Raw genomic sequence first — 261,909 nt, 5'->3', positions numbered from 1 at the left:
ATACGGATCCTGAAGCACACCACAGAAACATCCAGAATTACCTTAGCTAGCATAAAAATATGTGCATAGGGAAAGCAGCGCTGAATTTGCATTCCTAACAGGCAAATTTTTGCGGTCTACCCTAATTAACAAATTTCCTTAAAAGGCAGTGAAACAGTTAACCCAGGCTACAGCTCCTTGCAGGATCTGTGCATAAAAATGTTGTTTTCTTTCTCTGTATCAGCTTGTGTCCTGATGAACTGCTATAAATTATTCTGCAATACAGATTCTGAGTAGTACAGTTAAGCTCGTCTCAGATAAGAAAGGTTTGTTGATCGCAAAGATGTCATGGTTATACCCACAGTAATAATGTATCCCTAGACATAGGAATCTCAGCCTGCTCATGTGAATCCTCGTGACTTGCTGCAGTGGGAAAATATCAGAGTTAAAGATGGGTCAGAAGACAGCGAGTTAGTGATCAGCAATGCAGTCTCCTGAACTAACCTCTGGAAACCAAACTCAGAGGTGAAACTAAAGTTCAAGCTTGAGCCATTTGGGCACAACCTAAACTGTGTTTTTCAAGCTTACAGTCAGTGGAGAAGTATTTTACAGCAAATTCTGTAATTAAAAGACATTTTCATTTGGCAGGCTTTAAACAGATTACATTTTGCAATGACAATTGGTTTTTGTGAAGCATCTCATTTAAACTCTTATCAGTATGTCAATCAAAATTTAAAACCAGCTTGGGAGAGTATGAGATCTTTATCAGTAATTATTCTGTTAATGGTTAAGACAAGAATTTCCTTAATCATTCTAATTAAAAGTACTTTGTAAAAAGTGAAATAAACCTAGTAGTATTGGCAACTGTGCACCCACAAAGATGTATCAGACAAGGCATCCTTCTTTAAAGTAAAAAAAATAAAGATAGAGGCTTACCTTCTCTATACTTTTGCTTGAAGTTATTAAACATTCACTTACACTGATATGAGGTATCTTTTGGGTCTTACATGATGAAGGAAGAAAATGTGTTAGATTAGATTTATTCTGAATTTGGAGCCTGGACTACAACGGCTTCCTATTCACTCTGGAATGAATCAAAAATAATTCCATTAAAAATCCCTTTTTGAATCTTAAACCTGATTCACTTCACCTTTATAGTGCTTTTTGTGAAGGTGCATCTCCATATCCACCTGCTCTCCTGGCAGCCCTTCGCAGCTGCGTGATTTTACCGTCTCCGACAGGCTGCCCATTACACTTGGTTTCATCACACGTGGCCTGTACTCTCCCTAGAGTCTCTGTTACTGGTCTCAGCTTTGGTGGCAGGTTCTGCCCCCGCTTCCTTGCTCCCACCCTCACCTGTGTGTCTCCTTTCCTTGTCAGATTGGCCCTGCCTGCCGTGGACGTGGCTCACCCCCAGCTGCTTCTCGTTCATCCTCTCTTGTGTGCGGAGGCTCTCTTGCGGAAAGTCCAAGACTTGGCTGATTTCCCTCTTATCCACTACACCCTCCTCTAACTCTGCTGGCATCCTAGCTAAGTAATTTTTAGCTTTTTCCAGACAACTCCACGTCTTCAATGTAACCAAACACTTCAGTCCCGCTTTCCCCCCTCACCTCTGACTCACCACCATCCCTCTCTTCTCCCTTCCTTCTCAAACTTTTCCTCCATCGGATCTCACCAGTGCATCGAAAGGTATGATATAGCCTTCCACATTTTGTTGGCACCACTTCTCTTATCCCCTTCCTATCCCACAGCACTCTCATTCCTTTCTCTTAACACAGGCGTGGGTGGGTGTGTTCTTCCTCTAGCGCTGGTGGCCCTACCCCAGGCCATCTCCCACATGATGTCTCCTCAGATCCTTTCCCTCTTCTGAATTTTTCACTTTCTTTTAGTTCTTAGTACACTTTCCCACATATCCTTCCTTATAACTTTCCTCTGCCATTCTGCCTCCAAAGAAACGCGTCAGGGTTTAGATCGCCGGTGTATTTCACCTGCCGGTTGTCATGCTGAGTAAGAGTGGCCGCGTTCCCTTGTCACTGCTGTCTGCAGCCGTCTGTGGTTCCTTGCCTCACACCTCCAGCTCAGGTACGAGATCGCGTTGTCACTGCTTGAGAGACGCTGGGACCAGCTGAGTCACGGTGACTGCCTGCGTGTAAGCCGTTAGCCCTCAGCAAGCACCAGGTAAGCCAGCTTAGGTTGTAATTTTATTAACGCTGCGACTGTATTTATACAGCCTCTTGCTGGGGACCTGACCCTAGAGTTCAGGTCTCCCAGGGGCTAAGATACTACTACTAATAATAACACTAGTCCCGTGAATATCAGCAAGGGAATGTTTTTCATTACAGTACCGATGCCAGTGTTTGAACACAGAGTTTCGAAATCTGCTTGCATTGTAATTAAAAAGAAATGGTTATACTGTGGAAGGCCCCTTGACCCATCTATAGTTACCCCCACAGTGATGTGAAATTCATCCCCTGCAGAACGGCAGCGCAACGAGCCAATTAGACCCCCAAGACCCACAAAGGGTGAGTTATGCCCAAAGAGCGCTTACATTTTTTGAAAGCACATTGCTGCCAAAAAGTACCCTAACTCTGTAACAGGCTCTTTGAACACAATATAAATGCTACTGTGGACCACAGGGGTTAATCCATTACAACAAGGCAATTAGATTTAGTGACTGTTTGGAAGATAAAAGCAGCAAGTCATAATCAATCCTGAGAACCCAGACATGATAAATTTCTATAATTTCCTCTTACTTCATAGATCTGAGTATGACAAAGCGAGTTAGGGTGGAGTGGTTACAGTCCCATGTCAGAAATGCAAGAGGAATTTTATTTTTATTAAACAAGTTACTTGTGAAAAAGGAGTCTTTCTCTCGCTCTGTTTCTGGCAGTTCCATTCCAGATGGTGATATGTTTAGCCCTCAAACATTTTGTAGATGCCTCTTGCTAAGCTTTGAACGTCAGCTTCTGGAGAGAGACAGGAAACAAAGATTTTCTTCTTGATTCTGCTACAGCCGGGTCTCTTTAAAATGAAAGTGTCATTCCCCATGTTCTGGCTAAAACCTGACTGGGATAGTTATGTTCTGCTTACCAGCCTGTTTCACCTACAGTTGCTAGTGGAAAAACATGTTTCCAGTCTTGTCCTGAGGTGCTACGTAGAGTTATGCACAGCCAGATGCCTCCTGAGCTGAACTTCAGTAGCGGACCAGATTTCTGCAGCAGAGTATGGCGAGTCCCCCAGCCATCAGCTGCTAGCTGCTAGGTTGTCTGCAGAACCAAAACCCTAGGGCAGGACGAAAGAGCCACTTAAAGAAAGGCCAGGCAGTAGTCTGAATTGTGTACCCACCAGTGCGCTCTGCAACAGTGGGACAAGCCATCCAACCCGACTGATGGAGAATCCTGGCTCTCTGACAATGTCCTCCAGCAACCTGTGTTGGCATAAATTAGATACGTGAGGTCGAATGCATGCTTGACATAACTCCACTGACTTCTCTGTGTCGTGATATGCCTACAAGGCACAAGATTTTGTTCTCATGGGACACTTATATCAAGGTGATGACCTTGCAATACTGACCTCTGTGCAGAGTCACTGCTCAAAATTTCCCTGGAGACTTGAGTTAGAAAAATGGCAATCCTAGCTGCAAGGCCCTGCTGTCCTGAGCAGCAAGGGCTCCAAGGAGAGATGCCCTCTGCAGTCAGGAGGGAAAGATCCGGGTGGGATTAGGACCAGGAGCAGGGAGAGGTTTCCAAGGGATAACATAGCTCTGTATTCTAGGCTAAGATAGGTGGCATTCAATGCCCTCTGAAGGTGCCATTAACTATAGAGAGAGACTAAACAATCAGTTTAGACAGGATGTTTAGCTTTTAGAGAGCTAAAGTTAGGTGGGATGAATCCTGACTCACTAAATCTGCACCAAGCTAGAGGTAAACAAACAAGTGCAGGCACCTGCAAAGGACTGGTACGCTCGTCTGGAGCTCTGCGTGTGGTGCTTTCCCTGAAGAAGCATGGCAAGTCTGCAGGGCAGAAATACCCCGGCACTGCTGGGTCTCTTAGGGCACCCTCCACCAAGACGGCTTGTAGCACCACACAGCCATCAGCTAGCTAGCCACATGCTCCCTGTTGTGCAGACGGCCACGAGAAGGCCCCAAGGTAAGCAGGATTAGATAGCACCTCGGCATTGCCCTGGCCTTCTGTGGTGGCATAAGTTCAGAAATATTGCATAGGAAGAAAATCCAGATTTCCCAGGCTGGACAACCCTACCTCTTCTTAAAGGAATATTGACAAGTTGTCTTCTTTAGTGAATCTACAGTTCAGCGTTGCAGGAGCAGAGCGCCACCCAAATAGGTGAAACAGCTCCTAGAGTACACGAGCTGCAGCAGGATCTCCCAGTGCTCCTGGCCCATCCGTGGCACCCAGTGCTGACCAGCTGCTGGTGACATTTGGGTCAGGAGAACTTGACCTGAGCCAGCTCACCAGCTGCGGCATTATTCAGTGCTTTAAGTGACGCATAATCCACTGTTTGACAACGGGCCTGCGTATCTGCGGTGATGTGACCACCTTACTTCAGTTCAAGCATTCCTTTTCTGTGTGCAGTTTATTAGGGCTTTCAGCATTTTTTCTTATTAGTATAAGAATATGTGAGGAGGAAGAACATGGTAGCAATTAAGTGCAGCCATGAATTTTATGAACAGTTTGCTGGAAACCACATTAATGACTTCATCAAGGATAAGTGCACACATCAGCAATATTTACTTTTTAAAATAAATTTAGTGTTCAGGAAAGATGCCCAGCTGACAGCCCTGAGGACTGAAGCCCTCTCCTAACCACAGAAAAGATATAGTGAAAGCAGTGTGGGATGTACCTCACCGCATTGCCATGCACACGTAGGCCTCAGAAGGGTCACCTCTGGACTGGCAGAAGGATTCAATATTACATCCTTCACTGCTTATCTCTGTTTGGAAAAGGTTCCAGCTTATGCCAGCAGTAATAGTATCTTTAGTGCTACAGTAACCAGAGCCTGGATTCTCTTCCAAATTACAGCTGAAGAAATCAAATTACAGCTCTCCAAGAGTCCAAGTCATTTTGGTGTACCTCTTTGTCTAGTAGGAACTAGAGGCTCTGAGCTACCTGTGAAGCTAATGTTTGTTGTCTGCCTGCTGTTTTTTTCTGAAAGTCACCTTCATGGCCTCTTCCAGGCTGCCCCTCGTGTTTGGAAGAAACTTCCCATAAATAGCTAGTGTCATTCCCATTCCCATAAATACCCTAGTGTCATTCCTGTTATTCCTTTCATAAACATCTCCCTTGCCATACTGCCTAAAAGTGACCAGCTTGAAAAAAAATCTTAGTTCACTCCCTATACTGCTGGCCAGCAGTGGCTCAGTGGCTGTTACTCCTTGGTTATCACTGGGCTTATTCTCATCCAGCTGGTGGCTCATACCTCAGCTCTATCCCACTGGATGATTTATTCTAGTCCCCAGACACCAGACACCTCCCACCACATCGGTGCGCCTTGGAGGTGGACAGTCCCAGACCCAATACTATGATGCATATTTAGTTTTTGAATGTGTAAAAGTTAGATGTTTCAGGCTTTTTAATGGGAGGAGCCACTTTTAACAGACTTTTTGCAGACTTTGAGGTCCAGGTCTTCTGCAACAACAAGAACAAATATTACAGACAACTCCAACCACAAAATTTGTATCCAGTTCAGGATTAGAACACCTATAAATTTTGTTCTTTGTCAAGAAATTAAGCTCAGACTCTGATTACAAATGATTTCTAAGGCCAATGTCATAACTGGACATTCTCTAGGCCATTCTCTGCTAGGAATCGAACACTGCACATGGAAAACTGGAAAATTCTCAGGTGAAAAGAAAAATTGTCAATAGACAACTCTTTCAGCAAAAGGCTATTGCCTGGGTATTGCATCCATAGCACTCAAGGCTATTTAACCCTAATTTTTCACACTTTTATTCCAATGCTAGTGAAATTTAGCACATGTTGTCTTTGCATAGCTATTTCATACAAAACTATTTGAGATAAAAGGCAAAAACAAGTTTTCATATTTCCTCTCCCTCACAGTGTAAGAATTAAAAAAAATACATAAAATGGAAAGGAAGCTATTTCAAACATATGAAAGGAAGTAACTTTTTAACACTTGACATGATGAACCTGTGAAATTCATCACTTCAGATAAGTTTAACAAATATATACCTGAGAACCTGAACCAGTTAATTGATCTTTAAGCATTTTTATATATGAGCAGAATGTGTTTTTAAGTTTGGGAACAAAAGCTGTGATTCCATTTCTCTATAAACTTTTATGTGCAGAGTCTGGCTCTGTCTTCTTTACACCACCCCACCACCAGGCATTTATACTCATTGCTAAGATCCCCCTGAGCCTTCTCTTCTCCAGGCTGAGCAGTCCCTGCTCTCAGCCTCTTCTTGTGTGATAGATGCTCCAGTATGTCCATGCCCAGAGCTGGACCCAGCACTCTACATGGGTCTCACCAGTGCTGAGTAGAGGGGAAGGATCACCTCCCCTGACCTGCTGACAACACCCTTCCTAATGCAGCCCAGGATACAACTGGCCTTTTTTGCCACCAGGGCACACTGCTGGCTCATGGCCAACTTGTTGTCCACCGGGACCCCCAGGGCCTTTTCTGCCAAACTGCTTTCTAGGAGGTTGAGCCCCAGCCTGTCCTGGTGCATGGGGTTATTCCTCCCCAGGGGCAGGACTTGGCACTTCCCTTTGTTGAACTTGAGGTTCCTGTCGGCCCATTTCTCCAGCTTGTTGAGGTCCTTCTGAATGGCAGCACGACCCTGTGGTCTATCTTCCACTCCTCCCAGTTCTGCATATTTTCTACAGACTTGCTGAAGGTGCTCTCTGTCCCCTCATCCAGGTCAGTAATGAAGATGTTACACAGTATTGGCCCCACAATTGACCCCTAGGGTACACAACAAGTGGCTGGCTTCCAGCTGGACTTTATGACTCTGATCGCAACTCTTTACGCCCAGCATATTATAGATTATATGTCATTCTTATCTCATCTAGATTCTCTATCATCTGATCCTACAAATATTTTTATACACATGTGTGTGTCTGTCTCTAAAACTGTATATTGTCGTAGTCATTTTAGAGTTACTCGTGTGTAAGTCTGTACAGGATCAGAACTTTTAAAATAACTTCTTTGGATCCAAACAAGAAATATGCATCTAACCTCAGAATGTTGGGCATCTCACAAACATAACTGAGAATTATGTACATGTCAAAAAACTTATGGGGAGAAAGATTAGAAGTGGAAACTATGAATATTTAAGTGTCTCCTTGGGTTTTTTTAATGTAAATTTCACTGGGGCCAATCTCTTCATTCTGTGTTTTTTTTTAAATATTTCCATACCTCTCAAAGTATCTAAGGTATGTTAATAGCCTGCTTTTATGCAACGCAAGCAAAACTACACCGTTTAAAGTTATCAAAGTTCCTGCTTTGCAAAAATGTCGCCTTCCCAAGATTTTGGACTTATTTTTGTTGAGAAGCAAGGTTTCTTCCTGCATCTTTTCTGAATTAAAAAAGGGAGGGTAAAGGTGGGTGATGAAATGCGCTGTGAAACATAATTATACATGAGGAACTATGCATGTAAAGGGTATTTTCATAACATTCCCAGCAGCAGCCGAACTTCCACTTCAGAAGAGCTAGTCTTTCACATTTCTTTTTTTCTACGGAAGGGAAGATTTCCAGCACTTCTGTGTTTAGTTTCCATATCATGCTCTTGCTGGAAATGTCCTCTTTCCATACAGTACCTCTGAGTCATGGCTCAATGGGAACGCTGACTATAATCTCCTCTTGACATTAAGATGTTGCTGAGCGACTAGAGGATATTTCGAGCAGCGGAATTCATGTTCAGCCACATGTTTGGACTGACAACCAGTTAAACCTTGCTGCAGCAATATTTTTCTTTGCTGTTAGTTTTTATACCAAACAAGGTCTGTAGTAACTGGATGCCCCAATTGAGCAAAACTGTTTACAAGAAATAAATCACTCCTGGCATTAAGAAAACACAAGGCCCATGCCTCACAAGCACAGCATCATTCAGATCTCTATTTCTCATAAACCTCACCCCCAAACATGTGTATTCTCATACACTGTGACTTACGCTTTGAGTTGTGGTCAGTGCATTTCCATAACCCGTTATTATCATGCTTACCTAATCTTGTAGCCATATTTAGATGCAAATGCATAAGCCACCATTTCACTGCTCAAAAAAGAAAAAAAATGTGCAGCTGAAGACCTGACACAAGGGAGGCATTTTATTTGCTTAACGCTGAACCTTAATTCTAATGCAAAACTCCCAGTGATGCCTGAGGACCAGACTCTGGCCTTGAGATTGGTGTTTTGCTCTGGAGTTTGTGCAACCCTCTGGTGAGCATGAATTTCAGGTCCTCTTTCTACAGACCCACAGAGGATATGAGTTATTACAACTTCTAGTTTGGCTTTCCGCTCTGGAGGTTCCTGAGTTCCACCATGACGTGGCAGGTAAGCGGGACTCGTCTACCACTTGAAAAGCTGTCAGACGTCGGTGCTGCAGATGAGTTTCCTCTGCGCAGAGGAGGGGTGTAATCCCCTGGTGACTATGAGCTAGGGTGTCCCTCCACGCTGCTTCTCAGAAGAAGTTTCAGACCAGAGGGCGGTTGTTCCACTTTCATTTACTGAGCAGCACCCTCTGTTTTGCAAGCCCTAGAGGGCAGCTGCTGAAAGCAAAGAGCATCGTGCAAACCACTTCGAAGAAAAAAAAGGAAATGGAGACCAACACCTTGCTTGCTTCCTTCTCCAGCTCAGAAAGATGCAAGCAGGCCGCCGGCCCAGAACAGGCAGTCGACCTCAAAGCCACAAAACGGCATCTCCACCAGTGTCCATTTTTGCATCAGACTGTCCAAACTAGCAACGAGATACATTTGCCAGTCTGTCTACTTCCCTCTGTCTTGCAGTGCAGGATCAGACCCTGCTGGACAGACTCCCGGAACTAACAGATTTTTTTCCAAGCTGAAAGTTTCTCATCTCGTCTCAGACAAAATTGTGATTCAGTCCTGCGTGTGATGTATGTAGTTGTTAGTTCCTCTTTTATAACGTAAGGAAAATAGTACTTGCGTTTTAATGCAATATCTCACCTCTCTAGACCGTTATCTTTTAGCACCAGAGCCAGCTTCTTCCTCTCTTTGTGTACAACATGTAGTATAAAAAGACCTTGATTTTTGACTCATACCTCTCATTTCTGCATGACAGAAAACAAACCAAGTTATTTTGAGAGCCTAATCAAGTTCCCACACTACAAAACCTCACAAAATTATTTTTCATATAAGTGGTACAAAATGGTGCCAAAATCAGATAGTTATGGCTCAAACATAAAGCTTTCTACTTAAGTTATACATGTTATTTATGTCATTGCTTTGTGTCCTTTGCCTCTGTTTTGAAACAATCATTTTGTCAAATGCCCTAGTGGTTCTCAGTCCATTTTACTAACCCTACGGAAGCCCACTGCAAACAACAGAGATTTCTTCCTAGTTTTTAATGGAAATAATTAGGAAAACCATCACTTCTGCAGTCAAATGAACAAAAACGTGTCTTACTCAACCTCAGAGTGTGTATAGAGGAATTTTGGTTACTACAAAGAAGCTGATTGACTAGATTTTAAGTGTAATACTTTTTGCTTTAAGAGTATGGCTTATATTAGACACCATAGACAATTTTCTGCATCGTTTTCAGTTACTAAGTTAATTTTAAGCCACTTGTTATTTTCCCCTCCTGGAAATTTTTATTTAAAGTTGTAAGTTACCAGAGAGGCCGAAGGAACTAGCTCAGAACCACTATATCTTTAACAATAAATCGGAGTTGACAAAGCCGATTTCCTTGGAGCCACCACCTTTCTGCTTTCTCTGCGCGTTCGCTGACAGCTGTGCGACTCCCCAGCAGAAGCCTCTGATTTTATGTCAGCCCCATCAAACATAGGATCGTATGGTCAAAAGTGATTGGGTTGACCCAACTTAGGGAATTGCCCCAGTGAATAACTGTTACCTCTGCTTTTAGCACACCTCGCCTGCAAAGTAAAAGACTGAAACTTAAACTACCGTATGACCATATGTTAGGAAATGGGAAGGCAAACCTGCCATTTCCTTTACGGTGCAGGCTTTCTGGCCAGGGCTGCACAACCCTAAAAATCATGATGTGAATGACTCTGTTTTTCTTGTCTTTAGAAATATTTTTTATGGACAGGAATTAAAGGAAAAGTTGTTCCATTGTAGTTCCGCTAAACTGTGCTCATATCATTCACAAAACACTTAAGATTAAAAAATTGACCAATTTGATCTAATATCTGCAGTAAAGTGCACCCGACAGGCTGACTTTGAGTGCAAAGGTTTAGCAGACGTTAATTTTTCAGCTCTTTGGGATTTATGCTTGTTTTTGCTGTTGAACAGAACATGCTCATAAAGGAAGTGATCTATACGGAGAACCTCCTTCTTTATACTTCGGATACGGACAATCCCTTGTCAATCTTTTTGCACGGACTCGGAAGATTTCACCTGTGAATTAGCTAATGGAAGCGAAGGCAAATATTGCTATCCCCGGCCCATAAACGCAGAGCCTGAGCTCCGTGTGTGGGCCCAGCTTGCAGCTCTGAGAGACCAGTCGCAAGGCGCAATGGCCAGCGCAGCAGGTAGGTCCCATGAGACTCATGACGGGAAACGCTATACCTATCAAGTGCTTTAAGACGTTTGAAGTTTCAGCTGTGAATAATCATAACATTTCCACAAAATTGACATAAATTCTGTGGTAATTATACTACGCTCACCTTAACTGTGGAGCCAGAGGTACAAAGCTGTGGCACCGAGTGGCAAGTGCGCTCGTGAAATTGGATAGTCTACAATATAATTTGTAAAACTGGAGCATATGTTTGGCCACTGAGTAAAATTGGAGCAGCTTGACTTTGTGTCATCTGTCCCAGTAATATTAATCATAATACCTTTTTCCTAGCTGGCCATTTTTGCCAATAATCCTCAAAGTACTTTACAAAGCCGACAAGTATAATTAGCTCTATTTTATAGGATAATAATCGGAGGCACCGAGAAGTGAAATATTTAGTATGAGAACTCACAGTCTGAATTTTGTGTACCACCCTGCGCACCAGACTGCTTTCTCTGCTGTTAGCTTCTCAGCGATGTTACATGTCCACGTTTTGGAGCAGTAGATTGTGAACTCTTATCTTTTTCTACCCCAATGCCCTTTCAGTATCATACGTGACAACATCTGTCTATAAAGGATGTTCCCTGGTGGCTGAAAAACAACTTGTTGTTATTGGAATATTGTTTTTCTTACAAAGTCCTGTGAGAAAAACATTTTCTGGTAACTCAGGTGGACAGAAAGAAGGGTGGCTTTTTGAATGCAGCAGTATCATCTGCGAGGCGAGTTTTCCTTTTTTAAACTGTCCAAACTGTTGTGCTTTAGAGGTAGTGAAACAGGAAAACCCAATGCATTCGCATAAAGTCTTTAAGTGAAAAAATTAACAAAAGCAATTAGCAGGTATGAATCGTTCAACCAGCCCTGCTCTTCTCCTAAGCTCAGATGCTCCCTTTTCCCTCTCATATTGCTGTAAGTGGGAACAGAGCCAGATGTAGCGGGTTTAAAGGTTCAAACTCGCCTTCCTCCCCTGCCCAACAAAGGCAAGAGACGTCCAAAATATTTCCAAAGCAAATTATAATGGAACCAACCACAAGAATGTCCTGCCATTTCACAGTGGCTTGTACCAAGCTGGTCTCGCTGTTTTCCCAACGGAGCGAAGCAGAAGAGTCCCGGTGCGTGTTGCACTTCGACCTCAGCTCCGTCAGCCCTTTCCTGCCTCAGGAATCTCGGGGTAATTTATGACTAGCTGCCCTCCGCCGCTGCGGCCGTCTAGGTAATTAACAGTGTACTGGAGGGGACTTACCGTAGGGTGACTGCGGTCACCCTGGGTCACCCTCCGTCACGGACGCTATGCTTTTGGCGCACTCCGTGCTGAGTTTGCGCGTGGGCATGTCAGCCACAGGGCACCACACCACTGGAAAGCCAGGCAGACTGCTTGGGTGCTTTTTCTTCCTTTTTGACGACTTGGTTTTTCTAGAGTTTGTCAAGAGCTTTCTCTTGGCTTTGGTAAAAATCGCATTGAGTTCAAAATGCCCCACTCTTCTTAACAATGTTCTTCCTACAGTTTACCTTCATTGCATGGCTACCGGGGGATTAGGGGAGATCAGACAGAAAGGGCAATAGCCACCAACGGTCTTGGTACTTAAATTGCCCTCACTATGCCTCTAAGCTCCTATGAAATCCAACCCTCTGCCTTGCCTAACTTTGGAGATGCCTACTTGATGGCCACAGTTTCATCAGCCGTACTCCCTAAGTTTGCTATTTACTGGTGTCAAAAGCAAGGATTTGGAGTAAAGAGCCTAACCCGCTCTGCACCCCTAAGTCCTCCCAGTCCTCTAAGAGTACGTCTGTATCTACCCAGGAATATATCTACCGGGGAGAGGAAACCAAGGAAACCGTAGCCCTCCTTTAACACTGCCTGGTGTAGCACAGACCCTCATCTACAGGAGAACTGCCCAAGCCCTTAGCTCTATACTGGCATTTATAGGACATACACGTCCTATAGCATACACGTGGCTCTCATATCCTGGTTGATAGTAAAGGAAGCTGGTACCTCCTCCCACTATGACACTTTTCATAGCTCTTCATAACTTTGTTAATTTAACCATTTGTGCTGAAATTTTACAAAAGTGGTTCACCTGTTTCCAAAACAGAGCCTAAGAAAAAATACATTGTTTTATCATATAAAACAAAATAAAACCCAAATAGGTGTTTCATTAAAAAAAAATCTACCATCTCTCTTTTCTGGAGCAGAGGTTTGGAATTCAGCAAGGGGCTTACCCTAATGTCAGAGACATGCCTTTTCCTGTGAAAAACCTTCTCCTGTGAAATTATCCAGTGAAATTATCCTATGAAATGAGCCTTTGGGAACTCTGAGGTCGCACACACTCCACAGAGACTTTTTTTTTTTTTCAAGTTTAACAGCTTTGGAGTTTCCTCCAGCCCTGAGCCAAATACAAGTTTCCAGATAATTTGCTGCTCTTGGCTGTGGAAGGGGTGCTGGTAATACGAGGCGCTGGGAGAGCTGGGAGATGGGAGACGCCTTTCGTGTGCTCCCATTGCTCCTCCTGCTGGTGCCAGGCAGCATGAGGGAGGCTGCCGGAGAGGGAGCTGGGGGCTGCAAGGCAACCAGGGTGCTGAGCAGGAGGTAAGTGTAAGCAGGGCAAGAAAAAAGCCAGCCCCTCGAATGTGCATTTTGACCTGGCGCGTTTTAGGGGTTTTTCTGCAGTTACCAGAACTGGCAATTGATTTAGTTTTTAAATGAAAAATGAACTTGCTATGCAAGCTTTGTGTTCCAGCAACTGGAAGAAAAGAAACAATTCCAAATATTAGGGGAGCTGGGATGTAACGACAAGCGTTAGCAACGCCAAGAGTGGAAATCACAGCAAGAAAGCAGGTGGGGACTGTTACACCACACTTCTCTCTCTCTGGAGCCCCCTATTCCTGTTTCCCACAGCTTCCAGGAAAGTATAGACTGCCATACAGCAGATCCTGGCTCGCTACACTTCTCGGTCACCCCCAAGACTATTGATCCTAAACACTGAATGAGGCACAGCTTGTGGCAAAGAAATAGGATGTGACAATTTCATTAGAGACATTATCATGAACCTTCTGCATGTGGAGGGAAAATGAAGGTTGCAAGGGCCACTTAAACTGTAGCATTTCCTAATTTCTTAGTGCTTGATTTTGTGACCTAAAGCTCTTGCAACAAAGGAGTGTGTGCATGCATGTGTATGTAATATATATTTTTTCCCAGTTAATTCGTGTCTGGGTTAACACAGACATCAAACAGTCTAGTGTGAAAATATATAATATTCTAGATAACCATGCAGCCAGAAACTGCCTTTTTGCTATGGGTTGCAAAGCTGAGAGACACCACAAATAAGAAAATAAGAAGAGTTTCATGAATCCAGTTGCTCAATAAAGTAATATAGCTTTTCCAAAGTCTCAGCGTGGATTCCTGTCTCCAGGCTCTCTTGTGGTCAAGGAAGTGTGAGGAGCCACAAATGACAGCATGTTCTCGGGTGCAGCCTGCTGGCTTTGCAAGTCTTGTAGTGGACTCGTACTTCAGGTTCTTCACTTTTCATTCGTTGTGGAAGTAAAAAGGCATGTGCCTGAATTTTCTGATTTTTTTTCTGTTTCCCATACTTTGTATACACCCTCTAGCTCATATGTGTGTGAGTCTGAGAATGAAAGAGGAAAACTGACAGCTTTATCTATTTCACATCACTTTTCAGTGATGTTGTTAGATGGAAAACAAAAAATGAAAATCTATCAGGCAATAGAAAAGCTGTTTTTGGAAATAGAGACAGCAGACAGAACTGAAAATAGTTGTCTGCAAGATGACATCAGATTTGATCTGGACATACAAAGTACACAGAAAGAGCAAGGGAAGATAAGAGGTAATGAGCTTAAAATTCAGCAAGAACAATTCAGGTTAGACAAACTTTTTAAAGCTAAGCCAAGAGATTGCTTGGGAGGCTGAGAGATTGCTGTCGCTGGATGTATTTTAGAACAGGGCAGGCAAATGTGTTGGTAATGACAAAGGTAAAGCTCAGCCTTGTTTTTGGGAGTTGGACTCAACGTCGTCTTGAAGTCTTTTCCAACCCTGTAATTCTGAGATGTCGCACAAACACGTAAAGCTACATCAGAAAGGCATCAGGAAGGTTACAAAGCATGTTTCAAAATGTTGGTAAAACTGGACTTGCACTTTTTGGTGCAAATTTCTTTTCCCTTAGCCCCTTGCACACATGCAGTGTGAGATAGCTGACTTCATTATTACTGCTTGTCTGCCATTTTCAGCAGTAGCAGTAACATCAGAGCTAGTTTGTACCCAAATGTTTCAGTCCTATGTCTTTTTTTCTGTCCTTTACTAATATTCTCCAGATGGACTTCAAAGGAGGGGCTCAGCTTGCCTCAATATCCATGTATTCTCCCTCAGATATTCTCCTGCAGCAAGCAGGTCTGCTTAGACACCCGGACATCATCCATCCTGACAGCACGTCTGGCACAGAGGAGAACTGATAGGTAGGATTTCAGTAGGGGAGGCTGCTGCAAGAAAGTCTGAGCTTTTCTACATGGCACTATCAGTTCAGACCCAGAATGTGGTATAGCATTGTGGAAATATAGGGTGCTTGGATAGTCCACCTATAGCATAGGTAGAAATATCCAAGCTGTCTGTCTTGATACACATGAAACTAAGACCTGTACAGGGAGAGGAGGAACTACAATAGCTTGGTGCACAGCAGTGGGGGTTGCCAGGTCTGAGTCTACTCCAAACCTGATTTTGCCAATGACAAAGAGTGAACTCATTTTGTAATGCACTGTCAGTAACTGATCTGGATCTGTTACCAGAATATATAAATTTGTCCATCACTCTCTGGCTTATTCCATTAGTTGGGATGGATGGTTGTAAGACCAGCTTGAAGTAGACAAAAACATGACCATATTCCACCTCCTTGCTGCTAATGGTGAGACTAAAGGTCCTTTGATGATGATGCAAAGAGACTGAAGAGATGCTATAGACATTTTGCTGACGTAACCTTTGATTTGGGTCTCGTTTTGCAGAGGTTGGACAAGGACCATCAGTTCTACCATCAATGTGCATGCTTTATCACAGACTGTGTATGTACATGACTTTTATGTACAAACACACAGCATTGCTTGATCTTTTTGTAACAAAAACATCCTCTGAAGTAGAGGAATTTTTAATTGCATTTTCTGCCATGACGGAAGGAATGAATGAGGTTGCAGAATCTATAAGGACTGCCCAGTTTGCTGTGCACAAAATATTCCAAAGATTAAATCATTTATCATTATTAAATGCTTTAGTCAAAACAGTAAAGATACAATAATAATTCTAGTACTTCTCCCTATACTTCTTCTGAAAATACATGACTGTGAAGATTATATCTATGGTTTCACAATTAGCATAGAGTCTGCAATGCCTCAGAGGAACCACTTTGTCAAGGTGATGACTGTTCAGATGATTGGTTATAATCCAAGTCAGCACTTCCCCAGATACAGAGATGAGGAAGATGGTACAATAATTGTGATAAGTTTATGATCTCAAAATTAGTGGTTTAACTCCCTTTTTGCAGCTATTATCTCCTTTTTTGCAGCAACATTTTTCCACCTAGCTCTGCTTCATTTGCTGCAAACTTAATAGGCAGCTATCCTTTTTTTTTATGCTCTTCATTGTTACATGCACATTAACTGAGACAGGAGCCTTGAGGAAAAAAATTGTATGTGATGAGATAACTGAAGACTCTATCATAATTTATAATGCCAAAGGGAATGTTCTGAAGTTGATTGACATCCTTAATTTTGGCATTTAGCAGCTTTTGAGTGCTTGATTCTACAACCATAAAATGTTCTTTCAGGTTAGTGGGATTTTTTTTTTATTTATTTTTAAATGTAATCATCTCTTAGGTCTCAAAAAACAAGCCCTTGCCAAAGGTTCATCAGGTGCTATCATGCTGACATCCACCTGGGCCAAGGGAACGACTGGATTCTCTTCATACAGGCTACGGACCAACCACTACTAAAGCTAACAGAGAAGCCAACAGTGGGAGTAGACTGTCATCTTCTACTGGACCTTTAGGTGGAGGTGAGAAAACTTTGCCAGTAATTTTCACAGACATTTACTGACTTCAAAGGAATAATGAGCAATAGAAATGCTGGGAGTCATCCAGACTTTAGAATCCTGCTACAATGGGAACAAAACCAAGGTTCATTCCTCCTTCCCTTTCCTCTCTGACTTTTCCCAGTCTCTTTCCTAATCCTGACGCTTTATCTCATCCCATCCTTCTCACCTAGGCAGTCTCAAACACATCTGCTCAAAACGGAGCAAAAAAGTACCTTGTGTCTGATTATGTGTCTGATTCCCTGAATGGGCAGACTACAGAATAATGAGACCAACAGATAAATATGAAAAATTTCCTGAAAAAGTGGGCAGGCAGACAGGCAGAAGTATGCATTTCTTTGACCTGCTAAATATCTGGTAGCAGCTTTCATATTCTAACCATGTTCAAAAACTGCAGGAAAAAAAATATTTAGGGATATTTTATACTAAATTTACAAAATCTGAAGTCAGCACTTGTTCAGACACATCAAAGCTCTGTATAAACATGGGCACATTTGACTCTATGGTACAAATGCTAATGACTTTTTTTCTGTAGAAGGTTTCTTTTTGGTCACTCATGTGGTGGAGAAGATAATTTTCAAGAAGCACAGTAAGTAAATTCAGTAAGGCCCAAGGAAGTGGGTATTGTCATCTGCTAACTAGCATGTTGAGCTTTGAAGTTAGGAGAAGCCACAGTGCTCACCACACCGCCATGGTCAATTTTTGAGTGGTAATGTCTTCCTCCAGATGTCATTATGTCAACCGCTGCAATAATGTGTTCTCTCTCTAGCTTTGAAGGGTTTTTTCCGATCAGTGTCTAGGATTTTATCGGAAGAGTCATGGACCTTAGGGGAGCAACTGCCAAAAGCTCATTGTAAAAGTCTGCAGGATCATATTACTGTGGTGGAGAGAGGGTGAAAGTCCAAGACAACTTCAGACAAATCTGTCTAACTCAGTTTATTTGATGCAGGTTGTCTGATTGCACAAAGCCGTATTTCCCTGTCAATAGGCAAATATTGCTGCTTAATAGCAAAGGCAATTATATGGCAGTATATATGGCTCAACATAATGGACCTTCCAGCAAAATTCTTTTGTCTCTTAAGATAGTCATCTCCTATAATTATTAAGGTACAGAGCGAGAAATTCTTGGTAAGAAATGATGACTAAACATTCATCAACTATTTATTACTCAGATATCAAGTACTGACAAGACATCACAGCTTGTGCTCTAATCCTTTTTATCCTTTATCTCTTTAGCTTCTTTATCCTTTTGGTAACTCCCTCTCTGTGGAAATAAAGACTCTTTTAGGTCTGCTATGGTTGTGGAATGCAAATTATCTCTCTTAGATCCTCACTATGTCAACTAAAATATGACCCAGAGGTAGCCAGGACCCCATGTAGCAACCATTGCTATATTACCCGCACAGTGCTATTTGCCCATGGTCAAATAGGAAGACTATGAGATGACCAGAAATTGAGTTCTTGTATCCTGAGCCCAAATCCAGTGCCTTGACCACAACACCATCCTTCTCTTAAATTAGTCACATTTGGTTTTGGTTTTCCAAAATCTGACTGATGATGTTTTGCATGAGCAACATAGCCCCAGTACAGGGCTAAAATTAGCAGTCAGCTGGACTATTCCAGTCCTAATGGCTTCTGTGGGTTTGAACCCATGTTAATGAGGGCAGGATTTTTCCTACAATTATTTTGCCTACAAAAGGATTTCAGTAATCAATGCTTGAAGGAGATAGGTCAGGAGAATAAAAATGGCCAGGGTATAGAATTGTGCAAGTCAGCTACTTGGCTTTTTTGTTCAGCTTCTTTCAGGTGGTAAAATCTCATTGTCACTCATTCCTCAGATATATTGATCTTGTGTCAGCTTTCTACACGATAAAAAGTGCTGCGTATAGGTAGCAGCAAATCATGGATAGTTAAAGATTTTAGTCAAGTCTTGTACGAAGCCTGTATAAAGAGATTGTCCTTGAACTCAGGTGGTGTTGGTCTGTAGGTCTGGAGAAAGACAGTCCAGGTCCCAGCCTAATTGCCTTCAGGAAACATGGAGTGGTCATCTATGAGGAAAAAACACTTTTTAATTTGACAAATCTTGATAATTTGCATCTAAGAACTGCCTGAAAGAGATTTTTGGCAAGCTGATACCTGTTTTTAATGCACCTTAGGATTTCAGGAGAATTCCAGAAGATGTGAACGAAACTGATGTGCAATTTCTCAAGACCGAAAAGTGAGATGATGCAGATAGCTAACCAGATAGCTAAGCCTGACTGGACTTTAATACAGGGCAAAATGAAAGAAATGCAGAAAAGTGATTCAACAGATAAAGAATTAAGGAATAAGGTGTAATTAATACCACTCACTGCATTCAAATTAACCTGATTCTATTCTGAAATTTTAAATTTGACCTATAGTAACATCTGCCAAGATATACGAGATATGTAGACTTTTGTAAGGTCACTTGACTGTGCCGTCATTCTCCTTAAATCATAAGTACTGCACAATTTCGATAGCACGCATGTTAAATGGATTAAGAACTGATTAGCTAACAGATCTCAGAAATAGGAATGTCAATAGGAAATTAATTTTGGATATAGTGCTTCGACTGGGATGCTTCAGGGATTGGTATAATGTGCCATGTTAATCAGTAGTTTGACCATTGTTCTGAAAACAAATATAAAAATTGCTGCTAATAAAATTTTCAGATTACACCAATTTTTCCATGTGGCTGAACAATAAATGAAGACAGAGACACAGTACAGAGTGATTTGGATCATTTGGTAACCCCATCCCAGTCGAACGACAGGTGGTTGAGCACATCCGGATGCAAAAGTCTATGATGTCTAGAAATAAGTAGCACAGACCATACACAGGAGCTTCAGACCAACAGTGAATGCTTTTCTGGAAAGTAGTCACATGAAAGTCGTGCTTTGGCCAGGCAAGATGTGTTACCCAAGACAGGGGACGTGTTCTGTACTGTAACCATCTGCGATGTACAGTGGGTCAGACCACATCATCTCAGGGTTCCTTTTGGACTAAAGCATTGAGTGGAAAACACTGTTTCACCACTGATTTGTTATTACATCTATGGTTTTGGTTTTTTTTTTCTGGAGAACAGAAGTTCAGGTTCCTTTCTCTTATTTTCCATGATTTTTTACCACTTCATATGCATGCGCGTGCACACACACACACTCTCTCCAGATGTGTTATTCCACATATTTTAGTATATTACCTTCTTTTTAATAAACCCAGTGGAAGCTGGTTTTCAACTAAAAATAGGGGATGTGATAAATCAGTATTTTCATCAAAAAAAATCTTTTCATTTTTATATGGAAAAACAAATTTTCTTATTTTTCCCATGAAAACGTGAGATTTTATGAGAAATGCCTATTTTCTCAGCTTTTGCTTGCTGTTTTTCATTTTTCATTTTTGGTCCACAAGGACCAAATTCCCCTGACAACCGTAGGTAGATATCTAAAACGTAGACTTCTGCGTAGAGCTAGTTACCCTGGACACTCTTTAGAGTCAATAGGGAGTGCTGCATTTTAAAGTCATGGCATGTCTCCCCCAAATGCATACGGCAAAAATAATCCAAGTGAAGCAATCCCCAAGAGATCCTTTTGGCTCCTTTGCTTATTAATGATGCCTGGAGTGACTATCTTAGATGTAGATATCCTCACTGCAGATTCCTAAAGCAATAAGAACTCCACCTCAAGTGACAACAAAGGAAACAAATTCCCTTGAAGTCAGGAGACATGAAAGTATTTCTTATTAAAGTATACCTTCACAACAGTGTAAATCAGGAATAATTCAATTCACTGTTAAAGAACCCCAAAGTCAAATGACAATTTATTTTGGAAGATAATCTAAGACATGATAAAAGGGACTGGTTTTCAGAAAGAACTGATCCTGGTTTTGTTTTGTACCTCTTGAATCACAGATTATGTATCCCTCGGACGAGGTTTGTTTCATCAGAAGTCACCTTCATAATCCCATTTTTCATTTATATCATGATACTGTGGATTGAATGATACAGTATTTTCCTGGTAAAGGTGCCATCAATTTTCTCTTAAAATCTGTCCCTCAAAGTAAAATGCAACAATAAAGTCAAAGCATTTTGATTGGTGGAGAGTTCAGGGTGTCTTTGTAATGAGCTCAACCTTTCCTGTCCTTCAGGCAATGCTACTGACATTTCCAATGGCAGCGAAGGGAGAATGGCAGGCCTGTTCACCCCTACGTGTCTGGCTTGCATCCCTGATGTGACATCATTGCTCATGCCCTACTCCAATATAATCGAGCAGGTCAGTGGTTATTCCAAGCTTCACCCATTCCAGATTCCACCCTTAACCCTCCAAAATGAGTCTTTTATAGTTAAATGATTCACTTATTAGGTAAAATAAACACAAAAATAATGTCAAATTAAAATAAAATGAAGTAACATGGAGTTAAATTCAGACTGACACTGAGCAAACAGCCTGGCTGGAATCATTATACCCTTTTGGAAACAGGCACGGATATCAGAGCATGGATCCAATTAGTCTCAACTGGGAGGACCTTTCCTGCTTCTGGCTCCCTGAAGCTTAAACTTCACAGTTTAGATGTTAGTTTAGAGTTAGGGACAACTCTCCTGCAGTTGCCATCTACAGGAACACTAGAAACCTGCAACTTGGGTTCTGAAGCCAGGACAACAACAGGATTAGAAAACATGTAATTTATTGTTTGCAGAGATCTTTGAGACCATAGTCATGTAAATGCTCAAGTTAATAGGCCTTGGCTCCTATGAAAGCTTGGAGAGAGAGCCAAACCCAAGCCAGGTTCACCAAGTCCAAGCATGGGGCTTCGTATCTGGAGCCAACAGACAGGCCAATGTACACAGAAGGAAAATGAGCGGAAAGGGATGTGTGAGGGCTCTGTGACTGCTGAAGAGCAGTGCTAGAGCGTTCTTTCTGGCTTGCTATCATTAATTGGGCTCCACAATTGCTTTAGGCAGATATGCTGCTAGACCACTGGCTTGGCCACTCATTGGCTTTCCTGTTACTGTTCCTAATCCCAGTCATGCAGCTATGAGGACATATGCAAACTGGGAGCAGCAAATAAGCGGCATGGGGCTAGCTGTTGGCTGTAGGCAATGTTCTGCCTTTCAGACATAAGGTCCCTCATTCAAGCTGCGGTATCATGTGAGGAAAACACAAAAACAAACACAGATAGACTAAACATTCAAAAAAAAGAAAGAATGGGCTGATGCCACCTCATGATCTACTTTTGCACAGGATCCATCGCTGGGCACCACTAGTGGTGGTGCCCTCTAAGTATGAACCCTAGAAGAGGAGGGAAGGTACTTTCCAGCTAAGACAAGCTTGGCAGAATCCAGTCAAGAGAAGACGTCTTACAGCTTGCTTGGCAGAACAACTCTGTAGAGTATGCAGTGCTTGAACTACTATTGCAACCACATCCATGGTGTGTGCAATATGCAGTGCGTGCCTACCTGTTTGCAAGCACACCACCACCCTGAGCACTGGCAGCGTTCCTCAGCTGTGCAACAAGGGGTGGCACTGTAATATCCTGACCCAGCACAACCCAGCACCATTCACCTCAGCAGCTAAATATGATGAACAACAAATCACAGATCAGACTTGCGCAGCCGTTTATTTTGTATTCAGTGAGAGTCAACAAGACTGTCAGGATTTTGTTTCAAAGACTTGGCTCTTTATTTATACTTTGGGGTGAAAAATATGGACATTAAATACTTTTTTCTTTCAATTTCTTTCAAAAACTCAAACAAAGTAAATGGAGTCATAGTGTTTCCGCTGTTACACCCATATTACCCTTCTGAATTCAGCATGTTTGTGCTTGTATGTGGCGGAAAGCAGATTGCAGCTCTCTATCTGTTACACCTTAAAGCTTCAAAGCACAGGAGGGTATTTATTACACATGCATTTAAATTCCCTTTCAGTGCAGTGAAAACCATACACATACTTTTATTTATCAAAATGTTGACCTTGAAAATCGGACAACAGTGATTTTTTAAAAATTCAAAGCTAATATCACCATCTCTGCCAAGTGAGAGTGATCCAATCAAAACTTGGCATAATCAAGTGGTATGAATACTTCCAAGCTTTTCATTAAAATCTTTAAAACAATCCTATGTCCAAAAGGCTGATATAGCATCAGTCTTCTCTCCAAGGAAGCAGTAACAAAATAAGTAAGAGAAAAGGCAAAAGCAAAAAGCTCTTACTAAAAATCATGCAAATCGTACAAAAAAATGTCTTAAATTTGTTGCTATTACTGTCATGTCTCAGATGTAACAGTCCATTTTGCTTCCTTGTGTATATGTTGTTGATGTAGGTTGAGTATTCTCTGGCTGAGGACACTAACATTACACCCTGCTGCTGTGTTGTGGGTCTGTGGCCACAAAAAAATGCTGTGTCTACAATACTCTTGAGAAAACAAAACCAACAGGATAGCATCTCCCTAGAATCTCTTCCTCACTGCTCGAGGTGACAAAAAATCTCCACTAGGGTCTGGTAGCTCCAGGCCAAAACCACAAATAAAAATGAAGGAAGGTTGGAAGTATCCTCAGATGGTAATCCTTCAAGATCCTGAGAGGAGGCAGCTAGGCAAAAAGCAGGATCACAACCCTGGACTTCAGGAGAGCAGACTTTGGCCTTTTCAGGTATCTGCTTGGAAGAATCCAATGGGATAGGGCCCTAGAGGGAAGAAAAATCCAAGAAAACTGATTGATATTCAAGGATACCTCCTCCAAGCTCAAGAACAGTCCATCCCAATAAGCCAGAAGTCAAGCAAAGGGGGCAGGAGACCTGTATGGATGAGCTCCTGGCAAAACTCAAACAGAAGAAGGAATTATACAGAAGGTGGAAGCAGGGACAGGTAACGTGGGAGAAATATAGGGACGTTGTCTGAGTATGCAGAGATGGGGCTAGGAAGGCCAAGGTCCATCTGGAGTTTAATCTGGTGAGGGGTGTCAAGGACAATAAGAACGGCTTCTATAAATACATCAGCAACAAAAGGAAAAGCAGGGGAAACGTGGACCCACTACTGAATGGGGCAGGGGCCCTGGTGACAAAGGATACAAAGAAGGAAGAGATACTGGATGCTTTCTTTGCTTCAGTCTTTACTGGTAAGACCAGCCCTCAGGAACCCCAGACCCTGGAGACAAGAGAGAAAGTCTGGAGAAAGGAAGACTTTCCCCTGGTCAAGGAGGATCAGTTTACAGATCACTTAAACAAATAGGACATACACAAGTTCATGGACTCTGATGAGATGCATCTACGAGTGCTGAGGGAGCTAGCCAATGTCACTTCAGGGCCACTCACAATCATCTTTGAGTGGTTATAGTGATCAGGAGAGGTGCCTGAGGACTGGAAGAAAGCAAATGTCACTCCAGTCTTCAAAAAGGGCAAGAAGGAAGACCCAGGGAACTACAGGCCAGTCAGCCTCACCTCCATCCCTGGAAAGGTGATGGAGCAGCTCATCCTGGATACCATTGCCAAGTGCATGAAGGACAAGAAGGTGATGAGGAGTAGTCAGCATGGATTCACCAAGGGGAAATCATGCTTAACCAACCTGATAGCCTTCTCTGATGGAATGACTGGCTGGGTAGATGAGGGGAGAGCAGTGGATGTTGTCTACCTTGACTTCAGCAAGGCTTTCGACACTGTCTCCCGTAACATCCTCATAGACAAGCTCAGGAAGTGTGGGCTGGATGAGTGGACAGTGAGGTGGATTGAGAACTGGCTGAATGGCAGAGCTCAGAGGGTTGTGCTCAGCGGCACAGAGTCTAGTTGGTGGCCTGTAGCTAGCGGTGTCCCCCAGGGGTCAGTACTGGGTCCAGTCTTGTTCAACTTCTTCATCAATGACCTGGATGAAGGCACAGAGTGCATCCTCAGCAAGTTTGCTGATGATACAAAACTGGGAGGAGTGGCTGATACGCCAGAGGGCTGTGCTGCCATTCAGAGAGACCTGGACAGGCTGGAGAGGTGGGCAGAGAGGAACCTCATGAAATTCAATAAAGGGAAGTGCAGGGTCCTGCACCTGGGGAGGAATAACCCCATGCAGCAGTACAGGTTGGGGGTTGACCTGCTGGAAAGCAGCTCTGCTGAGAAGGACCTGGGAGTCCTGGTGGACAGCAAGTTCACCATGAGCCACTAATGTGCGAGGCAACACCGGAGTGCTGGGTCCAGCTCTGAGCTCCCCAATACAAGAGAGACATGGAGCTACTGGAGCGAGTTCAGCAAGGGGCCACTAAGATGATTAAGGGCCTAGACTGAGCGAGCTGGGACTGTGCAGCCCGGAGAAGAGAACTGAGGGGGAACTTTTTGGATGGAACACAGGAAGGTCCGTCTGAACATAAGAAACTTTTTTACTGTGAAGGTGTCTGAGCATTGGAACAGATTGCCCAGAGAGATTGTGGAGTCTCCATCCTGGGAGATATTCAAAACCTGACTGGACGTGGTCCTGTGCCACCTGCTCTAGGTGACCCTACTTGAGCCAGGGGGTTGGACTAGATGGTCTTTAAAAGTCTCTTCCAACCCCAACCATTCTGTGATCCTGTGTTTCTGTGATCCTGGTGCTTCTTCCACAGCCTCCGCAGTCAACCCCACCTTACCAGCTTGCCTTGCTGCAAGACTGCTGCCATCCCAGCATGCCCTGCAGTGATGGCCTGGTATTGCAGCTCCCACAGCCACCGCTGCTAACAGAAAAGTGATTCTCAGCCCACCCATGCACCCCAAGCACAGCCAGCAGCCTGGGTCCCCTCCCAGACTGCAGACATCCATGAGCAGTCTCCTTACATTCACCAGAAGGCACCTTTTCTGCCCCACGGACCCGTCATGAAGCACGACCCTGGCATGATGCACTGTGACCCTCCTGTCCTCTCCCCATAGTCTTCAAGGACCAAAACACCTAATATTAAGAAAGGGTTATGACAACATAGTCAAGCTATTGGAGTATGTCTGCTTTGGAAAGGTTGCTAGTAAGAACTAGGAAAATTCATTCCATAGCAAAGTGCAACATGGGGCAGAAAGATAAAAGATTGGCCTATCCGACATATCACAGCTTCACCACTCATTGATGCAAACCAAAGGCAAATGCCAATATACCTACTAAAAAGATTTTGGTGGATTGATACACTTTAATATCTTATTTATTTTACCCTAGGAAAGAGATGTAGCTGCAATGAACCACAGGGCCCAGAACCCCTGCCATTGATGTCTGGACCCAAAGTGTTACATCCAGTGCTGTCCTCTGGGTCCACTTTGATCCACTCATATCTTCAAAACCAGGAAACAAGGCACAAAATTAGAGGCCAGGCGCTGCTTTGGGACTTCTCTACCCCATTTGTTATCCCTGTCATCTGAATGAAGCTTGCAGAGCTTGACCTCTTCTTGAAATTTTATGGGAATAACTTCTTGTTCTCCTACATGACCCTTGTCTTCCAACCAAGTCCATGGATTGCAAGCAAAACAGGGAATACTGATCCATGTCCCTCACTAGTCTGGACCAAGGGGAAAAAGTACAATCCTTTATCCTTGTTTGTCCTCTTTAGAACTACAAATCTTTCTGTGATTCTCTTACTTTTGCCCTCAAAAGTACAGAAGAGAGGCTGCAAGGAGCACTCAGTTTTTTCGCAGCACATAAGAACATGTAGAGTTGTTTGTGAACTGGTAAGCTCAAGAAACTAGTAGTGTAGTGCACATAAAGTAGCATACAGTAACAGCATAGTGCAGGCCCCCAAATCCATCTCTCAGCAGCTTTCAGACAACCCTTTGAACCTTTCAAGCATGAAGCTTAAATTAATAAATGCTTGGAGAAGTGTTTAAAAACTAAGAGAAAGCATGTGCTGATTGCTAGTCTAATGCCACCATTTTATTACAATTCAAACAAGAAACTTGGGAATATTGTATGGAGCAGATGATTCAGCATCTCAGCACGAGATTAAAATCCTCCTGGAAGTAGTTTGTTAAATAGGGGGGAATATAGCAAGGAAACAGCTGAAGAATGAAGGGACCCTTAAGGTCCTTACATTATACAGTCTAAGGACATCCTTCCCAGGTCTTTGTGAAGACCGTAGTCTGAATCCTACCAACCCCAATGTACGTGTTTATATAAGCAAATCAATATACCTGTGGTTGATTCCTCTTGACTATTTTTATCTCACAACAATATCAGAGCAACTTCAGAGTCAACTTCATTTTTTCTGCACAAACATTGCCATTCTCCATTTTATACAATATGACATTTCATCTATTTTAGTACTGAGAATGTCTTATAGTTAAACACATAAGACCTATTTTCTGTGTCAAGATATTGCAAGCTACTTAAGCAGACTCTAAAAAAGTAAATGGTAATTCTTTCATTGGCCTTACAGGGACCAGAGAGAGGCTAATAAGAAATGTTTCTAGAAATACCGTCTCCAAGAGATCCTTGGGGAAAAAAAAAAAATCCTCATCTTGAACTAAGTAATGAATTTCTATAGCTTGCCCTGTTGCAGGGGAAAAGCCACAAATCACAGTACCTCCTGATGTGTGCTTTGCAACAAGAGATTGTGGCTACTCTGGCTCCTTGAGTTTAATAAACTGTGCAGTCCCAGTACACTGGCTACTGTTTTCTGTATTGAATTGTTGGGGGGTTTTTGGTATCAATAAACAGCTGCACAGTCAAATTAGTACTGTTTACTGTCAAATTAACATGGGAAGTGATACTTTCTGCTCTTTGTTTATAACTCCTGCACAGTTGGCTCTGGCACCAGAATGACTAAATGAAACCGGACAGCTCCCAATGGTAGATGCTCTTTTAGATCAAACAGCAGGGAAATTTTGTTTGTCTTATAAAATAAACAGTATCTTTTCAGGTTCATGTGCTCAGAATAACAGCTATTCAGTTGCACCAGCTGGTTTGTATTTCACTACTAATTGCATGTCTCATGCCTCAACCAACTTGCAGGTCATTGTTTCCTCGCTGATGCTGATTCAGGGAAAGGGAGAGGGCGCCTAGTGCGTATGTGTGCGAGCGAGGGAGGAGACCGGGGAGATGTTTACGTGCCTAGAAGAGGGAAAGCGGTGTACATTTGTAAATCTGTGGGGCACTGAGCTTCTGAAGACACTCCCTGGCCTTTCAGCTCTCTCTCTGAGTTTGGTTCATAGCGATATGGTATAAAAGGGATACCAAACACATGCTTGCAACAGTTATATGATACTGAGCCCACCTTCAAGATGTGCTTTTTTTTTCATGAAAATGCCTTGCGCTGCCCCCCAAAAGTCTGTGAACAGTCTGAGTCTAGAGTAATCTTCTGAGCTCTTAAATCAAAATACAAATTTTGAATGGAAAGACTGAATGACTGCTTTTATCAAAATGTCTTTAGAAGGCAAAACCTAATCTTACCCAACTGAGCCTCATTTTTGCACCCGAGTTTTAGGCGTGATCTTGGTGTTATGGCTACTTGCATCAGGAAAATGTTATCGCTACACACTATGCTTCTTGCCGTTAGTTCACTCTCCTGATTTTCTTCCTTACTCTCTCTGCTTGTTAAAATTTATGTTAAACTTGCTTCTTTTCTATATCCCATGCATTTAGACTGAAACCTATGAGGGTTGTCAGCACTCAGTGAAACAAAAAACTTTTTTCATGCAAACTGTGTACAAACTTTGCTTATGACAGAATTCCCCCTAATTTTACATTATTTACCTTATAGTCACATTAAGTCAGTTTTTTTCCAAGACATTTGATGCTAGTGTATCTCTTTCCCCTTAAATTCAGTAATATTTTTACCATTTATGCCAATGAGAGTATATTTAGGCCTGTGTGGAGAGCTTTCTAGAGCTTGATTTACTATTGATGATAGTCATCTTGGTAGCAGTAAGAGTGAAATTAGAGAAATTAAATATATAAACTATCATGGTTCATTGTTTGTGTCCTTTGTTAAATGCTCAGAAACTTTCTGAATGAAGGTGGCATAAATGCTTGGAGGCATTAAAAGTGAAAGCCAGCTCTTCTCTGCCCCCAGTTAGAAGGTTTCTGTGGTGATATCATGTTAATAGGAACTTTGCAATGTTATAAATAGGCAGATATGAGCTCTAAAGAATAGACTTGAGGTCATTCTAACTCATCTATCTTGGAAAAAAAAATTCACTGCAGGCAAAATTTGCAGATTACATGGAGTTTGGTACAGCAGACAGTTACAGCAGTGAGCATAGGTCATTTCTCCAGAGAGATTAGGTCAGTTACAGATCAGTTTAATAGTTGGGAATCCTCACCTAAATGGCTTATTTATAAGTTAGACATCTAGGGGGGCATTAATCATGCCCTAGGTGGTCAAGATGCGTGTCTGCATGTATGCTAGGCATCCCGACCCCTGTTATAGTCAGTGGAGATATAGTCCTAACAGTCAATGGCTTTTAGAAAGATTCATCTTTCTGTAGACACCTACATCCAGCCAGAGCTGCGCCCCAGACTCCACTGAGTCTATTGATCAGATTTTCATTGTCTATCAAGACATCTAGTTCACAGCTACGTATCTACACCTGTAAATACCCGAATTTATGAATTGCAGCCATTTCTAAGTTAACCGCCTAGCTTCTTCTTGTAACTGACGGAGAGGAATGGGGGTCGCAGGGTCCATTACTCCATCCTAAGAGACAAGCCTAAAATAATAGATGGGGCAAACTGCCCTCCAGAAGAGGGCTGTCATTCTCCACCAGCTACTAAGGAAACAACGATGAGTAATTTAAGCTAGCCACACAGCTTTAGAGAACTGAAGCTCAATGAGAAGAAGCCCATCTATGTGTTTTTATTAAAGTTAAATGTAAGGTCATACAATCAAGACCCAAAACATTGAATGCCAAGCTTACAGGACAGCAGGCTGTCTCCTGGCTACACCTAGACTAGTAAACTAACCAGTGTCAGGACCTGTTTTGCGGTTCTGTAGCTGCCTGACATCAAATGCCCCACATCCAAATTATCATGCTTGTTTAGCCTCTAAAACGGGGTGTCCACATCCACACTGACTGCTGGAGTCAGTCCCTTATCCATGCTGATCCCCATACCATAGGCAGGAATTATTTGGGCACTCATTGCCTTGAAGCAAAAGCATACCAGGGACCATGAAAACCATTTAACAGTTCAGACAATCGATTTTCAGCGCCTGCGAACACTGCCTTGTTAGTGCCTGGTCAGTAATTCTAACAAGGACACGATGGTCAGGGCGGATAATCTCTAAAGCATGACACCATGGCTTGAGGAAATTCCACTGCCTTTCCTAGGCCATTGACAAGACCAGTAATAAGACATTTTGCATGTTCTCCAAAAATTATGTTGAATTAAAATTCAAATTATTTTATTTAAATTCAAAAAATGACACTGTGAATGAATGGAGTTCTGGAAAACATCTGGAAAATAGTAGAAGTTGTTCAGTTTATCTGGGTCCCATCAAAGAAAGATTTAATCATAAGCTGTAACTATCAATATGGGAAAAGAGAGAAAGAAAGATTTCTCTTTTTTGTTAGAAAATAGTATCATATATTGAGAAATAATATAGTCATCTTCACTAGTGTTTTAAAAGAGCAAACCCTAATTTGCCATGAAGCAAGATATCAAATCAGTATCCCACCTAGCGAAATTTTCCCTGAGCTTTCAACTGGATGTTTAACGATTTACTTCTAGTCCAAAAGTGCCCCATAATATTATTCCTTCAGTGCGGCAGTTCACAAATAACTAGACTTTAAAGTTATGTGAAGCTATTCCTGTGCTCTTCTGGACATTTGCAGGTTGAGGAAAATTACCTCAAAATAAAACAGTAGCAAAAGGTGCACAAATAACACACAGCACAGCTCTGTTTAAATGCTGTGGCCACTCTATTCAACTTCATTTTTGCTTGTGCGATGCCAGCTAACACAGGGTAAGTCTAAGGCCAAAGAGGGTAAAGGAAATCACTTTCTGCAAATCTGTGTCTAAGCCTTACAGAAGACAACTAGGAATGTAGCAAAAGTGATCAAAGGCAAAAGAGCCTGCCAGGCTTTATTTACTCTCTACTCCCTGTGTGTTGGGGACTGACTTTTTTTTATATTTTTATTTCTTTTTTAAAAACAATAGTTTAGACAAATGTGTCTAGACTGATGGTAGAGCAAATGTGACATTAATTATGGATTCCTACACAGTGGCTCCATGTATGTGGGCAGTTGCCAATTCCCAGGGAAACAAAAATTGCCAGGCTGCCAAACTGGAAATAGCTGCTCATCTCATCCAGAACGACTCGCTGACAGTGACTGGTATCAGATGCTTCAGAAGAGGTTGCCGGCACGTTGAAGCGGACACTGTAGGGTGACCGCACCAGAAGCTGCTGCTCTGTTTCCACCAAGGGGTGTTCAGTGGAGCAGAGCCTACACAGACGCTCGCTTTCGCTGCTCTGTCTCCAAAGCCCTACAGGAGCTACTTCACATCCAGCCACAACCCAGCTGAAAAGAGAACAGCTAATTTGTCTGGAGGAAAGTTTCATGCAAAACATGCCAAGGTTGTTTCTGCAGCCCAAGTTAGTCCATTTAGTGGTACTCCTTAGTCCAGTCTTGTGCGGTTGATTATCTGGTCCTCTGATCAGCTTTGTCATCGCCACAGATGACTCCATCTTTCTTGAAAGTAGGCAATATACAGTTCTTGCACAACAGTGTCACAATATCTCCCTTGCTTAATATATCCTGGGAAGACTTTTGTCTTGTTCTGGTTTCATTACATTGGTGGCTCAGAATCACCACATTATCAGCTGATAAACCAATGCTTTCTCCATCTCAGTTACTTCCAGCCAATGGCCGTGTTGTTACAGCAAAAATTACCATTATATATTCCAAAGTGAAATCCTTGGGTTTTCTGTATTGAATATCACCCTGTTTCCACTTTTGTCTCCCTCAAGACATCAGTTCTCCCTGCATTATAGACCAGTCCTACTCCTTGTATCATCAGCACATCTCATCAGCCTTTCATGCTAAAGTGACTAATGACCGCATTAAATAAGCTCTTTCTAAAGAAATGGTTAATGACAAGAATAATTCTTGAAAATTTGATCTAGTAATCTCCTTTGAGCCAAACACATCATTTTTTTCCATCACACACATTTCTGTTTTCTACTGAGTGAATGGCTTACACATCTTCCAGTTAATTCCCGTTTGATCACTGATGAGCTACCACATATATTCTGATATCTTATGGGGTTTTTGGAGAGCAGAGCAAGATATAAGCACACTGTAATATGAGGGCAATGTCTGTGTAGAACATACTGGTGACCAAACCCTTGTCAGTTTATAGATGCAAGTCCATATTGTATCAGTGCCACAGGCTGAGCTTTCTGCCCCTGCACCAGTTTAAAAGTAGATGTCTTTAGCAGGAAAAGTGCTTTTTAATCTTTGGATCCATGGCTGATCTTTAAAAGAGAAAAAAAAAAAGAGGGAAAAGAAAGTAACAGAAATGATGCTTTTGTCTTTTAACAACGACGCAGCAGTATAATTTTTAGAACTTGCCAGTGACACAGCCCACTATTGGTTTGTCCCTATTAAAAATTTCCTGGTTTTATTTTTAATTAAAAATAGCTCTGACTGGCAGGAGTGCTGAAGGCTGTAACCTTCTGGTTATCCACAAAACTGGAATAACAAGGGCAACGGGGCAACTTCTCACCCTGCCTCTTTGCGCTGTGTCCGTTCTCCCAGAGGGTCTAGCTCTTCCCACTCAGTCTAGGGCTGTTTTGCTGAGTCTGACACCAGAGCTGCGGGGCTGAGTTTCCTGTAGGGATGCCAGGGACAAAACCAGAGTCGATGTGCAGCCACAAAAAATCCCTTAAAACTTAAGACTCAGAAAAATGACTCAGACCGACGGAAGGAGCCAATTCCTACAGATAACTACTCACTGTAGCATTCAGGCTAGGGTGAAAGAGGTGGGTGAAACTCCTGCCCTGTCATTAAAAAAGCAATTTCCCCGAATTCCCCCTGAACTGAATTCTCTGTTGCCTTGAGTGATCCGCTGGCAAAAGTGTGGCAGTCAGCTCCGCTGGTGCCAGAACCACAGCGGCTACGCGTTGCTGGAGCATCGCGCTTTCTCCCCAGGGGCAGTGCAGCTTTCTAACTTTCGAGCTCCCCACACTTTTGAGGAGGAGGAAATATGGAGCCACTGAGATGAGTGTGTGTGGGGTGGATCTTCTGCTCCTCTGCCTTACCTGACCCACTGAGGATCTGAGATTAATTGTTACAATGTGCATGAGAAAAGCTTTAACACAATTGCATTGCCTGTTTTTTGGCTAAGAGGCAGTCAGCATAATTGCATATAATGTGGTCACATCCTTCTGAGCTGAATGAATGATTCAGTCACATTTTGACCCTTTTCACTATTGCAAGTGGGCAAGCCTGGTAGAAAGAGCTGCAAAACTAGGGCTCCAAGAGACATGAGGGGATGGCCAGTGACATTGCCACCTCCTGTGGTCTGCATCGCCCCCACCTGAGCCTCCATCTCATATCTAGCATGCAATAACTTTCTGCCTCCTCACCCCTCTCACATCCCCGTGTATGAGCTGATGCTGCCAGTGAAAGTGGGTTTGCGAGAAGGCATCACACTGTGAGTAAAGTGGCTGTGCCCACGTGAGGGGGGTGGTGGTGGTCCCCAGCGGAGAAACAGGCTGGGCAGCTGGGACCAATCACGTCTGGACCCATCACCACCAGCGCCTTTTAACAAAGTCCTGCCTCCGCATGTTGCCCCCTTTTCATGTGGTTTAGCTTTCAAGGCAGAACTACATCTTTATTCCAGTCTGACAGTGAAGGGTTTCCTTTATACAAGAAGAAAGCAGTCATTGAGAGAACTGCTCTCAGCAAAGACATACCCTAAAGAGAAACTTTTACAGATACAACACGCAGAGGAAACACCGGAAAACCCTTGAAATTGTATATCAGGAAGGGATTTCTGAAAGGCAATTCAAAATGAGGGCTTGTTTTACCTGGAAAAGTCCAAGGAGCGTTATCCACATGCCCAGGTGGCAGCGCCCAGCAGCAGAAGCAGAGAGGGGAAGACGTGGTAGTGTATGGAGCAGGGGCATCTGTTCCCAGCATGAACACTGTCTCATGGTATGAGCAGGAAGGTTCTTGTTTCTCTCACAAATGCACAGAGAAAATCAAGATATACAGTCTTCCTTTGGAGGGTCCATGGTGTAAAGGTACTAAGTTCCTGAAAATGGTTTATTTCATAAAAAACGGGCAAACATGCCCAGTGTGTTCGCAAATATCAGCCTGGGGTAGAGTGAGATCTACCAGGTGGAAGACTTGGAATGACATCTTGTGCTTCTTAAGCAAACAAGTCCCCCCAAGCTGTTTCTCCATGTTGGAACTGGCTGATACCTTTGACATTGTCCAAATTGCAATTTTTTTTAGTTATAGAAGAGTTCTGATTTTCCATTAAATCTTGGACAGAGGAAGAAAACCTTCTTCATAACCAAATCCATAAGTGGCAATAATTCACGTATCATGGAAACAAACACACTGCTTTGCTGTTCCCCCCAATGCACAGTTGTACTCGTTTCTTAAACTGGTTCAGCTTCTGCCAGTAGCCTTGTTTAACGCAACAGTGCAACAGGAGACCGATGATTTTCTCTCTACTTCCATTTACACCATAGATCTTTTAACACAGTCTAAGTTTAAGTAGGTGGCTTTGTCTCATGGATAACCCATAAGCTGCAGATATCTTCTAGCACTTGCCTTACCAATGTCTCTCTGTGCCCCTTAAAAGAGGGGGTACCATAACCTTACGTACCGTGGGTGTAAGGTACTACACTAAAACTAGCCAGTCCTATTATTCAAAAGATTCTAAGACAAAACTATATAAAATATTAGTAAATATGGATGTCTACTCAATTTTAGTTTTCAAGAATGCCCCAAAAGAGTAAAGTTCTGCATAATCATTGACTGGAGTTTGCTCAAATAGCAACTAAAGAAAACTATTTCCTCCTTTTCCCATTGATTTGTAATCATCTCTTTCCAACCTTTCCTAATTTTCTAGTCATTTTCCTGGTTTTGCTCGTTCCTAATTTTTTTGTGTTGAATATTACCCACCTGATGGGGTTTTTCTCCCTTTCTAACTAATACCTTTTGGTTGAATCGGTAACTTCTCATGGGAAGAACTGACATTTCCCCATCCCTATCATGATAAGAAATGGCAATGAAACTATTGCAAATAGGAATTATATCTCTTTTTTTTCATATTAGGACTTTTGAAACAGAAATTCCTTAAAATAAGTAGGACACACCCTAAGAATAGGTACTCTGTAACATATTGAAATTTGGTTTCTTAGCATGGGCTGGTCTGAGGCTGTTACAATGAATTATATGTTCCCAGCATTCAAGGTTTTGATCCCTAACTGCCAAATATCAGGAGTTACAATTAATAATAAACTTTGGATTACTCCCTCCTCCATACATAACTGTGTTTCTGATATAGAATAGGCTCATCCTTGGCAGGAGCAACATATATACAAGACTGCACATATATGAAATATGCATGTGTTCCCTATCAAAACACAAGCCAAGATACAGCAGAGAAGAGAAATGAGAGATGGGAATACTGTATAGGGTGTGAAAGGAAAGAGAAAAGACAATACACAACAGAACAGACCTGCCAAATGGGAACACCCAGTTAAGGAAGGTATTTAAGGCCATGCCTAATTGAGGGATCCCACTGTCATCGGTGGCATATTCATGGACCAGGCTGAAGACCCACTCAGACCCTTGGAGATCCTTCCTGTTACCTCACACAGGCTCTGGATCCCCGGTCCCCTCTCTTGACCTTGCACCTCTAGCTCCAGGTCATCTTCTTTGACCACTTGCTGGGTCAGTCTGGCTCAGTAAACTGTCAAAAGATTCATCCAACATAACAAGTGTGGAAATGTGCCATTTCCTGCTGTTTTACTGAGCTGATTCAGCTCAGATAGGGGTTGTAGATGCAGCGGAGTCAGCAAAGTGGAGGGGCAGGATAGCATGGCCCAAGGCCAGGAAGCAAAGACAACCCTGGTTCTTATCCGTCTCACAAATTCCCACCCCAACACCTTCCAGAAATCTGCCTCTAGTTGTTTAGGATGGTTGTAGATTTAAGTATTTTACTGAATTTTGGCCAAAAGCTCACAGATTGTGTCTGTGCTAGTAAAGTAAACATGGGAGCAAACCTTGTCTGGCTGTTCATGTCCACACTACTAGATTTTCTTAGGGCCCCAAAGTGAGCGGCTGCATCCAAACTGCTACCGGCAACGGTCCCCGGTCTCTGCCAGCTCCCAGCTTGCAGCTGGGCACAGCTAGGTTCAGGCCAGAAGTTTGCTGAGGATAATTCAGACAATTTAGCAGCAGAGACAACCAAGGGGCTGCTCCTGAAAATGTTCCCTAGCACTGTTCAAACTACCAACATCAACAAAGTCATGGTGTCTCTGGTTAAAAAAACCAGCTTCAGCAGCAGTAGCAGTAGCAGCAGCAGCAACAACAACAGAAAGACAAGGTTCAGCCGAAATAGTCAAAACCACTATTGCTCTCCCAAGACACTTCTTTTCTCATTCACATTTCACCTTCAGAGTTCCTCCTAAGGGACAAGATGCCTATAGGGAATGAGTCAACAAGGCATTTACATATTTATTTATTCTAAATTTATCCTGAGGTTGAGTAACCAGTCTTTTTTACTGCTTTCCTTCCTTTCTCAAGTGTTTTGTCTCTGTCCCCACCATCTCTCCCCCTGTCTCAGATGATGACCTTATCATATAAACAACATTTTCCAAACACTCTCAGCATGTGGACCTTACGTTGTCTCTTCTTCGGAGCTGGGCTCAGGACTCATTTTTTATGCACATAGGGGAGTAGAGGAAGGAGAGAGGAGGGTAAAATTACAGACTGAATTTTGTTCTTCTTTACACTAGAATAAATCCAGATTAATTCCAGTTGTGCTGATGAAAGAGGAGTATTTCTTTGTGCTCCCCAGCAGGGATCTTGTAGGCTCCAGAATATTCCCTTCCTTGGTTGTAAATCAATTCAGCCTTATGGTGCACAGGACTCTTTCTTTATAGTCCTCACCCAGCTCACCCCTGATCTGCAGTGATGTTCATGAGAGCTTTCCCCCTGGCTCCAGTGGGGGATGTCTCTTGCCTGGTGCACTTCCTACTAATCATGTGTTGCTAGCAGTTACCCCTGCCATCCTAAAGCTACATGTCTCTCTAGAGCTGGTCTTCTGGAAGAGAAGGTTGTTCCTCCCATCCTCAGAGAAGTGTCTAAGACAGGCAAGGTAAATGGCTTTTTGGAGGTGATCATCTCACTTCATTGGTGGCAGAGACACCTCAGTCAGAGATGGCCAATGTTAGGTGAGGATAGTCCTAACCAAAAGGTTCACAGTGAGCTCCAAGGCTTTGCTGGGTCACACCAAGATGCACCATGCTTAGCAGAGGCAACACTTAGTCCTTAGTGATGCAGCAGCTCTTAAAGGTATGTAAAAAGCTCAGCTCCCTTCCCTCTGCATTGCCGTCACCTAATTGAGCCTTATTGGTCAGATTAAGATAAATAAAATAAGCAGACCTCCCTCCATCATGGTGTGATTCTCATCAGGCAGGTTTCTAGAAGGTTTTAGCGTCTTTGTGAACCAGGCTTTTTGCAAAGTGCGGTACCAGTGTCCCAGAGGGAGTCACTCAATGCTGCTGGCTGACTTCCTCGGAAAATCTGGCCCAGCCTGTAGATATTGAACGGGAAGAAATCCAGCTCTCAGCTCTTTAGAAAATCTGATCCTCCCCCCCCCCCCACTGTTTCAAATGATTCCTTGTTTATCTCCACAACTGTCATCTCTTGCAGTCCTACAGGGAGACAGAAGCAATTTGGTAAATAAAGGGAAAGAAATACAGAGAGTTGCAAAGAGAGCATCAGCAGGCCTGATTTCCAGCGCTTGTCTTCACAGGAAGGCCTGGGTACTGTGGGTCTGGTGTGAATTTGCAGCTCTCTGGGAACCAACACCAACTTTTCACAAACGTGGGGTGGCCACCTCTTCCTCACCAGCACTGCACACTGCCTGGAGCGCTCAGCTCGCGTGCCCAGGTGGGTTTCAGTGCAAACTGTGGTTGGCCCCGGTTTGTACAACTCCTCTAGGCTGTCCTCAGCGGCCACGTGGAAGAAGACCCACATCTCCTTGCCACGCTCCTGCTGCGGCGATGGCAATCACCAGGAAGGGGCTGGCAGCCCGGGGACCACAAGGAGCCGTGTCTCGGCTCAAGCCATGGCTACAGAAAGCAGCCTCCAGCTCAACTGCAGTTGGACACTCCAAGTTAGATGCCCAGTTTGGACCAGTATCTTGGACTCTCTACCTAGAGGGCGATTCTCCTAGGGGAAGCCAGGGTGAAATGAACTGAACTGTACCCCATATGAGGCATGAACCCCATTTAAGTGACTGAGCAGATGCCTAAAATAAGGAGAAAATGCTTTGAAAAAAATCTTCTCATCTATTGCCTTCAGTGCCCACAACTATGTTTGCACAAATATATCAGGGCTATCAAGAATTTTATAATGATACTCCCTCACCCATGGTTCCAGTTAAAACCGCTGTAATAAACAAAACATACAGAGCACATCATTGGCACCAGAGGCTATAATTTTCTCTGAGCAGAAATATTACCAAAAAAAAAGAGAAAGAAAGAAAGAAAAAAGCAGGATTTCATCCAATTTAGGAAGAAGTCTATGCAGATCTCTCCTTTCATTAAATTTCTCAACTATTATTAAAGGAAAGTCAGTAGCCAAAAATTCTTTGATGATGACATTGAATCATTTGATGATAGAGTGCTTTGGGAAGGGCTGTGGATGCAGATCACTGGTAAAAACCTTGAGTCCCAGGAAGAATTAGCTTTCAAATGTCACAATACTTTCCCTTTCATGGGGGAATATTTTTAACTCCCTCTTTGTCAAGCAAGCTCCACATTTTCTCTTAAACATTAAGCAAATAGCTTTGCAGCTATGAGGAAAATAATATATGATGCTTTCTCTTCTGAAGCTGCTGAAGTTCTTGATTGAAGGCAAAGTGAAATCAAGCACCAAGGCAAGAAATCTGGGTATGAAATATGCAGTGCTCAAGCATATTAGGAACAAAGGTGTTTATTTTCTTACTTTCCTGCTTAGGAAAATTCATGCAACCCTAAGGAAAATGTATATTACAAGATGAACAATTCATCACTGCATAACTGCTGATTGTTCCAAATTCTTTTGTCTATATATATGTTTATTTTTCAGATGTCTTTAATGATTTAGGTTTCACTAGTTTTTGGTGCCCAGCTGCGGACACTTTAAAGAAGACCTGATGTTTTAAAGGTGCTGATTAGTGCTGTTCAGAGGCTGGGGCTATTCAAAGGTGCTTCTCTTGCTGTGTCACCACAGAAGATCTATGAGCTGTGAATTCAGGGATGCATTTACAAGTAGATTGTGCTCCTGTGATCCCAAAGCACCAGCACATCAAGGGGCTCCCGGCCGGGTCCCTCACTGGCATCTCCCTGCAGGCAATGAGCCGCCCTCACGGCCCTCTGGGTGTTCCTTGAAGACAGCAGGTTTTCACTGGTCTCACTGAGGGAAGGTAAAGCCAGAAGAGAAGCAAATCTGTGGTGTCCATGTCTCTGGCTAGCACAGCAGAGCTGGCTCTGAGGAGAAAAGGGATCACTAGTTAGTATATATCAATTGCATTTTTAACCCCAGTGGTCTCTGCTGAGGCTGGTGGACCCCCATGAGACGGGAGGTCAAGAGCTAACATGGAGCACGGGATAGATGTGGCTCATGGAGAAGGGGATGAAATACCAGTGAGATAGTCATGGTTATTCAGTCTCTGGTGTCCTGCCTGTTCCCAGAAGTGAGCGAGGGCAGGGACACTTGGGGACTCACAGAAGAGCCTTTCCAAGGAGGCTCTCGCTATACTTCCCCACAAACCCAGCAGGCAGCAAAAAGGCCCAGAGAAAAGCCCTCGCTGCGGGTGGGTGAGCAGCGCTGCTTCTCGACTTTGGCTTTCTTTCCCCTGCGCAGTGTCTCCAAGTTTCTCTTGTAATTCACCACTGCCCTATTCCTCTTCCCTTCCTGGAGCTCGGCTGTTTGCTCGGTAAATTGTGGTCCATGACATTAGTTACAGCATGTAGGTGCTGTGGACACAAAACCGGTGTGATTTGCTGGGCAGGGAGGGGAGAACATGCTAAGGAAGATCTCTGCCCTCCTGCGCTGCCCAGGGCGGTTGGTGCAAGCTCTACCACCGTGGCTTATGGCTGCAGAGCCGTGCAGTCCTTCCCCTGCCGATTTAAACCAGGTTGCGTTTCACCCTGAAAAGTGAAGAGTAAAAGGACATTAAAAATGTGATTTGTTGATAGGCAACCAACAAAACTCCCCAGGCAGCTGCTTTTCCCAAGTGCATCCTTTCCTACAGGCAGCTGGAACCGATAAAGCCATAATTATCCCTTCCACTTCAGCGAGCATTGCGGGGAGAGATGCATGGAAACCGGGCTCTGTCCTACCTGGTGGATCTAGACAAAGAGTTTTCCTTGTTTTTCCCAGAAGCACGTTTCTGAATGCTTCGGCTCCCTACAGTCCGGGTCTTCCCAGCCCTCGTCCTGCTGGCCCAGTCTGCAGGACGCCTGGTGCACGAAAGCAAGCAGAGCCCTGTGCCGCGTCCCCACGCGCCGCGCGGGTGCCAATGGCACTGCCGGAAACAATGGCACTGTCGCCACCGGAATAAACATCCCGGAGGCCCGTTTGTGTTTATCTGCTATTGCCATTCTCTGCTGATTAACCCAGCCTAGCGAGGGCTTCATGTGGTAATTACGGCACAGCTCATTTGTGTGTGTTTTACAATGGTGTTGATATAATCCCACTAGAGCACCCCAAGCATGCGCGAGGAGTTCCCACCAGAAATCTAAATAACGCCCCAGCGCTGCTGACAGCTTAATAACATGACAAAGTTCAGTCTCGCTGAATGTCAGGGGCAGGAATGCGGCTCAGGCTGCTCTGACCTGGAGCTTTCAAAATACCGTGCAGTTGAGGCTGAGCGTTTGACAAATAACCTTTTCTTTGCCTGCTCGAATCCATCAGACGTTGCCAGGTGCCACGGAGAGGCCACATGCCACTGTTAAAATGTTAAATTAAGTGGCACGGCCATCGAAAGCTCTGGGGAGGGACATTTATCTTTATTATTATTGTTATTAATAATGCAGATATTGCTGCGCGTCGCATTCCAAGGTATTTTTGCAGCACTAAATCATCCAGACGCCCATCGACGGCCCTGATAAATCACACAATAAACTCAAATTCAATACAGCTGTCAGCCCAAACCCCAAGCAAAATCTCAGCGAGCTTAATTATAAAGTTCAGGCAGGGACTGAGTCTGTTTGCAGCGGGAAGCACAGCGGCATGGCGCTGCCGTTCAGGCGCTGGCGAAGGGCTGCATCAGCCCTCTCCTCCGCTCCTCAGCCTCTCGGAGCTGCCAGAAGCAGCAGGGCAACGGAGGCTGCTCAGGACAACATTTCTCATTGTTCACCTCTCTCTGCATTTCTTTCACTGCTTCTTTACTTCTTCTTCAGGCTGTTTCTCTCTCTCTCTCTCTTTTTTTTTTTTTGATATTTCTCCTTTTCCTTCCTCTCCTCTCCTTTCCTCTGTTCTCTCTCCCCCATCACTTGCCTTCTATCTCGCCATCCCTTTTTTGCTCCTTCCCTCTTCATCCCCTCCCTATCCCCCCTCCCCGTCAAAGAAAGGAAACCGTAACCCAAAGGAAGAACAAGAATTGAACCCGTGCCAACGCAATGGGCCAAGAGGCTACATATGGAACCAGCAAATCACAGAGCCATGAAGGATGTTAGTGATTTAAAGTTATGTATATTGAAGTCTGGATCTTAAAATGAATCCATAATGGTAGAGGTAACTAATGGAGAGACTTAACTGACAGCAAGCAGAGTTTTTTATTTTAACATTGTTATGTTCCCACAAACTCCTCTTTTCCGGTCCCCACCCTTTCCCCGCTCCCCTTTCTGATTAGTTCAACATCCACGTTGACAATGAAAAGCTAAAGCTGCTGCTTTATGAATAAAGATTTAAGCCCATACGCCATAAATACAAGCGCTGCTCCGGCTTGACGGGGAGCGAGGCACGCGAGCGGCTGCGATAGCCAAGGGCTCTCCCTCGGGATCGTGCCCCGCGGTCGGGGTGTTGAACGCTCCTGGCCGGACAGGCATGACAGCACCGCTCTCGCTGCCGTGTAACGAATATCCGCCCCGGGAGCAGCGCTGCAGCCGCGGCGCGGTGCGAAAACCAGCCGGTCCCCTGCGGTATCTCAGATGCCAGCTGCACCGATTTTACGCGATCGTTACAGGTACCCCAAATGCAAATGCTGCTCTGAGGGAAGGATGCCACTCTGTGTGCGTACACACGCATATATATATATAAATGGATGGATGGATGTGTGTCTGTAATGTGGATGTGTGTACATGCACATACGCACAAAACATTACACAAAATAAAATTACAGTAAAAAATTACCATGCTTGCAAAGTCATACGCTCATAACTTAAGAAAGGCCAAATACTGCTTTTCTAGCCCAAATTTGCTACTTGCAAATTGTGGCAGTACCTTTCACAGCGTGACCACATGCTATTTTTTTTCCCCAGTCCGCCTTTGGGTTATTTGGTGCTGCTGGGGCAGCCCTGCTCCGGCTGGGAGGCGATGGTGGGGCCGGCGGCCGGTGGCCCACGTTCACCGCTGAGACGGGCGGTGGGTGCTGAACAAGGTGGGGGAGCGCGGGAGGAGAACGGACGCTGCTCCGGTTACCGAGCACTGCCCGGGGAATCGGACCGGCTCTGACCCCGGCATGGTTTGGAAGCTGGTTTGTCCAGAGACGGTTTCTCATAAGCAGCTTGCAGGCAGCCTTCCAGTCTGGGAGGGTAAAACCAGTACGGACACAAGCCATTCTGTGCCACTGGTCCCGGAGATGGGAGCGTTCCCGGCGTATCGGATTCACTGGTACGGCAGCACCCTTAAGTTGCTGCTCAGTGCAAGTACTGCGAAAAATTGTGTCTTAGGGAGGCAAAACTGAGCCTCCAAAGTGAAGTGAAAACTCTTATCCGAATTTCCCGGTCTCGGTTCCCACACTGTGAAATATCTGCCTTTCCCCCTTCGGGATACGAGAAGAGACCTAATGAAGCACTTACTTACAAACAGCACTGCCGTAGAAAGCACGGGGTATCATGGCTATTTTAAAGATCTTCCTAAAAGGCCGAGTAACGTGGACTAAAGAAGGCCCAGGAGCACACTTGGCAGAGAAAACAAACTGCGTCTCCTGTCAGGGCACCGAATGGCCCGGACCTGCGCGCGATGGCGTGTACGAGCCCGGGAGAGCTGGTACCCCGACCCGTGTGCACAGAGGGTTAACGAGGATTGCGCGGGCGGTCTGAACGCCGGCAGGTTTTTAACTTTCAAGTGCTTCCCTTGGCACCTTTAGCGGTTTTAATATTGTTTGAACAAAGAGCTGGGCGAAGGGAGGTTGCCCGTGATGAATTCTTTCCCACACGTCCCAGTGAATATACTTCCATCCGGCTTTTCACCAAAGCCTGTGGCTTTTCTGTGCAAGGGAACTAGAAGAAATTCCCCCCAGTAACTCTGCCCTGTTCTCCAGGAGCATAAGGGTTACTTAAGCACTACGGAAAACACCCCTCCTCCCCCCTTTTTTTTTTGGCAATATGAGTTTTCCGGACAGCACCTTCTTCCCTATGGCATGAAATTCCCCTTTGCATTCCGCAATGCTTGGTTAAAGCGAAGCTTAAACAGATTAAAGCCCCTGGAGTGAACACACAAAACCCTGGAGAGAAGGGCTATGTTTCCCTCTAGTTGCTGCTTAACGGAGTGGAGCAGAGACGAGCCACCAGCGACTGGTGCTGCCACTTGGAGCCCTGGGATTTTGGTGCTGGAGGGCCCCATTCCAGCACTGTTACGAGGTCCCTAGCCTGCAGATTTTTGCTTTTCCTCCAAGCTTCACAAAAGCAGGGCTAGATACTGTTAGTGGTGGCTGAATATTGGCTAGATTATGGGGCATATGGGTATAGCCTATATTTGTTTTTTTTAAGTATATATTTGTTTGATGTTTTGCAAGCATCTGCTTAAGATTTCTGTGCTTATCTAACGGGAGGAAAAAGCCCATTCTTCCCAAAGCCAGTTCAGTGCAAGAAAATGTCATAACACGGCTGGGCCCCTCTGTTTCATCCTTCGCCAGAGGGACTCCATAGTTCCTTTGCTACTTCTCGGAAAGCCAAGAGCGGTGGCTGGCGATTAAAGGCATCTGCGGGGCTCATGAAAGGAAAGTCATGCACCAGATATGAAGGATGGATGACACCTGAAATGTCTAAACGCTTGCCGGGCTGGGACTGGACTGATTACAGCCGTGTCCAGCAGGACGTGCAGAATGCTACAGCAGGTAGCGAGATAAAAAAGAAAGACCAAACTAAACCCTTCCTGACACCCCCCACCCCACCGCTAAAGGAAGACGTGCCAGGAGCTCCACGGAGCCCGCTAAGGACTCTCTTTTTCTCGTGGCAGGCATGGAGAGACAGCAGTACAAATCCCCATCAGACAGAGCGATTAGAGGGGTAGAAGTGATCCTTCAGAGCCCAGTGACCAGAAAAATGACGAGCAGCACAGCGAGACTCTAGTGGAAGGGGAGACATTTGTCTTGGGCAGAGCAGATGCATAAGGGACGACAAAATAAAGACAGGAAAAATAATGGATGATCCAGTTTGCTACAAAAGTGCATCAAGGTGCTTGCAGATTGAGAGCGTAGCCCCAAAAAGCAATGAGCTAAGGTCTTGGACATCTACAGGTCCAGAAAATCCAACTGCTATTTATTTCAGGCGTGTGTTAAAGTAGAATCGTTGGGCTGACGCGTACCAGCCTAGGTTCGAACACTTTGGAACAAGTTCTCATTTTTATACCATCACACATCATATCGAGAGAGATGTGGTACTAGGGATGTGTCACAAGAGGGATGTGACACAGAAAAGACCCACATGAGGATATCTCTGGGGGCTGAACCAGGGTGACTGGAGTGAGATTTGGTTTGAGGGTTAATGACATGAAATGTTGACTTGCAGTAGGTTAGGTGGGTGCTAGAGCATTTTACTGGTGCATATTGCAGGGTAGAGCCTTTGGGGACCAAAAGAGAAGTTGAAACTGAAACAAGGTGGGATCCTGTTTGTTCCTCTCTAGCTGCAGTTGTGGGATGAAAAACTCTTGTTGTCTCGCTGGACTGCGATTCCCTCTTATTGGCAGTGAGAGGGACCCAGAGCCTCTAACGGCTCTCGCTGGGCCTCTGCCAGCCTTGGGATTCAGGGACTTCTTGACCTGGGAACTGCTCCCCAGCTTGTGTTTAACAACTCTGATGGATCTGCTCTTCATGAAAGTATCATACCCATATTCGAAACCCATATTCATTTGGACCTCTGCAGCACCCTGCGGAGAGGGCTCCAAAGCTTAACTATACGCTGTGTAAAAAGGCACTTCTTTATATTTGCTTTTAACTTGCAGCCTGATTATTTCCTTAGGAGCACCTAACTGCGGCGATAGCAGAAATAATAGTGAATAATCCTTCCCCATTTAACCCTATCCGTCATTTTATAGAGCTCAGTTTATAACCACCCCAGTTCCCATGTCCCGGGAACCGTGCTGGACCTTGCCTTGGAGAGTTGCCTCTGGCCCAGGCCAACACGGTACCGCCAGGCGCTAACTAGATGGCACTGATGTCTGCGGGACAGCGCGTGAGCTTATATCCTGGCCTTGTTTCTTCTTCTAGTGCAGAGGTAGCTGATTTTCCCTTGCTGCCATTCCCTTTATTTCTTCTAAGTCCATTTTTAGATTAATGAATACAGCTGTATTCAAACTGTGGACACACCTTTTTTCTTGCAACCACTCCTAGAACCAGGTAAGCGTTGCCTGTTTAAAAAAAAAAACAATTAACAAATTTTAAAAAAAGTTCAGAAATAACCCAATGAGAAAATAAACCACTTTTATTCAATTATCAGGTATTAATCATTTTTTGGAATATAAGATTATAAACAGTTCCAATCCAGGAAGGTGGATTTCTTCATTTAACCCATACTCATTTGAAGGATACAAAAGAAATGTTCACTTGTCATCCAAAGGCTTAAAAAGAAATAATGAGCAGAAACTATTTTTTTCTTTTAAAAGAAGTGAAATTCAGCTGGTTTTTTCAATAATAAAATATACTACCTGTTATACAAAACGGACTTTGATTTTATTCACAGTTGATAAAGTACAGCCACACAATCATAATATTAAAGGCAAACTGCAATGACATTTTAATTACATTATTCCTATTATTATTTACTATGAGTGTTAGAGCAGCACACAAAAGCTCTAATCAGGGTCCTATTGTGTCAGGAGCTGTACAAACAGAGAAGAAATGTATAGTTCTTACTCCAAAACGTTACAGTCTAATCTAAAATTACCCATTAACAGAGCATGTGCCTCCCCTGAAAATCAGGAGTATGTGAAGGGATTTGTCCTGTTTTTCTTTCTCACCTGATGGAGACCCTTAGATGCATAGTTACTTTTCATTGTCAACCACTATAAAATAGTCGTTTATAAATAAGTAACTTTTGAAGCCTACCAGGCCCAAGTTTAAAGTTAATTAATTCCTGCACTCTCTTTAAGAGTTACAAATTTTGCTTTTCTCCCAGTAGACCAGGCGGCTACATTCCCAACAGACACTAGGTATTTCTGAGATTCATGACCTTTTAGTGGAGAAAATCCATCCCTTGCACTTGGCTCCGGACAGGTACCTAAAAAACGTGAGTGTCCTTTCAAATGAATTATTTTGTGCCTGTGTCGTGCCCCAAGGAGGTACCGTGCCTGATCAGCACGTCGTCTTTCAGGTTCCACGTTTTGGTCCTGAACGTCGTCGCAATTTTTAGGCAGCTGCGGGTCAGCCAAGGGCTGTTCAGGTCTCCGAAGAGGTTGGTTTCATGCAGAAGATGGAAAACTCGCCCACAGACCTCTGAGGACTTCCAGTCCAGGTCCTGCCGCCCTCGCTCGGTGGGAGGACAGCAGCACGTGCGCCCCACGGTGGGCTCCCCTCCCTCTCCTTCTACCTCGAGCCCCTTCTACAGAAACAGGATTGCGCCCTCAGTGAGTCGGGACTTGCAGCTGAGTGGATTTTGAGGAAGAAGCATTTCTGTTCACCCTCAAATCTCACTATGCAGCTTGGGTTTTGATCTCCAGGCTTTGGAATTGAAGGCAGTCGAACTAGAAGAATAAATCTGTCGCTCGCTAGTTGATGAATTTCTAGAGAAAATGGGGCAGGAGCCTTCACTGGTTTAGAAAACGAAAAAAGAGGGGATGCCATCACAGCTGCGAGGATCTGCCCAGATGAGGATCTGTTCCCCAGCCTAGAAAACAAGCGGTTACGGCAAACTGATTCACAGCCTCTGAAAACACAGTCACGCACACACAAGCGGTCAGCTTTGCGCTAGGAAAGAGGGTTGGGTTTGGGGCTTGGGTTTCTTCCCCCCCAATTTCTTATTGCTAATACTGCCAAGCGCCAGCACGAACCACCGCAATGCATTCCCCCTTTGCTTGAAACCAAAGACGGAGACACAAAACGACACTGGAAATAGCAAGCGAGGCCGGGTGGCAACTCAGCGCGCTTAAGAGAGCATTTTTAAACCATTTAGCGGGAGTTCATTGCCTCGGCGCAGGCGTCTCTGAGCGTCCGAGCACGACCGGGTGCGCTTTGCCGCGCCAGAATTGCTCGCCTTGGGCGCGTGCGGCGGGAGGCGGGAGGCCACCGGCTGCGTTAAATGCACCCGCACGAGAAACGCGATTTAGGCAGAACAAAGCGCGCTCCTGTTGCGCCTCCCCGTGATTATAAAATAGATCTGTGTTGCTACAAACAGAAGGTGACAAAGATGCTGCTTTGACTCGCTTCGGAGCCCCTGCTCTCACGCTGCGCTTCCTCATGCCGGACCAGTCTGGCGGCTGCGCTGCAGGCAAGTGCGTCCGATTCAGCGCTAGCCCGTCCACGTCTCATGATTTCTATGATGTTTAGCAGGCGGTTCACTGTAGTCCCTCGTGAGAAACGCCAGGCATTCACCCAAGAACGGTCTCGTACACCTTACCCTTTCCTCCAAAGAGCCTGCTAAGCTCTCTAGACCCATGAAGTTCGGATCCTGCTTCCGCACAGCTAAGCGGTGCAGCTCTAGTTTATTCTGGTGGGAACAAAATCAAAGCCTCAGCTGATAACAGAGCCATTTCCAGAGCAGGATTTTTCTCTTTATGCCACCTTCCATCCCAACACACTTTGCAACATTATTGAATTAAATAATGCAGTTAAATCAAGCGGCTATATATATGGTTTCTATCCAGCAGAAGGGTGAAACAGAGACAAAGAGATCCAGCTGCTGTTCTCTTTTCCAATAATAATCAATATTTTTTCCAGCCAAAAGGGAACGGGATGATTCCTGGAATAATGTACCAACAGCTGCCAATCGATGGAGGCAGTGTTGTACAGTCAGTTATCAAAAAAAGCTGAGATTAGTTGAATCTTAAGACCTTAGCGCAATATCTGGATTATTCTGTCCATTCAGTCCTAAACATGCTCCTTAAAATAAACTGTAACCTTCCTGCTTAAATGATTTAGTCAGAATCACACCTCCTATGTTATATTTTATACCACAGTTTATTCCCAAAGCTGGGGATAACCTCACATTTCCTGACGGCTTTTAAAAACTTCCTTAATAAAAAAGTAGAGAAATCTGCTGTTTGTTAATGCTACGTGTTTATCACTTATTTCCTAACTAGAGTAGTTAACTTAGTGAAGAAAGAAAAAAGCAAAAAAAGAAAAAGATTAATTTGCTGCCCTTAGCCATTTCCCCAATTCTTCGGAGTTTATAGACCGAGAGAGACAGGGAAAGGGCAACTTCTCAGCAGTGCAGCAGAAGAGGCTGAAATGGCCCCTGCGAAACTCAAGTGATTCTGGGCATTAAAGGATGTTCGCTCCTGCTATGGTTCCACACTGTGAACGGCTTTTAGGGCTCCCAGTAGTACCCATTAGCAACAGCCAAGCTTTTCTGCTTTAATTTAATTTAATTTAATTTCTACCAACAAATTCCACCCTGTGGTGAGAACTGACAGCAGCGTGTTGAGAACCATTAAAGCTTATTTGGATTGTTTTTACTCCATGTATATATATAAAAAAATCCCCCGCCCTTCTTGGTTTTCTTTGGACAAGCCGCTTCATCGTAAGAGCGAGGCGGACCCAACGGAGGCATCGTTGTGCTGTGGGACACCACCGTGGGGAGCATGGTCGCAGATACTGCACAACATGCCTTGGCATTGCACCACGTCAGCGCGGCCCGGTCCCCGCTTCACCCAGAACGTCCCCAGTGCTAAACCAGACTGGATTCTGACAGCACTGGGGGCGCTGGGCCATTCACAGCGAGGACGGGCTTCGGTCCCCTGCTCTGCTTGCTGCCCTGGTAAGACCCATGCATCACCGCTATTTCCTCTTCCCTTTGAGTATTCGCTGTTCTCTACGGACAGCTTCACTCTTGAAACGTCTTCGTGCCTATGTAGCCTTGGGCTCCACTGGGAATTCCTATTGGGAATTCCCCCACTGGGAATTCTGCCATTGGATTTCAAAGGAAACAGAATCATAATGCTCTTTATTAATATAGGCTTTTCTGTCATGACTTTTAGGCCCCAATCCAGCCAAGCAGGCAAGCACATGTTTAACATTAAACACATGAGTAGTCTCTATTCACATGCTGCAAGCGAAAAATGCTCATTAGTGCTGGAGCATGGCCCCAGCCGAGCTGCTCACGCACTTCAGCTAGAGAGCCGGCCTCTGGGAAGGGCGGCACTGAAACCTTCCACCGTGGTCGCACCATCGCTGGCCGAGCGGCCTCGGAGCCAGCATTTCCTACCGGAGCGCTGCTATCCCAACAGGCGACCGATCGCTCAGCGGGAAGAGTCGTCCGCTTGGCTGCAAAGGCACGACCTGCTGAGCCGCGACAATGGCGTAATTCAGAGCGGGTTAGCTGATGAGCGCAGCTCAAAACGCACCACATTCAAGTGCGTCCTCTGGAGTATTTTCAGCTTTAGCATCTCTTCAATAAATGGTGAAAGGGCTGGATGATTTGGGGCTGGGCGCATCGCGACAGGGGAGTAAGAGGCTGCACGATTGCTGCGGTCTCTGGAGCGCTGCCGGAGTCCCCGAAGGCCACGTGGTGAGCGTCTGAGCTGCACGGGGCTGTTCAGACCTTTGTGTTTTTTAAACACGGAATAATCCAGCTTTGAAAACCAGTGCTGGACACACTTGCTAGAACTAGAGCACTGCTGCGGACGTGGAAGTAAAAGCGATCGGTGCTTTCTGCCTTCCCTGCCCATAAGCTAGAAGGGGAGGTAAGGGAAAGGCAGAGTGCTGCCCCACTCTTTCCACGGCCGCAGCAGACAGCAGGGCAGTGTCATAGCTTACAATCCCTCCAGAGCAAGGAAACAGGGGAATTTCTGTGACTCAGAGGGACATCGCTGTGTATCCTGGGGAAATCCCTAGGCAAGGCCACCTTAAACACAGTGATTTGCTCAGGTCTGTGCTGCAAATCACAGTCCAGACTAAGCAGTCTATCATTCTCGGTTAAAATAGCCCAGATGAAAAGATACATATGTATAGATTTTTTTAAATGCTTTTAATACTCTTTTCTCCAAAAAATCATTACCTGCTTCAACTTCTCAACAAGTATAAGCCTCACATCTTTCCTGCCTCCTCTGGAATCATTAGGTCACTGCAGACATCAAAATTAATGAAGACATGAAAGATTCAGCAGAAGAGCAAAATCTTACTGTAAAACTATTCCTCAATATCAAAAGCAATTCAGGAATAATAATCATATCTAGAAGAATAATAAACAAATGCACACTTCCCCGTGCCTGAAAGAACACATATGAAGGCAGACACAAGACTGTTGAGTTATTTCCCTCCTTAAAGCATCAATTAATTTTAAAAAGTGAATGTTTCCTTGGGCTTTTGGGGCTTTACATGACTACAGAATTGGCTATGCTGCATTTTTGCTGCCTAAATTTTAACAATATCCTAAAATCAGCCAAGCTCTGTCACGGCAGAACGGAGGCTCTCGCTGTTTGCCTCTCACTTTCCCTGCTGGGACAGTGGTGGGAGCAGTGCTGCAAGCAGTGGCCTTTGGGCCACAAAAACATAAAAAACCCCTAAGCTGTCTTTGAGCAGGGACAAAAGAAGGCGGCTGGGGTTTAAAATAAATACATATTCAAAATAAAATGCCATGTGTAATTCAGCTAATCTCTCCTGTAAGGAGACAAAGATGCCTAAAGTCTTTGTGATATATGCTGTCATTTCTCCCCGGCAGCGGCTTTCCAGCTTATGCAAACACGGGATAAAGCTTGTAGCCTTTAGCTGCAAATGCCGACTATGTCCTGATAAAGCAGTATTGTTATAAGATTCTTTCTATTGGAAAAAATGTTTGTCAGAAGCCTTATTTTCAATAGTTTTGGAAAAGATACTTTCTTAGGCTTACCTGCACAGCAAGATGACCTATTGGCAGTTCAAATAGCATAACAGAAAATAAGAGTAACTAGTATACGAGATCCTTTACCACCCCCATATTTCCATTAAGAGAAGAGAAATCAATATTAGTTCCAATATGAATGGAGTGTTGGACTGAGTGAACAGGGAGCTTTGAAATAAATATCTAAGAAATGTTTGGATGAAATGGACATCTTTACAGACATTTGGTCTGCATTTCTGAAATGTAGATGATTAAATCCATATTGTTGGCTTCTTCCCCCTCTGCACTATGTCTTTCTTTACATCTTGCAAAAAATTTATGAACAAAGTTATTGTAAATCTGCAATGTCTGTCTTGTCACTTAGATTCTTTTCAGAAATGCTGCCTTGCCAATGTAGATATACAATCCTGTATGATTAATATTTATTACTTATAATTCTAAATACAATGGAAGGTCACCAAAAAAACCCTGCATAAAGGAGTCTGGAGCCCTTTAAAATCTCACTGGTGATGGATCCTGAGTCTTGAAAACCGAGCTCAAAATCTGAGCAAAACACTTTTCTATGTAGGATTTCCAGTATTTCCCGCTTCTGACTACGGCTAAAGCCAAAAAGCACAAAGGTGAGCAAAAGTTACAGATCTGAAAACATGAGCTTGGATTTCAAATGGAAACAAAGGCCAGAGAATGCCTGAACCTGTCCAAAATCTTGGCTCAGCCTATTATAGGGTTATGAATAAAATGCAAAGTTAGGATGCAGAGTGAGACTTGAATTCACACAGAACGGGCAACTGTAGCTGATCAGAAAACTGTTTCATTTTCCTCTTATTTTTTTTTTATCCATCAATACATTTTAGCTGAATTTGTGGGGGTGTTGTTAGAAAATGAAAATATTTAGGTTTTGTATTACTAATTAAAAAGCAAGGTAGCTTGGGGATTTTCAGCTTTTATAATGAAATCCTACAAATATTTAACAAACGTGCAAATTATCTTACAAAATGTTCACTGCACTGAAAACTTATTTTCTATTTGGTATAAACACAATCATTTGTAAACATCATTTTTTAAAAACAGATGCAATCTGAGGTTGCTGAGACCAACTGATTTTGATTTGGCCCTCTTTTAGAAAAATGAAACTAGGATATATTAGAACATTTTGGAACCACAGGATTCAGCACATTGGTGAAGATTCACAGAGATGGAAGAAATCAGGGGAGACCCGGAACTGGTTCACTTACCCTGCCTGAGTTCTGCTGCGTGTTTGTACAATCTATTTTAAGGAGCTAAATATAATAAGCACAGAGCAAGAAGCTGCAACTGCCTCTGCTTCTTCAAAGATCACTACAACTGTGATTAAGCAAAGCCAGTAAGTACAAACTTGGAACACGACAACTGAGAAAAATGCAGATTCTGTTGATCAGCATGCTCTTAGTCAAACCATACTGAAAGTAAAAAATCCAGGTGCCTGTTAATCAGAGAGCAGACTTTTCATTAGAAATGAATTTGGAGAGCATTGCTAATATGATATCGCTAAACAGATAGAGCCATCTAGACCAGTGTGCTGGGTGAAAACAAAAACAGAAAGACAGACAGAAAGGAGTGAGTCAATTAAAATAAATAAATAAATAATCAAGTTAATTTAAAAAAAAATCGTAAATAATTCCAATCCCATGAAGAGTTTGGTTTTTTTTTTTTAACAAGCCACATGTGCCTATGCAGACATTTCTAATCTCATTAGATTTTTTTGGCTGTTATTAGTGTTCTCCGAGCCAGCTGATTTCTCAGCAATATTTTAAAGAGTGTGAGCCTTTGCCCTCCAGTCTAGCCGTTGTTAAAATGTCCCATTCTACGGGAAGACTTGGGAGTTCATGGATTTTCGTCCAAGGTTTTGGAAAGTTCAGAACAAATTGATCGCTGCACGTGAAACAATCAGCTACGAGGTATCTTCAGAGTCAACAAGCAACATTCTGCTCCCAGTTGGGTTAGTGTGAAAAGCAGGATAGTCCCACCAAATCAACAGAATTGCTTCAGATCTTCATGAGCATTATACAGCAGAAGCTAGCTTTATACCGTGCCTCCAGTCCTCCAGGTTTCTGAGTGCAAACAGGCCTGTTGCGAGGTTCCCCTAGGTCACAGCTTACCAGCATGGATTTCCCCTGAAATCAGTGCAGCTCTTCACAGCTCTGATCAGAAGGGGAGTCACACCATGCTAGAGCTCAGCTTTATTTTATTATTTTACCTTTCAAAACAACTATAAATCCCCTCAAATTGAAGGTTGAGAGTCATGTACACTCTTGTACATATTAGGGCAAGTGAGTTTCATACAAAAGAGCTGTCTTTCTTAATTTGCTAAATTAATGTGCAGCTAGTCACTAGTTTAAAGCAGATTGCATCATGCAGATGCTACAGACAGAACAAAATAATCAGTTTTAGAAAGCAGAATCAACAGCCATTCAACCTGGATTGATAAATCCTGGAGGAGCGGGACAAAGGCGTCATGCATGGATTTCTGCTAGCATATTTGCCAACTTTCTGGCTGGGAATGTGCCTCTCTCTGTTTCAGCCTGCCCTCCTTGAGCCTCGCAGAGCAAACTGCTCCCTGGAAAGGAAGATGAGTGCTTGAAAGCGACCCATCCAGAGCGCAAAGCAGAAGAGATTGCTTCTCCTGCCTGGAATTTGTATGCAGCAATATATTTCTCCTGCCCATCCAGTTTCCCAAGATAGCAATATAAAAGAACAGGCAACCATACAGTCAGGACAACAATATCTTACATGGTTTGGTTAGCTGTACAGATTCAGCCTATTCATTCGAGTCAATATGCTGCCCCCGTTAATGTTGTGTCTCAGTGTCTCTACCAACTGGCAGATCTGCTGGGGATATTAGTACCACTCTCCCAAGGGCTACCTGCTCAATTGTTCATTCACTCTCCTTTCCTCTCAATGTTTGGATCCAAAAGCAACATGTAAATTTTATGCAAAGTAGCATCTGCAAATCTGACATATTTGTTCAGGTTTTCCCCACTTGCACCAAGTTAAAAATAAATATCTTATAAACTCCTGGGCCTGCTAAGAGAGAGGATGCATTCAGAAAGGTTTTTAAATATAACTGCTAAAAGCATGTCTCCTTTAGGGTCAAACTCTTTTGCCCTCACTCATATTTTGCTCCTGCCTCAAGGATCCCAATAGCAGTGGATAGATCACACTAGAAAAAGGCATCCTTGAAATAACTTAGAGAAGAACCAGTTCGATATGCTCCTAACTGACTTATTTGAAATTTCACCTAATATCTTATTTTTAAAACTCCAAATAAAACAGGTGGTGAGATACTCCAGCATGAAACAAGAAACTAATAAGGTGGACTCATTTCCAATACTGACTGTGAATAATACTAGTTGTGCCAGATCTTAGGTTCAGATTTCAAAGGGTTTCTACCCCCCGCACTAGAGTTGCCTTTGCTTTCTCCAGGGAGAAGCAAATTTGTCCCGGATCAACACACTTTTAACAGGTGGAATCATAGGGATGCCAACCAGATAGCGCAATGATAAGTATATCTTAAGGCAACAAGGAGAAGAGTCAGTAAAATGGGGATCCCTCAGGGATACAGAGCCTCTGCTGAGGTCAGTTAGGATTTGCTGAGCCGCTTGGCCACATCTGCATAGGCTTGCTCAATCTCTTTGTCTGCAGCACAGGTATTGGTGAATTCATCCCTGGCATAAGCGTTCTTCAGGTACCGCCACAGCCCCGTCATCTCTGTTGGGAACTCAAAGTTGCGATATTTCTTTGCAACAATCTAAAACAAAGACAAAACAGAAAATAAAAGCAACTTGCTGCTGATATATCTCTAGATTCTTTTTTTGGACAGCTTCTTACTCTTTCTTGTCATATAATAGCACAGGAGAGAAATGCTTGGAGGCTCAGAGACTTATAATAGAAGACTTTGAAAAGTGACCGTTGGTCCATCCCTACCTTGCAAAGATGCTACTTGACCTAAGTAGACTCCAATGCAATTGCCTGGAAACTATGACCAAATTATGACTTTTTATGTTACCTAAAGAGTTAATTAATTTTACCATCATATTTTTTGGTGTTTTCCACCATTCTTATGTACGTCTCTCCTTAAAGCTGAGGTGCCAAATAAGAGCCGATCAGCTGAAATCATAAAAGGAAGATAGATTTAAGGTAAAGGTATTAGTAACAATTAAGAGAAACATGTATTTTGCTTGGCCAGTGATGTCAGAGGATTTAATCACCTACAGCTGCTGGAAGGATCTCTCTATGATCATGCAAAGGAAAAATCCAGGCTGATATGGGTACCATGATGGAGAAACCAAGGTGATTTAGCAAATGTTAGAAATAGAATTATGAGGATAAGCTGGGGGAGAAAATGGTTATTTAAAGACTTGTTAGACTAGGAAATTGTCTATCAAGGGAAATTCTCAATTACTAAAAACACTCAGGTCCTTATTCAGCAAAATATTTAAGTGCGTACTTAATTTTAAGCACCTGTATTTGTGTTTAAAGCGAGTTGGTTGGTTAAGTAGCTTGCTGGATTGGGACATTTCAGTTTTCCTGTAAGAATATACCATATCGAATAATCTTGTGGTGACAGAATGAGCTAGCTGATAGGAAGGGATGGATTAGCTGATTTAATGAATGCTTCCAATCTCTAATTTTTCTGACAGTATAAAATTGTTCCTGGGCACAAATTACATACATATGTGCCACAGAGTTCCCCTCTATTTTTAAAGTACATGGTAGAGCTGTTTTCCATCTCAGATTTCTTAGGACAGTCATGTTCTCAGAAATGATGATGATTTGTTTTTATTACTATGATCCATTTGGCATAAGCAAGGCCAAATTCTGTCCTAAACTGCATTTAATTAAGCATTCTTGCCTTCAATGATGTTACACACACGCACAGGGAGGATAAAGCTTGCTCAGCAATTTAAGTCAGTATTTTCACAACTTCCAGTAAGCATCTTTCATCAAATGAAAAAGTCTTTATAATTTACCTTTCTCTTCTGTCTATAAAACACTTTTCAGACAATATCCTATGGTTATTATGGTTCTCCTGTTTGAGAAAGTTTTTAATTCTTTTTTGACATCTTTCTTTTTATCTCAAGTAGTCAGGAAGTAGTAAGGGACCACACAATAATTTTACATTGTCTGACTCCAATGTCACCAGTGCAGACGAGCCAAAGAAAGAGCTAAACCTGTGAGGATATTATCACATTTCTTAACTGGTGACTTATGCACCTTTTTTTTTTTTCTTCTTTTTACATGTGTGCAGTCAGCTTGCATGGCTCAGTTTATGCTTTGGCTCATGGAGCCAAATTAGATACATGACTTGGCTTTACTTCCTAGCTTTCTTGATTGCCAAGGTCTGCCGCCAGGTACTTGCTTTATTCTAAAGAAATATGCAATCTGATAAATTAAATAAATACAACATTTAGAAGTCAGGATGATGTACATCATTTGCACTATGCCAGTGACCATGTACATCGTGAATCCTGGACCTCAGTGGTGATTTTGATTTGTTAACCTCTCCTTATGAAATACCAGCAGGAACAAAATCCCCCCACAAAAGATGCACTGCTGTTCTCAAGTTACAAATGCATGGGAATTGACTGAAGTTTGACATCACTTTTAAGAATAATGGGAACTAATTAATACGAAACACTGTGCTGTTACTTGCAGCAGGGTGAAAATAAGAGACCAGGATACTTTTATGTTAATAGTGTCTTTGCTGCTAACCCATGACGTGACCTAGTGTGTCATTCTGTTTCCTCATGTACTAAGTTGCCTAAGTTAACCTATAGGAAATACTGAAGAGAAAAAACTGTGCTTCAAACCCTGATCTTCTAGAACTTAAGATATGTGTGCTAATATACATGTTGGCTTTATGCTCAGCTGCCAGAGCGACGGAATAAATCTTCCTTGTACTCATTTCATTTAACCTGTGTACTTGCTCATCCATGCTAGTAAGTACAGGAAAGAAAGACCTAGGTGTTACACAGCACAGTGGTCTTCTGCCCCTCTCAGAGTGCACTTTACATGAGCGGGTGGCCATGTCTCTTTACAGATGGCTTCCTTTACCTACACAGTTAAGGCGAATTTTCTGAGGAATTACCGGAGGGCCAGGTCAGATCCTTAAATCTTACATATACCCAAAAGAAAATGGATTTTTCAGAAAGCCAGGAAAGTTTACAATCAAGGGACCTTTATACATTGTATAATCCACCTTTATACTTTTGGCCAATGCCTAAAAAAATTTGTAATACTGCATAGCTCAGACTCATTTACATAGAAAATAAGTGATTGGCAGATAAAGCAGCAGCACCACTGTTCAACCTCAAAAGTACATGTATGAATGAGGGCACATCATTGTCAGAGAAGACTTCTTTATCACATGCCACCTTTTACCTTAACAACATGGAGTTTGGGCAGAAGGTTGCAGTCAGCAAGAGTCAGGTCATCTCCATCCAGAAATCTGCGTTTAGACACCTTCTCCTCTTCAGTGCTGTTTGCATCAATCTCCTCAGGCAGAGGGGTTCTCAGATAGTCATCCAGCTTCTTCAAAGCCTTCACCAAACCTTTTTCAAGGGCTTTGCCAAAAGTAATAAATAAATGATTAGGGGAGAGTAGAAATTATTTGGGAACACACATCATCAATGGCTGTGACAATACCTGGAGAAAAGGCAAGAGCCATTTCTTTGTTGTTAGTTACCTGAGGGTAAAGTTAATCCTGCAAAGGAAAAAGGCAATATAGGCAGCTGTTATGCAATGCCTTCTCCTGACTACCAGAAAAAGAGATCGCGGAAGAAAAGAATTGGTTGTCAGTATGATATTTCCATAATACACATTCACCCTAGGGTGATTTTTCGGTTTCTTGAGGCCACCACACAGTAAGTTGCAGCCCTGTACACTGTTACATTATTTTTCCTAAGAAGTCAGGTGGGACCCTAATGAATGGGAATTCTCTAGCATTACTTTAGCTCTAAAAAGTTGTAGTTTTATTACTTTAAAACCCCTTAGAGGCAATAGGAATAATTCCAAAGATGCTAGCCAGAGCTCTATGGTGCTAGATTCCTTCAGTAAGTTGGAAGATACACAACAACTGAAATAAAAGTAACGTGATGATAATTAAATAAAAAGCTACACAAAACAGATGAGATATTCAACCAGTTTTAAGATTCTCCTTACTTTGGGTTCAGTTTGGGTGCAATTCTCTTTTTCATATGTCACAACAGAGAAGAGACTTTGGACCTCTCATTTCAAGAATTACTGAAAACCATGACCCAGACTGCTGTGGCTCTAATGAACTCCATACATAAAATGTCACCTAGATATGGTAGTATACAGTAGAGTGCAAATTTTTTTACTTGAAAATATCAAGCTGGGTACAGAATTTGTGTACTTATGCTTTACCATCAGGATCATACAAAAACATGACTTGTAACAATACACTCATAGAAAGCTGAATGAGAGTGCAAGTTATTTAAACTGAAAACACTCCGGGGCAAGAAGGATCTTTTGCTTCTGTGTTTGAAGGGTGACTAGCATGATGGGGTCCTGGCCCCTGACAAGAGCCCCAAAGTGCTAAAGCAATATAAATAAGAAACAGCAAGAATTTACAATGTGAAAAAATAACAACATGACTCATGGGCTTAGGGCCAGAATTTCAGCTGGTGAAAATTACCTGCAGTGATTTATACCTGCTGCAGATCTGGCCCAGAGTCAGCATTTTAGGCCTAATCCTGCAATATCTTTTACCTCTGAGTAACTTACTGCCATTTAACTTAGGGGAGACTATTCAATATGTCAAGTTACTTATGTCGTGTAAGACTACAAAGCCTATAGAGACAAATATATTTGCAGAGCACAACATAAGCTTCAAAAGGCTGCAGAAATCGCCCCGTTTAGAACAGCTTGCTGGCACAGGTAGCTCTGCTGGCTCCGCTAAGAGCCACTCCTGTGTTCTTGGCACGGAGAGAAAGGCGGTGTGTACGGGGCCGTTCAGAGAGCAGGAGCTGAACACCACAGAACATGCATTCTCTGATGCCCTAACATCCATTAAACCTTATGCCAGTGGTGGAAGTCAGATTAAGCTGCCTGATGTCTTGCTTCCACTGAAGCCTCTTGGCCAAGCACCAAGGAACCATACCAGCTCTTTTGTGGCTGACTCTTAGACACAGTGGCAAATCACGGCTTAATTGATTGACTGGAGAAATGACTGCGATCCAAGTGAAAACACCCCAACAAACATAGCAGGGAGGGAAAGAATTTTATGTCTGAAAGCATAGCATCTAAAGCGACTGAAGTGTTGCCATCCATAAAACAAAAGTGTTGCCATCCCTTATTTAATCAATTCAAATTGAATTTTGACACTGACATTCTGCTGTCAGATCCTGGCAGTGGTGTCTTTAATCATCTGCAGCTGTGCTCTGCAGCACAACTTCTACTGAAGGGTAATAACTACATGGCATGTAATATACCCCCATGTGGCAACACTTGAAATATTTAGCAATCTTTTTGTTTTGACCCATAACACCTGTTGAATAGATTGTTCTCTTTCTCTTGGTCAGCCTCAGACTATGTCCTCTTACAATGAATTCATTTAGAGACAATGGAATCAAATTATTGCAATTTAATTGAATTTTGCTCATTTGGATTTTAGAAAACTGGCTTAACACTGAGCATTTTCCAGCATTCTCCTTTGCCCAGTAAGATTTTTGGTTCTTCAGGTCATCTGTTCAATATTTCCAGTAGAAGCACTACGTTAGATGCTTTGTGCTAGCTTACAGGGTCAGTTAGGTTTGTTTATAAGGACAGGAGCAGCAGGTGAGATGTATTTATGTAACTCTTTTCTGGAACTTATTAGGATTTTTCTTTTTCTTTTCTTCCCCTCTTATTGATTTATCAAAGTGCGTCATGGCTGTCTCAAAAACAATGCTTGGAGTGAAGCCTATTTGTGACAGTGAGAAAAACATGTATCTGAATCCATACTTGGCACTTGCACACGACTACTTGGGGCCAAAAATAAGCATGTGTTCAGGGTTCAGCACATCCGTGACCTACTCCATAGGCTCTGCTGGAACCAACAGGATCCTAAGATCTACCAGTGAAATCACCACAAGGGTCAGGCACATCTCATATTCTGATAATGAAGACCTGGACCACTATTTGTGACACCAGTGTATTGTATGACCCTATTTAATTAATCAAAATCCTCCTGATCTTAGTAAATCTCCCAAAACAACCATGAATATGAAACAGTAGAGAACAAGGGAGAACTGCCCTTCTTCCAAACTGAGCAATGACAGAATTTTGAAAATCTAAGAGAATTAAGAGCCTGAAATTCCATTTTTAAATGGAGTTTAGATGATCAGGGTCAGATTTTAAAACCTTTAAATGTTTTTCAAAGCTTTTTTGTAAATCCATATGCAAACATCCATGTTGTAAACCCTAATTTTTAGGTATCCTGTCACTGCCATGAGGTGAACATCCAGATTTATCTATATAATGGATAGGAAGTCTTAGATTCCTAAAGAAGGTGCTAAGAGAAATCCATACCCTGAATAGGAGAATCTGGAAAGTAGTCCATAAAATATTGAAGCAAGAGGCTTCTAAGCCCCACATCCCAGAGAGAGAGTTAAGTGCCTAATTCTAGCCTGGTGGGGGAATCCACCTTATGCCAGAATTCGCCAGCGACTCCTCCCAAAAGACAGGTACCTAAAGCAGGTCATTTAATGTCAGGTCAGTTTAATTTCTCACAAAAGATATGGGGAAGTGCTGTACTTTTACCAAGGGTAAAGGGAGAGCATTTTCCTGGAATGCGGAAGACTGAGTTTCAAATGTCTCTTCAACATGGTGTCAGTCCAGATCTCCCAGGTGAAATCCCTAGCCAGTAGAGTACCAGGTAATCCATGTGGCTCTCCTGTTGAACTGTTTCACTTTCCATAAATGATTTAGCATTCAGTGGACCATGACTGAAGCCTGGCAGCAAAGGAGAAAGCCTGAAAAACTAGCTCTCATGCTTCCTCTCTTATCTAGTCAATATTTAAGCGTTCTATGAAACGTGGAAAAAAAAGTAAACAGAGACAAGAAACACCCTCCTTTGAATATTCTACAGCTCTGAAGGTTTTGGGACCCTTGCTGAGTAAAGAGATGTCCAGATTCATATTACTGAACAAACCACGCAGAAAAGAGATTTCATTCTGAATCTCCCATACTACTGCTATTTTGTGAAAATCTGCATGAGCCGGTAGGCAGTCTCCATCGAGAACTTAGGGGACAGCAGGCACTCACCCGGGCAGGAGTCCAGTGAGTACAAGTCCATCACTAGTTAACTGAAGACATTTAAAGTGACGTGACTGATTAAAAAGTGACTGATTCCCCACCTGCGAATATACTGCCACAAAGAATTTCGGAAGAGGCTAGGCAGCTAAGTCTCATGGTACCTTATCCCCTTGGTAACATTGTTAAACAACTAAACAGGTTTGTTGATAACAGCTGAGTCTTCATTGAAAATTGCATTTTATCTCCACTAAAGTAATTTAAGTTAAATGTGTAGGTTTGAATTAACCACCCTGAGCTTCCTCTGTAGTCAGTGGAATCTTTTCCTCTGTATTGCAGTTAGTTTGGGTGGCTCCAAAGTCAGCTATATCGGGAACTTTTTCCTAAGTGTCTAACCTTGGCCTTGCATTGTCTTGGTAATGGCAGGGTGGAGGATTCAATACTGCAACACAAAGTGGGGCTATGCCAGAGAATGTAGCTCTACGTTGATTTTAAGACTCTTATTTTCAATTACTTCCCCACCCTGTAGACCTTACTCAACTTAGAGATCCAGAATGTAACCAGCTCTGCAAGAGGAGTCCTGTCATCAGGTTATCACTGCAACAACTGCAGAAGTCTGAACTGAAAAAAACATCTTTCTGGACAGTGAAATCACCCAGGCACAAAGACACTACCACTGTATTGCCTTCACAGTGATGTATTTCACATAACTTCAGATTCCAAGAGGTTCTACCTGTGTAGATACAAAATACACGGTGGAACCACCTCTCACATCCATCACTACTCTGTTCTGGACTATTTATGTTGCCAAAGACAACTTAGAGCAATCATGGTCCTGCTATGTCATTCCACCAAAAGTAAATAAATATAGTAGTATTAAAAAACCTCCTGAGCTCTTTGTGATTTTCCTTCCCCCTTCAAAATCATGCTTTTATACAACTTTACTTAGGAATCTTGAGTTAGAAGCTAGAAAAATAGCACTTTCCAACCTCAAAGTAACCACAGAACACTTAATGAATGTATTACCATCTGTCAAATGCACAGGGTGAGGTTCAATTTAGTTGATGATACCTAATTCACAATGACGCTCTGTTTTCAGCAAAAGGTTACTTGATGTTGAACAATGAGATTAACAAATCCTGACACTCACAGAATTACAAATAATGTAACAAAAGTTAATAATTGGCAAAATTGTGCTCTCAGTTACACTGACATAAAAGAAGAGTAACTCCACATTGTCAACAAGCTATTCCATATTTACTCCAGTTCAACCAAGAACAGACTTTGGCTCTGTTACTCAACTCTTCAAGCAAAAAACTTCCTTAAACTATTAGCCTGTGCAACTATTTCCAGGGGACAAAGAGAAATCCTTGTGTCTTGAAACATTTATACCACAACTGAACAAAACATTGGAAAATATAATGCATGGAGCAATCCTGCAAGTCAAGGGGAGGGCCAGATGACAAAGATTCATTACTAGGTACTTAGGGTGAAATTCCGGCCATGCTGAAGCCAGTGGAAGTTCTGCTGTTGACTTCAGTGGGGTTAAGATTTCTTCAACAGCTTTTAAAGCCAAAAGGGATTCTTATAATCAGTTATTCTGACCTCCAAAATAATACTGGCCATAAAACTTCAAACGTCATAGGTCTTTTCCATCTCTATTTTCTATGGGTCAAATAAGGCTGAAGCAAAATGGAAAGTAACTAGAAAGTAGTAAAAGAAAAGTGGTTTGGAAAAAGTAAAACTGATTCAGACTGCCCACACCCACAACATTTACAAAGGTCAGACAAGGACTCTTCTTCCCCTTCCTTGAACTCCAAATATTCCCTTCCTTGCTGGGATGAGGAGAAATAACAAAGCAGACAAAGAACATAAGCGTCGATCTATGTGGCCTGAAGGAGCCACTGAAAGGCAAATCATTCCATCCTAAAATAGAAGCCTAGGAAAAGCTGAACTACCCACCAGAGGAGCCTCTCTCCCTCTTTTGAGAATAGACAGACTGGCTACCTAAATTTAAAATAGCTAAAGTTAGGTGAGATGACTCTATTTTATTTGCCTGAAAATATGCCTGAGTGGATCCATCTGCAGGTTGAGGATTTTACTTGTTAGTTATTACAGGAGGAGATGCAGAGCATAGAGGGCACAATAAGAGCAATAAGAATAACGGATTCTTTGGCTAAGTTCAATATAAAAACTATTTGATTTAAGTCAAACCAAAGCAAAAATGCTTAAATTTTTAAAATTAACTAGCACAAACTTTCCAAGCAAACAGAACAATAAAAAGAAAACATGTTTTGGGATGGTTGGTTAAATAACTCGTTACTAGCTATTCAATCATTTTCGTAACACTTTTAAAATGTTAATATTCTTTAAAAATAAAATTTCATTTCCAAAAGAAAAAAGAAACTTGTGTTTCAAAAAGATTAAGAGAAAATATTTTTACTTTTCAAAACAAGTCATGATTCAACAAATTCCACCCGCATTTGCCAATAATTCAGGTTAACCACTCCCCCCATGGTATTTTTGTCAGATAAACTTTTTGTCACAAAATATTTTGTTCAATCCAGAGTAAAATATATGTGACCATCTTCATAAGAAATTACCAGCAAAAGCCCAGTGACAACAAGGCTTCAAAGCTTTCAAAGCCCAGCAACACAAATGCTTCTGTAGCTGTCATCTGAAACCACCTGAGACTGACCTCAGCAGAACTGCAAGTTTCTTAATTGTCAAGCCCATGAAAGTTCAACAAACAATAATCCATGTACAAAATGAACAATGATTCCTGCTGCTGCTCTGGATAACTGACTGATGCTTTTTCTTTTTACTACTTTCTTCCATTGCCTTCCAGTAAGATTTATCTCATAACACACGCAAATGAACTTGGTGAAATATGCAATGAGGGAAAAGAGGGAACAGTACATAAATATTCACAGTCTCCCACAAACAATCTGAGATTTATTTTTCCTTTAAAAAAACAAACCACCTTTCCTGATCACTTCCAGATTCACGGTTTGATATTATATGAGACCCAATACTGTTTTCTGGTAGGAGAGGGAAACCAGCTAAGAAACAGCAATTTAAGGTAAGAAAATCATTCTACTGGTCTAACACTCTGATTAAAGAGCAAGGATTTATACTTTCACTCTCTTTTTTCTCCATCCTGCTCATTTTTTCAAGCAGGATCAACAGAATACTGCAACTTTAATAAATATATACAATGAATAAATTAATCCTTCTCACATGGAAGAGTTCCTACAGCAACATGCATGTCACTAGACTACACATTGAACAGTTTGTGTCCCTCCTTATGATTTCAGTATAACCCTTGAGATTTGAGTGCCTCCTCTGCTTAGCCATTTAAAAGTCAAACGTCTTGTCTAAGCTAGTTAAGTAGGTTCTCTTTCTGCTCTAAAGTACTAAGCATCTCCAAAGGGCAAGTCCTTCCAACTGCCTGAGACACCTGATTTAAACTGGTGTGACTCACTCTGCACACGCCCTTCTCTCTACACCAATTCTAGAGGAAGCCTAAAGGACTAGCTCAGACTAGACACCTAACTTCCAGGGCGGTGAATTTAAGAGAGATGAATCCTACCCTTTGAATATAATTTCACAGTTCACCCAAGTGATATAGGATAAAATCTCCCATTTTTTAAAAGCCATTTAAACACTTAGCACTAACTTCCCAAAGGGCAAGTACATTGCAAATTTGAGCATGGCAGCATCCAATTTCCAAGCATACTTCTGCCTTGTGGGAGTGCCAGCTTTGAGCAGGAATCCAGGGATATATCGAGCAGCCAGTGAGTGGGTAGTGACCAAGCTAGCCATAGGAAATGCAGAGGAGACGGATGGAGGTTTGGCTCCCATACATCCAAGGCATTTAGATGCCTAACTCTGGGCCAAAGGGAGTTTCTGGGATAAGTCATCTCTCCTATTAAAGATGTTCTACTCTAGATAAATAATTCAATATTCACTGGAACAGAGACTTGAGCATGTTCCCACAATAAAGCTAAATGCCCACACAGCCACACTGAAAAGTTGCAATCTGTCTGTTTCTACCCGCTTAATGAATTGATGAATATCTAATTGTGTACACCAAAGAGAGAGAAAGAGTTGCATCTCTCATTCCTCAGGTACTCAACTTTACTGGTTAGGGTTTTCTCTTAGGGGACAGGAGTTCATATTCTTCCTCCGCATCAGTCAGACCTGGAATTTAAAGAGGGATCTTTTACTCCTGATAAGTGTTCAGGTGAGGATACACCTGGAGTGGGAGAAGTCATATGATGCAGGTGTGCACACACATGCAAACAACCAAGCAACTTTCGCCACAGGCTGCCTCTCAGACATGGTCTAAACCAGGCAAAAATAGGCAAATATTTTGCATATAAGTTGGCACATATGTTCTGTGTAGGTCCAGTGAGAGAAACATAGGTGATAAACCCTAGTAGCAGTTCAGCCAAGGTTCTAGGGAACACAGTGCTGAAATACAGTGATTAGATGCCCAAAGCAATCCTAGGAACACAGACGCATCGAAAATTTACTGACCTAAGTGCTTAATTTACTTAAGGGTAAGATTCACCTTTCCTAACTTGAGCCATCTAAATGTTAGGTATCTAGTCCAGCTAGTTCGTCTGGCCTCCTTTATAGACAGTGATGAAAGTTAGGCATCTCCAGAAGTTCTCTCAATTTTACATGAATCAAACTGCATTTCAGAGACAGATTTATGTCTCTCTGTACTGATCACAAAAGGAGCCAAGATGAGTGACTGACTGATGTCTATCTTTTAGACCAACAAACTTAGGAGAGATGATCCCTCCCTTGTTACCCTCTCTTCCCTTCCCTACCCAGCCCATCTACAAACTCTTGACAATGTGGATTATTCAATCAGAGCTTCTTCCCAAAGGTTTGGGATACTTTAGCAGACCTGTCTAAAAAAATTCACGGAAGGTACATTGTTATACACAGGGGAGAGACTGAGTAGAAATCTTTAATCCCCACCTACCCTTTCCTCAGCCAGAGCATGATGATCTGTGGGCTAAAAAGTTTACATGAATTTAGGAGACATGAGTTCAAGTTTGTTCTTCCCAAGATTTTCTACATGATATTACAAAAAAGATTTAAATTCTCTGTGTTTCAACTTCCTATAGGCAAAGTAAGGATAATATCCCTCTTCAACCACCTCAGACATTGCAGAAATAAATACATCAAATATTTTGAGGTACTCTGGAGATAGGGACTATGTCAGTTTTGGAGAGTTGACTGTTTTCCAGCTATGTTGAATCACACAGTGGGTCAATTTTTGCCTCTCCCACAACTAGACTTTCAACCTGGTAGCTCTTCTACCAAACTTGACATTGCTAAAAGCAGTAATGGACCAGCCATGGACATTTGTTTCAGGTTAGAGGGGGATAGAAAGGGGGATATTCTCGTGAAATGCTGCGTGAAGCATCTGAATCTGAAAACCTAGGAATATCGGTTCTGTGTTCTTCTTTCTCCATGTCAGTCAGACTGTAAATATCACAAAAAGAACAGGCATGTCCTTTTTTTTTTGACAACATCTGTCCTACTTCCAAATAACACCTAGAGAAACAGGTGCATTGATAATATCATTAAAAAGAAAATTAAACACACTTTTTCAAGCATCTAGAAAGACTGGCTTTTGAATTGGTTCTAGCTCTAGATTAAAAACTCAGATCTCTTCCTCCACTTTGCTTAGTCAGTTTTACAGTGAAGGCAGAAAACAAATGTAGGATTTGTAAAGTTATTGTGAAGAATGTATTTGGAGCACCTTCAAATGCTGTTTTAAAGAAAAAAACACAGGTGTTAGAATGACACCCCCAAAAAGTGTTCATTTCCAAGTCTCCTGCTAGTTGAAATGACCCTGAGGGCAGGAAGCAACTGAATGTAAAATTACTGGCCTACAAGTGCCCCAGGAAGAACAGTACCTAACTTGCATTTCACAAATCATCTTAACTGTGTAGCAGCACGTAAGTGACAAGCATCGTTTCTAAAGCACATCCCCAAGGGCCTGATGCTGACCTCTGTGATAGTACTTTTGTACAGGTGTCCCTATACCAAGTGCAGACAAGCAGCAGCTGATTTGCATCAGAACCCTGAAAAAAAAAATCAATCCCCACACATTATAAAGCCACTTACTTATAGTACGAGATTATCACTCCAATATCTTGATTTTTAAGATGCTGTGTGTTTATTCAGAGTGTAGTTTTGTTTAACTAGCAAAGGGCAAACAAGATAATTCTGGAACTAACAAAGAAAAACTAACTACAGAATGTTTTTGCGTTAAAATAAGGCTAAAGTTAGCTTCTGATACAGTACAACTGAACTTCAGTGACAGTGCTATGGGGACCCCTTGTGTTCTAACATTTAAGCAAACAAAATTGTTCCTAAACAAGCTGTTGATGCTTGTATATTTAATATCAATTTCTTTCAATTCTATATGCATAGTGGAAAAATTCTGCTTTTATTTACAACAGTATAATCCCAATTACATTCCACAGATTTAAACTAAGTTGTTTCACTCATACAGTGGTAGAGTGAAGATACATGAGATGGAAACTCAGCAATACTGTATTCATATATACATGCAGTGTATCATACTTAGAGACTGGGAAAAGTCTGATTTTCCTCTAGTGCCACTTGTCAGTCTTAGTATAACTTACTGGATCTAAACAAAGTGGCTCAAGATCTGCAGAGAGACAGAGGGAGATGATTATAGTCTAGTGTAATGTACTGTTCTTTAAACTGTCTATTCCTTAAGACAATGTCTGTCCATTATATGGCACTATGTAATTACTAGAAGTATATATAAATTTAGATATCATAGCTAGCAGAACTTGAGGACAAAATTTTAAAGCTTATCAAGTTCCCCAAACTCTCAGTTCACTTAGCAAATCTCAGCCTTAATTTTTTTATTCTAATGTTTCTAGTATTTTCTGCCTTTTGTATTCAAAAATGGCCACTGAGATACAGAACGAATGAGGTGATGAGACAGACAAATGAACCAAATCTCACTCCTTTGCCATTGTCTCTCTGCTTTTGAGATTTTTGTTTCAAGCCCCACAAAATGACATAATCATGATCATCATGATTATGCCTCAACTTAAGATCTCTGAGAGAAGAAGTAGCAAAAAGACTTATAATTATGTTTGAATGTATAAAAAAATTTCAAGTAGCAGTAGGGAGGTCATTTTCCCTCTGTTGCAACAGCCCTGTTGCAACAAATATAAAACACATTCTTCCCAGTTCTGGTGTCCCCAGTTAAAGAAGGCTTTGGAAATTCCAGAGAGAGGTCAAAGGAGAACAATAATAGTGCTCAAGGACTGGAAAACAAGCCTCAAAATATCAGGTTTGAAGAGCCTATTTATTCAGCATCTCAGAGAAGGTTGAGAGGCTGATGTGTCAGCTACTCGCCCAGGAAAAAATAGCTGATAAGCACGAGGGAGTCCTCCAGCCTTGCAGACAAGGCATGAAAAGGTCTAATAGTTGGAAGCTGGACAAATTCAAGTTTGAAATCAGTCTGTTTCCTCATTGTTAAAGCAATGAACAGTTTAAGCGACAAACAAGGATGGAGGGGAGGTCGATTAACTTCCTGAGGTGTTTATGAAGAGATGAAGGCAAGGCAAGTTTTAACACAGTTCTGGGAGAAATGCTACCACTGGGGTGGACAGGGATAGAGTCACACAGGTAGGTCATGGCCTAGGCACTTATGAATCTCTAATATCATCTTTTATGTCTTGAACAAGGACAGAGGTGGATCGCCTGTACTGCCCTCAATGCCTGTTTGCTACGAGCCATTAAGATAATGATCATAATTAGATCTGCTTCGAGACTTGAGACATTTGCAAAGACAACCAAACCTTTCCTCCCAATATACAATTAATCAGACGTGTTATAGGGTTTATCCATGACCATCTGGTCATTCTCTGCCAGAAATGGGAACAGCTGGACTTTCTGCTGGGTGGATCATTGCCTTGGAGTGGTGCAGAAAGTCTTGGCGAGTAGATGCCTCCTCACATGTTCAGAGTCATCCTGATTCCAGATTAAGGCCCAGGAAAGAATTTTCTTTCAGATCTGACTGCCTGAATCAGCAGGGATTCACCTTTCCCTTCAGTGCAGAATATGGACCAGCTACTACAATCATCTGCGCATCTCTCATCCAGTAAATTCCTCCTCTTACAAGGGCATTGTGCACCAAAGACAATTCGTTTCTCCTGATCTCTGCCTGTGACACACAACAGCTTATAGCTGAGGCTATAGGTATTTATTATTTTATTTACAGGCATAGTATTTCAGCTAAAGGACTGAAATACTAAAATATATGTGCTCAATGTGCAAAATTGCTTGGGCTGTCATATGCAGGACATATAATAAATAACCCAAAGGTCTCTCTAGCCTCAGACACTGTGAAATTCTGAAACTTTTTCTGCAGTCAGAAGAATCCAGATATTCAGAAAAGAATTACATCTCCGGGTCTCATTTAGTCACCTTATTACCAGCACCGCTTTTAAGATAAAGGTCAAGTATTTAAGATCTGGTCTAATAAAGAAAATTAGCAACATTGATTTTCAGTTATGTTTCATTCTTCTTTTCCCAGTTATTTTATGAAGAACATTTGCATGCATAAAACAAAAAATATGTTTGGGGAAAAAAGGATTCTGGGCCAGTTCTTTTCCCTTTGAAGTCACTAACAGTTTTGCAAACTGACTTCAGTGAAATCAGGAGCCAGTCACTGGGTTCTCTATCATGTGATATCTTGTTCTACCATTGCTAAATATAAGCCTGTGAACAATTCTCTTGGGGGAAAAAAACTAGCTGGGTGTTTAAATCTAGGCATTTGCTCATATAAGATTTGGACACTTTACTGAGTAAGGACATAATTTCATCTAAATCCTTGCTGAGGGGAATATATTTAAGATGCACCAAGAATACTGAAATAAGTGGAGTTACGCACCAGTGCGAACGGTAGAGCAATGAAGTTAAAACTGAATTCTAAATAATAATGTAATTTAGGCCTCCCATTCCAGCAGCAAGGCGCTTAATTCCTCCCAGGACCGCTGCCGCCAGATTGCTCTAATCCATTTCCAGCTGTGCTACTGCTCCTGTGTGCAAGCAAGGGAGCTCGGCTGGGAAACAGAACAAAGCATCCCAGTTAAGCCAGCAGCACTTGGAGGAATATTCAAACACACAGGGGAAATAATTCCTTCTTAAAAAAAGCGTCTGCCAGCTACCGTTCCTATTGCATGTCTTTCAGTCTAGGCTTAGACTGTGCTTATAGGCCCTGATTCTGCAAAGGTCTTAAGAACATGTCTTAATTTAAGCATATAGTGAACCTCACTGACTTCAAGATATATATTCAGCTGTTTTTTAGGGCTTCGCATACTCTCTCTCTCATACATATACATCCACACACACAAACATACATATATTCTTTCGTTCTCTCTCTCCATGGTATGCAATGGTTTCAAAGCTAAAAAATAGGAATACATAAATTTATAAGAAAATTATGTCTGCTAATACATTAGTAGTAAATATTTACTGTTCCCAGAGTGGCTGCATCTAAGAGTGCTAATCGGGACCTGCACCCCGTTGCTCTAAATGGTGGATACACAAAGACAGAGATCACTGCTTGGAGAGCTTACAGTCTGAGCACATATGGATTTACTGGGAGTTTCAGTTCTGTTTTTGTTTTGTTCTTAAATAGTATTTTTCACCTATTTCCATCAGGACAGCTACATACCTTCCTTAGTAATTTAAAGTTAAAAGGTCTCAGAGGGAGGAAAAAACCTCTAAATGATAAAACTTTCAGAAACTTTCCCTAGTAACGTACATACTTCCAAGGCTAAGATTATGGTTTGTTATCATTTTAGAAAACTGAAAACCTCCTCCTTCTAATGGCATAAATTTCAGTTCTTAGTTTTGGCAGGTCAGAAGATATTGGTCCTTAAACCTGTCACTGGTACCAGACAGAATATTGACTGTGCTAGGCCTCCTGTCACCATAATTTTGAGAAAAATTTTCAAAAAATTATTCTCAAGCAAAACTATTTTGTAAACTGAAGTTTCTGAGCATTTCAGAACCAGACTTTCATTAGGGGGCAGAAAAAAGATAAAGTGCTCTAGGATGGATGATAAATGAAATATCACATTACTTAACAAGTTAGCACATAGCTCTCAGCACTATTTCAGGGGTCTTTATATGAGTGTTTTTATAAAGAGACAGTGCGGAGAACAGTTTTATTAACATATCATGAGTGAGTTATATGGGTCATCCCAAATGAATGGCAATAAAACTTTATATCACACTCACCAACATGTATTTGGTATTTTATGGGCCACAAATGTTGCAGAAAAGCTATTTTACATATGTTTTAAAGAGTGGGTATTTTTTATATTACGACTGGTTTTGTAATGCTGCCAGGCACTTTAGTTACCGCGAGCCCAACAGTGTTCAGCTCAGATGGAGCCATAAAAACTTGTTTAAAATGCTCTGAAATAGCTCTTTTTGTGCTTCAGAATGCCACAGTTAAAGATCCGTCATCCTGAAACAATCCATAGCTAGAAAGCCCATCATAAAGTACGTCTTTTTCTCTAAAATGATTTTAAAATCTATTTCTAGTCTTTCTTGGTTGCATGACAGAGAAAACTTAAAATCATCATGGTGTAGGAAAACTTATGGCTCTACCAAAGGGCGGAGGTGCCTTAGGGAAAGGTGTTTTGCTCCCCTGTGCCTATCTGCTTCTGTAGGGTAGACTAGACCACGCTTGTCAGGACGACACAGGCTGACCCACAGCATCAAGAAGCCTCCTGCCCTCGCTACATGCAAAGGCTCAGGTCTAGGAAGGATCTGCACCACAGAGCCATTATTATTGTAAGTATTCTACATAGGTTTTTGAAGTGAACTGAGGTGTTTTTCCGCTTATTTAAGGAGATCTGTGATGGCTTCTAGAAAGGATCAGAGCACACCGTCCAGACTGTGCACGTGCCTATACAGCGGGTCTGACTCTCTCAGCCGGAACAGCTCCATGAACTCAGTGAATTTAAAGCAGCATAAAACTGATGTAGGTCAGCTTAAGATTCAAGACCTGTATCTGTGTGTGCATATCTCTTATATAACTACACACACAGCACATAAAGAGAGGCATTTCCCACCTCACATGCTTAACCACAAAGTGTGATGCAGCTACTGAAGAAGGTGAACAGTATTTAATCACATGTAAATTAATGATTTAAATGTTCTTTTATTTTTGGCTCCTTGATGTAAATCCAAACCAGACAAGTGGAATCCTCTGGTCAGACGGCTGGAAATTCCAATGAATGAAATCATGTTGGTGGTCTCCCAGCTCAGAGCCTTCTGAAGAGCAGCACAGTAAAATATCCTTCCGTACCACTAATGAATGCGCCCACCCACACTGGAGCTAGTGCCCCCTAAGAACTCAATTCAAGAACAACTTTTTAAACTCATAAATGAAATCAAAGGGCTCATTCTATGAGCCAAAGAACTTACAATTTTAGGAGGAACTGTTAATGGGTGGTTACTATAGGCTGTCCCCTTCATTTGCAGTATACAGGCATGCAAGAAAAAATAATAATCATAATACAGAATATGTACACAGTATTCCAATTAATTAAATTTCATCCTTCTTGAATGAATAGATAAATTGTTACTACCCTGGTTACTGTACAGAGCCTGAGTGATTTGCTCAACATCAACAAGAAGAATCAAAGTAAACTCTCACAAGGTCCTGATTTCCTTTCCTCTGTTCAGACAAGGTCTCAGTCTCGATATAAAACAATCATTAAACAACCAAAAACTTTCAAACTAATTGTGAAAACTTAAGCAATTTAAACCTAAGCAAGAGCATCCAGAAAATCATTTTTAAGACTACTATCACTGAATTCTTCCAAGGACTCCTGTTCTTGTATCAGCCATGAGGTGAATTAACACTTCTAATTTCAAGTACGGCGGTGGAGTCTAGTGATAATGGTTGGAGGACTGAATAACCTAGCTGCACTATCTAAGCAAGACAAGGAACTATGACTGTGATGAGAAGACCACTCCTTCAGAGAAGCCTGTTATAAAATTATCGAGTGACATGGGGGGTGGAAGGAATCAAGCCCGTTGTAATTGAACTGACTTGAAATAATAAACGCACACACTTTCTTTAAACACAGCTTGCCACATCCTGAGAATCTGGAATCAATTCCTTCCCTTTCAAGAAGCTTAAAAGTAGTGGAACTTTGATATGGCATGAGTATGTTTGCTTCTGGGCTTACAGCCCTAGCCAGCCTGTTCCAAACCTTTCAACGTTTTTATATTATAAGACAGAAAAGTTAGCAAAACAAAGATGGAAAAAAAGAATCCGAAATTCAGGGAACTATTAAAGAAGGACAGGCTAGATGCCAAATACCTTTGGTGAGCAAATGAATCATGATCAATAACATATTGCCATGCAGACTTGCACAAGAAGGTTATCACCTGCTTCTGTGCCAGGCATAAAACATAATGGCATGTGGCTAATGAAGTACTGCATGAATCCAGAAAAAAGTACTGTTTTTCTCTGCAAAGTTAAAGCATTTCACTTCTAAGTAATTTTAACTCATCCAGAAAAAATACAGATTTTTCCATGAAAACTTTGTCAAAATCAATAGGTTACTGTGAAACACTTCTCTTTTGACAATGCTGCATTTGTAACAGAAAACTGTGTTGACAGAAGGAAACCTGTTTTGTTAAAGGGATGTTTCAGCTTTGATCGTAAAGCGTATTGCTTTATATATTCACATATTTGCCAGCAGAGGGTATCACACTCTTAGAAACAAATAGACGTATGTATCATTGTGTCCATTTTACATGCAAGAAGCGAGACAGACAGCAGCCCAAGAAATTACAAGTATTGTTTTCTTCAGTAACATTTTTCCCACTTTTGGGAAAAAAAATCATTGAGATTCTTTAAAGCTACAGGCTCTGTTATCAGTGGCTTCTCACCACCTCTCTGAGGACAGGAAACATTTCAATGAAATAGCCTCCACAAAGATGGCATCACTTGAAGTTTCAAATTGTTGCATGACTCTAACCATCAGCCCCATTAGGTGAAACACCAGCTTTGACTTATCTTCAGCATACATTAGGTTCTCATTAATTCTCACGTCCAGTATCCTCATACAGCATAAATCTCATTAATAATCTCAACCACTTAATCCAACTTTTCAGCAAAAATTGAATAGCCACAGGCTGTAGGGAGAGCTCAAGTTTCGTAGACCTCACGATCTCGGCTAAACCAGTATGCTACGAAGAATGATCACGTATAGTCCATCTAACCCACACATCTCACAGCTGGAGATAGGCTGATGTTATAAATTCATAGACTGATTTCCCACACATTAACGAATTTACCCCCTGACTTTCAAGTTAAGGGAATATAATATAAACAATCTGATAGCTGGTGATTTAGGCTACTTGGGATTCAATGCTGGCCTATTCTAAGCCAAAAGAAATTAACACAACATTATATTTGATATAATGCTCTGGGCTGGCTGTTCTGTTTTGGTGTTTTTAATATGTGTTTTTCTATTTGTGTATTCTGATCATGTGCAACTGATATCCCAGTCACTGGTGTGGCTTTCTTCCTTAACCTAAGAATTGAGTCAGTTGTAGATAGGAGACAATATATGATGATTTATACATAAATTCATGAGGATTATACATTTTAATTATTCTTCATTTCTAATTTTGGTAAAACATTGGAATTTATGAGAGCTGAAAGCTGCTGTGTATAGGAAATGCATAACATGGCCATGAGGAACACTCAGTTCTTTTTGCATCTTACCTACTCACATGGAGATAGGGAAAGGGACATTCTCCTTAGTGGTAATTATATTTATTTATAAAGTGCTTTCTATTACTACAGAACTATATATAATTACTTCTGCTCTTATACAGGGAGAACGAGCCATTAGAACCTGTTCCAAAACGGCATGATCAGGGCTAGACCCCAGAGCCCTTTTTTATTGCTGCTGCAATTTCTAAAAATACCAATCAGAAAGAAATAGACCTGTTTGGAAATGTGAATACAGTCATGCTGTCCTTTCCTTTCCTTTTTGAACATCGTCTTTTCACTGCTACAGGAATCTGACACAACTACCTTTAAATTAACTTGTTATCTGCCAGTAAATTGCTTTTACAAAGTCATCCAAATCAGCATTCAGAATAACTTCTGTGGGTTCAGGTGAATTGGAAAGGATACTGTAGTGGGTAAAATGTCAGGCTGGGATAAGGGAAACAATTCTTGCTTAGCCCTTGAAAACTGAAGGCCAATTACTCTACTGATATGGCGGTGTACTTCCTGCGTGCTGCAAGTCTACACTCATAGTCCCAGGTACTCAGAAGTCCTCAGGTAATTTGCTCTGTTGATATAGAGAACATGTAGGTACTGCACGTATGCTGATAGTCTCTACTTTATTCTTCTTGCATTTCAGCGTTCCAGCTGTAAAAAATTAAGCTAAAAGCATTTCCCTTCTTCAAAGGGGAAAGCTGAGTATCAGTATGTTCAGATTGCAGAGTGTCTGGATATCACAACAGCATGAACTATCTAAGGAAAACAGAGTGAGGAAGTTTGGATGGAACAAAGCTTGTTGCTCTCCTGCAGCTTAATATCTTTTTTTTTTTTTTCCTATAACCTTGGTATGCTCTATTGCCATTGAGAAGGATTTTCCTTTTATTTGCAAGAGTACCTAAAACAAAAGTTTGTCAGACAGAGCTAGAGATAGCTCCCATTATTCATACTGGAGCTAGTAAAAATGTAGAGACCTAATCATGAGCACTTTGCTGGGTTAGATTCTTTATCTTATAATAGCAGACAACTGACCTTGAATTCCAGCTCTGCCTATAGCCAGGTGCAGATACACCTAGGATGACCATTTATTACTGGCAGGACCTGCCAACCCTTATGTGTCCAGGGATTTGCATGTTGCACAGTCACTGAGGAACAATACATTGGGATTATGCATGGCAGACACATACCCACGACAGTTTTAGAATCACAGTTGAATCTAAGATTTACAGTTGTGCAGCAGACTATAAAAATTCCTTGTAAATAGCCAAGATATTTTATTTTCACTGTAACAGTTATTTAATCTAACACTCTTGATTTAGTTTCTTTTTACAAGCTTTCCTACAGAGGTTAGCTGAGCATCCCATCAGTATTAGGCAAAAATTAACCTTTTAGGATCCCTGAGAAGTGAAGCACTATAATTTCCTTGTGTTTATGACACAAAAATATCAAGGAGCAGATTTTTATCTGACATAAATCATCATTTACCCATTCTCATCTTATGGTCAGCCCCAGGCAATGAAATACAATTGCACAAATGAAATCTGTGGCAGAGCTGGAACCTGAAAAATCTACTTTTCTCTAAAATAACTGATGTGAATGCATGGTATTTAACATACCTTATGTCTCTGCCTGTGAAAACTAGTAATACAAGGTAAGATGTATATCAGTGAAAAACTGCAAATATTCTACTAGATCATCTCAAGGAATATGGCAGCGTAAATCCATTAGCCTTCATGAAGCAACAGTGGCTTAGACTAGCTGAAGTTTTATCCCTCTGAGGCAAATGTGGAGAAGAGGAATGTGGAGAAGAAAAGCAATTTCATTTAGAAGGTAGTGTATGCCTGTAAACATGCATATCACGCAGGTTCTAGAGGGGTTATTTGTTTTGACGCATAACCATGTAAGAGAAAGTCTGGAGTTTACAGAGTGCAATTACATTTCCTAAAGCAAGAATAAATCGCTTCTTCCATTTAATTACTTTCTGTTTAATGTTTTGCTATAACTTGGTTTACATGAGCAAATTAGCTATACCAGCTTAAAATAATCATGAGAAATAACTAGGGTAAGATTCTGCTGTCAATGGCTATATCTAACAAATTACACAGCATCAGGACATAGGCTCCTTTGGCACAGCCATTCACTGCTAAACTGTTAGTGCTGTCCCTAGCACAGTTTTGGGTCTGGTCAGCTAGCACTCCTCTAAACAGTGCCTGCCTGGGCTGAGTACAGCAGGTAGCGTGGGCAATTACCCATTTCTAGTAAGCAGTATGAGACTCTGTTCTGGTGAGGAAGTTTAGCTGTATGGACAGGAGCCATGTCATGGCATGGACTACTGAACAGTCTGTGGCCTGTTTTATTTACTAGTGCAGATGTAGTTAATTAGACTATGGACATGTGAATTAAGCCCACTGAACTCACCATCCCAAATTGATCAGCAGCAGTGACTGATGTCATTTGAAGACAGTTCACAATAAAATGATTAAAGAATGGCAAAATTATTCAACTTCTAAGCACACAAACACCCTGGCACATTTTGTAATGATCCTACTTACCAGCATTATCCTGCTGCTTGGTATTTTTTATATATGCAGAAAATTTGGAGAAGATATCTATTCCAGCAGTGTTTGATTCCCGGTGCTTGGCAGCCAGCTTAGGATACCTGAAAAGAGGGGAACAGTTTGGAAAGTAACATCTTATTTTTACCAGCAATGTAGTGATGATTACCAATACAATTTACAAGAAGAAAGAAAAAAGCCCTGTACAACAAACTGTAATTAACATTGTCATTCATCTCAAAGCAACTGCTTGCCCAGACCCCCTTAATAATATCTTTGGCAAGGCGGGCGTTTGGACAGTTACACAGTGATGGCTTTACAACAAAGGTAATTGCACTGGTGCTTTATGTGACCATGATCAGTGGCCTTAAATCAGAAGGAAGCATGTATTTCCAATAAAGGTGCAGGGTAGTTTGGCAGCCAGCTCTCTCTATTATGAATGGCAGTCGTGCCTAATTCCCTGTTCCGAAAATGTATTCCAGAATGTAACAGCAAGGAGTGTTAGTATTACCCAGGTGGTGGAACATAAAGTTTTCAGCCTCCAAATTGTCGTTTTTTAAAGACATCTGGTGCAAAGAAATATATTGATTTGAAAGACCAACACAAACTAATCACTCCTACTGATTTCAGTGGGTCTTGGATCAGGGTATATAAAACTTAAATATCTGATCTCCTGCCTCAGGAGTGGCCAATAGCTGCTGATTCAGTTGGAGGTAAAACACTCCATAAGGCACCTAGCCAGTTTTCATTGATTCATAGATTTTAAGGTCCAAAACACAAGCCAAAGAATTTTTTCCCATTATCCTTGTATTAAGTCCAAAATGTTTGACTAACTAAGGTATATCTGGCGAATCTGACACTTTCCTTGGTACTTCGTTCCAGTGGTTAATCATCCATACTGAAAAATCTGTGCCTTATATCTAATCTGAATTAGTTTGGTTATAACTTCCAGTCACAGGCTCTTGTCATTTCTTGACTAGAATAATGATCACTTTTCTGCCTCCAGAGTTTCTTGTACTCTGTAATCACTTCCCCTCACAACCTTTTTGATAAACCATGCAGCTCAGAAACCTTAAGTTTTTCACTGTAAAACACTTTTCCTGGCACAGATATTTTTGTGTGGCAGTTCTCTGCATTCACTCCAAGTTATTTTTAGCACTTTTTGTAAAATGTGGACACCAGACCCCTACGAAAATTTTCTAGTATTGATTTTCTTAATTCTGCATACAAGGGCATCCTGAAATGTGTACAGAGAAAACATTCTGCAGTTATTGGTCCTACAAGTAACTTTCACACATGGAAGTCATCTCACTGAAGCCAGCAAGTTTCATAACTAAATATTACTCCTGTAAGTAAAGATTGTAGGAGGGAGAGCTTTTTGAGAACTCCTTCTAGGACATCATTCATTTCTAGGAAATGGAATATTTACTGAAAAAAATCCCAAGTTCTTACTTTGGAGGTGCAAGAGTCTCTTCCAAGAATTCCTCAATCTTGTTAACGTCTGTCTTGACTTCTCCATTAAAAGTCAAGAAAGGTGGGTGGGTCCCAGGAGCCAGATTGTGTAGATCAGCTGGCTTTCTGCAGATAGAAAAAAGTCATCAAATCATTAACCTTTATGATTATGTAGTCACACAGATATTTATAGTTTCTACAAAAATCTGTTGTTTGTCCTTCTCTTTCTTTAGCAGTTTGTGGTTAGAATAGTTTGAAAGAACCCTGAGAATCCTATTTAATATCAAAACATTCCACAAGTGGAAAAGAAAACCCTAAACCTGAATCCCAAGTATTTTGTTGTGCACCACAGACTCTCTGAGCCAGACGCAAATCTGATTGAACTCAGTGGGGGCTTTCTACAGGACAAACACCAGATCATATAACTACTTTCAATTAAACTGAACAATTTTTACCTTTTCAGGTCAACAGTGGTGACGTTGAACACAACTCCTTTGAGCCAGAGGATCATGAAGAGACGCTGGGAGAATGGACAATTCCCAATGCTTTCTCCATCTATACCAGCCTGAGGGACAGAAAGAGAGCAAAAATAGAGTGCATACACGTTAGTTACCTATCTACCTCAAGAAGGAAAATTGGATGTTGAAACAAAAATACCTAGTTCGACAATAACCTACAGAACCTGTTATTCGATATAGTTTATCATCAACACAAGAATGGAATTACTCCAGAACTTAGCCCTTGTCAGGACCTTAAGAAAAAACACAGTGCCTCCCCTGAGGGCAGTTCTGGCTAAAGAAAATGTCTCTAGCTTATGTCTAACTACATTCACGAGCAGTGTATATCCTTTCAATTTCTCTCACCCCTGCAAGACTGCTTGCTTAATGGATATGCTAGAAAATTCAGGACAAGCTTTCTTCTCCATTTAAGTCTATGTACTGCAACTCCTATTAGTTCTGCTGATATCTGCTTCCCTGTTCTACTAAGACATGTCCAAAATGGGGACATTCAAAACTAGATTTAAACCCAAGCACTCCTAATATTCAAGAGTATTTGCACTAGGACTCCTTGTTCACATCCAGTAAAACAACAGCCTCAGACACAGACAGACGAATCCAGAGAGAAATCTGAATCTAACCTCTTCCAAAGTTCAAGGCAAATTTCAGGTACAACATTCAGTCTGTTCCTATCTCTAGTACCTAATGAGTTGCCTGCAAACCACTGTAAAACAATAAAAAAATGCTGGTGTTAGCATTGAGGAAACAGCCTGGTTTTTTCCTCTAAAAATTTATGGTCCTTAGCCATGCAAATTCTGACTTTGAGCCATGGAGGGATACAAATAACCCTGGCTAAACTGAGCCAAAGCAGTGTCCAAGGACAACATCCTTGTACAATAATTATGCTTGTGGCCAAAGCTTTCAGGACGATAATGGTTTTGATAGATTTCCATTTGAATTTGTGGTACTATTGTGTTTAGAAGATTCTTACAATCCTGGTGAAGCAACCAACCTTCCTTTGTTGATCCATATGGGTTGCATAACTGTATTTATGCACACAGTGCATGTCTGAAAATGGCTGATGAAAGAACTAAGCAAATACATGTTCCTTTTTTTGGAGAAAATATTCTTTTACTCTGCTGTCATAAATTTCATCTTCTCAGTATTGAAGCTGTGAGGTAGCATTTCTGTGTCCTAAAGAAGGAAACACTTCAAATTATTGCAGCTCTGTGAAACATCCACAGCACAACTGGAAACATTTTGAGATGTGTCCATTGCTACAAATTCAAGCCCTCCATGTGAAATGTTTTCAGAGAAATCCCACTGTAAAGTTTAGGGTTATGTAAGGAGCTATTCTCTGGGTTCAGATTTAGATTCAAACAGTCTCCAGAGATATTTGGTTCTGGGGGTACAGTCTGGTTGCACTTCTACTTGAAATTATGCATCTGCTATGTACCTGGCTTTGGCAAGAACCAGCAAACAGAATGGGTAAAAGAGTGGTAAGGTACAAGGACAAGCAGCAAACGATGCCTTTTCTCAGATGCCTGGGTTGTGAGTAGCCTAGTTTTGCACTACTTCATTAATTAAGCGGTTAGCTCTGTTCTGCAAATTTCATGGCAAAACAATGACAATGTTTCCATGGGAAACCAGGCACCATAGTGTCGGATAGAGTAATTACTGCAAAATTATATTTGTTGATTTGGCTTTGGCTTATTAAACCAGCGCCAAGACCTTTTAACTTCTTAGCCTTCCTAAAAAGAGGCAAATACTGCAAGAGAATACAGTGATATGACACCAAATTTCCCTTGGCTTTATTACCATCATAATCATAACCTTCACACTGGAGTCGGCTGAGTCTACAAACAATACATAACAAACCTAAAATTTGTAGAAAAACAGATTGACCACTGAATTAGAGGGCAGAAGAGTCAGACAGAAGGTTTGATTCTAATCTTACCTGCTCTGGTTTTACTTTGGCTTACAACTCCACCGAGACTGATTCACTCTTCACCTGACTCGCTTCAAAGTGAGTATAAAACACTAGCTTGCCAAGTCTTGAAAATACCTTGCAAGAAAGGGGTCTCACCTGGGGCTTGTCTCACAATAACACACAAAGGTCCAGCCCTCGTACAGGTCTCAGGCCTGCATGGAAGCAAAATGCTCACCTGCCTGTCCTAATCCATTTCTTGTGCTACAAGTAACAAATCTCACCTTTTAAGAAAACAGGCTCAGGGAGCAATTCATTTCCCTGCTCTCTCCAACTATTTATTCTCATGAGAGGGGTGCAGAAAAAACAGATCTGCCTCCTGTTACACCTCCTCTACTCTGAAAGGAAACAGTGAAAAACCCTCTCAAGAACTGAGTGGATTAAAGGGGGAAGCGAATGGAGGGGCGCCGGAGGCTGAATGGCAACGAAGGGATGGACGTGACGGGCAGTGTGAGGCTAAGAAATGTAGAATTCCCTGGGGACAGGAGAAAGATGTGGAGCCTAAAAGAAATAGGATTCATCTGGAGATCAAAAATAAAATTAATTGTTAGGTCAGATGAGACCTCCAGCAGCACCCAAGGGCCAAAATTGCCCTTCCTTGGCTTTTCAAAAGGAGTGGGAAACATTAATTGCTAGGCACACATTGGGAATGCATAAAGGAAGTTCCAGAAATGAAAGACAAACTAAAGAAAAAATATGATATGATCCCTTTTCAAAGCTCATGGATCTGGAAGCCAAGCTCATGATTTGGGTGGAGTCTGACTCATGGGTTTTGATCTCATGTGACTGGCATAACTGAAAATGCTACCACAAATCACACAGCAAACTGGTGACAGAGCAGGGAACAGAATCAAAATCTCCCTGGCAGCACAATTTATCCATTAAATTCAGCTCTTTCCACAGAAATTATAGGCCAGGCTCTGTTGGTTTTGTGAATCCTTTCCCATTTGCTGATAACAGCAGTCAGTAATTCAATGTTCAGCACTCAGAAAGAGCAAAACCTTAGTAGGTAATAACTTCAAAGGCTTATCAAAGCATCTTGAGATCACTTGGGAAGTCTATTAACTACCAGGAGGAGATGGGGAAGAACAGAGAACTTCCTAGGCTTAGTCACTTTTAACTTCAAAGAAAAACAGCTTGCTTAAAGCACCCTGGTAGTGATTAAATAAAAACCTATTATGTATCTGCCCAAGGTAGAGGGCTCAGAAACGGAGGAATTAAATAATACCTTCATCAAGATCAAGAACAGTGGACAGAAAGAAAAGAACAAATAATTGACAAACTGGAGAAACACCATTCATCCCTGCTGTTATTCACAAATGAACGTATTTTCTCATGTAGGTTCCCTGAAGCACAGCAAAAGGGATCCACCACTTACAAAAAAAGAGCAAGCTGATGACCTACGCATCCTCCCTGGCAGCAATGCTGGGTATTTCTGTTTTGATGATTGCAACTGGGGGTAGAGGTGAGGGTTTGGGGGCAGAGGTGAGGGTTTGGGGGCAGTAGGTTCAAGGAAACAGAATTTTTAAAACGTGCGCTACAGCTCACAAAGGGTTACAGAGCCTCCTTCTCCCCGCAGTGAGCAGTCACCATTGCTCCCGATGGAGAAAGACCTCACCTGAGAAGACAAATTCGCGTAGTGACTGCGGAAGAGCAAAACAGATTCGAGGATTTGCCGGGGGCTGAACGCTCTGTGGCCAGCGTTCATCCCGTGTAACTCTAGGAATTTAACTAAGAGGCCTAAGGGAAGGGCCTGGTCACCCAAGGTCCCCGTGCAAGTCAAGGAAGGGAAGCACTTCCAAAAGATGATTCTGACTACTTTTTACTTAGACCGAATCTGATGAGTGTTTGATTTTAGGGGGGATGAATCTGAACCCTCAGAACAGAAAAGCTTTTGGAGTTTGTTGAGACAGTATTTCTGGAAAATTATTTTGCTCCAAGGTGGAAACATCACTTTCTGCTCCCTTTGCTTCACATGAACTTACATTTAATTAATTTAGCTACTAAAAAAGATACCTGATGCTTTTCTAGTTAGCCTCCAGACCCACCAAGTGACACAAGGTCATGCCCTGGAATTTGGTATAAACTTATTAGGAAAACTCCACCATCATACCAGCTGCTTGCCTCTATCTGAGTAATGGGAAGAATGAGTAAGATGTTCCCCCTTATTATTTTTAAGACACTCCTCCTTAAACACTTCAGCTATTTTTAATGAATTAATTAAACCTTAAGGATGTTTGTGTGCACAAGAGGGGAAGGCACTGACACATTACCAAGGAACAAAATTAAGGAGGTTTCAGAAAAAAAAGCGTCTCAGTGATTTTATAAGCTTGAGCCATATATTTTTAGCAAAGTAGCTGTAATACCAAGATCCCCTTTTCAGCATAGCTGAACGATGTGAACGGGGGGCTCTTCTCTAGTTCAAGCTACTACATTTCTGTAAGTGAAATAACTGAAAAAAACTTCCTCACTTGTTCCAAAAATACTCCAACTGGTAAATGCACAGTGACTGCAATGCATAGAGACAACTGTATATTATTTTAACTAACCTTAAGGGGGGAAAAAAAGCAAATTTCATTTCCAGTTATTCCCAAAATACAGCAGTTTTAAAGAAAAATACTGTCGTTAATAACGATCACAAAAATGACTAAGCATCTAGCTTAAGAACTGCAGTGTTGGAAAGAACTGCATATTGGAAAGTGCTGTTTTTTTCTAAAGGATCAGGATGTATTTGTTTTTATCTGTTATTCTTCTCTTTTCATTTTTCACTGCATTGAGAACATCCTACACAACAGTCCAACGTTTTCTGGGACTCTATGGTAAGGTATGCAGATATTTTTGATGACACTAAAACATTTTTAATTTCCAAAGGGATTTTAACAAGTTAGCAAAAGCAGGCAGGCTAATTCATCTAAATGTTCAATCTAATCCCAGTAAGGGATTAAGGAGAGATTTGATTTCACCATTCCTACAATCAAAATCTAGATTCACATTACACACCGTTACGGTCTGTTTTATAATTGGGAAAGAGCCTGCCTTTTGACACTTACTCTCCTTACACTCAGAATCCAAGGGGAAGTGAAAATCCTATTTGAAATGTAGAGCAGGCCAGGAAATATCCTATTTATTGTGCCATAAAAAAAAAAAAAAATCTGTCTTAGTAATTATACCACACACACAATAGCACAAATCTCCACTGTAGGGAAAAATCATTGGCTGCAACATGAGATCAGACATGCCAAGGTATTGCTTTAGTAAGGATAATTTTTTTCCAATTTCTAGTCTATTTTCTTTCACAACTTCTGGTCCAAATGTAAAAGCCAGTAAGCTATTTGGAGTGCCACCAACAGAGAGGCAAGTTAAGAAGCATATATTCATAAAGCAGCCCTGGTAGGTCTCAAGTAAGAAGTAAATCTTGTAGCACAAGTCCTGTGTATCACAGAACATTCCTGTTGACCATGGCTCCAGTTCAGGAAAGCATTTAAGCATGTGCTGAAATACATCCCAATTCAGAGGAAGTACATGCTTGACTTTAAGCATGTTCTTAAGTCCTGATGAGTTCAATGGGACTTAAGCACACACTTAAGTACTTTCCTGAATGGGGGCCCATAACAACAATAATAAATTTACTGTATAGCAATTTAACTTCATTGGACTTCTTCTGAAATTTCATTTTGCTAGGAGAAATTCTTAGCAGCAATCTTTCAAGGCAGGACAAGATAAAGTCAAAATATATTCATAAGCACACACGCATGGAAATGGACCATGTGCATATATGTCAAATAAAAATAGAGTATTTGCTAGAAAGGCTGTCAGGGCAGTAACAAAGCAAAAAGGAAGTGGTGAAATTCTTTAGCCAGCTCCCCAAAAGCCAGCCAAAATGTTGTCCAAGTTTGGCATACATACAGCCATATATTATAGATGCACATAAGCTTAACTTGGTCCGCATTGCTGGCCAATTTGAGGGAAGCTGGCTTGTAACACGGTGCAGCACGTCAGTAGAGTTGAGGAACTCCATGGAGCTGCAGCTGCATTTCTTGGATCTCCGGAGTCTTGGGAGAGATGAATTTATACTCCTGAATCATTTAGGATTTTCAGGAGATGGAACTGCAGGTTGGAAATGCCATGGGCATCGGTAGTGAAGACACGACAAATATTTTCTTGAGGTTTAATAAATCATTATTTTCCAGTTTTCTATATTCAGATGAAAGGCAGCATGGGCAGGAAGGGATCAGTCATATAGGTTAGCTTCTTCCCATGAATCCTTTCATGAACGCAATGAACCTGTACAAATAAGTAAGTCCTGTTTGCTCTCAGGGCCAGCTAGCCTGAAAGCAGGACTACTAAAAAGGTATTTCTAGTTCTGAAAAAGTGGGAATTTCTGCATCCCACTCCAATGCACTCTCCGTATGCAATGTCACAGTTAACATCCATAACGGATTTGAAAAGCTCAGTAAGTAATTTATGAAGAATTTCAGGATTTTGCTCTAAATTGCAATAAAACACATTTTAAAACATTCACAGCTTTATTCAACAGGAGCTGTGGTTTTGGGGGGAAGGAGGGAAGCTGAAATAGTCTCAGTAATTTTGAAATGCCATTTCACCGGTCGGGCTATAGGAAAGCCAGCAGCCCCGCGAGTTCTGGCTCAGCTGCATGTTTTGACCTTGGGCCCAGGGCTCGTAGGGCTTCCCATGGTCCCAGCACCCTGCTAGCCCACTAGCCAGCCCGCAGGGGGAAGCAGGCCAGCAAACGGACAACTCGGCAAGTTTCCCGAGCGGTGTGCCCAAAGCCATTTTACATCTCCATCAGGTATTTGTCAAATTCCAAGCGTGCCCTTCAAAGGAATATTGTTCCAGTGGAGATTTCTGTTGACATTCTCATATTCATTTTCTGCGCCGGGGAGGGATACGCCCCAAGCAGATCTACAAAATTCTTACCAAGACTTTTAAAAACAACTGTTCCTTCTGGGTCACTCACAGCTTGATTCTGAACATGCGGAGAGCTGATAGTTGCAAGAAATCAAGCACTTTCAAATTGTCTCAAAGCATCTAAAACTGCTTGCCACTTTGAAAATCTTTGCCTGCATGTACCACCTATCCTTCAGCCAGTATTTTCACATATTAAAAGAATTCTTACAAATGAAAGATGTGCTATGTGCCGTTCGTCTCTACAATACCATCTCTACAATACTGATGATGTTACTTAACGATTCTTATTCTTCCAGGGAAGATCCCTTATACATCACCATTGAAAAGTCAGGTTTGCTTTGCAGAAATTCATCTCAACTGTGCATGCTAGGAACATTTTCCCACGTTGCATACCAGCAAACTGCAGCTGGGGACTATGCAGGTCACAGGGCTCCTCTGAGCACCGGCCCTGGTCCTGTCTCATGATCAGCAGCATATCACGTACCAGACCTCGCCGGCCATTGCCTGGGAAGTGCTGGCTTCCCTATGAATATTAAACTATGTTGCAGTACTTAACGCAGTGCTTAATACATGGTAACAAAAATGTAGATGCCCTCTCATTTAACTAATGTAGGGGACTGTCTTACACATCGAAGCTTAGTGATATATATATAAAATCCAGGCTTAGCAACTAATGTAGGGACTACCCAAGAAGCTGACTATAAACAGAATCGTTGACATTATTTGGTATTTAATCTCCTAGGAAAAAAAAAAAAATCTCTCCTCCCTAATTCATAAATTTCTATATATATATATCAGTGTAGGAAGCCTCATTCTAGATTATTTACTATTAATTTATCACTAAGTTGAATGCATACAACAATAGGTTAGAGATCTACAACTACAAATCATACAATCAAGATATAAATGATATGATTGATACATGAAATGATATAATTATTTCTTGGTCCAGGCTGTTTCAATGGTCAGTCTCTGCTTTTATTTTCCATTGATATTCATCAAAATATTCTTGCAGCATTGGCCTTTAGTTTTTTAAAGAAAATATAAGAGGTGATTGACCAGCATAAATCATTTTCACAATATATGGCTATCTACCTGTGACTAGCCTGCACTTTTCTAAATCCAAACTGCACAAATGATTGATTGGAGCGCTCAGACATCAAAAAGTTGTTTCAAAACAAAGCATATTACATTCAGAACAGTTGCCAGTGGCTCTAACGAAGCAATGGTGCTCCCAACACTTACTAGTGTCATGGCAAAGAAACCACATTAGCCTCTGGATGTAACTATAGTGAACGGCTTTTAAAAGCTTTGCTTCTTTGAGACCAATCTTCAACAATTCGTGGAGGGTAAATGAAATTCCATGGGGAAAAAAAAGAACTCAAGAAATACAGATATATCAGCTTAACATTAACATACAGAAATATAATGGAAGAAAGGATTAGACAGTAAGTTCACAATCACATGTAGAGTAAGATGATAAGACAAGACAGTACAGACTTGTCAGGAATGAATCACTTTAAACCAATTAAATTTTGTTCTTTCACATGTATCCAACATGGTGGGTAAGAAGCAAGTAGTAGGTGTCTAGAAGTTGACTTCTGTAAGGTTTTTGACATATGCCGCGGATCAGATTTTCATAAGCAAAGTAGGGAAGCAGGATCTATACGAAATCTCTATGAAGTGCTTGTACGAATGGTTGCAAAAATACTTAAGGAATAGTAATAATCAACTTTTCTGTTAGTCTAGAAATACACAACAAGTAGAGTTTCCATAAAGGTCTATGACAAAATGGATTATATTTAATGTTTCCATTAACAAAATGAAAGATAGAATAAAAAGAACACTACAAAATTTTCTGAGAGCAACAAGCAAGGAAACATTATCGCTATTCTACAGGAGAGAAGCAGACTCTAAACTGACACTGAGAAATTGGAAAAAAGCGTCTGAAATCACTTAAATGGTATTCAGTAAAGAAAACTGCATGGTATAAAATGTAAGAAGAACAAAGTCTTATGTACGAATGTACAATGGGGAATAGCTGGTGACGCTGCAAGTGTGAAGAGAAGGAAGATTGTATGTGCATCACAAACAACATGAATCATCTGTGCACGCTTCTACAAACAACAGCAACAAGATAATGCGTTGCATGAGATGTACTATTAGGAGTATCAGACAATATAATTGTCCTCAAGCACGCAGAAGACTGTTACAAAGAAGATGATCCATTGTTCTTCATGCCCACAGAGGACAGCATTAAGTATTTTACTTAATTTGCAACAATAAAACTTTAGGGGGAAAAGATCCAGTGTAATTACATGAATAACGAAACACAAAGCAGGCTTTCTAAGGAGGCTGCGCGATCTACATTACTTTGGAGGCTTTGAAGAAATCGGGAAAAAAAAAGATGGCAAAACTGGTCTCGACTTTTTTAATCCTGCTGCAGAGCAGAGAGATTGTATAGGATGCTTTTTCAAACCTCTCTAACAGTATATGTTAGTGACTCCTTGGCAACAAAGCTGTTCTCCTTGCCCTCAGTGCGAGACCCATGGTGGCACACACTTTTGCTTTCCTCTGACCTTCCTAGGATGAAATCTGGCCCTGGTGAAGTCAGTGGGAATTTTGCCAGTGATTTTGATGGGACCAGAATTTCACTCATAAGTTTAATGGCCAGAAGGGACAATTATAATAATCTTTCCTGACCTTTTGCATAATATAAACCATAGATTTCACTCAGCCTGTAGCCAACATCTTGTGGTTGAACTGGAACATATGTTTTAAAAGTTTTTTCAGGTTAAACATATGCTAGACATAGAGTGGTAGTAAAATCCCCTCTAGTGGTACATGTTTGCATTGCAGGGTGAAGTTTTGACTCCCTTTCAAGTCAACTGCAAACATCCAATCTGAAGGATTTGCTAAATGTAGCTAATTTACCCATCACTTATAAGTGCGTGGTTTTTTTCTTTTCTATTAGTTGTATTGCTTTATGCGGCTTTAGCTGGTTGAAGGAACCTTAATCACAGGCAGTCAGGCCACAGTGGCACTCAAAAAATAACCACAATATTATAAAGGTCAGTAGGGATGCTCAAGCATCAGCTATTGCTTGGTTACCCTGGCTACCACGGCATTTCACATAGGAAGATGTAAGCGCTTTGAACAAAAAAACCCCACAAATCATTTTATAAGAGAGAGAAACGTGTTCTGTAACACATTCATATTAGGTGGTTGCTCATGCTCTGCACATACAGAGTGCGGCTCTTAGATTTCTGAAGACTATGCCTTCAGGGCCATATTCCACTTTTGGCCTTTCTGCACCACAGCTATTAGTAGACTACCCTATAAGAGACTTGATCTAATTCTGCTTCTATAAAAGTCAATATTCGTACACAATATTGCCACTAAAGACAAATATTTTACTGACTTCAGTGAGAGCAGAACCATATTTTGGATTCATTAATTTCTTTCTAATACATAACCACAGGTGATTGTATGGGCTCTAGAGAAAGAATCAGGGGAGGAATCTGGTTTGGCTACTCACAGAACATCAATTATAATCATTTCAAATATAGATGATTCTATATCCTGGGAGCTGGTTAGATATGTGAAAAATTCATTCCCATAGGAAAGCTCTGGAAAATCAAAGGAGAGATAAATCATTGTCAAAAGGTGGCATGGGAAATGCAAATTAGAGTAAAATTATTACTCTTCCTAAAGGAGATCAGGTGCAAGTATAGGAGTCATCTTTCAAAGAAAGCTCTACGCAGAGATCTGTTGATCCCCCTGCAGTTCTGGAAACCTGCATGTAGGTGTTCTTGTAAAAATTAAATCTGTGCACATCTGGAATTCAAATGTCTGTTAAAAATCTCTGAGTCTGGGACAGTAATCTGGTCATACAGTATATTCTGCAAATGTTGATGAATTGCAGCCAAATTTCCATGCCTCTAAGCAGCGTATCAGACTAACAAATAATAACAGCAGCCAGGTGCTGAAAGTTAATGCTGAACCTGAAATCAGATCCAGGGCTGAATTATTTATTGAAATTCCATGACTTTATTTGCAGCACTATTAGAAGAGTGAGTCACTTGCAGCTATTTGCAAATAAATGGATGAAGGGAGTTTTGTCTCTGATAAGGGCATTTACCACCAAATCAGCTGAGCTGAGTGCAGGCCATAATCTGCCCTTAATTATAGTCTCATTTTGTATCTTATTTAACATCACATAAATAATGTTCACCTGTGACTTCTATTGATTTAAACGGGATTAAAGAGCAATCAGGAACACTCAAGAGACATTCCGCAGTTTGCAGGACTAGGTCTTTATATCTCTTTTTGCATCTCCAAAGCTACTGGTGCTGTAGAGAGTATGAGAGACACTTCATCCTGAGATGTGTAAGACTTTCACCCAAAGTAGATCAAGTTGCATTGCAAAAGAGCACACTGCAGGATCGAGCTAAAATTTGGTTTGATGTTAGCATCTCGGTACAACTTTCCGATACGTGGAACCCACAGTACATTCAGTAAAAAAATCTGTTACTGATCTAATGTTATTGTACAAAAGTATTTGCTAAGAGAATACAAGCACAAAATAAACAAATTTTCTGGTTCCCAGCTACTCACAGAGAAATCATTACAGACCTTCGTAGTTTGGGGGTATTTTTGCACCATTAATGTTCTTCTATCTGCCAAAGTTTCTGTATTTGTTCATATGATTTTTGACACAGACATACAGTGAGATTTAGCCACACATCAGCTAAATAGCCCTACAGAAAATCAAAGGGGGTGTTACATGACTAGGTAGTCTTTTCTGACAGCCATCTGCAAAGGAGGGGAATGTGACCATCTCTGAATATTTTCTTAAACAAGAAACGGAAAGCAGGTTCTGAGTTTGTAAATGTAAATACCTGCAATGAAAACAAGATTCCAAGATGTACACATAACCGAACAGCAAGCAAGCATTTCTTGTGAATCTTATCTGCAAGCAAAATAATTTGCATTTTCAATATCAAATGCTCAAGAAAAAAAATCACTGATTCTGTCCAAAAGTTGCTGAGAAATCACATTTCTTATCTACTCTCCATCTCAGTGGAGGATGAATTCTTAAAATCCCTGTGTATGTACTGTTCAGGTTATTTTGCAAAGCTCCAGTGATGCAACTTCCAAAGCTTGCCCTTGGATACTTCTTTAAGATCTTCTCAAAACACATTGTTGGCAATTTCAACTTGATGCTCAGACTGAATTTCCTCTATTTTCAATTTATCCTATTATCCTCCATAAAAACTTAAATTGTTCATCTTACTTTTCTTCCCTTTATATGAAATCCTACCTAGTTAAGCCACAGTAATTTATCCACCACCTCTTCATCTTTTACCGTTCTCTTGCTTCGGAGACGCTTGAGCATGCTGCCTTTTCTCAGTGCCTGCAACTTGTCATCCTCACCATGCTTGACTCCCTTTTTCAGTTGAGTCCCTCATGACCTAAGTAAGCCATTCTCCAAGGAGACTACTAGTGAGCAATGTCACAGAGCAATGTCCTTCTCCAGGCCACCCTTTCCTATCATGCCTGTCATCGTAGAAGCAATTCACAACTTCCTCCTCCTCAAATCTCTTGCGCTCACTCTTTTCCCCCACCCCCATACTTCTGCTTTCCCGATTTCTCTATGACCTTATCATTTTTTCAAGAGTCTCTCTCAGCTGCTTCTCCTCTCACTTTCTCCAATCCTTTTTTTTTTTTTTTTTTTTTTAATTTCTAGCGCCTGCCCCTAGGCTTCATTTGTATTCCCCTCTCATTTCAGCCACATGCTCTGTTTGCTGGCTTCACCAACCACGTCTGCGACAGCAACACTGAAATCTACCTTCCAGCCCTTGCCTCTTCCCCTGACTGTCCACTCTATTTTGTTGGCATCATCACCTAGCTGCTTCATTCAAATTAAACAAATCAAATGTGATATGGTGGAAATGGGGCATGACATGTGGTTCATGCCCTAAAAATCCCCTAAGGGATTTATCACTAAGTTCATAACTTGGTGCCCTGGCCACCTTCTCCTCCTTTTAAGACAGTGTCCAATCCTATTCTATAAGCCATATCTTTCCTCTGTCCTGGCATTCAGTTGCCACAATGAACATAAGAGTCCAGACATAACAGCAAATTATACTGCAAAAATACCTGTCTATACGCTGTTTTTCTCTCAAATCAAAACAGCAAAACCAGCATCCTCGTTCCTTTACTCTCACCTGATGCTGCTGTCAAAATCATTTTCCTTCTACTTCTTTCAACTCCTTCTCAAGCTTTGTGCATCAACAGCCATATCAAATCCACCCTTCTTTTCCTCATACGAGCAACACCGGAGTTTGTCTTTCTCCAGCCCTCATTTTTCCACCTCACATAATAACTCAGCTGAGTCATTTTACCATGCTGCTTGCCTCATTTTCACAATCTTTTCATGATCTGCAACACTGCAGAGCTAATCACTCTCTGGGCACTCTTATAAACAAAAGTACTTTCTCACACCTTTTTCTCTATCAGGCTTAACAAAATAGACATAAAAACTCACCTGCACCTTCTTGGTACCAGTGTCAGTTCTACAGGAAAACATTCGTTAAAACTTATTGCTCACAGCTTAACCTGAACACTCAGGTTATCCTAAGTGTTATCTATCCAATAGAGCTGGAAATTTAAAAGTAATACAAGCATGACACTGTACTTCCTATGCTGTGCTTATGCTGGGGACACAGACTTCATTCTGTGCTATCCATCTACAATCTTTCCTGTCTTTTACACCATTTCTATCTATTTTTACTATTTACAGTTTGTTATGCAGACCGCTAACAAGCACTGCTTTCCCAGCATGATTAATCAATTATAATTCACACTGTAGCACCTGCCAGTGCTATACTCTTAATCAGGTAGCTGGGCAGCCCGTTTCCTAACCACTGTATCTAGGGCAGGGCTGAATCTCCAAAGTTCCTCTGGCAGCTTTTTCTTTTATTCTGTGCTCCTGTTTGATCTGAGCAAGAGAACGCAGCAGTTGCCATTTTGCTGGTTGTCAGAGAGCGCTGTGAGTCTTAACAACCGCAATTTGCAGATTGCCGCTTGAAGCACACGCTCCAAACATCAGCCATAAAAAGCTCATTGGAATGTCCACGTTAGCAAGATAATTGAGAAACTGGTATTTGGCAAGAGAATTTCTGAACATTTTGTATATGTTTGTGTAGAGCTAGGCCCAATTCACTTAAGTACCTGAGTAAGCTTTAGTGAATTAACCATTTTCTCATGTTTACGTATAATTCTCTCCAAAGCAGAGATACTTTTTTACTATTGTGGAACGCAAATCTATCTGGTGGTTTTTTAAAAGTAACAAATACAGAGAAATTCTATAAATTCACAATTGCATTGAATAGCCAAACATCAGACAGTACAAAACCCCTGTTTCTGACAGCAGGGCACGATTTGATTACTGCTAATTGCGCCCACTCTCAGAGATTCTGGATATGGCTTGTTTCTCTGAATGTTCCCCAAAGTCCTTGGCGCACAGTGTGGGAGAGATGTCCGGGGCTAAGGAGGAAAAGCTCTCTTGCCAACACTGCAGCCCGACGCTGACAAATGTGCAGATAAGTTTGGGATCGCTGGCCAAGTTCAGGAGGAGAGAGGCACTTCCTTCCACTCGGAAAGGAAATCTTTTCAAGGTCTGTCTCTTCGTCAGGGGAATGGGACCGTACTTCCCCTAAATTCCCTTCCTAATCGTATTCTTTCCAGGATCAGATCAGTAGCTGTATGCAGTCAGCATTTTTTTCTTTTTAATTTTTGCAGGATCATCTCTTTTGCGGTAAGTATTGCAACTACTGCCTTAAGGCGGAGATCCTGCCCAGCGGGATAAGAGTATGAGGTCTCCCCACGACGCCGAGGAGTGAGTGCATCTGTGCCATAGCGCTGCTGGTTTCAGAGTACACATGATGGACCGGTAGATACTTTCCAGTCTGGAACAAGTCTTCCCATATCCATGTTTGACTGCCTTTTTTACAGAGTGAATAGTGAGAATTATGACTTGTGAAACGTTTAGAGAAATACACAGTCAGAGATGAACTAACCCCCAAAAGATTACATTCATGCAGTCTGAGGAAATCACCTTGGCGCTACCTTAAAACTGGGTGCCTGAGTGTTACTGCGGAGGAAACAAAAGATTAGTTTTGAACCTCAATTCAGTTCTAGACCTAGAACTGAAGTTAGAGCTAAACTGGGGAATTCTGATTTAAAGGTATTAAAAAAAAAAACAAAATCATAAAATCCCAAGTTACTGCATCTCAATTCAAGAAAGAGAAACTCAGTAAAACGAGGCAAAAATACCATTCCTTGTGAAATTGCAGGTGTCAGTCAACAGTCAGAGAAGAACAGAAAATGAAAATGATCCAAATTCTAGTGGAAGTGTCTGAAACAAGGCTTAATAATGAAGGGGTTTGGAGCACTGTAACTTTTTGGAATGCCCTGAAAAACAGAAAGAACTGGACACAGAAAAACAGCTAAAACCACCATTCTGTGGGATCCCATAACCTGCAAGAATATTCCATGATTCAACCCCTCTTCATCCTGGAACAGCTTTAAAGTGAGACTAAATAAAATAAACAAACCAAACAAATCTCCAGTTGCATAACGAATCAGCAACAATGGCTCATCACAAAACACAGGGCAGTGAAAGAAAATAATTTCCTCCCATGATATGCACTCGGATCTGTTCGAAGCGAGCTGCTCATTCAGCAGCTAAAAGCCAAAGGAAAGCAGGAACACAACGTGCCTGCGGCCCCACACAAAGAGAATCACAGTCTAGAAAAACACTGGCAACAATAGCAATGAGCCATGAGAGGCTGTTTTTCTCTGAATTCCCCTTGTTTCAGACAATACACAGGTACAGGCCCACACCAGCACCCAAAACGATGGCAGCTGGGTGTGCTGGGTGGCAACATCCAGAGTGTTTATCTGGGTGCTAAAGTGGTATGGGGAGAACTAGCGTGGCAATATAAAGAAGCAGCTGCCTGATGTCTGAGATTAGCTTAGCATTTTATGAGGAGTTGAATCACAAAGCACAAGTAGCTTTTACAGTAGTTAATCTATGTAAAGAGAAAAGATGTATTTTAGCTATAGAAGCCACTGGGCTGCAGAGAGGTGAAAATCAAGGCTGATGTAAATGTTTCACAGAAATTAAACCAAGGTAGACAGAGGTGGCATGACTTACCCAATGTCCCCATGACAGTCACAAAGCGAATTCAGATGTTGTAATTCAGTTTAGCTATTCTTTCATCTCATCCGCAAGGTCTGATCCATACTGAAACAGGCATTCGCAGCCCCTGCTGACCCAGTGTCTGCCCCCTATTTTAGTCTTTAAAGGCCCTTCCAGAGTCTGGCCCTCACATGTCCAGACAAAGATGAACATATCCATAACTACAACCTGAACTAATCCCATCCCACTGTTGTGTCCAGGGCACCAAGAGACATTTTAAGAAATGCAAGTAGCCTCTGAACATCCTTTCTATCAGAATGGCTTTGACCAAATGGATGTTATCTTTCAGTGACACAGAAATCAAAGATTTCTTGTATCACTATCTGTGCTTGAACCAAGCCTTCTTAGGCTGCTCTAGTTTGCCAAGACATCCTCCATAACAAAGCCTGCTAGGTTTGCAGATTTTATGGCATGCTTATTCCTGTATTGACTCTATACGTACTTCATGAAAGCATATCTAGCCTTGAGCTGAACCAGGCAAAGAAAATGCACAGTCTCATGCGGTGGTTCATTCCAACGGTTAATTATCTTCAAAGTTATTATTCAGCTTATTTCTAACTTGACTATATCTGACCTTAACTAACTGTTAATATTTCTTGTTACACTTTTTACCAGTAGGTTAAAAAGCCCTCCACAGGTGTATTCAATATTGCAGCCAAATGACCTTTGGTCTTTTACATAAACAATAAAGACTGCCTTAAGGATGGCAATCTGAGTATTTTTTAACCCGTAAAATCACTCTTCTCTACATCTTTTCCAACGTGGTAACACATGCTAGCTATGTGTGCATTTAAATCACCTAGGCTACAGATAATCTGAACCTTGAATCCCCCTACTAATAGTAAAGGGAAAAAATAACAGGCATAGTTAGGACTAGTATAAATTGTGTATTTATTATTGGAGTATATACTGTGAATTACTATGCAGATATGACACACCAAGACAGAACTGGTCACGCTAAGTGCTGTACAAAATTATAATGCAACTCTCCTGAAACGCCAATTAGTATTTTATCTGAGTTTTATGCATGGTTGCTAGAAATACATATAAAGGAGCAATTTCAGCTTCTTTTGGTAATCAGGTACATTGAAAAAAAATGGAGAATCACCCAAGCTCCCAATATGCAATGTTCCTTAAGTAGAAGTTGAATTAGGTACCCTGGAGACCAACATAGCTCTCACAGGGATTAGGGCACTGATTAGTATAAATTTCTGAGTCTGAATGTCTGTAAGAACAAGCAGAAAAACCAGGGAAGTTGAAGAAGAAGGTACTACAGGAGATACAAGACCCTAAGAAAAAAAAAGCAGGGCAGGAAACTGAGGACAGGGTGCCAGCAGAAAGACGGCTGGAGCTTTGGCCTCTGCTGGGGATGGCAGCCCAGGCTCCATGCCTTGCTCCTACCTGGCTGGGCACGGTGCAGCGCTAACACGGCTGCACAAGGTCAGGGCTAGAGCCAGCTCTTGTCCAGCCACCGACTAAAGCACCCAACTGCCTGCACCTCAAAGCAGACGGTTGTCCAATTTTCTCCAGTTTGATTTCTTTTCTGTTCAGTAAATCGGGATTTTGAATATTCTTAGTTAGGAGACAGTTCTACATCAGAGACCTGATTTCATTATATATTTCTCTTCTAAGTGGGGTTCAGGATGCCATCCTGGGGATAAGGGTGAAGAATATTCCCTGCTCTCACAGTGCATCCACATTTGGTTGAGAAAGATTATCATCAGCATTTTATAGAGGTGGAAATGAGACCAGGAGAGCCTGAGTAACATGCCCAAGGTCACTGAAGAAGGCAGAAGACCAAAAAAGCAAATAAAAGACTCCCAAGACTGAAGGTGGTAACCTGGCAATATCACTCGGCTAATCTTGTTGCAGAATTTGGATGGCAGAACCTTTTTATATTTTGATCAGAGCTGGACCAAAAAAACCCCCCAAATCAGAGTTTCCACCTGGTGGGAGCTGTTGCTATTGCTCTGTATTGAGATAAAGTGCTGAAATACTCATTTGCTCATAGAATGGAAAGTCAAAAATATGTTGATTTGGATTTGTCACAATCCAAATCAACATTTGGGACCATTTTAACGTGGCAAAATGTTTGCTATTGCACCTTACAGAATTGTGTCTCAGGTACTTTATGTCCCAGTCTCTTTTTTGAGCATCATCACCCCTTATGACACTGCAGCCATGCAATTTCTGTGATGCACCAGGGCAGCTGAGTTGAAGTGGAATCTACTTCAGGCAGTAACACTGTCATTAAAAAAGGATGCACTTAAGTGCATATATGCAACCACCTTCCCCACAAAAAGCCAGCTCAGGCAGACAGTCCTGTGAAACTGGCCCCAGACAGAACATCTACGTTGTCCCCATTAGATTAGGTTTTCCCATTTTATCACAAGGACACGTTCTAGGGAAAACAAAGATATTGAATTACATATATTTTTCCTTTGATTATATTATGGGACCCTCAAAGACAGTTAAATTCCAGGAAACTTAATGAAAACTGTCATCAAGGTAGAAGAAAAAGACCTAAATTAATGTCTTTTGTGAAGGAAAGGCAGCCGTGCAGTATGCTGTGTCTTGCCCAGAGAGGTGGTCCGGCAGAGAACACCGGTAAGAAGGTGCAGTTATTGCTGTGGAGGGCTGCACATAATTCATAGGAAATCACGGAATAACCGAGCTTGGAAGGGACCTCTCAAAATCATCTAGCCCAACCCGCTGCTCAAAGCAGGGTCAACTAATCAGGCTTCATTAGTTCTGCTGCTCACTGAGCGACTTGTTTTTTTGCTTTCTTTTGTAGTTGTTGTTGTTTTCTAACTTATCAAAAGTTCAGAAATAGTAGGGTAAAATCACAAACACTCTAAGAGGGATGGAAAAATACTAATTTACAAGTAATCATTTAATTTAATACAGTCGGAGAAAACACTCATCCTACAGACCCCTTCTACATTTATGTGTAAATTTTGCTATCAATTTTAGTAGAAAATGGCAATGATATGCTGAAAATCTAATCAGTTACAGAAAATTCTACCCTTAAGTGCTACTAGATAAAAATCACTGACTTTGGATCGGATCATTAAAAAAACAACCGAGAATAGTTTGAATTACTTTTCTTCCACTGTAACAATTTTCAACTCATAAGTCTAAGATAAAATCATCATGCCAGGAATACACTGCGATGCTGATTAAATTCATCAGACCTAAAAAAGAATCAAAGATATTTTTCACTCACAGCTCCAAATGTACATCTATCACTGTTATCACACCTAGGTGAATTTTACTGCACATCAGCAATACAGAAGTGCAAACAAACGCGTGGAGCAAGGGGCAAAGTGGGGAAGGGAATTAGGATCTCTTTTGGACTTTGTCAGTGTTAAAATTTAGAGTGTCAAACAAATCACTTGAAGCTGTTTTCAAAGAACTTACTATAGCACTTTAGGTGTCTGCTCCGGTGTCCAAGTTCAAGTAAGATTTATAGATTTGAATACACTGTGAATCCAGCACAAAAACAAAATCTTCCTTACTCCTGCTGGTTCTCCCTACAGCTTTGAGTCAGCCTTGCTGAAAAAAAAGGCTTCACTGAAATCTGCTTTTATCCATATATAAAACTGACTCACAAACTCACAGCACCTTAGAATCTGCCTGACTCTATTAAAAAAGAGTAATTTGAAAAATCTTCCACCGGAGCTCTTAGTTGCAAAATGGAAATACTAGTGCAGCATTGCTGGGATTTGTTTGCTGATACCTGCCAGATTTTGAAGAATTAAGTCTCATACAAGTACTAAGTATTAGCTTAGTGGTTGTCTTGGAAAGGATCCCTGTATATTTTTGGGATGCTATGTCAAATGATCTCAGTGACATTTACTGTTCTGGAATAGCCTCAGCAGAGCCATATATTGCTGATAACAGTTTCCTGAGGACACTTATTGGAGCTTCACTGTCATCACTGAACCATGACACAACAACCTGTGAGCCTGACAAGCTATATGCTGCTTGTCCAGAGATGGAAAATGTGCTATCTGCAGCTAAAGATAGAGTACCCAAACCATACCAACAGCTATTTCTAAGCACAAGCAATAATAATGATGAATATCACCAGTTCTTCATTATCAGCATATCAACACTGTATTTACCTGATTTGACTATGGAACTCAGAAAAACTGGACTAAAAGGAAGGAGTTAGTAGACAGAATTTAAATACGAGATCTTAGACATCCTTAAAGTGAGGTTTCTCAAAAACACACAAGTTGGCCCAACTCTGCTGCCATTGAACATTGAACAGTAGAAATCCCATCAGCTATTGAACTCAGCAGTAGAAATCTCATCAGCTTTTATACTGATAGGATACGATCCATTCTGAACGTTTCTGAAGTCTTACCCACACTAATTATGAATCCAGTTTAGAAAAGCATTTAAGGAAATAATGTCTATGCATATTCAACAAGGCATTTAAACATGTTTAATTTTAATCAGATGTTTTGGTCACACTTAACATCTTTTGATGCCATCAAATTCAATAAAAAGCAAGTAGTCACAGCCATTTATATTAAAAAAAAAAAAAAATTGTAGCAGGTAATGGTGTAATTCACCTTTAACCATACACTAATGATTAGATCATGTACTTGGGCAGAAAGAGACTTAGATGAAAAGCCCTCTTTAACTGGAGATGTTTAAATCCAGTTTTCCAATCAATTCTAAAAGCATTCCAGACTAGGTGCAAGATGGCAGGGATAATAATATACCCCTGCCAAGTCCTTTTATAAATTTGGCCGGCTAAAACTATTTACCGTCTGTCTCTAATTTTTCCTCCAGTGAGACACTTGTCTCGACATAAGACAAAATCTGAAAATCCTCAAAGAGAGAAAACAGACACGCAGACATACAGACTCTGGGCTGTGTAACACAGGTTAAAGCTTCTTTAGAGTCTTGGTTTTCTTCATCACAGCGAAAAATAAACAACTTCTAATTTTAAAACATTTGCTAGACTGCTATTTGTTAATTTATTGAATTATGTTTTGTTAACAATATAAGATTAAAGCAAAATTAGATATTGCCAACACAGATGTTTTCCCCTTGATTCTGTACATGCAGGTGTCTGGAATACCAGTAAAGCTTATAAATTTGGTAACCTTAATACAGATACACCAGGCCAGCACACTACAAGATCAGATTGAGTCCCTCAGGCAGCTGAGGTGGTGTGGCACTGCCACCCTGAAGGAAGTTTGGAAGAGACATGTGCCATGCTGCCCCCCAACTGCTTGATGACTCAGAAAGGGTTAAAAATGCAAGATCCTGAATAACACCCCTGCTCGTGCCAGCTTCCAGGCTGACACTTGAAAATTGTCAGAGGCTGCATGCACTGCATGTATCTGCTTTGTAAGGTGTCTGTGTCTGAAACGTGAAAGACTGGGCAAATCACGTGACCAAGGATCCAGAAAAATGTTGTTGTCTATCATGGAACACCAAATAGGTTGAACCAGATGTTTCAGTCTCATTTTTCTTCCTTGTTTTTCACTTTTTATTATTTCCTCTTTACCAAAGAAGTTTTACTGAACATAAAAACAATTTTGTATGGAAGCCCAAAACTGACTTCATAATAGTCAGGAAAATATGAAACTTCTTAAGAACTAGAGAAGAACTTTGTGCTTTCCAGATCTGACTGTGATTTCCACTCTAGCATCAGAATATTTCTTGGGGGCAGTCTATGAATCAAAGAAATTAAAGAGCATGTATTGTTATAACGAGCTAAAAGGATCCTATCAAGTCTGTGATTGTAAAGATCCCGGTTTGTAAAACCATTATATTCCATCGCCTTTTGATAACCCCTGAAAGTCTGGAACTAAGATCTGTTCTCTCATCAGAGTGATCTTCCTACCTTAAAAAAACAAAAGCCTTAACGATGGAGAAGGGTTGTTTGTACTAAGAGCATCTTTCCTCACTTGCATCTTCCTTTAAAGCTACATTACAGCAGGTAGCCAAAATGCTAATCAGGGTTAGTTTGAAATCACCCTATGGCAGAGATAATTAAAAAAAAAAAATCCAGAAATGCACAAAAAGAAATCCCAAAGTGCACAAAATGCTTGCACCTTTCTGCTCCTTGTGGGATAATTTCTGTCCAAAGGAGAGGCAGAAGAGCACCTACGTCCCACTTAGAGCAAAGTCTGAAGCGATCCATGGGCTTTGACAGAGCGTGCCAAATCAGCAGGAATGACTTTTTGGTCCTGGACAGCAAGGCGCTCTGACTGACCAATGCATTCAGGGATAGTGAGTTTGGTGATGAATCTTGCCATTGTTTTTAAACCTGCTCTTATTAGACCCCTCAAACTTCCCAGCATGACTCAGAGGCGTCTGTCAGCTCTGCTGTTTGCATGTATGCCTTTTCCATTCCAAGAACATGAAACTTCGACGTGACAGAAGGATCACAGGTGCCTCGCATTTCCGTTCCCGGTTCTGGGAACCATGGGCATACTAGGACCAACCTCTTTCTGGCAATCCCCCAACAACAAATGACTTTTAAGGGCATTACGAATACGTTGACAACGTTAGGCCTTGAGCCTTGCCTTGGCTGATACTCTGTCCATGCGACGTTTCAAACATGCCTTTGCTGTGTCTACTCTCAGCTCCTGATGGGTGGAACAGGTTGAGAGCATTTGGCATGTTGCAGCTTTATGTGTTAAACTGGCAGATGATAATGGATTTAATGGATGAGCTGGTGAGCGTGGAACTTGGAGGTCCTCATGAGGCGTAAATTTGCTTTCAATTAGCAAGCACCTTTACATTTTCTGCGGATGGGTGTTCAAAATGATTACATCTGAACGCTTTGTGAAGTAAATGCTAACACTTTTCAAGCAAAAGCTCCTGAAAAGCTGACCTGATGAAGATATCTAGAATATTAATCATTCAACACCATGACAGTGGTTGCAAAAATAACTGTCTGCCCACCTCCCTACTCATTTTATTACACTAACACGATGATACTATTGTCTTTCAAGTATCAAAAATATGCATTATTATATATTTTCTTATACAGTATTCCTAAAGCAGGAAGATATTTTTAATGAAATGTACTTTGGACCACTTGTGTGGCTTATTTACTTTCCAGACTGCACTCATTCTGAGCAATGTAAATAGATAGTTGTACTTCTGAGTTTTGTTGTTTTTATAATGTTTTGTCTTCCGTGTTTACAACATACTCCCCTTCAAATTAACTTTCTAGATGTTAAGCACTACTCTAAATATGAAATGCATCCAAACACCTGTTCCGCTGCAAATGAAAAAGAAACAGTAAAAGTTCTGACATCCATATGTATCTTAACAGTCTCTATTATAGCATGTCTCTAAAAGGAGCACCAGTTCAGTTTAGTCATTGTATTCGGGTGTACAAGTGCAAGATTGCCAGAAAAAGCTATATATACCTTCCATCAGGGTGTCATTTATGAGAAGTACTCTGCTTTGCCAGTACCCGAAGAACTAAAATTAGCCGGAGTTGCAACAAGCTGGGTTAAGCACAGCGCAAGTGCTGCCTCCTGACGATTCCCTTCTTGAAGCTCGGACTGCCGGCGTCTCTCACTGCCGCGTAACAGCCTCTCCTCTCGCAGCCTCTTCCTATTCCTTGTCAAACAAGTTTATAGAGGGAATTGCTGCTGGAGAGTGGCAGCGTTCACAGAAGGCACGGCTACGCAAACTGCAGACCTGATTGAAGTGGCACCAGCTCCCTGCCAGACTTTACCACCCCTCAGTTTGGCCAGTTTCCCTGTCGTCTCCTTGCGGCCTGACCCAGATTTGGGGGCTGGGAGGAAAGCAACCATTTTACAAAAAACAAACACGCGTTAAAAAAAGATCATTTCACAGCTCCAGGTTAGGGCAGAGTTAGAAAAACATGAAAATCAATGGGGATGCTAACAAATAGGTGCGATAACCACTTAACCCGTCTCTGCCATAATAGTTTAAATATCTGTGTTGTAAAGTACTGTTGGTGCTGCCCAGCCTATCTGCATAGCTCCGGAGATATCTAACCTGCATTAGGTTACAGCACTGCTCTTTTGTTTACAACCATCTCTCTACTTGTCTTTCTAAGGCTTCTACTCTCCTGGTTCTTTAATAGAAAGAGGGAAGAGAGCAATTGCATAACAACTTTTTTCTTTCTTTTTTTTAACCTGAGACACGAGCTGCTTTTATTAGTGACTTTTTGGTTGGTGAAATACAGTTCTTTTCTGGATTACTCCTGCTTACAGAACACCCAGTTTTCAGTGGGCCACATCCACTCTCTTACACTTTTGTCATTGATCCCTTTATTCACTGGCTTTCGTTCAAGGATGCAGGTCAGAATTTTTTTCCTTGAGTGAAATATTAGTATCACAAAGTCAAATGATGAAATGCTCATTGACCCCAATATCTCCTGTTATTAGAACTGTCCCCAAGCGCAGTCCAGTATTTTTAGGTCTTCAGATTGTGCCAGCGTCTTACACTCATCTAGAAATTGCCACTTTTCTGTTCCTCTTTTCAATCTTAAACCAGACAGAAGTGCCGCCTTCTTTGCAGATTCTCACCTGGATCAGCTTTCCTGTTTATCTCCCTTTATTAGTATGCTATCCTTTTAAATTTCATGCTCCAGCAAAGTTTTCATCTATTAATATATCTCTTATATTCTCCTATTTTCACCTTTTGGCTCCTCTTATTTTTATGTTCTTCTCTTATTTATTTTTCAACTTTTGAGCTGTACAATTTTATACTCTGGTTACAAGCTTTAGTATTCAATTTTTTTAGACTTTTAATTAAATTAAATGGCACCTTTCCAAAACTTCAGGAGTTGCAATTTTTCAACCTAAATGGAAAGTCTCCAGGAAGATACTAATTGGGTGACAGACACTTAATTCTTTTGCTCCAGCTCAACAAATTATGAGTTTTATGCAAGAGTCTCTATGAAATTCTGTAACATGCATTATGCAGGAAATCAGATTACTAAGCATGTTCTTTCAGGAGCTATAAATCTTCAGATGATGGCATAGCTCAGTTGAATTCAATTAATATTTTGCCACTAACTTTTATGGTTCCAGAATTTCACACAGTGAATCTGGAAGATGGTCTGCACTTTAACAGCTGATGCTAGTCAGTGAACACATCACATGTGCATCACATGTATCCCTATCTGCCTCAACAAAATATTGCAGGCACTTACACAAATCACTAACTAAAGACTTGCATTCCAGGAAACATTTGAGATGACAGAATGCCAAAAAATCCCACTAACCTATTTGTTAGCCCACAAACATCTCCATTCAAATCACTTCTGTAGAAACAGCTTGCAGAGGAAAGGTATCAGGATGCACGGACCATTGCAGGTCCCTTTTAAAATATTAAGCTTTGCACAGGGATCTGCTGGGCAGATATGAACCAAGAATTCTTGTGCATTCTCTATTTGTTAAGGAAAAAGATCCCACGCTGGCTCAGTCAGAAAGGCTGTATTTGAATTGCTTGGTTTTGGAAGATGCGTGAAGGGACCATGTATATGCATTGCGGATGTGGCTGACATTTCAGCTTCCAGCCCAAAATATCCATCATGGAATACAAAGCAATTGCGTATGCTGGACCTGGCAGAAGGGAGGAGCTGGAATTTGCTTTCCCAGTCATTCGGTACTCTATTTGCAAATGGCCTGATATAACTCCCGCATATTAATAATAATCCTGTCAATTTACAGGTGTGGTTCAGGCTTGAAGGGACCAAATACCTAGGTTTCATATGGGCATAGTGGATTTCAGCCTAGATGTACATAAAGGCCTTGAAACATGCTCTGAACATCAAAAAAATCTGAGCTCTTCACTGGGATAGAGTTTGCATGAAGTTTGCTATTAATAAGGTCGCACGCATTATGGGTTTGAACTATGCCATTGATTTCAACAGAAAGACTTCCACAGCCCAAGACCAACAGAAGTACCCAGTTTGAAACATTCTGAAATCCTACCATATAAGAAGTGTACCTATTTTTCTATATTTTCATTATATCAGTTTCTGTTCTCGGTTACCTTTGTATAGAATGAGAATGGGCTCTTGACTGAGGTAACACGGAGTAAAAACTGATTTATTTTTCATTTTTTAGAAAGAGGGAGCATTGCAGGGAATAATCAGAAGACCACCAGCTTAATTCAATCCTTTTTGTTTTAGGAGCTGCTGGGGCTTCAGCCCTGACAGCCTGACAAGGTACAGAATCATGCTTGGCTCTTCACCCTCTCTTCCCAGCAATGAAAAAGGAAGTCAGTGGAAAAACCTGGCACTATAAATGTCAGGACAGAGTACAGTGCAGGCAGCAGGCTAACAATAATAGAACAAACTCACGAGGAGAACACTAACAATAAAATAAAAGAAGCCTGACTTTCCCTTAACAACATTACCTAATTCTAATGTTACGAAAAACAAAGCAGTGTGAACATGTTTGCAAGAGATAACGGGCTGTCACAGAACCGTTTCCACTCCGCGCCAGAAAATTAAAGTTTGATTATTAAATAGAAGCCCAGGTGATCTGAGCAGTACACAAGTGTCCAGTTCACAGAGCAACTTACCTTCACAAAGAGCTCAATTTCAGGGTCCCTTCCTTCCCCATTGGCAGGAACACAGTCTGTCATCTTTCACCCCCCAAGGCTAGTAGCTGATCTCCTTATATTAAGAGGCAAAAGGAGGTTGCAGGCAGCAGCTAGGTTTCCCGCTTGAACCGCTCCCACAAAGCTTTTAAAACATTGTTTGTAATGATAAAACTCCACACCAGTGGAGGAAATAAGTTTCCAAGTTAATTTAAAAAAAAAACAACAACCATACAGCCAGCAGAGAAACAGTCCCTGTAGTGTTTATGTAGTTCTTCAGAGCAACAAGTGCTGCTGTGCTCTGGTACAGTATCCTCATCTGTCAGAGCTGCAGTTCTCACAGCCTGCCCAAAATAGCCCAGAGCATAAAAAAAGAGGGTGGGGTTAAACTCGCAGGGGAGGAGACAAGCTCCTGGTACCTAGAGCACAGGATCAGTCTCTAAGCAAATAGTTCTGCTCTTCCCGTTTTCTGTTCCAGTTGTTCCCTCCCTTATTCTACCGCACTAGTGAAAAGAGCACAGGAAAGGCTGGCAGCAGGTTGATTGCATTGTTTTAAACAACAGCAGTGTTTTTCCTTCTTATCTGAAAGGGGTCTGTCCTGCCCCTTAGCTGTTCAAAATCCTAATGTCCTTATTACTTAAAATGTTAGGGGAAAAGGAGCCTAGTTTTTCCACCCGTGTGCTGGTTGTTGCATTTATGCAAGGAGTGTGCAGAAAAGCAGTGCTCTGCATAGGTGAAAACCACTGCGTAAGACACGAAGCAGTGCAGAAGCAAGAACTGACGAGTACTGTTAGGCGAGAAAAACGCTCAGGGTGCTGCAGGTCTTGCTAAGAGTTAAGGAGCAGGCGAATGGGGTTAAGCAGAATGAGAAGTAAGAGCTACAGGGCCCTGGGAAAATAAAATATTTGGGTCCCATAACTGTTTCTTGACCTGTCCCTCTGGGTTTTAGTAGTAGAGCGGGGACACAGTGGGAGAAGTGATGATATGCTGGGGGTAGAGTATGGAAGAAAACTCTTTAAAAGGCCGGAGCTTCTTATTGACATACTGTCGTCATCTACACTCCCTTCCTTCTCCCTGCATTCCTTACATGACTCAGAGGTCACATCACAGAAACCCCAAGTGAGAGGTGGCACAGGACAAAAAGGACTGACACAGCCTTAAAAGCACGGAGGAAGGGAGTGCTGGCGTAAGAAGGGACCCCAGACAAAGGCAAGGGGCACACCCAGGGTTTGGGGCATGAATAAGCCGCTGAACACATCTGGCTGTTCTCTGCCCGAGGGACTCCTCATGATTGCCAAGCCCTGGAGGAACTGGCTTAGCTACATTTTTGCCCTTCTGCCCTGCAATGCCCCTTTCTTCCCCCTCTGCCCCATCCTCTGCCCCTGTTCCAGAACCGGAACAGCTCCCTCTCCTCCGCTGGGAGACTCAGGCAACTTGCTGTCAGGAACTGTCATCACCGGACAGAACTAAACTTGCGCAATCACGGCACAGAGCAGTCGCACCTGCCATTTCTACCTTACGGGGGCCTTTTCGGTATTGTTTGGACATGTTCAAACACTCACCTTTCCTAAAAGTGTTCTTAGTTGTGTGCTTCCACGATAATCTTTAATTCCCTCCCATGACCTCTGGGCATTTGACACACATCCAGAAAAGTAGCAGCCAAGAGCTCTCTAACCCTTTGGGTGAGCACTACGGGAATTTCCAGCAACAGCTGCTTCGTGGAGCCAGTGTGTGCTCCATGAGCCACTGAAATGGTTAAAAAGTAAATCTTGTTACACTGCTGCAACTGTAATTACAACATAATCAACATTATAATTAGTGTAAAAGTGTGCTTATGGGTTTTTAGATCTAATTAGCGCTCATTCAAATAACTGGAAGGCTAACTATAAGAGAAGTAAGTGTTATTACTCCTTTGATTTCAAAATTTTACATGTAGTTTTGGACTAGGTACATTAATTACCAAACATTTATAGTATAATTATTCTTAGGCACACAGGCAAACTTCCAAGGACATGGACTAAGGGTATTTACATGTAGCAAAAAGAATCATTGCATTGTAGTTACATATTACAATTATAGAAGTCTGCCAAAAAGATAATTATAGTCACAGGATTTCTAAAATGCATCCATAAATAATATATTATATCTACATGACTATAAGTTTTTACTTTTGCTGAAAAGTTTGTTTTCCTCAAGCACCTCACGTGAAAGCGTAATCTCCCTTTAATGAAGGCTCCTGGAAACAGTGGGAAGTGGGTCATCTTGACTGCGGTCACCTGTAGCTTCAGCCTCATCGAAAACACTGTTTTGACATGGGGAAGTTCTCTGAACAGTTTCGATCACAGAAACATACATAGTGGCTCTGGAAGAAAACACTGCCAGTTCCGAAGAACAGCAAGGAGGAAACATCACTAATCCTAAACCGAAACCTTTAAATAAAATCAACATTCAAGATATCGGCACTTCTAAAACATGATTCATCTGACCTATTTAGATGTCTATTTTAGAATGAAATAACTTGTGCTCTGGAAGTGCCTGGTTTTTTCCACTGGTGCTAAAGGGAGCCCAAGGTAATAAGCTCAGATATAGACATAATGGTCCAACAAATCCCACTGCAGCTATTAAGTAATAGAAATCCATGGCTTCCGCGCCTGATTTCTATGCACCTAGCACCTCCCACTTCAGAAGCTGTGTGTGTCTTAACACTTCCAAAAGTTAAACTATAGATGTAGCAGTTTCTGTAGAGACTCAACATATCAAAACATTTTGAAATACTTCCTTCCCAATTACTATCCGGGTTTAGTGGCAAATTATAATTAATTTGCAAGATAAAGATTCTGTGCTGAAGCTCAGCAAAGCAGAATGAAGACCGTGCAGCTCAGAGAAAGGGAACTAAGATGCCCTGAAGGTGATTTTGCTCTGACCCAGTTATAAGCTACTGCAGGAAGGGGTCAGACCCCATGTGCTTCAAGATGCTTCTGGGCAGCAGTGTTGTCCACTTTCACCCAAGAGACACCATCTTGCACTCATCTCCTACCCCAGAACTTGAACTAGGGTGCTCAGAAGCAACAAAAGATGCCGGGTGAGAAAGCTACACCACAAATCTGGTATTCAAGCTGTGCTTTTAGGTATCCAAAGAGAAAACAATCCAGCCTACCTCCAAAAATCTCTGATTTTCAGCAATCTCAAAATAAAATCTCTAGAAGAGACCCCATGCTTTACTTCAAATTTATGATTGCTAACACTAAGCATCATCCCAAGTATTCATAACAAAATGAAAACTTAGAAGCAAGCATGGTTGATTATAAGACATCTAATTAAATGGAAGTGAATGCAAAAATACATACCAAGGAACAGTATTCTGTAGCAAAGGACCTGCTATAGACCATTTCCTTACAGCTTGATTCTGTGAGATGCTTAATACTTTTTCACTTATGAGGGTTAAAGAGGAGAAAATGGTACTTATTTTCCTAAAGAAGGTGCTCAGCTCCAAGCAAAACAGAGTCCTGGTTCATATAAATGCTGTGTTTTTTAAAATGGATTCTGAAAGCTTGATTTAAGATAAACACTGTAGGAGGCAGTGAGTAGGAGGATAAATATATATACATATATAAAAATACTCCAGTTTATTCATGCATTTACGGCTTTGCTGTCATATAAAACTGACTTATCACTTACACCTGGATGGAACCTTTTCGAGTATAATGGTTGTTATTCTCTAGATGGCTCTGTTTTGTGTTATGAAATCAGTTCTTTCTTCTGTCAAATTAACGATAAGATACTGATAAATAATTAGTACGCTCTCATTTTACTGCAAAGAATAAGTTGCTTAGTTCAACCTATCATTTTCTCACAAGTCAGAAGCAGCAGAGGCTTTGAGTTACATACAAGAACATTAGATACTGAATTATGAAGTCTTCATAAGCCGAGCCATTATAGTTTGAGGTTTACGAGGTATATAAATGAATACGACCATGTTGCCCCATTAATAAAAGAAGAGAACAGCTTCAGAAAAAAACCTGTCACATCTCCACATAAGACCTCTTATTGTAGGTGAACTCTAAGGCACTATCAGCTTTCACAGGCCTGATCCGAGCTTCACTTCCAGCAAAGATTTGCTCCGAGGAGGTGACTCGGAGGCCAAGCATACAGAATGTAACTCTATCGTTGAGTTCGCTAACAGGCTGCTAAGTCGCCAAGAAGGGGCAGCGCACAGAGCGCCTTCTCCCATGCCTGCTTGTTACTGCTGCCCACTTCATTCTGTCAGAGGGGGGCACTGAAAGTTTGAAAAAAACAAAAGTAAACCTTTCCTGGAAGCCAGAAACATGACTTTCCACATTTGCAGAGAATTTCCATTATGGACTGAAAAAAAAAGAGAAGTAACAGCTTGGTTCTGCTGCAGTAAATGGTATTTGGGGCTATGATTTTGCCTAATGCTTATTTAACTGCTTAATTCCCCCAAAGGAGTGCAACTAAGCAGCAACTGCGTAACTAGCTACTCAGCCACCCTGTTTGATCAGGTTATGAAAAAATATCTTCTGGGGACATTTCTGAATTATTTGTAATTTGCAACTGCTTTTAACATCATTGCATACTAGTAGCTTTGACGTGCTATCTCTTTATAAATGTAAAAAACTATAAAACCCAGAATGAAATTTCAATTTCCCTTTGAACTACAACATGACACTCTCTCAGTTTTCAGAAAAATCAAAAGAGATTTGCCTCAGATATTCGGGCCACCGTTGTAGCCACTAGCTACAGAAGTTCTCTTATACCATTTAATAAAAATGCATGATTTTAGCTTTAATGGTCTCTGGATAAAATCAACTGTTTACCAAAACGGCAGATTGCTAGAATCAGCTCAGACAGGAGTTCTACAGAATAAGTTCTATTCCAAAAGCATGAAATTATTTTAATACATAATTATGGTTTTGTATGGATGCAGCCTCAAACTTTGCTGTAATATTAAAAAGCAATAACAACTTCAAGAAAAAAAAACACTTCTGCTCAACGTGAAGAGGGATTTCATCATGGATAATTATCTCAGTGCTCGTATTGAGACAGTCAGAGCTAAACATTCACAGGGAAGCGGCACTTAAAAGTTACAAAATCATCTCCTGATGTTGTATTCGTTAGAGAGGCTTCTAGAGGGCAGAGATTTCTTTATTTTACTATCATTCCAAAACTGGCATTTCAATTAAAAGCAAAGATTTTCCAAAGAGGACAGAGACTGCTCTGGAAAGTGGTATTGCAGGGGATAGACTGGAGAGCCTGACAGATCTTCTAGACTTAACATATGGATAACATTAAAAAAACCCACCAAGTAAGCGTGACGAGTACCCACTGTTGTTAAATCACTGCTATCATTGAACTGCAACCACATTATTTTGCTTAAAAGTCTGTGACAGTGTAAATAATGTATATCTCTGTCTTAACTTATGGGTGTTCTCAGCACAATTCTCTATTTAGATGATTTCTGTCCATTTATTGGTGTGCTTCTTGCCATAAATTAAGTCTAACTTAATTACGATTTGCACCAGGAATGTGCAACGGGGAGGAACTCCCCCAAGGCAAAGACCAGCATACAACATACTACTCAAATCCCATTTAATGAACTGTTACATACAGAAAGGGTTCAAAATGGCATATATACCTCAGGCAGATCTCAAACGAGGTTTCGATCTCTCCCAGTAAATAAGGCCTGCAGAATGCACATTTGTTGCTGCTTTTGTTGAATACGTTTGTGCTTCGCTCTGTTGTTGAGTGAACAATTTGACTGAAAGCAGGAATTACTTTCTGTATTCAGACCCACGTCATTTCTAAAAGATGAAGCCCCAACAACTCAGTTTGAAATTACTTGTGACTCAAAGCAGTTCCCATGGGTTTCAAAGTTTCACACTAGTCATATTTAGCAGTGCCAGATGAAGCCACAAGCACAGCAGATTACATGCATGGATCCCTGCTCAGCAGACTACTGTTTCCTCAAGAACGTATGTGCTCCTGGGCTACTCCTGGCTTCTGGCTCCCTGATAAACCCACACCTGTTCATTGTGGAATAGCAGATTTCAACACGTTTGTATCTCTTTCTAGCAGCAGTTTAACCTCCGCATACGTTATGGTCCATCTCATCAGTAGCAATGCTGTACACCTTGGCTACAGAAACGTGCAGACTGCTGACCTTGAGCCTTGCAGAAAGCTGTATAACTCTTCCGTTCTTCTTAGGAAATTGCCCTCATTCATTTTTCATTTCACCTCCTGACACTTTTGCGATTAAGTTTCCACAAAGTTTGCCAGCAAACAAGCTCATTTTTCTTAGTGCATCACATCATGCTGTTACTAAAGGAATGGTGATTTTTTATTCCTTTTTCCTTCAATGTAAGGTTCAACTGAAGTGGATTTGGTTATACCTCATTTTAGTTTTTCTTTGCTTAGGGATCCTCTTCACTGCAGAATTAACACAGGTGACCAGCACGAATCCAAGTAACATGGTTAGTTACACACAGACGTGAACACCTCTCCTGCAACTGCACTTTTAAGTTATTAGAATTTCACTGGTGATAGTTACAACCATGCACAGGTTATTAGGACGTCCAAAGACGCATCCCATCGTTGTTTGTGCTGAACTGCCCTCTCATTCTTTCCCACTGAAGCACGGTTATCTGTCTTTCTAGCAACTGAGCAAGAAGCAGGACGACTACCAGCATTTAGGTGGTTCAGTCTATGCCTTACTGCAAAGTGGATAGTGCCAAACCTAATAAAAGCACCCCAAAGGTTCAAAAAGTAGTATGAGCCAGGCAGGTCAGACTGAAAGCATCACTGAACTCAGATGAGTGGTTTTCCTTATGTGAATGAGAAAGAAGTTGGTGGCAATTCTTAAAGAAGAGCTTAGCTGAAGGTAAACGTTAGTGTGAAATTCACCCCTGAGCAGAGTCTGAACAGCTATGGGCTCTCGTTTCAATCAGTCAGAATTGGGAATACTGAATATTCTAACTAGAATGTAAGGTCTTTCCTCTCAGATGGAAGATTTTCCAAATTTATTGTCATCTTTTCCCTAAATCATAAGATTTCTACAGTGCATTTGTCAGGTATTGCTTTAATAATGAAGGTGTGGGCTTTTGGTCACTGGTTGCGATACCTGGAGGGAACTTCATAGATCACTGAAATGGCAACGCACATGGCCATCTCTTCTGTCTCACTGTTCCGACCTTAACGACAATTACTGATACAGCTCTGTGCAGAAGGGACTAGGTTACGCTGAGAGACCTACATAGGTTCATAAAACGCTAATGAGATATTGGGGCCTTAACTCAACATTAGCAACTTCCATCCACTCCTGGCCAAGCAGCAAGTGGCAGTTGATGTCAGAGTAATTGATAAATATATATAAAGGTATTTGGTGAAGTTAACAGAAAGCCTCAATCCCACTGCAGAGGATGGCACCAGGAAGAGACTCTTGGATCGTATCTTGGCTACATGTTACACAGAAAACTATAACCGACTTTCAGAGAGGACAGGCTAAGAGCCCCGCGTGCCGATAAGGATTGACGACTCTCAGTTCTACATCCAGTGTAGGCAGAAGCCATTGTGTGGGGGCTTCTACCACAGCCAGCTTATGCTGGCTCTCTTGACTATAAAAGGAAGACTTTATTCTACAGAAGAGCTGAACCAACATCCTTCACAATTATTTCATTTGCTATGAAAGATCTCTCAATTAAGAAATAAATATAAAGGTAATTGAATATTCTTATGAAAAGGAAAATGACTACGTAGTTATAAGTGACCTTTCCAAATAATTAAGTATATCAAATCAAAACTGAAGGTAGGTTAGCAAGGTCATCCGTCAATCTTGCAGAACATTATAAACCTATTATAAACCATAAAAAAATATTAACACACTAGAACTAAATTGAAAGGGAATTCACCCATGCAAATTCCATAGTGCAAAGCTTTATAAAATCAAAGAGGAGGACTTGAAATAATTGCAGTTAATACATAAGGGAATAGTTCATTATTGATAGGGCTGACACTGCTACCAATTTTTAAGACTTTGACCAATTTTTAAGACTTCCTAGCGTTTTCCCTGATTGCACCCTGTTTTCAATTCCTTGCAATTTTTTCCAGACTTTGAAAGGGGTGTTCTTCAACACATCTGCCTTCTTTATTCATCCAAAGTGTCTCAGATGTCCAAAGATTTATCTTGCAATGTAATCAACCACTGAAGTCATTGTTCCCCAAAACGTTACAGTTTAAACAGAGAAGACAGGCAGAGCTTAGAAGGGAACAGAAATGCAAGGAAGTGATCTGATTTGTCCACAATCAACAGCAAAGCTAAGAGTAGAGTCCTGAACTCCTCAATGCCAGTTTAGTGCACAATGCAAAGCAGTACTGTCCACGTCAAAGACGCTTGTTTTTACAAACATTTATAATCCCACATTCACAAGGTATACTCCTCATAAAGATGATTATGTGACTATACATACAACATTCTTGTATATGAAAAACATAGATATTCTGCAGGCACTGTTCCAAAGACATACCAGTGGCCCACCTGTCAGTCTGTGCTTGGAAAATCTGGTCTTCAGTGTTTTTTTTTAATTATAACTTGGTTACTTCCCCCATGAGTCATAGAGTCCAGTGTGTTTTTTATTTGATGAGTTAATTGTTAAGTGGAACGAAGAAGCAGAATGTTCTTAGTAACATATTTGCAGAGGCTTGAAGAACATCATATCCTCCCTTGCTCAGGTTTGAGAAGGGAATGCACGGGCAGCTGTGCTGCTCTGTATGCTTTTATACGGTTACTATTTTTAGCTGTTATCAGCTGTGGTGCCCAGGGCCAATCAGCTCCCAATGCCTGAAGGAAACTCTGCTCTGGTCCAAACTTCATTCTCTGCAATCTCACAGGGAGGAGCCAAATGACCATGAATTTGCTGCTTCAAACTTTTGTTGTTAGTTACACGGTCGCTTTAACACCAAGCAAACCACTGGCACACCAAAGTAAATGATCAGTTAGGACCACGGCAAAGTTACTGAGTCAACAGATAAGCAAGCTACTTGCATTCGGTGAAAATAGTAAACATTTAGGATGCCTCGTAAAGTCCAATGAAGTATGCTATCCTGCAGTAGCATATATAGAAAAAAAAAAAAGAATCTGTGTGCTTTTTACAGAGGTGTTCTTAGTTATATGACTATGCAACAATGCACTGGGTAACTAGAGACTGCGTACTGTTGATTATTCACAAATTCATGTGGCCACCAAAGAAAGAAAAGAAAGGTTGGTGCCTCTTAAAGAGAGGCCACATAGTGTATTACAAGTTTTTGACACTAGAACTTTGTCCAGTATATTCGTTTGATATCTTTTCACAGAAATATGACCTTGCAGTAGCCTTAGACTTGAAACTGATAGTGGGGTTAAACTGCTTAACAACAGATATCTAAGGCCATTTTAGATGTCCTGTGGTATCGTGCCCAGTTGCTGTTGCTTTTCATAGGAACAACTATCTGTATGTTTAAACAGCTTAATTGCCCCCCCATGCTTTTATACTCTTCAGCTGCTCTTTCTCAGATAGTACCTTGATCACATTTTTCAGATGATTAGAGGTCCCCATTAGCTGATCTACCACTTAATGACCGGCCTCCTAGAAATGTAAACTGCACAAATCCCCTTAGAACAGGCAGCGTTTTGTCCCAGGGTGCTTCATTCAGACAGATGGTTTCCGAAATTTAAGAACAGTCATTTCTAGCCAAGGTAAGAATTACTTCTACCCTGCATTTAGCTTCTAGCTTAACATGGAAACAAAAGAGAAAAGTAAGCACTTCAGACCGGTGTTCAAGAAGTTTTCTGTCTGACAGAGAATCATCAAAACTAGACTTCATGAATTTTACACAGACAAATCCCCAGATCAAAACAACCTTCAAACTGAATCTATGGAATATGCAACAAAGTATCCTGGGTAATATCCTGCCTGCACTGAATCAGTGCAATACTCTTATTAATTTCAATGTGGCTTACATTTTCATCCTGAGTATGCTACTGTTCAGAAATATCATCCCTGAGATCTCAAGGAGACCCACTGAGCAGAGAGCATAGTAAGAGTGATACATATTGCATCACTTGATTAAAAATATCTGCCCTATACCTCTTTATAATATTCATCTCAACTGACAAATCTCATTTTCTCTAGTCCCTGAAATCACAAACAGGGAGATTGAAACATAAGATAACAAAATCAAAACAGACCAATTATCTTCTTTTAGCTTCACACCCTACATCTAAATTTTCCCATGATTTCTCTACATGATAACATTTTAAATTAGTAACCTTCTCTATCTGCATAAAGTGAAGGACGGCATTTTATTTTCCTTTGAACTTCCTCTTACTTAAACACGAGTCCTCTCAAAAAGGTTCATCAGCTTTTAAAAAAAAATTTCCTGATTTCTATTCTACATGTTCCCAAACCAGCAAAGTATAGAAGTAGAAGCATAATTTCTTTGATTTAAAATCATTCTGAGGAATGTGAATGGAAGTTATTACATGCTGAAAAGTTAAGCACCTGCTTAACTTTTTATGGTCCAGGACTACAACTTTCAGCATACTGCAGCACTGAGATCTTAGATAACTTTTGCTTTTTAAACAACCGGAATATGAGTGCAGTCTTCATTCTTAAGGGTCCTTCTTGATGGCCTATGCGAAAAGCCATGATAAGTACAAGAAAGGTTAACTTCCTTGCCTGAATCACAGTATGATACAAACAAAAGCTAAAAAAGGCCTCTGAGGTCAACAGGTCTACCCAATGAAATTCAAGATTCCTGAACTATTTTCTCCAGTATTTTATCTACACAGGTTCTTGCTAATAGATATTAAAACTAGGAAGAATTTTCAATGACATTAAGAAAAAAATTTTTTTTGAAAGTTTATTTTATTTCTCTTGGTGTTCTTACTTATGGAGGACTTGCCAGTATTATTTAGACACCTCGCTGACCACTGATATGCCATTTCTGGCTAATACAGACTCTCTCGCGATGCAAGGCCACCTAAGTATCAGTGTTACAGATGAGAATGCACATATTTATTGAGCAAGTATAACCAACCCATTCTGTAGAGCGAGCATACAAAATTCCTTTGCTGGCCAGAGTTTTGAATCAAATATGTTTTAAGATAAATCCAAAAAAGGTACAAATACATTTGGGCAGAAGAGACATATATATTCAGATGCAAAGCTTCTACACCTTCTGTTTGCTTCTCAACCATTTCTCAAGCTATGAGGATATAGTGTTGAGTTTCTATGTACAGATGCTAAGATTACCCAGACAAAGAGCAGTAATTAACTCAGGGGAACAACTCGCATCTAAATTTCAATTAAGGATACAGGCAGACGCCCTTCAAACCTGATGAACTCAACATTAAGGACGGGTACCTGCGAGAACTGTGAATACTTTTAACACCAATGGGACAATGGGAATTAGAACCTGTTGGTGTTCTGCAAGCAGACGAGAGTACCTTACAATAATGTCAGAAAAAAATAATTATTGTTGAAAGCAAAACAAGTGCCAGGGTAAGTGAAAAACTATGAAATGTACCAAGAAATTAATAAAGCTTTTTCTGACTGGCTGTAACACATGTTTACATCAGGACATTTCACCTCAAATACAATGATGTGCTTATTTAAATAATTATAAACACCTTAAAAGAATAAGTATTACAAGAATCTTTTTTGCTTCTTATTTAGTCTAACTATAAAAGTAGAAGCAACCAGAAGTAGGATGCAGAAAGAAGACATACAGAGGGGGATCACTATGATGACTAGCAGAAATGGGGACAAAAAGGATTTGTTGGTTTAGCTCAAAAACATCTGAGGATGCCTAAGCTTAAACTGACAACAAAAGTGCTAAAAGAAATTACGAAAGCTAATGGACTGTGTCAGCAGAAGAACAAGGGTGTATTAACTGCACATGAATAAATGTAATCTGAAAATTAGAGTAAGGAGTCAATGCATCAGAGTAATGACATTCTGAAACAGTCTTCTAAAATGAGTAGTAATGGCCGATTAGTTTCTAGATAGACCTTGATCAGCTTATGAATTATGTATTCTATGATGAGGCCGCCCGTGACAGCAGAGGACTTGATTTCATGTCCCAGGAGGTCACCTCCAGTCCTACGAAATTTTCTTCAGATTACCAGGAACCAAAAAAATTAACATTATGTTATCAGTGAGCGTGCAAAGATTTTTACTTTTCAATGCCTCATTTTTTATACCCATATAAGCAGGGAAATAACCTATTTTTCACTCAGAAGATGTATTCTTGAATTTTACTTCATTAAGACTCAGCAAGTGCTTTGAGGTGAGAACTTCATGGAAGCTGCAACAGAAATTCAGTTAACTTGCGAATCAGAATCCTGCTTTCAAACACTCGTCACCTGTATTGAAATCAGACCTGTGCACACCAATTTACTTCTCATCTCTCCCTAATTGTATCACTATATCTTGACAAAGGTCACAAATGTCTAGCAACATTATCAGAGATGCACCAACATTAACACCCATCCACCCACCCACTGTCCCTCCGGTGCAGTTTCATACAGGTTCAAAACCCTTGTCACTAAGCAGTTGTAAGTATTCAAAAAATAGCAATTAACATAGAAAAATGTTTAGGTGTTCCTTCTCAACCACAGTTAAGTGTATAAAAGGACATGGAAAATCTTTCTAAATATACCAGTACACACAGTTATAGAATAGCGGAAATTTTCCTTCAGTAGAGGTTCTTATGACCCAAAGGAACCAAGTAAATTTTCTTTTCACAATTAAAATCTTAAGCTTTTTTTGAATTGGTACCTAGGAATTCAATCCCCCTAAACTCATTTGGTTTTTATCTTCTACTGTGGTGTCTAAAATAAAAAGTAACTATAAAACAAATACAATTAAAAGAAACATCCAAGGGGGCTGTTGTTTTAAAAAAAAAAAGAAAGGATAAAGGTTGCCTGAAGTTAAAAAAAATAGTGCTGGTTTCCATTCTTGGAAAAGGCTAAGATGTACAAGATGATTAAGTTAGACTGTCCAACAAACAGCTTAACTCTCCAACATTACAGCGTTATTTCACTGTTGCACACAACTGTTGCTGAGCGTGGACACTGAAAGAAAAAGACGAAAACTGAATAGCCTGAAGAAAAAGTCAGTCTGGAGTTACAAGAATTCACTTCTAGTCTAACCTAGTAATCTAGGCTTTGTTTCTAAGCTCTGGGAGGGCATTGGTATTTCTACACACCAATTCATCCCACCCTTAGAACAGGTTTTTTTTGCTGGAACAGGAGCCTGGATACCGAGGAGAGATGCAGGTAATAGCTTACAGATACCTTAAGTCGGGTAGGCCAAATCAAGAAAGACCAGAGAGGAAAAGCAGCTTTCTCCAGCATCTTTTCTTCTGCAGAATTCCAAAATAATTTATATATATTGTTACCAGTTGCTCTGCAGGGACCATCTATTACTTTGTGTTAGTAAAACATCAGTTTCAGTAGAGCTGCCCTTTATGTACTTCTGCAATAAACAATTAAAACTAATATAAATCTCTCTATATTGGACAGAAACCATTTAACAGCTGTCAGTATTGCTACACAGATAAGTTGTCAGTGACACTATGAGCAAGAAAGTAATCAATCCACAAATCCAATTACTTTTCTCCTCTAAAACCTAATGAAAGGAACTGACATCTTTCAAAAGAAAAGAACAAAACAGGCTGGGATAAAAATGTTATTTTCAAAACATCAAAGAAGGAGTCAAAAAAGGAAAAAAATAAGAAAAAGAAATAAATAAATCCTGTTTTAGTTTTCTCTTAGTACGACCTACATATTTGCATTGTATTTGCTATCACTGCAATCACTGTGGAGTAACAATTTCCTAGACAATGCAGCTCTGTATTTTTAAGCTGTTGCTATGTTACTGTGCTATACCAAGCCATAGTCGCTGCTGGAGCCAAAAGCTGAAGGTGGCACAGGAGTGTCAGCTGCACATTGATTCATGCACCTTTCCAGAGGCAGCAAAAGTGCGTGAACAAGGCGCACATTCAGCAGAGGTCAGAAGCAACACCTTTTACCCTTTGTATCCAGCAGATTAAGCAAACTGCTAAGCCCTGCTGCTAAAGCACACATTCTGGTCACGACTGATAGTCTGGGAACCGTGAACTGCATGTTATCTACGGAATTGCCATTTGCTAATCTTTTCAGGCATACACAGACACACAGACACACACACACACACACACACACAGACACACACACACACACAAAAATTCAGCTAAGCGTAAATCAAGCTATAAAGAGACTTACAACCCAGTTTTCCTCCTCAGACATAAGGGTTACATAGCTACTAGGTTTAGATGTTAAGACCTAAAAGATTACCAGTCTCTTATTCATGATAGGGTCTATGAGGGAGCAATAAAGTCATATTATGTACATAGTATAGCGCAGGTATATTACAGATGGACCTCTATTTAGCCTGGAGAAGAGAGGGCTCAGGGGGATAATATGAGCATGAACAAATACCTGATGGGGGGAGTTAAGAAGATGCAGCCAGTCTCTTCTCACTGGTATCCAGTGAAAGGACAGGAGGCAATGGGCACAAATTGAGATACAGGAAATTCCATTTAAACATAAGAAAAAACATTTTTTTACAGTGGGAGTGGTCAGACACTGGAACAAGCTGCCCACAGATGTTGAGGAGTCTCCATCCTTGAAGATATTCAGAACCCCACTGGACATGGCCATGAAAAACCTGCTGCAGTTGACTCTGCTCTGAGCAGGGAGGTTGTACTGGATGATCTCCAGAGGTCCCTTCCAACCTCAATAATTCTGTGATTCTTAGACCACAGTGCAGTGATACAGCATGCATGTTCACGATGCAAAACGACTCTATTAAATTTACAGTCTTTGCATAAACCAAAATGTTCACTGCTAGAGGTAAGACATCTTTCTTTTGGGGAGCTGTGTTCCTATGGTAGAAATGTATATGCAGAAGATATAATCTGTAGCTTGTCTCAGGCTTATGAGTAAAAGAGAAGGACAATCATGTCCTTAAAAGAAAAATGGAAGGAAAATTCTTTAATTAACAGAAAAATAATAAAATGTTCAAGAAATTCAGCTTGAAGAACAAACATTACTAAACAAGGAAATACAATACACAACTGAAAAAGCTGGACATCTGAACAAGAGTTGCAACCAGGTCAAGCTGCCCTATGCACTAAGTAACATATTGGTCATATTTCTGTTCACGTTTCAAAGGCTTTTGTTTGAAGAAGGTACAATGTAAATGGGCATAAAGGTGGCTGTGACAAGTCTGGACAGGTTGGATTCACACAAATGTTTCCATGTTGGTGCCTGCTGTATTCTGCTATTAAAGGTACAGTGAATTCTTTGTTAAATAGAGAGCCCAAATTCTTTACTTTAGGTACCTCCAGAAATAGTCCATTGATGATGGCATAGCTACAGAGCACTGAGACTCAGTGACAGATGAGTTTGTGATTTAAATATTTTCTTGGTGCCAAATAACAAAGAATGAACCGCATAAAAGATCATCCAGTCTGAGCGACACTGTGGTCGCAAGGCAACAGCACTTACAAATTTCACTAGAGTACTAGAGCTAAATTTCTATTCTAGGCAACGCATTGCAACTAGGCAACTACACTGCAAGTTAGCTGCCGTTTTGACTTCCCACTTCTCTGTGGCTTTCAATCAGCAGCCACCTCTATCAGACACTGACACTTCCAGCCACTCAGAGACTTATTAGTACTAAAACCAAAGGAAGGAGTAAGCAGTGGCAGAGTTGTCCACAGCAAAAGGTCCTGCTGCCATTGTTGATGTCTGCAAAAGAGAGCAAATCCAGGAGAGGATGGTCACAATTTCAAAACAGTCCCACAAGAAACCTGACACAGATGAAGCAATACTTCACTGCCCCAGAGGAACAAGTACGGGCTCCACAGCCAGAAGGCAGGCATGGGAATGAAGAACAAGCAAGGAGAGCCAAAGTGAAGACAAGACCCAACGAGGGGAAAGGAATGCAGTCACTGTAAAGAAAGCGGAGCATAGTCAGGGGGAGCAGACTGTAGTGGGAGAATAAGTTTCAGGACCAGGCAGCTTTGGCTAGCTAGAAACCAGGTAGGCAGAGTCAGCCAAAAGGAGAAAAAGTGCAAATTGTGGAAGGAACAGGAGAGGTAGCAGAGTCCAGCTATGAAATAGAGGCGAGCCACAGGGGGAATAAAGCCCTGAACAGAAGATGGGAAACAAGTCAGGGCTCAGGACAGAATGCATATAAGTTCGATTTGTATCTTATTTCACAGAATCACTGAGGTTGGAAGGGACCTCTGGAGATCATCTAGTCCAACCCCCCTGCTCAAGCAGGGTCACCTAGAGCACATTGCACAGGATTGCATCCAGGCGCATTTTGAATATCTCCAGAGAAGGAGACTCCACCACCTCTTGGGGCAACCTGTTCCAGCGCTCTGTCACCCTCACAGTGAAAAAGTTTTTCCTCATGTTAAGATGGAAGTGTCTGTGTTTCAGTTTGTGCCCATTGCCTCGCGTCCTGTCGCTGGGCACCACTGAAAAGAGTCTGGCCCCATCCTCTCGACACCCTCCCTTCAGATACTTGTACACATTGATAAGATCTCCTCTCAGCCTTCTCTTCTCCAAGCTAAACAGGCCAAGCTCTCTCAGCCTTTCCTCATAAGAGAGATGCTCCAGTCCCCTAATCATCTTTGTGGCCCTTCGCTGGACTTGCTCTTCAGCATTTCTGACATTGGACTTGCTCTATAATCTATCCCTACATGGCAACACTGGCCTCAGGTGGACAGGAGATCATAATAGAAAGAGACTGTCTATTAATTCTGGTCATTGGCACCACTGAAAGGCTAGGCTCATGCACGCAAAGAAGTGACAGCCCTCACCTTTTATTTCACAATTCTTGTTATATATTACTGTCATACCTTCTGTTTTATAGGCTGACTTTTGCTCTCTAGATAATTAAGGATAGCAAATCTGGCTCTGCACTCCATGGTGTTAATGCTTATTGCTTTGATACCAGAAAGGACAAAAGAAAAATAAACATCCAGAAACAAAAGTCCAGAAACTTCCCAAAGAATAACACAGCCATAAAGAGCTCAATTCAGTCACCCATACAGAAGTGTCTAGTGACAGGTTAGGAAGTCCTAGCCTAGCCCACCTAGCCTCCAGCTCCTGCTGGATGAGGATCAGGGTATGGGTCACGTGAAAGCCTCATGTCTCATCCCCCAGCCAGGTAGGGACGTCTTGGATCTCAAGGGACATCTTGGATCTCAACTGCAAATGGGACTAAGCAGTTATTTTTAAGTAAATGAACAGAGTCCAAAGTGTGTGTTCCTCTCTATACCAGCTGATAAGCTCCTCTGTCAGACACTCAGCTTCTTCTGCACAACAAAAGCAAGGAAAAGAACTTCCTCAACCCTTTTACAGGCAAACTATTTTCAAGCTGCCCTTCTTCTCACTTTCCAGAAATGTAAATTAACCACAACATCTCTGGCTGAATAGAAGTATCTGCATGCATTTTTCTTTTTCTCATGCACAGAAAGAGAGAACACAATTATCTTGAAACAAAAGGAAGGTAAAAGAAAAAGGAATAAATATGATTTATTAGAACGAGGAATGATTTCAAAGCCAAAACACAACATTCAAGTAACTAACGCCATGAAGCTGCCAACGAACAGTATATATTCAATTGCAGCAACTTTTAAAACATGTAGGCAGGGCTAAAAGCAGAGGTATGAATTAGTACCAACACCATAGATCTTACTTTTCCCATATTACTAACTTTTTTTTTTTAATCAACTACCTGGACCTAGTCACAAATTCAGTTAAAGAAAGGGCAGCTGTCACTTCTAAGACTAATACAATTTAAGTTGTAGGCAGATAACAAAAAAGCCAAATGCACATAGCTTCCATAGCCCAGTTCCACAGAAATCAGTAGCAAAATCCCTTTGTGGTAACAAGTGTGGACCCAGAATGATTCATAGCCAAGCAATTAGTAGATACTCCTTCTCCTGAAGGATACACACCTTTTCAGAAGACTTGCTGCAGTTATATAGAAATTAAGATAAACGGGTGAAGTTTTATGGTTTGTATTATGCAAAGTAAGGCTAAATGATCTAATGGCCATTTTTGTGTGTGTGTTTTTTTAATCTATCAGTAATTTAAATGTTATATCTTTGTGCAAAAATTACGACACAATCAAAGTATTGTCACATATAGAGAAGGGATAACTGAAGGAGGAGTATCATTAATTTTTCATCTACAGGAAGTCAGAGAAACATGACAAAAGAGAAGTGTTCAAATCATAACTTTTATAATGCATTCAAAAGAATTTCAAGATTATGTTGCTATTTATAGAAGTGATCTTCTTTATCCTGTAAGTAAATGTGGATAGTGGAGTAAGTAAACATTTTACTTAACTCAGTTTTCCAAGACATACAGTATTTATAACAGAAACTAAATGAAGTTAGAAGAGTCCACCAAGCCATTTTATCTGACCTAGCTCATACAAGATAATCAGCATCTCACGCCAATGCAAAGTTTTTAGTGTGCTGTTGCTCAAATAAACTTAATCAAACACAAACTTTGCGGAAAACACTTCTCACTATACGTGATAAGAAAATCTCTTATTCTGCTTTCAAAGCATCTATGGAATTGAGGAACAGATTCTGATAATCTTATTTGTGTTGAAAGTGGCAGGCTGCACAACACCTCTACTGAAATTACAGTACTTAGAGTGTAAGGTCCTAATCAAGGGAGACAAGAACTTGAAAATTTTTATCTTATGTAATTAAAAGGAGAAACTGTCAAGTTTGTCTTACAGCTTTATAAATATTGAGAATGGTTGAATACAAGAACTTTCATGAAGGGAAGTATAACATTTATTTAAGAACACAGGTGTTTTATGGTTTAGGAACTTAAGTGATATTTCATGAGGTTAGAGAAAGTGTGAAACAGTCCTTCAGGAACTTGTATCTAACTTGAAATTAATTTGAAATACATGGTTATAATCTATCACAGACATATATTAATCTAAATATTGAAAGAAATAAAAGAAAGATCTCTTTCAAGGATGAACATATAAGGAGATTTCATTGCCACTATTTAAACTATATTTGGTTTTCTTCACAGTATTAATAACTATCACATTTGATCTACTACCTGCTAGACAGAAAGTGAAACAGAGAAATACTTGAACTAGCTGTAATTAAACCAGTTCAGGTAGCAGAAGTAGTCTAGCTGTAGCAGCAAGGTGATTTTACAAAAAAATAAATGAGCTGCAGTGACAACTAGAATACTTTCAGTATACTTCCAGCTGAGTTAAAGAAATCCCAGGCATCTCCACACCACACAGCCTCCTCTCTCTGTGCCTTAAGGCACACAAGAGATAAGTGACCAGCTCAGTCTACTGCAGCACGCAGGCACCAGAGTTGGCAACAAAGCTCCCCTGGGGGTAGCTGTATTTTACCAGTCTGGAGGACACACGGATTGATTTGGGGTTTAAATCTAGTGTATTCATAGAAGCACGCAAACTCTTACCTTTACAAACATGTGTATCTCACCGTCCTCCTGAAAGTTGTCCGTTTCTCCCAAGTTATTGTTCAGGGGGAAGTTGATGGAAGTCGGGGAGTTGGAAGAAGTGCTCTGGCTCCGACGCAGCTGGAAACCTGTAGGAGAAAGCATGCCATTCTCAAACATCATGCCCCCTACATGTTTATCTTCCTGACTTGGGCTCATCAGATCCATCTCCTCTTGGTATTGGTAGTCTTCTTCAGCACCGTGGTGAGATGAAGAAGAACCATCCTCTCCATCGAGCCCATGCTGAGACACCACAGAATTACTGCGGCTGTCTTCTGGGCTCTCTTGACCAAAGTCCATGCTCTCTGCATTGGTAGTCGTAGAAGAAGGAGATGCTAGATCTTCATGGACATGATCATAAAGGTGATTCTCTTTGTCCTCCTCAGACTCTGGAATTTCATAGATATTGGTGTTAACATTTTGATAAACATTTGTAAAGTCCTTATTTTCCATGATTGCTGGCTGGTTAGTTTTGCCTGCCTTCTGGTACCTCAAAAGACTACAATTAAAGTGAGATGTTGACAGATAAACACTCTTTAGGAGGAAGCAGAGTTAGTGGTATGCTTTTTCAATGCACTGCTACACATGACAGATCTCCAACAATCATTTACAGAGAGCTTTAAATCAACAACTATACTTCCGCTGAAGTAAGAGATAAGGCTGTCTCACTTTTAACCCCTTTCTTGATCAGACTACTGGTAACTATATCTTAGCATCTGTAAACACTTTTTGTTCTTCCAGATAAAACCTGGCCAAGTATAGTGGAACATGGCTGAAGCACCTATCAATACTAGAAAGCTACAGTAAAAAAATATACAGTCTTTCACAGGAAGTTAAAAGTAGTTTTACTGGAAATTTTGAGTACATTTTGTATATAGAGGTGGAAATGTAGACTTCATCATATTCATCTTCACAACACACAAAAGCCTAGCTTCAAGGAAAAGAAAGGCAAAATTGCATCAACAGGACAAACAACCTGCAATGTTTCAGTGGCTCCTTACAAAATAATGAACGGTCATTTATAAAAAATGCAAATAAAAAAAATTAAAAGTGGTATATCCACGAGAAAAAGATATCAAACTTGCACTCTTTCCAGTATTGCCACTGGTTCATTTCTGGACCTTGAACCACTCACTTCACCCTTAATGCCTTCATCCTCGCATCTGTAAAGTATGGCCAAAACTGTAAAAAGTCTTATGAGATGCCTTGGAATCTAGGAGAAGAAAGCACTGAACAAGTGTTTACATATACTTACAGTTTAATATATCCATTACTTACATTCAAGTATAGGTTATATATCTGTTTATTGCAAGAGAAATACCCAGGTTTCCAAAGATGGGCCGATTCCACCTGACTTTAGAAATCTAAGGGTTAGCCCTCTTGTCCATATAGTTCCTTTTCACTAAAGAATGGAGAGAGAGAGGAATCTGCAAAGAATCTGAAGTAGACAAATACCACGAGGTTTGGGATAAGATGAACTGCCCTCTAAAAAGACAGATACACACAGAGGTCAGAGCCTCTGAAATCAAAGGAGCTGAAACTGATTAAAGATCTAGATCTGAATTTAGCAAAATTATGAGAACTTCAGATCCTACTGACTAAAGACTTTTATCTATATGCTTACTGCACCTGCTTTATGCAGATTATTACTGAAATGCTTAGATTTTAATCAGGCTTAACCTCTCATTTTTGAGCCAAAAGGATATTTTTTTCCTCCTGACCCATCACGTTGAGATGAAGGTTCATTTAAAATCCTTATAACTTCCAGGACTAACTCCCTAAAACAGGACTTCAAGGATATATAGCTGAGGCCTAATTTCAAGTATTATTACCCACATAATCTTGCCCAACACAGATGATATATCTTCACATTTTGCATATGAAACCCAGGCACAATTCTTAAAATGGAAATGCTAAGTAAGAGATTTTGAAGTGTACAGTATGTGACCTGAATTACAAACTTCCAGCAGTCAAAATCAACTATTAGGCTAATGATAAGACTGGCTTAAAAACATGAGCCTAAATTACCACTGACATGATGTTTGCTGCATTATCCAAACTTACAGACTTATTTTTTTAATACAAGCTTCCCGAACAATGATTCGCCACAAGAAGCTGCTGCTTTACATAAAACACAAAGATAACCACAAAAGTAAAATTCTGGTTGAAAGATTTTTGCTACTAAGTGAAAAGTATTAGGGACAAAATTCTGTTACAAAACTCTGCCTGTTGTCTAAACTGGGATTTTATGGGATTCCCTTTCTGCAAAGCTCCCAGTAGAAACCTGGAAGCCCGAGAACACTTTCCTGGACAAATCCAGTTCCCTTCTCTGAGAATATGAAAGTCCCAGATAATGGACAGAGTGAAACTACGCAGTATAAGGAAGAGCAATCCAGAGTAAACAGTTGTGCAGAGCAGCACTGTGGGAGCTCCTGCATAATAGTATGGCAAGCGATAGGCTTTAAGGGAGCTTTTGCCACTTAGAGCCTGCAGTCATTCCCTACATACAGTAGGCACAGCTCTGCACGGCCCGAGAGAGAGAAACTTCATGGAAAAATGGAGATCCTCTCTCATATGAACCTTCCACTCAACAGGGGGCTCTCCAACCACTGCTAATCCACCATTAGCTTCCAAAATTCAAGTCGTGACTCAGAGAAAAACAAATGACAATGGAAAGAGACAGCTCCTCAAAGCTGCCAGCAAGGAAAAACACCTTTCTTTTAATAATAACTTTAAGGATTTTTGAGGCTGAAGCACCTTTTCCATGCACATCTCCGAGCTTGGAAAGTGCTGCCCCAGTAAAGCTGTCTCAGTCCACAGATCTACAAGTTTCACTGTGCTTTTTGTTTTTCAGTACACAGAGTCTACCACTTGTTACTACGCTAAAGAGACACAAAGGTCAAGGAAATGGAAAAACAGAGGAACCTATTAGAAACTTTTATAACTTTACATTTTTAGTAAATATTTCTATTTTAAGAAAACACTTGCATTTCTTCCTATTTTGTAGAAATACAAATGCATTTCTATCTGTATCTGTTCAACTTCCTCTGAGCATGGCCTTGATAAGCAACTGCCACTGATCTTGAAAACTTGTATACGCTAGCAGGATTAATATTCTGACATCGTAAAAACTCCTTCCTTACTCTCTCTGCTGGCAAATCACTTAAAGAAGAAAATAATACAGACCCACTCATGACTCCTTCAGAGCAAAACCAAGAGCAAAGTACAGTACATAGTATTAAATTAAATGACTGCCTGGATTTTTTTTTCCTCCTCAGAGAAAACATTAGCAGGATGCAGCAGCACCTGCTGGAGGGTATAAAATATCACAGGTAAAATAAGGTATAAAAATGAAAGTGTTACATATATTAGTACTATAAAATAATTAAATATAGTTTATGTGGATTTTGTCAGTCAGAAATATGAGTTATATGAGTTCTCCTTTCCTCTGCCCTGCTCCCAAAAGCAAAGAAAGTGCCATTCAGCTCAAAGATCCAGACTTCACTCCTGTGCCTAGTGATGAAGCTTCAGGGCAAGCTCAATCACACTTAAAAGTTCATCCAAGTGAAAATCAGAGGGATTCAAATCATTCCATGAAGTGCACTGCCGGTTTACAACCCTTGCATGTTACCTTCAGGGAAGAGAGAAATAGTTTTAGGGACACAACTCAAAAGATATGTGATGTCAAATGAGACCAGCACCGAGATACTCACATCGTGACATGCGTGACACTAGTCTTGTGGCCTGCTCTGTGTCCTGTCCTGCTCCCTCCCTATTCCCAGGGGAAAAACGTCTCCAGCAAAGAACTGAGCAAGAAAAGGGGTTGTATGAGGTAAGAGATTCTGCACTCTGTGGAGTTAGGAAAGATCTCAGCACTACTTTGTGCTCCATTCTCCACTGAAAACTGAAGCCCTCCAAGCAATGATCTCAGCTCTACAGCCACAGGAATGGAAGATTATGAAAAAGAGAGATCACCAATTTCATCAACTCCCCAAATACCTCTGGTCCCGAATCTGTGATGCTTAATGACAGCAATACTTTTCTGTATTCGTTCTTTAATTAAAATTGCCACTTGTCATTGCATGCACCATCTGTATTCACGTGAGCCATGTGACTTGATAACACGGGTTACTTGCTTTGATAAACGATCATATAAAGCATAAGCAGCAACGTTTATATAATGACAGAGGATAAAGGCAACAAAAGTCTTGATTTTCAAGGTTAATCTTTACTTTATGACAAAATTTCCTTTCTTTACCCTAACTTTAATCATTTTAAAGCAAGAAATACCCAAATTAACAGGATTATGATAACTTTCAGCTAGTACACATAAGACCAAGATACTGTCAACCAGTAAAATCTCAGCAAGCCTCATTCTAAGAAACTTCAGTTATACTAAGTTTAGTTGTCTAAAACTTCAGCATCTAGATTAAAGGAAAAGTGACAAGAATGTCAGACCGCTAAACAGCATACCTCCCAACTTCTCATAGATTAATAATTAAAGGCATAAAGCGAGAGTACCTTATCTAACAAGACTCCCAATACAGCAAGAATATTACCTGGGTATCCCTTTATTAAATCCCATAATGTCCATATCTTCTAGACATTCAGTACTGAAGGCGTCAAGAAATGCCAAATCCTTCGGTTCCACGTGTAGCTTCGACAATTAACAGCCCTAGTTGTTTGAAAATAGCAACCTGTTTCTATTGGAATTTCTCAGGATGTAATCTCCAGTTGGCTATTGTTATGATTTTATTGCTTTAATTGAAAGCCCTCCAGTTTTATTTGCTCTCCATGAAGATACTTACACGTTCTAAGCAAAGAACCTATCAATCTTTTTTGATAACCTAAACAAATTGAGCTCCTTCAGTTGCTTGCTCTAAAGTATCTTTTTCCAGCAATAAGACAAGCAACAAAATGAAATGGTTTCCAGGAACACTGAGTGCTTTGTTTTAACAGCTGAACCTAAAAGTGAAAAATGGTCAACAATGTTTTCAGATGTCAGTAGAAACTGAGAGTTCTCAGCATCTCATAGGGTAGGGCCCTTAGTTTGCATTTGACAGTTATAACTGAAATAATCATGAATATTCATGGCCATTCCAGATGCCTGTGTTACAAAACTCCCATGTCATGAAAGCTCCAAAGCTTTGAAACATGTGCTGAATCAGTCCAAGTACATTATCAGACCCATGCTGTGGGCTCTGGGAGAAAGACTGTTTATTGTTGACAGATGTATTACAGAAGAGTTATAATAAAATCATACCACTGTATTTTCACTCCACACCGCACTAAATATTTGGATGAAATCAACACCACCTAAAACGTTCTTGCGACTTCTCCAATTTCAGCTTTTATATAAAAGGTTAGCAGTGCCTCATCTCTTAGCAGTTCATGAACAGCAACGTTTTCTTCACTAATGATCTTGTATTAAACAGCATGATGCAAAGACCAGGATCTTTATCCAGCGTTCAGATCTTTACAAAGGTTCTGTGTAGGATACTTTGCTACTTTGGCTCTGCTCTCAGCATCTACAAGAATGAGAGCCCCATGCTCTTGCACCCAGTTATTCCTATAGACATTTACACTCACAGAACGCATAATATGGACAGCCTGTGAATGACAGCACTCTGACTTTCAGAGGTCCAAGCATCTGCAACTCCCCACAGTTTTGAAAAGGAGGAACAAGTTGTTTTAGAAGGAGGAACAAGACTGCTCAGTATTGTCCTGTTCTGCTCCAAGCTTTTGATGGTCACCCCAGAAGACAGATAGCCTGAACCATGCTACTGTGAACTGCTACCTTATGAAGGACAAAAGGTTGCATAGGTACACTGAACCCTTTATCAATATTTTACATCTGCATATGGAGTCAGTTCATCTGAAACACGTGCTTAAGTTCAGTTTCATAGGAACTGTTGACATATGCAGCTATAGCAGTTTCTGTATTCTACTTCGGATGCAGCAAGGAAATACAACAGACAGAAAAACCATTCAGTAAGATATTGGTTTGATAGAAGACTTTGATCATCATGCCTTTTTACAAAGAGTTAGGACATCCTTGAAAATGGTTTCCAGAAATCCATCTGTTGCTTCACTGACCTGGGTTCTGTGCTCTTGAGGGGCTGGCTCATGAATTCGGGACTCCATCGTAATAACAACGATTCATCTTCAGACAGATTTTCCTTTGCTGCTGACACTGCATAGAGGACACAAAGTCAGCACACCAATGACTTTGATCTGCATGAGACAGACATTTCTCCACTGGGAACTGGACGAACAATACAAAATTGTTTTGCACGGGCCACTCAACTGTTACATCAACAGCTTTTAGTTGTTAAAAATACGAGTCATAGTACATTGTCAATATGGACATTTGAAAGCCTGCATTACCTACCGCAGGACCTACACAATTATTACTGATTTGGATGTTTCAAAGCCCTTTATTTGTAGTCTTCCAAGGTCTTTTTATAAAACTTTGTTTGGTTTGCTATCCAACTCAGCAGTTAGAAATTCCATTAGAATACCTGATAGCCTAAGAAATATTGACTTTTTATTCTACCAAAGCAACTGCTCCAAGGAAAACAGTTTTGTTTGCCTTTAAAATCTGGCATCATTTCAACATCCTTGTTTACCTCTGAAACTAAGCACCCTTAGAAAGTCCAGCTGGAGAAACCATGCTTCAAGCTTTTATACAGTAGAGACTCTAGTAACTGAAATAGAGAACAGTAACACCATAATACTCTGTATCACCCTGTCATGTAGCCCTAGGGATATCACTCCATAGACAGCTTGAGAAACAGTGTGGTTAAAATTCCTTTCTGTTTACAAGCTCCATATACAACCTATTCTTCAGATTAAATGGGCACTAAAAACTGAAAGTCTAATAAATTTAAACAGCTATTAGTCAACACCTTCCTTTTTATGGTTTTATGAACCATATTTTCATGTTTTTCTTCTTCTCAAGTATATATGTATCAAAGTCTATATGTATCAAAGTACAGTAAATGATTAAAAAACTACTTAGCAAAACTGATCACAGAGACCTCTGCTACATGCATAAAATTGAGGAAAAACTGGTGGAAAAAATACAGAAAAAATGTTTTTCTTTCAATATTCAGTTTCAGCAGTCTTGGCTATAAGCACTGAAAATGATCTCCCTTTTCTTAAGAAAGTGTTTGAGACAGGTACTTGAACTACTCATCTGCGTCTTTTTTTTCCATCTGAATAAAAAGGAGTTGTTTTCCCTCCTCAACACTACCAACAGGAGGGTACAGTTTCCAGCCTGGAAACTAAGTCTTTTGTTAAACTTAGCCAAACACTGAGAACATTTTGTAGTTGCCTATCCTTTACTTCCTGTCATTCAGTAAATTCCAGCAACACAAACACATTTATATTATAGTTTTCTAGCTGCAACTGTTCAACTGTACTACAGCAGTAAATCTGTACAGCATCTGGCAAAATTTAGTATAGTCTAGTGCTTACAAGTACTGCAGTTTAAACAGAAAAATTTGAGGGTGAAATACAACACAGGGAGAGATTACGGTGATGAAAGGCAATCACCTTTGCAGTTCTCAATTTTTCTTCTGTTAATTTAAGTATAGATACAACTAATGCATTTCTTAGAGGCACACACCGTAAGCGGATCCAAGACTTACGTGTTGGCTAGCACATCTCAGTTATACGTGTTGGCTAGCACATTTCAGAAGTCCAGAGTTGGTCAAGTATGCTGCCTTCATGATGTGTCAAACTGGCCAAATTATATTAGGCTGAGCTCATTATTGCCATCAACAGGTTTCAAAGCACACAGATGTGCGGTAAACAAGAAAGAGATTACTCATCACACCTTTTAGGACTGAACAGATGAGTGAGTGTGTTGCCAAACTGGGTTAGCAAAAAGATCTTTGAGGCTTAAAATTTATCTGTATCAAGTTGGTAACAAGATCCGAATCACATAAAGTCGGTTAAAGGTGATATTAAATCAAGCAGGCTAAAAGATTACATCTATTATATATTTCCTATACCTTAAACTCACTCTGTGTACTAAATATTTTGAAGACAATACAATAAGATAACTTATAAAGGACATTTCCCTTTTCCATGTCATAAATGGTCATGTACATATTTACAGAGCTGCACTGGTGTAACTAAGAAAAAAAAAAAAGAAGAACTTGACTCAAACTTGACAGATAAAATCTGAAGAGCTGCATGAAATCTAGCTCACCTGGAATGTTTTTTTTTCCCCCCTTTTACAAGCCTTTGCTTTGCCACACCTGCTACATCCCATAAGCCAAGGTGAATCAGAGGTGTTCCACTTTATTCACTAGTTTTCTCATGGCAGCTGTAAATCAATAGCCTGCTGTCCCACATCTTTGAAAACTCTCCACAACTGATACGCACAGGTAGCGTAACTCACCAACCTCATACACTCATAAAAACCATTAAAAAGAAATGGGCTCAAATCTATGCAGCATTCAGAATAAACACACTAGCAGGATAAACGGAATGAAATCCAGATCCTCTACTTAAGTCAATAATGAAGCTACGTACATGTCTTTTTCTCAGTTTTCACGATGAAATTTAAAATGGGAGTTATGATCTCTGCTATATAGTATTAAAGGACACATTTTCTCTATTGAAACAGAGTTGGCTTCATCCTTTCTCAGCATCAGCAACTTAACATGTTTTGTAGGCTCACTAATCCCTTCTAATAACAAAAAGGATGACAGAGGGAACCTGAACTGTCAGCCTTGAGTCACAAAAGAAACATCAGGACCCAAAACAGACCTCAACACTTCATCCCGTTTCGATCTCACGCGCCCACACCCACTCAGAGCCTTCCTAACACCAGCACTGGAAGCACCTACATTCAGTAACACTTTCACAACACCCTCCATATGTTCTATGTTGTAGGTCAAACCAGCGTGGTCACAACTGAGCAGAAAGAGGTTGGCCACACATAGGAAAGGGTACGAAGAGGCAGCTTTCCGAGCTGTGGGAGTGAAACGGAGCAGGAGTCAAAGAGGGAAGGTCACGCGAACAACCACCATTGCCTTGCGAAGGCCGGGCCTGGCACTGCTGCGATACCTGCAAAGGAGGCAGTTACCGGCATCCTGGGGAAACGAGAACTCCCGGCACGGCACCTGTCCCCGAGCTCGCCCTGCCCTGCCCTGCCTTGCCACGGTGCCCTTCAAAGCCGTGGGCGCACGCCGGCAGCCCCAGCAGGCAGCTCTGACCCCGTATGGGCAGGCCTGGACGAGAGCGGGTCTCCCTGCCCGCCTCGCGGGCCAGCCCACCCACACCCGCACCCACACCTGCACCCACACCCCAGCCCGGGCGCTAACAGGCTTCTCACCAAGACCGGGCCACCGTGTCCTGTTGTGGCCCTCCTGCTACTGCTAGCCTGTCCCCTCAGCCCCGCTCCCCACAGACCCACACAGCTCCCCTCAGCCCCGCTCCCCTCAGCTCTGCTCCCCACAGCCCCCCACAGCTCCCCTCAGCCCCGCTCCCCACAACTCCCCTCAGCCCTGCTCCCCTCAGCTCTGCTCCCCACAGCCCCCCACAGCTCCCCTCAGCCCTGCTCCCCACAGCTCCCCTCAGCCCCGCTCCCCACAGCCCTGTTCCTCACAGCTCCCTCAGTCCCAATCCCCACAGGCCCCCACAGCTCCCCTCAGCCCCACTCCCCTCAGCCTCCCCAACCCTGCTCCCCACAGCTCCCCTCAGCCCCACTCCCCTCAGCCCTGCTCCCCACAGCTCCCCTTAGCCCCACTCCCCACTGCTCCTCACAGCCCCGCTCCCTACTGCCCCCACAGCTCCCAACCCCTCTCCCCACTGCTCCCCACAGCCCCACTCCCCCCCACTGCTCCCCTCAATCCCACTCCCCCCCACAGCTCCCCCCAACCCCGTTCCCCACAGCTGCGCATAGCTCTACTCCTCACAGCTCCCCTAACCCTGCTACCCTCAGTCCCCTCACAGTCCCACTTGCCACAGCCCCCCATAGCTCCCCACTGCCCCCTCACACCCTGCTCCCTTCAGGCCCCCTCCCCCTCCCTTTTCACTGAGCTCCTACAACCCCCCTCATCTCCCCCCGCCCCCCCCCCCACACCTGCACCTTACTCCCCCCACCACTCACTACGCGACCCCCCCCCCGGCTCCCTTAGAGCCAATCACAGCCGCCGCCTGCGGGCGCTCCGACCAATCACCGCCCGCCCGGCGGCCCGGCCAGCCGGCAGGCCTCCTTCCCCTCCGCCGGCCCCCGCCCCCACCCGGTGGGCTGCGGTTGCGCCGCGGCCGTTAATGGCAGTTGGGGCCGCGCGCGGGGCCGCGCAGGCGCCGCTCTGCCGCCCCGAGGAGGAGCCGCGCCGCGGGGAGCCGGTGACCTTCCAGCGCTGCCGCCTGCCTTCCCCGGGAAGGGGTGAGCCGAGCCGGCCGGCCAGGCCGCGGGGACGCGTCGGTGCCCCGTCCCGCCGCGCCGGAGCCGGGGCCGCGGAGGGGGGAGAGGGGAGCGGCGGGTCTCCGGCGGCGCCGCTCGGCCGCGTCGCGCGGGGAGAGCCGAGGCCGCGGGGGGATACGGGCGCCCGAGCCGGGGCTCGCCCGCAGCGCCGGGCCGGGCGGCTCCGCCAGCGCCTCGCCGCCGGGATCGGGGGCTGCGACAGCGCCGAGGCGGCCGCGCCTCCGCGCGCTTTAATTCGCCGGGAAACGCGGCTGCTCCGGGCCCGGCCCGGTTCGGCGTGGCGCGCCGGGGCCGCCGCCGCCTGCCGCTGACCGGGCTGCGCTCGGCTCCCCCGGCTCGTGTCCCGAGCGCTGCACGCAGCGAGGATGCGGGGGCCGAAACGTGCCGAGGGCCTTCGGGTTTCCCTCGCCTCCGGACGTGGAGGCACCGGCGTTGCCGCTGCGACGCGCGCGGCGCCTGCCCTGACCGCTTCCGCGCCGCGGCACAGTGCGGAGTCTCGGCGCAAGCTCCAAGGTTGGAAAAGCCCCTTTCCTGATGGGGTGGCGAGGTGCTCTTCGAGAGCCTGCCTAGGTGAAGGCGGTGTTCGAGAGCATACAGCTGCAACGCTGGAAACTTTCTGTAGTTAATCGTGAAATACTGTATACTAATAACAACGCGAATCGGGTGCTTAATGAATGTCTCTGGGGTATTTCCAGGCTGCTGCTTTGGTTTTATGCCTTGCCTGTAGCATGGGTTTTGCCCCCATGAAGCTACTGCAGGAGAAAAACCTTAGATATAGGTGGAGCATATTGGATTCGCTATAGCGGGCTGAAAGCCTGCGCTAACAACAGAAGAAAACAGTTAGGTATCTACCGTGAAAGCTGGGAAGAAGCTTCAGCTGAAATGGGTGGTTGGGTTCCTGCCCCTGCCGCCCCCCTCCCGCAAACAATTTCGGATCGTGGAGACAGTTCTAACCTGATGCCTCTGTAATGCCTAAACGAGGTATTTGAGGATCTTAAATGTGTGTTACATACCACAGTTGCATTGCTTTCTTATCTTTGCACTATGAAAAGTGTGGGGTGTTTTGTTTTGCTTTAATAAAGCACCTAACAACTTTAAATTGGTGATTCTCTACTGTATTGCTCATCTTGTTTTTTGGCTTTAGGGTGTGGTGTGTGTGTTTTTTTTTTTTTTTTTTTTTTAAGGGGGCTGTATTCCAAATCCTCTGTATTAGGAGATATCCTAGTGCTATTTATGATAACATTTTCTTCCAGCATTTGTATCTTTTGAGGAACTTTTAACTTTTGGGGAGAGAACAGGGCAATAATTTCCCATGCTTGGGCTTCCTCTCACTGCTAAAACTTTGGCTAACATTAAAGCTATTTACACTTTTGATGCAAAGTGTTACCGCTCTTGGTTTCAAGAGCTCAGTGATTTGGGGGACAGGCTTGAAATAGGCCAGAAGATATTAGGAAGTTAGTTAGGAAGGTATTTGCATTTCTTCCCAAAATCAACTTAGTTTGAGCCAATGAGAGACAGAAGAAATTTGCTGAAATGCGGCTTTTCTGTAGAAGTAAATATGCTGTCTAACAATATCGCAAAAGTTTTTGTGAAACCTGAAGCTTTGGTTCCTCTTTCTTAAAGGTTTATAGAGTAATTCTAGATCTTCTGAGCAGAGTGTGGTCCTGTCACACATAGTAAGCTCAGGCATGTCCTTTCTGCTGTTGGTTAGTTTATAATCAAAAACGATAACCGTGTAAATCATATCTTGTATTTGTAATGGTCATGAGTTCCTTGATTAAAAAAGAAATACTTGCCTCATAACATTAGTAACAGTGGTTACTAATTTCTTTTTTAAAAAATGAGGTGTAAAGAACATGTTTTAATACAGTTAGAGCAGATGTACTTCTATTTCCTCCTGAACTGTTGCACAAATTACTCCTGGCAAATCCATGTATAGAGCAAGCAGTGAATAAATAGGAATGTTGAAAGCCTGGAAAGTCTTTTAGCAGCTTAAGATGATGGAAACTGTGTAAAAGGAAAGGTAGGGTGAAAAAGGAAAATGATAACTACGGCAGCAAACAGATTTCTGGTCTGAACTCTGATGGCATTCTGGGGTGCGCAGGACTCTTGAAAGTGGAGCCAGAGTTGTTTGGGTACATATGTTTGAACATGAGACAAATACTGGTCACTTTTTTTAACTGTAGAATTGTAATAAAACAGATAAAACCATGAAATAATTACTTTAAAAAAGAATTTTTTTTTTCATTTAGAGTCTTGAATGAAAAAAAATCTCATTGCCTTTGTTTGTTATTGACTTTGGTTGTTTTTCGGGCTAGCTATTTTGTGGTACATGTCTTGGGAAGATATGCATAATGTATAACTAGTTATACTGGAACCAGTATGACTTACTTTGTATTACATGTCCTATCTTTTTAAAATTTTCAGGTACATCAGATTAGCTGCTGGGAATACTTTGAAGTGTCAACAATGAATTTGATGTTAACATTATTTTTTTCTGGAATAGTTGCCTGTTGTGGTAACTCTACTGGTAATCCACTATCCAGGTTACTCCTAGTGTCCTTTGATGGCTTCAGGGCTGATTACTTGAAAACCTATAAACTTCCCCATCTCCAGGAGTTCATTGAGGACGGCGTGCTTGTCAGACAGGTTACAAATACTTTTATCACAAAGACTTTTCCAAACCATTATAGCATAGTGACAGGCTTGTATGAAGAAAGCCATGGCATTGTGGCTAATGACATGTACGATGCAGATGCCCGAAAAACATTCTCACAGTTCAATGATTCAGATCCCTTCTGGTGGAATGAGGCAGTTCCAATTTGGGTAACAAATCAGCAGGGAAACAGAACAAGTGCTGCTGCCATGTGGCCTGGTACTGATGTGAAAATTCACAATACAACCCCTCACTTCTTTATGAAGTATAATTTCTCAGTAACATTTGAGGAGAGAGTGGAGAAAATTGTTATGTGGCTGAACAACTCCAACCCACCGGTCAGTTTTGCTACGTTATACTGGGAAGAACCAGATGTAAGCGGGCATAAATATGGACCAGATGATACTGAGAACATGCGCAAAGTATTAGAACAAGTGGATAATCATATTGGTTTCCTTACTAATAAATTGAAGGCATTAGGTTTGTGGGACACTATTAACGTCATAATAACAAGCGATCATGGAATGGCCCCATGTTCTGCACAGAAGCTGATTATACTGGATGGCTGCATTGGTCGCAATAACTATACTCTCATAGACAAGAGTCCAGTTGCTGCAGTGCTGCCAAGACAGAGTACGTATTTTTTTATTTTTTTTTAAGTCATACATTGAGAATTAAATCTTGTTTATCTTATTACTTAAAAAGTACACAGGTAGTTTGTTCACATCTTTTGCAAAACCAGTCTAGTTCCTATTGCACAACTTTGATGTAATGAATAAGGTAAAGAAAGAATGTCTGTATTTAGAAATGTCTGTCTTTTGGTAATCGGTGCATTTCCTATCAAATTGCTATGGGTGCTAAAGGTGGTCCTGGTATAGCTTATTGATAAATCAGTAGGCACATCATATGCATGCTCTTCTGTTGCTCAGTCATTCAGTTATACAGTTGTAATTCACGATGAGCATGAAATAAACACTTGGGTTTATTCAGAATTAAAAATGTCATTGTCTAAACTTCCAAGTTAAGAAAAAAAAAAATCTAAAACCAATTTTGATTGCTTTACCACTTTTGCTTCTGTGAATGAAACTTCAGGTTTTGTATGTTAGGGTAGGTACTAACAGGTATGTCTTAAATCATGACCCTGTTGGTCTTCTCAGAGTTTCCCTAAGTATGGCCAGACTGAAGCGATTATAGTGAACAAAATGATCTACAGAGAACAAAATTTAAAATAACTTTCACTGATTTGGATAAAATACTGATTACTTCTGTGTATGATTACTTTCTCTTGATTTCCCTGCTTGAATTTTGGTCCCTCTCCTACCCCCTTCTGCCCTGCCAAAGTCCAAGGAGTAACTTGAATTGTAGGTCCTAGACCAGAGCCATGAATCTGCTGTTTAAAAGGGGAACAAATTGTGAAATCTACCTTGATATGTATAGCATTTCATCAGGGACATGGAAAAAATCCTTTTCTACACACCTTTCAAAAAATCATTGTTCTGAAAAGACTGGATTTAAAGTTTAATGATAGATAATTGCAGTAAACAGGACATAATTCCCGGCTATTTCACATACGATTTTTTCTTGACAGACAAAACATATGTATATAACTTACTGAAAAGCTGCAATGATCACATGAAAGTGTATCTCAAAGAAGAAATTCCTGACAGATTTCATTACCGTCATAATAAAAGAATTCAACCCATAATTCTGGTTGCAGATGAAGGCTGGACAATTGTGCAAAATGAGTCACTTTCAAAATGTAAGTGTGTCTTCCTCGTTTGTGCTCTTGGTGGCTTGCATTGGTAAACAGTTTTGTTTTTATTCCAGCGGTCTGTAGGATGGTCCTGGCTTAGTGATTAGAGGCCTTGTACTGTGCCTCTTTGGGAAGGTCTCAAAGACAGCAGTTTCCAAAAGCATCCTCAGCCTGAACCTGGGGTGTTTGAACAGATGAGGAAGAGATGGGGGATATTCCTTTGGCTTGAGGAATAGTCCACTTGACTGTGTTCAACTTCATAGCCTGAGGTATACTTTAAGAGTGATCTTAGGTGAGTTATGCAGCCTCTGTGTCTCAAGCTTCCACTGGCATATGGCTTAAACTTTTTGAATATAAAATACATATGGGGAGTGTAAATTGAAGATTGCAAGACACAACACTTAATGGTATTATACACATCTTGAGAAACAAAATAAGTGGAAGGAGATACTAAAGCTAGCAGGAACACAACAATAATTGTCCAAGAAGCCGGGGTTCTCACTGGGTCATTAAACAGCATGTTTAAAAAAAAAAACCAAAACCCAAAACCACCAAAATCCAGGTGTTATGTCACACAGTGCATTGCTAAGCTATGCAGTTTTTTGCTGCTGGATGCCATGCATATCAAAAAATATATATGGTTTCAGAAAGCAATTGGACAAATTCTTGGAAGAAAAAAATCTATTAATGGGTATTAAATACAAAGATACCAACTTTCAGGGTGTTCCTGAGCAGCTAATGGCTAGAGGCTGGATGGTGTGCCAGGGAATTAATCACTGGGCTAACCCTGCTGGATGCTTTCCATACTATTTAAGACCACTGTCAAAGGCAGGATGCTGGGAAGCGTGAACTGGTTTCACCCATCTTGGCTGTTCTTGTTGTCTGCCCTTTGCACATTGAAGTTTGAGTTTTCTCATTATTTGTACAAAAGTGCTGCTTATGATGTAAGATATGGTTGTATTGAATTTCTCCCAAATTTGCCACAATCATCTTCAAACTGAATCAAACCATAAAAAATGACAACTCTGTAGAGAATAATTCCATGTGTGTTCAATGTTGTTGACTTCATCTACCTAAAAATAGTTAATAAGTCTATATTTAGAAGTAACAGCATTATATGAGTTGAAGTGAATCACTCTTCAAAAGAATTTGGCTTGCCAAAGCTTCCCAAAGGCAAGTGGTGGAGGGTTTGCGCATCAAACTTTAGAAGGCTACATAAATAGCTATTTTAATGTTTATTGTATGTGTCTTCATGGACAAAGTGGCAGCATAATGTCTGCACGAATACCAATACCAATGCTATTCCTAGGAATGCCAGCACACACCAGCCCTCCTACTTAAAAGTTCAAATACGGGAAACTTCATAGGAGAGGCAACTTGGAACAGCTCTATTCAAAATAAGTTAGTGGGTAGAAAAAGGAAAAACTAATCAAGAAATGCAAGATTGCATTAAAAAAAAGAAGGAAGAAGTGGTACAAGTAGTATCTTTAACATTTTCCACTATTATTTTTATTATTATAAAAAGGAATAATTCAAGTATACCAAACTGGCGAGTGTGATTTCACCTAAAGCAATAAGAATTGTAAAATTTCAAATCAGAAACTTTAATGAAGCAGTCAAGAAGGCAGTTCTGGAGGCAGATTGGTTAAACTGTGATGAGCGAGTCTTCTTAAAAGAAGTCTAAACCTAAATACAGTCACTCAAGTTCTGTGCTGACTGCTAAGAGAAATTGTTGACATCTAGAACAGATTTTGAAGGTATGTTTTTCAGGCATGTTATTAGGATATTGGACTATGGCTGCTCTTTAGGTGTTTATATTCCAAAAATCTGTGTATTTTCTTAAAAACCTACCAAATGTCCAAGCACTGGCAGCCTTGTAGCCAGTTTTGTTAAATGCTTGTCACAGGCATCATGATCCTCTGGCTGTTCTTTGCTTTTGACCGTTTAGGGATTTATTTCAGTATCCCTTTACCTGAAGTACTTAATGTAATAAGCATGATCTGAGAGTGCTTCAATATGCTTGAGCTGAACACTATCAAGGGGAAAGTGCTTGGCTTTTTGAAAGCAGTTAAAGCGTCTGCCTTGCAAATTCCAAAAATCTCGGAAATGCAAACTTTCATTCCAGCCACTGACTTCTTGTGGAATGGGAACACCCATTTCAGCTTTGACATAAGGAGTAGGAGGGGGAAAACTGCAAGAGTTGATGACCAAAAGGAAAATGGATAACTGGGGGGGGAATCGTGACTGAAGGCCAGTAAGGGAAAAGACTGCTGGGGAGCAGGAAGGAGGGAAGGAACTCTGAGTTCCAGGTTTTGATCAAAGGATTGCTTATGTTTTCTGTATTAGTCCTTGGTTAAAGCATATGCCCTTTTGAGGGCAGGGGAGAGATGGGGAGGAGCATGACAAATACACAAACAGAAACTGCGATGCTAACTCTGAACTCTGCCTTTCTCCAGTAGGTGACCACGGCTATGACAACGCTCTCCCAAGCATGCATCCGTTCCTGGCTGCTCGCGGGCCTGCTTTCCGTCGAGGTTACAAGCAGAGCACGATGAACAACGTAGATATTTACCCGATGATGTGCCACATCCTGGGACTGACGCCTCAGCCCCACAATGGAACTTTCAGTAATGCTAAGTGCTTGCTGGTTGACCAGTGGTGCATAAATCTTCTGGAGGTGATTGGTATAGTTATCGGGGCCCTTACAGTGTTGACTGCTTTCACCTGCCTTATAGTAATGTCGAAGAGTAGAATACCTTCTCTGCGTCCGTTCTCCCGACTTCAGTTACAAGACGATGACGATGATGATCCTTTAATCGGATAGCGTGTAGGGAGCTCAGCCTCACTTGCTAAATGGTGATTTCAGGGGATGAGTCTGAACTTGCACTGGACAGCATTCTTTGATGCACTTTAACAGTATCTGTGTAAAATACTGTGCAGCCAGAACCTGCTAACTTTTTCATGTGTTACGTAACTAGTAGTCTTGTAAAAAATATTTTCAGAAAGAAATATTGACAGATTGCTTTCTGCTGGAATTGATATTTAGCAAAATAAGTTTAGTTTTTCATTCAAGCCTTTGAACACTTCTAAAATGAAACTTCAGACTATGAACAAGGGAGGATAGACTGCTAAGTGAATTTTAACATTCGTAAATGAAAATTACTGTTTTTTGTATTAAACTTAAGTTAATGATGACTTCTTTTAGTGTTCTTGTACCCGTATTGGAAGGAAGATGATCTCTTTTTTTCTTTCTGGGAGTTGGAAGAAGTTCTATTTGGACAGTATATCTGGATTTGTTCTTAAGAATTGGGGATAGAAGGTGGAGAGAAGAGGTGCTGCTACTTGTTTCTACTCTAAGCCAGCACTGTAAGAAGAAACTGATGGGGAAGGAAACCAGTGAGGAAGGAATTGGTGCAGGGAGGATCGTTTCTGTGCTGACTGCTTCCACCTGAGCCACAGAGCGTACGGGTCAGCAGTCGTAACACTGGGTAGCTGGAGCTGAAGTTGCTAGCCGCAGGTCTGATGACCTTGTGTGCTCTTGAAGAGCCTCTTGACTTTCGTTCCACGCTGCTGCACTTGGAGAGTTGGGACAGTACTACTTGCTTACCTCAGGGATGTTGATTTAATCTATTACTTTCTGGATTACTCAGACTGATGGGCTGCAGTAACGAAACTACTGCTGTTAAACCCTGTGAAGCTTTTCAGATGCAGACTCTGCTGGATGCTTTCATGTAATAAAGGTGGGCACTGCCCTTTGTGCCAGCTGGTAACTGTCTTCTGAAGGCTGTTGTGTGAAAAAGCAACAAGCTGAGAATTTAACAAGAAATCTTCATGCAAAGACTGCAAACTTTTGTTTTAAATGCTCAAATCTTAAAGGTTAACCTGGCTTTTGAGATAAGATGATCTTTTGTCTGTGGGGTCAGACTTGTATAGATTCAAAGTTCTGTCCAAGACCAATGCTAATGGTTCTCTTAAAAAGGGAATTAAGAGTTTCATTTAACCATCAAGGCTAGTAACTTGCTGTACAAAAAATTAATTTGATTTAGAAAGCCTTAATGGTACTTCATCTTTCAGTAAGGTAGGAGTGTGAGGTTAAAATATTAATGCTAACCCCAAAACAGAACTACAGCTACTAGGTCTTTTTTCTACAAGTTTGGCAGTTTTAAGAACTGATAATTCTAAGTGAGATAGGTGAGATACCTGATATCATACAATGCTGTTTCTTGTTCATAAACTCAAATTCAGTGAAATTTGGCATTAGCCACAGCCTCCTTTTAGTGATTCAGCTGAGAGGAAGCATGGGCGTTGGAGAGGAGGGTTAACTTTAACTGCCCATGTGAAAAAATTTTTTGAATGTTAAAAATAATGTACTGAAACTTATTTTTCTAAATTATATCTTCCTGTTGAGACTTCTGTTGTACTGATAAAAGAACAATGTTAAAAAAAAAAAAACTGTGTTGCTTTTTGTTGACTACTGCTTCCTGGATAATACTTTACTCTGAACTCAGACCACTTGAAAAATCTGTACTGTTGCTACCAGCGTACTGGATTTTTAACTCTCGCTGTAATATAGTTCTAACAAAGAACTGGACTGTTGGATGATTTGAAATAACTAATTACTTGCAGTAACAGGTCAGGTTAATGAGTCTAACAAGGGAGAAGTGTTGTTTTGCAGGGCAGAACTCAGAAATGCTGTGAAAGGGGAGGATGCTTCAGGACCCTCCTCTATTGGGAGAGACTTGCTGGTTTCTTATGACTTTGCTGAATAAAAACTGCCATGCACAGAGGGTGGCACGCTTCCTGGGAGATGCTTTGCATCTTCTGGATACTGAATAGAAGTAGCTTCATCTTTTTGGCAGGGTGGGCAAGACCCAGCCATACTCTGATCAAAGCTCAAGGTTTTTTTTCCTTGAAAGTAAAACAAGTCAGTAGGGTAAGTAAATGCTCTGCTCTAGTCTTCCCTGCCTCCCTTCCCCAGAATAGTTCAGTCTTGCACTACATGATTAATGTACTTTCAGTTAAATAGGTCAGGGTTAAAAGTTACCTCTAAGATTTTAAATTATCAAAAATACAAATGCTGACTGAGGAAGGTGCATCAGTAGTACTAATTTGAAGTATAAATATTGCTATAGGAGGAGAAAGCTAAGCCTGTGTAAATGCATTGCTCCCTCTAGGTAACACCTTTGATAGGGATTGCAGTGGTCTGCACTTTAACTCCTGTGAAACCAGAGCATGAGGAGTAGTATCCGGCAGAACTTATTACCCTTCTACTTCTTCTTCTGCCTTTAGCATAGAGACTGAATAGTGTTCTGTGGGAGGGGTGGAAAGCTTTGAAGTTTAAGAATGGAATTAATAGTCAAGAATACCCAATCTTTCACCTGGCCTAAACCACAGGGGAAGAGGTATATGATAGTCTAAGCTACAACAGGGAAGTCTACAAAGTCTACAGGAAAGAGGATGAATGCTCAAAGCCACAGGACACTTCAGCTTATCAATATCCACTGGTGAAATAGGGAGCAATGGTAAGAGTTTTGTCCTCCTTCCCCACATACAGGTTGACTGCTGGTACTGCTTTGCTTTATAAAAATTGACATTTTATTACCTCCTTTGTTCTCCAAAGAAGGAAATCTGAGCACTGTGTATAAGGTCTTAAAAAGCCCAACCCTGTAGAGTTATAGCACCAGGGAAAGCTCCAGAATTGAGTTGACTTCAGCTAACCACAGACTGCAAACTCTTGTGCTGGGCTTGTAGCAAATTATGCTTCCAGCTGAAAAGAATGCACCACTTGCTTATGAAAATAAACCAGCAACTTTATATATCTATACATGGTACCATTCTTAGTGCAAAATAAACAGTGGAGATCTTGTTAACTGAATATCATTCAAATTAGGAAGTCATTATAGAAAGGCCTTCCATTTGCAGTACTGCAGATACTGCTATTGAGCTTACCCTTTTTATATGCTTGTAAGAATTTTATTAGTATGCCATCTAATAAATGCTCTCGTTAACCTTGCTGTGGTACAAATGCATTATCATTTCGTGAAAGGTCTGTACAGCAGCACAGGTATGATCAAGAGAGTACAGTATCCATGGCCAAGCAGGGAAGAGGATTTAGAAATAAGCCCACTCTATATGAATGTTATGAAACAGCAAGACTGAACAACTGCATGTTTGTCATATTCTTCCCCCACACAGCTCGAGAGTCCATGTTGTTTCATACTCACAGGGAGCACCACTCTGTACAATCCTTTGTTTTCTAAAAGCTGTCTGTCTGTCTTGGGCTTTTTTTTTTTTTTAAATGAAACTGCATTTATGGTAAACAGCACTAGTGTAGATTTTTCTTAGTAAAGTTGGGGAGAGTTTTTTGGTAAAGAAACTACATTAAGATTGTTGGTAACAGATACCTGTGATTTCTGTAACTGATAGCAAAGCAGGAAGCAAAAGGTCTTTCCTATAAAAACTTGAACCTAAAATTCTTAAGTTATATCACACTTCCAGTTGTCTTTATTAAAGTTAGTTATACACTATGCAGAATACTAGAAATATCTGGAGTGCATGTGGTTTAAGGCCATTCTCCACCAGCCCTCCCGCCAAAATTAAAGTTTTTTCCAGAATTATTTTAAATGAAGCAATCACACAGTGTTTGACAGCACATAGCAAATATATATTTCAGCTTCGACATTTCCAAGCAGTAAGAAAACATTAGACATCTCAGAGTATGTTCCACAGGTCAGTAAAGCAGCACAGAATCATGCAAGTTTTTCAATTCCCAAGCTTTAGCTACAAGCCAATATATCATGTATTCAAACCCACTTTCTGACAAACTTGTTCATAAATCATAAAAGATACTAAATAGACATAAAAATCCAAATCCTCTGTCCTCCCCCACTAGAAAGGTAAAGTCTGAAGAACCTCCCATCACAAGTCTGAAAAGCTGGTCTTTTTCCCCAGTGGTACCATATGTGCTTTCATGTTCATTAAGCATACACACACACTAACTTAAAGCAGTGTTTAATACAGCGAGGCAAATATCCTAACAAGGTAACTACCTACGAGGTTATTTACGAATATACCTAAACAATAAGGAAACATGTTTTAACCTGAACTGAAATACCTAAATGTTGAAAGATTTCAGTTTTCTACAAAGTGTCATTTTACCCTCTTCAGAAAGGGTCTTACAGTGCAATGCAGAACAATGAAACTGGAGAGGATTCTCATGCTTGCGTTCCCGACCTGTTTCAGATAGTATGTATGTTCCCAAACGCATTGACAGTGGAAACTTACTGCTCTTCCCTTGTCACATGTTTGGGGAGGTAGGACATAAATGCTACCATGACTGAATAATGCTGACTAACTTTGCCCCTTAAAGATCAGGGGTCACCTTGGCTGATCATAGACCCACACCTGTCACAGTAAAAAAGAGGGAGTCTAACGCACACCTCTGAGGATATAATCCAGTTAATTTAACATCTGCCGTAAGTATCACTAGGAAATTGCTATTAAAGCAGCATGTTCCAAAGTGAGGAGCTGAAGTAGCTACTGAAGACAGGTGGGGATTATGGCGTCTCTGCTCATCTCAGACATTTATTGTTTTTCCTTTAACCCAAACTGTAATCTTTCTTTAAACTGGAATACACAAAGTTTGTGCTCCAATAAGTTTTTAAGATGCAAATAAGAAAGAAAACATGGAATCAATACATCAATTGCTATCTGCCATCCATTTCTTGGAAGATAGCTAGGAAAGATTAGTAAGGATTTAGAAGTCTAGATTTGCTACTCAGACTTCACAAGCTTCTCCAGAAACTGCTGTGAACATCATTTCTGAATTCATCTTTCAGCTTGATAATCCTCTAACTGACCCCTGCGCATTCAGTTTTAGTTGGTGTCAACAAATTAGACTTAAGGCATACCTAATGGTCTGCTCCATTGAGAATGAGCTTTACAACGGCAGGCACAGCTGCCTCGGAGGTTTTCCTTCAGTATTTCCTTAAGAGAATGGGCACGTAGGAATACCAAACAGTACCCAGAACAGTAACAGCAGATATTACATTACACAGCACTCCATATCCCCAAGTTATGGAGCTGTTCCCCAACAGATTTGCTAGTTTCCTGCCTTCTTAAAGGTACTATTAGAGTTAGTTAGAATTTCAGCATATACCTTAAGACATTGGTGTCTTTCATTGCCTTCCCTCTCAAGCCTTCACCGCATTTAGCTGTGGTCTCTGGAAACCTTCCACATCAGAGCTTAAAGCTATGCAAGTGTCTCTGCAATCACCGAGGAATCCAATAGATTCTACAAACTGTCCAGTGCTCACTTTCGTCAGAAGTAACATGGCACAGTAGACTCATCACTGAGGCAGCAAGAAGTGAAAATTCCCGTCTGAACCCACTTAGATGTCATCCTTTAAGTTTAGAATTAAGTTTAGCAGAATAAGTTTTGGATTTCAGTTAGTCAACTTTTTTTACTAAGTCACATCATTAGTTTCTCTTGACATAGAGACTATCCAAGGCAAAGATGTTCTTATCTCTGTCCTCTAATGAGGGCTGTGGATAAAGCCGTTTCCACTGTTTCGCAGAAAGTATAATCCAGTTTTCAAATAAAGCATTAGCACTAATGCATGTGCACGCATCAGTAAATTGCACTTACAGAAATACCAGACTGAATATTTAAGTCAATTTGGAAAGAATTTTTTTCTCCTTCATGTATTGTATTCAGAAGCAAAACACACAGACAAATACCAACTCAAACAGGGAGAAAAAAAATCAGTTTTTGAAGAAGTCTGACAACTAGACAAGTTTTCTCACTAAACACCACGTCTTTCATACATTCTCACCTATCATTTAAGTGAGCTCACTGAAAAAGGCTGCAATAGAGGGAAGATTTACTTCAGCAACCCCCTCAAAAGAATCAGAATAATTTATAGTTTTGTCTGACTCAGGATTAACAGTTTTTCCTAATACAGACTTTCCCCTCAAAGAAAAAACTTCATTCTTATTCAATTCAATCTTATACCTTATTTCATATTAAAGCATGTTTTTTTTTCAGATTTAAGAGTACATTTTATAAGACTGCTCCTTAAAATTGTGTGTTTAGTCTTTAGAGGTGCTAATCATAAAGTTTTAAGGGCCCACCCAGACATACCAGATGAAACACAAGAGAGCAGGCAAGCTCACCCTAACAAACTGTCTTCATTGATGGATCTGAATTTACACCCAGTGGTGAGCTCCACAGCCCTCTGAAAAAGGCTCGTACAGCACGTTCCTTAACCGATCCATTAGCCTTGTTCAGGAAGGACCCTCTTATCACAGAAATATAACAGACTCCATTTGGATATACAGCTGTTGTGCTTATATGTGTCTTTAATCAGCCAGCCACAGGGAACTCCAAGAAAATTTAGTCCAGTGTAGAAGAAGCAATAGAAAAAGTAAAGACCTACATTTACCTAAAAATAAATTAATCAAGTAGTTTAATGCTGATTACTAAAGGCAGTACCACCTATATTAATATTTTGGGTGCTACAACTTACACAGGACTTAGAATAAACACACCTAGCTCTAAACTTAGACACTTAGCACTACATGACCTAGCTTAATGTTGTATTCTGTAGGATTTAATCCTACGCCAAGTTATCTCTAATGGTGATCTATTATAGAACTTCCTTGGGCAGGGAAGAGAAAACTCAAAAGCACAGTTCTAGTCACACTCAGTGACTTGTTAGAATCTGAGACTTAAAAGCTCGCTGAAAAAAAGAAGTTAAATCACCATGTAATATTCTGTGAAGTGCACCTCAGTTGATGTTACTTCCCTATCAGCAGTTCAGGATGAGGTATTCAAGGTCTATTGTTACTACATGTATACTATATGTACGTAGATACATATACAGCTTTCCAGGTTTACCCAGAATATTCTCAACCCCCGAAAGATTAAGTGGTTGTAGAGTGAAACAGAAACATGCTCTTTCTGTATGTACCTGATATTTATGTACTCCAGTGTACCAATGGATCGGTACCCATTTTGTTTTACTCCACACATTTCTGCTGACCCACTTAATTTTGTGGAACTTTCTTTTAAGTGCCAAACAGGAAAAAAGCACCAAACTTTAGGGTGCCTCCACTGGCAAGTACTATTAGTCTTGTAATAGTGGCTGGGCAATTTCAGTATGTTGCACGTGCATGGTATTTATCTGGCTGCAGGTTAAATGCTTAACAAAAACAAAAAGGAAAAACAGAACAAGAATGCTGCCAAGAGAGATTCCTATGAAGTAAGCATAGGATTCTGTTTCACGGGCTTCAGGATAAGGCTGTCTTGGAACCACCTCAGCAAGAATATCTTTCACATCATTGAATGAACCATTGTTCGGCAGTGGGTTAATACCAAGCAGGTGGCACAGTAAGGGGTACAAGTCTGTAGCGTTCATGGCTTCTTTGGTGGCATTCCTTCTGAAAGCAGGCCCAAATGCCAAAAAGATTGGATGCATTTCTGGTAAGATGTTGTCATATCCATGATTACCCACTAGAAAGAAAAGAAGGATAAAAGTCAATATTCTGAAGTTGCAAAAAAAGCATTGAACCTTTTCCCATAGTTAGAATATTGCAGAAGAGGAACAGCCATCCTCATTTACTGTTACAAAGGTTTAGCAGAATCATTTTGATCGATGGTGCAAATGTCTCCTAGCAAATATTAAGTCATAGAAATATGAAGAGAAAATGCTTTAAAGACAATGGAGAGTTCTAGAAAAAAGCTAAAGTTCACACAGCACTAGTTGCATTGCCAAGGCCATCCTACATCCAAGTTTCCTTGATTTTGCTCAAGGAAAGACTCTCACTCTGCAACTGGACCAAATTTGTTAGAAGAAAGTCCAAGTAGAGTCTGTTTGACTCTTAGTAGCAGACAAACCTTAAGTTCTGACTGCCTTGACACGCTGTCTGATTTTGTGCACTATGTGCTCATTAACATGAAAAAAAGTTTTCCGATCTCACTACGAGGTGTCCAACGCCCTTTCCTTACAGGCGCACTAAAAACTCTGCAGAAGTATATAAACACCCAGACAAGAATAGCTGCTCCGATCAAGTATCAACAGCTGAAAAACTTGGCTGTCTTGCAGGTCAGCTTCATAAGCAGCAGCAAAGTTTAAAATAATTTCAGTTAAGAATCTTAAGAACGTATAAAACTATGGAAAACCATACTGGAAGCATCCTTTTGGATTTGGGATTTTAGTGAAATCACATAAGAAAGATTGTATTTGGAATATCACTGGACAGCCTCAGCATTTTGTGCACATTTAGAGACAAGATGCTTTCAAGGAAAGGACGCATGACAGAGGAAAGCTGAAAAAGGTCAAAACCCCCAAGTCAGGCACCTAAAAGATTTTTTCCCCCCCATCATCTAGAATGATGATGAAATCTCATCCTATAGGGCAAAACTTAATGCTGCAACCTAACCTTCCTCCAGTAACTCAGTCCTTCCAAAGAAAGGGTACATCATAAAACAATGCTTTTCACCCTTTCCTTAACAAGTTTAGTTACAACATTTCTTATCTCTCAGGAAGTGCTCATCATTTTGCTAGATCTTTCAAGAAGACCTCAAGTACGTGATCACTAAAACATGTGAATGATCTTATATCAGTAAATTTAACTTTGGAAACATAAAGTCCAGTTCCCCTCCCTCCCATAGCAGGGTGCTTCCTATTTCATTAGGAAACGAAAAAAGTAAACACTACATACTTAGCATCATAGTTTTCTCTCCCAGCCTTAAACAGTTTAACATTGTTTGAGGTTGAGAGAGAAAATACCATGTAAGGTCCCTGACAAGGAAGATACAGCAAAACACTACAGATGCAGAATACTTACACAGAAAATGGTCAGACTTATTGTGTACAATTTCCCATCCTTTATCAGCCAACGCTAAGATTGGCTGAATTTTACTGTTGTGTTTGTAATGTAATCTATTTGGGATCTGCTCCTTCTTATAAACAGTCATGTTGGGATGAGCATTGGCCAGAGCTTCATATACTTCATCCAGTTTTCCTTCAAAAAACCAAAAAACAAATAACTTAAAATACAATAACATCTACTAAACTCATCAGTAATTGAAATACAATTCTCAAGAGAAAGAATAAAATGCATTTCCCCAAAGGCTATATTTAGCTGTATGAGACAATAGCAGATCACAACCTGTACAGAAGTTACTGCGAGAAATCTAGAATGACATTCACAGTATTCACTTGGCATCAGACTTAACAGGCTATTTCTAAGTAGTAGCTTTCTTCCTAATTTTAGAAAAATCCCTCATTACATAGTTGTCAGAACGTAAGCTTGTCACAAGAATTGCAGTTAGAAGGCATTTAGTCCCATGCAAAAGAAAACAGTTCCTCCTAGTTCCATGTAAAGCTTGAAAACAAGAAGATGGCTCCTAAACAGTTTAGGAGGTTATTTATGCTTTAAGACCATATTGTGGCTTCCCCTCAGTTAGCTATGACCACCAGTGGCACTTACTTATTTATTTTGAAGCAGTTTGTTAGTTGCTTTCTTTTAAAAGGCCAAAGAGAGCAGCAACATTGTTTCTCAGCATCTCTGAATGCTTGTTTTCTTTATGAACCCAACTATTTATTTCTTCTTCTACAAGGTGCTCCAATAAACTGCTACATGTTTAGCCTCATTTGATTTCCAGTTTTGATCCTGTTCTACCATTTTGACCATCAAAATTTAGCCAATTTAGAAAGAGTAGCTAGCTTTTTGCTGCACGGCATATAACATCATATTATAGGCAGTTGTCTGTATTACATTCCCTAGGGATAAGCAAAAATAGCTCATATTAATGTTTCAACAGAAGCCCTCAGGTCACAGTCTAGATGTCACTAGCACACTAGGAACTGCATGAAGATTGCGAAAGCTTAAGAAGGAAACACATGACAAATGTATGAAGAGACAGGGTGGACTGCAAGATTTTTAATCTAGAACTGTTAGGAACTTGGCATATGGCTAATAGCGCTATCTACTCCTTTATATTCTTGATATGCAACTCCTTTTTCTCCCCTTGTCACCTACGATACAATAAACACAAAAACCTCAAGAGCTGTCCTAAGCATTGTATTAAGATTACAAAATAAATATGCATTTTCATCCCCAATTCTTTACTTGCTTATTTCCAGTATTGAACTCTGTATTCCAGTAAAAGTCACTGAAGACCCAGAACGCAGCTGGAGGGCCAACACATGGAAAGGAGGAACAAGGAGACCCAGTGAGGACAAAAAAAAGGAAGTTTAGGAATCTGTACATTTTGAGTAGGTTTCTGCGATTTTTTGCAACCTTTAAGCACAGATTCCTACCAAGGACTATTCAGCGTGCATGACATTTCTTAATTCAACCAAACAGGAAACCTCTGCTGCATGAGTTATTTAAATACCTTGTGCTACACACATGCATAGTTAAGACAGAGAGCTAAGTTTACAGCTGGTCTGTATAGCCTCGTTTCAGCACTACAAGGTCTGAAGCACGGTTGTAAGAAGTCTACATTTTCTTTGTGGCCAGTACTGATATTTTTAGCAGATGAGTGGGATTTCAGTACATCCTGTCATTTTGACCTATCGCTTCGAGCAAGTTCTGCCTTCACGCCCAGCTGTACATCCTGCTGTGGGTGCTCCCGTGAGTTAGTTCCTCTGCAACTCCGTGTCCCAGAAAATGGTTGCCTTCAGGTACTAGCACAAGTCCTTAGTCTGACCTTAGACACATCCTGAAGGAAACTAAGGATAAAAATTGGTCTATCATTGACAGCATGCATGTGGTTTTGAACATTTCTCAGGATTTTTTTTTTAATTTTTGGACTCTAATGTCTTTAAACAGTCTTTGTTTTCTCTTTCAGTTTCCAGAGTTCAGTATAAATGCTGGAGGAAGCTAAAATAGTTTAATGTATAATGTTTCTCCTCTCAAACTGGCGTAAAAAGAGAAGTTCATCTCAAATCACTAAACTTAAGAAACACACTGAAGGTCACAGTGGGAGAGCAGAAGTCCAGATATGATAGAGACTCCAGTTACAGCAACAAGGAAAGAGACTCTGATTTAGTCTTAGAAATCCTAGATTGGTAACAAAATTAATTTACCCATGGCCAGCTTTCTATTTGCGATAATAGGGAGGAGAAACTCTAAATGCAGTAAACTAAGTTATTACACTAATTATAACAACATACTTATATTAAGTGCAAGAAAAAGGCCAGTATCACCAGCTGTGCCACACATACCACTTTCATGAACATTCAAGTCATTAATTCCACACAGAATAACACACTAGAATGTTTAAGCTATTTTTTTTTTACGTCAGCTAGTTTGTGAAGATCCAACTTGCGGCTTTTTGTACACAACTAAGGTATTTAACTAAGAACTGACTATCATGCTTCCTAGGATATTAGGTTTTGTATATAATTTGACTCTTAAATGACAACTGTTATATTTAGTGATTACAATGAAGTTTATGTTAGAAGGATGAACAATATTTTTGTTAATATTTCATAATGGTTCCTAGCAGTGTTTAATACACAGCTGGCAAGATGCCAGGTATTCCACTTGGTTGCTCTAATCCATCTCCTAGGTAAGAAATATACAGCCAGAGTAGCAGAAATCTGTTTTAAGTGTTCAAAACTTTTCTGAATGTCTTAATAAGTTTTATCAATCCCCTGGTTTAAACAAGACAAATGGAATAAGGTGTTGAAGAATTATCATTATGTATTTAAATTAATGCTATTTCATACCTAAATTGAGAATAAAGCTCATTGCTTTTTAATAAAATTACTGTTGTTTGGTAAGAGGAAGGAAGTAATTTTAACTGTGCTCAAAACTAATTCTGGTTTACTAGTAGTGTATAATAAACACCAGAACCTCTGGGAAAAATAGATCCAAGCTATTTCTGTAGTCCATTACAAAATCACAGAATAGCTGAGGTTGGAAGGGACTTCTGGAGATCATCGAGTTCAATCCGCCTGCTCAGAGAGAGGCAACTAGGGCAGGTTGCTCAGACCCATGTGCAGTTGGGTTCTGATCATCTCTGAAGATGGAGGCTCCACAAGTCTCTGTGCAACCCATTCCAGGGTTCAACCACCCTCACAGTAAAAATGCAGTTTTCTTATGTTCAAACAGAATTTCCTGTGTTTGTGCCTGTTACCTCTTGTTCTGCACTGAGCAGAATCTGGCTCTGTATTCTTTACACCCTCCCAAACACTGATAAAATCCCCCTGAGCCTCCTCCTCTTCAGACTAAGCAGTCCCAGCTCTCTCAGCCTCTCCTTGCATGACAGATGCTCTCATAAGTCAAATAGCCTTTTTCTATTCAGTCCTCTAATTGCTGCAGAGGTGCTATTTCTTTCTGGCATTTTACCAGAGAGGAGAATCAGATTACACAGCTTTAAGAGTTCTCATTTACTGCATTAGAGATGCTTCAGCATTAAGTTTACTTTTAAAATTCCTTTATTTGGTAATAAGAACATTCTAGTCAGCACTACCATGTTTGTATCCATTAGGATGGCATTCCCAAACTCGGTTCTCATAGTACTGCTGATAGGAACAATGTCCAGCTATATGCACACGAGTATGCTCAAGCAGCAAATTAATCTGTTTGGACATTCCTGCACTAACATTTTCAAGTCTGGATTAACAAAGGAATAGTCTTCAAACTAGACAGGACAAGAGGTATTTGTTTAGAAATTTAAAGGTCACTTAGGTCTGCAAAATACCTTCTGGGGAGTTAAATAGAGTGCTATCCATCAGTGGTCCAAATAATGTTAGAGACCTGTAAAAAACACCTTCTCAAGACTCAACTTTAAAATTAGCACCTCCACCCACAAAAAAAAGCTATTTTTCAGGTTAATGCATTGCCACCAAGTATTTATAGCATTTGATCATCAAAATAAAAAGTGGCACTTCTGCAATCAGTGACATTAAACAGAAAGCTGAAACCTGAGCAATCCTTCAATGACTGCAGACTTCTCATTTTGATTCCAACAGTATTCTTACTCATGATCTTATCCACAATTAAAGAAAAAAAAAACAGTATGAACATAATTGGTCGTCTGTTTGACATGAAAAGGTGGAAAAAATAAACTAAAAAGAATTATATAACAGCTCCCAGCTAATAGAATGACCAATGTAAGCTTTCTTATTTTGAAGGTCCCCATATGGTTTCAGTTTACAGTTTGAGTTTGAAATCTAATTCTTCAGCTAAGGCTTTAGCGTCTTGCTGAAAGGCAAGATATACAATATCCAATTGGTTATCTATCTAGAATGGCATTCATGCTAGATAATGCTCTTAGATTATCTTATTTCTCATAAGGACTAAAGGATATTTGAAATAGCAGTCAACAATACACAGATTTGCTCACTTTCCATTCCTGAATGTTAATCCAAGCTTTAGAAAGAGCTAGCAAAAAGAATAAGGAAGTGATTCTGCAGAAATTCCTTGTTCAAGGCTGATGTCCTATTGGCATCAGCACAGCTACTGCTACATCAGATGGGAATGAAGTCAGTAGACGTTTTGATAGTATTTTCTTCAGAGAGTTTTAGTGCTATAGCTCCTACCTTCTTTTGGCAAAATAGCTACTGCAGGAGAATAGTCAATCACATTATAAAGCTCTCTGTCCACATACTGATCAAGTTCGATGAGCCTTTCGGAGGATGATTGTGACATTCCATGATCACTTGTGATTATGACATTTATCACATCCCACAGCTTCGCTTTCTTCAGTTCAGACATAAGATATCCCAGCTTCTTGTCAATATCGCTAATTATCGGTCCCATAAGAGGGTTTTCCGGGCCCAGGATATGGCCCATCTCATCAGGCTGTTCCCAGTATAGGAGACCAAAGTTTATGGGTTCTTCTGATGTAAACCAGTCAATAAGCCTAGCAACTCTATCTTCAAACGAAACAGATTCATTGTACGGCATATAATACGTAGGAAGGACTCCATGTATTTTCACATCTGTTCCAGGCCACATAGCAGCTCCGCTTTTATGTCCTTCCATCTGGTTTGTTACCCATATTGGACTGGCCTCTTCCCAGAACTTTGAGTTATAGATCTCCATTTTGTTCATGGAGAAAGTTTCATTCAGAATAGGATCATACATCTCATTAGCAACTATACCGTGGCTTTCTGCATACAGACCTGTCACCATTGTATAATGATTAGGATACGTTTTAGTTATAAACACATTAGTGACCTGTTTGACATGAACACCATTCTTCATGGCATAATGAAAATTGGGAGTTGATACTCTATAGATGTAATCCCATCGAAATCCATCAAAAGACACTAACAGCACTCTGGGCTGGTCTTGCTGGAGAGGGAATGCAGTTGGAAGAAATAGTAAGCAAACTGCCAAGACTGTCCCGTAGCAGTTCACAGCTATTCTGGAAGGTATTCTTCCTCTCTTCTGAGGCAACATGGTATCTGTTGGGTAGAGACATAAGATTTGTTTGTGTTAACCTGGCTGTCAAAATGATAACTTAGTTTAAAAATGAGTAACTAAAATATCCCTTGCATAATTATACAGCTTGCCTGACTAACGCTGAGTGTTCCAAACATAAGAATGAGTCTATATACTTATCAGATGTATTAATATCTCTGTTTTACAGATAGGGAACTGAGACTCTACTATTTGTTGAAAGAAACAGCTTGTTCAACAACACAGTTCACAGTCACTGCTTTAACCACCACACCACTGCCCACCTTCTTCGTTTTTTCCTCCCACTCCAAATATACAGGAACTCTTCCTCTCACAGTTTGAAAAATTCTCGAGTATTTTCTGTGTTCAAAGTTGTAAGAAACTGTCTTAAGAGAAAGCTTCTGGCTGATAAAACGTAAGACAAGGGGCAGTTCTCACCTTGAGAATAATAAAGTCCATTCCCACCAGAGCTTTAAAACTCTCAGTAAAGTCTTTTGAGCATTGCTTCCCTTTTGCGCCAGTGTGGCAGCAGATGCACTAGCACCAAGCTTGGTAACCTAGCAGCTGGGAAGAGGAAGCACACACTGGAACTGGAGTGCTCTGTGCCTGCACAGTACCCATCAGCGAGGGGCTAGCAGCTAAAATCCATTAGTTCCTCAATCCCAACACTCTGTATGGGATTATTACATATGCCGAGGACAATTTGTAATGGAGAAATTATCAAAATAAGCTTTGCGTTTCAGACACAGCATTATATCCATTAAAAGGTTTTGACGCTTAAAAGGTGTCAGATCAAGAGTTACAAACAAATAGCATGAACGTCAGTATCCTCTTATCTAGAGGTAGATAAGAACCTGACCATAATTTTCCTATGTAACTGAACTCTTCTCAATCAACTAATTCTGAATTTTACTACCAAAGGTCATTTCTAGCATACAGATAACTTTAGGAACAAGAATGTATACAAGTTATACAAGTCAGCGTGCAGTCAAGTTCTTATAACTGACCACTTAGTTAACAGATTGGAAAGAGGTAGTTGAAAAATTCAGTAGTATATCACGTGGCCTGCAGCCATACCACAACTGTCCTGCAAGCATAAAACTCATCATTTGTCCTTTCCATGAAAAAGCCACTGATAGCTGAGCACAACCAACATGAAGTAAGCAAGAAATATGAAATACAATTCAAATCTTACCCAAGAACTGCAAGAGTTAGTGACCACTATGCACTGTGCCCTAAAGCATTTGCTCTCTAGATACTATTTTTCTATTCAGCATTAATTCTCATCATGTGACTCAAGGACCTTGACTGTTCCTAGCTATGATTGCCATTCCTTACCTAACAGCATGAGATGAGATATACATAGTCTCATATAAAATTATATTGACCTTCATGATTCATCAAGGGTTCAATGCCCTCCCCAAATTTCCCTCCCCCTTTCCAAACATACCTCCTTATTCATAACACAGTTCACCCAGTTGAAAGCAAGCACATATCTCCTATAAGCCCCCTTTCCCAGGAGAACTTCTCTATTTGTAACTGATATAAAATTCATGCTAATATTGCCCATTTCTTGGTTAAAGACGTCATTTAGCCACAAGACCAGGTAATGTTAAAGCCACTCCTGCAGGTGGACAGTACCGATACTTTTACACAGATCCCTTTATGTGCCCATTTTCAGTAATCCTCTGGAACCAAACACCACTGAAATTTAGCTGGAAAACAGTGACTGTATTACCAGTAAATCCATATTAATATCCTGGCTACATACACAACCCAGTTAATATGAAAAGTTACACTGCATTAACTATCTGAATACCACTACAATGATGTAGCTATCATTTTGGTAGTACACAAAGTATCTTCCATGGGAAGTTTTCCTACTTCAATTTCCCAACTAAGTCTCTCACATATATATTTACATCAAAAAAACAAACTTGCAGGCAGCCAGACGTTATGCCAAAGTTTAATACCTTCCAAAACTAAAATCCAGGCCTAGAGACCTACCGCAAAGAGTTAAGTGACACTTCAGATGAGTATTTCCCCTTTCGGCACACACCACAGACCAAAGGCTACCTCATTCTGCTCTCTCAGTTTCACCCCATGCACAATTTCTCTCAGTGAACCTCAAAGAAGAAAGGGAGAATGTGCTGTGTCTCCCCCTGACACTTCCATTTACCTTAGCCAGTGGCTGAGTCATAATTCCACATTCTGGAGAGTGATGAGTATGAATTTAAGTCCTCTCAAGGGAAATCAGGTCCTTACTTCTGAACTTTACATAGCTAAAGATGTCTACACCACCTAATCTTTCAACTGTGTATTTTTAACAGATAAAGTTATGTATTTTTAAGGTCTTCCTATCCTGGTCTGCCCTGGATACACCCCAAGCACAGCTACTGAACTGGGCCCTTCCAGAGACCCAAGGGCGCAGCACAGGACTCTGGGGTCATACAGGGAGGCGGGCAGGACAGAGGCCCTGACTGCGCAGGCGGGGAAACACCACACAGAGCTACAGGCATTTAGGGGCACTCGGGACAGATAAGGACCTGCTCCATGACCTAAGCCAGACCAGGCAAGCGTGGGGACGCATCACGAGGAGCAGCCGGCACCCCCCATGCCCGACAGCTTTCAAACCAAGCCTGGACACCTCTGTAAAAGGTTCGCCTCACCCTGGCGGTACAACCAGGCAATGTAAAACCCGGGCTCAGGAAACCACGTCCGTTTACCACCTCGACGTGAAGGCGGCCACCCACCGAGGCCCGTCGAGGCCTGATCAGTCAGACCAGAGCTGCTCCCCACCCGCGGGGCCCTCGCAGCGGCCCTCTCCCCGCCTTCAGCCCGCCCCGCGGGGCCCGGCCCGGCCCGGCCCGGCGCCGCAGGGGGCGGCCGTTGGTCACGGCAGGGAGGGAGACGGGAGCAAGGCCCGGCAGCGCCCGCGCACCCCCAGCCCCACGGAGTGCAAGGAGCCGGGGAGGCCCTGCCAGGCCCCTCCGGGAGCGGCCGAGGAGCCAGCGCTGGCTGTTACCTGTCAGCGTCCCCGCGACGGCGGGGGAAGAGCGACAGCAGCACCGCGCCGACCGCCACTCGGCGGGGCCGCCGCCAAGCCCGCCCCGCGACGGCGCCCCGCCCCCAGCGGCGAGCTGCGCCGCTCTGAGTGGCCAGCAGCGCCGTCACTCAACCGGGAATAACGGTCCCCGGGAGGGGGGAGGGCCGGGAGCCGCGCCGCTCTGAGTGGCCAGCAGCGCTGTCACTCAACCGGGAATAACGGTCACCGGCGGGGGAGGCGGCCTATGCGCCATGGGGACGGTGGCGAGGCGGGAGGGGGGAAGCTGTGGCGGCGCCCGGAGGGCGGTGAGGCCGGGGCCGGGGCCGGGGCAGCGGGCCGCCGCCGCCTGCGTGCCGGTGCTCCTCACCCAAGCGCAAACGCTGAAGGTGAACAGGCCCGGGGAAGCCCCGGGCGGGCTGATCGCCCTAGTGCAGCGCCGGCTTTGATCAGGGCGCGCCGTGATCCCTGCCAGAGGCAGGGGTGTACGCGGGCCTTTTCAAATGCCTTTTAGCCCCAAGCAAGCGCCTCAGTCTTTAATAACCAATGTTAGAACTGTTGTGTAAATGTTACAGATGGATGATATAATAGTTAACGCCATTAATACCTGTTAGTGGGGTTAACTGTTGTTAACATAACTCCATTAATCCCTATTAAGGGAGTTTATTATTATTGCTGAGAAAGACATGGCTGACAAGGCTGCTGTTTGACAGGTGACCGGCAGGCACCAAACTTTTCGGATTTTTTGTTAAGATGCCTCAGTATTAAGCAGGCCAATTAGCTGACAAAGCACTGTGTGTATGGCGTGGTCTACGCAGTACAGTGAAGCTGGACAATTAAAAAAATCACGTTAACGTTTCACTTCCCAGCAGTTGCAAGTTTTAGCTAGCTTGGAAATGAGCAGCTTTACTCCGTTACTCATTCTTTTCTGCCTTTTTTTTTTTTTTTTTTTTTGCTTTTCCATCTGCAGATGTTCTCATGGTGTGGAAAGCTGCAGAGTCACTGCGTTGTGCCAAAATCTTAAGCCAGTCTGCACCGGTGGCTGTGGTAAGAAGTTGCTGTAGGCTCTCCGTTTAGGCAGATCTGCTTTGCAGAACTGTGCTCCTCTATCCCAGCATCTTGATAGGGTCCATTTTCTCCAGCTTTTAGGCGTGTATTTTATTGGTATCAGTCAATGCTAATGCTACTTCTGTTTAGATCTAAAGGTGGGCAAATATTAAGGGTGTGGTGTCACTGCATGTCATGGAATTACTTTAAACAAACAAGAGAAATGGGACCTGCCTAGGCCAACTGTACTTTGAACTGCCTGTAAATATAAGGAGCAAAATTCACTTTCCGTTTCTGGATATCTGCAAGTGCTTCCTCATTTTAACAAAAATAGATTTTGATTCAGGTATCTTTCTTTCTTTCTTTTTTCCCTGTCTCATGTTCTATGGCTCTAAGTTATTTTCCATTTTTGTGATGGCAGAAATTTACTTTTTTCCATGTTGTGATGTACAAGACATCACATAACCGTAACTATGCCACAGAAGGAAGAGTGAAATCAGTTTATTCCTCTGAATCTCACTAGCGAACTGCTGGCAGGAACAAAAGTACAAGCTGGATTTCCCACCCTTAGTAGCTGAGGATCTGTACTATAGGGGTCCAGAAAGCATGCCTTACATGTCAGATAATTTCCCACTACCAGGGGAAAAACATTTTTCTTCTTTCATTAGTGCATAGGAACATACTATTTTTTAATCACTTTGTAGCCAGCACTGCCAAATTTATGTTCTTCTGGAGCAAAAAACATGCCAATCAGCTTTTGAAGAAATGGTAGAATCAAGAGCATGCACAATTTTTTACTCATTAATTACAATACAAAGAAAACAGCCTTAGTTCTTTTTTGCCTAATCCATACAGGATGAATTTACTTTCTCGTCAGTGGTAACCTGCTGTAGGCTTCACATCTCCAAAACAGTAAATTATTAGTAAGCAAGTAGAAAAGTGTTACATATAATCTGTGTAAAGGCTGTAATCCAGGGACAGATTCTGGCTCTCACCCCTCCTTTTTATATAAAATTATAGCCTGGCTTCATGAACTTGAGATCATTGAGCTGGTCAGGCTCATGCAGTAAGGCACTCATTCAAGCCTGGAGTAGTAGAAAATCTGGCCATCTGCCAGTCCATCTGAATTTGTTAAACAAGGGTGATATCTTCATAGAAGCTGTGTGGATGTGGCTTTTGTACGTAGGAAACCGAACTAGACCACAACCATAGCACAAAGTTTAGCAGCCTATTCCTGACAGTGACCAACATCAGAAGCTTCAGAAAAAAAGGTAAAAAAGAAAGAATCGCTATAAAATTGCATCTGTGTGTATTGTGAAATCCATTGTTGGGTCCCCTTCAACAGCAATTTACTGCCTCCCGTTAACAGTTACTCTGATTAACTAGGAAAAACAGTACTTATGCTTATGTGAACTTTAGCCTTTCATCACTCAGATCAAGAGGTCTGTGCAATTACAGTGACCTGCCAGCTTCTGCAGTGGCTGGAACTAGTCACTAGAGGGAGAGGTATAGGTGTATATGGATTTAAGGTACTTTTATGAATAGCTGGAAATGATAATATTTGTCTTGGGTGTAAGAAATGCCTCAGCTGTTTAAAACTGCTATAATAATAAGATGAAAAAAAAAGCATAGACAAGGAGTTTGCTAATTCCACCAAAATGTTTAATACCATAATAGATTTTCACTGAAGTACAGAGCTAATGTGAATATTTGTACAAAATATATGGTTAAAAATAGTATTGATTTATAATATATACAGATATGTCACATCTGTGTCAGAAATGCAGACACTTGAATGAGAACATGATTAATGTTTTCAAATCTACAACAACATACATGAAATATTTCTGCAGCTACCCACAGCAGGACAACTTGCCAAATCAACATTTAAGGATCCATCAGTCATTACAGATGACATATTCCTTTCAAGTTTCTGAACAAGAACTCTGCTCTAAAATGGATTCAAAACATTTACTTTCATTAACTGAATAGTGACAAGAACACATCATTGTGGCACAAATGTAGACACAAATTTCTTGTACTAGATTAATGATCAATTACAATGGTTTATTAAAACAAAGCTGATTTTCTGGTGTATAATAATAGAGAAGTTTAATCCTTCTTGCTGGATACTCTTACTGAGGGGGGTGAGGAAGCCCCTGACTCAGGGACAGCAAATGGGCCTTTCATTATATAGCTATCAATTACTTAGGTTTAAATCCTGAAGTCGGTCTTAAGGTCCTTCATTTCTCTAGCAAGAATCCCGCTGATAAATGTCCCAGATTGTAGGACTTGCAGCCACTGCTTTGGGACAATTAAAGAAACCATGGATGACGCTTACTATAGCCCCAGAAGCTCTGTGTAGCAGCTGAACAAGTTGATAAAGCAATTAAGAAAAAGGGAGAGATGAGTTAAGGCTTTTTTTAAATGCTTTTCAAGCATCTGCAGTAAAGGCATTAGGAGTTCTCGCCTTTCCATCGAGAGTGCTGCTGTTCTGCCTGTGGCAGTGCAAGCCAAAGCCAATGCATTGGCTAATCTGCAGATGCTTCAAACAGGCATGTGGGAAACAGCTTTCACACCACTTCCTCCCTTGCACTTCTACCCTGCATGCAGCAGTCTAAACGTATTTAAAAGCAAGAGCACAGTTCACGTTAGAAAAACCATCTCTCTCCTTTTAAGAGGAGTCCAGAATATTTGAAAGCTGCTGTACTTTCCCCAGAAGACATGCTAAAACAAGGAAAGAAGGTTTTTATGTTTTTGATAGCATGACTAGTTATTCAAGAGCATTTCATGAGGATGAATTTAAGCCAGGGCCTGTCCAGAACTTTAATCCATACCCAGTTTTGCTTTTTGGTGAAACAGAACTAAATATGATTTCCTGGGTAGAAGGGAAACAATGAAATGCAAAGGTCTTAAATTCACACTAATGTGTGAAAAAAAAGTTGCAAGTGGATAAATGTTTTGAGGGAAAACGTTTACATTTTGAAGAAGGAACAGAAATGAATTCAGTAAAGACTCTTTAGAGGAGGCAATCTGAAAGCGCCACCACTTTAACCAAGATTATCCATCCTTAATAACCTACTTAAATCCCCTCATCCTGAAAAGCTTGTTCTAGGTCCCCAGATCCCCGATAGCCGTGGCCTTCACCTCAAGCAAGTTATTCCAGTAAGTCTATCAGTAATACTACCAAACTGACTACAGATTTTGTCATCGGGCAGTAAAATAGCAAAGGTCCAACCCTTGCGAGTTGTTGAATCCCTTTTTAAAAGTTGGCCCTATCAGCTGGAAGTGATGTGATGTTAACTGCACTCCCAATTACAGAACTGGGGCCTGCCTTGGACTTTCCAACACGTCCTTCCTACCCCGCTTCCCTCTTGCTTTGAGTGTTTTGCTTCAGGACAAAAACGGAGGCTGTGAAAGGAACAGCAATAGCACGCTGTCAGTAATGAAGTACACACAACGTCAGCCAGGACTGTCAGTAATCAAGGCATAAGCCATGAGTGTCAGGCCCCTGCTGCAGAGGAGAGAAATAGCGTTAACTCCCGTTATTTGATACCATGCAGGGTTAGGTTGCACATTAGCACTTGCATGCACAAAGTCCCAGTATAAATAAATATTGCCTATCTGTGTGTACAAATTAAGTGCTTACTGGAGCTAGATGCATACAGGCATTCATGTCCTCCACCAAAGACCAGTCAGAAATCCTTTTGGCCATGCAGCACCTTACTGTTCACATATGAAGCCTTGAAGCTTATTTCCAGGTGTTGTATCCAATGCCCAGCAAGATGAAAACCCACAAACAGCAGGTAATACAACGTTTCAATCAGATCAGATAAAGAACCTTACTGTAGTTGGGGAAAGCTCATTTGGAAAAGAGCTTTCTCCCACAGTAAACAGACTAACCGTAAAGAATAATCAGGCCTTCTACAGCACATCTGGCCCCTGGATTCCAAAGTACTCTGTGAAAAGATGAATATTAATACTTTTTCTAATCAAAACCTGCAGGTTAAGGCTTGTCTTTTTAAAAGCAATCAGTGAGCAGAGAGCTTACATTTTTGAATGAAACTTTTTAAGGGGATCTAATTTTCAGAATCATGAATAATCATCCTTTGAGAAACAGGTCTTTTAAGCTGGGCACCCAGAAAAAAGCACTTTTCAAAATGCAGATCTGAGTGACTGGCATAAGATCAAATGTAAGAATTTCTTGATGCAGTTAATTAGCAGACCCTTATCTTCTGGTTTCCAGTCCTTTGGAATATACAGTACTAATTGACATAAGACTACAAACAATGGCTTTCCTATTTTTAAATAATTAATGCTAATAGAACTTTTTCCTCAGTTTGGGCATTAGTTGGATGTCATGTTACTGATTTAAACACACACGCTCATTATTACAAAAGTACAGGGAGAACCACTTCAGCTGGCAGGGATTTATTTTTGCTCACCTGGATGGTGCAGTTTTGGGGTTTTTTTGCATACACCTAGACAAATCCACAGTGAACCAGTGCAAGTTCACATGACTCAGTGGTACTGCAGCAGCTTAAAATGGAATTTGGCCTATCTCGTGAACCAGAGGACTTCCTTTCCCCCCCGCCAGTTTCTTAATTTCTCTTGAAACAGTTTGGCCTGTCATGCATTTAAGCAGTTTCGGTTCTGTTAGTTAAGAGAGCAGTGGTGTGTATCACACTAGTCAGTTTATTAACACAGTTCCACTTTCTTAAATGTTGCTTTTCAAAATGCCAATGCAAGCAGAACACAAAAATTATTGTTTGCCATATTTATTCTTAAAACTAAGCTCTGAATTATACAAGTGCAAAAGTGACTAACTAGCTTAATACTCCTATAAAATATGACTAAATAGAGTATCTCAAAAGTATGTACAATATGATGGAAATGCTAACATAATCTGTCACAGTGCTCAGACATACCACTGTAATCAAGTTTTGCAAAAGACAGTTCGATCAGTTATCATTCCATACAGAGAACAGTTTCTCTTCTTCCAGAAAGCTTTTTCACTGTCACTGATGGAAAAAAAAAGAAAAAGAAAAAAAAAACAGAAAAAATATCCACCCAATTTAGGAGCAAATAAGTGTTGAACAAATGGACTGTAGTTTAGCCATGGGACATATTTTTATAAAATAAAGCACTTTACAATAACTATGTCTGTATTCTTGGGAAGGTTTGGGGGAGGGATGCTCTTGCTATGTTTTCTGGCTGAAAACAAGTTGTATGTGAGTGCGTACGTGTGCATGGGGCAGGCCTTGTATTAGCTTGTCTTAACTACAAAACAAAAAAGATCAAGGCCACAGAAATTCTTCATTCTCCTGTTCCAAAAGAACAAATTCCAAAATGCTCCCTGCTCTGAGCATTGCAGTGTTTTCATGCTTTTAACGGTACTAGGGGAGTCTCTGGAATTTAGATTTTGTATCTGCAGAGATCAGGAAGGACAAGCAGGGCCACAGAAACAGCAACCTGCTTTCCTCCTCCAGTTCCCAGGCAGCAGCAGGAGCAGCGCACACCCAGCAGAGGGCCCCAGGGCATCGCTGCCAGCCACCCGCACGGTCTCACCCTCGGGAAGAAAACTGGAAGGACGTCACCTACATCACTGCGCATCACAAGCTCTCAGGTAACGAACAGATTTAGTTCTTATAGTATTACTACAAGAGAGAATCTACTTCAGCGCTGTGGATACATCCCCGTGAAAAGGGCAGGTGCTACGGACTGAGCTCAGAGATGCTACACAAAAGGAAGTTCCCAATGAAGCCAGTGGCAGCTTTGTTTTGAACAAAACGACAGGATGTGAATTACTGAATTTATATAGGAATTTACTTTTCCAGATGGTCAGCATTTTTTGAAAGAAGCCTTTTATTTTTTTCCAGGCCAGGCAAGAGCCAGCTGCTAGCAAAATACAAGGTTAAGACAATGACAAATGCTGTTACTTTTATGATAGGGAAGTTACTCCATAATACCTGAAATATTTTTCTTTGATGACTGTATTTTACCATACAAAGGCAATTTTTAAACTTTGACCATAGTTACAATAGGCTTCTCTGAGTTCTCAATCTTCTAACTGCATTTCTATGTTTTGCACAGTGAAGCTATGTTCTACCTCCTCCAAGACAGTACTGTACAGTTTTATAAAGAATCATCGTTGAGTTGGGCCTGTTCTTAAACCTATGTCCGTAAGCGTGCTTTGAGAAAAGAGCTTTCAAGATCCAATGCTTTATTTGCAGTATGGTTTTAAATCATTGGGAGCCAAAGTCCATAATTCAATTCAGAACCAAATCTCTCCAAAGTTTGAGTGCATGGACACAGGGACGAGATTTGGCCCTCTGACATTTTTAGATATAAAAATCCAAAGCATCAGCTTTGATCAGTGAAGATCTCCAATCATTTACTTCACTTGAGGAGATGTGGCAAGAATTGCTCTAAAACCTATGGGCCTTAACATTCAGCACATTTTATAAAAAGACATCACCCCTAAAATATTATAGGTGGTCTATGACGGCATTTTCAACAGGAACATCACATTTTAGTCCTAGGGTAGTGAGTGACAAATAATTTATTTAAATCAATTCTAAACACATCACTGAAAACTAATTGAAGTGAAACCTCTAAGAAGTTACTTTTAAAACAATTTTACTCAAGATATCATGAAGATACTAAAGCCCTATTTCTTGTTCACTCTCAGCTGTATTTCACATGCTTCTGTTAGTGTAACGTACACAATGTCCACAATGCATTAAGAGTTATCACATTATAGTTATATGCTAAGTAAGGCTCTAAATTTCAACAGGAACATTAAGGGACTGTGGTGGTGAGAGAATGAGCTATATGAGAGTCCTTACTTCTCAGAATGTTCTCACCATGGATAACGAGAATGGTATCACCTGACTTTACTGACAAAACAACATACTTTTCTTCCTGGAAGTACTGCAGAGCCAACACAGCAAAAAGGGTGACACCAATTCTGCTGAAGCTTTGTAGCCTTATTAATTAAGAGTGAAATGGAACCTTCCCTCAGAAACCCGATCCATAGGTTTTATGTCAAAATCTTGATTACAGAACCTAAGCTGACTTTTCAGACCCTAGGATGAGCTTCCAAGATTTTTTTTTTTTAAACTTATTTTAACTTGTAATGGAATTTAAACCATGGAATCTCACTGTGCCCTTTTGTAGTCATTTTGGGGAGTAATGCTGCAGTTAATTAGCCTGTGCCTAAAAATCCCACTGTATCTTACACATATGCTCAGTTTTCTGCAGTATTAAATTTCAGTGGAACTACTCATGTGCATAAAGTTAAGCGCATGCTTAAGTATATGCAAAATCGGAGCTCAAATGTCTAGAAAATATTTCTCAAAATGACAAGTACGCATGAAAAAAAAATCATCATGGAAGATCTACCAGACAGGGAATCCAGTATCTGTCTGCTGTCAGCCATGATGAAAACACAGAACACTTTTTGTAACCCAGTATACATAGCAAGAGAAAGAAACATGCAGGACATAGTGAAAAAGGGGATTCAATTTCATGCAGTCTAATTTCAAGTGTGTAATTATGGTCCTGTTTTCTTTGGCCTAAAAAAAAGAAAGAAAGAAAAAAAGAAAAAAAAACAACAAAGAATACCAACTAATTTCTCCTCACCTCCACAAACCCAAATTGCATACAGCTCCAGGAGGGCTTTAAAGCACAGGAAGTAGGGAGGAAAAAGGACTAATTATTAGGGATGTGCAACTAATTACAAACAGTTGGTTTCAGGGCTGTTCAACACACCACTAGGGAAGCCTTTATCATCAGCAGAACTTGCAGCTACAACAAAGCAATGAATCCCACCTTAAATCAGCAGTCAGGTGGCTTCTCTTTTTCCCTCAAATTCAAAGAGAAGTACCACTCATACCTTTATGGAAGATAAAATGTCAATCCCTATTGATAGTCTGGCTCCCTCCTCCTTAGAGGGGACTGAAAGACACGGGACCCTTCAGCAAGCTGCTCCCTCTCCCCTCAGCCCAGAGGGCTCTATTTCACATCCCCACCACTCTTAAGGACCAGTTGTCTCTGCAGCTGTTGGTGGAAGAGGGTGTTTTTCTCCTGTTTCTGAAAAATGCTGCAAAGATGGTGTCCCGTAAGAAAATTTCAGAAGGATGAAAAGGCCACCAAGCTGACAGCAGATTAAAAAAACCAAAACACCCTCCTTGCCCCCCAAAAAAGGAAAAAAGGAAAAGACTGAGCTCTGCTGGGGAACTGAAGAGGGCAGAGAAGCAGCCTCTTTGATGAAGGGCAGTGGTGAGTATTCTGGGAGTTTGAATATCAAGCCCGGTATCAGCCTATTTGCCCATCTCCACTGATCTCTCTGGTGGTGGTGTTACAGCATGCAAATTACAGCTGTGAAAAGAACTCAGACTGACACCCTTCCCGCTTCAGCCTGTTTTTGTCCTTTCCAGAAAAGCTATTAGTGTAGTTGGTGTGTGATATGGTTACATATACAAAGATCTTTTTCCTAGCCCTTTTGTTACACAGGCTTGATTACTGTGAGGGATTTCAATGAGCTTAATGTCCTGGTACTCACAAGGCAATGGCTGCCTTTCAATAAAACAAAGCAAACAAAAAACAAGAGCTGTGTCGGAGGAGAGAAGTGCTGTTTCTGTCGGCGGCGAGGCTCAGTTAGATACAGGAGGTGGCAGACCAGGGCGCCGAGTTTGAATGATTTTTGGCTTTGGAGAATTCTTTGGGTCCTCGTCTTCTTCCATGTCACTGTCACAGACGTGCACTACCACACTGGGGGTGGACTCTGTTCCTGCGTGCAGCTCGTATTTCTCTCCTGGAAGCAGAGAGAAAGTTAGCTCAAAGGATGACAGTCTGAGTAGCAGCACAGAGGTTGGCACACTTGTATTGCGGCACAGTCCCACACCTGGGCAGGGGATGCACATATGTTGCCCCTAAATACGGACGAGGGCAAGCGTGGCTGCACTACGTCAGTGATCGTTGCTCTCAATGGCATAATTAAGGCTAGAACAGACAGTGCTCCAGAATGGGGCCCAATGGAAACCAGCCCAAAGTGAAATACACTGGTGTCTATAACGGTATTTTGCATTTCTGACGTGATGAATCTGGTCTTTCAGAGGAGACAGATGTCCATTAGCAGTGCTAAAAAACGCAGTAGAAACTGTTCCAGATAACATGCTGCCCCCTTTTGGACCACTTTTGTCATCTCCAAGAGCCACAAACTGCGTTTAAGTTCAAATAGGCTTACAATGACCGTACATACACCCGATATATCTTGGGTTTTGTTCATAAAACTGCTCTAAAACCAGTGCATATTGCCTGTAAAATATTCTGACACAAGAAAGGTGAGGTGCCACTATAACTAGCTGAGCTCAAATCCTCCACGTTTGTTGTATAGCAGCTCCTAAAAACTTGCATCACAGGCAGAAACCAACAGTGTTAGGTGTTGTACAAAGAAAGTGAACTGGCAGTCTCTGCCTCAAAGCGCTTAACGTTTGTTCATGGTACTAATCTGGATTTTTATTTATTCACAACTTCGTGGCAGAGTAATTCATGTTAGGAGGGGGTTGCAGATTTGGATGTGCGTTACCCCACACAGTTCTGGGACCGTTACCCCATACTATTTGTGCTGGTAAGTTCTTGGTCCAAGTATGACTGCGTGGCCTGGGATTAGAGGACATGCTGCATTTTTGCCTAAAAAATAGGAGGCAACTAGTGAACAATAGCTACTAGTCAGACATCTTGCTGTGAGAAATATTTTACTGCTGTGATACCATTAATGTTGACATTTAACTGCTCTATTTTTGGCAACCCTTCCTCTGAATCCAAATTGAGCAAAGCATTACAGGTCTTGTTGATAGGCTAAAATATAAAAAGGAGGAATAGCTTGGTTGTGCTGCACTGAGAAATTATATGGTTTTTCTTTGCCTATTTTCCCTGCGGGCTTCAGCTAATTTCTCAGCTATGGGCTGACGTCAATGCTGCCAACCAGCACTGAAGGCTACATTGGTCACTGTCAGCTACAAGCAGCTCTGCAGTGCTGCGCTCACACAAAGCTGGGCCCTTTCCCCGTGCACCAACACCACGAAGTAAATCAGATTCACTGCCCTCTTAAAAGGTAATAATCCCAGTTCAAATGCCACATTCTTTTACTGTTCAAATCCTTCCCAGAAGGATTCTTTCCGCTGAAAAAGAACCGCAGAAATAAGTACAGACACTAGGAAAAAAATATTCAGATGCCTCTGGCGCAAGTAACTGCAACAGCAATTAATGTCACTTTGCAAACCAAAATGTGATGCACTCATAAATTGGGTTTTTAAGGCATACAGTTATTTCTGAGCATAAACGAGCTGCAGACTCAATTCTGTACTCACAGTTATTCATGCCTGCAGACCTGTGGCTCAAAATGCAGAAAATCTTGTTATGGCTGAGCTAGGAACAGGACAACAGTAACTAAGGGACTTTTATACAATGGTACCTTGTTCCTAAAGGTAAGCGTTGTTTTATCTTGAGAAAAATACTGAGGTAATAAATACAATATAAAAATTCAATAGACACAGTGAGATTACCTCTCCCCTCCTGCTTCTTTTTTTTTCCTCCCCCCACCCCCAAGACTTAAAGGCTAAAAAAATTTGAGCTAAATCCACAGCAGTTCATTACTGCAGTAATGATTAAATCACTGCAGTCAAGCTAGGCTTACAAAATACAGGCTATCCCAAGCTAACAGTGGCAAGTCAGGTTAGCAGGATTAGGGCTTACAAGTTTCTGTAGTTAATATCATTCAAAACATTTGTCTCGCTATTTCATTACCTCCTTTGCTCTCCAGCCCATTCTATGCAGCTCTCTGTCAATTTACACTTGCTGATTATTTACACTATTTTTTGGCACTAGAAGAGCATTATTTTTCCAAAGCACAGTGAATGTAAGATTTAGGAGAAGAAATGGAAGAGTTCTGTCATATAGCCGAAAAGCTCAGCAAAAGTCATCAGCGTTATCCTTATCTCAAGTGGTAGCATTTTTATTACTTAAGCAAAATGAGTTCCTGCTCAGAACAGGAAAGAGAATCTCGGTTTTGGTGTCAGACCAGTTCTTTGGGGTGCTGAGCCCTAACTTGCCCTAAGCATCTGATTCAGACACCCTATGTAATGTGTGCAGGAGAGGAGACAAAGTTTTCCTTGAGGTCCTCTCTTACATATGTTGCCTGGAATCCTCTCCATCCTTTAAACTCACAAAACCACCATCTAAACGGTGAACACTTCCCTGGCCATATCGTACACCATCTGGCTCTGTAATCACCTCCTGCGATTGCTCGCCCATCTCTGACGCTTTTGATCACAGACCCTTGGCATTCTCATGCCCTGCGTTGCCCCACTACTCCTGCTTCTCCCATCTGTCTGGAGAAATTCTTATGGGCCAAGCCAAAAGACTCCTAGGGAGGAGTCCCTTTCTCCTTCAGCAGTCTTTGGGCTATCTCCTTCTCAAACCCTTCCTTCTAGGTAGTATAAGTTGCCTAGATATTTGTATAAGCTGAACTAACAAGAGAAACATGCATCAATTTATTCAGAAAAAATATCACAAAATTTATCAAATACACTAATATCTAAATTCTACCTTGAGGGCATAATGCAGGGAAAGTTAATCTATGTGGTACATCCATTATACTGAGCTGCCCGAAAATGTTCCTAACAAACCCTTGAAAATAGTAGTGATGTTTCTCTATTTATTCCCTTGATATAAAAAAAAAAAATAGGAATTTAAAGTTTCACCCTTCAACAGTGGGCCTGGCCACTTGTATGTAATTTGGCGTTACCTTCTGCAACCACAAACCATAAAACAAACCTTCAGCCTCAGGTGATGCAAGCGAGATGACCCCAGGAACAGCAAAAGAACAACAAGAGCAACTTTCAGAATTAAAAATAACGGCATGTGGATTTCTATCCTTTTGTGAATCAGCACAGTGACCTTTCATTGATGGTGCCTCTCTTGTCTGATGAGGCTCTTTCGTCCAGCAGAGTACATTCATACACTTAATTAATAATGAAGAAAAGGTAGCGATATTGTGCAGTTACCTCATCCCCAATTGTGAATCCTGATTAAAGGTTAATGGGTTCAGAGCTGTCCGCTCCATGTTAAACATGTCATTAGCATCTTAATAATACCTTCCATTTATAGTCCCTTCATCCAAGTGTTTTACAAATAATCTGGGGCTAATTACACTGCTCCTTTGTATGAGTACACATATATGCCAGAAGAGATAAACAACGCATGCCATGTGGCACCTCTACTGCGTGAATCTGCCGTATCCAAGAAGGTGGAATTGCTCTCTGGGAGTCCATTACTAATGTGATGGGAGAAGGGCACCCTCCCCTCCTGGCCAGCCGAGCCAGGTAGCAGGAAAGCTTTCCTCACCCTCGCTGCAGATCTCATGTACCCTGCCCCTGGCATGGGGAGGGAACAGCAGCAGAAGCCACAGAGCATAAGGGAAGGGAAGGCCAGAGATAGCAAATTTTATCTATCGCATCTGCCTGCCCTTCTACCCCTTCCTGCCCATCTCTGGAAGTCATATGAAGTATTAAATATTTCCATTGTATCAGTGAGGACAAACATGAGTTTGAAAGCACCTGGGCACAGAGAATCTGAAGTTTGAGACATGGTTTGAAATCCTTGTGTGTGGCAGCTGCTGCCTAGCTGGGCAGGACTTCTTCTGCTTCCCCATTCTCACTCCTGTGTAAAGGTGAGCCAAACTCAGAGGGCAGAGCAGAGGCAGGAGCTACTCATCCTGCTCATGAAGCCCAGCCAGAGCAAGACAGCAACAGCTACGTCTGAATTGCTCAGAGACAAAACTGAGACCCTTGACTAATCCCTCCCCCGTTCAGTAGTAATTCTCAGACCTAGAAGCCAAGTGCACAGACCAGCACAGTCTCTCCTTTGTGTCTCAGGTGGTACCTCTGTGGACCTAAGAGCCATCATGTGCAGCACTTCAGAATGGTGTTTTCATACTGCGAAAAAGAGTGTGTTTTACATGATCTGAAGTGTAGTTTGAGGCCATTTAGGAGGTGCAAAGCCTGGTGGAAGGTCATTGAGGGACTGGGAAACATGGAGGAAACCAAAACCAGTACAGTCTTGTCTATATGGGCTATTGGAGTTGATTCCTGGCCTGCACTATTTTTCAAGCAGTGACTGCACCTTGTGTAGGCAACTGCTAGCTGACACAGGACAAAACTGCCCCTGGGAGCATACGGAGCAGCTGAGTGCTTAGGACCCTGCCCTATTCTTGCTTCATCGTACAGCGCAGACCTCACCAGTGGGGCCACGCTTCATGAATCAAAGCCATCTAAGAAAGACAATTTGTCTGGGGGTCTGCTGGGGGCAGGAGGGGTTGAAGATGGCAAGGGGAAGCAGGGTGGCACCTGGCATACAGGGATCCTAGAGAACAGTACTCTGGAGAGTGCAGGCTTAGGAAGTGATGGAGTACAAGGGAGCACCTGCTTACAGCTGACATGCCAGCTTCGGGGAGGAGGGCACACAACTGAAGGAGGCTAGAGACCCCTCTGCTGTAGCTTGAGATATGAAGATTGAGCTGTAGGAAGGAACTGACAGTAAAAGTTGTTAAGGAATTGGGGTAACAGGCGTGAAAGATCCCCAGAAGCAGGAACAGGAGGCAGGAAGAAATGTGTGTGTTGGGAAGGAGGAGGGGAGGAAGGGTGGAGGGAAGGGCTACTTTCCATTAGAGTGAGGACCTACTCTAGCGCTGGGAAGACGGTTTGCAGAATGCTGCGCTACTAAATGGCAGAGCAAGAATAGCTGCCTTTTCTTAGAGAGGAGCAACTGTGCTGTGTACGTAGCCTGGGCCTGGAGATGGTCTTTCCCTTTTGCAGACATCTCTTACATAAAATTATTTCCTGCATTTCTCAGGGGGATGAAATTATGACCTTATAAAAATGTCACGGAAAACAATGAGGGCCTAGACTAAACAGCAGCTTTGTAGGTAGTGTTTGTGTAGGAGAGAGCCAGGTTAAAGTCAGGCCAGGAAGAGACACGACCTGGGCCTGACAGGCAAACAGCCAAACTCCTGCATAGTTCATTGCAATGTCTTTATATCTTCATCGATATTGTAAACTACTGAAAGTTCTCTTGCCAGTGGAAGCGTTTCTCATCATTAAAGAGATTAATGATAACACCTCTTTATTTGCAGTGTACCGAAAAAATTGTAGGCTAGTAGACACAGGCAAGGCTCCTAGCTCTGTCACTGGGGTCTATTGCATATTGTTCATATCTCATTCAGAGCTCAATCTCTACATCTGCAGAACAGTGAAAATACACATCAGTCACCCAGAAACTAATTAAATGCACTGAGATCTTCCATAGCAATGAAGGGCACCCTCGCAGAACGCAATTTAATGCTATAGGACCAAAGTCCAGTCCTTTGTGCACAGGAAGAAGCCTTATCTGTCAGACCTCTGAGATACTAGACAGACATTGTAGCAGCCACAAGGTTGCCAGAAAAAAAACAACAACCAAACAAACAAACAAAAAAAAACCTTTCCCAAAACAGCACTTGGAAAAAGGAAATCTGTTAACTAACTTCCAACCTATTCATTTTACTGTGCAGGGAGACTTCCAGACTTTGTACCTAGGGAGAGTTTTAGTCTCTGCTTTTGTGGCTGTGATGATTATAGCAGAATACCGTGAAAGCAGATGGCCTGTATTCATGGAAAAGATGTCTGGGTCTGTGTCCAAGTGGTGTGATTTGCATTCCCGGTGAAGTAGGTGGGTAAAGCTCACCATGTACTGAGGACACACAAAGAGACTATGAACCATTTACATGCTCAAGCCTTGTCCTGGGCTTTAGTTCACATATAGATTTACCGAATCAGTGTATTTAATATAGCAAAAATTCCCCACAAGTTAAAGATGCAGGAGTCAGGCTCTACTACTCTGACTTGTGTAAACAACTGTGCAAAAAAGCAATTTTTTTTCTGGTAGTTCATAAGCCGTAGTTCCATTTTTGGCCATGTTTTTGTTTGAATGGAATAATCTAACTTATCTAACAAGCATATGAGGCTAACATTATTATCTGACATACAGAAGCACGTTTCACTGATGTGACACCAAGTTTTGGAGGGATTTGTTTTTCAGTGAAATTCTAAACATAGTAAATGCACAACTGAGAACTGCAGCAGTATTTTAAAGCCTCCACTGCAGTTAACTAAAATTGATCTCTTTAACAAGTGCTAAAAATAGAAAGAAGAGAGCACACAACGGCTTTTAATATTGCTCCCTGCAGGCTCCTTAAACAAGGGTGAATATGACCTTCACGCAAAGCTGTCCCAGAGTGTGGAACAATGAGTGATATTTCACATTCCACTGCTCTAGAACAGGAATCGATTTATTACCAAGCTAGCTATGGGATTAATTTACATGTTTCCATTTATAACACTGATGCATCAAAGGAAAAAGGAGAGTTTTTTGTTTTCCTTTTGTTCAGCAGTTTAGAAGCAAAACATCAATTCTGAAAATAATAATCCATAATACAGTAAGAAGTGTTGGACCTGACAGCCTTTGTCTATGGATTTACTGTCTGAAGGGGAATAAAACACAGGAGTCTTGGAGGAAATTCTCCTGATACACATTTTCCCCTGTGAGAGATCCCACGTGAAAAGGATATGACGTTATCCTGCAAAACATGTGAATCAAACATCTTCCTGCACCCCACGTGCTTCTTTCAGCTCTGAGTTACTCTGTTGACCAATGCAGTTACACAAGAACCCCAGTAATAAGATGTCTGAAATTGGAAGCTACTCCCAGAACAAGGAAGCAACACATTCAGTAGAGCTGGAGAAAAAACAATTTTCATATCCCACAAAAATCCTGAAAATAAACTCTGAGAAATTTTCACAAGTTAAAAAAATATATATATTATTTTAGATTGAATCTGAAGGTTTTTGTTTCAATATAAAGCTAATTTAACATACTATTCTTTCTTATAGTTTATGAACTTAAGTTAGACCTTAATTTCTAAATGATATGGCTTAGGCCTAAAACTGGAACCTTTTTTGTTTTGGAAATTTTAAAATGCTTTAACAACTTTCAAAGAAAACTCTATTTTAAAAGATAACTTAAATCAAAACTAGTCCTTCCCTATGAAAAGCTTGGTTTCACCAGATCGGCATTCTCTAAGAGAAAGCATTGTTTAGAAAATCCCAGCTAGCTTCAATTCCTAACATCAGCTGAAGAAAGACTTTCTTCTGACTGCCCGTCTGCATTATCCATTGACATTTGTCTCATTTTCATATAGGCTACAACTAATCTCATTCCTTCTGCATACTATTTCGAATAGAAACTGGGCAGTCACAACAGAGCAATCCTGCCATGACTGGGGAATAGCAGTCCTCTCTCAATTAACTTGTTCATGTGAGAGATTCTCCACTCTGATGGAGATGCAATGATGCTTAAACATTTGATGATCTGCATCTTGGAATGAAGTCTCCAGCAGATCCGATTTAAAGCAAAAACCTCTTCAAGTTCATGGACAAGCATTTGTCATGTCCCTGCATAAATCCATCAGTTGTCCCATCTAAATATATATTAAAAAAAAAAAAAACACAACAAAAATGTATGTAAACAAGCTTTGATCTGCTACTCAATCAAAGGGCACTTACAAGCCACACTTTAGGCTAACCACTTGCAGAGCAAGAACTCTCTGTTCTGTATAATGCAGAACACCCTACCTGCAGTTAAGAAAAAAGTATGTACATACATAAAGTAAAATTCATTCTTAGCAAAGAACCAGTTGATACGTATGAAGTTAAACCCAACGGTTTAATGCAACTTAGCAATGTACAGGCTTTACAATAACTTCCTCTATAGTTATTCCTCTACACTGCTATTTCTCATCTGCTTTTTGTGACACATTTTCACACAAGGGCCATAAAGCTTACCTGGTCCTAGCTTAGAAACTGCATAAAGGAGGTCGTAGTTGATGACAGGTGTTGCATCATCTATTGGTTGCCACCCTACAGGTGGGGAGGCTGGAGGCGAGATGAGAAACTGTTTTGCAGGCTGTGGTGGAGCTAAATGAAGCTTGTCTCCATCTGTCTCAGAGGTCTGAATCTTTAAAGCATAACAAATGCATCATTTAGTTTAGGATGGGTAGAGCAATGACTACTCAAATCACACACTTCTAATAGCAAATGACACCCAGGCAGGGTCTCAAAATCAGTCTCGGTAGACAAGGCCTGGAGACACATTTCATCTCAACCTTACAGATGGTTCCTCTACAGCAAATACACTGTGGGGGACTGTTATACAAGCAAAGCTACAATGTTTGTGCCTTCTGGACATGTTCTCTGAGGATAAGAGCAAACTTTGGTCTCCACAGCTGCTAATTCAGAGATCTGTGAGGCTAAAAGGTGCTCTTGTGATCTACTGGTCTAAACTCTTAAATAAAAGCAGTCATTAAACTAGAAATCAGTAACTCCTGCACCAAGGCCATATCAGTAACTTTAGAAAAGTTCTGAAGATTTGGCTTATTGAGTTAAAGTGATAAAGTAATCTATCATGATCCTTAGTCAGTTGTCTCAGTAACTAATTCTTCTCATTTTATTTCTATCTTAAATTACCTAGTTTAATTGTTGCTTGTCTGGTATATTAAAGAAGCCTCAATACAGATGAATTATGCCACAGCTACAGTCACATCTGAGCAAGTTTACGGTCAACTCAGACCCAGAAGTGATAAATTGCATCTGTGTGACAGCAAGCCTGAGATAAAAAGCCTTGCTATACCTGAATGGGCTCTGCAAAAAGCCAGTTTGAGTCTCCCCACTCCATGTTCCCCAGAACTTCTAATTCTGGAAGTTCTTATTCATTCTGGCTTAGGTCCCTGTAAACATAGACTTCCCCAGACACTGCTGCTTCCTTGTGTTCATTCCCTGGACACAACTAGTAAATTCTTCTAAGACTGCATGTACTGGAGAACATAGCGCAAATACTTAAATTGGCTTTGCAGGAAATCAGCTTAGATATGGAGATTAATCACTATTATCCATGTTTTTCCATTTCCTGGGTTATCCCAAGTTTCCTCTTAACCTCTTGATTGTGTAGTTAGAGTGAAATGATTATCAGACCTTCTTCAACTGCAGTTCAACTGCAACCTTTCAGAAAACCATCTGGGCCAAGTCTAGGAGATTAAGGCATTTAGGGTGGGACTGAGGTGGATTTTCAACACCTAAATCCAACAGTAAGAGCTTCTGAACTCATCTAACCCACCATGCACCTTGTGTTTTTCACAGCCATAGCTCCCCATCTTCCTGAAGTTCTGCTTCTACATGTGCTCAGAACAACTGCTATCTTGATAGGGCTGAGAAGCTCAAAACCTAACTTCCTCTTAAGTTTGATTAAGATCTTCAAATGAGACTTCCCTTAACCTAAAACCTCTGAAGGACCAATCTGGCAGCCCAAAGCACACCTGTGTTGCTTACTGGCACTACTGAGTATCCCATAAGCCACTGTGGCCACAGCCATTTAATAAAAAAATATTTAGAAGAGATAGTGGTCAGGGTTCTCAACCTCCCTCCACCTTTCTGTAGCCTGGCTGTGACCACCAGGGCACACTCAACTCACTCAAGCACATATCTGCTTTAGGTATCTGCACTCACCCAAGCATTGGGAGATCTGGGTTCTCTCCCTCCCTTGTTCAAGAAGAATCTAACCCTCATCTCCTACTTCTAACAGATGGTTATAATCACTTGCGCATGTTCTGGGCTGGGGGGCATTCTTCTCCCCCTAGCATCTCCCTGTCAAGTGAACTTACTGAATTCCTCTTAAAAAATTCACACATTTATTTAATAAGACAAAAAAAGGCAGGAGTAAGCCTGACTCTGGCTCAGAGTTGCAGTCAGATAAAAGTAATTCAGTCCTACTTCTTTTAGGAACTTAAGATACTTCACATTTCCACTTTTTTTTATGGTTAGTTTAGAGAGTTTCCCCACACAAAATACCAAATGTTGTAAATCTGTTCTAAGCTATGTAACTTCTGTGTGTTGTATAAGCAACTTGGGTCCTAACTGGTCCCTCAGGTTTACTGCAGACCCACTGGGAAGGTATGGCTCAGACCACATAAGGAGGTTTGAGTAATCCTTTAGCAGAGAGATTGGGCATGGGAGAAACTTTTATTACTTTCATTCAGGTTTACTGGACAATATTCCATTAGAAGCTATGCACTAACATGTAAGTGGATAACAGATTTCATTACCTGTGCAAAATACAACTTTAACTTCTTCCCTCTGAATTGTGTTTCATGCAGCTCTATTCTGGCACGAGCAGCTGATTTGGGACTACTAAAATTTATCCGCACACGTCTGAAGCTTTTAAACAGCTGGAATGTCACACAGTCATCATAGGCACGGAATAAGCCTTCAAATTTTTCCTGCAAATGAAAAAGAATAATGCTGAAGATTAACTTTGTGTTCTGTCCCATTAGATCTGTGTTGAAACATGATCTGAAACTTGATGACAGTTGTTTAACCAGTAGTTTTCAGTTTACGGTCCTTGTGGAGTGGATGACCATAGACTAATAAGGCTCTGTGAAAAGAAAATAAGACAAGCACTGGTCAGAAAGTGCTGAACTCTGGAAAATGTTTGCAGCAAGGAGTCTTCAAATTGAAAACGCATCAGCTTCTCATGAAAGTTCAGCAAAATTGTGATGGTAACTTATGAAGTGAAAATGCAAAAGGCACATGACTGAAAATACCAGACCACTGTGGTCTCATCTGCATGTAAGCATAGATTGCACTGAATCACAGTAAAGGAAGCAGACAAAGTTTGGCCCACTGCAACTCAGGGTTGCATTCAGGTTGTTTTGTGTCACAGGTAAGGTTTTCTGGACATTTTGTCATTTAAATACTTAGAGCAGATATATATCAATTTCTTGAGAGTGACTGTAGCAGAAGGAAAACAAAAACAAAAAAACAACAAAAAAATCAGATAACTGCAAACAGTGACCTGTCCCAAAGAGAAATTTCAGGCTTAAAACTTTTTAGTTATAGACCTCCATGTTCAAAAGGAGATGACATAAATAAGGTTATCTTAACATTGTAAAAGAAAGGTCTAAAATATACCAGATCTACGGGTCTACTGAAATGAATAGAAATTCAAGATATGTTAGCACCTGGAGGATCAGACTTTCTCTATAATTTTTCTATAACCTGTGTACACACAGAGGATTAGTTCCACCCCATCGAATGAAACCAAAGTCCTTAAACCAACTCTGACACACATGCATAGGTCTCTTCATTCACATGGGCGCAGATTCATAAAGTGTGCAGACCAAAAGTGACCAGTTCCCTTTTAGTCTAACCTTTGTGTTCACTCAGGCTTTAGAATTGCATCCGGTGAGTCTCACATACAGACCTATTGTTTTAACTACTGTAACCAAGATCTGAAGTCATAGAGGATAGAAAATCAGCCGGAGTAAAGCACCTTTCTTTTTTAGTTATCTCTGGAAAAAAAAAACAGTATTTAAAATGATTGGCCACACCATTTCGTACATTGAAGGCTATTACGTCATGTTGAGAAGTTAGTATAATTACAATAACCTGATGTTTGCTTTTATACATCTACAAGTAAGAATTTTAAAATGTAGCTTCTTTAGTTCTCATGGAAGAAAACAATTTCTTATTCCTGAGAGTGGATAGCCGGTAGAGGCTGCAGAAGATGAAGTTCAATTTATATAATCTAATCAATATTTCAGTTCTCATCTGTTGATCTTACAAGCTGGGTGAGGAATGCAGAACTTCTTTGAAAAATTTACCCTGAAGAACAGCGAAGAGGCATCAAGGAGCACTAACAGCACTGCAGGAGTGCCTGTCAGCATTACAAGCTTGTTAAAGAATTAACTGGAAAAACAGACCAGTTTCACGGCAAGAAGTATGAAACACTGTAAATACGCATATACCGACTGGATCTCCTTTACTGCCAACTCTGCGGTCTTCTTCCCCATAACCACTATTCCATCTCTGGCAGCCTCACAGAAGAACTTCTCTGTGGTCTGCTAAGCTTTCACGATTTTCATTTCATTTTGCCTGACCTCACGCACCTCCTCCTCTTACCACAGGGGATATGTTAGAGGAAAAAAACAGAGGAGATGGTTCAGTGGTTTGGTTGAGGGTGAATAGAGGCATGCAGTAATCTCACAAACAGCGTGAAGTTGATAGGTTTGTACAAGCAGATCTAGTCATACCATCTAACATTCAAAACATTCAGTATTTCACACATAAGATCTGTTTTTTAACTGTTTACAGTTTTGCAAAATTGTATTTCCTGAGCAGGAGTCTACAGGAGTCTACCTCGAGTGGCATTTGTATAAAGGTCAGCCAAAAGTAGCAGTCGGTTTCAGTCCTGCCATGCTTGGGTTTTTGATCCTACAACCTTCACAAGGAGCAGAGGGAGAGGGTAGGAGGACGGGAGAGAAAAGGACAGGGGACCAGCACGTATGTAAAATAAGACTTATGTAGCACTCAAAAGTATGTAGCACTGTTTATAATCTAAGGAACAGATCATATTGACTAGCTAATTAAAGTGTACATCTTAAAGTTACCTATATTAACTATTTCAGACTTCAACACTTTTTTAAAAAAGCATGTTAAAATAAACAAGCTTATTTATATATGAGACAAGCAATGTGTTTTAACAGAAGTCACACATTGGCTAAAAATAAGCAGCAAGGCGAACATTTCATAGCCCACTGTAGTACCTCTTTCAGTCCCCCCACAAGTCACCAATGAAATCGTTCATCGTATAAAAAATATCTGATCAGCCATGGAACGAACTACGCAGGGACTTGTCTGGACACTGGGAAGTATCTGTTTGGGCTAATTATTCATTAGGGAACAGATTCTCTATACCAACACAGCAATACTTACTTGTGTTGGCCTGTCTTACATGTTCGCCTTCTTTCCATACACTGTGTACCAATATGGAACCGAGATCTTGGTTCGGGCCACTGCGGGGTGTCACGGTGCAAAACCAGGGCAGATGTAATTTTAAAAGAGGCTCCAAGAACAGTGAGCGTAAAGGGTGTTCTGGGCACATTTCTGAACAATCCTGAGATGTACTCTCATTAGGCACTGAAAGGACAGATGGGAGTATCTCTAAATAAAGCTGATTAAGTAGTGGACGCCAAACGTAATACTGGGAGATCATTAAAGCACTAGGGGCTTTATTTGGCTTACTTTCCAATTTGATATTAGCACGGCTTTAGAGCTCCAGCTTTGATTAACGCTCCTAAAAATGTCAGGAAAAAAACCTCAGAGCCCTCTATTCGATATGATTACAGGGCATTCTGTCCGCAATGGGCTCGTATCTACTGCACCAAGTGAAACTGCATTTCCCATTAAAAAAAATTCACACCTCTGAGTTCTTCTCCATTTTCAGCTGATAACAATAATGACCTTAGCAGACATCATTAACCATCAACCACAGTTAATGGCCCTCAGCATCTTGAGCTGTCACAACTCCTCCCAGCTTGATATTAATTCCCAGGAAATGCCTTATGCCTTAATTGCTGTTGCCTCTGATATCTGCTGAAGGTACTTATCTGGATAAAAGTCTTTTAGAGCCATTCTGATCTCTAAGAAAATGTATCACATGCATTTTAAAGAGCTTTGCAAATTCTCTCTCCAAGTTTTTGTGGAAAAATAATTCAAGATTCATAATCATCTCAATTCGGGATTTATTTTTAAATGTTTTTACAGAGTAAGTTTTTAAACTTTCAGAATATTTTGAGACCCACTGAAAAAATAAAGGAACTTCCTAAGTTAAGCAGCACTGTTGCTAATCTTCAAGTAAAATCTGACTCAAAATGCAGAAAATTATGAGAGTTATGCATTTATTTCTCAGATTTTCCATGTCTTTATCCATCCTAAGTATGTGCCTGTGAGACCCAATTAATGTTGCTAATGGACAAATTTGAGTAGCGTTATTTTGACCCACGCTGCAGGAATTCTCACTCCTCTCTTCTGAACTGTGTCCCCTCCCCATCATGCTGCTCCTTCACCAAGCCCCTTTCCCCAATACCAGCACCAGTTCTTCCCCAAGGGTCTTTCCTGTCACCTCACGTCAGCTCCCATATCCTAGCATTCACCACCTCTAGCAGTTTCTTCTCTTTATTTTAATTTTATTTTATTAGCACAATGTAGGAACGTACTAATTAAGGCTGCTGATTACTCAAGCTTGATTGTTCTCACTTCCGACAACGCAGAGGACAAACAGTACCGTCCAAGGAAGAACTGAGCACTGGACTAACAGACCCACCTCAAGAGTTTCATAGTACAAAGCGCAAAGCTGTAGGCTTGTGGGCTAAAACCTACTTGTACTACTAAACAGCAGCTCACCTGGGGAACCAAGATACAGAGAACCTGTGTGCAAGTCACAGGACAAAAGTGATCAGTGAAACGCTGCCATCAGAAGGCAAACATAATATTGGATGTTATCTGGAAAGGTATTTCCAGTAAAGCAAAGAAATTAGTAACAACATTACATAAAGCACTATTACACCTCATTGAAATACAGGTTTTGGTGCCTGCCTCCCAGAAAGATTAAGCCAAATGGGAATAGGTTCAAATAAAGGCTACTAAGATAAAAGGAATGAACAACTTAAGGAGAAGAAATTAAAATTCTTGGCTTGTTTAGCAAAGCAAAGACTGAGAGGAGACAGGACAGTCATCACTAGTTTAGAACAGGATAGAGAGTAAAGAAAAAACTATTTAAACTAGAAGACTGTTGGCATAAAACAAATAGAAACAAGTGGGCATGAACAGGCTTAAGCTGGAAGTTAGAAAAAGGTTTCAAACATCAGAGTAATGACTCAGAAACAACCTTGCAATTATAGCAGCGGTGGCAAATGATTTTTTAAGATTGAATTTGGTTAGTTCGTGTAAGGAGCTATGACAAAGCATTGCCACAACAAGCACTGTAAAACATGACTACCTGAATTAGCAAGTGAATTGGGTTCTGACAGGGCAAGTTCCTTCCACTTCTATGTTACTATGACTTATTTCCAAACATTTCTTTCATGAGTGGCTCCACTGGTATTGTGTTCATTCAGGACAAAAGCCAAGGCCTAATTCAAATCAGTGGAAGTCTTTCCACAGATATCAGTGAGCTTTGGATTAGAGCCCCAGAACTCAGAACACAAATTACATTTTATTATTCAGTATGTTTACGCTCATTATCACCCTTGTTCCACATTTGATTTAGGAGATGACTGTGATTTAAAACTTTAGTCTAATCCTGTTTCCTAGATTTTTGGTAAGAAAATAAAGCAAACATTTTTTTCCATTTCAATGTTTCCTGGTCTTGTATGTGAAGAAAAAAACCCCCACACAAATACCCAATTGCATGCAATAAGAAAACCAAGACATAATTTACAATTAGGAAATATGTTTTACTTGAAATGAGTTCTATACTTTTGGTATAAATTTCTATAACAATCAGATAGACTGAAGTCTCAGAGTCCAGCATCCTTTCTGTTTCCACATAGCTACAGCACAAGATGAAAGAGGAAATTTGACAGTACGTAAAGACACCATGCACTTAAAGTCTAGCAACGAAAAATTCTACCAACAGATCAATTTCCACTTTATAGCAATGAGGACAACCTAGGTGTTACTGGTTAATCCTAGGGTGATAACTGAATCACGATAGTGGCACAGGTGCAAGAAAGGCATACATGATCCTAGAAAATATCAGTGGGAAGTCACTTCAAGACTGGGGTTTGTTAATGCCACATAGCAGGTACTCTAACAACCTAGTCTAGATACTGTGCCTGGCTCTGGTCATCCAGGGTTAAGAAAGATGGAGACAAACTGGAAGAGGACCAGGGGAGGACTGCAAGGATGAAAAAAAAAAAAAAGGGGGGGCAAGCCTATCACAGGAGATAAAAGCAGAAGAACTCTCCCTGGGAAACAAAGGCAAAGGTAGGATGTGTTTCTCGCTGTATCTAAATATGAGCTGTAACTAAATATAAGGAAAACAGTAAATGTTGAGCTGGGAAAGGAATTATCTGTATTAAAAAAAAAAAAAAGCAATTTTAAGGTTGGACTTTGAGAGTGTCAGGTTAAAAAAAAGTATTAAATCTTGCTCACTTTGGTTAAATCAAAACCAATCTGCTTGTACTACCGCAATCTTATTAATGTTAATATAATGCTAATGTACTAATCCCTACTATGCAGTTGAAAAGAATAAACAGTCTGTATTTCAGACTTTATGCTAAATGACCTTATTCCTCTGGCCACCTCCTCCTCCAGTGTACCAACCCCGAGCAGACCATGTATTACCCCAAAATGTGTCTGCACTGATCTGTGGCTCGCACGTGCTGCCATGTTGTCCTCTACAATAGAGCTGTTTCAGAAGCTTCTGCCTAAATCTTACTGATCCTGAAGGCCGTGTCCAGAGTATTGCCTTAACTATGTGCCAGAATCATTCTGACACCAAAAATACTTGAGGTAAGGTTTCCTGCTTACAGGTGCAGGGGCTTGTTCCAGAAAAAGACTCTTTGAGAAATGTAGCAGACATGACACAATGCAGTATAGACATCTGTAATTCATCATCTCGCAAAAGCTTGTGGTAACAAAAATAGGTAGGAAATGTCGGGCTGGAAGAAGCTTGACCGTTCCACCTTGCCTGGGAACGGAGGCAGTAGGAGTCATCCCTCCCCACCCGTCCTCCCGCGCGAGGACAGATCACCCAGGGACGATCTGAATAGCACCGCAAACCTCCTGCTGAACAAAACAAGATGGATTTGCTTCTTGAAAATCAACTGAACTCCTAAATACGTTTATGTTCAGCTTCCGAATCATCAGTACAAAGAAAGGGACAGAGATAATATCTGCCCTAAAGCTTAATGAAAACAGCATTCACATTTCAGAAGAGGCTGACAAATGTCAGGGGCACAGAATTTTGCTGCGTTGCTTTTTCTGTTTTTAACCAGCTCACATCCCTGTTTACCTCAAAGTGACGCACATTCCTCCTGCTTAGCTCCACTGATCTGGAAACCAAAGGCTCCTTCAAGACGAAATAAATTGTTCCTGTGGCAGTGCCAAGGGGGTGAGATTTAATATAGTTTGGAGACTTCTCAATTCAATTTCACACCCGATGATTGAGCTAAAAGAAAAATCCACACTTTACTTTTCTTTTTTTATACAAGTACTGCTATTTTACCATATCGCCCACGACAACTTTTTTGAATACTACCTATTTGAAGACTTCAGTTCCACATACCATATTAGCTTCCTGAAACACTGGAAACACTATTTCAGACTAGGTGGAATAGAGCTATTAATTTTTTTGCCAGTACTAGGGAGCGCTCTGTAGAGACACCAGTCTTTGTCCTCCAAGAAGCTGCCTTCGATTCAGGTCCTGGCTGCCATTTTGTGCATCATTCCTGGATATTATTTTTTTCTTTTGCATCGTTTTGGAGGGGAAAAAAAGCAAGAGTAGGTTTCTGGAGAATTTAATGCAACTCTTATATTTCCAGACAGCAGTGCTGCATTTTGGCTTGAGAACGGTAAAAAACAACGCAAACAATCAAGGCATAAAGAAAAGGTTCTGGAAGGCTGTCCTGAAATGAGCAGTTGTTTGGGGGGAATTCAAACAATAAATGAGTAGATAATGTACGTAGCAAACTCCAAGGAGCTCCCACGCATTGGATTTAGGAATGAACCCAGTCCAATATCCGCTATCAATTCTGTCTTATTGCTGGAAACACTTAAGCCCAACAATTAACTTCCACACTGCTCTGAACGAAATTACAGCAAATGAAGACCAACAGGAGAGCTGCCTCGTGGGAATCCCCAGCTCAGACTAAAAATGCTTACGTATGTCTCATAATAATAGTTAGCTGGCACTCCTGGGAAAGCTAAAAATTTAAAATACCAAGGACAATAATAGATAAGGGATTGTTAGTCAACCTTGTGAAGGAAACCAGGATTACAAAGTTATTCATTATGAGAAGCTGTATGAAACTCATTCATACTAACTATGTAAACTCAGGGCCGGTAAGAAAAGCTTTCTAAATATTCTTCCTTTATTACAGTATTTTAAAGTGATCCTTGAAAGTTTAGTTTAGTCTTCTCCCCCCTTCTGAATCAGATGACTATCTTTTTCTGCTTAGGGAAACTGAGGCAAGGACAGACGGTCACAAAAAAACATGGGCAGCAGGCCTAGAACCAGCACTCCCTTAACCCCTTCAGAAGCATCGTACTTCTAGGAGCAAAACCAAACTCAGTTAGGGGATCCAGAAAGCTCAGAGTCTATCAAAAATCTGTTCCTGAGCCTGCTGAAGTATTTGGAGACCCCTCTGTTGATGCCAGTGACACTGAGTCAGGACCTAACTGAATATAATGCCGAATATGAGAATGAAATGTAATAAAAAGAACACTAAGAGCTGAAGAACTTTGTTTTATTGCTGCATTGCTATTTTATACCCTCACTTGGAGATGTAACGTTGTAAAACAACCATAAAACACATGCCATTCATTCCCTACCTTTGTCAATCCAGTTAAACTAGAAAAATAACCAGCAAAAAGCCACGGGACAGTTTAAACAAATAAAATGCTTGCCTTGCCCACTCCTGATTTACTATTTTACCTACAGAGATCGACATTTATAGCATTTCAGCTGCTTCTCATCACAGTCAAGGAGAGTGCTCAGCCCTCTTTCCCTCCCCCTCTCCTCCCAGCAAACAACTACACTAGCATGATTAAAAACGTACTTCCAATCCATCTGGATGCAGAAAGGACACCAACAACTTTGAAAGTGATCCTCTATTAAAAAAAACAACAACAACAAAAAAACAGGGAAAAATCTCTTGCTCCTTCACAACTGCTATTAAACCTTAGAAAAAAGGTACAAAACCCCCTACTGATCCACCCATTACATGCTTGCAGACGTTTATATATAAAAAACATTCTAACTGGAGAAAAAAATTTAGAAGAACGGGAAGTCAGGTTATGCTAAAGGCCTTAGTCTCATGTTGCACCTCTGCATTAAAACATTAAACAGAAAACCTCTCACTGTCCTCTTTTGCATTTCTCCCTTCCTTTGCAGCCTATAATTTACCGGGCAGGATACACAGTATTGCAACCACCGTCTAACACACCGGTTGTACTGTCTGACTGTTTCCTATTCTTGCCAGTCTGCCTCAGCCATCTGTCACTCGCTGTCTTACACTTCATTTGCAAATTAGTCAGGCAGGTCTATTTTCTGTATACATTTGAACAGCGCCTAGAAACTGTGGTCTCTAAGACCAGGCTCTCTACCTACAATAAAAAAATACATCAAGAACAACAGTACAGTCTGGAAACAGAATGGAGTCTACAGAAACCTACCTAAATTACACATCAATAGTATTCTGAGCCTCACAGAAGAGGAGAAGAAGAAGAAGAAGAAGAAAGGTACCTTTCATCAACAATAAGCACGTTAGGAAGCAGTAAGAAGAAGAAATCATCATCTTTGGGCTGGAAAAGAACAAAGGTGTACAGAGCTGAAACTCAGGGGCTGAGAATCCCTTCCTAGGATCCGTTTCGGACATACTCTGGCCTCTTCCATCTCTCGCCCACACTGCTTGGTGCATGTAATGGGATACGAGTCAGCTCGTCGCACAGCAGCGCAACAGAGATTGCCTTTAGCTCCCCTATTTGGGACCAGGGCTGGTAAAGCACACAAAGCCGTGGAGCCATTTTTATGTAAACTCACACACACAGCGACGTGGCTGAATGGGCAACGCGTACAATTCAAACCAAAACGCTGCCTGCTGGGCTACATAAGCATCAGAGGGGTCAGGGACATGCGAGGGAGACCTACGCCACAACACAGCACGCGTTTCTCAACTTCTTGCTTGGTTAATACAGCATACCTCTTCACAACTCTGAACTACGGAGATTGATACAGTTTTCTTGAAATATTTTAACTTGTTCTGGTCTATAATTTTTACCTTTAAATAGAGAAGTCATCCAAGTGGGGGAAAATGGATAATGGAAGAGAAGAACAAGCTAAAAGAAAAAACTTTAGGTAGGCCTCCCACCTAACATGCACGTGCTAGCTAAAACGTAGTGTTACACAAAGCAAGCTAGAAGGCAGCGAGCCTAAGTTACTGGTTGAGGTGGTAGTTAACAGCAGGCTCAATACCAGGAACTTAACTGGTTCTCATGTTTCTCACGCTCTTCTTCCTTGAGATGCAAGTTTCAATCTCCTATTCTGATCTGTTTCAAAGAGTAGGAAGTTGGGATGAAACTGGAGTTGCCCCACCTCCTTTGGTTTTCGTGCAAGCGAACCAAACCCCAGAGGACCAAATTCCAAAAGAAAGCCTAAATTATGAGTCTAACTGCCCTGCTGCTGAAGTAAGCCAGCACATCAAAACAGATGCAGTAGCAATCTGAGTAGGAACGCTGTTACATATAGACCAAATAATCTGAAAGAAAGTGGGATATGAATTAAGACCATCTCCACTTAATTAGGCTCATTGCTTAGTTTTGCTCAGTCTAAATTTGGCTCAGACTCTTTTATTAGTACTAACCACTTTTATCACTTAGATCTCAAAGGGCTACAGCCTTTACTTCTCTATGGGCATTTCAAGCTAAGAGAAAAGACCAAAAGGTTTGATTAAAAGCAACTATGACTGTCTGCATGCTTCTGCATTTTTGTATCTGTTCAAGCAACTAGTCAGACCGGTCCTTAAAGTTTTCTAGAATGAGTAAAATATGAACTCTTTGGTCTATTTCTCCCTTCTTGCCTGACACTTTAACACATGTGGGAACAAAGTATTTCTAAAAAATAAACAGATTGTCTACTACTGAAGTGCACTACACTGTGCACTTCTGGTGTTCAAGCCCCATATACATTTCTTGTAGAAAATACCAAGAGAAGTCCAACCAAATCCTTAGGAGAAAATTAATTAGTACCTCCAGAGTAATCTGATGGGAAGTACATACAGAAAAAGAAGCCATTAGCTGAATCATTCATTGTTACCCAGCCTAGCTTGTTGAAGGTCAGACTAACGCGGTCACACGTAGGCAGCGAGTCCCTGTTCAATACACGACTAGAACAAAATGTGCCTCCAAAAAGGAGAGTCTATATGTATTTCCGTCTAAGCTCTACTCTGAGTTATGCCCATAACTCTCTGCAGCTGAAGCAGGAGCACTTTGAAAAGTTATTTTATCTTCATAAAAATTTTATTTTGCTTAAAAACTGTTGCATTGTCATCTTATAAACAATTCAGTACCAAAAAATCCAAAAACAAACTTTCTGCTTTGGTCTAAACCAAGCACAACAGAGAAAAATAAATTTTCTTTTTTGCTTCAGAAAATATGAAATCTCTTTTGAACTGAGAGATCCAGAAAAAATATATTGAGTTGCTGTAATTGTTTATGCAAAGTTATCTCCAGAAATGGCTTTTATGATTCATGGAAATCTCTTTCTGTAGTTTGCCAGTGAAAAGGTGTCTTCATTACCAATTCTTTATGTATATTTTCTTCTTTTTAACCTATTCTGCTCTTTGTAGTTCTTCCTTCATAAATTGCTTATAAGAAAACATTTGGGACTAATGCATTTATATGAAGGAGAAGATAAAATAAATGTTTTCTTTTATTATATAGGATATGGACTTTCCACACAACAGGAATTGTGCTATCATTAAAAAAAAAAAAAAAGGAAAGACACCCATATAAATATATATCTATAAAATGTTTTAGTTTTATCTATCTATCTATATATGTAAATATATATATATATGTGTGTGTGTGTGTAACAGTCTGTTTCTCCTAACTTCAAATGGCAGAACTTCAGTAGACTAAAATGATTATACTTACACACTGCACTGAAAGAGGTAACTATAAGAGACTGCAAATATAGCATTCTCCCACATTTGCTCATTTGATGCTCACAGAGGAGCATCACGTTAGCCATAATCTGCTGGGTATAGTTGCTCTCAATGCTGTTATCATTTAGAAAGTTTGGCTCTGGATTTGATTTTGCAGATCATGGCAGAAAAGAGACGGAAAGCATCTGCATAAAAAGAGATTATATCCTTCTACACACTCTTCCTTCTAAACTTCCATATTGTCATTGTAACACTGGTTTCAGCACTGTCCCGCAAGAAACTGAAGAGAGTTTCCAGTTTGAATAAACTTAAATGGAAAATAAAAAATGCTTGAAATGTTTTTACACTTTGAGAAGTTGTTTTGTCCCCAGCCCAGACACAGGTCATGGTCCTTGGAGGACTCCAGCAGCCCAAGCTGCGTAGATGCTCAAATATTACAGTGAGAACTGTCATACAGCAGTCCAGTTGGCTAATTAAAAAGTTGCAACAGTGTATTTAGATCTGATATGATCTGTATTCATTTCCAATACACAAACACAATGCCTGATTAGCATCTAGGCCTTTATCGTGCCATAGTCTCTAATAAAATTAAGAATTTAGCAGATGTCATAAACCTGGGCTTGTTTAGGCTGGAGCAGGGAAAGCTTTGGGTGGACCTGGTAATGGCCTTCCAGCACCTAGAGAGGTTACCGCGATGACAGCCAGCCTCTTTCTGAGGTGCGTAAGGGAAGAAAAAGAGACAATGTTTTTTATCTGCCTCTACAGCAACTAGTACTGTCCACTGCCGGCCAAGATATGGGTGAGGGAATGTCCATCGTACAGTGACAAAATTGTTTTATTAGGCAGATGGAAGAAACCCCAGGGTGAAAAAGCAAATATTCCTGACCAAACTGTTCCTGTGTCCTTTTTCAACCAACCGAATAATTTCCAGTTGGCACAGACTGTGTTTAGAAAGAAGTCTTAGAAAGTAGACTAATCCTGACTTACAGCTAAAAACAGCTCTGCTCTTCAAAATCTCTTTCATTTCCTGATGTGAAAAATTTATCAGTAACAGCATGATATTAAAAAGATACTGGATTGATGCTATGAAGCAAAGTCACTCTTCACAGAAGCTCATATCCAGACCTGTTACAGAAATCAGTACGGAGGCCACAAGCCCAGTGATTGGTAAGCAGAGCGGTAACCAAAAATGCGGATTTTCTTCTGTTTATGAACAATTTATCGTGTAACTTTTTTCTAAAACAAGTTAGACACCTGAAAATGGTTAGAGTCCTGTAGAGTCTAATTTCTTGCTACAGGTTATTGTTTCACACTGTGTCTCTGCGTCATAACGATGGGCACCTTTAAAATGCCATTATGCAAGTACGCAATATGTTTATCTGCAGAGTTGGAGCCCAATGTGTCGTCTCAAGGAGTCCATGACTTTAAAGTCAGTAAGACTTTCAAAGCAGCAAGGTTTGGTGCAACTAGGTTCTAAGTAACAAGAAAATACGTGCAACGAGCAACTCCAGGGGAACTAGTCAGCGTCAGAATAAAGGGAACCAACCTGCTCACTGCTGACGTTACATCTTCAAATCTCAGGTGGTCTCACAGGCCGCTCAGCCTGATGTAGGGGCTGTACCTGCTTCCAGCTGTAAATCAAACTGTAGAAGCAGTGTTACTTGTAGCCTCAAGTCTAGAATTTATGCTTTTGAATTTCAGTATTACAGTCCTTTATCTCCTTTACCTGATATGCTGAAGGAACAACTGTTTACTTAATCAGTAGGGGATACGAACATTTAATTAAGAAGGACAGTTTATCAACTAAAAGCAAACAAGATCATCCTAAAAGACCATCAGTGGTTTTCAACCTGCAGTCCACAGACTTTCTAACGGCTTCACAAATCAGAAACAGAATAGATCTGGACTCAGTGTATAGATCTACAGTAGATCTATACTCCTCAAGTTTGACAGAAAACATTTACGGGAGCATAAATCAAAAGAGGCTGAAAGTATTAGTAGCTTCCTAGAGATAGGAAGTGGTCTCAAAATAGTTGTTCAAGATATACCAACCTGCAACTATTATCAACTACATACTTTATTTTGCACGTGCGCACACACACACACTTTATTATTTATAGTTTTACTACACCTATATCAATTATTTTTCCAAAGTGAATACTATTGATCCTTGCACATTTGAAATTTTCTGTCTATAAAATCCTTTATGTCCTTTTGCTCCTGTTGCACACTATACAAAATAATTAAAGCTTAAGCAGAAAATCTGGCAAATGCTTAGCCAATGATATTCAAAAGTTTTCTATATTATTCTTTAGGATGCAGTATGCATTGGGTAATCTCCTTTTCCAGGACTGCCACCATACCCAAGCGTTTTCATTCAGCAGTGCTCAGTGACACCAACCTCATTCCCCTACCCCAAGAAATATCACCCCTTTGGGAGTTAGGATCAAGTGCAAGTAGCTTAAAGTACAGTTTTTCAACAGTTTCAGTCTAGTTTTTTGCTATAAAAGCAAGAGAAAGATATTAAAACACCTTACCTCTTTATTCATTCATTAAACATTTTTAAACAGCAGATTCATCAACTTCCCAAACGCCTAGAACTTTAAGTATATCAATAATTTAGTTCTGTCTAACATAAACAGCATACTTATTACTGTTATGGCCCAGCATTTGGCTTTGTTCCCAGCTGTCATGATTAATAGGAATTTTTTTTAGTTCAATGATTCTCGGATTATGGTTCAAGCACTGGCAGTAGCCTGCAGAAAGCTGGCTGGTCGCACCATCCTGGAACTCCTCTAATACAATCAGCTTTTTCTAGATATAAGGTACTAACTTTTACACTTCAGTAATTTTCTTCTTAGGATTTGTAAACAAGATAGCAACACAAAATCTCATTTTACATACAGAAAACAAGTATCTGAAAAAGTCCACCTGCCTGTGGCAAACTACTATCCAAACCCCAAGTGGGACTGGACTTTTATCCGCAACGCCACGCTCTGTAACAGCTTGAAGAAGTACAATTACCACCCTCCCTCCCCTCCCCTCCCAATATCTAGCTAGTAACAAAATGGCATAAATGTAGCACCGGTGCCCTTGAAAAGGCTCCCATCGTAGCCTCTTTTCTGAGCTCCGCTGCATCCTCTCCAGTCGGCTGCATTCGCTTTTGAGCACACTCAAAACTAGACACAGAAGCCCAGCAGAAGCTTCATCAGTGCTAAAGAGAGGCAATAATGATCTGCATCATCTTCCATACATCCAGAAACTGGTTTACTCACAATATAATATTGCTGACTATATTTAGTTTTGATTCATTAGAACTCACAGATTTGCCTCAGGCAACTCTCCAGACACATGAATTTTCATTATACAGCTGTAATCTTGATTTCTTTTCAAGTGTACTCTGCTCTGGTCTTAGCTGAGTTTTACCTTGTTGCTTAATTTAAGGTTGTTCTGAATTTTGATCCTGCCCCACCAGCATGGTGTCATCCACGCATTTTAAGGTTGTTCTCTGTTCTGTTACAACACTTATTAATGAAAATGTCAACTAAAACTCAGTTCTAGGAAGAAACATATGAGCCTGTCTACTTAAATGCCTTCACCATTTCAGAATGAACTATTTCCATTCTAGATATTTTTTAAACAACTGTGCACCCACTTATGAAAATTATATTTAGACTGTAGATAACTTATGACGGTGACACGTTGAACAGTCTGAAAGCCTTAGTCAAAACATCTACCTTCCACGTCTCCTTTATCCCACTTATCCAGTTTCCCTGTCAAACAAGGAGGACGTATTGATTTGACATTATCTGCTCTAGACAACCCCGGCCTTATTATTTCCTATGTACTTACAAACTGGTATTTCCCAGAATTCAAGTTAGAGAAAATTATCTGTAATTATCCAGGCCTTTCTCCCCCTCCACCTTTTAAACACAAATACTATCTCTTCCCATCTCCCATCCACAGCAAGTCTCTCCATAACCTACGAATTCTCAAAGATTTTTTTAATGTATCATAGAATTTACCTTGTTCTTATTTAAATCCCTGCTAATTGAAATTCATTTTGTGATTTTGCACGCATCGTTTCTGCTTCTTATATAAATCCTTAAACTGCCGTAAAGCAAAAGGAGTATCTGATCTAGCCATAATAGTCTCTTAACGTGCTTCCCATCTGTCCTTTGCATCGCGACGGATAGCCTCTATAATGTGCTCTATAGTGCCTCCTTAACTACTAATTCTCACACACTTCTTCATCTCTCAGATTATCTTCTTAGGAGACACTACTTACCAGCTCCATGAGTTTGCTGAAGATGACTTCTAAAAAAAAGTAGTAATTTTCATTGTTCAGCTGCTCTCAAACTTTCCTTACTGCAAATGGTGACTTCGAACCCACTTTCACCAAAACTACTTTCCACTATTAGTTTCTTGATTAATTAGTAAGAATAAAATCTAAACACAAATACAAATTATCTACCGCCATTTTCTGAAAGATGTGTTCCCAGAACATTCCCACACTTCGACATATCATGTCTTACCGTAACATTTACTGTTTGGGTGTTTTCAACAGTTTAGAAGGTATTGTTATTTATTTCTAATACCTTCTACAACGCTGGACGACAACAACAACAAATGAAAATGCACAATTTCTTCTTAGATTCCAAAAAGATGAAGAGGAAAGGAAGACGAGAAGATGGAAACAAGATACAGTAAAAGAGAAGAACAGCTTTTGGTAGTATTTACAAAATATATTTTGTCCCACATGTGTAGCTCAGTCTAGCAATTTTCCATCACTTAAATCCTTGTAGGATATTTAATAGCAAAGAGTTCTGAGGAGGGAGTTGAAAAGAGAGGGGTAGCAGCCCAAGGCAACAGTTCCCAAAAGGATTTTGCTCCTAGAAGGCACAATGGAAGCATGAGAAAAGTTTTCGGGAAAGTAGATGAACTTTCAAGATTAATTTACTGCAGTTTCAATGACGCTAACTCGGTGAAAGCTTTGTCACAAAGCCCTTTTTCAACCATCGCCTGGTTTCATGTGGCATCTCATGTCAGCCTCTGCTCTCACAGTCATCTAACCATCCCACTGCACTACGAGAAGCCAAAGTCAGCTGTTCGCACCTCGCTCTTCCATTGATTTTTTTTTTTCCATTATCAGTTCTCTCTCTGTCACTCCACTCAGTCAGAAGACCTGCCATGACATCTCCCTGCCCCTACCTCTGCAAGAGTTTTCTCCATTCTTGGTTTTGTGCCGCAGAGGGACGTCTGATGGAAAAAAAAATGTCCCATCATCACACTGGCTTGCTCCTCTGAAACCTGTCCTCTGCTTCTGCCGTCATTCGGCCGTCTTCTTACATGGCCAATTACTAATCTTTCCCTCAAGTTAAAACCACAGCTCAGAAGGCTTCCATGCCACTGGCTCCTTAAACATATTTATATCTCTTAAAATGTTCTCATTTGAGGGAGAAAAGAGTAAGTGCCATTTCTGGTCGTGTTCCTTTTTTGAACAGCACTAGCAAAAACAAATGAAAAAAGTCCAACCAAAAGAAACTCCACGCACCAAAGCAAAAAAACATACAAAAACCCACCTTCACTGCACCCCCACCCCCCAATCTGTGGCTTCAAAGCAATTAAATTGCCCCCCAAAGAAGCTATAGAGAAGCACTGGTTAAAACAAATTTCCTAGTATAGATCTAATTATTTAGACAATGGAAAAAATTATATTCTACTTGTTCTAGTTACCTGTTTCCTCTCAGGAAAGAAGAAAAGTAACTAAATCTGAATTAGCCATCAGCCAAAAGAAGATGCAGCAAATGACAATAAAACCTGGGGTTGATAAACTTGGAGCAAGACTAATACAGCAAACAAAACAATTATCTCTTGCATAAGTGGAACTTTATTTATTTAGAGGATTACTGTTTCTTTTACCAAAATTAGTTCATCTGGCTACATACCAGCACATCTGACCCAGATGGAAAAAATGCGATTTCTGCAAGGTTACCACTCCCCTGGCTGTTACAAGAGCATAACACACAGCAGAACTTCTGTTGCCTGATGCAGCTCTCCTTTAATACCTCCACCTTTTATGGCCACTGTATCAAAATTACTCACTGCAATATATGAAGCATACAGATACTTCCACCAGTGACAAATTAAGCTGAAGAAATTACAGTGTACAGCTGCCTGCTGATACCACTTTGAGCACAACAGGCTCAGTGTGTTTCTCAGCTCAGTGGCTACTATTTCAACCGATAGGACTATCTGGTGCTGCAAGACTCGAGGCCATCCCATGCTGCAGGTCATGTCTCCTGCTAGATATGAAGCCATCCCGCAGGACAGAGTCCATCTCTCCTGCCAGACACTGTCAGGATCTGAAGCGGATCCTGAAAGGCAGAGAATTTGGACCGATTCACAACAGCAAAAATAGCTAGTAACTAACCAGGGCTCCTTGCTCTTCTGTAAAGCTTTTAAGTCTCTAGGACAGAGAACAGCATTTGAGATGGAACATGCACAGAACCTGTATTATTAAAGACAAGGGTCATTAACTACACCAGATCTGGCACACTCCTATTTGGCTTCCTAATCATAAAAGTTATTTCCCGCTTGCTCAGTTCTCCATCTGCAAACGAGAATAGTTGAAGCTTTTAATCCGTAGCACCACTTTGAAGTTTTCCAGCAACTACCGAAGTGCAAAATAGAGACCCCCTGGCATGGGAGATGCAAGCAGCAACCCTCAGCTGTTGCAGCACTGAGCTCTGCGCAGACCCATCTACCTTGTCTTCTGCTGTGCAGTTTGCTGCGTGGACATTACAGGACAGCAGAGCTGCCTACTCCATTAACTGCTGCAGCCAAAGACTTCTCCTTGATTCAGAAGCAATGGAAACTTCAAATGAGGGCGGTTAAAAGCATCATGAGAACACTAAAGTTGTGAGATGATCTGCGTTTTCAGGAATTAACATGAACAAAGTAGAAACCAACCTGAAATCTATATGGGAAGCACAGACTGGAGCCACACTTTATGGCTACACATGCATTGAGAGGTATTGCAACAGCAAGGAGAAAAAGGGGGAAAAGTTTATTATTTACCCAGAAATAGCTAAATCTAAATATTCTATGTTGCAATTAGTGCAGAGGGCATCTAAGCTCTCATGCCTCAAGCTAGCAGCATTTGAGGCTCATTCTATATATATAAATACGTAAAGAGTCAAGAGTCAACACTAGGAAGTCAATAAACACAATTACTTCAAGGAGGAATTAGACTGTACACTTGTAGGAGCCTCAGAAGTCTCTCATGGGGAAAATTTTAATTCTGTTGGCACTTAGCCATATAAATGGGGGCAATTTTCCGTACGAGCCCAAACTCACAATGCTGGCACCATTCTAAATATGTGGATGCAAACCATACAAAATCCTACAGCAGCTGAGCACTGACTGGAGGCTAAACCTGGCCAGTCCCTGGATCCTGGCAATTTGTGTCCTAGCTAAACGTTTGGTAAACTGCAGTAGCTCTTCCTATTCAGCATCTCTTCACCAAGGAAGAATTCCCTTCTTGAGCCCACACCGGCCTGGTTGTTTGCATTGTAACATACGATTAGATAGTATCTTCCAAAGTAAATATGCTGTTCAGCACATGAGCCATCAAAACTAGGCAGATACATAATGCCTTTATAGAACTGCCCTAGAAAATACAAAAGGAGGTACTGTCCAACCGTGACACGTATCCATTACTCTATGTGCAAACATGTTTATTTTAAAAGAGAGAAACACATCACAATGTTGGTGCAGACCTCTGTCTCAAAACATGCAACCTTCCTCAATATCAAAGCTCAGGTCATAATAAGGAGCAGCAAACTATCAGTAAAGCTTGAGATACAACAGTAGAAAGGAAACATGTACAGCAACTTTAGAGAAGAATTAGGCTAGATCACTATGGACCTGAAAACAACCTCCCCTTGAAAATTTTCAAAATTTTGAAAGAAATGGAAAGGATTTAGGTACTTTACCCCTCTAGGTTCTTCTAACCAAAGCAATTATTTCATGAAAAATCAGTATCACACTTATATCTGCATTAGAAGTAGCTCACAGCTACAGCTGTACTGATTAATCCCTCAAATGTGCTAAAGAAGATCATCATCTCTTCATTGTTCTTCACACAGGCTGTGCCATTTATCAGCACAATTGCAAGGTCTGTCTTACCTTATTACCTGCCTTGGCATAATACTGCACCTTGGAGCAACATATCCTAGCCATTATTTATCTTCTTTCCTTTGACCACAAATTGCTCATTGCCTAATTATCGCTATGAAAAGGAAATGTCTTTATGTGACCTCTGTCAGAAAAGAGGATGAAAAAGAATACAAAACCCTCTGACGTTTTCTGCTCTAACACCACTCCGTTAACGTTCAAAGGGTGAACAATGACAAGCAGAAAGCAAGCCGTGTTCGCAGATGGAGAAGCACCTGCAGCTGCTGCCGACCTTCAGTTGAATGGCAGCGTTCACTTCCTCGAGTCAAGCAAAAAGCAAACACAAATAATTCAAAGTAAACCTAAGTGGCCTATAATGACCCCTAAGTCTTATCATTATATCATTTCTTCTTTGGAAGCTTCTTATTAGAGTTCAGTTGCCTTACGCAGGGGCCATTAGAAGGACAAAGGCGGCAAAGCCTGAACTATTTCTGTAACAGAGGCTCGCGGCAGTGCCCTGGCCTGCGACAGCACTAGACACACGCACCCCAGGCTGCCTGGCTCAGAGCCGCTCAGCGCCGACACAGGCTGCAGAGTCAATGTGCTGCAAATAGCTCTGCAGCTTCGGGGACCTTTGGAGGAACACAGGGATCGGGGCTGTCATCAGATTAAAAGCGTGAAGCACCTGCTTATTTAGGTGTTGAATATCTCTGTGGCTTTTTTTTTTTTTTTAAACATTTACAACATAAAACCTGAAGCTTTATATTAAAAAGTAGAGCCAGGTTACAAAACTTCTAAAACAAGGGTGACAATTTTTCTAGCTCCTTTATTTTACATCAATGTATCAGTATTACAGCTCTTGGAAGGCTGTAAAAGCAAAAAAAGAAAAGGATGCAGAAAATATTATACTTGTCCTTCTTTCTCCAAACCAAACAATCCTGTTTTTAAAGTGTTAACACTGATAGCTTGCTTGTTCTTTTACCCTGAAAGTATTTCTCTTCCTCCTCTTCGAATGAAGCAAGAGAGTAAGCACAGCGATCAGGAGACACATATATACATTACTCAAGCAGGTCTTCAACATTTCACAGATGCCACGCTATCTCCAAACAGGAAAGAACTATCAGGTGCAGAAAATACTAGAGGGAGAAATTATCAAGCAGGATTTTTTCGATATTCATACCGCTATTTGGTTTCCTCCTTATGGCTCCAGTCTTTGGAGACTTAGGACCATGCCACAATCTTTCTTTTCTCTCACCATAAGTCACGTGGCTGAAGAGAAGAATTTGAAATAAGGAATCCTAAAACTCTCAAAAAAAGTCATGATTTCTGCAGCTGGCAACATCCAGAGGGGCAGCGACATTCCTCCATTTTTCTTCACTTAACTCTCGGAGCACTTAAACCTTAAACCTCAGAACATCTCTGTCAACGAGCCAGTTTTGCAAATGGAGAATTGAAGCAGAGAGCAAAAAATGTGGGAAACTAGTATTAAAATCCTTCGCTCTCTAGACCTCAGAAGTCCAGATGTGGTGTTAGACTGCTAGACCTCTCAAGGACAACTGCAAGGTAAGGGTTGACCTCCAAACCACATACCTCAAACAGCTATCATTAGCAATAAGCTCACTGCAGCATTTGAAATAAATACCTAGTTTACAGGTTGACAGAGATCCTGCTCCAGCATGGATTAATCCCCCAAACCAATATGGTCAAAACAGTGAAACTATTCGTATGATTTCCCTTTGCTGCCTGGCTCATCTCCACATTGCTTCTTCCTGCATTAAGGTAATGATCCTATCCACATTACTTTGCATTACAGTATTCGGATGCAAATGCTATCAGTCTGTAGCATTAGTATTTCTTCTCTGTTGCAGCAGTGCCTACCAGCCCCAGTCATACATTGTTGCCTAGCAGAATGGCGCATGTGAGCATAATTGAAGAGAGAACATGAACAATTAATAATGTCAGAGTATCTTGCTTAGAGTAAGAGTTGAAATGCTCTTCCACTGTTTCAGGGATGTCTGGAATTTCTCTATTAAAAACAAACAAAATATTCATTACCTAATTGCTTATGTAAAAAACATCATTACACAAAATCATCATCGAGAGACACTGAAAAAAGAATTTTAATTACACAGGTGAACTTCAAAGCAGACCTGCACTTGACTATTTCTGTGATTATCTTCACAGGTTGCCTAATCCTTGATATACAGGCACAGTACCTTTAGAAGCATCTCAATTAGCCTGACCCAATTTTTGGATTATAAAAGACAACTGAAAGCAGTAGCCAGTAAAAGCAGAAAAGCCTGCTGGATGGGTTCATAGGTTGCGAACCAACAGCCTCAGTGCTGCGGGCCAGTTGCCGGTTTCCGGGCATCCGCGCAAGCTGCTGTTTGTCCAAAGGATGAGCCTTTCCATGTGCTGAAACTGGAAAGCTTCACCTTCAGTGCTCAGTCATCGCTCTCCCGGTCCAGAGGCCCAAGGGAAAAGGCATGTTGCCAACCTGCTTTACAGCCGCAAAGAGCATACCGCATACGGAAGAGGGCATCTCCGTAGGTGGAAAAGCAGCGAGAAGCTCAGCAGCTCATGCCAAGCCCTGTGTGCAGTAGCGGCCGTGAAGGCCCACTGCTCCGGAGGGGCAGCAGCTTCGAGGAGCCCTCGTGGCCACCCGCTGCCGAAGCTCCTGCTCTACAGCCCACAGTGGTTTTCAGCTCCTCCTCAGCTGGCCTGGCACACGGGGAGCCCGCACTCTGCTGCTCCTGTGCTGCAGCCTGGCCTGCGAGCGGTCATCCAGGCACATCCGCGCCCCACGCCGCGAGCTGGGCGACGACGGCTCAGTACAGTCGACGTCCTCCTCCGAAGCCTTGCTTCGGTGCTAACCGCACACTGAAGTGAGATGCGTGTCAACCCGGTGCGACAAGCACAGAACGTAACACGAGGCCTCAAGCTGAACACCGAAAACACAGTCCTCGCTGACTTCAGAGGACTCCGGCAGAACGAATAGCTCATTCCAGCAAATGTGGTTAACTACCACACGTAGCACCGGGTCATTAATCTGCTCTGCTGAGGGAACGTTCCTCTCACACAAAGAGCAACGAATCCCCACAAAAAGCTTTCCCTATGGGAAAAGCCCTACAGCAGAAGAAACCTGAAGGGGCAACAGCCCCAACCACACCACCACCTAACAGGTTTCTTTACATTTGTGCCTTCCAGGGGCCCTGTAGAAGAGGGGGAGAGGGGAGGGGAAGAAGAAGACAGGGATTGCTGTTTCTGCTGGTGCTGTTTTACCTCAGCTTCCACACCCATCTCCCCCCAGAAATGGCCTCCTTCCTTTTGAACCTTAAAGCTCGATGTTCCTGCCATCCTAGTAAAGTTCCCTACTGTCAACCGTCAACATCTCAGTGTTTTACATGCTAAAAACCAGAAGGACTGGAATGAGCAGACCAGAAAACCCTCATCTTCTCTTTTTGGCTGGGATTCTCCTCACAACGATCAAAGAGTAGTAGCTCTCTCTGCCTTTAACCCACCGCTGGCGTTGAAAGGGTAATAACAAGGATGGCCACGGCGCAGTCCGCGGGGTAGGCAGAGCCGGGCGAGCCACCCAAGGCTCGCGTGCTCAAAGCCCTCCTGCCGCAGCAACGCTCAACGCAGCCTCGGACAGCTCCGTTTGTCGGGATCTAAGCGAAAACGAGCCTGTGCTGAGCTCCGGGTCACTGAGGACAGGCTGCTTCTCGCCTCCAAGCTGGGCATCTTCAAAGCAGGCTTAGCGTTTCGAAGCTGCACTGCAGTCTGCAGTGCGGTCTCCAGTGTCAATACACCCAAAGGCTTGCCCCTCAAAATTTTAATTCGGCCGTGAGGAAAAAAAAAATAGTTTTAACCAAAGCGAACAAAGTACAGCAAGTCCAGGTAACAGGGCGCAGGAAAGGGATTACAATCCCCGTAGCATCCCCGCAAGCCTTTTGTTCGCTATTATCCGGTGCTCCTCAGCCGTGCCTTCTGGATGCTGCAGTTTAAAACAGGCTAATTTAAGTCCTACCAAAGTCAATGAAAAGCTGTCTACTGATTTTATAGAAGCCAAATTTGGCATTTTTACTACTACTGCAATATGAATAAGGATACAAGAAGATTGCTACAACTTTAATTTCTTGCATTGTCTTATGTCGAACATTGAGCAGACACTAAAAGACAGCTTCTCCCAGTACAAGTCCTTGACAATGGTGGTTAAATCCTAAATTAAAAAAAAAAAAATCTGCTCTTAAGTAAAAAAGGAATAAGCAAACATTTTATTATTTCAAAACACTACAGGAAACACGTCCCAGTGCAGGCAAAACTGTCTGTCTGAACCATTTCTCTGAAGAATTCTCTACCAATTTCATCTCTGAATCCAGGATTAAACCCTTAATAGGAAAAATGCTTTTTGAATTAAGAAGAATCTATTTCTGCCAACACATAACTGTCTGTTCAAAGTATACACGATACAACCTGGTCACAAACTAACAGGGCAATAAGAACCATAACAATCTACTGCAAATGAATTTTTCTTTTCCTAGATATTTCCATTGGCTTCAATGTTTGACTCATATGTTTAAATAGAGTAGGGGTTCAGAATTTGACCTTAAATTTGTACAGCCTTTTTTTCTCCTGTTCCTTTCTTTTAATACTAAGAAGAGAGTAATCAGATTGGAGACTAATGTTGTCTGTGTCCTTTAAATAAACTGCTGAATATCACTGCATTATGCCTATGAGCTCTTTCAGATGATCTGTGAAAAGCATACTTAAAATTCCACTTGCAAATTCAATTTGCAGTGATTTTCTTGCAGTAATATGAAAATAAATGAAAAAGATAATTGATTTCACCAGTGAGCAATTATACACAATGATTTTTCTATAGCAGTTGGCTAATTAAGAGACTATGAGCCCAGCATATCAAGCCTTTGAACTAAGCATTGTTTTTGAGGCAACCATATGATATGCAAAGATGCACAACTTTTTGTATTCTGGTGCATCGGCAATACAACAATACTTGCTACAAACTTTTAACCCTTCACCAAAAAAACTGTACGTGTATGCTCGATTTCGATCTGAACACAAGATATAGCTACTGTCCAACAGAGTAAGCAGAATCTGAAGATTATCAATAGCGAGAAAAACATTTACTGCAAGACTGATTTAAAGCAAGTGACACTGGACTAAAAATATCTTTACAGAAATAACAATGAATGATTTTTGTTATGAATATGAAACATGCATACACACAGATGTCAGTTATGTAACAAATTTCTTATATCATTAAAGAGTAAACAGCAGGCTAGTCTTTCAGCTAATCAAAACAGTAAAAAGCAGGCACATTTCTCCTCCATTTCCTTTAATTAACCGATTTTTAAATTGCGTGTGTTTCACTACTGCAGCAGAATCTCATCTGTCTCCTTATTCTAAATTGCTACATGCAAATTCCTATTGCTCCCCAAGGCTTTCCTAAGAATCATCTGCAACAAAAGGATCGTAGGTGCATACCTTCACCTCTTGGTTGGTAAAAATCTCCACATCAACCCCACAGGCAACCAGAGTGGAGACATCACAGTCCATGCTACGGGCTGGCATCCCCCCTTTTTTGTACACAGAGTTAGGCAATCTCAGAGTAACAAACGACTGGAAGGAAAAAAAAAATATCTTCAACTCAGTATTGCTACTGAACAGTCCAAAATTCTGCTTCAGCGCTGCCGATAACTGGGAGCTTCTGACACCGGCTCTTTGCACTGAACCGAGCTGCTCCTTGCCTTCCCCTCGTACACCCACCAACTGAGCAGGCACAGCATAGTAACAGCGCTATTCCATCTCTCACGGCAATGACATCACCGCAAAGACTGACATAAGCTAAATCTATTTTTTCAACCCTTTTATCTCTAGGCAGCACAGTGGATCAAATTGAACATGATTATGTGCTAAATCTGAACTCGGACTAAATCAATTCAAGCCGCGTTCACCGGCAACTGAGTCATAGCTGTTGTTTCAGCTGAGTGCTTATGTTGGCAGAAAAGATCGCCTGACACTGAAAGCGCCTCTCTGCGCGTAAATTAACTCAGCGTTTAAAGCCACGCACTTTGGGGTGACATCCATTAATTTATTCTACCTTCAGACCTACAGCAGAGCACTAATGAAAGAAAAAAGAACAAAAACTTCAGCATTGTTTGTAATAGCTATGTTTTCTTCATTAAAAAAGCAAGCTATATAATCCAGCACATCAGATCAGAGAACATCTAGTACTGTGGTCAGAAATGATCATATTGCAAATCTGATGCCAGTACACAGACACACAAGTTGCACTATGAGTCATTTTCAGAAAGATCAGAGGCATGACTGTGTGCGATTCAGAAGTCAATACCCTTTCAAAGAAAACACAAAAATTTCCCTTGAGATTAGGACTTCACACCAGGCAACCTTTGCACCATCTGTCCTTAAAGTTACCCCTTCATTAACATAATGGTATTGAACTGAAATAAATTAAGCAAAGCTAAGAGGTTTTATACCTACTAACTGGTCTGGTTATGCTTTTTCAGTTTATTGTTTTATGGCTAGAAATACAAGTTTCAAATTTGTAGGTATTTTCAAGTTGATCTTTATCCCAGAGCTGCAACGTTATTTTTACTCTCATGTTTCATTCTCTTGTGATCCATAAATGACTTTCAATCGTTGCAGGTCTAAAAATAACATTCCAGGGTTAAGTCAGATTTACAGGCAGAATTAAATAAAGTATTTAACTACTGCAGTCATATCAGACTGCAGATAACAAACATGCATGTGCTGTCTTACAAGTTGGTACTAACCTAGCTGCAGCAGCAAATAGCTCAGAAAGAGACTGTGTTGCTTTGCTTCACTGACAGATTTTGCAGCTGGTACCAAGTTCTGTGATGCTGCACACAGATTGCTACTGATCGGGTGTCTAAAACGAGCCGAGACGTGTGTAGGATGAACCACAGTCAGATCAGGCTGCAGACTACCACATCCCTACGGAAATTCACAGTGATGCTTGGGGGAAAGAACGTAAAGTGGTTTACACCAAAACTGTGGATTCGGACATCTAAAAGCAGAAGACGCTTCAGACTAGACGTGAGCCAGCCAGCTGCCTACCTTGTTCTTTAGCCAGCAGCAGAAGTTTGGGAAGTACAAGGAATTTTAGATGAGCTAATGACAACCTCTGCCGAGAAACTGATTATTTACGCCTGACAGTGAACTGACAGTAAATTTAGATGCTGATATAGAAAAGTTGAGATCTCCTATTACCAGAACATTCTTAGTAGTTATTTCTTTTCCAAGTTCTATTAAATTATTTGCATTTCTAATAGCAGTAACCACAAACTGAGATACACAACCAGAATAGAAACATATCCCCAGCACTAAAGATTTTACAAACTAAGCATATACAGATCAACAGAAATTGGTAGGGTACTGTGAGGCAGCAAATGAATCAATACTGTTTATCATGATAAACAACTAATTCCGTACACCACCTACTTAATCACTGCCACGTTTTTTCACAAACCATAAAAATATATATATTTAAGGAAGAATTTGAAGCAATTAACATTCTTGTGCATGTTTGGAAGAACTTGTATTCATGTATGTGTGTGTATATAGATAGATAGATGTATGATACCCAGAAGAAAGCTGCAAAGATGCCTGTTTGAAGATTTTAAGCAGGCAGCAATGGAAAATCATGTCATTAGCAAACAGAAAAGTTCAGTGGTTATCAAAGAGGTGGAAGGAAGCCTCGAAAGCAAAGATGAGTCAGGTATATGTGAGCCTAGATGAGAATTTTAGTAGTATGGACCAACAGCAGAAAAAACATATCTTAAACATTCTGAAAAGGAAAAAACATCCAGAATTAGACAGAGCTGAGCACTGAGCTCTCAACAGGCAGCCTAAGCGAAAGGGACGCCCGGCCCGCGTGCAGTTCTGCAAACGCCAGTCGGGGGGGGGGGGGGACAGACTTATAATACTGAGCTACACTGGATAGTTAAGTAATATTTGATTTCTTTTTTTTCATTTTTAAATCTGTCACCTATCAATTCCAATAGCTTGTCTCCTAAATCTTCTTAGGAAGACAGGTACACGCTGTGCGAGCCGACCTGCTCCACTTCATGACTATTTTTACACTTCTATTATTCATCTTCTTTCAAAACAGAATCACTGCAATTTTTCAACTCCATCCTAGTACGGAAGCCTTGCTGAGATTGCAATTACTTACCTTCTTGTTCCTTCTTGCCTTTTGCCGAGTATAACCTAGCCTTTTTGCTTAAAAACCATTCTTGCTCACTGGGATATTTCAGCAAGCTCTTTACAGTGACATGCTGCTTGGTTTTGTTTCTCAGAAACAAAAATTACATAATATAGGAACTCTACAGACAATTTGAGTACTTCAACTTATGTCCTTCAATATGCAGCATGCTGTACTTGTTCCTACTCATTTTTAATTAAGATATTTTCCTATCTGAGATTTTTAGGGCCCTCTGAGATCCCTTATGGTCTCACTTACTGTTAATTAAACTTATTAATAACCATTTCATCTAAAATTGTGAGATTACTATTGACTGTTTTCTCCAGATCCAGAGATTTTTTTTTTTTCAATCAAACTGAAAGAAAGATTACAAAATTCCTATCGAGGGCTCTAGATGGTCTTGCTAAATTCAAATCAACAAACTCCCAGGAAAGAACAAAGACATTTCATACGTAACTTAAAATATTACATTTTACGAATAGTAATTGATATAGACAGGTATGCACTTCAGCACCTACTCTTTCAGCAGAGTCTCCAGATAAAACACTGCTGCTAATTACAGCTTTTGCACTAGCACACAGGGAAGAAAGCATCTCTCCTGGGGGCACGAACTAAGCCAGAGGATTTGCGGATCATACACGTACCTTAAAACTTCATCTGGAAGTCAAAGGCTAGACAGCACTAGGAATATTAATGCTGACTAACATGAGCAGATTTTTTTTTTTTTTTTTTTTTTTTTTTTTTTTTAAAGAGTAAAACAGTTGGTGCTGGGGACCTGACATCCATTTCAAAGGGTTTTATTTTGAACTAGCTCTAGTACGTCCTGCAGACTGAATACCCAGTGGCAGCACATTAAAAGCAATCCTAGAGAACATCAACTGGTTTAGGTTCATCCGAAAGGAATCCACATCCCAAAACTGCCCTACCATGTGAGCCAAAGTGCACACTTCAAAAGCCACCAACCTGAACTAAAATGCAAATGTAAGTGCCTCCAAAAGTATACAATTCCATTGCCTTCACCTCCCTGGCTATACTCGATTGGGCTTGAGACCACCACCATTAATTCTGGGGAGAAATTAAGAGTGTTTTGAACCATCACTTGTAAGTTTTCCAATTAGTTTCGTGTTTTGTCCATAATAACAATTGTGCCTGGAGTTAACTGGGTGCAATGTGTGAATACTTCAGGGGAGTGAATTTAAGAGCAATTGAGACCAACTTGTATATCTAGGTTGAGTAAGGAGAGACCAAATTCTTACAGTTACACGTACAAGCATCAGTTTCTAGAACCTGGAATAATCCTGATTAAGTGCAACTCCAGGTATCACTTTTCCTTCACAAGAACCGAGCAGTAATATCACTGGACTTTCTAATTTGAGTATAAGACCCAATTGTCAATACCACCCTTCAAAAAGGCAAAAAGTTCCCCAAATCAGAAGGAAAATAATTCATGGTGTTTTAGCCAAGGACAATCTTTCATTCTACGTTTGTACAGTGCCTGCAGTAATGCAGGCCTATTCCACAACCAGTACTCTTAAGTGCAGACTTCTTGGTTTGCCATTGTGCTATCATAGTTAAAACTGTATCCCAGCATGACAAATACTGCCACAGATTTAAAACTTTTCAAGCTCAACTGTCAAGTCGTTAAAACAAACTGGGCAAAATCTTGACACCCTTTTGCAAGCAAACTGCCACTGACTTAGCTTTAAGGGAATTTCAGCTCACTATTTCTGGACCTCACAGCAACTTCAGCCCCCCCTGTTGTAACTAAAAATACCAAAGCAAGTGCAACTTTTCTTGTTCACTGGATGAAGCTTGCACTTGTTATTACTAGTAATGTTATGATTATTTCTGCAGCAGCTCTGCTGCCAGGCGCAAACCACAGTGTTTAAGGTGCTGCACAAAACCCGAACAATAAAAGAAATCCCACATAAATGTCCATTTCACTGTTACCTAGAAATACTATTACCTCTCCTAACACCCAAAACCATGGCCAGCAAATGTTACACAGTTAATTATTCAGTTATGCCTCTTTTTACAATGTTGTGAGAATTTTAACTCCTGGTATATGCCCTTTTTAATAGATGGCAAAGCCTGAGATTACATTAATGTTCGTTAATGAGTTGTTCCAAGAACAGAGTAATAGCTGAAGCAATAACGTAATAAGCCCGAGGAAACTATCTGCACGGGACTGTTCTGTTCTAGCTTTTGAATTACTATCAAAACTTTATGAATTTCCAGAGCCTAGAAACTTTATGAACACAGCAATAAAGAAGATATAAAATAGAGCATCTTGGAAATCCTCAAAGATGCTAAACAGATTAATTATACATCAATTAAAAATCTTCTAGGGTGAAAATTTTCAATTGGTATTTACAATAAACAAGCAACAAATATGCGTCCAACAGCTATAAATCAACTGATTTTTGTGAGATGATTTTGTCCCTCAAGCAAAAGTTTCTACAAAATCTGAATCAAGAGTGGTTGTCAAAGGAAGGACTGACTCACAGATTCATCTCATAACATTATCATTCCTTTGGTTTAAAGAGTTTTAAAGATACAGGATTTTGGCCATGGAAAAAAAAGAAAATTAAGGTTTAATTAAACTTAGAATTACCCTAAATCAGTAAGTCTCTTGCTGTAAAAACTCTAGAGTTCGAAAAATCCTTAAGTAAACCAGGCTTTGGCTGCCCTTAATTTTTGGAAAAGGAACTTTTCGATATTATAAGTAACAGTTTGCTTTTCTGTCCGTAGTAACTTTCTGTCACTTAAAAACTTACAGATCTCCAAAGCTATTTATTAGCCAAGAGGATAAGCAAAAGAAACTGGAAGTCCAACAGTCAGAAAAATAAAACAAATCATAAACATTATGAAGTATTTCTCTTCCTTTAATAAAGATATCAAACCCACATATGATAATTTAAAAATGTTTAAGTGACTGAATAAGTGACGGTGCCACTTAGCCAAGTTCATTTTGCTGTCTCATTTAGGTACACACGAGTTTCAGCTCCGAGTCAGACTCGTTCGATTATTTTTCATGTTGCAGTATCGTCCATAATCTCTAGCTTCCAAGCACGCGTAAGGAAAAGAATTGGCGCATGCGTCTTCTGCCTACTGGAAATGGTTACAAATTCCTTCACTGTCCCTTATAAAATAAGCTGCCACTGCTCCAAAGTTGGGACAGCCTTGATTTATTTGGTGAACGAATGATCACGAATATTTACCTATTGTGTAGATGTGCGGCTACATTAATGAGCATGTGTAAAGCACTTTCCCACTGAAATTTCTATTCCATGGGTTTTTATGTTACCTTTAATTTAATAAAAAATTAATTAAATAATAATTTAATTTAATAAAAATGATAGAATGACCAAAGACTGCAGAAGAGGTGAAATGCTTGCACGTATTTACTCTTGCAATGCTAAAAAAAAAAAAAAAAAGCAAACAAAAAAAAAAACTTAGTCATACATGAATTCTATAGAAGGTGCCACAAAAACAGGATACCAGGCCAATGATCTCGGAGAGCTATAAGCATGTTTCAGAAGCTCAAAAGTCTCAGGTGCCTTTTCAGTTCATGCTGGGAAGATGCAGACACTCACAGACAGGGCACAGTAGCAAGACTCAGAGACAGATTCAGTTCTTGACAGAATAACTTATGTGACCTTGGACAAAACACGCAGGAGCAGCCATTGAAAAAGGCTCAGACCCCTTGTTTTTTATTTGGATTTTAAGTGTAAACTCAGAAGGAAAGGAATGCTTCATTACTAGACATCACTTAATGGCTGATGCCATTTGGGACAGGCCTATAATAGCCCTGCCTAAAAATGTGATTTACAGTTATCCATAAACTCTGTTAATGGTTTGAAAGTGTATTTTGAAATCATTTCCATTTACTTTTACTTGTCTCAGACTAGCAAGCATAATTTAACATGGCTGTATGTTTTCCCCTGTCATCCGAGATGCTTCCCCAAGGCAGAACGCCCTTGAAAGCAGAGCCCGGAATACCAATGCTCGCAGCTGTGAGAGGGACCAGCCTTATCTCCTAACTGCAGCCCTGCGCAGGACACGCAGGTGAGATTTAATGGCTGTTCTGAGAGAAAACGGTGCTTACTGCCAAGCCAGCAAAAGCAGCCTGTTTCAAAGGAGAGGAGAGAGGGGGAGGGAAAAAAAAGAAAAAAAAAAAAAGAGCAAACTGTCAAATAGCACGCAGTCACGCAGCAAAGACAGAAGCGGCGAATAGGAGATTTCTCATGTAGTTGCTATTTTATCCAAGTATTCAGGATAGGTTGGAAGCAGTATTTATTTTGCTGCATTTTCTTACAGATAGTTTCTTCTCCTGCTAATTCTGTTTTTTTCTTTGTCTGCAGTAGAGAAAGAAAGTGCTGATACTTAAAATTTACCATGGACAAATATCCATTCTTTTCTTCATTAAAGGCAGAAGATCCCTATCAAAGAGAGATTAAATGATTTGGGACCCTAAAGTGAGATATAATGCTTTTCCAGTGGCTCTAAAATGAAGTATAGTCACTGCTAAAATAGTTGAGATTTTATCCTCCAGCACATATCTAATGGTTGAAAGAAAAAAAAATCCAGCTAATCCCAAAATATTTGCAAACGAATTCATTAAATAGCTTTATCTGAGTCCCTCCCCCCAGGGCCAATTTCATGATTTCACAAACCTAGACAGACGGCGAGGGTCCTTTTAAGAGCCCATCTCTTGTGTGAGGACGTAAAAAAATCAGGATTCAGTTCCCCCCATTCCTCTTCCTTCAAGGGCAGAGGCATTTCCCCAACTAGAGCAGAGGACAGAACGCAGCAACTCGATTTCCACGGATCCAGCCCGTGAAAGGAGCAGAAACCATCTTCCACACTTCTGTTTAACTCTGAGTTTACACAATTAATATTTAAGTAGTTTCACAAAGTGTGATAGAGCTGTAAACAGATATTAAAAAATATATACAAAAATTTAAAAATATTAGAGCTAGTTCCCATATCCATCACTTCATACATGAAGTATCAATACAATGGTTTTAAAATGTGTATTTAATTCAGGTCTAAATCATTTAGTCATTTTATACTGTCTCTCTCTCTAAATTAGGGCATTATTATTCATTGCTAATATTAAATTGAGAGTAATTAAATAACAACCACATTAAAAAGACACAAGCTAGTGATGAAAAATTGATTTTGAAGAGACTACACATAATGAACCTCCCCACAATCCTGGAAAAGAATTGTAATTTTTCTATAATTAATGGGAGGAATTATACTTTTACGGATTATAAAGTGCTCATTAGTGAAGAGAGAACCAATATAAGGAAGACATTTTGATACAAGCCCACCCCAAATAAAGATGAAAGGAAAAAGGAACTGAAACTAAATTCCAGTAACCGGACTTTCCAAAAATGATGAACCGCAAAGACAACTGCTGGTATGCCACAACTGCCTACCCACCCAGGGAAGACCTTCGATATCTGTATGCTGCGGTATTCATGTGGAAACCTAGCACAGGAGTGATCTCCCTCCCCACCCCATTTACATCTATGCTATGCAAAAGTCACTAACAGAATCGACACACAAACATTTTCAGCAGTACAAGTTGTCTGTTGTTGGGCTATATTTTAAAAATTCCATTTTAGCTGGACTTTTTATAAGGCTAATGCTTTTGTAGATATGCTAATTATTAATATCTTACATTGAATGACCTACTGGTAATCTCGATTAATTAACCTCCTGCATTTGCCACTAAGTATTTAGCCATTTGCTGTCCACCTCATTTAAAATTTGCTACTTCATTTTGTTATTTGTTGTGGCTCAGGGGAAAAACAAGATATTGCATGTCTTTCAGGAAATGGAATTGCAAAAGTATTTGTTTCAGGTCAATATCAAAGGTTAAAATCAAAAGAAAATGTTCATGTTTTTTATACTCTTACTTCAAGAAGTAAGTCTTATTTCAAAACAACTTCTCTAAATTTAAACAAATCGGCTTCCTCTTGAAACATGAAGCTACAAACAATGTACTGAAACTCACTTAATTACACAGAAGAAAACTTTCTGCTGAAAGTAACATCTCTAGTAGAAGGAAATTTCCATACAAAAATTCTAACGCATTATAGGTTTGACGGCCTTCAAGAAAAATAAACTACTTTATCTGAGTCATCCAGATCCCCGGAAGATCTTGTCTGCATTAGATATTCCAGCCCAATTACAGCTACCAATAAAAGCACCCAACAGAGACAAAGCCTTTGCTTGTACCAGTGCAGATCTTCCCCAGTTGCAAGCCCCAGTATCAACCATACTTGGACTTGAGCCAGCAATTTTTTGTTGTGCAGTAGAGCCTAAGGCAGATGCAACCAGTTAGTCTAGACAAGGCTTTAGGCATCCATGTCACCCCTCAGCACCTCCCTTTTTCAAGCCTCTTAAACATATAAAGGCGCCAATAACTTCTCAAGAGCCTTTTTCAAAGGCAGTAGCAGAAAGAGCCAAAATGTCGGCTCTGACTAACCTACAGCAGTTCTGAGATTACTTCAGCTTTTTTGTTTTTTAAACTTATTTTAAAGGTGTTTAGTTTTACTAAGGAGTCCCGGTAAGAACTTGAAACGCCAGAAGCAACTGTTAAAAGTTCAGTGAAGTTTCTTGTTTCCAACACACTTAATTGCTGGCACGGTCTCAGCCTCAGGCTGTTCCTTAACTTGGTCTTCTCGTTGTTCTACATTTAGGTAGAACCAGCTTATGAACTCGTTTGACTTTTGCATATGCCAGTTCAATTCTGAAATTTTTTCAAAGTTTATGTAGTTATCTATGTTCCCAGGTTTTGAGACCAAATATCACACATGAGTTTGCATCCAAGCTGGTACCACTGACCTCCAAAACAAGGAGGCTGTCTTCAGCCTGGCTGTGGGGAACGTCCCAGCTGCAGGGGAGCTCTACCGCTGCCCAGGACCTGCAAGCAGTGAGCACGACTTAGCACAGCCAGATTCAGGCCAGTCTGACCATTTATTGGCCAAGTTTACACGGGCAAGTGTGCTCCAGGGAATGCTTGAACTCACTATCACACGTGCCATTTTTATGACTTCTTGCTTTTTTCTCCCCACTAGCCAGACTGTATCAGTCAAGGTAAAGATTATTTGTAGAGCCTAATGGACCTGTTTAATCAATGTAATTTCTTAAACTCTATGTTAAAACATTAAAATTGCAAAGGTGGAAAAAAAAAAAAAATCAATCACCAGAAGTCAGAAAATGCTAAGTTAAAATTCCACCAAGTCATTACCTCAGTCCCAAAGCACACTACCTTTGACTCCTGCAAGTCAAAGAGGAGAAAGACCCATTAATCTGTTGCAGAATTGCCCTCTACAGCACAGTCCCTCCTCTGTAATTTTGTCCAAACTACATATAAATATCAAGTGACAGGGCTCTTTTTATCCAGGACTGCAGTAAAACTTATTATCTTGCAGGACAACATGACTTCTCCTGCTACTCAGTTCTGGTTTTCTAATTATGACCACTTGTGCCCCTAATTCTTCTCCATTCCAAAAGTAGTTCACAACCTTATCACACCTTACTCAATCTCATAACCTAGTAGTATAGATTTATAGTTCTTTTTATATTTCTTCACAAGCCAACTCTTCAAAATTCTCTGAACATATTTATTGATGATGTAACTTTAATTTGCTAATTATTTTTGGTAATCTGCTACCCAGAACTCAATGTACTATTCTGGGCTAGCTATACAAATCAATTAATTGACAACTTATGAATACAGCTCTGATACAGTATCTACAGTTTCAGAACTGAAGTTCTACCTGCCTGATAAGACAGCACTCTCCCATCTAAAACAAGTATTTTCAATAAGAAAAGTGTCAGTTTATATTCCACCAAATACTAGCTTTTATCATAAAATTTATGCTGTGGCTTTGCTATATAAATTGTAAACAGTAATTTGGCAACATCAAGGACCAGATACGTTTATAACTAATTTCTCCTCAGCTTCAAAAAGGACAGACAGCCACGTGGTCTTTAATAATTCTATGTAAGGGGAAAATTCTAAAAGCTAGCAGGTGTGTACATAACCTAGGCTCTCCGATTACTGAAAGCAAACTAAGCGGAAGCACTCAAAAGTCAACAATTTTGAACTATTGAGAGTCTACCCTACAGCCTTAATTTGCACAAAATGCACAGGATCACAGCTGAGGAAAAAACAGAGGCAGTCTCACTAAAAAAACACCTTCTCTCCACTCCATGCTCTTTCATGTAAGGTCTTCAGTACTGATGTTTACCCCAAAATATGAACTTGAGATTGTATTAGTCTGGAGGAACCTATTATTTGTGTTGCAGCTTTCCTCTCTGTGAGCACAACGCAAGCAAGACTTACTGTAGGAAGGCAGTTCAGTTTTATCATTCTTAAAAAGACAAAAAACAAATTAATTTAATTAATTTTTAATTTAATACATAATTTCTAAATACTGCCCATACATTTTAGCTATAAACTGAGTTTTTAAAGCCAAAATTTCCTACTCATCTTTCCAACTCAGGATGGATGAAGAGAATTCTATTCTGCTCCACTTGCAATATCACCAATTATATTACAATTTCTTCAGGCTATAGCGATAAAATTAGGCTCAACTATTACAACACATAACAAGAGGCATCTTGGGTATAACACCTACTCTGAAAGGAGTACTCGCACCTGCACTGTTTCCATTAACTTGAGCAAGAACAACAAATTCAAACTCCTAAATGTATGCAACAGAGAAAGGATAGAAGGTCATATCTTGTTAAATTAGCTCTTAAAAGACTGTTCTAACATAGGGTGATGTCAAATGATAGCAACCAATTCTCACAGAAAGAATATGCTCTGCAGCTAATAAGGATTTATTCCCACTCTAAATTACTAAGTGCATCTCAAGCACGTTTATTTTTCTATGACAAAAGGAAGTAACCGAAGACTTGTCACAAGCCAAGAAACATTCCTTGAAGATAAGTGAATTAATATTTGACCAAAAACAATTTCTTATCTTTTGGACAGAGCAAGTGAAAGAGCTATATATTCCCAGTTTCAGTCAATGTTCTTACAATAATATTTTAAGATGCTGAAATGTCTGGTTTCTATTTACACAATATTTTATATATACAAAGAATGCAGCCAAAATTCTGCAAGGACATGTACCAGGCCACATACAGTATGAAGATTTTAAAAGAACCAACTCCCCAGTGATACAATTCTTGTATCAAGATACAGTTTGTTACAGGGCAGAGGCCTGTCCTGTATTACACTGATCTAAGAGAAGGCCACTGAAGCCTTTAAGGCATCACATCCACTCAAGAGTGATGGTCTCAGTATGAAAGTCTGTATATAAAAGGCTTAAAGAGCATCTTACTAACCACTGAAAGACAGTCCCACCATCCTATGGGCTGTGACCCAGGCAGCTCAACGGTCAGGGAAAAGGAGCAGGGCACAATCACAGCCCTACGCTGATCCCATCTTATCAGCAAGATAAGTCCCCACTAGAGACTAGAAGAACGGACATTCATAAAGACGGGAACAAGGCAGCCAGCTGGGAAGACAGAGAAGAGAAGGTGGGTGACAACAGACAGAAGAGATTCCGATTAAGCTCCTTATATGTGGAGCTAATCAGAGAACTCTAAAATAATGTTCAAAACCAACTAAATATCTCATGGCACTTTGAGAACATATGGATGACAAACCTTTTCTAGAAGGCAGAGTATTTACCAAGTATAAAATAATGCCACTGAGAATTTTCAAGGTCTTAACTGGTTTGGAGGTACTTTCTTAAATGTCTGTTTAACATCTGGAAAAATGATTTAATTATAATGGCCCACTAATCTCTTCCACAACACTAAATTTGAGCCTTTGACTTTTCCTCTAACGCCTCTGAAACATTCCTTAACTGCGACAACTACTGTATTTCAATTTACTAAATAAACTCTTCAGTTTATTAAAATGAGCATGAATACTTGTTTTTACTGATATTTTTTATTACTATGCAGGTTTCTGAAAATAAGACTTAAGTGTACAAAATCAAAAGTAGTTCCTTTTCCCCTTAAAAAAATAGAAGGGATTATAACCCATATAGAATAAGCACTATTTTAGCACTACTTCTAGATCAAGAGCTGAGCAACAAAGAAAAATTATATATATTATATATAGAATTATTTCATTCAGCTCAATCTGCTAAGTAGTTATCATTTTGGCCCCTCTACTAATACTGGGAAGTTGTTCCAAAATTAGATGCTCTATTAGTTAGAAACTTTCTAATTTTCAGGCAAATTTAAGACCACTTTTTTCCCTTCCTTGCTCTTTTCTCGCTCTTGCATTTTATAAACAGCAGCACCTTTGTTTTGGCTATGTTAAGAAAAAGCCAAACTCTTCCATAAAATATAAGGGGGGGGGGGGGCGCTAGAGATGCTGTTACATTAAACCTGAATTCGTTAGCTAAAAGAATGCTATAGAAGAGCTCGTACAAATAAAGTGATTGGAAATCCAGGTAGTTTTAAATTTAAATGAAAGAACAGAAACAGAACCATGGCAGAAGTTTCAGTTTTCAAAGTGGTAAACGCTGGCAGAGGAAGGAGAACTGAAGGTGAGCTCCCTCCTTCCCTTATCTCAGACCTTTCCGGGGAGGCAGGTGTGACTGCGCAGGATCTGCTGCAACCCAGGAAACCAGTGAGAATTGTTGAACTGGAAAAAAGGACATGAGGAAAAAAAAAAAAACAGACTCGTCTTCCCCCTCGTATACTCTGTCTTTGCACAGTAAAGTTTTCTAACTGCTTAATGTCTCTTGCATTAGTTCTCAGATCTCATTATTTAAATGCTTTCTAACTCTAGTGCATTATTTACAAGTTCTAATAAAAACCTCATCTTCTGAAACTCTCACCTCAAATCAAAGGCAGAGGAAGATAGGTCAACCTCAAATTTGACCAACTTGGGGTTGTGTCAAAACAGCATAATACCAGATGCCTAGACCAGAATAAACAAAGTGTTCTTGTTTAAGGCAGAAGTGTGGTAGGCAAGTCCATCCTATAAAACTTAAGAGATTTTTGGAACACAGTTTGAAGGAAGAGAACATTACAATCCATACAGTTAAAAGATAAAAATGCAGCAGAAGTTTAAAGAAAGCCTGCTTCTGAAGCAAATCTTCAATAGGTTTTGTTCTAGCACAGTTTATTTCAGATAAATAAATGGTAAATCACGTGCAGTAAAGCATCTGATACAGTACTGGACAGCGAATCATTTGTTAATGCAGAGAAGATGGGACTGGGGTAAGAACTGCTAGGTGTAACAGATGATGGCACTGAAGGTTGCACTAACAGAGAAGTATCAGATTGGAGGAAGGCTATTAACAGAGCTGCTATCAAATTGGATTATTAGCAATTTTATCTGGCATGTTAATGACAACCCATGCACTAACATGCACGTAACTCAGGAAACCACTAATGGCTTAAAGTTAGAGTCATCTTCAAAGCACAGAAAAAAAAGAAAAAAAAAAAATCAAGAAACAGCATCAGGCCTGTAAGTTCACCACAGACTGGCAGCACTGGTAACATAATTAGCAATTGCAAAGAGCAAACATAATCCCAGACTTCAGCAGCAGAATACTTCCAGGTAAAGAGATGGAAAGTATTATGCCACTTGGCAATCCTCAGCTGAATACTAAGTATAGTTTAAAGAAGAGACAAGCTAAAAGATAATGATGGCACAACAAAAGAATATACACTTGCAATTAAATAATGAGTTCTGAGACGTCTGTGGGAGTGCAAATAGGACAGAAAGACTGACATTGCTGGAGAGAAAATAGTGTTCTAGCTTGAACAAAATTCAGGAAACAAGTTACGATGGGATCTTGAATGGATCAAAGCTTCCTTCATCTTTAGAACCCGGTTTTATCAGAACAAACTAGAAGTTGAGCTTTTTAAAAAAAGAGAAAGCTCACAGTGAGATAATAAAAATGAAACAGATTTGCAAATCAACTCAAACTCGGCACACGGTCTCCTAGTTCCCTGGGAAGCCTCTTTCTAATATGTCTGCAGTCTGTGTTTCTGCTTCCAGCTCTTCCCAAAACTCCTTCCCTCTCTGTTGTGCTGCAGGTTTCTTCTTTTCTCTCACCCTTTCTTTCCTCCTTCACACTCTGGAAGCTTGTCTTTCCTAATGCGCTGCTGATTACAAGGAAGGGGTAACAACTCTTCACCAGTCCAGCAGTTCAAGTTTCAGAGTCCAGTAGCTCACAGAAGGCAAACTGAGCTCTCTCTGTAGCCCAGCCCCACCCAGTGCATGTGTGAGATACATATTTATAAAAAACATGCTAATAATAAGTAATCAAATATAATGCAAATGCCACCTGTTACATATGCACCTTAAAGAGTTTTGTGAAGGAGTTATCAAAATCCTTGTCAGGCAAACTCATTTCTAAACTGAGGAATCATGGGCTGGATGAACAGAGTGCTAAATGGGTTGAAAACTGGCTGGACTGAAAGGCTGGGAGGGTACTAATCAAGTGCTCAACATCCATTTGGCAATCAGTAATAAGCAGAATATCCCAAGGGTCAATAGCAGGATGGATATTGTTCAGTACCCTCCTAAGCAATCTGGCCAATGAGACAAAATGCACTTTCAGCAAATTTGCTGATGATACTAATTTGGGGGATGGAGGAGGGTTCTCACATGCCTAACAGCAAACAGAGGGACCTTAAGAAGTGTGAGGGTTGGGCCAGCAGAAGCCTCAGGTAGTTCAACAAGCAGAAGTTCAAAGCTCTGCACTGGGGGCAGGATAGGCCCTTGCAGCAGTACAGGCTGGGAACCCACTGACTGAGCAGGAGTCCTGATGAAAAGGTCCCAGATGCTGGGTTGAATTGAGCTACCATTGTGAAGAAGGCAAACCACACTACGGGTTAAATTCTGAGAAGTGTGGCCAGCAGATTGAGAGAGGTTATAAACCGCCACTTCTCATGGCTAGCAAGGCTGTACCTGGGCTACTACGTCCAGTTCTGACACCCCACGGTCGAAGTTCCCTGTTATTGAGAAACTGGGGAAGAGCCAGTGGAGAACCACCAAGACGGTCAGGGGCACGTGACCTACAAAGAGAGCTTGAGGTAGCTGGGCTTTTTTAGCTTGGCAAAGAGGAGACTGGAGGTGATGTAGTAGCAGCCTATAACTACTTTAAGAGCAGTTACAAAGGCTATGGAGTCAAACTCTTCCTGGTAGTGGCAGATAATAAAATACGGAGTGATGCCCTAAATTGCAACTTGGAAGGTCCAGATCGGACACTACGAAAAAATTTCTTGACTTGAAGGGTAATGCAGCATAGGCACCACGTATCCAGAGAGCTTACAGAATTTCATGGATTTTTCAAGAACTTGCTGGAAAGTCACAGCTGACCTGATCTAGCTTGGCAACAGTCCCACTTTGAGCAAGAGACTGGACCAGATGACCTCCAGAGACTCCTTCCTTCCAACCAACATTTCTATGGCTCTGTGAAAACACAGTGCAGGAACTTAACGCTCAGGACAGCAGTGATAACAATTTGGGGAACACTCCTGGGAGAACAAAGCCTATACTAAACTGAATGGATGCACCAAGTACAACGCCTGCCATTCTGCTCAGGTAAACAGACACTTGCTACTAATCTCAGACTCAGAAAGGAGTTTATTAGTGTTTCAGACCTTCTCATTATTGTTTCTTAATTATTATGGTTTACATAAGAAAAAACAGGGAGGTTTGCTTGTTGGAGACTTGAGAATTCAACTTCTGAGGTTTTTTCAAAAATGTCAGTAATACAATATACTTTATATTGCTGAGAGCTTAGAAAAGACTCTTGTTTTGTCTGACAATTTTCTATCAAGCTGACTCATTGACTACCATTTAAATATCACTCTAAGTACATTTAAATACCTCATTGTATTTACCCAAACTTTGAACTATCCAGTATCTCATCACAGATGCTTTTGAGTATACACAGCGATCTTTTTGTCTAGTTGACCTACAGCCTAATCCAGGACTATCAACAGAAATAATGGTGCATATAGGGTCCAATTCCAATGATAGTGAACTGGTTTGAGAACAAAACAATCACTTTTGCAGTAAGGAGTTGTTTCTCTACCTAAAAGATGTTGAATGGCATCACTACTGCACTGCTTTACGCTTGTCCAAGTCTCTTGCGCTCAATTTTAATAACCTAGACAGCTCCAGTAACTGGTTTGCTGGAAATCTAGCAAGTAGGCTTTCTACTGGCTTGCTTAAATTTACCTGACTTTTCTGCTAGCCCAAGAAAACTGCAGCTGCTTTCCACATCAATTTTTTTTTTGCAAGTATGCAAATACATGCAACACACTCAGAAGAAAAGCAGAATAAAAAAAATATCAAACTGGAAGATTTTATCATCTGCCCTTTTATACTCAAAATGGAAATAAATAGTATTTTTAGCACTCAGTTTATGTAAATATATTAAGGTAATTCCTACTACAAACACAGTAAAACCATTCTTAAATACTACCTAAAACAGTAACTTTGTAATTAGAAGGTCTGACTTTGCATTCATCAAAAGGTCAAAGTGGTATAAATACGAAACAGTATTACCAAGATCACTTAAGATATTATACCAATAGAGAGATGTGAGTCATATCTACAAATATACTAAAGTTCCCGGCATCACTAGGTTTTATCATTAATTTTGGTCGTAATTATCCCTCTAGGGTCTAGTACATTGCATTAGGTGCTGTACTAACAAGAATCACAGTCCCAAAGAGCTTATAATTCAGTGTAAGCAGGAGATAAGGAAGGTGAATCACCAAGTTAAACAATGAAATCATCGGAACATAGAAAGAAGACGTTGCCTTTGCATTCTTAACTTTCCAGCTGCTAAATTATCAGAAAGTTTTTCTATGGATAAAACTCCCATTTAATATGCTAAGAGGGCATTTAAAGGAAGAGAAGTAAGCACTGCAGTAATTATTTAAGTTGAGAATATAAAGAGATAAGATTCACCAATAGCCAGTTCTTTGATGCAAACACTGTAAGTTTGTTTCTAAATTAATGAAGGACTATGAATTTTACAACAGAAATAATATTCCAGTGAGTACCTACTAGAGAGCTATGCACAACAGCAAAATCATAGTTTTGCTTCCCCTCCTAACTTGATTCATATATGCAATACCTTTCTCCAAGAAAGGTCTTAATGTCAACAGATGAAGTCTCTTTTCATCCGAGATCAACTATGAAACACTAACTTCTAAACTTCACAGAACAAACAACTGCTACTGGAGAAAGGCATCGTTCAGTATGAACACGGGGATCAAATCTAGCCCTCACTAGTCAGTTATGAAAGCAGAAGCATTTTTCCCCAAAGTAACCGCAAATCACATCACATGAACTGCAAAAGAACGAACCTGACATCAAGAACTTGCATTCTTCTTTTTGAAGGAGGAAACGCTTGTGTAGAAAGGTAGTGCAGTGCCTATGGATCAGCAATACCCCTGACTGGAATTCAGGTTTTGTTCTGGGCTGAGGTGCAAAACTGAATGAATTTATGAAAACAGTTTCTCTACAGTATCTATGTGAAATGAATATATCCAAAACCATATACTAATCTAGATATCTTTTACATCACTCTGCACTAGGGTTAAACAAGTATGCAACGGAGGGAATTAAAAAAAGGTAGAATTTACTGTCTTCTGACACAGGTAAGTAAAATTCAAGCATCAGTGTTAACAACACTCAAAGAAACCAGTCTTTCTGTTTGCAAGGCTTATATTCGACGTTTTAGATGACTGGTGTATTAAAATGTTTCAGGAAACAATTCTTTTCATTCCATTCATATATGTAACTATCTTTACATATTAGATACATGACTGCGGACAGTGACATTAGAGTTACCAGTTAGCTCTGATAGCTATTTCTGTGTTTATTTGGAGGACCTTGAAAACAAGTTTGTATTCTTATTCTCCATTCAAACTGGGTAAAGAGCAAGGGGGGGGAGGGGGGCTAAGCTCAGAATACCACTTCCCCCCACACACACACACACACTCTCTAACGATCAAGTGAAGAGTTCTTATGTTGGAAACAGGAAATACAGAAATAATCAAAACCAGAGCATTTTACAGAGTCATTTCAAATACTGTACAAATAGTCTCCTTACAAAGGCTGGGCTACCAGCAACAAAACAAAGGTACTCTAGCTTTCTCTTTTGCTCAAAACACACTAGAACTTTAAATAAACCATTTACTACTGCATAGTTTGTGTTAGTGTTAATGACACAAGATATTTCAGATAGGATCATTCAAGCCAGACTGACACCTTATCCATCTTAGGCAGTACCTTGCTTTCCAAGTAATCCTATATACTTCAGTGGCACCTTGCCAAATAAGACAACAAATACACATAAACATGGATCAGATTCCAATTTCCTTAATGCAACAGTATCAACATGCATCACTGTCCAGGCCCACAAGGGCTACCCTTCATCCTGTTCAGAAGGAAAATGTCTGTACAGTCAGTACACACAGGCTCCCCACAGACACACTTAAGGGAATGGTCAGTGACTACCTGTAATAGCAAGGTATGCAAGCGCCTTGAGTAATCTTCATGCTGTATTTATTCTGACAACAACCCCTGCTATACCAGCTGGAATAACAACAGAACCCTCTGATACGCAGATGAAGCGACCTGGTCAGGGCAGAGAAATAAACCTGCGAACACAGTTTGGATCTCAAGCCCCAAACAGGTCTGTAATCGCTCAGTTATGCTTTCTTTACATAACATGGATTGCAAAGAACGCACTGAGGATTTCCACTTAACATGTAATTTGGATGATTTATCTTGTAGGTGCAGGTACAAATATTTGTGTGTCAATTGATATGAAGAACAGAAGTTGTACAACTAATAACAACTAAATGGGTTGATGGAAGCAATACTGACAGGCTTGAATAGCTACGTGTAAGGGGAAAAAAAAAAGGCAGAAAGAGATATCTGAAGGCTATTTCACTATATAGCCCTGTTTTTAAAACCTGTAGTGAAGGTAGCAGAAAGAGTAAGAATATATAACAGAATCGTAACAGGTGGAATCATGTTTGATATATAAGATATGAATTACTGGCACATATATAAAGCAGCTAAAGAATCAACAAAAAATTGGGAAATTTGCTGGCTAAACAATCACCTGAGCATAGCTATCTATCCAGAGCTAATATACCAGTGCTGCCTGAATAAAGAGAAACCAAAGTTGTAACTGGTGTCAAATTAACTTTCCTCCAAGGTCTGCCAAGTCCTTCCCGATTTGTGCTGCCAGTTAGGGCAGAGGACTGCCCAGCCCTCTGGCCTTCAACCAGCACCCAAGAGGAAAGGAATAAAGCCACTGCTAGAGACTCCCTACATCATCTCCAGACACTAACAAATCACTTCGCAGTCTTGATCTCTGACAAACCAATTCCTGTCTATGTTCCAGTCTAACCAGTTCTATAGTCCTTTTAAATATTTATATATATGTATATATATAAAATCTACTGGAGATTATTTTCAAAGCTATCAACATCAGAAAGAGATGCCAGAAATGACAAAACTTTACTGAAACTTTAGGAGGCACTAAAAGGTCCAAACCTCTGTCTCTAGCTCTACTGCACAGCAGAATTAGTCCATAATATCACCACAGGTTATGACAACAGACTTTCCTGTCTCATGTGAAAGACTCACATACGTAGGACTGCTGCATCCTGTACCATTCATCATTGCTTCAGCCTGAAAATTGAAGGTGCAACAGAGATTTTTAGCACAAGGGAATCTCAGTTCCCTATTACACAGTACTGAGAAATGACATTGAGGACTGTACTGATAGTGCATACTTCTCAAAACAGGTAGCACACTGTCACAGCAAATGAATGAATACATCGTGAAAATACCAGAAACTGAACAAAGGAGAGGGTTCTCTCCCTGCCATGAACAGCACCGAATTTTATTCAACAATGCATACAGTCTGCCACTGAGTTAATTTATTATGATCTTGTAAAGGGTGGTAGAATATGGCCCACAGTGAAATGACAAATGACTTGAGATGTCGATTTAAGACTACTGAGTATCAGGCTTTGGAATCCGCACCATCATCATCTTACCAAGATAGCAGAAAGAAGCTGCTCAAACAGCTATCAGTAGTCACTGCAGGATTATTTGCCAGCTGGGATACTGGGGCAAAGTAAACATTTTGTACAGATGCTCAAAGCATGACCCCATATTAGAAATTTTGGGGGAAAAGACTAGCACAGCAGTCATCCATGGTGGCTTTATGCTCTTCAGTGGTTCCTCAGTGTCACAAAGATTTTCAAACTGAGCCAATTCAGCCGGTTCATAGTACAGAAGAAAGGAGTAGTGCCCTCAATCTCTCATTTTCCATTCCCATTCAGCATCTTTCTGGCACTCCAACTCAAATGACTAATAAATTCCTCCCAGTTTACTGTTGACATACAAGATCAGAGTATATATCATCCCATTCCAATTATATTTTAATTAAAACTGCTTCTGGATTCGTATGCCAGGTTACTGATCTGACCAAATAACTTCATTTGCATTTTGTTTTGGACTGAAAGACTTTGTTTTTTTGTGTTTTTTTTAATATGTTCACGGGGAAGATGTGATTTTACACTGCAGCACTTGCTAAATAAGTTAATGCAAAGCCACCTTTGTGTTATCACTAAAATGATTTTACAGTTTTTATTAGCCATTGGACACAGCCAACAGAAAAGGAGACCTATGGAACAAACATCTTGTCTGACAATCAATGCTACTCAGACTGGCCATCACATCTCCGTTATTTTTAAGAGTCTAATATTGATTTTAAAACTGGGTCAGAACATTGTCTACTACACTGAACAATATCAATTTGTAAATGCAATTATTTTAGAATGTAACACTGCAGAGCATTAATGTGACTTTATATATGAATAGATAAAATAACAGATACACAAACACACTATACTTATATACATGCACGTGTATACACACACGGAGAGGCTGAGAGAGTTGGGATTGTTTAATCTGGAGAAGGCTGGGAGTGGGTGGGAAATCTTATCGGGGGTATGAACATGTGATGGCAGGAGATAGGGGAAGTAAAGATGCAGCCAGACTCTCCTCAGTGGTGCCAGTGAAAGGAGAGGCAATGAGCACAAGTGGAACACAGGAAATTCTGTTTAAACCCAAGAAAACTTTTTTTCCTGGGAGGGTGGCTGAACACCGGAACAGGTCTGTACCCAGAGAGCTCTGGAATCTCCATCTTTGGATACTTTTAAAAGCCAGCTGGACACAGTTCTGGGCAACCTGCTCTCACTGATCCTTCTCTGAGCAAGGGGTTGGACTAGATGATCTCCAGAGGTCCCTTCCAACCCCAACCATATTGTGATGCTATGTGCATATGTTTATGTATATAATGTCACACAATGTAACTGTAACTGAACAAGTCTTACACATCACAGAATGGTTGAGGTCAGAAGGGACCTCTGGAGATCATCTAGTCCAATCCCCCTGCTCAAGCAGGGGCTCCTAGAGCACGTTGCACAGGATCACATCCAGGCGGGTTCTGAATATCTCCAGAGAAGGAGACTCCACAAGCTCTCTGGGTAACCTGTTCCAGTGCTCCGTCACCCTCACAGTGAAGAAGTTTTTCCTCAGGTTCAGATGGAGCTGTCTGTTTTTCAGTTTGTGCCCGTTGCCTCGCGTCCTGTCGCTCGGCATCACTGAAAAGAGTCTGGTCCCATCCTCTCGACACCCTCCCTTCAGATACTTGCACACATTGAAAAGATCCCCTCTCAGCCTTCTCTTCTCCAAGCTAAACAGGCCAAGCTCTCTCAGTCTTTCCTCATAAGAGAGATGCTCCAGTCCCCTAATCATCTTTGTAGCCCTTCACTGGACTTGCTTCAGTAGTGCCACATCCTTCCTGTACTGGGGAGCCCAGAACTGGACACAGTACTCCAGATGGGGCCTCACTAGGGCTGAGTAGAGGGGGAGAATCACCTCCCTCCACCTGCTGGCAACACTCTTCCTGATGCACCCCAGGATGCCATTGGCCTTCTTGGCCACAAGGGCACATTGCTGCCTCATGCTTAACTTGGTGTCCACCAGCACTCCCAGGTCCTTCTCCGCAGAGCTGCTTTCCAGCGGGTCAACCCCCAACCTGTACTGGTGACTGGGGTTATTCCTCCCCAGGTGCAGGACCCTGCACTTGCCTTTGTTGAACTTCATGAGGTTCCTCTCTGCCCACCTCTCCAGCCTGTCCAGGTCTCTCTGAATGGCAGCACAGCCCTCTGGTGTATCAGCCACTCCTCCCAGTTTGGTATCATCAGCAAACTTGCTGAGGGTGCACTCTGTGCCTTCATCCAGGTCATTGATGAAGAAGTTGAACAAGACTGGACCCAGTCCTGACCCCTGGGGGACACCGCTAGCTACAGGCCTCCAACTAGACTCTGTGCCACTGGGCACAACTCTCTGAGCTCTCCCATTCAGCCAGTTCTCCATCCACCTCACTGTCCACTCATCTAGCCCACACTTCCTGAGCTTGTCTATGAGGATGTTATGGGAGACAGTGTTAAAAGCCTTGCTGAAGTCGAGGGGAGAGCAGTAGATGTTGTCTACCTTATCTACCCAGCCAGGCATTCCATCACAGAAGGCTATCAGATTGGTTAAGCATGATTTCCCCTTGGTGAAGCCATGCTGACGACTCCTCACCTTCTTTTCCTCCACATGCTTGGAGATGACATCCAGGATTAGCTGCTTCATCACCTTTCCAGGGATGGAGGTAAGGCTGACTGGCCTGTAGTTCCCTGGGTCCTCCTTCTTGCCCTTTTTGAAGGCACATCTTAGTATGAACTGTGGTGCACACCCTCAAGTCAGAATTTCACTGATATTAATGAATGGCTCTGAGTTATAGTAGCTACAGCACAAAGTGAAAGATGAAGTCAGACATAAATCAAAGCATAATTTTGACAGACAAGCCTGCTTTCTTAAAACACAGCTAGCTTTACTTCTGTACTGGAAACGGACAAAAGTTTCCTCTACAAGCAAGGTATTACTGAGACTGACACCAGCATCATGTATATACCACATTTCATGTTACAGTGAACTGTTTTTTCAAGATTACATTTGTTTAACCAACAGTCTTGTCAAAGCAGAGTTTGGTTTTCACTGATGTCCTCTAGATCACAGGTATCACCATCCCCATGAAGCCTGGTTTAGACACCTTTCTTCACCTAGATTATAATAGGGAATCTAGCAGGAGAGATGGCAAGACTTTATGAAATAGATTACAAAAATATTACTATCAGAATAACACATTTTAGTGGGGACTAGAAAAAAGAAATTGAGAATTTAAAGCACAAGTAAGAAGCAGAAGTGTCAGGAGAGGAGTTCCATGTTTCCTTTCCAAGCTTTTACATGGTCCTTATCTCCACCTTCTGGTGGATCAATTTAGACAGAGATTCCAATAATGAAAACATTCTAAAAGTTACATAAAAGCTTAAATTTATGATAACAATGCTGTTAATTTCTTCCCCAAGAACTACTATATTTTTCTAAGGCTACACAGAACTTATTGCTTACATACCTACATAAGGTGCATTACTAAGCAGAGTGAAACAGCAGTAGAGTCATGTTCATGGGGCAAGTAGCAAAAGAAATTTAAGCCTCTTATTTTTTCCTCTCTTCTTGGGGGGGAGGGGTGGTGTTGAGGGTTGGAGAGGAGGGAACGGGGGGGGGGAGGGGGGGAAGAGTTGTTCTTTTCAAATAAAGCACCCATTACTGACACTTTTAGGACCTCAGGTTGGATGGCAAAACTAAGTCTCAAGGAGTAGGATTTGTATTTGCTCCAAGGCCCGAGCCACCAAAAAAAAAAAAAAAAAAAAAAAAGAGCACGCCTGCAGCCTATTACCCTATTTAGTTTCCAAGCACTTATTTTGCCCATAGGCCAGATTCTAAATCCTTCAAACACATTCCAGGTATCTTTTTCCAAATATTGTCCTACCTGTTTCAAAGGAATCAGCTAAGAAAAACCTGTTCATTTTGAGTTATAACAGGACTATTTTTTTTAAAAAAATGAAAAGCTGTTAGTTTCATAAAGTTCAGCTATGCAACCCAGTATTAAGTGCTTTTTTTAGAAGCTTTCTCATACTTCTAGATTCACAATTTACTGTTATCAATATAGCTGAGAAACTATTTCATCAAAAGTCAGCTAGCACAGTAGGAAAGCCATAAAAATCTCAAACAAATATCACAAAAGTATGAGATATATGCATACAGAGATAACACACTGGATATTAAAAAACATTAGGATTCTGAGCTCAATAGACAATTAAGAAGTATTAAAAGCAATTTATTAGTGTAAAGCACCAAGGAGCAATAGGTTTCCTGTGGTGCTAAAAATCAATACTTGCTTTTTGGAAAGCTGCCTTCAGCACTGCAGAACACAAATTTTAGTTGCATAAAATTTCTGCTCAAACCTTGCAGATAATTTCTGATCATCTTTGAGTTCAACTGCAACTTACAAACCAGCAGTGATTTAATTCAGATGTGTTTGAGTGATTTGTACAAACTGTCTGACATTTTACATAACCCAAGTTTCAAGAATTTGTCAAACTTATCACCATAACTCAGCACCAATAATACAATCAAGCTTTTTTAAAATTTTGATTTTTTTTTTTTCCCTAGAACTATATTCTAGTAAGAGAAAGTAATTTGGAAATTAGGACCTGTGTCACAGGAGATGTCAGACCAACGGTGCATGCAGCAGCTCCCTCCAATTTTATAATCTGTAAGAAGCAAGACTGTCCTCCAAGGGAAAGCAAATAGGAGGAAGAGAGGAAAGTAAAGGTAAAGGAACTGTACGAATTCCAAATTCAGATATTTTCTCTAATCTTTCTGACAGAATAGGCAGGCATGTACCTCAAGCACTTAGAGGGAGGTCATGATGAGAGCTATACACTCTCCTCCCCACCCCCGGTCAAAATGGGTGCCAGTAGAAAACCTCAGGATGTCAAGAACCAATTTCTTTGTGAAACATTGATTTCAGTAGCACTTAAAAATGGAAGATTCGAATGGAATTTTGAAGACAGACTGAAGTCAAAGCAGGAAAGCCAGCTTCAAGTTCCGCAAAAGAATCAGAAAAAGCCGGAAGATTAACCTTTCTTCTTGTATCCCAAGCACACATCTTCACCACATTTCTACTCTAGGGTCTCAGTGACCCCACTTTTGGGTTAAAGATTTCCAGATATTTGCTTTTGCCCTCACAAGGAAAACACTCCAAAACATTAAGTGTTTTGCTAGATGTAAAGAAAGTGGGTAGGAAACACAGGAGTCTTAATGGTATTGTTCCAAGGATTATCTCCCCACCAGTGGAGACCATATTTTCTACTTTGGTTTGGAAAATCAGGTAACAGGAAGACAGAATGTTTATAGGCTTCTCCCAATACCCATTTCTGACTTACCTTCACATCCAAGTTCGACGCATTACTGTCCACTTGCTAGCCACATGTAGGTTCAGACATTAACAAAGCATCTTCAGCACATCAGTCTCTAGCATCTTCATGAAGACTCAAGCTGCATTACTTTTTATCAGGATCTTCTTTCTGACTCGCATTCTGCTTTCATCTATGTTGAACGTCTCTGGAGCAACCCTAGACCCAAACTAAGTGTGTCAAAGGTGTGCCCAGGCTTTGATTTTGCACAGCTCTTTAAAATGTATTTTCTTCCCTGATAGATGTTTCTAGAAATATTCTATTTCATATGCAACACTTCCACAACCAACCAGCTAAACCCTGATCGTTTGTCCAGCCACGTGATCTCAAGATATCATATGAGAACTCTCCAACTAATCCAGCAGGCTTAAAACTGGTATCAGGACACTAGAGCTACTTCTACATGAAGAAAGTTAAGTAGCACCAAGACCCATTCCCAAGTCTTAACGCCAACGGTGAGGGAGCAGCAAGAGCAGGGTTGCTCCCCGAGGGCAGATGAGCTGCAAGTTGAGGGCGACCGCAGCCCAGGCAGTGCCCTCACCCACCAGGGGCGCAGTCCTGCAGCATCTGAACAGGGAGGGGCACAGCAGGGTCTGATATCAGGGGCCACCGGCAGCCCCAGGCTCAGTGAGCAGCAGACCAGGGCCAGGTCCACCCAGGGAGCCCAGGCTGCAGCAGGGCCAGAGACAGGACTGGGAACAAGGCAAGCCCTGAGCAGCGGGTGTGGGTGGAGGTCCCACGTGAGGCTGGTCACAGCAATTTAAAGCCTGCTGGTGCACTTGTGGCCCTGATACTAACTGTCATGGGCTGGCCACATCTGTGCTATTAATCTGCAGTTGCAGGAGGTTTTTTGGAAATAATTTAACTCTTATCTTCCAAAACGCCTATTGGGAATGATCTCTAGGTCCATGCAGATTCCTAAAAGATGCCTGGAAATTATTAGGGAGAGTATTGCTTGGGCCAAAAGCGTAACATGGACCATTTTAACAATTCAATTGAAAATATCATACAGAATAATACTGGAACTAATGCCAGAGCATTATTTGATTTACAGTAGCAACACAGCCTAAGACTATAGCATTAAATATTATACTTTCATGCTTATTAGGATTGAATTTCTCTTCAGTAGATACTTACTAAGATTCAGTCAAGTGACCCAAAGTAATATATCAATTTAGATCTAATAAAAACAAGGCAAGACAGAAGTTTCCCTTGAAAAACAATCTAATGAATAGGCTATAAATGACTCAAGGCTCTGGTTAAATTGTACTTTTCATGTTTGCCCCTTCTCTCATCTTGATTACTTAATCGGATATAGTGAACTATGGCCTTACTTTGTAGCACTGCTGTTGCTGTCCCTTAGGAGGATAGAATATATTTTACCAGGTTTGCAAACAAGCACCCTAAACAAATCATTTCATTATTTCACTTCCTAACTACACATATAGGTTGCCATAATCGAAATATAAGAAGTGAAGAAGAAATTCAGAAATAAGTAAAGAAAAAAAGTTGAATTTCAAACAGGTTCAAAAAGTTGCATAGCTAGAAATTTTGAGCTCAGATAGTGAACCACAAAACACACTCCAAAAATTAAGTCTAAGGTTCATCTAAATTAAGATCTAGGTACACCATAAGGAAAATGCTGCAAAATAATATTAATAATAATGAGACAGCAATAATTACTCTGTAAAACTCTATTTTCCAAGTGAAGTGAAATGAGACTTGAACACATTTAGGATTAACATTGTTGATCGTATTGCCCAAAATCAGCAAAGATTAAAAAGTGTATTTTGTGTTACCTACACAAGTGACAGGGTATTTACAACCCTATTCCTTAAATTAACAGATGGTATTTTTCCTCCTCTTCCTGCAGCTGAAGAACGAACTATGCAGTACATGAAGGAGACAGCAGATGGCACCCATAGCACTTAAGACTAGCGCACACCCACTCACTGATGTTCTCCTTCGGCTCACGCGGTTCACCACTCTCAAAGCTTGTTTTTTCTGACCCAAACGGGATTTTCCTTTGCACAGTGTAAATGGTCTAAATCAGTATAAATTAAGCTTATCTTCACAATCAAGATGACTTGCTGCATGATTATTAGGTGCAAGGAGAGAGATCGGAAAGAACAAGTGAAAGTGCTGCTTGCTCTCATAACTTGTTGGTGTTTCGTAACAATATTGGTATTTTTTAAATCTAGTTTTCAGAGATGAGGGATCTGTATGAGAAGTCCAGTTTCAAATCCCCTTCTCTGCCCAACCCAGTACATATAATGTATCATGACTGCGGGGGGGGGGGGGGGGGGGAAGAAAAGGGGAAGCCCACAGATGCATTTCAGGTGCACCATGAAGCTCAAAACCAGATGGCATAAACCAGAATCCGAAGACTTCCTAAAAATCAGTATCACAGCATACTAACACAACCCATGGCTATGGTTAATAGCAGTCTACATGCTACAAGAAAGTGGATAAAGGATAGCAGAAGGCTCTTCAAAAGCAAAAGTAAGGTACAGAGGGCATTAACTGCTAATGCAGAAGTGGGAGGAAAAGCCAGATAAGTACTGAATGTTCCAAAAAGATCAGTCTACCCAGACATATATACTGCAAATATGCAGCATACTTTAGAAAGGCACGAAATCTTAAAACAGTCACTGTCCTCGCATGACTTTCAGCTTCTGAAGAGTTCTCTCAGGATCCAGGGTCTGTTAATGCTTGTCTTCAGACACCTTTTCCTGTCTGATATACTACTAGAAAGATAAAGTATTTTTCACATTTGAATAATTCATATTCCAAGTACAGATCTGTGCAACATTCTACTAACAGGAGAAAAAAAGCAAGAGACCGAAGAGGCTGGAAAGTATGGAATTACACACAGAATGGAAGCTATCATAGTGTCATAGAAACATCTCATTTTGTAAGGCATTCAGTAAAGGTATTGATAAGGAAAAGGCATAAATTCATCTCTTTCTGGTTTAAAACTGACAAATACTAAAGATTTGATTCTTGGACCTAAAAGAAAAATATGAAATGCAGATATATAAATTGGACAAGTTATTTTAAATGGTTGCTTTCATTGTTACTACATAATGTCAATCTGATCATCCATTTTAGATCAAAAGAGACTATAATGCAGTGTTTCTGCAGAGAGAAATCTAAATCGTGCTTCAGTGACAGTTACCTCTACAAAAAGACCTCCCAAAATTTAAGTACATATGCAGAACTCAATGCAGCTGCTATATACAGGTCATAAAACAGCAAGGAGTCAGGAAAGCCTTGTCTCAAAAAGGTAGAGGGTAACAGAACAAGACAATCAGTAATGAATAAAAGTGTTTCTGTGAATAAGACTTATTAACCAATGGAATGATCAGTCTCTCAAACAGAGGTATAAACTTTATTATTTAAATCATTTGAAATTGGAATTAAAAAAAGGAAGAGAGAGTATATTCCCAAGAAACACTCCTGTACCGTTTGTGGTATGCCTTGCAGTTAGAGGGAGAAGCACAAACAGGAGTAACCAGAGTGCTGCTTGTATCAGAAGCAGCTATACAACAGAACATAAAGAGGATGCAGCAGGGACAGCTGAAACGAACTGGTCATGGTAACACAGAAGATTTGTAGTTACAGATGCAAGAGGATATTGAGAAGGGGATTTACACAAGGAGACAGGAAGGAGGAACAGACAACAGTGGTCTCCCAATGCATTTCTGCAGGTCCCATTGACAGCAGTGCAAATGAAAGGAATTCATAACTGTCCATGATTAAAACCTCCATGTCTGATAGTGAGAAGCAGCAGCGCACATTTATTCACAGGAACAGGATCACTAGCAGACAAAAACAGAATAGGTCTCAGTCACATAAGCATAAATTATCTAATCTGAATTTTGTCTTTACTTGTTTAAGAGATTCTTGGGAGAATCCACCTGAAAGCTCTGCAATGGGAAGAAAGCAAAAGCAACCAGCCTCAAAAGAAAGGAACTTGCTAATACACCTTAAACATGTTTAATATTGCATAGGAGCTAGCCTCAAGACTAGTACCTGCACTGCACCAGTGCTCTCGGTTTGTATATGGTCCTGTCCCAGGAACTGAAGAAAACACAACATAAAACAAAAACAAAGAGCCACCTCACACAAATAAGAGAGACACTAGTTTCCAAACAGGCAGAAGGCTAACCTAGAGAGACCTGTGGCTTGATGCAACACAGTCTCAGCCACCTGAAATACCCGTGCCCTTTTGCTTCAACACTGGTGGGAGTTCAGCCTCTGGCTGAACCGAGTGTATTTTCCAGTCAAGGATATCACAGACTACAGCCATCAAATACATTTAAAAAACCCAAAGCTTTCAACTACAAGTATTTGATGAAGAGGTACAGTCAACATTCAGAAGAGGAAAAACAAGAAACATGCATTGCTTGACATTTAAGCAAAAATTTTAAAAGTTATCCCCATAGTGTCTGCAAGTCTATTACTGGGGCCTTAAATGGGTCAACTCCCACTGAAATTCAGTAAGGGGTTGGTACCTCATTTCCCGCACATCTAAAGGTTTCAGCTTTGCTCATCTCTAAGCCAGCCACACACTGGTAATTCAGTATTGTGGAGAAATCTGATAATTTCATCCTAGTTCCGACACAAAATTTCTAAATGAGTGCATGCAGGAGTCTGACAATCTTTATGCTTTTTATACCCGCTGCAAGCCACTTAAACAAAACAGAAAACCCACGCACATACTGATCTGAATCCACCTCTGATGTCATGTAATAGATGCCTACATTAGTCTCCTGCCAGGGATATTGCAATTTCTTTTCCCCATCCTAGTGTCATCTTAACTTCCAGCTCTTTAGTCTCTATCACATACAAAAAGGCTTCTCCTATCCCTCCAAGGGGATATGCAAATATCTACCATATTTGCAATGCCTCTGCTTCCATATTACATTTCAAAGCTCAGTACAAGAGTCATGTAATTCAAGCAGGGTAAAGTTTCCATAAAAAGCAATCTAATTAGAGTGGAAGAACCTACACAGATGTAAGTAATCACAGTGAAACTAGACAATACAAAAGGACAAGATATTTCATTTTTGAAACCATTCATGCAATGGTATCACACAGGAAATTAGGGAGTGGAACAAAATCCTCAGTTGACAGAATGGCATAGCTTATCAGCAGATCATTTACAATTTACACTGTCTAAGGACTGGCTCTTATAACACAGCCATAGAGAAATCCTCGCACTACACAAGAGAATGCTTCAACTTCCATCAGCTTCAGAGAAGTATCAATTCGCCTAGCACAGAATAATAAATTGCTTTCAAATGCACACAAGTAACTGATAATTCCTTTCCCCTTGATTCAGCTCCGAGTTTGTCCTCTCGCCTTTGCGCCCAAATCCACTGCAGAATCTGTCTTAGCCAATGCTACAGTCTTCAAGCTGCTGGCTCTCTTGTGCACCCTACATTACCTGAAATACCCTTCCAGTATCCTTCCATTTTTCTAAAGACTACGTTCTTTTTCAAGTGTTCCTTTTTTCTGCCTCTACTAATGTAATTAATAAATCAAATAATATTTAAACTCTGCTGCAATGTTCTTAACAAAACATTTATTTTGTAGGAAACACTTCAGAAATCCCCTTAAGTAACTAGTAGTTATAATTGTGAATTTACTGTTTTGAATGTGATTAAGCTACACCATAGCCTTTTCGTACGCAATGTTACCAATACATTGGTAACAAACGCTGACCTTCATTTAGAAGCCTTTTCCTTGGACCAGAAAACTGATATCAGAACTTGTGGATGGATTAGGACCTCCGATGGTATTAAAATAAAGAACAGCTGCTGCCCTAACCACATTAGGATGGCTTTACTGCACTTTTTGATTACTATCAGCTAGAAAAACAGGTTTTTGTTGACTTCAAAGTGACAGTTTGCTGGAGGGAAAGGGACAAAACTGTGTTTGGTTATTAGCAGATATTAGGAGATAAGAACTACTTAGTGGAACAAACCAAAGACTGCTGTAAGTTATGTAAGGGCAGTTTTCCCCTTTAAAAAAATGAAGCTTTTGCTTGCTTCAGCAGGTATCTGAAGGGTTGATTTCTTACTTTAATACACACTGTGCCAACATGAAAGTTTTAATTAGATGCAAAAAAAAAAGTTCCTGTAGAAGTTATTGCCGTTATTTATTCTGAATATGGTCTGGTGTCCTCCAGCTTTATATTTCTTTACTACCAAAAAATAAAAAATAAAAAATAAAAAAGGCTCGGCACTGCATTTGAACTCTCAAACATTTTCAGGCAAGATAATCGGAAAAAAACCAAAGTCAAACTGGTCTCTTTCAGCACAAGTCCTTGGTTGAACTCCACATGCCAGCTAACACTGGTAGCGAGTTAAGAGGAAAGGCACACTAGCCTCCGTGTTCCAGGCCAGATCTTGACTTCCTCAAAGTTCAAAAGGCATCTGAGTCCAGGAATTTGGTTCAACCTATTACAGGAGACAGACAACTGCGAAGTGGAATCTTAATCTAAATTTGTACAGTGTTTAAGGATATCTAGATCAGACCTATCCACAGTTTATCCTATGATGCCCATTGTGCTAGAAGAATAAACAGGAGTAATTAACAGAATTGGAAAGATTCTTTACTGATCTACAGATAAGACCTTGCAGTTCCCTCTGGCTCCCAGAGCCCATGTATTCTCATGACACTACAGAAGGTCCTTCTAAAACTTAGCATGAATTCACTAACACCTACCATAAAATGTCTTATTATTCAAAATTCTATGTGTTTTAGCAGGAATGATGAGAAAGTTATGTTACTTAAAAAAATAAAGAAGTGAATCCTTTTCCTGAATATCCTCATCCTGTCCTTTCCCAGGAAAGATTTACCACCCACCCTGGTTTCATGAGATAACCTGTGTTCCCTCTAGGCAGCAGAGCAGAACATGACCACAGAAAGCCAATAGTATTAAGAATTTTTCCATAGTTGCTTTTAAGGAGAAAAGTAAGTTTCCAAATTTAAAAAGCAGACAGTAACTGCTGTCTTGTGTGTTCTGGAAAGAACATTAATCAGTTTATTTTTGTAAATTTACAAATGACAAGTATAGCTAGATGCTTGGAAGCACTACTCCAAATTTCAGCTGCAGCAAATAGAGACCCACCTTTAACCCACTTGGTCTTGTGCCAGGCACGTTCTCCCATCAAAACAAGGGCATTTGTGCACCCAAGCACCCTGCTTGTGGGTGGGAATATAACCCCAAGTACTACATAAATTATAGAGACAGTGTCCACATGACAAACAATGGCATTTCAGGCCCAAAGAGGCTTGTTACTTAGTTGATTTTTTTTTTTTTTTTTTTAAGTATTTTCAGAGCAGAAATTAAACATTTACTGAATTGACAAATATTTGGAGCTTACCGATTCCCTGGAATTACTGATTCCCTGGAAGTGGAATATGCTTTTGGCTATAATTATCCTGTTGCCAGCAGGAAGAAGGGGACACACGCACAGGTTCTGCCTGACAAACTATTACAACCATACCAGCTTAGTATGTCCTTTTTGTCAGAGGGAGCAACAATAAGGTTTCTCTTTGAAGACAATCAAATTATGAAGCTACTGATATTTTTATCCCGAGAGACACCAGAAATGGTGAAACTTTCTACTAATAGCCAAAACCACCTAAGAAGAAAGAGGAAGGAATGCCCAAACCAGAATGGACTACCACCTCTTTACAGCTCCATTAGAAATGCTGCAGATCACTTCAGAGATGTATGGGCTCCCATTAGTACCCTCAGCAAGTAGTTTTGGTAACAGAACAAGGACGTGCTTAACAGACCTCATATAAAAATGTATTGAAATTATGAACAAGTAAATCATACCAGTCAAAACAGTTAACACATTCTCTTCCCCCTGAACCAGGGTGAAAACCTAGTAGAACACAAATGTCAGTGAAGGTTAACTTCACTACCACCCCTTACTCCAGTAAAACCTCTGCACCTTGCTCTTACTGTGGTTCCACAGTACTACTAGGCAGTAGGCACAGTGGGCCAGGGAAGCTTCAAGGTTCGTCAGTTCCGGGGTGTTCCAGATAGTCATGTGTTTTGGGGGATCTTGGTGGCGATCATGTTCAGATAGTTCATATAAGACCTTATGCCCGATTTCATGAAATGACAGTTTTTTGTAGTCTACATTCCTTACCATACCTCACTACTGACCTTTGGTTGAGGAAAGCACAGAAATCATGGATATGACACAGAAGCTTTTATCCCAGCATCCCATTCCGTATGTTGATAAATAGTTGACTAACAAGGTCTGGCAGCTGTATCATAGAAAGTAAGATTTGTTGAGTGATGAATATCAACAGCTCAATCTTGAAAAACAAAAAAACGCCAAAATATTGAAAAATCCTGCTGGCATGTCAGATTGTAAAGATGGCTTATACCATGCAGCTGAAATAAAGATGAGACTATCACTCCAGCGTATATGTTAGACGGGATCTCAGATGCAGAACAAGAAAGTTCATAAAGGTTTTAGCTGAAATACTGTATTGCACAGGTATGGATCAGAGAAAGGATTTAAGATGAGTTACACAGTAGAATAAGTGCCATGGAAAAATATAAGCTTTTCAGACTGTATGCTTCTCAGAGCAAGAGCAGCCTTCTGTATTTACACCAAGTACCTAATATTTTAGTGTTTCCAGGATCATAAGAAAGAGAAGATAGTTCTTAGATTAGTAGATAATTCTTAGCCACTGCCCAGACAGAGAAGAGTGTGAGACAGGATTCCTACAATTCATGAAGTGCTGAAGGACCACATTTTACTCCTGTGGTCTTCCTTTGAAAACTCTCTGCATTAGATGCATATAGAGTATACCGTAAAGAAACGCTTCAGTTTTTACAGTGATAGGCTAACACATTCATCCTATTTACAAAGCAGAACAAAACAAAGTAGGTAGAGATTCCACAGCACAAAACACCCGTCTGTTGCAAGTGGCAGTTTCTGATAATGTTATCATACCAACAGACAACAGCCTTAAAAGGTAGAAAAACTGAAAGTAAAACAAAGCAACAGTAAGTGTACCAGGAAGGCAGGAATGAAGCCTACATTCCTTTCCAGCCTTGGAGCGGTGACTTCATCTTTGCTAGGGTGACTTTCCACTGAGTCCAGGCTTGACTACTAATATTAGAATAAAAAGAAGTGTGCCATCATCTAAATATAATGATGACTCAACACCTAGAGGCTTCAGTGATGTAATATGGCCAAAGAGGTTCTGACTTCACAGGCTGGATTTTAAAAATGAAGGCAAAGAACAGATCTCCCCCTACAGAAACAAAGCCTGCCTCCTACAGCACGCTTCTTGAATTAGCCTGCAGGAAAATGGAATCAAAGAAACATTCCACGCATGGCAGCAGACACACTGGCTCCACTTTTGTTTAAAAGGAGCGCTGAACAGACACATCTCAATTATACTCTTCAGAGTCTGGGAGCGTCAGTAGAAAGTTTCAGTTCCAGAATTAACATATAAAAGTTAAAAGACAACACAGTGGACCAGTGAGAAGTCCAGTGTTTTTTAATGCACCTTAAAAATAACCACCGTAGCGTGAAGACTTGCTTTGTTGAGAAAGCTGAATGCAAGTACAAGGGAAAAAAAACAATAAGCTTTCCAAGTAAGCCATCATCCTTGGACAAATATTCCAGTTGTCACTTGCGATAGCCTTAGATCCTCTTCAAGGTCCAAGCCTAACACTACATCCGAAATCAATGGAAGTCCAGTGCAGGCTTCTATAACGAAAGCAAGTTATCCAACTTATATTAATAAAAATTATAAAAAGTAGTGTGACAATCTCTCATGAAAATAGTAACTGTTTTCACAACAGAAGTCCTTCCATTAAAGAAGGACTGTAGTTTTCATTAACTTTGACTTCTTTTCTCCTCCCCTTTTCCCCCCTCCATTAAGCTTACAGTTCAGGAAATACATTTATTTATATCACCTTCACTTACCAGTTTTACATTCACACACTGACCCTCCTCATCACCAGAATAAGGACATAAGAGCTCATCACTTCAACATATGTTTGGTCTCAGTACTGGTTTACAGGTGGGGGGAACCACTCCCCTCTTTCTTTGAATTACACCGGCAAGAGGAAGCACTAAATACACCTTGTTTACCATATCCTAGGCAGCTGCAACACAGTAAGACACACACAGACTGATCAATCTTTTACCACATCTTATTACCCCCGCCTTTTTTCTTAAGTATAACTATCGGCTTTAATAAGTGCTCCTTCCAATTTGAATTAAAACAGTAGAAAGGGGGAAGCACAAACAGCCCCTAAACAACTTGATGAAACATTTCTCCCTCATGTAAGCATATTCTGATAGTTACATCTTGGTGCAGTATCTCCTGAGGTATTACAGCATCTGAAGTGTCATCTTAAGAGACAAAGACGTTTCACTTTGACAGTGTGCTTACCAGTTTCAGCCTGAAACAAATTATATAGTCACATTACAGAACTTACAGAAAGGAGAGTTTTACAAAATAGTGATATATGCACAACAAAAGCGTTACTAAGTGGAAAGCCTGAGGGTTACATATAGCAATTAACAGTTAAAACACACACATATGTACCCTCAAGAGTAAGAGTCACGTCCTTTGGCTTTCCCTCACTTCTTTATCAAAAAGATAAAAGGAGCAGCACCTCCAGTTCAGTCACACTATCGGCCAAAAATAACAGTCTCAATTTTGCCATATCTTGCTCGCATAAGTAGCCCCATCAGTTTTTCCAAGAGTCACACGGCAAATCCCAGGATTCAGGAGTAATTTTAACTTCTTTACTGTAAGATCTCCACAACCCAAGTCAGTGCTGTACACTCCAAACAAAACAAAAAAAATCTACCCCATCATTAACAGGTTACAAGCCAAAACAAACGATCAAGAATATAGTTCCATGACTGGGAAATGGCCAAATCTGATCCCAGCTTTGCTGCAAGCCTGTTGGATAATCTTGGGGGATCCACTACTTCTCCATGCCTTTGTTTTTTCTTTAAAAAATAAAAAGCACAATATTTTCTAGTCACATTGTAAGGAAGGTGCAAATTTATTTTCCCTCAGAAGGAACAGGCTGTTCATGATGAGAGTGGGAATAAGCAAGACCACCTCCCGTCAGTAGCGGCAAGCTCTTAGTTCACTGAAACTACTGAGCCATTCTGTGCAACCCCTCGAATGCCCACTTTATCAACCTAGTTATCCGTGGTATTTTCCTGTCCTATGTGGAGCTTTCTTTCCAAGAACACAGGTCTGAACAGTAGGGAAACATTTTTCAGACAGATGCTCTATTGTTATGGTACAAAAATACACGCATAGGTAGTACTAATCTCTCTTCTGCAAGTGTTTAAGTTCAGGGAAACAGTCACTCCTGCACAGCTTCCTTTAAACCAGATGGCAGTACTTGTCTCTAGATCTCACAGCTCGCATCCTTTCAGACTCCCTCTGGCTATGTTGAGGCCTTAAGGTGCTGTCAATGAGGAAACCCCAGCCTGGCCCGATACAGTTCCTTTGTAAAACCTTCGGCTGCAGAATTCCTCATCTTCAGGAAAGGAGGTCCAAACTCAGACTCCTTATAGCTGCCATCATCTCTTTTGGTAGGCAACAGAGAAGCCTATCTAAGAAGGGCTGCACAACCACGTGATATTGCTGAAACATCCGATACAAGATGCAATCAGAACAAAGCATACCAGCTTAGCGCAGGTAGACATGCACCCAAGTGTTCCCTCAAGGCTGCTTCAAGGCAGTGCTCAAGCATAAACTGCAATTTATCCTGCATCTGATTCAGATTAGTTAACCCTTTCAAATTTAAACAACAATATTTTTAAGGCACTTGCTTTGAAATGCCCATCTTTGGTGAGTGTCCTGCTTAGATATTTGTGTGTTAAAAAAGAAAAATGAAGAATATAACTTGACAGCTCAGCCTCTGAGGCACTTCGTAATATAACTTTAAAGCTGTCAGAGTGAATTCATGACATTAATGTTGTTGCATGCTGGAGCCACTCAGAAGTTTAGATATTTAAATACTATTTATGCAGCAAGTTCACACACCAAATCAAAACATCCATTTACACTGGCAAGTTTCTCTGGCTTTCTCTACTAGTTGCAAGTAACTTCTGAACCAAGCATGCCTCCAATTTCCTTTAGAAAGCCTAGGTCAGGAAAAGCAAAGGCAAAGTTACATTGCCAAAACTTACTTTCTGCAAAATGGATAAAACGATGAATCTACCGTGGATGTAACAATTACAGTAGTATTTTTCTGTTTTTAAAAGACTAGTTTATACACTGGATCAATGTGCATTTGAAGATATGATTCTGCCAGCAGCATTTGTTAATTGTGACTGTCTTCTGAGATTTTAACTTAAGATTGCTATCTTGATAATATTTTATATTGAAATAGTGTGTGGTCTTATCCTGCAGCAAGAGTTAATAATAGAAAGGATTATGAGTACAAATCAACTGGGAGCACAACATTTGTTTTACAGGAATAAAAAAATAATAAAAAATAATAAGTCGCAGTCAGCTCCCCAGGTCCAGTGTTGGTTTTAATGAGAAGTCTGAAGATAATCCCACCGTACTGAATATAGACTTAAGGGAGCAACTACTTACTTGCAAACAGAACTGTTCAATAATCCATTTCATTGATAGGTTGTTTATGGACATGTATATGGAAGAGCATATCCAGCTCCACAGCTCAGCTGCTATTCTTGAGACACATCCTTAGGTCCTGCAAGTCTTTGGGGACTGATATCCCACACAGTTACGTAATCATCCATTCCATTTTTTAACTAAGCCATCGGCTAAATACTAGAATACAGTTCTCAAAAGGGAAATCTCAGGAGCAAGTGTGGATAGAATTCCCACAGAATGAAGAGGTTCTCTAGTTCTTGGCACACCTTTGTAGGGTCTTCCTTTAGAACTGTATTTTCACATCCTTTTCATGCCAGAAATATTTATGAAGATGTTCCCAAACCACTAAAGTAACGAACACCTTCAACTTTAGTGAAGTTCATTGCTAGATGGTGATAAAAGTCCACAAAATAGCACAACATAAACATGTGAGAGGCTTATTAGTAAGAGAACTTAAACACAATACCGCACAGTTTTCAAAGACTGCAATTTAGAGTATAGGATTTTCTTCTGTAAATATGATCATTTAGTTTAGTGCTGTAGTACTTGAAACTTTGTACTCAGCTTTCTTCACTGGAAGAGATGTCAATGATTCAGATTTGGAGTACTCTCTTTCAGTCTGTGCTACTTCAACATACACAAAACATCATTACCTTCAATAAAGATGCCTAAAAAAAACCCCACCCAAACAACAAATGTCGCAAGCAATTCCACTTGCACAGCTTCAGAGGTCATTTCATTAGTACCTTTACTAGGAATCCTGTATCCCTAGAAGTCCTGTTATACTTCGATCTGGTAACTTCCCTCCCCACCAAAGAAGTCCTTTGTCCATCCTGGCCACGTTTCAGTCCCAGTGAATCTGATCTATAGTTTTATTTGGTCATCTCCTCAGCTAATTCCAGCCAAAACCCAAACCCATCTGCGCTGCTGCCAACTTGTCTCCAAATTGAAAATTCCAGATAAGACATTTAAGTAGCCTCACACATGCCTGTAGCAATTAGCCTAGTCTAATTTCATCAAAGCCCCAAACTATCAATTTTATACTGACAACTCCATCCAAAAATAAATAAATAAATACTATGCTAAGAAACAGGAACTGAACACTTTCTGCAGAAAGGTGTTTTTTTTTTGAAGAGTATATTGTTTTCAGCCATCCTGTTCTAGACTAACTGCAGAACCACCAAATATTTCCAGTTCTCACATAGTTGATCCTTTTTCCTCTTTTCTTTGTTCTCACTAGCATTCATCTTAGGTTTTCCAAGTAAAACAGTATTTCAGATTATCATTTAAAACATTTGAAAAAAATACAGGAAAGGCAGCCTCCCATCAGTGATATGTGATCAGCAAGCGAGAGAAACTTTCTTTCATGTGTTTAACTTTGCCACCTCCATCATGACTGCAACTATGGTTGCTATGGAGACACGTACCCACACTTCGCATTCTGCAAATATGAACAAAAATCAAAAACATTTTTGTTCATTGTAGCTGGCAAAAAGGCTCAAGTTATTGAACTAAACAAACATCATGGCAAAGTGTTGTCACATACCTTAAGAAAGAATTCAAGAAATCTCTGATCCAGCTTCTTTTTAAATGAAAAACATTTAAACACTGCTATTTTAAAGAAACAAACACAAACATCATAAAAGTATATATGTTTATCTTACAATGAAAGTACAGAAACTGACACTGTACCTTACTGTCCTCTCCTTCAAACACAGACTGGTGAACATTACAAGCAAATAGAGAGTTTGGGAGATCGTTGAAGTCAATTATTTCATGAAAATCTTCCTCTGCAAAACATCTCTTTAAATTGTTGTTTCCATCTATGGAATAGATTAAGAACTGTCCTCCATCCTCCGCGATGCAGCCATAGTGACTGAGGCCTCGCATTCCAAAGAAGTAGGAGTCTCCCCTCATTCCTAGCAGCATAGAGAAAAGAGACACAATTATACTAAACTTAAAAAAAGTTTTTATATGTATGTATATATACACACACACACACACACAAATCAACCCAGAAATTCTTAGTTTGGGGGCTTAATTTGTAGGCAATTAATATGTTTCATACTATTTTAAGGCAACAATTGACCTATGAAACAGGGCACTAACACCAGTTTCACTAAGGCTCAACAGGAACTTTCCTTTAGTTCCATCTATTAGTAGTGAAAAGACCTAACCGTATCAGCACAAGCTGCTGAACACATCCAGAAGAGTGGCATGACTTAAATCCCTTTTGCCCTAAAAGAGAATATTATGTTGCAATTGGGTTTAAGAGATAGTCATGTTTGTTCTTGGGAAGGCAAACTGAGTTTCCAGTCAGCTTAGAGAGACACTATCATGCACTGGATGAGAAGAAAATGAAAATAACTTTGAAGATGATATCAAGCTTCAACTCAAAGCAAAAAGCTGACCCTTTTGAAAAGCAGCACCAAAGACTGAAGAGCAGTACTACTAAGACACTTTATTATCACAAAGAACACTACTAAGACAGTATCACGAAGAACAACAACCAATTATTTGTCCAGTTCAAGGGCAGAATGTGCCCTGTTTATCTATGCCCATTAGCAGTTTGTTTGAATTTTAATGATACTAGGAAGCAAACAACAACAACAAAAAAATAGACCTAAGGAAGAGCAGAACTAAGTGCTGATTCCCACCTCCTCTTAAAAAAAAAAAAAAAAACCTGCTGACTTTGGAGGCTTTACCACAAATTAATCAGAGTAGAAAGATAATTCTAGAGTCACTGAAGGACACAGAAGTAATAGGCTCATACATCAAACACTATCCTTGCTGTGGATACAAGAGTAAGCCTCATACCAGCCAAGGGGATTAAGGAAAGGTCCAATTAATCATCAGCATACTCATTAGTAAAAATTTAGCTATTTATCATGGCTACCATAGACAGTCCCTGGCATAGATATATTGGACATTTACTCTAACTTTTCTAGAGCTCCAATAAGTTGATTAGAAGTTATGCAGAAGAATAATTATTGCATAAACATATAAGGGAATTAACAATATGTGATCATTGACTTATTTTCCTCCTAAAGTGGTTAGAGAAATATTTAAGCAGTGTGTTCATCTTTTTCTTATTTGCCCTTGCTCTATTGCATACTTGGCATTCCCTATTAATACCTGTACATATTGGTTCAACTAAACCTATTAGGCCTAAATAGTGTCCAAAATTAAACCCTATGTCTTATTTAGGCTTAATCTCAGTAAAGCAACGTGAAGTTAAGGATCTAATTTACCATGCCTATGCCTTTTACATAACCTCATTTCTACTGCAGCTCTGAAGCAACGTTTGGCAGATGACAAAGTGCATCGTTCCATAACCTTACATTACAGAGATGTCAGTAAATGTTATTGCTGAAGTCTCACAGCTGGTGAATTAAATCTTAAAGAAAACAAACCAGTATCACACTCAGAAGTATCAGTTTTGGAGCAGTACTACCAGGTCCACACTTACTACACTCTCAGATCACCTGATAAAGACTGATTCATTGGCCAGTATTAATCAGAGCATTAAGGCTGGAAGGTACCTGCAGAGGTCACCTAGTCCAACCCCCACAGTCAGACCAGGTTTTTCAGGACCTGGCCCAGAGCTGAACTGTCACATATCCATTGAATGCTGTACAGAATTACCACTCAGAGGGCACATAATGATCTGTGGAGAGCTGGTAGGTCACAAGATCTTAGCTGCCCTCCATTTCCAGGTACTAAAATACATTACAGAGAGCTAAAAACAGAATAGCTTCCTAGTCCTGTATTCCAGGCATGTATGTGGGGGAGAAGAGGGAGGAAGAGAAAGGGTTTAAAACAAACAAGGATGTTGCACGTATGATAGAGATACAGCGCTCTAAGTAAGCAGGTATAATATGAAAGCCTCAGGCTAACTAGCTCTTTATCCTGATGACAGGTTTTTAGACTCTCAAATACAGAGTAACATCTTTGCCAACTCAGTCTGACATTAGCACAAGTATCTCCAATTAACTTCAGTTTAGATATTTAGTTCTGACAGTGGAAAAAACAAAAAAGAGCAAATCATGGAGAAGATGGCTAAACTTCTCAGCAGTATGTATTAGCCCATCAGGAACTCAATGCCATGGCAATACTGCTTCTGATATTTGAACCGACTCACTTAAGCCTCGTTGAACTGTGAAGTACACCGTACATTTCAGTGTAAACACACCCAGGTTAAGTACTGTAAAGAAAACCTCGCAGCAAACACTATTGTAGAGGAAGCTAAAGTTCAGAATGCATCACAGGTTTAGCGAAAAGTGTTAATGGATCATCTGCTCCAAATACAATAATCTCTAAATTTGTTTGCCATCATGTCTAGCCTGTATCAAGATTAGATTCATTGTTTTTAAGTTTATGAAAATAAATGGCAAGTCTAATATGTTGCAAAATATAACTTACATGGCAGAGCTCGGTATGAAGTATTCCACTTACAACAGGCAAACTGCTTGCAGTCAGTGAAAACAGTCAGTATCTTGTGTTCACACTGCGTAAAAAGATTTTTCCCCACAAACAAATATTAAACCAGAAAAGTCTACTCAGCAGAGAGGGGAGTTTCAAAGGCAACTTTACATAACAAAGACTCAAAAGGGTAAAGAAGATATGAGCTGATGCTCAAAAGCTGTAGGAAGTCCCCAGGTGTGACTCGCTAGGAATTCTACTGAGGGGAGAAAATCTTCACTACTCCAATCCACCCACACAAATCATCCAGATAAATAGCTAGACAGGAACCTGCTAGCTGAATGGAACCTAAAGCCATGCTAGAGCAATATATGTAATACCTTATTGATTTGTTTTCCATATGCATCTCTAATTAATAGTTGATTTCTTAAGCTGCACTTTTTAGTAAAAAAAAAATAAAAAAATAAGCTTCACTTTCACTGTACAGTTTGACAATAACGTTAAAAACGACTTCATGACAGCTAGCTAGCTTCATGCATTCTGCTCCTCAATGCATAACAAACCGATTAGGGTGTGCAGAGATGTCAATATACGGTCAGAAGTCAGAAAAGTCTACAGAATTCTTCTTCAGTAAACTATAAATTCCACACACACACCCCGGAAAAGCCATATCAAAAAGCACCAGATAAAGAGGGAAGTGGGCTTTTTCCTATTTTGAATCAGCTAAAAACACTATGGCAAGCACCAAAACAATAAGAACTGAATTTTGAATTACAAGTTTTTAACTATCTTATCTGGCAATACGGATAAAAAGGTAATGAACATACAGTATAGCAGGTGCTTCTACAACATATGGGCTTCCATTTGAGACTGCAGGTTAATAAATACTCTTAAGATACATTATGCAATCCTAGTTTTGCTCTGCTGGAGCTCTTTAAGTAACAGGAAAGTTTGTTCCTTGTTTTGATCAGCTCTTGAGGCAGCTTTGCTCAGTGGGACTTGGGTATTGGCCACTGGCCAACTTTTCTAAGAAAGTCACTGAAACTTGCGTGCCTTTTGACCATTTCTTTTTCAAGACCTGGGGAGTGTGGGGGGCTGCACACATGCACATCTTCTACTTTTAAGATATCCTTTAAGTTCAAATCAATTTTCCCTCTACTAGCAAGTCAGCTTGCAAAACCCCAATTATTATACCCCCTGCTCAATGAAAGATGGGACCCACACAATTATTAAGGACGTCTATACAGAATAACTAGCCTACAGCCCTTGTTCACAGGCTTTACTTCGCTGTGTACTACACAGTATTCAGTACAGCACCACAGTTAAAACAAAAATCTCACTGATCAGACACATGCATGCTCCCCAAAAGAAAGAAACTGTCTATGAGCCTGAGCTCAGTAACAATCAGCACGTACAAATATACTTGAATCAACCACATTATTTGTTAGCGCACTTCAAACCTTGGTCTGTAAATTCAGATTCTTTACTGGACAAACTAGCACTTCTGCTGAAAGATGCAATATAATCTGTCACATACCTTAGGTCACTCACTTCTGACACCAGCCACTTCTTATGTGGAGAGAGGTCCCAGGTCACATTTTGCTTTGGAGAAAGTGTTTGTGTGGTCATGCCATAAATTAGGTCAGTGAACTGATCCAGTTAAATGAAAAAGTTTACTGATCCAGACTAGGGAAAAAGTTTAGTTTCAACTCCATAAGATAACTGATCTGATTCACTTCATGGCTGCACAAATGCTTGCAGCAATAGGGGGGAAAAAAAAAAAAAGACCAAAGTTTGTGAAAGGAAGGTCGAGGGCAAAGACTAGTTGCTGAAAGATGCAATCATAATCTACTTAAAGCATTCATGAAGTTACAGTCTTAGTTTTCACAGCTCTACATGAACTTCATAAGAGATTGTCATATTAGAGGCTATTTTCAACCAATCATGAGCTGGGTCTCCTATTTTTTATATGAGAAATAACGTTAGACATATTAGATTCTAATGTTAAATTATTTGTTACATCTATCAAAAGCTTTAATGTTCAGGTTTTTTATGGTGGTGGGGTTTTAGGGGTTTTTTTTTGTTTAAAAAAAAATATATATATATATACATGCAATGCCAAAGAAATAATCCAATAAAGCTAAGGAATCTTCCGGCACCAACATTTGTGCTAAATTCAGTCCACAAGACCTCAAAATGGGACCACCTTAACAATAGTCCCGCTATGGAGTTTCTCTCCAGAAGTCTGAGATACCAAGACAGAAACAAACCTGACTCCAAGCTCATATAATGTCCAGCTAATGCTGACTCCTTGCCATCTCAGTTTATCCCCTTTAAATCAAGTTCACCCATACATAATCTGTGTTCCTCTATATGTTATTTTTGATTTTGGTCTAGGCTTTTAACCCTAAACTTTTAGGTCAGAAAATACACTACCCAGAGAGAATAGGAGTGTACCAAAAATTGCAGTATCAGTCTTCTAACTCTTGAAACATCATAGCAGCCACTACCCTTTCACACCACATCTTCAGTCTCGGTTACTTCTTTGTGTAATTTGCATGCACAATTGCATTACTTCACACAAACCTAAGTCATTTCAAATTCTTCCTCCTGTGGTCAAGGGATGCAAGAACTTCCCATTTTGGATAGCTCAGAAACATCAAGTGTGTTCAACCGCATAGACGTTGTAACTGAAAACTCTGTACAGATTATTGGTGAGAGCTAAGTGTTCATTCTGATATCATAACTACTACTATTTAGAGGCAGTACACCTCTAATTAAATTAACAGAGAACAGCAGAAAGTTGGAGCTTTATTTTTTGTCTTTCTTTTTATTTGCCAAAATTCACTGGCAAATCATAATAGCCTACTGAAATTTCCATTAGAAAGACTGTTGTACCAAAAGAGTGATTTTCTAGTGTAAAATTTAAAGTGCAAAGTTGTATATCTTGCTATGAATTTAGACCCCTATAGAGCAAAAACTTCAGCTTAAGTGCTTTACTGAATGAAGCTGGACTTCAGCACATGACTGATGTTCACCATGTACTAAAGTGTTTTCCTGGACCAGGGTCTTAATTATCATCAATTACATATAGATTTATCCACCGCATTAATGGAAACTAATAAGGTATTTCCTCAGTGACCATTTTCCTGTCTTAAGAGTTTTTAAAAAATTCCCTCAGGGACATCAAGAAACAGACATATATCTCTTCAAATCGCTAGGAAACTTTTTATTTTATTTTTTTTATTAAGCACTGCTTGCCATGACAAACAAGATGACTAAAAATAGAATAAAACAAACAATGTTACAAATACAGGCTTTAAATATAATCACTATAAACTAAAAGCATTACCGAGTCCTGAGTGCAAACCTCCTGGAAACAGTAATCCACAGAAATTACGAAAACTTGGAAAAAAATAAAGCAAAATACATTGTGGTTGTTTTTCTAGAAGGGTCCAGAACAAGAGCAAAGATTCCATCTCTGCTCCTATTAAAAAAAGAGAAAAAAAAAAACACAGCAAGTTCTACCCTTAACTCCAACAGAAGCAAAATCAAACTCACTAAGATTGCTTCTGAAACAACTCATTTTTACTTAAAATATTCACTGACTTAATGAAAGCAGAGTTACCAGTTTCTGTAGTGTCAGCCTAAGGATGCGGCTCCTGTTGAAGTCAATTAGACCCACACAGATGACTTTGGCAGAAGGCATGAGTGTAACAGGGAAGTTCTGATGGTAATAACCTACTGAAATTTCATTCTATTCCATAAAAATAATACCGGAGATTGGTATTATTTTTATAAGGTGCTAACTCTTCACTATAGAAAGCTCCCACAGACTTAAAAGACGACATTTACTTCCTTAGGAACAGCAGAATGGGACCTCACGTGACAAAATTTATGAACTGTTGCAGCCTAAAAAGCTGCTATACTCACCTATATTCATCCCTTTCCTTAACCTTCTTCCCTGCATTCCTCACCTGGACAATGACTCTTCCTGCATACAGCAATAAAAATTACTGGCACAAGAAGTCCACTAACATTTTAACTCTGCACTATTTTTGTGGGGCACTAACCAAATCAGTCTCCACTATTCCTCTTACAGAAGTAAGAGAGTTATAAGATGAGGAAGAGGATTTTGGGGTTTTTTTAAATGCTAACTGGTGCAAATCCCAAATGCTCCAATCCTTCCCACTGACATTCTAGCTGTATTAAATTTAGCTGAGCTTTTGTAACTATTTTTGGAAGCTCTTAACATCCAAAGGGGCTATTCACTTTTATTCATCTAAAGCAGGGCTGGCCAGCTCAAACTGTTCAAGACCTGCATATTGTTCAAAAGGCTCAAGCGCGCCTCCCACGCTAGAGCTCTATCACTTGACCAGTAAGGGACCTGCATTGGCATGGGTCCGCTAAGTAATCTGTACCTCCAGCTACAGGGGACACAAGCCAGCTCATGAGCTTGGTGCTCACCCCTACTGAAGTCAGGGCCCAGCCCCATTCCACAACAGAGAGATGATACTTTGGAGAACCAGTGTCAGGTATGAAGAATTTAATATGCTACTCTTAACACCAAGAAGTTGAGCTTTGATTAAATCAACCATTAGTTACCACTGTAACATTAAGACACTCAAAAAAAAAAAAAGCACAAAAAAAAAGAAAATCTCCAAAGAAACCAGTATAAACTTTCTGATTACCTTCACTTGGCCCTCTATGCTACACTGTATTAAAAGCCAGTACTAAAATGTGCAGAGTATTATAGTGCCAGCAGCTTTCAGCCATATTTGTTACCTCACACAGGGTTCCATGAAAAACCTCACTTAACAACCCTTTAGCTTGTAACATAAAATTCATGACTATACCCAATTCTTACTAAGTCCTATTTTCCCTTTTTCCTAACAATATGGAAAGGAAGAAACCACAGATGTCAGAGCCACATGCAACGGGTGCTGTTCATATTGTCTAATTCCCAGAAGATATTCAGACACCATAAAGATAAACACAGCATGGCAATACGAGCCCAACAATCAAGCCAATAGAAGACTGCCTGGAAGTGGAACATATATATCACTTGGTGAGATCAGAACTTGAGGTATGCTTTATCTGTATTAAATTTTTAAAAAGCCAAATGACGAAGATATAATTCCAATAACTTTTTTTGTTTCCAGAACAAAGAAAACCCCAATCAGACTACAGAATCCATTAAATGGCTATAGAACTTTTGGTATAAGTTGGAATAAAATGTAAATATTTTCTTGAAAAGGTTTTGCTGCTGGTGCATAGGAGCAGTTTATAACCTAAGCAGCATTAAGGACACCAATGCAACAACAAATATTTAAAACAGAAATAATGACAAACCAAGCCACAGGATGTGAATGCACACTGCAATATTTGGAAGAGAAAAGACAAACTAAATTACATAGCTGACAGCTCCCTCTCAGCAGTTTAACAAGAGAAGGACTCCTCTATACACACACCAGTTAACCAAGTTGATAATTTACAGAAAAATCTTTTTCTGCCCTTATTCACTGTGATGAGTTTGTAGTTCTTGACTGTTTCATATTCACACAGCATTTGGACTTCATGTCTGTTCAGGAATGATGTGGAGTTCTATAGTTTAGTTTTACTGCCTTATGCTTACTTTACAATACATGCAGCAAACTTTTTTGAGAGCAGCTCTGTATTTTCACAGAAAAGAACCTGCCTCTTCTACAAAGCAACCAGGTAAACAACACGACGTGCAAACCAGCTCGTATTTATAAATAAGTGGAGAATTTGAAAATCTAAGACAGAGGTTCATGTAAAGTATAACCCCTGATTATACTATGATTCTCATTTCTATATATTAAAAAAAAAAAACACTATTAAACCCATTATTCATTTTCCTTTTACAAAACTAGACTAAACTACAACTCAGGCAATGAAGGGACCAGAATATTTTTAAAGGATCTAGGAGGGGAAAAACAAAACACCAGTTTTGGTGAACTACCTGTTAATTAAGGAACGAGTCAAACCGGTGCGGGACGCTGCCGGCAACTCCAGAGCAGCGCACGAGCCTCCCTCCGGGATGCGGTATCCCCTCATTCCTGCGCGCCGGCCCGAAGAGGCACCAGCGGCCGGCACAGGTCCGTTATCGCCCCCCCCACACCCCCCGCGCCGCCTCACCGCGCCCAACGGCCATTTCCAACCGCCGCGCGGGGCCGCGCCCCCGGCGCCGACCCCCGGGAGAGGGAGGACGGGCGCCCAGCGGAAGCCCCAGGCTCCCCCGGGGCCCCGGGGCCCTCCGAAGCGAGCGCTGAGGCGAAGGCGGGGGCCGGGGCGAGGCGGCAGGGCCGGGCAGGGCGGCGGGCGCCGTTACATAACGCGGCCGCGCCGGAGGGGCGCGCGGCGCCCTGCGGCGAGGTCGGCGGGGCAGGGCTGCACCCGGGCGGCCCCGCCGGGGAAGGAGCCAGCCAGCCCGTCCCCCCGGCAGCGGCCCTGCCCTTACCTGCTCCCGCGGCTCGCTCGTGCTGCGCCTCCCCGCCCCGCTGCGGCCGCCGCCGAGCCCCGAGGACAGCTCCGCCGCGAGCGCCCCGCACCTCTCGCCCTGCTCGCGCCGCTGAGGCGGAGGAGGAGGAGGCGGCCGGGGGGGAGGGAGCCGGCGCGACCCAATCAGCAAGGCCCCCGCCCGAACGAGCGGGCGGTGGTCACCAATAAGAACGCGAGGAGCGCGCTGGCCCCGCCCCCCGGAGACGCTGCCCGCCGCCGCGCCTCGCGCCGGGTGGCCGTTACCGGTGTGGGCGGCGGCGGCGGCGGCAGGTGGGCCCGGCGGTCCGGCCTCGCCCCGGCGCGCGGGGAGCCGCAGGAGCCGGGCAGCGGCTCGTGTCCTCGGCGCCGGCGTGCGGCAAAGCTTCCCTCCCTCGCGGTCCCGGTCCCCCCTGCCCGGCGGTGGGGTGGGGGGAGGGCGGTGGGGCAAGGCGAGATGAGAGGGGGTGAGGAGGTGGCGGTGGGGGGAGGTGGCATGAGATGAGGAGGTGGGGTGAGAGAAGATGAGGTGGGTGAGGTGGGATGAGGAGGTGGGTGAGGGGATGAGGTGAGGTGGGATGAGGAGGTGGGTGAGGGGATGAGGTGAGGTAGGATGGGGAGGTGGGTGTGGGGTGAGAGAGAGCTGCCCTGATGAGTCTTGCTCTTCTTCTCTGGCCTGACTGGCCCATCTTGTACCTCTGTGTGGGAGCTTCCCCCCCCCCCCCCCGAAGCCCCAAACTGAGGGCTCCCTCAGCGCACCTAGCTGATGCCACCGCACCCCGTGGCAGTTTTAGTGACAAAGCTCCTATTGCCCCTCTGGTGATCCTGTGGGGCACCTACATGCCTTCAGCCGATGGGGTTCCCAACCTCCAGTCCCACCTCTGACCACAGGCAGGCAAACTGGCCCTTAAAGCAAGCCCAGTCTGGAAACATAGCTGTAGTTAATCTTTTCTTCAGACTAAAAGGTGAATAAGATGCATCTCTGTGTTGCAGACAAAGCTTGAAGGCGCGTTTGTAGGATTCTTAAGGAATGTCAGTACTATAATGGAAAAAGGCTCATGGTGGTCACCGTTTTAGAAAGAAGAGAAACCATTCTGATGGCCCTCAGTCATGTTTTGTTTTCCAACTACATATCTGAGACTTGTAAGCGTCAGAGGCTAATGCTAATTTTCTGTGGTCTCTGCTTTGAAATGTAATAGGGATTTAATCAGTAGGGTGAGGCAGAAACATAAATAGGTTTCTGTAAAGATGGCTCTGAAAATCTATAGAACATAGTGGAGAATTAGAGTATTTTCATATAATTATTAAATAGCCTACAGGAATCTATGGAAGGAATAATTCTTCATTAGTTAAAAATGTACAAAATGATTACCATTCACTGTAGCACTTTACAATAACAGCAAATAAAACTTTTGTAATGAATGAGACCAGTAGTGTCTCCCACACCATCTCTGCAAATATCTAAAAGCAGTATGTTAGAACAGGATACAGGCGGTTATACCTGCAACAGAAGAGTTTCCTCCTGGTCCTATTAACTAAGAACTGACTTACGCCTTCCGGACTTTTGTTCTCTGTCTACTTTTTTTTTTTTTTTGTTAATATATAGCAGGTAACAGACAATGGTAATTATTGGGTTTTGTTGTTTTGTTGTTGTAACTAGAATTTTTGTGCTTGACCATGACGTTATTGTATTAGGCACTATACAAAAGCAAAAGAAAGATATGGAACCAAAGATACTACAATGTAAAATATATTGGGTTCTTTCAATATTCTCAATCCCAAATCAAATGGGATGCTTGTTATTTTTTAAAGAATTAAAACTGATAAGGTATCTTCCTTTGTCTCCATTTAGATGGGTTTCCTTTGCATGATATCTTATTTTAATCTGACTAGGAAGAGCATCAACTGTGCCTTCTCTACCCCACATTTTACATCATACACTTTTGTTGCTTTATATTCTCCTCCTGACCTGTAATTATCTCTTGTTCACAGTAAGCAGTCTCAAGGGTTGTTTTCATTTTCTTCATATTTTCATAGGGGGAAGAGGGAGCTGATGAAGTTGGCCTAGCATTTGTTTTTCTTGTATTAAAATGGGAATCTCCATGGTTATAAAAGCAAACTAATCCTTGTCCAGGAAAATCGGGAATAGCTAAAGATAGGATATACTTTGGAAATGCATACAGACTTTGTTGCTAGAGAGAATGAGGAGAAAAACCTCGAAATTCCACTGTTTACACTAAAAATGTTCAAATTAAATAAGCATGGAAACAATTATAAGGTTTTAGATATCCCGTTTTAAGTATTTAAGTATTCCTATTAAGAAAGCTTCTGAAAATAACACATTATTTAGATGTGCAAAGGTAACTCTGCAAAAAGAAGGGAGTTAGAGCAACTGAGAGAACTTCTTTTTTGGAGTCTGTTTCCCCACATAAACCCTGGTGCTATGCAGGGCATGCAGGCTGAGTAGGCACCTTGTGTTTCCTAAATGTTGTGGACATCTTTCCACAACCCAAGTAGTTGCAGGATGCCAAAATCTGAAGGGAGCTGAAATTATGGAAAGAATCCCAAAGGAGGTGATAAAACAGCTGCTACTTGCAAGGTTTGCAAGCAGTGCTGAAGTCCTGCTCCCACAGAACTGAGTGGGAGTTTTGTTACTGATAGCTCAGAGCACAGGATTAAACCATCTCATCCAAATCCTGCGCTGCTCATTATCTTCATTTTGCACCTGCTTCTCATCTAAGGATTTAATCTGCAAGCAAAAGTGGCGTCTCAAATGTACTGAAACAACCACAGTGAATTTCAGCGTAATTAAAGCAGTAAAACCAAAAAACTTTGGCTCCCTGTGTTATGTTGATTTCTGACCAGCAATATAGAAACACTAACCCACTCCTGCTGTCTTTTCAGGAGCTTTGATGACAGTTTTCTCTTTTCAGAAGAAATAAATAAGTAATGTCTCAAAAACAGTAGGTTCTCCAAAAGCGAGCTTTGCTTTTTTTGCATCTCTGCTCCCTGGGATAATCTCAAATTCTTTGGTCAGATATGGATTATGATTTCTTGCAAGTGGCTAAGCCTGGAGATTAGAGTGGATAAAGCAAGTAAAATTAATGTTGCCTAGATCAGCATTAGTATACCCATGACTGTTTCTTTTTTAGAATGCAAAAACACAGTGGGATCCATCTAGCCCTGTGTCTCATCTCCAGCAGCAGCCAAGAGTGGGTGCTTAATGAAACAATGTGAAAATAGACCAGGTATTCTCCCATTTGCCTTATAAGTTTCTAGCAGCTAGTGAGTTAGGGACTTCTGGAAGTCAAGGTTTTAGCCAAGGTATTATGCTGAGTTGCTACCAGTAGTCTTGTCCTCCATGAATTTGTCTAAACTCTTCTTTCTTGAGCCCATTTGTAGTTTTGCTTTCTGCAGTGTGCTGTGCCATGGTAATTCTTCACTCCGTAAAACAATTTTAAATCTGCTTCTTGATCATTTCATCAAATGCTCTTCACTCTTTTGTTATGAGAGGCAGTGAATTAAATTTCTTTGTTGACCTGTCTCCATCATTATTTTGCAGACTTTAATTGTTTCCCTTCAGCTATCTCTTTTCCAAGCTAATGCGGTTTTCTCTATTTCCTATATGAAAGCCATTCCATATTTTATTGCCATTCTCTCTACCTTTTCTAATTTTACTTGAAAAAACTATGTTCTTGAAAATGTTGATTCTAATTAAAATGACTATTAAGTTTTCCTGGATCTGGAATAGGCAAGAGTTGCACAGCCAGGGGATTCAGAAGAACCCCGAGCTACATGAGCGGGAGTCCTGACTCTGGAGCTCTGCTCGTCATCTGAGGAGTCTAGAACAATAGAGAACATTCAAACGGGGGGAAAAAACATATTCTAGAAAAATGACATTTTCTTATTTGTTCCTTTTCTACTAATTCTTAACATTCAGTTTGCCTTTTTGACCACTTCCTAGCCCCGTACTAATATTTTCAGGTCCACTTTGACCTCCTGCAGCAGAAGTGATCGCTAGAGCCCATGTCTGTGTTTGTATAGTTAGGGCTATTTTTTCCATGTGCATTACTTTGCACTTATCACCACTGAAATTCATCTGCTATTTTATCACCCAGTCACTCAGTACGGTGAGACAGCATTGCCTCAACACCTCTTCAGCTCCATCCTGTATGCATTTAGCAACTACAGAGCAGCTTCGATGCGACGTATTGCAGATGGTTAAATAAAAATGTGTAAGGCAAAGGCCATCTGTAGCTTTCATTACCTACAGAGCATTCTGCACAGTTGTGGGTGCAAGAGGAACGACTTTAGTAATTGCACCAATGAAAACTTGCTGCAGAAAGGGAGAGTATCCTTTGCTCGCTGTATAATTTCAGTGCCTGTAAAACGCCCTTGCACCCGCATTGTTCATAAGCAGGTTGATCAAGGAACAGGGCCGTTTCCTTCGCTGGGGGTCTGGAGATGCAGAGCAGCGCATGCTCCTCAGCTGTGCCCAGGGATGAAGGTTCCCTCCAAATCTGGAGTGTGGGGGTCGGGCAAATGGGGAGAGCCTGGGGCACTACCCTGGGAACCAGTGAGCTCCCAGCCTTGCAGTGAGAGAGCCCCTGCGCTAGGATCTGTTGCCCCCTAAGCCCCCCTCACTGGTATGTCTACCTCCCGAACATCTTCAGGGGCGGACAGAGGTCAGAGAGGAGACTGCTGTGTCTTACAGCAATGAGAGCAGGAACGAGGAGTTTTA

The 261,909-nt window shown here is 40.9% G+C and overlaps 4 protein-coding genes and 2 long non-coding RNA genes across 12 annotated transcripts; 3 read left to right on the top strand and 3 right to left on the bottom strand.

Annotated features, from left to right (window-relative positions):
- Positions 1-1,512: 1,512 nt before the first annotated feature.
- Positions 1,513-28,650, top strand: LOC106495195 (uncharacterized). 2 transcript variants are annotated; one of them, XR_010883916.1, is made up of 5 exons: positions 1,513-1,668; positions 2,057-2,157; positions 16,580-16,757; positions 20,958-21,082; positions 25,959-28,650. It is a non-coding gene; the product is annotated as an uncharacterized lncRNA (long non-coding RNA). The 2 variants fall into 2 exon arrangements; XR_001294410.2 differs by lacking the exon at positions 1,513-1,668 and having other exon boundaries at positions 1,967-2,157.
- A 26,353-nt stretch (positions 28,651-55,003) lies between these two features.
- CLIC5 (chloride intracellular channel 5) lies at positions 55,004-126,857 on the bottom strand. Its single transcript, XM_013955610.1, has 6 exons — positions 126,366-126,857; positions 79,986-80,095; positions 79,531-79,656; positions 78,076-78,182; positions 57,805-57,986; positions 55,004-55,171 (listed from the first exon to the last, which is right to left on the bottom strand). The coding sequence occupies exons 1-6, from the start codon at positions 126,855-126,857 to the stop codon at positions 55,004-55,006; spliced, it is 1,185 nt and encodes a 394-aa protein (XP_013811064.1).
- A 9,845-nt stretch (positions 126,858-136,702) lies between these two features.
- On the top strand, positions 136,703-145,721 carry ENPP4 (ectonucleotide pyrophosphatase/phosphodiesterase 4). Of its 4 annotated transcripts, none has more exons than XM_067294393.1 (4): positions 136,703-136,812; positions 139,279-140,140; positions 141,096-141,266; positions 143,717-145,721. In XM_067294393.1, the coding sequence occupies exons 2-4, from the start codon at positions 139,321-139,323 to the stop codon at positions 144,082-144,084; spliced, it is 1,359 nt and encodes a 452-aa protein (XP_067150494.1). In that variant the 5' UTR covers positions 136,703-136,812; positions 139,279-139,320; the 3' UTR covers positions 144,085-145,721. The 4 variants fall into 4 exon arrangements, with proteins under 4 accessions (XP_067150494.1, XP_067150495.1, XP_013811079.2 ...); XM_067294394.1 differs by having other exon boundaries at positions 137,547-140,140; XM_067294395.1 differs by lacking the exon at positions 136,703-136,812 and adding an exon at positions 137,234-137,364.
- Positions 145,722-147,902: 2,181 nt separating this feature from the next.
- Positions 147,903-161,785, bottom strand: ENPP5 (ectonucleotide pyrophosphatase/phosphodiesterase family member 5). The gene is made up of 4 exons (XM_067294392.1): positions 161,713-161,785; positions 157,823-158,692; positions 153,111-153,287; positions 147,903-151,773 (listed from the first exon to the last, which is right to left on the bottom strand). The coding sequence occupies exons 2-4, from the start codon at positions 158,685-158,687 to the stop codon at positions 151,388-151,390; spliced, it is 1,428 nt and encodes a 475-aa protein (XP_067150493.1). The 5' UTR covers positions 158,688-158,692; positions 161,713-161,785; the 3' UTR covers positions 147,903-151,387.
- A 291-nt stretch (positions 161,786-162,076) lies between these two features.
- On the top strand, positions 162,077-168,328 carry LOC106495204 (uncharacterized). The gene is made up of 3 exons (XR_001294411.2): positions 162,077-162,119; positions 162,701-162,777; positions 168,267-168,328. It is a non-coding gene; the product is annotated as an uncharacterized lncRNA (long non-coding RNA).
- RCAN2 (regulator of calcineurin 2) lies at positions 167,453-257,237 on the bottom strand. Of its 3 annotated transcripts, none has more exons than XM_067294391.1 (5): positions 257,152-257,237; positions 247,941-248,167; positions 182,033-182,206; positions 179,721-179,892; positions 167,453-171,595 (listed from the first exon to the last, which is right to left on the bottom strand). In XM_067294391.1, exons 2-5 carry the CDS (start codon positions 248,163-248,165, stop codon positions 171,435-171,437), a joined length of 732 nt encoding a protein of 243 aa, XP_067150492.1. In that variant the 5' UTR covers positions 248,166-248,167; positions 257,152-257,237; the 3' UTR covers positions 167,453-171,434. The 3 variants fall into 3 exon arrangements, with proteins under 3 accessions (XP_067150492.1, XP_013811070.1, XP_013811071.1); XM_013955616.2 differs by lacking the exon at positions 257,152-257,237 and adding an exon at positions 256,654-256,819; XM_013955617.2 differs by lacking the exon at positions 257,152-257,237 and adding an exon at positions 252,208-252,284.
- Between the last annotated feature and the right edge of the window lie 4,672 nt (positions 257,238-261,909).

The sequence above is a fragment of the Apteryx mantelli genome, chromosome 3 (genome assembly GCF_036417845.1).
Source record: "Apteryx mantelli isolate bAptMan1 chromosome 3, bAptMan1.hap1, whole genome shotgun sequence".
In the NCBI taxonomy this organism is placed as follows: Eukaryota; Metazoa; Chordata; class Aves; order Apterygiformes; family Apterygidae; genus Apteryx; species Apteryx mantelli.
Note: the sequence above shows the minus strand (reverse complement) of the source record. Positions and strands in the feature narration are given on the sequence as shown.

Bases quoted from the DNA above. Each gene is read 5' to 3' on its own strand.
- ENPP5 (XM_067294392.1), bottom strand. From the start codon at position 158,687: ATGTTGCCTCAGAAGAGAGGAAGAATACCTTCCAGAATAGCTGTGAAC. The intron at 153,288-157,822 runs GTAGGAGCTATA...GGTTTTTTGAAG, and splicing joins AGCTATTTTGCCAAAAGAAG to GAAAACTGGATGAAGTATAT. The intron at 151,774-153,110 runs GTAAGTATTCTG...TTTTCTTTCTAG, and splicing joins TAAGTCTGACCATTTTCTGT to TGGGTAATCATGGATATGAC.
- ENPP4 (XM_067294393.1), top strand. From the start codon at position 139,321: ATGAATTTGATGTTAACATTATTTTTTTCTGGAATAGTTGCCTGTTGT. The intron at 140,141-141,095 runs GTACGTATTTTT...TTTTCTTGACAG, and splicing joins TGCAGTGCTGCCAAGACAGA to ACAAAACATATGTATATAAC. The intron at 141,267-143,716 runs GTAAGTGTGTCT...GCCTTTCTCCAG, and splicing joins AAATGAGTCACTTTCAAAAT to TAGGTGACCACGGCTATGAC.
- RCAN2 (XM_067294391.1), bottom strand. From the start codon at position 248,165: ATGAGGGGAGACTCCTACTTCTTTGGAATGCGAGGCCTCAGTCACTAT. The intron at 182,207-247,940 runs GTACAGTGTCAG...TTTCATTTGCAG, and splicing joins TTGAAGGAGAGGACAGTAAG to GAAAAATTTGAAGGCTTATT. The intron at 171,596-179,720 runs GTAAGCTTTATG...CTCTGCTTCCAG, and splicing joins AGTTTCTAAGCTAGGACCAG to GAGAGAAATACGAGCTGCAC.
- CLIC5 (XM_013955610.1), bottom strand. From the start codon at position 126,857: ATGGAAAATAAGGACTTTACAAATGTTTATCAAAATGTTAACACCAAT. The intron at 80,096-126,365 runs GTAAGAGTTTGC...TCTGTCCCTCAG, and splicing joins AGATACACATGTTTGTAAAG to GCTGGTATAGATGGAGAAAG. The intron at 57,987-78,075 runs GTAAGTAGGATC...CTTTTGGCAAAG, and splicing joins CAAGCAGCAGGATAATGCTG to CCCTTGAAAAAGGTTTGGTG.